At 42.6% G+C, this 288358-nt stretch overlaps 4 protein-coding genes and 2 non-coding genes across 11 annotated transcripts; 3 read left to right on the top strand and 3 right to left on the bottom strand.

Annotated features, from left to right (window-relative positions):
* Window positions 1-66971: 66971 nt before the first annotated feature.
* On the bottom strand, window positions 66972-67078 carry LOC115802850 (U6 spliceosomal RNA). Its single transcript, XR_016392301.1, has one exon. It is a non-coding gene; the product is annotated as a U6 spliceosomal RNA (small nuclear RNA).
* Window positions 67079-80141: 13063 nt separating this feature from the next.
* Window positions 80142-163984, bottom strand: ITIH5 (inter-alpha-trypsin inhibitor heavy chain 5). Its single transcript, XM_022580257.2, has 14 exons — window positions 163692-163984; window positions 154589-154633; window positions 143888-144051; window positions 142848-142949; window positions 140764-141014; window positions 127016-127185; window positions 123300-123416; window positions 104106-104274; window positions 100393-100702; window positions 98856-99412; window positions 95972-96025; window positions 93913-94029; window positions 92811-93188; window positions 80142-91217 (listed from the first exon to the last, which is right to left on the bottom strand). The coding sequence occupies exons 1-14, from the start codon at window positions 163779-163781 to the stop codon at window positions 90928-90930; spliced, it is 2814 nt and encodes a 937-aa protein (XP_022435965.2). The 5' UTR covers window positions 163782-163984; the 3' UTR covers window positions 80142-90927.
* A 22000-nt stretch (window positions 163985-185984) lies between these two features.
* On the top strand, window positions 185985-224499 carry ITIH2 (inter-alpha-trypsin inhibitor heavy chain 2). The gene is made up of 21 exons (XM_022580258.2): window positions 185985-186138; window positions 188838-188912; window positions 191821-191853; window positions 193396-193565; window positions 196679-196783; window positions 199266-199428; window positions 201057-201164; window positions 201983-202111; window positions 203482-203598; window positions 205841-206009; window positions 206977-207102; window positions 208487-208668; window positions 209518-209703; window positions 210077-210216; window positions 212032-212201; window positions 213950-214087; window positions 218330-218443; window positions 218896-219094; window positions 219652-219824; window positions 221066-221177; window positions 223142-224499. Exons 1-21 carry the CDS (start codon window positions 186055-186057, stop codon window positions 223287-223289), a joined length of 2841 nt encoding a protein of 946 aa, XP_022435966.1. The 5' UTR covers window positions 185985-186054; the 3' UTR covers window positions 223290-224499.
* Window positions 224500-227661: 3162 nt separating this feature from the next.
* Window positions 227662-268082, bottom strand: KIN (Kin17 DNA and RNA binding protein). 2 transcript variants are annotated; one of them, XM_022580263.2, is made up of 13 exons: window positions 267857-268067; window positions 263710-263804; window positions 261469-261512; window positions 261262-261384; window positions 260242-260423; window positions 257780-257828; window positions 256761-256818; window positions 244300-244429; window positions 242088-242138; window positions 237325-237393; window positions 236419-236518; window positions 234829-234929; window positions 227662-231156 (listed from the first exon to the last, which is right to left on the bottom strand). In XM_022580263.2, the coding sequence occupies exons 1-13, from the start codon at window positions 267968-267970 to the stop codon at window positions 231094-231096; spliced, it is 1179 nt and encodes a 392-aa protein (XP_022435971.1). In that variant the 5' UTR covers window positions 267971-268067; the 3' UTR covers window positions 227662-231093. The 2 variants fall into 2 exon arrangements, 1 of the variants encoding a protein (XP_022435971.1); XR_002645541.2 differs by lacking the exons at window positions 227662-231156; window positions 234829-234929 and having other exon boundaries at window positions 236468-236518; window positions 237325-237966; window positions 267857-268082.
* TRNAR-UCU (transfer RNA arginine (anticodon UCU)) lies at window positions 228603-228675 on the top strand. The gene has a single exon. It is a non-coding gene; the product is annotated as a tRNA-Arg (tRNA).
* A 114-nt stretch (window positions 268083-268196) lies between the features above and the next one.
* ATP5F1C (ATP synthase F1 subunit gamma) lies at window positions 268197-285668 on the top strand. Of its 5 annotated transcripts, XM_089906529.1 has the most exons (11): window positions 268218-268309; window positions 268774-269028; window positions 275227-275261; window positions 275775-275906; window positions 278571-278775; window positions 279375-279518; window positions 279642-279706; window positions 281311-281466; window positions 281858-281954; window positions 284743-284779; window positions 285527-285668. In XM_089906529.1, the coding sequence occupies exons 2-10, from the start codon at window positions 268973-268975 to the stop codon at window positions 284747-284749; spliced, it is 897 nt and encodes a 298-aa protein (XP_089762655.1). In that variant the 5' UTR covers window positions 268218-268309; window positions 268774-268972; the 3' UTR covers window positions 284750-284779; window positions 285527-285668. The 5 variants fall into 5 exon arrangements, with proteins under 5 accessions (XP_030617635.1, XP_022435974.1, XP_022435972.1 ...); XM_022580264.2 differs by lacking the exon at window positions 268774-269028 and having other exon boundaries at window positions 268199-268309; XM_089906530.1 differs by lacking the exons at window positions 268218-268309; window positions 268774-269028 and adding an exon at window positions 274905-275083.
* The last annotated feature ends 2690 nt before the right edge of the window (window positions 285669-288358 follow it).

The raw sequence follows: 288358 nt of genomic DNA, 5'->3' as shown, positions 1-288358 counted from the left end.
ATTAGCCCTTTACCCTGTCAACAGAAGAAAAGGGCTTGCATTCTCTGAGAAATAAAATCAAACTATTATTATACTTCGGTTTTCATTGTCTTTGAATACACATATCTTAGATACAGTAAAAAAAATTATGAGGCATGCAAACAAGCCAGAAAAAATGACCAGTAACCAAGAGAAAACATAGTCAATATATGCAGACCTGCAGTTAACCCCAGTTATTGGAATTAGTGTCAAGAATTTAAAAACCATTATTATAAGCATTTTTAAGAATTTACAGAAAAAGGTGAATATAATGGGTAAGAGATAGGAGTATTTCATGAGAGCAAAGGGATTTCTAAAAAACAAAATGGAAATTCTAGGACTCTAAAATGGATGCTTAAAATTAAACATTCACTAGATGACATTAACGGCAGTTTGAATCTTCAAAAGAAAACGTTAGTGGACTTGAACACAGGTTGATAGAAATTATCCAGGTAAGTCAGAGATTGGAAAGAGATTTTTAAAAAAAATGAAGTGTCAACAATAAGAATGATAACTGACTTCTCATTAGAAACAATGCAAGTCAGAAGACAATGAAATGATAACATTAAAGTGCTAAAAAACAGACCAACAAAAAAACAAAACCACTGTCAAAACCTGGAATTCTATATAGAGTGAAACTATCTTTCAGAGGCAGTAGATGGCAGTAGAGCAAACCAGATTTAGAAGAAACAAAGTCACAGGTGTGGCCATGATAAGTAGAGGGTGACAGATGTCCAGGTCTGAGGACACAAAAAGCTGTCTGGTCCCCCGAGTTCTTGTCACTGATGCTGTTACTGTGTCCTAACTGATAAAAAGCCATTGTTCTTTTTTCCTTTCCATGGTGGCGATCCAGTCATTGATGTAATTTCCTGATTCTTCTTTTTCTTTCCTCTTTAATAAATCACCATCTGAAGTAAGAGAAAGTCTCTATTCCTTGCAAACTGAAAGAGGAAAATTGACATAATTCCTTGAGACAATATGGTTTCTCATCTAAGTTTTTGGTACATTTCACAAACATTTTATGTGAAAGCAGAGGGAAGAACCCAGCCTGGCAGAGGAAGAGAGCACAGGGCCGCTTCCCAGGGTCCCAGATTCTTTCTAGGCAACTGCTTCCTTATCTTTCAATTAAAATTATGTAAATTTTCACAAACTCTTTAGAGAGAATGCAAAGAGAATGAAATACTACCCATTGGTTTACAAAAAAAAAAAAAAAATCAAAGAGAACAGATTGTTGGCTTTGATGAGCCAGTCCAAATTTTTAATGAAGATTGTAAACAAGTATCTGGTGGAAAGTCTGCATATAACTATCAGAAGAGGAACAGGAAAGAATTTTTTGCTGGTTTGTGCATTCTAAGCCAAAATGAGTTTATGGGAGTCTTTTCTAAATTACCGTAATTATAATAAACCATCCCCTGGTAGTTAGAACTTAGCAGTGTGTTTTATCTACAGCTTGTATGCAACAAATAGCAGTTTAGCTACTATTGGGAATACTTATTGTAGGAAAAATTACCCACCAGTCCCTCTACTGGAGTGGGATGTCACCAGTTATTTTTAGGGCAGTGTTTTTTTTGGTTTTTTTAATGTTTGTATTCCATCCTCTGCCAAGAGCTGGTCCAAAAATGGACATTCTTTCTTTGTCTCTTAAACCTTCATTTTACGTTCACTCGGAAGGTCTCCTTAGTAGTAACTTAATGAGCGAGTCAGCAGGATTAATAACACTCGGTATTCACAAACTTCTGTCAGCAATTTCTAGAGCTAATCAAAGATTCCAGTTCAGAATTCTTCTGAAAAACCTGACTGCTCTTTGGGGGCTTGTTAGTGCAAGGCTTCCGGAAGGGGGTTTTGTTGTCAGTACATGATCACTCTAGGTGTGTCAATGTATCAGGAAGCTTTTACAACAAATATAGTAATCTGACTCAAATGGCTTAAACGATAAGGACATTTATTATTCCATAAAACAAGAAGTCCAAAGCTGTGGTAGCTCACTTCTTTAGATCTATCTTGGCTCTCCTTCCTCTGTAACAGGCTGGCACCTCTCAAGGTTGCAAGGTAGATAAAGCTTTCCCAGGCGATACATTCTGACACAGCAGCATCCTGAAGAGCCTTTGTCACCTGCCCGGACCTAAATTAATCACCAGCAAGGCAAATTGGGCTTATGGCGGCAAACTAGAATCCATCGTGAGCTAGGAATGGACTAGCCTCTCGTAAAATGCTTGGCTGTGTAGGGGAGAGTATATTCCTCAAACAAATTCCAGGCTCTCTTTGGAAAGAGGAAGAATGAATGGATATTACTCACTTAGGGGATCCTGCACAAGTTATCTTTTTCAATGGCTGGTATTATTGATTTTTAACCACAGATTACTGTTTCTTTTATGTCCTTGTTATCAATTTAATTTGTTGTGGATTGTTTTGCTAAGCCTACAATGTGTAGTGATGCATATCTTGATAAACAATGTTTTGGACTAGAGTTTTCCCGTAACTAAACTTAAAGACGTTATTTGGCTACCCAGACATAAAAAAGAATGAAATAATGCCATTTGTAGCAACATGGATGAACCTAGAGATTATCATACTAAGTGAAGTAAGACAGAGAAAGACAAATATTGTATGATATCACTTATATGTGGGATCTAAAATATGACACAAACGAACTTATTTGCGAAACAGAAACAGAATCACAGACATAGAGAACAAACTTATGGTTACCAAAGGGGAAAGGGGGTGGGGGAGGGATAAATTAGGAGTTTTGGATTAGCAGACACAAACTACTATATATAAAATAGATAAACAACAAGGTCCTACTGTACAGCACAGGGAACTATATCCAATATTCTGTAATAAACCATATGAAAAAGAATATATATTTATAGTAAAAAACTGAATCACTTTGCTGTACACCAGAAACTAATACAACATTGTAAATCAACTACACTTTACTAAAAAAAATAAAATTAAGGATGTGATTTGTGAACCAAGAATAAATTATCCACATCCTATTGCCAAAACAGAGATAAATCCATCATGCTCACACTGATACCCCTAACTTGCTTCTCCAATGACCTTTGTTGTCACCAGAGTTTTTCCTATGAAGAAAGAGGAAAAAGTGAGTTATGTGTGCTATGGGCTATGTTATTCTGCCTAAGTGGGCCCTGCTCGGAAAGGTTGGAGGATCTCTTCTTTGGATAGGAATTCTCTGCTAGCTTTTCTCCATGTTTCTTGGCCATAGTGAGGTAAGGAGAGAGAGCCTGTCCCTCAGTATCATATATGCTTTCCTCAGTCGCAGGGCCTGTGGACTCAGCTTCTCCCCAGTCGTCTTCTGCATCTGGAATTGGCAGACACAAAATCATGATATTCAGTTGACTTTCTCTGCTTCTTTTATAAAGTGAAAAGATCAAGGCTCAGGAACTAAAAACACAATTATTCTGAATGGAGTAATTCCAAGTTAATTGCTACTGTCATTAGGCATTACATTAACATACTGGCACCTAAACAGTATATGCTGCAAAGCTCAGGCCTTCACCACATCTCACGTAGATGATCCCACCTGCTTCTGACTTGATCTCTCTGACTCTCCCAATTCATCCTGCTCACTGTTCAAGAGGGAGCTTGCAAAACCGCAAATCCAGTCATGTCATCTCCCTGTTTAAAATCCTTAAAATAATTTCTAAAAATGTCTTAGTCCATGGAGGCTGCTATAAGAGAGCACCATAGATTCTAATCATTAGAGACTTTTACTTCTCCTAGTTCTTGAGGCTGGAAGACCAAGATCAAGGCTCCAACAGACTCTGAGTCTGGGGAGAACCCTCTTCCTGGTTCATAGATGGCATCTTCTCACTGTGTCCTCACCTGGAGGAAGGGGCGAAGGAGCTCTCTCTGTCCTTTTATAAGGACACTAATTCCATCATGAGGGTTCTACCCTCATGACCTCATCACCTCCCAAAAGCCCCACCTCCTGACACCATCACAACGGGGGTTAGAATTTCAACATATGATTTTGACGGCAGAGACAAAAACACACAGCCCACTAGAAAAGATAAGTGAGCACACATGACCACTCGTGTTCTGGCCTCTGCCTTTCTTCCCAGCCTCCTCTCTTGCCCCGTTGCCCAGGCAATTCTGCAGCACTGCAGTTGACAACACCTTTCTCACTGTGTCTGGAACCTACTGTGTGCCTCCAGCCTTTGCACTATAGTCCTTCTGCCTGGAGAATCCTTTCTCCCTTGTCTTCTCTTACATGCCCGTTTGTTCTCCAATATTCAATCCAAATGCAGCATTCCCTTTAAAATCCTGCCTTCACTCTACTGGAAAAATTAGTTCCCTAGCTTTGATGCAGTATGAGCAGTGTTTGTTTAAGACTGTGGACTTCAGAGACAAACTATTAAGGTTCAAATTAAAGTTTCACCTTTTACTGGTTGTGTGGCCTTGTCAATAATTATGTAGAATTTGAGATTTTATTCTATTTACAAGCTATCGAGCTTTCCTGATAGTGTTTCACAGATGCTGGTAGAAGACAGGAGACTCCAGGGTCATAGACAAAGGACTTTGTTATGACAAAAGTCGTAGATTGAGCTTCATGTTAGCTTGTGTTGGTGCCCCTTGACCCCCAAGTCCCATGGTGGTAATGTCAAGGGCCCATACGGATGCCTGCTGAAATGCCACTCAATCAATATCTGGAGAATTTAATGAAGAATGAAACAAATTAATGAAGAATGAAAAAGTTACTGAAGACGTTTAATATGGTTTCCCATATCTGATAGGAAAAACACTCAGTATTTTTTTTCTGAAATAAACTGGGCTCTAAATGCGTAACTAACTGTTCCTATTATAATGTCAAGTTCTTTTAGCTGAGTTTCCTGGAATTACGGTCCTTCGCCGACTGCCTTGTCTGTGTTAACATTGCTGAAAAAAGACTTCCCTGTTGCTTGGCACTGTGCACTGTTTTGTTAGCTAGAAAAATGTAGCCTTTTAATCGGCATGTGGTTTACTGGTCTCTGGTACGTAATAAATAGCCAAAGCCCCTCTCACCCTAGAAACGTTAGCACTGAGCAAGGCACACGGCTTTGCGGGTGAGGCCAGACTGACCTCAGGGCTGTGCTCTCCTCGTGTTTCTCAATAGGCCCTGTGTTGTTTCTACTGTCACAGCCCAGAGGACAGGGATGCAACCCCTGCTGCTGCCAGCATTCCCTCACCTCTGACGACACACACCTGCCTGGCTGCCCCACGGGATGAACACACTTCCTCTCTGAGGGGAAAGCAAGATAATAATAAGATGGCACGACTGAAAGGGTCAAGTTCAACACACACAAGTGTATGACTATCCAGGGTCATTCAACAAGTACAGAACATTCCAGAGTGGGCGCTCAAGTCCTGGTTGTAACCCCACGTGGCCCTGTTCTATATTCACTAGTCAGCATTCTCCAGGGAAACAGAACCAATAATATATGAAACAAAACCAATATATATGAAGAGATGTATTATGAAGAATTGACCCATGCCAAGATGGAGGCTGAGAAGTCCCACCATCTGCGTTCAGCAAGCTGGAGCCCTGGTTAGTCAGTGCTGTGGTTCCAGTCTGAGTCCAAAGGCCTGAGATGCAGGGAGCCCAGGATGTAAGCCCCAGTCCAAGGGCAGGAGAAGTCCAATGTCCCAGCTCAGCAGGTAGACAGGAAGCAAAAGGGGCCCATTTTCTTCCTCCACCTTTTGCTCTATTCAGGCCCTCAGCGGATTGGATGAGGCTCCTCCTACATAGGGGAGGGTGATCTTCTTTACCCTTTACTGAGTCCACTGATTCAAATGTTAATCTCAATCCGAATCACACCTAGACACACCCAGAAATCACGTGTAATCTGGGTGCCCCGTGGCCCAGTCAGATGACACATAAAATTAACCAACATAAATATGAATAGTTTTTTAATGTGTGTGTGTGTATATATATACACATATAATCAATGTAAAAATATAGATTCTTTATATATATATATATATATATATATATAACTAGCTATTTAGCTTAAATAATCATAGAATGTTATAAGTATAAAGGACTTTATTCTTTTTTTAATAAATTTATTTATTTAATTTATTTATTTGGCTGCGTTGGATCTTTGTTGCTGCGCAGGGGCTTTCTCTAGTTGCGGCGAGCGGAGGCTACTCCTCCTTGCAGTGCGTGGGTTTCTCACTGTGGTGGCTTCTCTTGTTGCGGAGCAACGGCTCTAGGCACACGGGCTTCAGTAGTTGTGGTACGTGGGCTCAGTAGTTGTGGCTTGTGGGCTCTAGAACGCAGGCTCAGTAACTGTGGCACACAGGCTTAGTTGCTCTGCAGCATGTGGGATCTTCCCTTACCAGGGCTCGAACCTGTGTCCCCTGCATTGGCAGGTGGATTCTTAACCACTGAGCCAGCAGGGAAGTCCCAGGACATTATTCTTTTTCAAATCAAGAGGCTAATATGTCCAAAGTCACATACCTTGTCCAAAGCAGGTGCAAAATGAGCTCGTTTTCTGTCTTCCAGTCTAAGGCACTGGCCACACTAGACCTCGGTTTCTCTTCTGTGCCTCTCAGTACTATGACATAGAATTATTTGTATCTGAAATAGCCCGTATAAAGAACTCAGGGTCATTTTCTAAAGAGCGTTGAGCATCCAATAAGCACCAGATATTTAGAGAACTCTCATGGGATCAGCAAGGAAACAAGACTCACTTTCGAGCCTTGCAAGACGCTCGCCAGCTCTGCAGGAAGATGGGGTTTCCAAAATCCTGTACGGTTCAGTGCGGACCACACGGCTGAGTTTGGGAAAATGAATCACATGCAGAAGCGACCTCCTCCCCTGCCAGGCGGGGCCACCAGACATCCTTGCCACCTTCCATGACCTTGCTCCTCCCTGTCTGCTTGCCAGGAGCAAGGGCCACTGAGATGGGGGAACTGCACCGTGGACGCTGCCCAGGAGAGCTGCTGATCCTGTAAAGGATGTACATGAGCAAAAAGGGAACTCGCATGGTGTTAAAGCACTGGGATTTTCAAGCCGTCTGCCCCAGAGGTGTCTCAGACCCTGTCACTGTCCCACCCTCACCCCCTGAGTCCACCCAAGAGGTCCCTTGCAGCCTCAGTCTGGAGGATCCTTACTCAAGGAGCCAGTCTCTCTCTACCCAAGGGCTTTCTTTGGGCACAAGCGTTGCTTGTCCTGCATAAAGAACAGGTAAGAAGTGCTAGAGAGTTAATGCCTTGAGAGCAACGCTTAGCCAATAAGGGATGGAAGTTGATGGATAGAAATCTCAGCCTTCTTGCTTCCTGGGGAGAAAACTGTAATGTACGTTCTACATAGACTCTCAGACGTCTCAGGAGGGCTGAGCCCCAGGTGCCTGCAGTGTTATCTTCTCACTATGCATCCTTTTTAATTTTCCTTCCTTTGCATTTTCCTTTCCCACCCCCAGTATAGAAAATTTGGAAAACACAGACAAGCCTTAAGAGGTAAATGAAATGCCTCCATTATCCCATGGTTGCTTTTAAAATTTGGGTGTACAGACAGAGAAAGATAAATATCGTATGATATTGTTTATATGTAGAATCTTTAAAAAAGGGTACAAATGAACTTATCTACAAAACAGAAATAGAGTCACAGATGCAGAAAACAAAATATGGTTACCAAGGGGGAACCAGGGGTGGGGGATAAGTTGGGAGATGGGGGTTGACATATACACACTACTATATATAAAATAGATAACTAATAAGGACCTACTGTACAGCACAAGGACCTCTACTCAATACTCCATAATGACCTATATGGGAAAAGAATCTAAAGAAGAGTGGATATATGTATATGTATAACTGATTCACTTTTTTGTATAGCAGAAACTAACACAACATTGTAAATCAACTGTAGTCCAATAAAAATTAATTTAAAAAAACAAAAGGGCTTCCCTGGTGGCACAGTGGTTGAGAATCCGCCTGCCAATGCAGGGGACACAGGTTCGAGCCCTGGTCCAGGAAAATCCCACATGCTGCAGAGCAACTAAGCCCGTGCGCCACAACTACCGAGCCTGAGTTCTAGAGCCCGCGAGCCACAACTACTGAGCCCGCGAGCCACAACTACTGAAGCCCGTGCACCTAGAGCCCGTACTCCTCAATGAGAGAAGCCACCGCGATGAGAAGCCCGCGCACCGCAACGAAAAGTAGCCCCTGCTCTCCGCAACTAGAGAAAGCCCGCGCGCAGCAGAGAAGACCCAATGCAGCCAAAAATAAATAAATTAATTAAAAATAAATAAATAAAATTTGGGCTAAGCCTTTTGGTACTTTCTTCTCTGCAGACACATTTGAACAAAATGGGATTCCACTGTATAAATAGCATTGTAACTTGATCTGCTCATGTACTGAAAACCAGATGTGTAGCCTTCCACGGTACTCCAGGTATATTTTAGGAAGTGGATTAACTCTATCAGCCTGTAGACTCAAACTGTGCCACTATTGTAATTTAGCTTCTCCCAGGCCCACCTGTCATACTAAAGTAAAAATGCCCAAAGATCAGGAAGAATTCAAATTTACTTAGCACCCTCCATGAGATCAGAGATTTTCTTTTTTCCATGTTGTTATCTCTGGAGTCTATCATAATGCCTGGTACAATACACTTTCAATAAAATACCTGCTAAATAAAGAAACCAATAAACAAAGTATCTGACACCACCTTAGTGACTGGATTAGGCCTACTGTGTAGTCAGTTATGGAGTAAAAATCAGTGTTTAATAACCAGCATCTTGAGCAGTTGGTTTCTGGGATGATTGCTTATTGCATTTGATCTACTTTATTACTTTATTCCTATGTCAGACTCTTCTTGTATCAACACCTGCTTTTCTATAACAATCTAACGCACCAGAAGAGGAGTGAGGTTTCCCACGGGCGAGACACCCCTCATTCCTGTTGCGAGAACTTCCCCTTTACTACAATATTGCGTCCTTGTAAATCATTCACATGATGCTGCATTTGTTGAGAAAATGCTTGAGGGCATTTTACAATCCATAACGTAGATTTCATGTCTGTTGCCAATTTGCGATCTTCAGTAATGTGGCTGCATGCCTGCTGTTCAACAGGGGCCACGGACCCGTTGTCGAAGAGCTTATGGCCAAGAGTGTCACTGACATTTAATATCCTGAAATCATCAGAGGCCCTGAAAACAGAGCCCCGGGCAGGCTTTTAGTTTTTTCCCTTGAGCCAGATAGGATCTTCATGATTTATAGTAACATTCCTTTTAACGTTCAGCTCGTAGAGTTTTGAGAAGTGTTACATAGACTTGGAGACCATCTCCAGGTCCAGTTTCATGCTATTGTCACCATTCCAGCTATTGGTGATTTCAGATGTTACCTGGCTGAGTAAAACTGAAAACCTTACTCTGAATGGTACTTTTGTTGTAGTGGCAGACTGGTTCCCCAGGTGCTGTATTCCACACCAGCAGTGACTTTCAAACCCTCAACACCCCTCCAGGCTGAGGGAGACATGGACCCACAGGCTGGCTCAACCCCCATGCAAGCCCGCCTGTGCTACAAGGTGCGGTCTCATTTTTGGTGGTATCGCCTTTTCCTTCCCTGAAAAAATTAGCTTCTTGGCATAGAATGGTGATGATCCCCAGAGGGGAATCATTTAGAAGGACGGTGCATCGGTAGCCTTGTTACTAACATCATCCCCATTACATCCAGCTGTCACAGGGCCTTAACGTCATGGACACACTTCAAGGTGAATTAAATGGAACCAAAGAGAATAAGCCATTGTTGGATGTCTCTTCATGACTGGCTTGCATAGGTGCAGGGGAGAGCGTGGAGGATGTTGAACAGACAGAGCTCAGTGGGCTGAGACTCCACCAAACACTGAGCTTTGCTGTGCTCAGTGATGAGCAAGTTTCCTCGTTTATACAGTAAAGTGGCCAGATTAGGTCATTGCTGAAGAATTGCCAAGTTCTCCAACTTTTGGAGGCGCCTAAACGCAGAAATATATTTGACACAGACGTTTAAAGATTAAGAAAGATAGGGGAAAGGTCAGTCTTTAATACTGCATTTCATCAAAAAATCCTTACATCACCATTTGGAGTAAGTTGCTGACATGGATGAAATGCCAGAAAGATAATGAATGATTTCCAGTATAACAAAAAATGGAATTACATTTTAAAATTAGTTACGGTGTGTTCCTCAACAAAGACTAACGGAGAGAAGTTCTCGCTGAACATCTCAGTGAGAGAGTTTTAGGTGGATGTGACTGTGGGTAGTAGCATGTTAACACGTAGTATATGAACACAGAGCGACACGAAACTGCCCTCAAACTCTGCCGGGCGTCCCAGCATCCTGGATAGGTCTCTAAGCTAAGAGTCAGTAGGACCACAGGGCAGTTTTTGTCTTTACAAAGGACTTTAAAAGTGGTAACCTCTTTGCCTAAAACTCGCTGAACAGGATGAAAAACCAATGTGAAAAGTATACTCTAGGGACTTCCCTGGTTGTCCAGTGGTTAAGGCTCCACGCTTCCACCGCAGGGGGCGCAGGTTCAATTCCGGGTCAGGGAACTAAGATCCCACATGCCGCGCAGCACGGCCAAAAAAAAAAGTACACTCTAAGTTTTGCAGATCCTGATATAAAAGTAAGAGGATGATCTGGGAGAGCCGGAGACCTGGATAAATCCCCCAGCAAATATTTATTCAGCATCTATTAGGCGCCAGGGACTGTAAGAAGCTCTGTGTCAAAGAACTAAGGAAAAGTGTTCACAGTTCAGAGTCCGAGACTGACAAATAAACAACCGAAAAGCGCCACGTTGCCATAAGTGGGAGAGAGGTAAGCAGGGGCTGCTCTGCTAGATTATGGGTTTGGGGGATTTTCACAGAAATTATTCCGTGGAAAGTGACCACCAGGCTGAGAAGGACAAAAGGGGCGGGGGTGAAGGTAGGGCTAAGTGCTGGCCTTTAGTTTCCAGGTGGAGAGAACTATAAATGAAGAAGCCTAGAGGGGAGGCAGGACATCCCCCAACTCACGTGCAACTTTGGGCAAATTTTACCACACCCCTGGGCCTCAGTTTTCTCACCTGTAAAATGAGTTGAATGAATAAGATGATCACTTTTAGATGTGAATTTATACGAAATTCTAACATATATTCCATATGTCCTCCCTTTTAATAACTAATTCATTAGAATGGTTTTGCTTTCTTTCAACATATGATCATTTGCAGCGCTTACTTAAAAAATTAAAATTAGAATTGATATAAGGAAAGACTTAGTGGGAGGGATTGGAAATTAAGGGCCTACATAAAACAGCAAACAAATCTGAAGTTATTTATCAGGGTGTAGCACTTGTTGTTTATATAAGGAAATTACATTTTTAAAACTTTGTTTAACTTTATACAATCAAGGCTTCTTGCCAAATAATCAGCCAAAAAACCTTGGTAAAGCGACTCTGGGGGAAAAAAGTAAAAAAGCGTTATTCCAAGCACATTCTGATACAAATTAGAAAATGTTATGTAGTGGGTTATCTGTTGGGTGGAGGGTTTTGCCCTTCAATCTTTGGCAGATACGACCTTGACTTGAAAAAAAAAAATCTGGGAAATGTATCAAAGAGGCAGTGAAAAGAAGCAAAAACCACCAAAGTGGAAACTTCATTGTGGGACTCAGGTTGGGGGAGTGGGGCGGATTTGTCCCATTTCTTTGGGATGATTCCTCAACGTCTCATTTCCACGTTTTACATCTCCATTTCCCCTCCTACATCACAAGCCTTTTCATAGGATTCAGAAGTAGGGGCAGCCCGAGAAGAAGAGTCGAACATGTAGAAATCAGGAATAGAGAGGGTTGATGACAAAAATGGAAAAGTGTAAAGGAGAATTGAGTAGAAAGGGCAATTTGGAAAAAGGAAGAGCAGACTAGGACTGTGGCTGGAACCCCAGAATACTAAAAACAAGACCACAAATAATGTGGGCTTCATGGTTTTTAAATATGTTTTGTTTTGGTTTTTTTCCTAAAAGTAGAACAGAGGTGTGGATATGAGTGCCAGGGATGGAGTCTAGGGCCATCAACAGAAGAATGGATAAAGGATATGTGGTGTATATATACAATGGAATATTACTCAACCATCAAAAAGAATGAAATCATGCCATTTGGGACAACATGGATGGACCCAGAGGGTATTATGCTCAGTGAAATAAGTCAGACAGAGAAAGACAAATGCTGTATGATTTCACTTATATGTGGAATCTAAAAAACAACAGCAACAACAAAAAACCAAATGAACACACATAACCAAACAGAGTTGTAGATACAGAGAACAAACAGGTGGTTGCCTGAAGGGAGCGGGGCTGGTGGAGGAAAGAAACAGTCGAGGGAGATGAAAAGGTACAGACTTCCAGTTACAAAATAAATGAGTCAAGGGGATGAAAGGTACAGTGTGGGGAATTAAAAAAAAAAAAAAAGGAAAGAAATAGAGCAGAGAAGAGGTGTGGCTAGGAGTGCCAGGGATGGAATCTAGGCACCAACGTGGCAGGCACACTCCTCCTTGGATCTCACCCCCTGGGCTGGCGGGAATCTGTATTTCCAGAGCGCTGAGTTGTACCAGATGGCATTTTTATTCCTGGGCTTGAAGGGCTTTTATAGGAAGGGTGCAAGTTGATCTTTAGGGTTCAACAACTGCAAATTTTAAGGTTTCACCCAGTGGGGTCTCTTGGGAAGGTGCACCATCCTTTACTCTTTACCGTATATATAGACATGCGCTTCTATTTCCCTTGAGGTCTCAGGAGAAGAGTGGGAGGAGGGGATTTGCTGGACCCAGAACATCATGTACACACATGATACCTCTGCTTCCTCAGACCATATTCTGAGGCTTTATCAGAACTTGCCTTCTTTTCGATGGGAGTTAAACGTCATATCTTGTCCTCACTTACACCTGACCTGCTGCAGCCTTGTTCAGCAAGGTGTTAAGTCTCAGTTAGTGAATAAAAAACACTTGAAACTCCTGGATATACACCCAGGTGCCCTGTATGCCTTCCTAATCTTTATTTTGAAGGAGTTTCCTTGCCTGAAGCCCTTGACCTAATAGCTAAGGATGTAGCAGACAGTTCGGATTTGGAGCACATTATTCCCCGGGGGTCAGGTTCTTACCCTTGATCCCCTGCAAAGGAATTTCATACATATGAATTGTCCTTATCTTATTCCACATGGCAAAAAGTGTTTAAAAAAGTGCCTGTCTAGCATGAGAAGTGCATATATCGGCAATTTCAACTTTCACGTTTCACGACTGGCCATAGTTAGAGTGAGTTTAGGTATTTAAACCGAAATAGTTAAATCCTTTCCTTCTGGGTCTGTTTTCCTTGTGGCCAAATGAGGAGGAACATTTAGGCTTCTTGCTGGTAAAATCCTGTGGTCATTTTTCAGTCCCAGGCCAGTTTCTTGTGAATGAGTTCTTTTCTTTATTTCCAAAGGACTGGGTCATTTAGCAGGCTGCCTCTCCCCTTCCAGAATACCCACCGCTAATGGAGTCATTGTCTGTCCAGCTCAATCTCCTTGTGCTTTGCTCTTTCTAACGAGCTCAGAGCTAAACGCTCAGACCTTATTGTTTTAAACCTCTTCTGCTCATCACTGTAGAGAAAGAGACAAGGGCAGCTGAAGTAACAAACGTGCAGCAGCTACAAAAGGGCCAAAACCTCAAAAATTATTTACATTGGTATTCACAGTTTCAAGAAACAAAACATACTCTTACCTTTCCCGACGAACTTGTTCTATTCGTTATTGCACTTCTCACGAATTCTGGTTGGGAACTGCTGCATTGATTTCACAGCCCCACTGATGGTTCGAATCCTACAGCTCGAAAGCGTGGGTCTACCAGCTCCTGCTTTCCTAAAATGACACCGGAAGCTGTCATGTCCTCCCAATTCCTTGATGCTCAAGGGTTGATGTAGTTACTGCAACTGTCTTCACTGGACCGTCGGGCTCTTCCTCTGAGAACACCCCTCTCCAGCTCTAGACTCGAAGAAACTCTTTGGTAGATGAATAGATGGGACACAGGAGGCCACCCAAGCATTATCTAGGCTCACGTGGAGTAGATGACATCCCCAAAAGAACAGCATATGACTATGAAGACGAAAAGTAGTTTCACTGTACTTCACCCTACCAACATCGAGCATCTGACTGATACCTGACTGAGGCTGGGGAAAAGCCTGTGGTCATTGAACTGGTGAAGTTGTTTGGCCTTTTGGTGCCGTGCTCCATCCTAGAGACGTAAGCAGCCCAGAAAAGTGCATCGATAGTGAATGTCCCCAAATCCAACTAATTCACTGCTCAGTGCTCTGACTAGACATGTCAGAGTCACCTGCCTGACCCTTGCTAAGCAAGCAGGTACATATTAGAGACATTAGTTCAGAATTCAAGGCTGTCAAAGGATTCAAGGATGCGTCCGTGAACTGAAAGATTGTCCAGATGGCAATATTCCCCAAATTGATCTTCAGATTCAACTCAGTCTCTATCCAAAAAGGGCTTCCCTGGTGGCGCAGTGGTTGAGAGTCCGCCTGCCAATGCAGGGGACACGGGTTCGTGCCCAGGTCCGGGAGGATCCCATATGCCGCGGAGCAGCTGGGCCCGTGAGCCATGGCCGCTGGGCCTGTGCATCTGGAGCCTGTGCTCCGCAACGGGAGAGGCCACAACAGTGAGAGGCCCGCGTACCGCAAAAAAAAAAAAAAAAAAAAAAAAAAAAATATATATATATGCCACCTTTCTTCTGCAGAAATTGACAAACTGATCCTAATACAAGGGGCCGCAAATAACCAAAACAATCTCGAGAAAAGAACAAAGTGGGAGGACTCACACTTCACAATTTCACAACTTGCTACAAAACACAGTGATCAAGATGGTGTGATGCTGCCATAAGGGTGAATATACAGGTCAGTGAGTCCAAAAATAAATGCTTGCATTATCAGGCAATTGATTTTCAGTAAGTGTGCCACGACAATTCAATGGGGGAAGAGTAGCCTTTTCAACAAATGGTGCTGGGACGATGGGACATCCACATACAAAGGGATGAATTTGAGCCTCTGCCTCCCACCATACATAAAAATTAATTCAAAAATGATCAAGGACCTAAGTGTAAGGGCTAAAACCATAAATCTCTTGAAAGGATACATAGGCAAACATCTTCCTGACCTGGGATGAGGCAATAGTTCCTTCCCCCCAGAAACAGTATGATTGACCTTCAAAGCTCCTGCTTTGTACAGCTCTGAAGATCGGTTGCACAGTCAGTGAATCGTTACTCTTGTTACAGTTCGAGCTCCAAGTGCCAGCTTTGAAATGCAGCTAACGGTGCAGCTGAATGCTTGCATGACTGCTTAGACGGTGCGTGAGCATGTGCGTGCACACATGAACACACGCACATGCACACACACACACAAACGTTGTTCATTGCCACTCACAAAGCCCAGATCAGTCTCTTCCAAGTTTGGGCTCCTAGAAAAAAAATCCTGTATATGCTTCAGTTTAGGAAGGAGAAGAAGTTCATTACCAGGAAGGGCAATTTCCCAGGGTGAGCCAGGAACAGTACAGTCAGGCTGGTCTTGAAACTGTTTTAAATATAGCCTGGAGGATTTTCTACCTTCATAAACAGAAATGAAACTGGGTTTCAAGAACCACAGAACTACCAAGACCAGATGGCACGAATGTTCTGATCCTCTCTTCAGAGACTCTGAAAGAGGAAGAAGAAAGAGAATCCTTCCCAAGGAAGTATGTGCAGCTGTGGAGGAGCAATGGGGGGCTTTCCCCGAGCCGCAAAGTCATCACAGCCGTGCAGCATCTGTTGGGGGTGAGTACTGAAAAAGCCCATTTTCTGGATTTTTAAGCAGTTACTATGGTTACAGTAGCAGCCATCCTAAAGCAGCATTAGAGAGCTCAACACAATCCTAGCTACAACATTTGCTGAAATGTGCTGCAAAATATTATATGAATGAACTAAAATGTGTCGAGCATTTGCTGTGTACCAGACACTGTTCCAAGAATGTTACCTGTATTAACTCATGTAAATCCTTACGACCGGGATCCATTTTACCAAAAAATGTAAATTGAGACCCAAAGAAGTTAAGTAATGTACCCAATTCACAGAGCTGCCCACTAGGGTTTGGTTTCTGGCCATCTGACTCCAGAGTCTGGGTGTTTAACCTTCCTTCTCTGTTGCCAAACAGTCCAAATAAAATTGCAAAATGAAATTGTCCATCCCTGGGTGTTTTCCGTTTCCTGTACTGCTGTAACAAGTTATCACAAATTTAGTGGCTTAAAACACCAATTTATTGTCTTACAGTTTGGGAGGTTAGAAGTCAGAAATGGGTCTTCTGGCCCAAAGTAAAAATGTCAGCAGAGCTGCATCCCTTCTGGCGGCTCCAGGGGAGAGTTTTGTCCTAACCTTTTCCAGCTCCTGGAGGCTGCCCGCATTCCTTGGCTTGTGGCCCCTTCCTCCATCTTCAAAATACATCACCCGCTTCAATCTCTGCCTTCGTTGTCACATCTCCTTTCATCCTGTGTCCCCTGCCTTCTCCTTACAAGGACCCCGGGATTGCATTGAGTCCACCGGCTAATCCCTTGCCTCCCTACACCCCCTACAACTCCCACCCCCTCTCCACCACATCCATCGCTCCCTCCATGGAAATCGGCATCCTTCTTACTATTTATCACGAACCGTCTCACATGAACAACTTAATTCTGCATTTGTTTAAGCACTCCTATTGGATAGGAAGAGGCTTGAAGGCAAGTATCTCGGCACCCCAGGACCCCTAATATGCTCCGCCAATGGTTAAGTGAGATGGAATGCCTTTTAAGTACTGTAGGCTTCGACTAGGCAGCAAAATATTAAAACCCCAAATCTCAGTTGCAGCCACATCAGAGCAGTGTGTCTTAGGGACACTTTTCAGCCAACACAGTCTGGAGCAAGCCGTGCCCTGGCTCCTGTGAGCCTAATGAGCCACGAGCTCAACTGGGTGCTAAAGCACTACAAGAAAAATAACTGTGGACTCTACCTTCAGAGCAACAGGTTAAAACTCTTGATTTATGACTCTTGGCAGGAACAACTGGCCCTAGGCCCCGGGGATAGCATAGTGGCAGCCGCCCAGCCCGTTGGTGATCCACCAACCCAACCCACCTCCCGGTGAGGACAAAGCTCTGGGTTCTCCCACTGATCTGGATTTGTATAACGGGAGATGATTGGAAACTCCAGAGGTTAACTGTAAAGATGAGGGGCACCTCTCGGGAATAACTGTGAATTAAATAAACGCTTTGCTATTTTGCCTTTGAACCTTGACTCCCCCATCTCCTGCCCAGGGTAGATTCCTGCCAAGTGTCTAGAGCCTTCCTGCTGATCCCAGCTGTTTCTTCCTAGAGGCCGCCTGGCAACCATTCAAATCTTGGATTCTATTCTTTTAAAGGCCACTAGTCTCCCTCCTTCTCTCGGGGCTGCAGAAGGGAACTGGACAGCATATCCTGATACAAGTACCCACGCTAAAGTGTTCGTGGCTAAATGCATTCCCCTCCAAGGGCCATTTGCGTCTTAAATGCTGGCTTCTGGGCACTGTCTTAATACACAGAAGTGAATCTTCAATGGATATTTATTTTCTAGGAAGAATGGGATGGAAGTGGGGAGTTTTCAGCATCTCTTAAAAATTCACTTTGAGATAAATGTTCTTACAAAGTAAGGTCGTTCTTGCTGGCGAACTGAGATTTGTGTTGGGAGAGATATAGGAGGCTGTTACCAAGCTGATCTTCAGGGCATATGAGCAGTTATAGGCTTGGGGGCCAACAGACAAGTGAGGGAGTTGGAGGGAAAAGTGTGTTTTTAAACAAGAATATAGTTAGTTTGTAAGAGAAAGGGTCTTGTCCTAACTACTAGAGCATTTAAATATTCTCCTTCCCTTCTAAAATTGTACATTTTCTTAGTGTTTTTTGGATCACTAACTGTAACAGATATATAAATGTTTAGAAAACTTATCAGAATGGAAATGCAAAATGGTACACTCACTTTTGGACGTTGCAACTTCTTGTAAAACAACATATTCTTAACATAAGATCCAGCAATCACACTCCTTGGTATTTAGCCAAATGACCTGAAAACTGTGTCCACACAAAAAGCTGCACGGGGTTGTTTATAGCAGCTTTGTTTATAATGGCCAAAGCTTGGAAGCAACCAAGATGTCCTTCAACACATGAATGGAGAAATAAACTGTGGTGCAACAGACAATGGGCTATTATACTGAGCTAAAAAGAAATGACTTATAAAGCCATGAAAGGACATGGAGGAAGCTTAAATACATATTATTAAGTGAAAGAAGCCAATCTGAAAAGGCTACATACGTACTGTATGATTCCAAACATATGATGTTCTGGAAAAGGCAAAACTATGGAGATGGTGAAAAGATCAGTGGTTGCCAGGTGGGATGATGGTGGGAGGGATGAATAAATGGAGCACAGAGAACTTTTAGGGCAGTAGAACTACCACGTGTGAGACAACAGCAAGTGAACCCTCGGACCTAACGCAAACTATGAACTTTGGGTGATTAGGACCTTGTCAACGTAGGTTCATCAGTTGTACCGAATGCACCATCTGATAGGGGATGCTGATAATGGGGAGGCTGTAGAGGGGTGCAAAGGGGATATGGAAAACTTCTGTCTCTTCCTCTCAATTTTGCTGTGAACCTAGACCTGCTCTTAAAAAAAAAAAAAAGAAATCTTAGGAGAAAAAAAAAACTTCCCAGTATTGATATTTTTCCTATAGGTTACACATGTTCGTAAATGTTCACTGCCCACATTCCCCAAGTAGAACCGTAATGAATTTTAGGGCAAAAGGACTCCTTGCCTTGAGATTCTCAGAATATTACCCACCACAATATTTTTGTCTGCCAGGTTATAAAGTAGTCTCCCATTAATATGGGTGATTATCTTTTCATAAGGATTAATTTAGGATCCTAAGCTCTTTTATTCATTTAAATTTTGTATGCCCTTACTGTATTTATTTTCTTTATTAAAATGTATATATTGGGCTTCCCTGGTGGCGCAGTGGTTGAGAGTCCGCCTGCCGATGCAGGGGACACGGGTTCGTGCCCTGGTCTGGGAAGATCCCACATGCCGCGGAGCGGCTGGACCCGTAAGCCATGGCCACTGAGCCTGAGCGTCCGGAGCCTGTGCTCCGCAACAGGAGAGGCCACAAACAGTGAGAGGCCCGCGTACCGCAAAAAAAAAAAAAAAAAATTATAGAAAATTTAGAAAAGAGAAATCTTAAAAAAGTCTTCCATTATTCCACCACCAGGGATTCTTCCAGTAATTTTTTCTATGCACGTTTATTTTAAAAAATCAGGATTATACCATATTTAGCACACTCTTTTTTACATTCACTAGAGTTTGTATGTCTTTTTACATCGCTAAATATTCTTCTGTGTAATAGACATGCCAAGTCCATCTGTAGAGACTCTACCCTCTCCACCCAATTTAGGACTGGAAAAGGTGACCTTAGGGGCCTCATGATCACACCTCATAACACCTCTTCACTCACTCCACGGCCAGTGTCCCCCTACTCCACATCACACACACTCGCATGTGCACACACACACACACACACACACACTCCCTCTCTCTCTCTCTCTCTCTCTCTCTCCCCTGATGGGGCCAATCAGATTCTCTCTCCCAGTAATTTGGAATCAGGCTGTGTAAGTCTGGTCTGTTATAATGACCAGGATGGAGGTCTTTGTACTGACTTGTCCTGTGAGTTGGCTGGGACTGGTGAAATCAAGATAAAATGCTACCTGCAAACAGAAGTTATGCAGAGATATCATGAGTAAAGCAAGCGAGCTGATCTACAAATAGAAGCAGGGTAACAGCGTGATCCATGGAGAGGCAAGGATGGGAGACCACAGGTATCTATGGGTGAAAAGGTGAGTAGTCTTGATACCTGATTTCCGCTTCCAGCTCCTATGTGACCTGGTGAGTCTGTTTCCTCCAGTGTTCATAAGTTTATTTTGACCTTTCAATATTTTACATTCTTACTTTACTTATTAAGTGAATTTCAACTGAAGAGCATTGACTAAGACAATCTATAATGTCCTTTCTAATAACTGCATAGTTTTCTCTTGTATAAAAAAAATCATAATTCAAGTAGTTCCTTGTTGGTTATATATTAATTTGCTTCCTTTTCGTAACTATTCTAAAGATCACTAAAGTAAATATCATTGCAGCTAGATCTTTGCAAATATTTCCTAGGGTACATTATTAGATGAGGAATGATGGGTTAAAGGAAATGAATATCATTCCCAGTACTGTTATGTATGAAAATTCCTGTTTTCTGCATCTTTACCGATACTAAGTTGACAATTGAAAAAAGAAGCCATTCTGCCAATGAAATTAGCTAAAAATACTGTCTCTCAGTATTAATTTCTGTTTCTTTGATGGCTGGAGTTGCACATCCATATATTTATTGCTCGATCACTCTTCTTCCATTATGAAATGCTCATTCATGCCTTTTACTCATTTTCTTTTATTTACTTGTTTATTTATGTCTTCTTGATTTGTATTTTCTCTTTTTAAAATTAAGAAGTTAAATTTTGATTCTCACATACTTTAAGGTTACCTTCTCCTCATTAATTATTTGCCTCCTAATATATGATATTTTGATATACATTAAAATATATTAGTATAGTCTATACAAATTCGTACGGTCTATACTATATTTGTGTAGTAATATTTTCCCTTATGGTTTATTCTTTCAATGTCACAACTAGAAAGGAGTTCACCTACCTAAGATTATATACTTATATACTTTCATTTTTAACTGGGCACGTTGAAAACAAAAATGAAACACCATGGCACTTGGAAATCAAATACCTAAATGACATAAAATGGAGACACAAAGCAACATATATATGCTGAAAGACAAAATCCATTACTAAACTGTTTTTAAATTTTAGGCTGACTGAAAGTTACCAATTATGAACCCATTCTTTCTCTAGGAAACAAAGCAGGAGTTTCATCTCAGATTAAATTTATCTAAAAATATTTCCATCCCGGTTACATTCACCTGCATTATTTAAGCCCTTAAAAATTACTAGGGATAAAATGAGACAAGAAAATATTAAGTAACTCAGGTGGCAAAGACTTGTATCTATTCCTATCTTTCCCGTGGATAAAACTGCACGGAGGCAATGATGAGAAAATTCACTCTAGACCTTTAAATGCATATCACCCTATCCTTCGTGTGGTGGAATAAGAAGAGTTATCATCTGAATGTGAAATGCTGTCATCTAGTGGACTGCAGACTTCACCATCGACCTGGTTCCTATTCAGAAATGTCCCTGGAGAGTCTTAAATTGGTGGCCACAGAAGTCTGCAGCCTATAATTCACATGATTATTTTATTATCTTTTTTTTTTTTGGTCTTGTGCCAGAGAAAGAAGTAAAACAATGCATTGGGAGTTACAGTAGTGGAGATATAGCAGGGACCAGGGAGGGGAGAGCTGGGGGAGGAGAGTAAAAGGGGAGGTTGAAACCCATACTGTCAAGGGTACATTGCAAACTAGCTGTTGTGAGGTGTTCTGTTCCTGAAGTAGAGATTATTACCCCATTTTACAGATGAGGAAACAGAAGCTCAGAGAGGTCTAGCGACTTCCGGTGGTCACACAGCCAATGAGTGAAGGAGCTAGGATGGTGGAAGTAACAGGAATAAGTGAAGAGGGTCAAAATCTAGCATCAAGTGGGTGATGGAGACCAGCTTTTTAATTAACAGATGGCCTGTGGGTCTCATATCAGTCATCAGGGGCAGTGTCCAGATGGGCAAAGTTTAGAACTGAGCACTGAATGCTGTCAATTCAAGCATAAAAATACACGTCTTAGTAAGAGTGGCCTATGTATACATAGGCCCCCTGCATGTGGGATCTTAGTTCTCCGAACAGGGATCGGATCTGCGCCCCCTACAGTGGAAGTCCGGAGTCTTAACCTCTGGACCACCAGAGGAGTCCCTCCAGGCCCTATATTAACCCTTTGCTTCAGAGTCAGAAGTGCTTGCTAATTGATTTTGTGTGAGAATTCGGACAACCAGTGCCCTGGTTATGCAGTAAGACCCACACCCAGCCAGGATATTCCCCTACTGAAAACGGAGAGGTGTGCCTTCTCAATAATGTACATATGCTTTTAAGGAAGGCTGTGCGTCCCTGCCTACATCGTAGAGCTGCATGAAAATGCTGTCTGCAGCCTCAGCTGATTCTATTCAAAGTGTGTGCTCTGCTTTCCTCCTAAATAAAATCATTTCCAGGAATACGAAGCACACATCTTTTTTTGGAGACTTCCTCTTGGCAGGACCAGTACGGTTGATTTATAAATTGCACGCAGGTGTGCAAAATAGATCAAGGTTCGCTGATAGGAGCCCACTTGCTACACCTCCTGCACGATCAGATGCGCCCTTAATTAGCAGCTCATCGCTTGTGCAAACGTTGTTAGTTCCGGCCACTGGGGCGGCTGCTCTGGATCCAAGGGGCATTAGCCGTCCTCCTCTTGGAAAAGGGGACACTAGCTCCTTAGTTTTGCAGATCCTGTAGTCAAAGCACGACCTCCCTGTTTAATTTTTCACTGATTCATATTTGAAAGAAGTCCCTCTGCCTCTGGGTTAGGCCATTTTCACTGGTGATATAATTTGCCATTTTTTTTTTTTTGCTCTCAGATGCTATCGGAATAAAATCTTTACAGGAGAGATGAGATGCCTGCTGGACATTCCTCTCCCAGAATCTGATGCTAGAGTGCAGCCGAGTGAAATGAGTGTCGCTGCCCCTAACAGACACTGACAAGGAGAAATTCTTTGGCTTTGCGGACTAATTACTTTGTGTGGACTGGTTCCTGGAAGTGCGTGCGTTTGTGTGTGTGTGTGTGTCCCAATATGTTGAGAACATTTTTTGGATCTCTGGATCATACTGACTACATGAAACTTAAAAACCACACTGGCGCTCCACAGAGGCTCATAGTCTCCCTCCCTCAACCCATGGCTGGGTGCCTCATGACTTCATGAACAAAAGAAGGAAGGGAGATGAAGTTTAGGGAAGGAGCAGAGAGGGCAGGAGACTCTGGTACACAGAGCATTGCTCATTGGCTCACTTACCCACGTCTGCCCTATTCTTTTTTTTTTTAATTTTTATTGGAGTATAATTGATTTACAATGTTTTGTTAGTTTCAGGTGTTCAGCAACATGAATCAGTTATACATACACATATATCCACTCTTTTTTTAGCTTCTTTTCCCGTATAGGCCATTACAGAGTTTTGAGTAGAGTTCCCTGTGCTACACAGTAGGTCCTATTATTAGTTATCTATTTTATATATAGTACTGTGTATATGTCAATCCCAATCTCCCAATTCATCCCTCCTTCTCATTACCCACCCCCCGTAACCATAACTTTTCCTTTTTACATCTGTGACTCTACTTCTGTTTTGTAAACAAGTTCATTTGTACCATTTTTTTAGATTGCACATATATCATATGATACTTGTCTTTCTCTGTCTGACTTTCTTCATTTAGTATGACAATCTCTAGGTGCAACCTTGTTGCTTCAAAAGGCATTATTGTTTCCTTTTTTATGGCTGAGTAATATTTGTATATATATATATACCACATCTTCTTTATCCATTCCTCTGTCGATGGACATTTAGGTGGTTTCCATGTATTGGCTATTGTAAATAGAGCTGCAATGAACATTGGGGTGCATGTATCTTTTTGAATTATGGTTTTCTCTGGGTATATGCCCAGGAGTGGGATTGCTGGGTCATATGGTAGCTCTGTTTTTAGTTTTTTAAGGAACCTCTGTACTGTTCTCCATAGTGGTTGTACCAATTTACATTCCCACCAACAGTTCCCTTTTCTCCGCACCCTCTCCAGCATTTATTGTTTGTAGATTTTTTTGATGACGGCCATTCTGACCGGTGTGAGGTAGTTTTGATTTGTAGTTTTGATTCGCATTTCTCTAATAATTAGTGATGTGCCCTAGTCTTTCCCTCTCGACTCCAACCCACACTGGGATTGTAGACTATCAGTGTTGAAAATCCACGGGATTGGACTGCCTTTCCTCTTTCGGGCTCCTGGAAGCAGAATGCTGTAGCCCAAGGCCATTATACCTTAACAATAGGAAGTTGTGATGGTTGGTTTTACACATCCACTTGACTGGGTGAAGGGATGCCCAGATTTCTGGGTGTGTCTGTAGGGTGTTTCCTGAAGAGATGAGCGTTTGAATGGGTGGACTCAGTAAAGAAAACCCCCTCCCCTAGGCGGGGCACATCTAATCCACGGAGGGCCTGAAGAGAACAAAGTGGTGCAAGAAGGTTTGTTCTCTTGCAGGAGCTGCAATACCCATCCTCACCTGCCCTGAGACATGGGTACTCCTGACTCTCAGGCCTTCGGACTTGGACTGAACCACACCCCCTCGCTGTCAGGGTCTCCAGCTCACAGATGGCAGGTGGGGGTCATCTCGGTAACTGCGTGAGCAGATTCCTTGTAGTAAATCTTCTCAACTGTATCAATTTCTACAAATCTCAACCATCTATTTCTTTTCTATTTTTCCTAAATTTATTTATTTATTTATTTTTGGCTGCATTGAGTCTTCTTTGCTGCTTGCGGGCTTTCTCTAGTTGCGACAACTGAGGGCCGCTCTTCGTTGCGGTGCGCGGGCTTCTCATTGCGGTGGCTTCTCTTGTTGCGGAACATGGACTCTAGGCGCGTGGGCTTCAGTAGTTGTGGCGCACGGGCTTAGTTGCTCCGCGGCATGTCGGATCTTCCCCGACTAGGGCTCGAACCTGTGTCCCCTGCATTGGCAGGTGGATTCTTAACCACTGCGCCACCAGGGAAGTCCTCAACTATCTATTTCTATATCTAGCCGTATCTGTAGTTATACCTATATTTTTATCTATCTAGATGAGGAGTACATAGATATAGATAAATATAGATAAATAATAAATATATAAGTAGATATAAAGGTAGAGCTAGAGCGGTAGACATAGACATAGGTGCCCTATTGGTGCTGTCTCTCTCAGGGACCCTGACTAATACACAGATGAAAGCCAGAAGGGAGCCTCAATTGGTTGGACACAGGCCCACCCACGATGGTAGGACAGATGAAGTGGATTTTCCATGGTACCCACAGCTCACGAGGATCACAGCCTGGGCGAGGCAGCTGGTTTTCGGGCTCCCCTGTCCAGTGATCTCTCTGTCCAGCACCACCCTACTCCCTCCACAAGGCTCAGCTTCCCAAGTCCCTTCTCACAGGACTTTTTGGCAATGTTTGGAGATATTTTTCATTTTCACAGCTTTGAGAGTGCTAGTGGCATCTGGTGGGTGGAGACCAGGGATGCTGCTAACATCCTACAGTGCACAGGACACCCCCCCCAAGAACACAGAGTTATCCTGCTCCACACTGTACGGTAGACAGAAGTAGAAATAAAATGGTGTACACATTAAACTCAGTGTTACCTCAACACAAAATAAATCTAAAAACAACTGTAACTGCATCGTTTTGCTCTATGTTATAATGGGCTTACGTCTCAGAAAGTCTACTGGGCAGCTCTTTTGTGGTTTCCATTTCATTAGTACTGCACAGAGAGAGTGTCTTACTTTTTCTCATCACTGTTAGTTTCTTGCCATCTCGCCAGAAACTCACAGCAGAGGAGGAAAAAGAAAACAAAATTCAGTTCTCATATTGAGTGAAGTAAGTCAGACAGACAAAAACAAACATCGTACGATATCGCTTATATGTGGAATCTAAAAAAATGGTACAAATGAGCTTATTTACAAAACAGAAATAGAGTCACAAATGTAGAAAACAAACTTATGGTTACTGGGGGGGATAATGACAAGGAGGGATACACTGGGAGATTGGGATTGACATATACACACTACTATATATAAAGTAGATAACTAGTAAGGACCTACTCTATAGCACAGGGAACTCTACTCAATTCTCTGTAATGGCCTATACGGGAAAAGAAGTTTTAAAAGTGTGGATATATGTATATGTATTATATAACTGATTCACTTTGCTGTACAGCAGAAACTGTCACAACATTTTAAATCAACTATACTCCAATAATATTTTTTTAAAAAAGGAAACAAAACTCAGCAAGATGAAGATGAGTAGATGAAATGGAACTCAGCTACTGCTGACCCCAAATCTGAATTTTAGAGAACACTGCTCTGATATTTTTTCCTCACCATCATCTATCCCTTGAGAGCACTAAGTTAAAAATGAACCAGTCTTACTGTACAGCACAGGGAGCTATATTCAATGTCCTGGGATAAACCATAATGGAAAGGAATATAAAAAAGAATGTATATATGTATAACTGAGTCACTTTGCTGTACATCAGAAATTAACTTTGTAAATCAACTGTACTTCAATTAAAAAAACAAAGAACCAGTCTGAAATCTGGCTCTTGTTTTGTATATTTTAAAATATAGAGATACAGACACGTTCTTTCAGAGTTTCAGTCTTTTAACCACAAGGAGAATCCATTTCAGTAAATGTCTGTAAACAGGGCAATTGTGGACCAGAATCTGTTAATGGGCAAAGCCAGATTTTTTCCATCCAGTCTCTTCTTTTAACTGATAAATCTCCCCAGAGCAGAAAACAGAGCCACAAAATGTCACAACAGGGAGTAAAACACCGTGGGCACTTAGTGACTCAGAAGCGATTCTGCCTCAGCCCTAGAGCGGCAGCAGCTCTGTCTAGAGCCGTGTGGCTGGGAGATTTTCATTAATGGTATGGGGCCCCAGGATGTGTTTTGCAAGGTCTTTCTCTTTGGCAGGGCCTGCCTTCCTGTTTATCTGCCTCGGCGTGCTCTCCCAGAACATACAATTCGAAACACAAGTGGATGTCTCGTACAATTCAAAGTCAGAAAAGACCAGAATATTTTAAATTGGGCTGAAAATAAAAAGATAACAGCTCTGGAAGATATGTTTCCCCTAGCTCCTTTCCTTTGAAGGCTGCAATGAAGCACGTTTATAGAACTTGTCCTTGCCATCTAAGAAAAGAGGGGATATGAACCCAATTATTTGGTGGCCAACTTCACCCCTAAAATAAAGGAAGCTGCAAAGCTGTCTTTTGCCAGATGCCCAGGCACTGACAGAAAACTGCACGACCAGAGTTTTGTATCCATTCCCTTGGGGCATGATTTAAACCAAGAAATCTGTCATCAGGAGACAAGCGGGGAACCACTCCAGGGATGGCTCAAAAATGATGGTGAAGGGTTTTTGTCTCCCTCTCAACCCTGTAAAATTAAGTGAAACTGATCTCTGATTGATTATTAAACACTTTGCATTAAATGGCTGGGGGATATTCTGCTCATTAAACCCGTGACTCTCAGCAGAGCTATTTCTGCCAGATTTTATCATGGGGGTGGGGGGTGGGCAGATAATGAGAAGGAAGTAATGGTGTCAAGTTGGCAAAACTCCAGAGGAAGTTAAAAAAAACTTCTGTTAGTAACATCACCTGCAAAATGAATGCCATTCTTTTTGAGGTTAAGGAACCAGGTGAACAAATGTTAAGTCAGCACCTTTCCTATGGAAAGCAGTTACCCACTCTGGCGCGTAGAAGAAAAAGTCCAAAGGAATTTTTTCCTTCTTTTTGGAAGAGGCATACATATAGGACAAAATATCTCATTCACTTCATATGGAATCTTTGAAGTATTAATGCCAATTCAGGTTAATGTGTTTCTCTTTATTTTGGTCACCAGTTGTAATTGTCTCTTGCATCATTTGTTTGTGCCTTTTAAAAGATTTTGCACACCAGTGCCTATACCATGATAGTTAATATAAATGAGGGTTCCTTGGTTTCCTACAGAACACTTGATGGGGCTCAGCAGTGTGGGTATAAGAGTTATTATGATGCATTTATTTACTAGATGTGTTTTCTTTCCATTCACATGGTTTTTATTTTTTCCCCCACTTTACTTGAAATCACATCGTCCTCTATCTATCAGGGGATAAAAGATGATTACCTTTTTGTTCAGAATCCACTAAACTAATACAGTTATTCTGTTTGTTGCTAAGCAACGGAGCTGGGTTACCCAGAAGAATCTCACTCCACTGTCAGATCCCTGTTCCCTTTTTGATAAGTGACCAAGGAGAGAGTTTGCTGACGGGAAGAAAGAGCTTGTCACCTAGAGACTTGAGGAATCAAAAAAAAATGAACCGTCCCAAGTTTTGCAAAAATGCTTCTATCTTAGATAAACAAATTATGGTGTATTCATACCGTGGGATACTCTTCAGTAATAATAAGAAAGGGCCACTGATGCACAAAACATGAATGCACGTTACACGCGTCTGAAAGAACGCCAGACACAAGAGTATGTACTACGTGTATTTCATTTTGTGTCTGTGAAACCCTAGAAGAGACGAATCTAAAGTGACAGAAAGTGGGCAGTGGTTACCTGGAGCTTCAGGTAGGAGTTGTCTGAGATGGGGCACAGGGAACTTTTAGGCATGATGGAAATGCCCCACTATCTGTATATTGATTGCAGTAGAAGTTGCACAGATGCAAATTGAAATGAAGTTTAAATGGGTGTATTTTATTGTATGTATATGCTACCTCAACAAAGATGCTGTAGCTATTAGCATCCTATTTATTAAACTTAGATTTAGTTGTGTGATTTTTAAGACTAGGAATATCTTTTTTCTATTGACAGCCATTCTTTTACAAGGGAAAGAAATTCATGTCACGTAAGGAAAGTGCAACTTAATTTTTAAAGAAGAGTTTTTGCTTATTTTTTTAAAAAAAGAATGTTTACTTGAGAAATACTGTAATTAATATTTCTCCCCTGGCTGCTTTTTCCCTTTCCTTTTTATTTTTATTAAAGTTATACATGTAAATAATTTAAAGAGTCTCCTGATTCACAGAAACAATGACTTTCAACTGTTTCTCTTGGAATTAATTTTGCATTTCCAGTAAAATCCTTGTACTGCTGCTTCTCGACTTCCGTTTTATTGGTTTCTCACTCTAGAAGTTCAGTATTTCAGTTATTTTCCCTCTCTCTCTCTCTCTCTCTCTCACACACACACACACACACACACACACACTTCTAGTCTCTCATCTGCCTAATGCGGTTATAGCATAATGTTGTTTAACGTTGGAGTTTAGCTTATTGTGACCATGTGAATGCCATTCATTCCTGAGACAGGTGGTAAGCTATGATTATTTTTCCTTTCCTGCACACTTTTTTGTTTTCCCTGTAGTACGATGGGGATGGTTTTTTGGTTGGGTTGGTTTGCTCCCATGAGGATTGGTGACCTCCAGGCTCCTCACACAGCTGTAATCATGGACCCTCCGCCCCCTTCACCCTGTGTGTCCCCTTCACCTCTCACTGGATCCCCTGTTTGCCTGTCTCTGTAATGCTCTTCAAAAGGGTAAGTGACAGGTCTGCTTGACCTGAAACATTTTTAATCTGCCTTCATATACAAATGATTGCTTCTCTGCGCATAAACAATTAGATGGAAATTCATTCCCTTTCTGAAATTTGAAGCTACTTCTCTAATTTCAGTTTCTAGTGTTGTTTTGTGAGGTCCATGCCATTCTGATCCATGTTGCTATAGGAAACCGTTTTCTTCCTCTGAAAGATTCTCACAAAATCTTCTTTCTATTGTCCCTGGGTTCTGAGACTTCACAGTGAGGGGTGATTGTGTGGGTCCATTTTCACCTATTGTGCTAAGGACTCAATGGTGCCTTTCAATCTGGCAACTTATTCCCTTATGTTCTGGAAGCTCCGAATTTTTCCTTTGATGATTTTTTTCCTTCCTATTAGTTGTGTGTTTGGATACCCCAGACCCATCTTCAATTGTCTTATCTTTTCATTCCTACTTTCTATTGCTTTGTGCATTTTATCAATTTTATCTTCCAACATTTCTACGGAGTTGTTTGTTGCAGTCATTGTGATTTCCAAGGGCTGCTTCCAAAGATGTGGTAGTCTTTTATTCCTCTGCATATATTAATAAATGTTTCTTAAAATTTTGTTCTCCCTATATGGTCACCTTCAAGTTTCTGTTTTCTGTATGTTTTGGTCTCTGTCTTAGTCTGTTAGGGATGCTATAACAAAAATACCATAGACTAGGTGGTTTATAAACAACACACATGTATTTCTCATAGTTCTGGAGGCTAGAAGTCCAAGGTCAAGGTGCCACAGATTTGGTGTCTGGCATGAACCTCTTCTTGATTCATGAATGACCACCTTCTCACTGAATAGACTTCATCCTCAAACAGAAGAAGGGGTGAGGGAGCTCTCTGGGGTCCTTTTATAAGGGCATTGATCTTATTCATGGGGGCACAACCCTCATGACCTCATTACCTCCCAAAGGCCCCACCTCCAAATACCATCACATTGGGGGTTAGGTTCCAACATATGAATCTGGGGGGATGAGCATTAAGCCTATTGCAGTCTCTCTCTTTCACAATGAAAGCTTCCACAGATGTCTGGCGATCCTTTGTGATCCGCGCATAGTTAAGGCTAGAGCATTAAAAGGCAGATCGGATGCTCTCTGTACGTAGATGGGGTCTGTTGCGCACAGCCCCCACTTTCCAGTCTTCTGTCAGGTGGGGAGGAAGTAGGAACAGCTCAAGGACCCAACTGCTTCTTGCACAGACTTTCACCTAATCCTCTTGTTTTCAACACCCCTTCCAACACTATTCTAAGGGTTATCAGTGCAGCAAATTCCTGAGCCCCCCAGGGTCCTGCTTCTTGTCTTCTATTAATGCAGGCTTGGAATTTACCTTTCTTAGATCTGTACTTCTTTCTACCAAAGAGATACCTTCCATTTCCCGCTTGCAAATCCCCGCCCACCCCCATTGCCTCTCTTTTCTTTTCCTTATCTATGTGAGTTTACATTTCATGATGACTGTTCTTTTGATAACCTCCTTTGGGTTGCTGTATGAAGTTTTAGGAGAGAATAAAGATGCATGCGTGACATTCACCTGCCATCTTTCACTAGAGAAACTAATCTTTAGAAAGGGTTTTAATTTTATATTTTGGATCAGCAATAGAACAAAAGGAGTTAGAAAAATATACTCGTGGAGACAAAGTAGATATGGAAAAATACACAGAGAAAAGGTTGACCAAGCAAGACACACAACAGAGAGGGACAGTGAGATCAATGAAAAGACACAGACAAGTATGAGATAGCAGCTGGTGGGATGCTATTGCTGTTCAAATAATGTCCCAGTTCTGTGACAGAGGACATCAGGGGCAGAGGTGTTTTTTTTTATGTAATCGACTCCAGCCATTGAACAAACGCCATGGCAGGATGGTTGCCTGTTACATGTAAGGACTCTGGACTTAAGCCTTTAATGCAACTGGGCTTATCTCCTAATAGGTTAACTATTCCCTCTCCCACATCCTTGCACCTTGTAACCAAAAGGAAGAGACCCTGCCGGTTACAGAGAAGGCGAAGTTCTGTGCGCACAGGGCACACGAGACCCCAGGTGACCCTGCTATCTTCAGACTGAAGAATCTCTCAGCCACAAGATGTTTAGTCTAAATATTACTTATAAGAATGAAATCTCCCCCAAACAACTAAAATATCCAACACTGGAGGGACAATTTACAAAATGCTATTTTTTTGCACTTCACACATTTATCTCTAAACTTAAAAACAAACCTGCAAGATTGTTACTTGCATCGCCGTCTTACAAATGACAAAACTGAGGCTCAAAGAGGTGATGTGATTCGCCCAAAGTCATTTAAATTTAATTCCCAAGCCAAGTACTTATTTCCCTATATCACGCTGCAAGAGAGGCAAGATGTCCTTTTCAGACCTCCTCTTCTAGGACTCTGTGTTTTTTGTTTCTTGAGCTGATTTAAACTCAGCAGAAATGTCTTAATTATTACAAACCAGGGAAGCAAGAAATTGCAAGTTTCTAAAGCTTCACCAGCCAGAGAGAAGCATTTCAAACAGGCAAAGGGGCAGATACTTAGAAAACCATTGAGCTACTGCCACCGTCAGAATTTCCAGGGCTGTGAGTTAAAGAGGAAAACGGCACAAATCTATTGGCAGGCGGCCAACGGTTCTGTCTGCCCTCACAGCACTAGATTTTCAGAACTCTGTGCCCTTGACTGATGGAAACCCTGCAGAATACATTCGAAGTAGCATTATTTTGAAACTTGAGAGGACCACAGAAAAATTCTGAAGGCTCTTTCTCAAGCGAAGTTTCGAGATACTACAGAAAACATAAGCCCTCAAATGTGGGGATTTTCCATCTAAAAAGTACAGTATGTAGCAACTTGTGACACAAAAAACCCCAGCAAAACAGCTGTTCCTTTGGCTGTTTCCTAACCAGGGCTCAGTGGAAGAGCTTAGTCTTCACAGGCTTACTTTGAAATCAATCTACACATGAACCGAGACCAAAATCAGAGAGACCACGGAAGCCTTGGTCATTACCCTTCCGTGTTTCTGCAGCAATTGTGCTACAGTGTTTTCTGCACACCATGCAAGCAAGCATTTGAAGGAGAGCCCTCACTTTGCAAAAGATGAAAAAAATCAGCCGTCCTTTGCCAAGTTATCTGCGTTATCGGTGACAAGCCTGAAATGAAGATTTCACAGCTTTATTTCATCACAATTCTAAAAATAATTCACACTGAAATGTAAACTGCTGAAAATGCATTAAGATGCCACCCTCTCTTGGGCATTTACATTTAAACTAGAGGCAAGGGAGGGAACCTTAAGGCAAAGACGTGACCTTGTCCCTGCAGAATTTCAGGTAGGAGGGAAAAGCAGAATCTTGGAGCCAGAAAGGACCTGAGAGATGATCACACACACACACACCCCGCCCCGTTTCCTCATCTATAGAGACCTTGGGCGTAAAGACGTAGGTGACTTGCTGGTGTTAGAACTCAAACTCCCCGACACCCCAGTTCTGGGTTTCATCCACTTTGCCAGTTTCTCACTCTCTGTGGAAGGCAGGGTTGGCTTTGTGACAGAGGGACCCGTGGATCCGCAGGACTGAATGGCTGACATCAGATCTGCTCAGGGCAAGCTCTCAAATCATCTCAGATTTTATCATGTCGGTGAGGTAGGGATGGAGGGGTGACAATTCTTAGAGAGAAATTCAACACAGAAACGTTTTGAAGTAGCATTTTGGCTGTAAGGTCCTTGACCTGTGGGTGCAAGAAAACCCTTCTCTGCAGCCTCAGTGCCATTATTCATTTTATTTTCAATCATGATTTCATATAACCTCTAAACGTTTAGTGTGTAGATCGTTTGAAGTGTGATTAGTGTCGGCAGTGCGCGCCCTACAATAGTTAAAGAGGTTTATACACGCCTGTTTTCTTTTTGGAAAAGGCTTAGTTTAGTATGCAGACGTCTTAACAACAAACCTGCATCTACGCAGATGACCCCACAATTGCCTGTTTCTCTTCTTTGACTCTCTCACACTCCCTTTTCTTTTATATTCTTTTTCCTGACGTAGGTATGCATTACTGTTGCTTAGTATAACAAGGACCCACCAAATAATTATGACTAAGTATTCTCTTGGGGGATTCAAAATTTTGAAAAGACAGCCAAAAGAGTTGATTCATTTGCAGAAAGATGGCATTTTAGGGAAGTTATAGAAAAAGTGTCAGCAACCGTATTTTGCTCAAAGCTTGAAATTTAAAGCAGGGAAATGTTGTCATGATAGTAATCCAAGTAGAATTAAATTTCTAACAACCAGGGTGGATCCCGGGGAGAGGAAAAGCTGAAAAGTTCACAAACACACTTAATGTACAATAGGAAATACCTTTGTGTACACCTCTTCCTTTTGTTGAGTTGGCATCCCCGGTCCCTTACCTGCACATTTCAGCAGGTGAAGGACCAGGAGCTAGGAGACTGGAGAGAAAGGGCCAGTTTTGCTAACACAACACAAATTCTACCGATTGGGCAGCCCTCAGAGTGGATTTGCACTGAAGCAGGAAAGAGATGGAAACCCCAAGAGAAAAAGACTCACTTGGTCTCTTTGCAATATTGCCGTGGGCTCTGCTTACCGCCCAGGTACCAGGGCCTCGGTTAACATTTTAAGAGCAGGTTTCAGTTCTCTTTTCCTCTGCTCCTAAGGAGGACAAAGGGAGAGGAAAGAGACAAAAACTAAGGAGCAGGGGAATACGAGCAAATATTCCTTCTCGAGTGGGTCCCGGGAGCCAAGGAAAAACACGCAGCCTTTCCGGAGTCCTATAATGTTGGATGAATTGTGTTGTCTCACAATTTGTAGGCCATACCCTTGAGAACAAGGTACATGGAGGCACTTAGCATAGCGCTTGGCACTGGTACATGTTCTAGAAGTTCTTGTTAAATTTTGATCCAATCTGAGTGTCTAGAGCCCGCTGTGTGCTCTATTGTGAGAACGGACTTTTGTAGGGTACGATTTCTAGGGATAATTAGGGAGTCGGGCACTGTGGGTGGGGCAGGAGGAGGGAGGGGGGATTGAGAATTCAGGGGGCAACACAGCTCTGAAGATAGAAGGACAAGGGAGCAAAGACTGCCAGTTATTACCGATACCCATCTTCTCCCGCCTCAAAGAACAAACCTCTAGGGCTTCCTTGGTGGTGCAGTGGTTAAGAATCCGCCTGCCAATGCAGGGGACACGGGTTCGAGCCCTGGTCCGGGAGGATGCCACGTGCCACGGAGCAACTAAGCCCGTGTGCCACAACTCCTGAGCCTGTGCTCTGGAGCCCGCGTGCCACAACTACTGAAGCCCGCACGCCTAGAGCCTGTGCTCTGCAACAAGAGAAGCCACTGCAATGGGAAGCCTGTGCACCACAACGAAGAGGAGCCCCCACTCGCTGCAACTAGAGAAAGCCCGTGCACAGCAGTAAGGACCCAACACAGCCAAAAATAAATAAATTAATTAAATAAATTTAAAAAAAAGAACAAAGCTCTAAACATCACATACACAGGCACTGAACATTGCATTTCTTGGCCTCTTTTGCAGTTGAAAGTGGCCATGTGACTAAGCTGTGGTCAATAAGATGTAAGTGAAAACATGGAGTGGGAAGTTTTCTTGAAGGGCATAGACTCCTGGGAAGAGTCCTTTTGATGTTTCTGCTGTACATCTTTCTCTTTTCTTCTTTGAGGGTGATAGCTGGAGCTCCAGCAGCTATTTTGGACCATGAGGTGGCCTTGGAAATGAAAGCCATGCATGCACTGAAAATGTCAGAGTGGAAAGATCAGAGCATGAGTCCCCAAAGACCACCTTGGCAGCCTGGGACTGCCCATCTGCAGAGTTCTGTGACAGAGGAGCAAACTTCTACCTTGCTGAAACAACTGTTATTTTGTGGTTTCTGTTATGTGCAACCAAACCTAATGTTAACAAACCAAGAAGTCTATTTTCTTTCATCCTCCAAGTGACCTCAAATGGATGGGGATGGCTTACCATTAACAGTTACCTACATCAAGTATAGTGACAGTTTTTATATCATTCAATGAGTGAAGATAACTTCGTTTTAGGATTTATTTGATTAAAACAGTCATTTTTTTTTCACTCATGCCCTTTCTAGTTTGCTATCAGATTTCCAAGAAAGGGAAAGAAGTCAACCTGCTCTCTGTGCACAAGAGGTTTCCTGAAACACCACCAGGCAAGAAAAATGCAGGATCACAAAAACCCTCTACATTTCTCCCACAGTAGTTCGAGAAATCCCAAGAGGAAGGTCTCACATTTGCTCACAGCGAGGTCCTTTGCCTAATCACACTTTCCCCTTCCTGCTCTCCATCCCCCTGATACTGCCTGGAAGGAGTGAATTTGCTTCTGACAAGTCTGGGGTCCCAGCCAGCTCCCCCTCTGTCCAGGTCACTGTTTCTCCATGCTCTGATTGGGTCCAAAGGCATCCTTTATATCTTCCCACACATTTGCTCCCACAAGAAGGTCTGGTGCTTACAATATCTTAAGTAGCTTTATAGCAATGTTATTGAAGGAGTTCTTTCACTATGTACTTGTTTTTTCATCACAGACCCATTTCCCTAGAATCCAGCTGGATTGCAAGGCCCTGCGGGGAGGTTTATATCTTATTATTCTTCACATTCCTCGCACTTCTCATAGTGTCTTAATCTGTGCAGAGCTGCTATAACAAAAATACCATTGACTGGGTGGCTTATAAACAACAAACATTTATTTCTCACAGTTCTGGAGGCTGCAAGTCCAAGATCAAGACACAGGCAGATTCGGAGGGGGACCTGCTTCCTGGTTCATGGAAGGCGTCTTCTCATTGTGTCCTCACATGGCAGAAGGGGTGCGGGGCTCTCTGGGGCCTCTTTATAAAGACACTAATCCCATCATGGGGGCTCCATCCTCATGACCTCATCACCTCTTAATACCATCACCTTGGGGGTTAAGATTTCAACATATGGGCTTCCCTCGTGGCGCAGTGGTTGAGAGTCTGCCTGCCGATGCAGGAGACACGGGCTCATGCCCCGGTCCGGGATGGGCCGGTGAGCCATGGCCGCTGAGCCTGCACGTCCAGAGCCTGTGCTCCACAACGGGAGAGGCCACAACAGTGAGAAGCCCGTGTACCGCAAAAAAAAAAAAAAGATTTCAACATACGAGTTTGAGGGAGTGTCGGTCACAAACATTCAGACCATAGCAGATGACACTTGATACCTGGAAGGTATTTATTACAGTTTTTGAGTGAATGAGGGCTTCAGTGGCCAGTAACACGAATCCATTTGTTCTCACTTCTAACCCTAAACAACCATCCTGGAACCAAACTCAGCTCTCGCATGTCCCAGCTCTCGTCCTTAATGGCAAGTTCTTCCCTGGAGACTCTTTCACTCTGAATATCAAAAGGATTTACCTTAGGTTCTCAGGTTGTGACCCTTGCCGTACACAACACTGGATATCTAGAGGGGCCGGGGAGAGGAGACAGTCTTTTGCCTCCATGACCCTGATACACTCAATGGGTCATCCAATGCATTCCTCCTTCTTTAGGTCCTTACTAATGGGCTCAACCTAGCAAATGAGAGTCGGCATTTAACTGTGGAAACACGTGCCTAAAGCATCCCAAATCCCCAACGCCTGACTTTTCTCTGCCCCTATACGTCCACATTCCTCTGTGGATAGAAAAAAGGAAGAGGCAGAATAAAATGGTAGCATCATGATACCCGCTTGGGACTGGGCAGACAGTACGAGAAGACAACTTTGAGGTGCTTGGGCTAGACTCCCTCGTGGGACAACTTTTCAGTGATGGGGGGGGTTAGTTAATCCCTTAGAAGCACACAGCAGGAGAGCACAAGATGGACACAAAACTGAGCTCCTGAATCCAGATGTAGGAAAGAGGACGGGTTACTATCTGTTCATTTCCTGTTGCAGAGCCACTGGGCTGTCCAAATACAAAGGGCAGAGGGCTTCCCTGGTGGCGCAGTGGTTGAGAGTCCACCTGCCGATGCAGGGGACATGGGTTCGTGCCCTGGTCCGGGAAGATCCCACTTGCCGTGGAGCGGCTGGGCCCGTGAGCCATGGCCGCTGAGCCTGTGCGTCCGGAGCCTGTGCTCCGCAACGGGAGAGGCCACAACAGTGAGAGGCCCGCGTACCGCAAAAAAAACAAAAAACAAAAAACAAACAAACAAACAAAAACAAATACAAAGGGCAGAGGTGTTAGCCCATTAGAAATCTACTGCAAGTTCTTCCTGAGGAAGGTGGGAGGTGGGGAGTTGCTGTGTTGCAGAATTCCCCAGAGCGCGGGGTGGGGGACAGCAGTCACAGTGGGGACCCAGGGCCAACAGGACAGGGAAACTGGCTTAGGAAGAGCCTCCGACACCAGCCTCCTTTGGAGTTTCCCTGTATGACAACACTCTCCACCCCGTTAAATCACAATGGGATGGACATCCGTCCTGTTTCCTTATCATATACCCAGCAGAGAACACGTTGTCTGACATGTGTTAGGAACCCAATACAGATTTGTTGAGCAAGTAAATGAATACACTCACCGTGAAACTGCTGATCGGTGTGGCTTTAAAGCAAATCATTGGGAACATTGCAAGACGTTAATATAGAGGAGACGCAGCACAAGAAGCTTTAGTATATAAATGGGCACGTGCTTCTCTTAGGACTAAGGATTTTGAGAAGCCAAGTAAGAAACCTTACTTATAGCTAATAAGTAAGTGCTATAATGGCTTATAGCACTGACCTTTATGTCCTGTTCAGCCATAGATTATAAAACTTACAGGGGCTCATGCATGGCCCCGACGATGTTCAGAAACTCTTTTTCTCTCTCTCCTTCCAAGCCGGCACCTTGCTCTAGTGGAGAGACTAGGAGCTGAGACGCCTGACTTCCAGGTGAGGTTCTGACAGCATTTTGTGTGAGTGTGGGTACGTGTATGCGGTAACCTGGGTGCAGTGATTTTCTCTCTCTACACCTCAGTGATGGGATAATGGACAGAGTAAGTCCTGCTTGGCTTAACTCACAAGTTTGTGTAGCTATTGAACGGAGGAATTCGTGTGAAAAACACTTTTAAAAACCCAGAGTCTAGGAGGCGATGCATTATTCCCATTTTCTAGCTTTTTCTGTTTTCCTCCTATTTCTCATGTCTTTAACTCACATGCCTTCCTCGACTTTTCCAGTGGTCTTATCTTTTTCGGTTGTGTTTACGCGGGTTTTTCTTCCTAAAAATGCTGGAAAACTCCTTCTGACCTGTGAGCTCCATTTGATTTTGTCTTTCATAAAACTGAGCAAAGGACTTCGTACAAAACATAAGCTCAAGAGATTGGATACAGTTCCTTTACAGTAGGACCTTGATGTTTATCCATTCTAAATGTAACAGTGTGCATCTCCTAACCCCAGACTCCAAGTCCATCCCTCTCCCTCCCTCCTCCCCTTTGGAAAAGAGTATAAAGAAAAGAATGTATCTATGTGTATAACTGAGTCACTTTTCTGTACGCAGAAATTAGCACAACACTGTAAGTCGACTATACTTCAATCAAAAAACAAAACAAACATAAGCTCAGCACACTTGGTGGTGCTGAGCGGGACCCTGAGTAAATTGGCTGGAGGCCTGTGCTTGGGGCATAAAGGGACAGACAGGCTGTCTGAACTCAGGGAACCCAACAAAGTAACAGTATTCTCCAGAGTTCACAGCTTGGACATAATTATGTTCTCAGCTCTGTGAGGAAGCTCCCCTACGCGCCAGACGCGCAGGCTCAGCGGCCATGGTTCACGGGCCCAGCCGCTCCGCAGCATGTGGGATCTTCCCGGACCGGGGCACGAACCTGTGTCCCCTGCATCGGCAGGTGGACTCTCAACCACTGCGCCACCAGGGAAGCCCTCCCCTATGTTTTAAGCAAAGTTCGCTCCCTTGACTTCCCCATTTCTCCAATTTCCTTTCCAAACGATACTTGAGTAACGACAATTTACTCAGTGGGAACTTCTGTATCCAGAGAAAAGAAGCTAAAACTCTAGATTCCAAACCGTGCCAAAGTAGAACATATACACATTGGATCAACAGAGTTTTTCTCAGGACCCAGAATTTCATTTTTGGCCAAAAATAGAACAATGGTTTGAATAAGGAGAGGACTTTATCCAGCCAAGCATCTCAGTGCCATGAATGACTCACAGCTCAGAGAAAAGACGAAAGTACTGAGAAAGCCTTTCTCCCCGGTGTTCCCGTGTTTGATATTCCCTAGAACAACAAGAAACAACTGCTACACCAAACATTTAGCAAAAAATTACTACATCAAATATTTAGCAAGTCAACCTTCATTATATCATTTGACCCTCAAAAAAAAAATACCCACAACACAACACATCAATCAATATTATTATTAACATCCCTTGACCAAGCAAGAAACTGAAATTGAGAAATTAGTAATGTGCAGACGGTCACCAACTAGAAGTGGCAGAGCTGGAATTTTTTTTTTTTTTTTTCAGAGCTGGAATTTTAACTAGGTTTTCTGTTTTGTTTTATTTTCTTTGCAGCTAATTTATACATTTATTTTGGTTTTAAGGACCACAGGAGTAAGAAGTTGATGCTGTTCATACTTCAGTAATATTATCATTTAAATGATATCAATGGCTAATGGGATTCCTAAGCATTTTTCCTGCGGAGGCTTTGTGAAGCTACCTTGGTTGTTCACACCAGTGGTTCAAGTCCAATGTCATGAGGTAGCAGGTGATTTGAGCGGCTCCAGGTCACTGAGCTAAGCTTGGGGATATCAGGGGTTCCACACATCCTGCCTAGTCTATTAACTTTATAGTGATGATATGGTCAGAGTGGGTTTAAACATGCTGTTTTCCAATTTTAAATGTAATTTATAGATAGTGTAGACATTTCTTAAAAATAATAGAAAGTTCAAAATATAACAGAAAAAACCTCCCTTATAATTGCTACAAAGCATAGTTGATGGAACGTTGGAATATTTGTGCTCGGTTTCCTTCCAGCCTTCCTTTCTAAGTCCATAATTGGCATCGTGCTTTGTATGCCAGAAAAGTGCCACTTTGTTCGTTTAATATCATATTTTTTATCTCCATGTCACTAAAAATTATGTAGAAAATGTTTATTCCTTTCAATGTGTCATGACTTACCATAATTTGTTGAATGATTCTCCCTGTAATAGGAAGTTTCGATTATTTCCTTTAAAAAAAAAGTCATAAATAACCGTGGTTTTTTGGGGTTTTGGTTTTTGGTTTTTTTGATTAGTGCACCATCCACAGAGTGGAATGGCTGGGATAGAGGGAAGGAACATTTTAAAGCACTGGCAATGCAATATGTTGCCAGCTGTGCTAAAAGGCTGTATCGATTTGCACTCAGTAAGGTGGACACTCTCTTTGTAGGGTCCCAGGTCACCCAAACATTTGGAGATTCCCCCCTGCAGCCTTCTAGGAGTTCCCACTGCCATGTGCATGATAGTGTGTTCCTTCACTTCACAGAGCCTGTTCCCTGTCTGAATAAGTGACCGAACCGGAGAAGGATGTCCCAGATCCCTTTCAGTAATCTGTGTCTGCACACCCTAAGCACAGGCATGGGGGCTCTTGGGGCTCAGGGGTCACCCTGACACACCTCCTGGCTGCCATTGTCCCATGCACATGACGTGTCTGGGCCATGGGATCTGAGTGGTTCCTTCTCCTGCACACCAGTCTCCCGCTCAGGTGGATGGCAGTGGGGGGTATTTTGCAAAACAGCCAACCTCAAAGACCCTCCTCCTGGCTACGCCCCCTCTTCACAGCCTTCCCTATGATCCCACCTTGAAGCTGCAACAATGGGGTGCTTTTGGACCGTCTGGGGTCCCCTTACAAGCTCTCCTACCTGTGGGCACCTCCAGTACCACGATGTGTAAGTAGAGAGTTCTGGTTTACTTCCTTGGGAAACCTGGTACTTTAAACCCAAACACAGAAAAGTGGTCTGAGACTTTATTCTGAGTCCCACTCAGACTTGGGCTGTTTGCAAACATGTTCCCAAGGGGTAGGGAGCTCTTGGTCAGGTTTTCATTAGTATTAGGGAGATGGTGGGATGGCATCAGTGTGGACAGTGTAGGGGGGGCTACTTGGCAAGTTTCCTTGGGATCAAACGATGAAGAACGTGTGGGTGGTGAGAACCTGCTTGGACTTGCAGGATTCCAGCAACGGAAGGGGTTAAACCAGAAGCTTCTCCTCGTCAAGGATTTTGAGTCCACCAGCTGGTTTGCGACATGAACTACAAAGGACCACAGACTCCCGGTCTCTGGGTCAGTCCCAATCCGTGGGGGATGATTTCCTCTTTAGAGAGGAGAGCTTTCCAGTTTGACCAGGATGAATAGATCTGATGACACTTGTTGTTGCGAGCGTTCACATCTCTTGTTCTTAGTCCTGTGATTTTCTAGGTCAATGATATGATGTCCCAAATTGTGAATAAAAGCCAGCTATTTTTTTTAAAAAAGGGACTGAATGCCTATGGCTTAATATACACTCTTCTACTGAATTACGATTATTGAGTCCATCTGAGAGGATGAGAAAAGTCGGGAAGTGATTTTTGTTCTTTAGAGGCTGAATATATGGCAAATTATTGATCAGACCTCAGTCAAGTCTTTGCAAGGTTAACTTTGTCTTAATGTCTGAAATGGAAGGAAATGTTATTGATGCAATGATTAGAAGTTAACTCTCATTTCTTCTATTTCTTCGGGGTAGGGGAGAGAAAGCTGGATTCCACAGCCCTGAAAGCAGGGCCTGGTAATGAGGCAAAAGCAAGAGGCTATAAATACTCGGGCTGACAGAGCAGCAGATGGTTGGGTTGGACGCGGATGGCGGGGAGGGAAACGTGCTAAGTGGGACTGGCATATGTTTCCTCAAGTCTTTGACCTGCTTGTTACTCTGAAGACTTTATTAAAGGCTTGAAAAAATTGATGTGAAAGTTGTGATAGCAAAGGAAAGTTGGAAAAGAAAATGGGAAAAAAAAAAAAAGAGATTCCTTGAGGCATGAGACTCTCTCTCCCTATGTGATTGATTTGTATTATAAGTAATCATTTTATCCATCCTGAAAGATGTCAAAGCACCACACCCAATTTCCCTTCCCCCTGCCCCTGGCCACTACCCCACTGGCCCTAGACTGCAAAGCAGAAAGCCAAGAGAGCAGTTGGGCTGTAGGCCTGAGGGCCGGTGCAGAGCTGGTTTGCACCCATAGGAACTTCCTGTTGACTATCACCTTGGGACCATCCATGCGGGTATTCATTGGGCTGCCCAGCCCTGAGGTGAGAACGGCCCTCCAGTCCTGAGCCCTCTATTCAATGAAGTAATACAGTTCCAGAGTGTGATACCAGTTTTGCTCGTGTTAGACCAAGACAGGCTTCTGTTTAGCTCGAATCAGTATTTCCTTTGACTGAGACGTTACCCATTGGCCTTATTTATTTTATTAAAAAATGTTTTTATTTTATATTGGCGCACAGTAGATTAACAATGTTGTGTTAGTTTCCACTGACCTTATTTATGATTTACCCTTGGTTCATTGTATTGTCAACTCCCTGTGGGCAGGACCCTCCTCTTCCCTGCACTTAGCGTCGGGCTTCTAGCTTGAGCAACAGTATGCTTCTTCATCATCCAACTGCACTGTTTGGGTCTCACTAGATTACAACTTCCCTGATGGCACAAGTCACGTCGCCTCTTGATTTAATGCTCCAGGGCAGCTGGCAAGGTGCCCTGTGCCTCACGTTCCAGTAAACGTGGAATCTGATACTCTGTGGTGGGCAGAAGACATTCACTTCTCTCCACAAGGGAAAAAAGGATGGAAAACGGGAAGCTGTGGGTCCACCTGTACCTGCCAGATATACTAGGACCGGGGTGCAGAGGGTCAGACTGTGCAGCCAGTGTCCATCTAGCTGTAAGGTGTAGATGGAGGAAGCCTAACACTTGTATTCATGAACGTGATGCCATATGGGAGTAAGAATCCCACATCTTACAGTCAGAGTCCTGGGGCCAGGGGGGCAAGTCAGTATCACTGGAGTCCACAGGGGGTCACATTCTGGTATGAGGCAGTGAGTGGAGCAGTAGAGGGGAGGGACCCAGAGGTGTGCCAAGGTCCCCATCTTCTTTCTCCAGGCCACTTGCCCACTGCTTGGAGGTGCGGTCCTACCTAGAAGAGCTGTGCTTTGGACTGGCCACTGTCGTATTGCTTCCTAAACTGGGTCTCTGCTGCCCCACTAGCAGCACCCCAGGCCTCCTGTTGGTAGCTTTTGGCCGCTAATGGTCTGTGGCTCGTTTGCATGTTTGTTTGCCATAGAGTCTTAGATTTAGTGGCGATGTAAGGACTTCAGAGAAGGTGAACCAGTTAAACCTGTTAAACCTGGCAATTAGAGAAATTTATTTGAGCTGCCAAATAGAAACTGTAAGTACAAAAATATTTTGAAACAAACAAAAATGAAAATAAACACACTAACATTCATAGGATGCAGCAAAAGCAGGACTGAGGGAATTTAAAGCAATAAATGCCTATATTAAAAAATAAGAAAGATATCAAATAAACAACCTAACTTTGTACCCCAAGGCAATAGAAAAAGAACAAACCAAGCCCCAAATTAGCAGAAGGAAGTAAATAATAAAGAGTAGAGTTGAAATAAATGAGACAGAATTTTAAAAGTTTAAAAAATCAATGAGATTTGTGGGGGTTTTTTGGTAAAGATAAACAAGATTGACAAACCTTTAGCTAAACCAACTAAGAAGAAAGGAGAAGATTCAAATAAATAAAAGCATAAAGGAAAGAAGAAACATTACAACTGATATCATAGAAATAAAACAAATCATAAGAGACTAATATAAAAAATTATATGCCAACAAACTGGGTAACTTAGAAGAAATGGATACATTTCTAAAAATATATAACCTACCAAGAATGAATTATTAAGAAATAGAAAATCTGAATAGACCAATAAAGAATGAAGAGACTGAATCAGTAATCAAAAACCTCCCAACAAAGAAAAGCCCAGGACCAGATGGCTTCATTGATGAATTCTTCCAAATATCTTAAGTAGAATTCATGCCAATCTTTCTCAAACTCTTCCCCAAAATGAAAGCGAATGGAACATTTCCCAAACTCATTTTATGAGGTCTGCATTACCTTGATATCAAAGCCAGACAAAACACAAGAAAACTACAGACCAATATTCCAGATGAACATAAGTATATAAAGAACTCATACAACTCAGCAAGAAAACAAAGAATATGATTTGAAAATTAGGCAGAGGAACTGAACAGACCTTCTCCCAAAGAAGACATACACATGGCCAACAGGTACATGAAAAGGCTCAGCATCATTGATCATTAGGAAAATGGAAAATCAAGGGGTATTTAAATTGCATTGGAGGAATGGCTTCAGTAAGTAAAAATTTTCAAGAAGTCACTGATACATAACTTCTTTCTTTTAAAAAACAAATCCATTGTCCTGAGCCTAAGTAACTCAGGGAAAGTGTATTTAACCTCACGAGGGTGGACGGGACACTTGGAAGATCTGCTCTCCTTGCTTGCAAGGAGAACTGGCTCTCTGATCTCTGCTTCGCAGTTACCACCTTCCCTCCCCCCCCCCCCCCCCCGTTTGCTTCTTGTCCGCATCTGCCATCCAGGTGCAAGCACGCGAGGCGGTAGAAGTCTGAGTGAATACCATCACTCCTCTGAACCTTCCAAATAGGCTCGTCTTTTCCTCGCAGTGTTTCTCAAACAATAAAGAGCAGTCTCACTCCTCAGGAAGATCAGCCTGTCTGGAGTTTTATCCTTCCTGAGACCTATGAGGCATACGCTTCTGTAAACGCGTCTATGATCAAACTTTTCCTCTGGAGTCATTATATGCTTTCTTATAACGTATCGCGGAAGAGGTCGTCTTCGCTCAGTAAGATCCTTCACCACTAAAGAAGGTTTATACTCACACTCATTCCAGATGTATGCTTGCCAAACAAGAAAGTACAATATTCATGATTGTTGTAAACGCCTATTTTTTCTGGTTTGGATTTTTGGTTGTTGTTGTTTCCTTTTTGTGTTCATTTTTTGTGAAAGGTGTAAGGTGTGTGTCTAGATTCTTTTTTTTTTTTTTTTCTGCATGTGGGTGTCCAGTTGTTTGACGCCGTTTGTTGAAAAGACACTAGTCTTTTCTAATAAAGTTTTTTTTTTCAGTAACGTTTTCTGGACGACTGCTTCTAGGTTGGACAGGAGCCTACCATCAAGCACAGTTGAGGAAATCTGTTTTCTGCAGTTGAGGCTAAATTTATTGGGCAGAGTCCAATTAGATGATCTCTGATATTCTGGGCCGGTCCTGGGATAAAATCTAGAGCAGTGATTGATTAAAACCTTAGAAATGCTTACGATCATTTGGCACACATCGCTCCCGGCCCTGCCTCCATGTCTCCCTCTTCTCCAAGTGTCCAAGTCCTATGCCACCCGCTTGCAGCTCCAGACTTCAGCTAATTCTAGGCTCCTAGCACAATTCTTGTCTTTATGACTCATGTGGTATTGGGCTGTTTCATGATAGGAAAGAACCAAAGACCCGAAGGTATAAACTCCTGAAAAGACCACTCTCTCCCCCTCCTCAACTATGTTTCTTTGTAGCAGGAACAATATCGTAAACTCTTTGAATCGCATATAGCTCAGGGTATAGCACAGAAGTGAATGCATAATTTAATAAATGCTCGTTAGTTATTTGATTGACTGGGAAGGTCCTTGTGAAAAAGGAGGAGTAAGTGACTCTCGACCTGTGAAAGAGTGTATACAAACCTGATCTTAAAAACCACGAAGGAAACCATGACTTTATCAAAGGTCTTTTACTGGCCGATACAGCCCTTTGCAAATGCTGTCTGTGCAACTAGAAGGCTGTCAAATAAAAATTCATTTGCTGCAATATATACAATGTGTGAGTGTGTATTTACACACATATACATATATGTGTGTGTCTGTGTGTATATACAGGAAATTATTAATCCTCCTTGCAATTCTTCATGTTTCCCTGTTCTGCGGTCATGACTTATAAATTAGTGCAATTATCAAAGTTAATATGTTAACATTTAAATATTCTCTTACTGGGTACCATTCATTTATTCGTGAATATTTAATAAGTTTGGTAGAGAATAGTGAACAAGACTGGCCTGGACCCCATTCTCAAGACCTATTTAAAGGATGCTGCTAATATAAAAACGTATTTGAAATGATTATCTATTCAGAAAGCATGTCCAACAATTAAAAGCAAATGGTTTTCCCTCTTCTCCATTGTCGGTTGGGTGTTAAGCATATCCCTGGACCGTTCGATACAATGTCTTGTTTCTTACTGCAGATAAACGCACTGCTTTTCAAACATCATGTTGTTGTAGCCTTAGAGATCTCCAGCTTCAACAATGTAAGTTGTTTTTTTTCCCCATGTAGCCAGGAACTGGATCAATAAAGTAAAAGCATAATGACTTTCCCTGCTTTATTTTAGTATGTTATCTGATACTATTTGCTTTCTTAGTCTTAGTCAATATTGTTGTCTCCCAGGAGGTGCAGATGTTATCTCTTCACTCAACCCATTTTTCCACCATCCTAAATAAAAAGCCAGCCGGGACAAAGGATGCTGACTGTGCCGATAATTTCTTAAGTGATTCTCAAGCAAACGATAGTGCAGGCTAATTTCTATCCTCATCATTTCCTTTGCTATGACTGTGAGCCCCAGTGGCCACACCTCTCACCTTGAGCCCCCAGCTGCCTTAATAATTAGGACTCCGTTTTGCGACCGGGCAGCGTTCGGCCACATCGCTCGGCTGAGGCCCTGCACACAGCACTGAACGCTGAGTGACACATTTCAAAGCTCAGGCACAATAAATGTGCTGCCTTATGCAACAGGAGGAGAGAAAGGCATCCTTCCACCACAGCCCAGTTTTCTCAGGATGTAGGAAGTTTATGACATTGTGGAGGCACCATACATCCCCCCTCCTTGTTTCTTAAACCTGCTCTTTACTTCTTTTCCTCCCTCCTGAGTGCTTCAAGGGCTCCTTTCAAGGGGTTAAGAGTCTCAAAGACAAATTTTGGAGCTGCCCGGTATGATTGAGAAAATGAGATTCCTCCCCCTTTTCCTCTGGCTTCTAAGCTTAATTCGATTTATGGGGGGCATTTCTCCTTCCATACTGGACTTTCACACCAACTGTGACAATGGTACCCAAGAAAGCTGGTTAGTGATTCCTCATCAACCATGTGAAAAGTGGTTTCCCAAGAAGCATCAACAGTATTTTCCTATGAATTCACCTCATGCTGTGACCATGGTCCTTGTCTGGGCTCCCATTTTATATACAGGTAAACGGAGGCACAAAAAAAATAAAGTTTTTTTTTCAATTTTTATTGAAATATGGATTCCTTTCCATTATAGGTTATTACAAGTTATTGAGCATAGTTTCCTGTGCTCTACAGCAGGACCTTGTTTACCTATTTTATATATAGTAGTCTGTATCTGTTAATCTCAAACTCCTAATTTATTCCTCCCCCATTTTCCCCTTTTGTAGCTCTAAGTTTTCTATGTGTGTGAGTCTATTTCTGTTTTGTAAATAAGTTCGTTTGTATCATATTTTAGATTCCACATATAAGTGATATCATCTGACATTGGTTTTTCTCTTTCTGACTTACTTCACCCTGTATGACAATCTCTAAGTCTATCCATGTTGCTGCAAATGGCATTATTTCACGCTTTTTTTACGGCTGAGTAATATTCCATTGTATATATGTGCCACATCTTCTCTATCCATTCATCTGTCGATGGACACTTAGGTTGCTTCCACGACCTGGCTATTGTAAATAGAGCTGCAATGAACACTGGGGTGCATGTATCTTTTCAAATTATAGTTTTCTCTGGATATATGCCCAGGAGTGGGATATACCCAGATCATATGGTAGTTGCTGGATCATATGGTAGTTCTATTTTAAGTTTTTTAGGGAACCTCCATACTGTTCTCCATAATGGTCGTACCAATTTACATTCCCACCAACAGTGTAGGAGGGCTCCCTTTTTCTCCACGCCCTCTCCAGCATTTATTATTTGTAGACTTTTTGATGATGGCCATTCTGACCTGTGTGAGGTGTTACCTTGCTGAAGTTTTGATTTGCAAGAAATGGAGTTTTTGAAAACCATAGACTTAGTACCCAGAATGCACTGTCCCTGGACCGGGTCCAGTGTGGCTGTGAAAACAAGACAGAAAGTGGGGACTGCTCTAGATTCGAATCCCAGCTCTGACGTTGAGTCACTGGGTGACCTTGAGCAAATAATTTTGTCTTATTTTCCTCATCAATATAAAGGAAGAGTTTGAATTAGAGGCACGGGGCTCTAGGATGATAACATGCCCTGAGTTCTGGTTTCGTTTCACAGTAGGATGAAAGACAAATGTTTAAACATATTTACCATTGGCAACTTAGGTGCACAATGGAATAAAATACTTTTTCCATTACATTATAATTTGCAACAGGGGAAAATATGTAGGCTGAGGAGATTTGTAAGGAGAACTGTGTGGGAGTCACCAATAAACTATAGCTCTTAAAAGCTTTATATAGGGACTACACTGGCAGTCCAGCTGTTAAGACTTCACCTTCCAATGCAGGGGGTGCAGGTTCGATCCCTGGTCGGAGAGCTAAGATCCCACATGCCTCAGGGCCAAAAAACCAAAACATAAAACAGAAGCAGTATTGTAACAAATTCAATAAAGACTTTAGAAAAATGGTGCACATTTTTTAAAAAGCCTTATTTACCAGATCGTCATCTTTTGTGCCTTTCCCATTTGAGAAATTTTACCCTCCCTTACTTGTCTCGTCAAAGTGAAATAAGGGATGAAGAGGGTCGTTTTCTGAAGTTCCATTTTTTTTTAGCACCAGTGGTTCCTGACTTTCAAGCTGCTTTTTCCAAAACATTAAGCATAAAGTGTTAAATTTGGAGCTGCTTTCTTTTCTCTTCAACGTTTATGAGATAGACACTCATTCGTTCATTCTGCTTTGAATATCAAATTATTTCATCCACCCAAAGATGAAAATTCTGCACACAGGTCCTAGAATAAATATATTACATTAAATACATTTTGTTCTGCATGAAATCTTACCTCTTCTGATTTGCAGTCAACTTCTGATATATTTTAAACAACAGAATGAAATATGGATTCCTTTGCTGCCTTCTTTCTGGATTTTTCTAGATTAGCATTTCTTAACCTGGAGAGCATGGACCCCACCTAAGGAGCTTTCCCTTCTGGATGGTATAAAATGGTTTTGAATCCTCTAAATAGAGTTTAAAAGACATCAAGTGTCTGTCTATACCTGTAACCTTTTTTAACCTTGGTGAAAATGTCAAAGTTTTCATCCCATCTTCAAGGGAAACCATAATTTCAAAAGGGTAAGAATCACTGCTCTAGGTATTAATTTAAAGGATTTGACTTGTTCACAATATCGGACTTCTTTTTTATTTTTCCACTTTCTTAGCTAATAGTAGCTAGATTACTTGAGTTAAACTAAGGTCTTCATTTGAACTAGTGAGTGCCTAGGTTTTAAAAAATACTCACATTTCTGAACTGTCAACTTTGTAGATCGGAACTTCTACCAGTCTGTAGACGTCTATGTACTCCCGTCCTGAGCGTCTCTTTGTGACCTGTTCGGTACAAAGTTAACATGCTACATTTCTTGGTCTTAAGAAAATCCTTTTGTAGAATGAATTTATACAAGATTGTGAATATCCTGGAACTTGCAATCTTTCTAAAATTGCATGTCTTAGGAATAAAGATGCAGACATAGAGAATGGACTTGAGGACACAGGGAGGGAGAAGAGTAAGCCGAGACGAAGTGAGAGAGAGGCATGAACATATATACACTACCAAATGTAAAATAGATAGCTAGTGGGAAGCAGCTGCATAGCACAGGGAGATCAGCTCGGTGCTTTGTGACCGCCTAGAGGACTGGGATAGGGAGGGTGGGAGGAAGGCACAAGAGGGAGGAGATATGGGGATATATGTACATGTATAGCTGATTCACTTTGTTATACAGCAGAAACTAACACTCCATTGTAAAGCAATTATACTCCAATAAAGAATGTTAAAAAAAATTGCATGTCTTTTGGGAAGATGGTTATAGGTTTTTTCTTTCTCTCTTTACCAAGCAAACAAACAAAAAAATGTGATAAACCCTGTTTTCTAGATCTACAATTGAGCTACCAAATCAGATCCCCTTAGTGCAACTTTACACCCCCTTTTCCTTCCCCTTTCCTCCTTCCTGTTCACCAGTTTTGAATTTTGACTGAGGTTAAGTGTATAAAATGTCTCCTGGAAAAATATTGGCAGAAATTGAGTAAATACAGAGATTGATTACATCTGACCCGTATAATATAATGCAATTTATAGTATGTGCCAGGAAGTTTCCTCCTTTCTCCCCCACTACCTGCAAAACGAATCACGTTAATATAGCTGCAATAGTCACTTTGAACTGTGTACCCATTTAAACGGACTCCAAGCGCATACAGCCATCTAAAGTAACAAATCCATATGAAAAAATCAAGATATTCCTGTAGAAATGATATGGGTGGAAACTTCAATTCCATTTAATTCGGGTATTTACGGGTCACCTCTTGAATGACCAACACTGGGGGAAACACCAAGGAAGTAAATGTGAGTGTCTGACCCCATGGGGCGTTCAGTCTCATTGAGCAGGTGGGCTTTGCATCTCTGAAACGGCAAGGAAGCCACATGTGGAATAGAGTCCGGCTTAAAGCACGTGCTCATTCAAATGTATGTATACCAAGGGGTGGGAGGGTGGGATGAATTACGAGATTGGGATTGACATATATACAGTTTTGATCCTATGTATAAAATAGATAACTGATGAGAACCTACTGTATAGCACAGGGAACTTTACTCCATGCCCTGTGGTGACCTAAATGGGAAGGAAACTCTAAAAAGAGGGAATATATGTCTATGTATAGCTGATTCACTTTGCTGTACAGTAGAAACTAACACACCATTGTAAAGCAACTGTACTCCAATAAAATTTTTTAAAAATCTACAGGAAGTTGGAAGAGGGCTGAGTTGGAGGCACTGAAACAGTCAAAGACAGAATTCTAAAGATATACTTGGATGGAGCCCAGGAGGTGGAGAAAACATTTGAAACTGGGGCAGTAATATAACAAAGGCTCTCCCGGAAACGGGGAGAGGGTTTACAGGACGGGCTGAAGTTGGCCCAGAAGAGAGTGGAAAATGCAGGGTGAGGGGATGAACCTGGGGCTGCTGGAGGCAAGGGTTGAGTCTTGGCCTTGCTGATACACTGGTTGCTGGAGAAAGAAGGGGTGAAGAGGATGGACTCCCAGCAAGAGGGAAGAATCCCCTTAACTTTGGGCACCTCCAGGGTCAGTCAGTACCTGTGGCACCAAGGACACACCAAAGATTTGGACAGATGCAATAACACAGAGAGTAAAAGAGAGGATTGGGTAATGAGAAAGGGAAGAGGAAGAGAAAAAAGTGAATGGATTCATTTCACTAGGTATCTACCTGTGACCAGGGCTTGATAGGGCCAACCTAAACTGGTGGCGTTACTGTTTCATGAAATGCTTTAGTGGGTAAGGAGATATGCCCATGTAATAAACAAAACTCCTCAGACGTGTTCTGATCCTCCTAAACCAGTTTCTTTCCTGGGATCAAGCGTTCCTTGACACAGATGAACAACTTCACTCACCCCTAGTCGTTTAGGAAGTGACCAATAAATACATGAATTAAACCGAATTGAAGTTTCCATCAATATAGTTTATGAAGGATGACCTTGATTTTTTTTCTATGTGGATTCCTTAACTTAGATCCCACTATACGCTTGGAGCCCACTTAAGATGGGATGATCTAACCCCTTCATACCCATTAGGGTGGCTACTATCAAAAAACCAGAAATTAACAAGAATTGGTAAGGATGTGGAGACATTGGAATCCTTGTGCACCATTGCGGAAATGTAAAATGGTTACAGCCATTGTGGAAAAGAGTTTGGTGGTTCCTCAAAATATTAAAAATAGAACTACCACGTGATCCTGCAACTCTATTTCTAGATATAAAGCCAAAAGAATTGAAAGCAAGGTCTTTTTCTTTCCTGATGCTCATTAATTTTTTTAATTGAAGTACAGTTGATTTACAATGTTGTGCTAATTTCTGCCTTACAGCAAACTGATTCAGTTATACATATACACACATTCTAGTTTTATGTTCTTTTCCCTTATGGTTTATCGCAGGATATTCAATATGAAAGCAAGGTCTTGAACAGATACTTGTGCACATTATTCGCAATAGGCAAAAGATGGAAGCAACCCGGATGTCCCTCAACAGATAAACGGATGAACAAAATGTCTATCTATACAATGGAATATTATTCAGCCTTAGAAAGGAAAGAAATTCTGATACATCCTACAACATGGATGACTCTTGAGGACATGATGCTAAGTGAAATAAGACAGCCACAAAAAGACAAAAACAAATGCTGCATGATTCCATTTCTTTGCGGTACCTAGCATAGTCAATTTCAGAGACTGAAAGTAGCATGGTGGTTGCCAGGGGCTGGGCGGGGAGGGAGGTGGGGAGTTGTGCTCTTACGGGGACAGAGTTTCAGTTTTGCAAGATGAAAACATTCTTGAGAAGGATAGTAGTGATGACGGTACACTATGAAAGTACTTAATGCCACTGAGCTGTACACTTAAAAAAGGTTAAGGTAGTAAATTTCATGTTATGTGTATTTTACCACAATAAAAAAAAATTGAAAAAAAAAAAAAAGTCTGGTCTAAAATGATTAATGTTGCCTGAGGCTCCACATGGTGGAAGGCCCCCCGCTGCAGCCTCTCAGGGAGCTCATCAGATGCCCTATTTAGCAGTTAATTATTTCTCTTTGATACTGGCTTTTTCATCTTTTAATACAGCAGTTTTACTGCCTCTGATAATTATTCTGTCTCCATAACTCTTTTAAATCTAACGAGGCGTGGCCAGCTCTGCTTAACAAGGCCACACGTCATTAGCTTCTTGTCTCTGTGTCATCCTGTCACCCTCAATCACCACATGACCAACCAGGCACTAACTGGTCACTTGTCATTGGCAAAAGAGTGTGAAGCGACCTGCTGTCAGGTCAGTTAGCAGTGGTGTTTAATAAACTTCCAGGACCACACACAATCCTGCCTTTTATCCCCGCCCGCCATCCCCCCCCACCCCGCCACAATCCAGGTTGAGGGAACCTGTTTGAGGGATAAATCCGTTTTCCACTAACCCAACAATAAGACCTTTAGGGAGGGTCCTCTGCTTTCTCATCCTCTGCTCCCAGGAATTCTAATGTTTTGTCTCAAAAGCCCCCGAAAGAAGCAGGGAGAAGTAATGCACGGAGCACGGGCTTTAGTCAAAAGACATTGAGTCAGTCTTGCTGAGCTGTTGCTCACCAACTGTGTGGCTTCGGGCCAACCACTTAACCTCTCTGGCCCTAGTTCCTTTCCCGAACAACAGACTTCTGAGGGTTGTCTCAAAAGCTAAATGAGTTATTGCTACCTATGTTGCCAAGCCACATCAGCCTGGAAGGAAAAGTAAGATAGTTCCCTTCAGTCTACTTTTGAAATGAGTTAGGGTATAAATTCACATGGAGTCAAGATGGTATCAAAAATTTATTTCTTTAGGTTTTCTTTCTCCCCCGTACCGATCTTCTGTTGCATCACTCCCAAATCATTTGGGAGTGGGAGAGTAGGGGTCTATTTATTTATTTGCTTCCAAGCTCATTCTGAGTCTGCTTCTATAAATGAACTTCAGTGGCAAGATCACAGGGAAGGCTTTCCATCTTGTCGGGGTTATTGCTCTGATCTCAAAATGAATCTCAAACACACTTCCTGAATAGAAGGTCCGTTTTCATCTGGGCACACAGATTTCTCTTATTTTCGGAAGACACAAAATCAAGTCATTTGTCACATTTATCACCTTAGGAACTTGATCAGTTTATAATAAACATAACAAACTACGTTTCCATGCTTCCAAGTCTGGAAAGACCATTGCACTGTTATCCTCAAAAATCCCTTCTTAGCCCAAAGCAGAAGACCATGGGGACCAAGTGCCGAGTCAAGGTCAACCACACTGGGTGTTCACGTGGCCTTGGGGACTGCTGGCTCCCAGGATGCTCAGGACTACCCCCTCCCAAAGGAAACCACAAGACTGTTCCCTCACTGTCACTTAGAGTCCCAGCATTGCTGTCGGGGTGTTTCCTTCTGGTCTGTGACAACCACCTGGAAGTTTCTTTTTCTCACAAAGGAATAGAGTGAGAGATTTGGGAGACTTGGGTCCCCGTGAGTTAGTGAGCCCTGTTCTAGGGTAACAAGGTCCCTCTGCTCCAGACCCACAACTTCACATGGAAACTGCAGAGCCTTCACTCGGTTTTTGATTTCCTCGTGATTTTGCAATTTTGTCCCCAGAACACTCACCTGAAAGAGAGCTGGGCTGGCTCAAAGGCAAAGGAGGGGAGCTGGTCCCCGAGAGTCCTGTCTGCCTTAGGCTGTGAGCTCCCTGGGGACAGGGCCACATCTTCCCTATGCTCCTTGTGTCCACGGTGCTCAGCACAGCACCTTGCATGGAATCACACCCAGCAAGTGTTTCTTGAGTGAATGAATGAGTAATGAACGGGTGCCTGCCTGGTAGCCCCTCCCCCGACCTTGCAGACTGGGACCCACTTCTATAGCCATCAGGTCCTCCATCAGGGACGCTCCTCAGAGTATTGAGTTCCTTCACTTCGAGTGAGGTTTCCATTCCTCTAGCAGCTGGTTACGAGGGCAACCTCGACTTACCTAGTCAAACTGTCTTCTCAAATTCATACGTTCACTCATTAATCCACTCTTTCTTTCAACATAACTGAGCACCTGCCAAGCACCAGGCACTATTCTTTTTTTAAAACATAATATATTTGCACAACTCAAAGTCCAAAATTAGATTAAAAAGATATAAACTAAGTTTCCCTGTACAAAAGCACTGTTACTTTTTTTTAAATTTATAAGCAGGGGATATATGTATATGTACAGCTGATTCACTTTGTTATAAAGCAGAAACTAACATACAATTGTAAAGCAATTATACTCCAATAAAGATGTTAAAAAATAAAATAAAATTTATAAGCAAATAGAAATATATAAATCTGAGTTCCTGTGTTAAGAAGAACCCTTTATATACTGTTTTGTACCTGGATCTCTCCATATCTGTGCATAGATGTCTTCCTAATATTTTTTATAGCTGTATAGTATTCCATTACCGTAAGTGCCATGGTTTATTCAACTTGTTTTCTATTGCGGGGCATGGGTTGTTTCTAATCTTCTGTTATTGTAACACAAACACTGTCACAGTGCACTTTTGTGCACGTGTTATTATACAAGTGCATCTGTAGAATAAATGTCCAGAGGTGGGGCTGCTGGATCACAGAGTACATGCGTTTGCATTTTGGGGAGGTCAGATTCCCTTCAAATAGGGGTTTGCCCTTCTGCAGCCCCACCAGCAACTGTGGGGTCCAGGTTGTGTCCCAAGGAATGGGGATGCAGTGGGACGAAGACAGACAGGAGCTCAGCTCTTATGGAGCTTACATTCCAGTGCGAGCAGCCTGCAGACAACCTTCACGTACAAATAACCAAGATAATTGCAAATTGTGATACAATGCCGTGTGGACAATAAAACAGGGTTCTGGGGTGGAGACTTATGCAGGCTGGTGAGTGAGGGGTGAGCCGTGCTAGATGAGGGGGTCATGGAAGGTCTCCAAGGAGATGACACTTCATCCAAGACCTGAATGAGGAGGCAGCCATGAGGTCAGAGGAAGAACATTCCAGAACATCTGAGGGGACAACATGAGAAGGCATTTAGGCTCCTTCTGGAAAACCGTCCCTGCCCACCTCACCCATAGGTAGACCAACACGCCACAAGGTCAAGTTCAGGGATTCCTGTTACTCACTAATCTAGGGCTGTTGAATTGAGTTGTTTGAAATATTTCCAATCCCAAGAGTGTGTAAAACTAGGTGAGATGGAGAAAAGGTAGGTTCACTTTGCTGCTTAGAACCAGATCTTAATGTTGTTGACACGTAAGATATTTCTCATAATTTTTCAGTTTCTAGAATCTAGTAGATAATACACTTTTTTTAAATTGTGCTTTAAAAAATATAACATAAAATTTACCACTTTAACCATTTTTAAGGGTGCGGTTTGGCAGTGTCAGGTATATTCACAGTGTTGTAGAGTCTTAAATTTTTTTTTTTTTTTGCGGTATGCGGGCCTCTCACTGCCGTGGCCTCTCCCGTTGCGGAGCACAGGCTCCGGACGCGCAGGCTCAGCGGCCATGGCTCATGGGCCCAGCCACTCCGCGGCACGTGGAATGTTCCCGGACCAGAGCACGAACCCACGTCCCCTGCATCGGCAGGCGAACTCTCAACCACTGCGCCACCAGGGAAGCCCAAGTCTTAAATTTTTTAACTTAAAAAAATAAATAAATAATAAGCCTAGGCTGTGAAAAATGTTGAAACAAGAGAAAAATCACTAGAATTTGCAGCAGAGTTATGTGAGTGCCTGTGATGTCAAAGTTCAAGGGAAACCAAAAGAGGGAACATCACTTATGGATGAGAATGAAATTGAGGGTCTTTGACGTCTGGAAGTGTCCTTTCCCTAAAAGATTTTGATTACAACAATAGCCTCAACTCTTTCTCACAGCCCACTCCCATCTAGGTTAGAAAATTGCTGCGTTCTTCCAGCTCCCACAGGCACTTTCATGTTTGGTAATGAATCGCATCTTTTACTCAGCAGTAGAAAATAATTAGTGCCAGGTGGTAAATGACTGGATCAAATCAGTCAGCATCAGGCAGGTCAGAGGTCTCTCAGCGGCTCACCTGCTCACCTTTGTACCATGGAGAGAGGATGTACCTATAGATGATCCAAAGAATGTAGCTCTACTTCAAAGAAATGAAATGGGAAATCTATTAATAGCGGAAACAATATAGCTGTGAGTGTCATCTTCGGCCATGAGAAAATCCACTGTCCTTTCTTCCTCTTATGCTTAATTTTTCCTTGGACTCAGGATGCCACATGACAATCATCCACTAGATGGCGCCGTCCATCTGTTTATCTGTCAGTGCGCAGCCCTTTCACTGGGTTGAATCCAATGTTGAGACTCGAAAGCTAGAGGGCAAGATTTCCTCAGAAATGACTTATCAATTAAAAAGAAAGTAAAATAAAGACCGCTTTGAATATAAAATGCCTACAAAGGTCCCAGTCTCCCAGCTGCAAGGCTCAGTTTGCCATGAGGAAGCAATTGACGCGAGGGGGTTTTGTAACAAAGCCTGGGTGATGCCTTTCTGGAGGTGGACAGAAGACATCAAGGAAAGAAGCTAAGATTCCATGGAACACCATTTCTAAGTTTCAGTAAATTTTGTGGCTGCCTGGAGAATGCATCCTAGACCTGTATGCTTCATTTCACCTGACTGCCCACCGGGGCAAAAGGGTTGGGGTTCCCTCCTCCCGTGAGCCCAGGCTGTCATCTGGAAGTCATCAAGCCACTTTGGGAAATATTTGATGTCACTTCTGTGAATGGCGCTCAAGTTTCCAGGCCCTTCCCTGGATTTGAGCTCCAAGGGCACATTAGCAAGAAGAAGAGAACATTTCCATACAGGGGTGTCCTGGCAGCTCCAACCACATGTTGGGCTGGGCCTTCTGTCCGGTCCCTGACCTTGACCTCAGCTGCCCTGGCTCTTTCCACGCTTTTCTTCCGACTCCCTCTGTCCCCTTCCCCTCTTATCAGCCTCTTGTTCTTTTGTGATCTCTGACCAAAACAGCCTGCCACTTTCTTTTCTTTTTTTCCTTTTGAAAGTTTCATCACAATTTTTTTTTATTATTATTAAAAACTAGGATCTGATTATTTCAGATTCACAAAGAACTGGACTTGTCCTTGGTGGGCTATGATTTACCACACCCTTCGGTGCCCAGGACCACCCCTCCACCTGGCAGTGGGGGCAGGGGGCAGGGAAGCTGGGGAGGAGTGGTCCTCCCTGTACTAGACCATCAGGCTGATGAGATGCAGGGTGACAGCTCTCCCCAGACCACCCCAGGGTGCGTCCACTTGCATTAACATCAACATTGGGATGCTGATGCCTCGTCGTAGCTCCTCAGGAAGGCGCCTCAGACGTGTTCCGGGAGGAATTCAGGCAAACAGGCCGCCCACCCCCATTCTGTGTGGCCTCACACACGTTGCCGCTCCCTCGGCCCTCTGCTAAGCTCTCCCACCCACCCCCTCACCTCCATTTATCTGAAGTGCCTTTACGGTAATTGTGACATTCATTGGGCAGACATGGCCTGAGTTTTCTAAAAGCACTCATCTAGGGTGCTTTCCAAAAGTGATTTTATTTTTGAAGTTGAAGAAGGGAGGGTGTGGGGAAGCGAGGGTGAGGTTTCCAGCCTCAGTAGCATCACTGGAAGCGTTCATTGACTGTGTTCATTTTATTTAACCAAAAAGATGAGAGCGTGAGAGAGGGATGATTGATAGATTAGGGGGATGGATAGAGGGATGATTGATAGATTAGGGGGATGGATAGAGGGATGATTGGTAGATTGGGGGATGGATAGATGAATGGGTAGATTACGGACGCGTAGATAGATCTATAGACAGTTGATAATGATGAGGAGGAAGATAGATGGATATGATGGATGGATAGATAGGTGACAGATAAGTGGAAGATGGATAAGTAAACTCTATACTCCACTTTATTTTTCATAGCTACAAAGGTAATCCAAAGAAAAGGCACAGATAATTTATTAGTTAACTTCACAGAGAAATCCTATTAACATATTTTTGGTAAAATGAGCTATAGAGTCTCTGGTTTGCTGCAGGGATGTTGCAGTGTTGGGATGGCCGTGAGCTCCGTCCATGGAGAAGGTGGGCAGCTGTTGGGAAGCAGGAGGGCTTTTCTCTGTAGCGACAAAGCAGAGGTAAGAATTCAGAAGCAGAAGAATGAATACAGAGGTCCTAGGACGCTTCCAAAGGATGCAGTCTGTGTCTCCACCGCAAAGAGCCCTCGGGGTGCGGGCTGATGTCCTCCTGTGAAAACTATTCTTTGACCCAAGCGTGCTCTGTAGGTGGACTCTTGAAGGAAGAGAGGAGATTTTGATGGAGGGATTTACTGGTAGAGTTCTGGCCGTTTGGTTCATAAATTATTCAACTTGAGGTCACATTAGAAAAATGCTCTGGGACTTCCCTGGTTAAGAATCCCCCTGCCAATTCAGGGGACACGGGTTCGAGCCCTGTTCCAGGAAGATCCCACATGCCGCGGAGCAGATAAGCCCATGTGCCACAACTACTGAGCCTGCGCTCTAGAGCCCGATAGCCACAACTACTGAGGCTGCATGCTGCAACTATTGAATCCCATGCACCTAGAGCCGGTGCTCTGCAACAAGAGAAGTCACCACAATGAGAAGCCCGTGCACTGCAATCAAGAGTAAACCCCGCTCGCCACAACTAGAGAAAAGCTCATGCGCCGCAATGAAGACGCAATGCAGCCCAAAATAAATAAATAAATAAATTTATTATTTTTTTTAAAAAGGCTCTTGTCAATTTCTCTAGCGGTCTTAGACACATCCTGGGACTTATGCATCCCTCAAGTCTGCATAAGTGCCCTGAAGAAGCCACTTTAAAAATAACAATGATTAATTAAGACCAGGTCCACCCAGTCCTTCTGCTTTTTAAAAGGGACCCCCCAAAAAAAGATTTGTTGTTTTATGGATTGGTGTACATACAATGGGCTCACTTGATTACAATGCCACATGCTTCGAATATTTTTACTGAAACTGATCAGGCCCCAGGGAGATGCTCAGTGATGGGGGAGGTTATGCAAATGCCCCCCCAGGGGAGAAAGGGAGATCACTTCAAAGGTTTTGGTCTTGTGATTAATAACAATAAGAAAAAGGACTTTACACAGCTATAGGGTAGGTTCAGGTCTTTCTTCTTTATGTCCTTGTTTATGACTTTTCCTACCTCGGTGAATCTGAAAATATTGTGGTGGAATTCTGATTTTTCTTTTGCCTTCTCTTCTAGTGGAACATTTTAAGGAACCAAAGGAAGAAAGACACGCTTGAGAATCTCGTCGGTTTTGACCACTTTTCATGTGTATCTAAAGAAGATGAAAGTTCCCAGTTTCCAGAGCATTTTCCTCAATGATAACTTGTAATCATATTACTTTCTTCTCCTGGATATTCCAAGCATGACCCATTTGGGGGGTATTTTTTCTTAGTTTATATAATAACCTCTAACACAAAATATGTTGTTATTCCTTTTACCTACCACACATGGAAGTCAAATGAGATAAACCTAATATTTACCAAAAAAGCCTAAAATTATTTCAGAAATACATTTGACTTTCTTTAACTTCATTTTATTTTTAAAAGGCCTTGGTTGGGTATATGGATGTTTTCTAGATTTCTACTTTATCCAACTGTCCTACCGATTTGTCTGAGGATGTTTCTTAAACTCTCCATAATTTCCTCATTTTGCAAAAATAAAATGGATGGCTTATCATCAGAGTTATTCTGAATGTAAATAAAATAATAATATTATAATTTACTTCTTCCATGGAAGTAATTGGGAGAAACATCATAATGTATAAAGAACTGTAATATATTTATATTTGATGCCCATCTCATTCATTTCTAAATGTTTGCCCATATGAATAGCGTAGAATCAAATGCATTTGCAAAGGTATGATATAGAACAGTACAGGGTAAACTGTAATGGTATAATAAAATGATGAGATTTAAAGAAACCTATTTCTCAGTTCTATGATACCTGAAAGCAAATAGTAAGAGCCTTTTTCATGCATCTCACCATCTCCCTATAACATCTTGTAGAACAAGACCCTAATCTCTGTGCGCATACAGAGTTCTCTAAAACGTGCCATTGTCTTTGCAACCATAATTATTGAATTTTGTCTACAAATAAATGTGTATAATATATCTAATTGTCACGAATTGCTATACAGCTGAAAATGGGCTCTGGCCAGCAGTTAGCCATGCTGAGTGAATCTAGGATGGATATTCAGGCAGAGACCAAGTTTTTGTTGCCTGGAAAGGATGGTGTTCATGTTTTTTAGCCAAAGAACTGTGGGAAGAGACTGGATCGTTTCAATAAAATCGGATTGCCATACAGAACTGGCCGCCAATATAAAGCCTTAGTTGTTTTTTTTTTTAAGCCAATGAAAGAGAAGCTATGTTTCCCACTGGGGGGACCCGTGTATGGGTCTTTTTTGATGCGCAAAGCCTACGAGTGTGGGTTTAGCTTGAATTTTTTTGAATTTACAGTTTTAAAAGGAGTTTTCAGTAGGAAATAGATGGCCGGGTGATTAAGAACTGTGGCGGTGAAGCCATGCGTCTCTGAGCCCCGGAGTCTCAGCTCTGGTCAAATCCCTTAGCCTGGGAGAGCCTGCGGCCTCTCATCTTTAAGGTGCAGATTAGAAAATGTATTTCTCTGCATTGTTAGGAGGCTTAAAGGAGAAAACGCCTCACGAAAAGCACAAGGTCTGGCACACAGTAGGCCCTGCATGGATGCCGGTGAGTCTTACTTTGAATTGGAAAGGCAGCTCCATGGTGGCCCGTTTCTGTGCTGTGACTTTGGGAGGAGTTCCTGGAAACTCAGCCTAGAGCTTCTTCAATTTCTTGAAGCTCAAGTCTTTGTAACTTTCTAGAAGGCCACTTCAACAGCCCGTAAAACCAGTGTGACAAAGAGTGAGTGGGTATCAGTTGAGCTTAGGGAGGCCACCACAAATTAGCCAATCCTCAGTCAGGGACAGAGCTGGAAGTACCATCTGAAAAGTGCTCCCTTCATGGGGAATAAAATTAAAAATAGATTCATCTCTCTCGGTGCAAATCTTATCACAAAGAAGGACCAAACTGACTTAGGGGGAGTAGCAGGGTGCAAGGCATGCCTTGTGCTGGAATGGACACAACCGAATTCATGGAGTCCCAGCTGAAACAGCATGTGGCTTTCTGACAATGACTGCATGGCAGCTCCACGGTGGCCCGTTTCTGTGCTGTGACTTTGGGAGGAGTTCCTGGAAACTCAGCCTAGAGCTTCTTCAATTTCTTCGGTCCCACTGAGGATCCTGGGAATCACGTAATGCCCGGTAACAAATCCTCTGCTTAAGCTCACCAGAATGGACTGTTCTCTTTGCCAGGGAACCCTGATCAGTGTGGAAACTCCTGAAACCCCTATTGTTAACTGAACACAGGAGTTGCAGGGATCCCACAAAAACCTTCTGTGAGGACCCACACTGCGGGTGGAGAAAAGCTGAAGCTCTGAGTAAACAGAAAGTTGACGCCAGTGTCTCTTTTCTCTGTTGCAAAGGTTAAATCCTCCCGAGCTGGATTGCATCTGTCACTCATTGTACTCTCCAACACCAGTGGGAATAATCCCGACATTCCACTAACCAGGGCGCTAATTTCACTCCAGCCCATATGCAGCATTGCATTCCCACAGCAGCACCTAAGACAAAATTCCCTGGGTAATGAAGCAAAGAGGAAAGGAAACAGGAGATGCTAAACCCACACTCATAGGCTCTCCATGCCAACTTTCTGCTGCTCTGGGAAGGGTTGTCTTCTCACAGTGGGCACTGGACATTTCTCTCTCCTTCTGGCTTCTGCCATCCTGCCATCTTTCAAGGTTCAGCCACATCACCTCCCATGCTTTTCCTGGCTGCTCTGTTTCACAATATCCTCTCCCTCCTCTGAACTTTTACTCTCTATATCACTGGCAGAACCCTTCGTATACTTGCTTCTATTAGGAGTTGACTTCCTTGTGTGTATGTTTACCTCTCGACTAGACACGAACACTTTGGCATCTCTTACACTGCTGAACACAGAGCAGGCATGCAAAAAGTTGTTCTTGATTAGATTATACATTCATTACATCAGTGTAAAATTCGTCTCCATGGGTTACATACCAACATGGAAGAAAACTGCAGCCCCATGACCTATTTACAAATCTGACATCTCATTTGAGTGCTGTGATGTCCTTCAAAAACAAGAAAATAAATGTCAGATTTGTCTTCTTGCTTTTCTGATCTTCCTGCCGTCCTGGCTTTGTATTTCTGAAGATAGAAAGAATTGGATGTTTCACGATTGCTTGGAATTAAGCATGAAAGGCACTAGCCATGTAACTCTGGGGTGGTAAAAATATAAAGAAGCTGGGAAGGGTCAGAATTAATGGAATCTGGGGCGGGGGCACTCCTCACTGACTCCCTTTGTGCGGGAGGAGAGCAGATGGCCAGAGGATGGAAGAAATGACTCTTTCAACTTGCTCCAAAAACTGGGAGTGGGTGGGAATAAAGTCACTGTCAGGTCAAGTTCATGCTGGTTGGACTTAGGGAAGTCAGTGATGGTGAGCCTTGACATTCATCTGTTTAGAAGGAGTTTAAAAGTCCTTTCAACAAAATCATCCAGCTCTACCTAATGTTACACTTATGAACTTTCACAGGTAATTTCCATTGACTTATTGAGGCTTAGTTTTCTCTACCGATGGAGGGTTATGCATCTTTCTTAATCTGAAAGCCCAATGGGGAGAGAATATGTATTTGTTCTCCTCCCATCTCTTTGCTTAATAACACTGCTCCCAGCTGTCTTCTGTTCTTGGCAGAGGGGGCAGGGCAGAACCGCTCTTGTTGGGACTTGGAGGATACGTCCTGATTAGAAGTGAGAAACAGACCACAAGCCGTGCTTCGCAGGGGTGGGCACCCTGGAGGCAAGAAGGAGAAGGACTGGGGGCCTGGGATGCACTGTAACCAGAATGAGTTGTACAGGAATGGAATGATCACATTACTTATCCAAGAGTGGATCATCAAATTCAGCTCTTCTTTGTTTAGAATATAATGTGCTGCTTTCAGGTCAAGTTCCACTTTTCCAGTTATGTTCTACCTGTTTAATTCTACAGTTTCTCTGTATTTGCCTAAAGCACATGCCAATTTGTGGCAGGGAAATTTGCCCACATTAGTTTCAAGGATGGTGCAAGTTTGTACCAGGTTTCCATTCACAGATAACAGATGTTTTTTTTTCTCCATCCTTAGTTGACAATTAACAACTATGTGATTGATTAAAAGGTGAGAAAATGTTTATTCTAATATGCTAGGCAACCATTTCACTCCCTCCCTATTTTTAAAGCAAAGATTGAGGTTCAAGGAGAAGCCTCATTTTATTTTTTGCACTTTTGAGGATAGACACCTGAGGGCAGAGACCATTGCTTTCTTAGGAATAAACCCCATGGAGTGTCCTACAACACTGTGCAAATAACGTACGCATGGGTGGCTGGTGGTGAACACTCAATAAGATCATGTACAAAGAACAGGATGAATGTCTGACATAAATTCTCCTCCTTATGTAAAAATAAAACTATATATTATATTCTGATGAAGGATGAACTGAAGCAAGTCATGGGTCTTTTTTGTTTGTTTCCTGTGACTGTCTCTATAGATATGGCCCTTGGGGTTGCAATCATTCATCATCCAAAGGACATGGAGACTTAATTCCTCCCTAAAATAAGATTGATTCTGAATGTGGCTGGTCCTTTGCCGTCATGTCTTAGACACACATCCAGCCGGCCATGGAGGCAGGCGTGGGGGATGCTATCTGCTCTGTTGCCATGACACCAGGCAGTGTTTCCATAACACAACCTTTCCACTTTCTGGGCAAGCCAACTTGGACCGTTTGCCCTGCATGATGCTAGTCAGGCTGGAAAGGGATCAAGGGCCCTTGGGGATTGCTATTCTGATTTTTGTGTGTGAAAGTTTAACTGCGGCTCGAGCCAGGCATGTACATAAGCGCAGGCTCAAGAGCGAAAGGGGGTGATCCCGGAGGAAGACACGGAGTTGCTTGGAAGGTATTAAATGAACACACTGTCTCTGCTTTCCTTTCCTTTGCAGGGCGAGCTGAGTGTTTCAGCTGCAGGGGTTTGCATGTCCGTGAGATCCGGGTAGCTGCAGAGAGCAGAGTGAGAAAACAAAAAGTGAGGGGGGGCAGTGAGCTAATGACCAGGGGGACATGCAATGATGAACTTCTGCAGCTTCAAGATTTTAGCCTTTTCTACAAAAGAATAAAAAGGAATTCGGGAATGTAATTTAAACTTGATTTTAAGGAGAGCTTTTTGTTTCCGGGAGGTGGCAAAACACCCTCCATCTGGGGCTTGTGTATGTCACTGAGAGGAGGGATTCCCTCCTGTCATAAACGGAGCGTGGTGAGTGTGGGTTGGAGTCTACATTGGACTCAGATCGTACTTAAATAAGCAATTTTATTGGAGTAGCAAGTATCCAGGGAACAAAAGCCACTAACTGCGTTTACTCAGAATCAGAAAAAAAACTTGAATTGGGCCGAGAGGTGTCCTCCTACTGGTGACTCTGCAAGGGACGTCTATGAAGACGGTCAGGCCGCTGTCACGGGCAGGCATCCCCTTCTCAGCGTGCCAGGGGGACCTTTTCCCCAAGTTGGCCCCATCTCACCATTCCTCCCTCAGTCCTGGTTGACTGCATCATCCATCCTAGTTACCACAATGGAGAGGAAATCTGAATATTTTTGTCCAAACTCTCCCAGCTGGAAAAATAGGAAATAATTATATATCTGCTTTTCTTATCTTCCCAATTAGAGGGTAAGTTCCTTGAGGACCAAAACACGTTTGTATTTACGTAATAAGCACGGGGTAAATATCTGTTTACATAGTGTAAGTCAAATAGCTTAATGCTTTCAGTATCAACTCCTAGGCAATGGTACCATTTGCAAATCCCCTGACTTACCAGGAATTTTTCGGCGACCATATAGATGATTTTTTCCCCCACAGCACCTGACTCTTCTTATTTTTGGCTGCGTTGGGTCTTCGTTGCTGCACACGGGCTTTCTCTAGTTTCAGCGAGTGGAGTCTACTCTTTGTTGTGGTGCACGGGCTTCTCGTTGCGGTGGCTTCTTTAGGCGCACAGGCTTCAGTAGTTGTGACATGAGGGCTCAGTAGTTGTGGCTCGTGGGCTCCAGAGAGCAGGCTCAGTAGTTGTGGCGCACGGGCTTAGTTGCTCCGTGGCACGTGGGATCTTCCCGGTCCAGGGCTTGAACCCATGTCCCCTGCATTGGCAGGCGGATTCTTAGCCACTGCGCCACCAGAGAAGTCCCTCTACGTGTGTCTTTACATTGGATATTTTATGCATGGCAGTGTGGTAAACACATGATTTCACTGAAATCTCACTGTCCCGGTTCATGCATACAACTCACATTCCTAGAAACATCCTTTTTTTTTTGTAAGAACACGCAACATGGGATCTACCCTCAACAGATTTTTCGTGCACAATACCGTATTGTTAACGGTGTACAGTGTTGCACAGCACAGCCTTAGCAGTTATTCGTCTTGTGTACACGTTGTCTACAGCCATTCTACAATCTGCTTCTGTTTATTTTTTTATAAATATGGAATAGGCTTCATGAATTTGCATGTCATCCTTGCACAGGGGCTTTTTATAAATATGGAATAGGCTTCATGAATTTGCATGTCATCCTTGCACAGGGGCTTTTTATAAATATGGAATAGGCTTCATGAATTTGCATGTCATCCTTGCACAGGGGCCATGCTAATCTTCTCTGTACCGTTCCAGCTTTAGTGTATGTGCTGCCGAAGAGAGCATTGTTTTAATTTCCTCATAGAAGTGGGATCATGCAGTATTTGTCCTTCTGTGACTGGCTCATTTCACTTAGAATAACGTTCTCAAGGTTCATCCGTATTGTCACAGTTACAGGACTTTATTTCCTTTTTTGAAGGCTGAGTAATAGTCCGTTGTATGTGTACATCACACTTTCTTTATTCATTCATTCATCAGTGGACACTTAGGTTACTCCCATGTCTTGGCTATTGGAACGATGCTGCAGTGAACATAGGAGAGTGTTATCTCTCTCCGAGATCTGGAATTTAATTCCTGTGGATATGCATCCAGAATTGGAATTCTGAGTCATACGGTAGTTCTAGTTCCAATTTTTGGAGGAACCTCCATACCGTTTTCCATAAAGACTGCATTACATTGCATTCCCACTAACAGTGTGCCAGGGTTCCAAATTCTCCGTAACCTCACCAATACTTGCTGTCTTTCCCTGCAGTTGTTGTTTTGATAATAGCCACCCTAACATGTATGAGGTGATACCTCACTGTGGTTTCGGTTTGCTTTTGACGGTAGTAGATTGGGTTAGTAGCTTGACTCTGGCCACTTATCTGCTCTGATGATGTCCCCTATATAAAGGGCCTGACATACTGCCCAGCGTACAGGGGATCCGTAAAAGCTGGTACCTTTCCTTTCCCTGCTACGAAGCACTGGCAGAAAGTAGAGCCTGGAGCTGTGTGCTGGCTCTGACTCTGCTGCCTTGCTTAGGTGACCATCAGGAAATCATGTGCGAGTTTCCTTCATCTGCTAAGAGGCAGTGATGGCTGGTTTTGCACAGGGATAAGATGCTTTATTTAACACACTTTGTGCTCAAGACCCCACATTATTTCTCTATTGTTAATAACAAAGTAAACGCGTGTCTGGTACAGGGACCCCCACTTAGCAAATAACCAGTAAAATGACCAAGGGAATGAACAGACAAAGCACCCAAACTATCAGTGTGATGACATGTCATTTTTTGGCCATCTGGCTTCTATGGGCAGAAGCCCAGCTTTTGGCGAATTCGCTTTGGGTGGTGTCTCCCATGTGGAAGTGTCGGAGGGCTTTATTTCTCGGGCCCACATTTCCACAAGCTGAATAGGAACGCTCTGTACTCCCTTTCTCATTTTTCTTTCTCCCCAGGCATCTCCCAAGAGGAGCTTGTTGGGAAGACAGAGTCTTAGGAGAGGATTTAGCCTTGGTCCTTTTTGCTTTTTCAAGTTCAAGTTCTGCAGTCGCGATTTTCAGAGGGAAATAGAAATGGGAGGTAGGGCTGATGGAGAAGGGAGAGGTTTGGACCTCACAACTCACAGTGTGGTCCAAGGACATGGCCTAGGCCTCCCTTGGGGGCTGCTGGAAAACGGAGGATCTCAAGTTCATTCCCCTCCCAACACCAGGAGCTACAGCTCAGCAAGTTCTCCAGGTGATCCGTAAGTGGTTAATGCTGGAGAAGAAAGGTTAGAAAAGCCCACACAGCCATCTTCAGAAATGTGAAAGAAATCTGTATTTGGCCGAGTCAGAAAAAGTTTCGGCACCAAGGAAGACAGAGAATTCCAGATATAAGAGAGCAGTTCTACAGCAAACACTCCATCCTAGAAGCTTCTGGGTTCCTTTAGTTGCAAATCTCCAACAGATTAACAATCTATCCGGCCCTGGCAGGGGCAGGGGCAGGGGCATGTGGGCAGGAAAAGAAGAAAAGGAGAAAGATAAAACCCTTTTCCCATTAATTTTAAAGTGATGCATATCTATTACAAAATTTTATTTTATTTTATTTTAGCCACAAGGCATGTGGAATCTTAGTTCCCTGACCAGGGACCCAACCCGTGCCCCCTGCATTGGAAGCACAGGGTCTTAACTGGACTGCCAGGGAAGTCCCTATCACAAAATTTTAAACACTACATACGACCATTAAAGAAATGGACTTTAGAACTGCCCTCTTCCAAGACTGTAGTAATCATATAAAATTGGGACTTCTCTGGTGGCACAGTGGTTAAGAATCACCTGCCAATGCAGAGGACACGGGTTCGAGCCCTGGTCCAGGAAGATCCCACATGCCACAGAGCAACTAAGCCCATGCGCCACAACTACTGAGCCTGCGCTCTAGAGCCCACGAGCCACAACTACTGAAGCCCGCATGCCTAGAGCCCGTGCTCCACAACAAAAGAAACCACCGCTGAGAAGCCCGCGCACCGCAACGAAGAGTAGCCCCGGCTCGTCACAACTAGAGAAAGCCTGTGCGCAGCAATGAAGACCCAACACAGCGCCCCCCCCCCAAAATCATATAAAATTGGTCAAGAGCACAGACTCTGGAACCAAGCTTCCAGGAACCAGCTGGACTCTGGAACCAGCTCCAGTGCTTACCAGCTGTGTGACCTCCAGCAAATTAATTAACTTGTCTGTGCTTCAGTTTCTGTTGCTGTAAAACAGAGACAATAGCAGAGTTGCTGTGAGGATTCAGTTTTGTTACGTGTAAAGCTCTTCAAACCATGCCTGCACAGAAGTGTTTGTGCTAATGACTTTTCACATTTAAAACTTAGATCCCTTTGGCCTTTTAGTGTAAGGAGTGGGTAAGAAATTAAGGAATTCGTTTTTCCCCTAAAGGTTCGCCAGTTATCCAAACATCATTTAGGGACTAATCTCTCTTTCCACGTGTCTTATGGGTGGAACGGTGTCTCCCAAAAAGAGAGGTTGCGGTCCTAACTTCCAGTCCCTCAGAATGTGACCTTCTATGGAAATAGAGTCCTTGAAGAAGTAATTAGTTAAGAGGAGGTCATATTGCCCCTTGGTTTCAGACTTTTAGCGTCCAGAACTGTGAGACATTAAATTTCTGTTGTTTCAAGTCAAGCATTTACGGTACTTTGTTACAGCAACCCTAGGAAGCAAATACAGTCTTTGGGACCTGTAGCTGTGGAAAGAGATGTTATGGCAGCTGTGACAGCAGAGTCAGAGCAGCAGGAGGCCTCTTTCCACCCTGGACCCTCCAGGACTCACGAGCGTCTGACAGAAACACCTTTGGGGACTTCCCTGGTGGTCCAGTGGTCAAGACTCTGTGCTTCCAATGCAGGGGCCGCGGGTTCGATCCCTAGTCGGGGAACTAACATCCCACATGCCATGCAGTGCAGCCAAAACATAAAAACAAAACAAAAACAAACACACGAACACCTTGAAGACAAATACAGCTTCCTTTCCAGGCATGCTCTGCCTCCGTGGCCTCGGGACTAGGATTCCAAATGACCTGGATCACTCCCACCGCCCCTCAGCCAGCTCCCAACATAAGTAAAAAGAAGAACACAAAAGTTCAAGTGCTGGGACTTCCCTGGTGGCGCAGTGGTTAAGAATCTGCCTCCCAGTGAAGGGGACACGGGTTTGAGCCCTGGTCTAGGAAGATCTCACATGCCCCAGAGCAACTAAGCTCGTGCACAGAAACTCCTGAGCCTGTGCTCTAGAGCCCGCGAGCCACAATTACTGAGCCCACATGCTGCAACTACTGAGCCCGTGCTCCACAGCTACTGAAGCCCACGTGCCTAGAGCCCGTGCTCCGCAACAAGAGAAGCCACCGCAATGAGAAACCCGCACACCGCAACGAAGAGTAGCCCTCTCTCGCCGCAGCTAGAGAAAGCCCGAGCGCAGCAACGAAGACCCAACACAGCCAAAAGTAAATAAAATAAGTAAATTAAAAAAAAAAAAAGTTCAAGTGCTTTTATGGATTTCCATGCTTCTTAAATATTTAGTAGGAAATATGTATTAATTTTGCTGTAACTAGCAAAACAAACTTTGTCTAAAAAAAAAGAAAGATGAGGTCATATTGGAATAGGGCGGGCCTCTTAATCCAGTATATCGGGTGTCCTTAGGAGAAGGTGAAAAGACGGAAACACAGTGAGAAGACAGAAGCAGAGATTGGAGTAATGTTGCCACAGACCAAGGAAACCTGGGCTGCCAGAGGCTGGAAGAGGTGAGGAAAGATGCTCCCCTGCGACTTTCAGAGAGAGCATGGCCTCTGACACCTTGATCTCAGACTCCAGACTCCAGAACCGTGAGACAATACATTTCTGCTGTTTTAAGCCACCCAGTTTGTAGTACTTCGTTATGGCGGCCCTGGGAAGGTAAAACAACATATAACGGACACATTTTTGTTCTTTTGACCTGGTGGCTCATTCCTGTGCCTTAATGAGATATTTTGATAATCTGCAAATCTCAGGAGAAAGAGATCCTGAACATTTTCATGTTTGCCAATAGTTTTTGAGATAAAATTCGACATCTTGATATCCAAAAGGGCAAATCAGTAACTATTATCGGCTGTCGTGAATATTCTCATACTTTTCTGAAAGCCTGAGCCTCCCTGTCAGCCCTACCGCTCACTTCTGGGCCCCCGACATTGAGATCTCCACTGTGACACCTCAAATAGAGTTTAATGTCTCAGCCACCATGTCTCCTTGCATTAATTGAGGAAGGTTTACAAAACTTAGCGGGGTGCTTTTGATGATTCATGAAGTCCATCCACACGTTGCACTAAAGACTGTATTTGTGCAAAATAAATCTTCCTTCCTTGGTTTATGACGATGTTAATTGCTTTTTAAGGACTGTTGGTGGAATTGGAGAGAGAATGCCAATGCCAGGTTCTATTTCACTTAAGTAAAGAAAATCAGATTAAAATAATGAATGACACTCCAGGAACTATGAGGTTTCCTGGGGGAGCGAATGACTGTCCACAGGGTCTTAGCCTGAGACCCCCTCTGTGGCATAAATAGGGATGCATTTCATAGCAGCTAAGCGTCAGGAAATATGCTTTTAATTATCACTTAAGATGTAACCTGTCAGAGGTCTTAGTATCACTTGTTTTTAATGAGAATTGATTTTCAGATTGCATTACCCAGAAAGCCTAGGATAATGGAAACCCCTGGTCCTTTCCTGAGACCTTTAGTCATCACATGTTTCTTTGTCAATCTTGCTGGCATCGGCAGCCACCAGACATCCGATCTGCCCACATGTGGCCCCGGCAGAGGGGCCGGCTTGTTAGCCTTCAAGTGATTCTGATGAATGAGATTCTACAAAGCTGAGCCTGGCTCATGAGTATCGCTGTAAAGTGGGAGCCCCAGGGAAAACTAAAGAGGGGTTGAATTTTTCACTGTGGTCCGCAGGCCGGCCTTGTCGATGCAAGGATGCAGTGCAGAAACAATGTGTTGATAGGAGAAGCATCCATCTGAGTGATGCCCACCTCTGGCCAGACCTTTCACCGGTTTCCTAACCTTTTCTGAAATGGCCAAGCAAGTCCTGGAAAGGCACGCCAGGTGCAGATGTGCAGAAAGGCAGCGAGAAGAAGGAAAAGATGTCTGGTTGTCCAAGTTTTCCCCAACTTAAGTCATTCCCATACCATATAGCACCCTCCTGTTTTTCTTGCCATAAAGTGGTACTGCCTTTACAATGATTTACTTAATATTTTACCTTAAGCTGACTTGGTAAACTTTGTAAGTTTACTTTGCAAAGAACACTAAAATCGGTACTGAAAACACATTAGTCTTGCTGGTTTGGAAGTAAAACTTTTCAGTTATAGATGGATATTGTTGCCTGCTGACGGTTTTGCCTGTGATGGTTGCCTTTGCTAACAAGGATATTTCTTTGCTAACAAGGATATCTGAGAGGTGTTAAAGGAGTAGTAACATGATCTGGGACCTTGTCTTTTTCCTTGTCAGAATCAGAAAGATGGAAAGACAATTGGACGGGGAATAACTTTCTCACGCTTCGATACCATATAATTGTTTTTTATGTATAAAACCTAAAAGAATGTTGGCATGTGTCCCTTTATTTGGGAAATGATGATAGAATCCATGCATGATTACGTGCAGACCAGGTTGGAAGGTGATGTAGAGGGAAATTGGAGGCAGATGGAAAGAAAGGAGACAAAAAAGCAAGAGCAAGCAGGCTCTTGCTTCTCTCCACTATGCAAGAAACATAGTTTTGAAAAAAAAAAAAAAGATCAGAGTTAAAATCAGCCCTACTCTCAATCCCTCTATGTTCTCTCGTCCGTTCCATGTGTATTATTTGCCTCCCATGTATCAGCCATGAGGACAAGAATCACTGTCCTGGGGGGGGTTGTTTAGTTCCACAGAAAACAGAGAGGTGCGTGGAGAGCTGTAGGGTCTACTAGGAAGTCACCTGAATCAGATTCTGGAGGACCAGCGGTAGCAATGGGGAGAAAGTAGTTACCGCGTTGTCACCCTGATAGAGGATTCCAGTACCTTGGGAAATGGAAAGTAATCACAATCAAACCAGCACATTTAGGACAATAGAACACAGTGTCACACTGCTTAGGCCCCCTGACTTTCTGGGCCAGGGGACAAGTATTTTTCCCTGCTTCACTATGTATGTTTTGCTGACTATAAAAGAGGAATATCGGCTCTGGACACCAGGTGGCGCTGGTCATTAAAGTTCCAAGGCCCGGAAGTAGAGATGTCTCAGTTAGAAGTTAAGCTTTGAATTCACCAAAAATTTCCCTGGTTGGCCTGATGTGATCCCGTGGGTGCCCCCAGGGTGGGTATTAGTCAGTGGTTACCACTGGGTTCATCCTATCCTACCAGGTGACTCTCCCCAGGCCACGGCCTGGGCTGGGCAGTCCGTCCTGAACTTGCTGACCATGGTGTTTGTGACGGTGGCCACCAACCTCGTTCTACTCTTCCTAGGCTGGACCATGGTAAGAATTTTTTGTTTTGTGGGTTGGTGTTTTGTGGGTTGGTGTTCAAGGGAGCTGTGAGGTTTGGAGCCAGGATGACGATTAGATCTGGCCACCTCTTGGCTATTCAAGCACTAATTATAGGGATTCAACCTGCCACTCACATTTGAGCCATTTCTCTGGTCCTCCAGGGGAACATAAACCAGTCCATTTTATGCATTTTGAAGCAGTTTTGACCAAACACATATTAGGGCAGAAAAGAAACCTCAGTAGAGTTCCCTTGAGCCTGGGAGGATTTTGTAGATTTCATGACTTATCTCTGTGATTTCCATTGCCATGAAAAACTGAGAGTTGCCTCTACTCGATTTCAATTCACTGTCCCCAAAGCATCATTCCTTCCTTTGCCATATATAATTGTGAACTATATGCTTAATGATAATTTTCCTTCATGTTTCCTGACAATGGGGAGAAGCACGAGTTGGCCCCAAGTGTGTGGAAGCTGCCCGAACTGTGTTCATGTCTCTGTGAGAGAAGCCAGGTCACCGTGATGACCATTTCCTGTGAGCAAAAAGCTGTTCTTGGCCGAGGCATGCTTAGAGCTCCGATCGCTGCAGAATGTACCTTCCTCCCCTCTTAACTAATGGGGTCAGACCTTAATAGTGATACTAACTTGTAGGGCTCTTAAAACATTTATTGCCATATTAGTGGTCTCCATCCAAGGTTAAGGAAACCTAGTGGACCCTGTACACAGGAGCTGCCTAAAGGTTTTCTAGCTTTGGTGGACAAGACAGGGAATGAGGGACAAGCCTCCTCATTCCTCCCCGAAGGCTTTCTTCCCATGGTTAGTTGCCTAGAATGCTGTCAGCTCACCAGTTCCATGAATGACATGGATCTAGGAATGTAGAGATTGAGTTATAACCACACGCTATAGACTGAATTGTGTCCGCACAGAATTTATATGTTGAAGCCCTCACCTCCAATGTGACTGTATTTGAAGTAAAGAAGGAATTAAGGTTAAGTGAGGTCATAAGGGTGGAACCCTGATTTAATAGGATTAGTGTCCTTATAAGGGGAGGCATCAGGAAGATCGCCTTTTCTCTCCTCCATATGAAGACACAGCAAGAAGGGGGGCCATCTGCAAGCCAGGAAGTGGGTCCTCACCAGGGACCACATTGGCTGGCACCTGGATCTTGGACTTGCAGCCTCCACAGCTGTGAGAATAAATATCTATTGTTGAAGCCACCCAGTCTGTGGTATTCTGTTATGGTGGCCAGAGCTGACAAAGACACCATACAACAAAGGACGTCTTGGCGCTGTGTATGAGAAATAAGTAGGGGTCCATGGAGGCACTAAAACTCCAATTTTAAGAACAAAACCAAGACAGGGGTTCAGTGTCGTGGCATTTATACAACAGAAAGAGTGCGATCAGGCGGCCCCAACGGCGCAGGTGGCAGGGGTCCTATCCATTCCACTCCTGTCAATTACAGTACGTGTCAGACCGGATTGGTTTCAGCCTTGCAGATTAGTGGACAAAGGGTCAGCTCAGTCCTATCGCTGCATCTTGTTTCTTCCCGCCAGCAGCAGTAGCCTTTGGAACAATGTGTGGGGATAAAGTGTCTGCCACAGAATTCAGGGCAGGGGTGCAGTATTCATTCCCATCCTTGGAGAGGCACCTTCGAACTCTCTCTCTGGAGTATAGTCCAGGGAATCACACACTTTTCACTCCCAGCAGAGCAGAGAGATAGAAACAAGATGAGGTTTCCTCCACCCCCACGATTGGCACCTTCCCCCAAATCCCGCGAGTCTCATGGCACCAGGCAGACTCATAGCATCAGATGCCAAGTAAACAGAAAAAGATCACTTGGGAGCGAGCTGGCCACTCCTTGGATAAACCCAAGTCTTTGTTGTCGTATTCAGAAAGGCTAGCTCGGAACTGGTATCCTAATTACCTAGAGGCATGTGTGACGATTCAAGGCAGGTTGCTTAGTAGAGAAATTCAGTGGCTTGGCTATTTATTGGATACATAACTATCGTTTTTGAATACTTAGTATATGCCAGATACAGCCCCAGATTCTCTCCATGCATCAGCCCCTTGATTCTTCTCAACCACTGGGAGGCAGTCACTAAGATCTTCCGCATTGTACACGGGAGGAAACTGATGCTTTAGAGGCGTTCGTGGACCTTTCCAAGGCCACGTGGCCAGTCACAGCCCAGGGAGGACCAGATCCTTTACTGCTCACTGAATGTTCTCCACTTGTCACTTGTCTTTCTTGAGGGTCAGATAGACATTCATTGGAGAGGGACAGGGGTCCTTCTGCCTTCGTCACAAGCAGAAAATCTAATAATACAGGACTATGGGGAACCAATGTTTTTCTCAATTTTGGCTGAATATCCTGAATCTCACTTCAGAGAATACATGTTCCTGCTGCTTACTGGCATCGCTTACCTAAACTGTCAGGAGAGGTGTTTTATTCCTTGTAGATAATCTCCTGGAAATAGGTCTCTTTTGAAAACATTTTCCCCCCAAAAGGACCCCAAAAAGATTTTTAAAATCAAAAAGAAATTGATTCTTTGTGGTCTTCTCATTTTCCAAGGTGTTCTTTTTTAACAGTGAATGTGTATTATTTGCAATCAGATAACAATTGTGCTTTGTTGGCCATTGAAAATAGAGGGCTTTCAGCCCGACTGCCAGTGGGAGCACAGAGGGGCATTTTGCACTGTGTTCTCTCAAATCTCTCTTTCTCTCTCTCTCTCTCTCTCTCTCTCTCTCTCTCCCCCCCCCGCCGCACCCCCTCCCCTTGGAGAGCGTGCTTCATGGAATGTTCCTTTCAAAGTTCTTCCAACGAGGAGGCTAATGCAATGTCTTCTAGTGAAAGAACAAAGCACTCTCGCACACATTATCTCTTGCCAACTACAAAGCAAAGTCCTTCTCAACAGTTGGTAGCTTAAAATAATAGACGAGAAAGCTGACTATATTTGCAATAATTGTAGAAGTAATTTTGGAGTATCTACTACTCAACTCACAGAACCACACCAACCAAGTACCTTCCTCTTTCTTTGAAAAAAATGATGTAAAATTGTTGGAGCAATGGTCTGAACGGTGGTCCATTTTGATGATTTTGAATTATGACAAATACTAGTCATTTTAAATGGTTTTTGTCTTCCAGGTTTAGCTTCTTGCCATGAGAGAGGTCAAGTGTCTTGGGTGTGTAGATGGGAAAGGGAGGTGACGGACACAGTGTCTGCCTTGGGTCAAAGAAGCCGATCATGTGATCAGTCACGTGATCACCCAAGTGTGTCAATCCCAGCACGCCTTCAGGTCGGAAATTAAATATACGTATATACATATCTAATTTATATATATGCTGTATGGCTTATGTATAAACACTTGGGTGACTTATGAAAGAACGTGGGAGCAGATGTAAAGGATTCATATGGAGAATAAGAGGAGGAGAAGAAGGAGGTGCAAGGGGGGAGGAGGAGAATGATGAGGAGGAAAAGAAAAGAGAAGAGAGAGGAGTTACCCTAACCCATCCTACAGAGAAGCTAGGTATTTCTTTTGAAAATTAAAAAATATATATTTCTGGCTCTGTATTCCATTTGTACTTTTTCTCTTTGCCTCCTGCCTCTTCAAGAATCTTTTTGTCGGTACACAGCCCTCTTCTTGAGGATCAAGGCCCCCGCTTTGAGGGACCTGGGGTCCCCTCTCACCCGCAGATGTTCACCACCAATCGGCCAAGCTAAACCATGAGTCACAGACATCCTAGGAGCGTGTGAACCTCTGGGCCCTGCCCCACTGTCACCCAGCTGTGCCGCTGACTGGGAGCCAGAACATCCTGGTGCCTGCCTGGGATTTCCCATGGTCATGGGCTTCGCCTTGATGCCCAGCTGGTCTTCCCACTTCACTTTGGAGCCCCTGAGGGTTTTGTTCTTCCAGTTGAAAAGTAAAGGACTCGGGGGGTTTTAAAAAAATTGTGGTAAAGTACATAGAACATAAAATCTACCACTTTAACCATATTTTGTATGTTATTCTTTTAACGTAGTTAGATTCTCTTAGCCAACATTGAAGAGTTTTGCATCCATGTTCCTAAAAGTTTTGTCTATAATTTCCTCTCATTAAGCATTTCGTCGGGCTTTTCTATCAATGTTGCACTCACTTTTCTCCCCCACTTTTTTTTTTACTGTGGCAAAACCCATATAGCACTTTGGGTGACAGTGATTTGTCCGTGAGGGTTCATCGATTGTAACAAACATCCCCCTCCGGCGGAAGATGCTCATGTATGGGCAAGGCGACGGCGGCGTGGGGGGCAGCGAGTCTGTGGGACATCTGGGTACCTCCTCTTTACTTTGCTGTGAACGTAAAATGGCTCTAAAACTAGTCTATTTTTTAAAGTACCGTGAAATTTACCATCTTAATCTCTTTTAAGTGTACAATTCCATGGCACCCAGTACATTCACATTGTTGTGAAGTCCTAACATTTTCCTCTGGCAAATGGGAAACTGTATCCATTAAACAGCAATCCCCCCTCCCCCCTCCTCCTCCCCCACCCCCCGGTAACCACCATGCTACTTCCTCTTTCTATGATTTTGACTATTTTCCATAGCTCGTATAAGTGGACTCAAACAGTATTTGTCTTTTTGTGGCTGGTTTATTTCACTGAGCATAATGCCCTCCAGGTTCATCCATGTTGTAGCCTGTGTCAGGATGCCCTTTTTAAAGGCTGAATCTTATTCTGCTATATGGATGGACCACATTTTGCTCATCCAGTCATCCACTGATGGACACTTGGGTTGCTTGCGTCTCTTGTTTATTGTAAATAATGCTTCAAAGTACAAATATCTGTTCTACTCCCGTTTTGACCATTTTTTAAACACTCTCTCAGCAAATTTCAATTATATGATACAGTGTTATCAGCTATAGGCACCATGTTATACATGAGACCCTCAGACTTTATTCATCTTATAGCTGAAAGTTTGTACCGCTATATCAACCCTTCCCTATACTCCCCCGGCGCGCCCGCCACCCCAGGCCCTGGCAACCACTTTTCTACTTTCTGTTTCTATGAAATCTTTTTTTGGGTCTTTCTTTGTCTGGCTTATTCCACTCAGCATAATGCCCTCCAGGTTCATCCACGTTGTTGCAAATACAAGATTTCCTCCTTGTTCAAGGCTGACTAGTATTCCTGTGTGTGTGTGTGTGTGTGTGTGTGTGTGTGTGTGTGTACCACATTTTCTTTATCCATTCCTGCACAGACAAACATGTAGGGTCTTTCCATACCTTGGCTTCTGGCTTTTGTGAATAATATGAACACGGGGGGTGGGGGGCTGCAGATATCTCTTTGAAATCATAATTTCATGTCCTTCAGATGTATACCCAGAAATGCAATTGCTGGATCACATGGTATTTCAATGTTTGACCACTTTTCAAATGTATAATTCAGTGGCATTAGGTACATTCACATTGCTGTGCACACAAGTTTGGGTTCCACCCAGCAGGGAGGACACCCCAATCTCCAGGTGCCACGGCGTGTTTTATTGTTTGTTTTTGTTTTCTTTGCGGTACGCGGGCCTCTCACTGCTGTGGCCTCCCGTTGCGGAGCACAGGCTCCGGATGCGCAGCTCAGCGGCCATGGCTCACGGGCCCAGCCGCTCCATGGCATATGGGATCTTCCCGGACCGGGACACGAACCCGTGTCCCCGAACCCGTGTCCCCTGCATCGGCAGGCGGACTCTCAACCACTGCGCCACCAGGGAAGCCCCACTGCGTGTTTTTTAGGCGGGCTTCTCACTGTCCTCCGTCCCCAGCCTCTGGTCACCACCACTGCGGTTTAACGGCAGCCCTCCTGGACTCGAACCCTCCTGCTGCCCCCCTCCCTCTCCCCCTCGCCCCTGCATGGGGCCCAGCAGCAGGGCCCCTCTGACCATGCACCTTCCCCTGCAGACCCCATTATGTCAGCGGACCAGTGTTGTCAGCCTGACCTGAGCACAGTCAGCCTCTCGCTGACCCCCTGGTGATGCAGAAAGCCCCCTCCCTGGGTTCCCAGCAGACTATCTCCCCCACCCCTCCCCGACCCTTCGCTCTCCACGTGATGCTAAAGTTTCCGGGCCTGGAGGGGAACAGGCTGGGTGAGGGGAAAGTGCCTCGGGGTTTATCAGGGTTCATCTGACCGTCTAACAGCAGGCGCCGGGCTGCCAGCATCCCCGACACTTGGATTTCAACCATTTTCTCCACTTGACACCTCTCCGCCCCCTCCACACATAATAAGACCCATTCTTCCCCAGCAGGGACCGCCCGTGTTGGGACCCCAGGCTCGGCTGAAGCCGCCCGGCTCTTCTCCCCTTTCCCGCCGCCCATTCAGTGGAAACCCTAGCTGCCCAGGCAGAGGGGCGCCCAGGCGCTGGCTTCTGCCAGGGGTGATAACGCAGTCCCGGCTGCCCAGACTGTGTGGTCATCGGCAGGTCACTAGGTCTCAGCTTCCACCGTGACCCCAGAAGCCAGAAAGAATGGGCTTGCCTCTCCTGAACTTGCGGGGAGGGCTTGGGAACTGCTTTAGTCTAAATGTGAAAGTCCTGCAGAGGAAAGGAATTGAAGAGCTGGTGGGAGAAAACAACGACAACAATTCTAAGTATTGTGCCTAGAATGAGGCTCTGCTCCCTTAAAGGGACAGTCAGTTGGGAGCAGACGAGGGTAATGAGGGTCACTTAAGGACCCATCCTGGGTGAAGCAGGCTGAAGTCATAGCACAAGGTACTCAGGCTTGACTGCGGTTTGCCACCTGAATACTGCAGCAAGACCGCTTCTGCTTTGGAGAGCTTTAGTAAGGAATTAACCTGAGAGCTAGCTTTTTTTTTTTTTAAGAGAGAGATTTTATATTTTAGACGTCCTATTTTGTCAGGTGCTCAGAAGTGCCTGTGACTCCAAAGATGTTAAACATAAAGGGGTTGTGGTCTAGCGGAGGGTCATTCTGTACATGCTCTTCTGAAGCTTGGTTTTTAATTTCATGCATGTTACACAGCCTTCTGTATTCCACGTTGTATAATACATAGCTAGCTTTAATAGCTATAAACCGTGGTATTAATGTGCCCTTAATGACTGTCTTCTGATGACCATTTAGGCCATATCTTTTTTTTTTCAAGTTGATTCATTTCACTATAATTATTTTAAAAAAATTTATTGAAATAGTTTACAATGTTGTATTAGTTTCAGGTTTACAGCAAAGTGATTCAGTTATATATATACATATATAAATATATATTCTTTTTTTACTTTCTCTTTCATGGTAGGTTATTACAACATATTGAGTAGGCTTCCCTGTGCTATATGGTAGGTCCTTGTTGGTTATCTGTTTTATATATAGTAGCGTGTACATTTTAATCATTTAGGCCATTTCGTAGTGTCTATGTGTTTGTCTTTATTATTACTAGAAAGTGGCAAGTAACATCCTGTACATGTTGCTTTGTGAATTTATGTGAGTTTATGAAATAAATTCATAAAAGTAAAACAAAAGAAAAAAACCAGATGTTGTGAATGTCAAGCTCCCTTTCGGCTCCCTAATGATCGGGAAGTTACATCCTTACTTCTCCCGGCCCCTCCCGCATTCGCTCTTCCTCCAAACAAGACTGCGGTGCCTGGAGCGGAAACACGAGCAAGCAGATCAGAGGTGATAGGACCTAAACTCCCCTGTGGGTCTCAGGCGCTGGGGCGAGGGTACCCCAGACAAACGGCAGGGAAGAAAGAGGGAGCCGGGGACGGAAAGTGCACCCACGCTGCATGGGTGCAGGAGCCCGGGCTGTGCCAGCAGGACCTCAGTAGAACCTCAGAATCTGTCACCGGCTCTAAATATGGGCAGGTCGTCCTTCAATTTTGCGTGGCTCACGTGATCTGCGGTGACAAAAGGATGTGCGCACGAGGTTGGCAGGGACCCAGGAGACTTGGTTTTCAAGTTATTTTACCTTCGGGCAGTGGGAGCCCTCCCAGCACCTCCCATCCTCCTGTTCTCCAGCCTCTGGGAACTAAGTCTCCTTGGCCTGTGGACCCTGATCTTGGTCTGTGTCGACTCTTTGCTTTCTTCCACCCCGCCAAGCCTGCTCATCGCCTCCGTGGAAACTAGGGCACATCGCCCTAGCACGGCGCTGAGTGTCTGATAGAGAAAAAGGAAAGTTGCTGGCGCCTCCACCTCCTCAGCCTGTCTCTCTCTGCCAGGTGCGGCCAGAGGCTCATTAATTACATCAAGAGGCCTTCCCTGGTGGCGCAGTGGTTGAGAGTCCGCCTGCCGATGCAGGGGACACGGGTTCGTGCCCCGGTCCGGGAAGATCCCACGTGCCGTGGAGCGGCTGGGCCCGTGAGCCATGGCCGCTGAGCCTGCGCATCCAGAGCCTGTGCTCCGCAACGGGAGAGGCCACAACAGTGAGAGGCCCGCGTACCGCAAAAAAAAAAAAAAAAAACACATCAAGAGCTGCATTGCCTGTGCCTCTCCCAAGGAACACAAGTGACGTTTAAAAGCCACCATATGTGCACGTGAGTTCTGTCTCTCTCCATTTCTGTGTATTTAACCGGGTGGGGGGTTGGGACCCCCTTCCCCAGCGGGCTTTCCTCGCCCCAGCTCCCCAGATGTGTTTCTGTGTCCTTTGCACGGAGGGTGATTTGTTTTAGGAAGCTACCGACTGGGAGATGTTTCCTAGGATGTCGTTTCTAAGGAAGAGGGAGAAAGATGAACTTGCCGCAGTCCTGTGTCTCCAGCCCACAGAATTCCCTGCCCACTTCGAGCCCAGACCAGTGGCAAAAAGCAGTCCAACACATAGATACACTACCAAACGTAAAATAGATAGCTAGTGGGAAGCAGCTGCATAGCACAGGGAGATCAGCTTGGTGCTTTGTGACCACCTAGAGGGGTGGGATGGGGAGGGTGGGAGGGAGACGCAAGAGGGAAGAGATATGGGAACGTATGTATATGTATAGCTGATTCACTTTGTTATAAAGCAGAAACTAACACACCATTGTAAAGCAGTTATACTCCAATAAAGATGTTAAAAAAAAAAGCAGTCCAACATTCAGGGACACGCAAGAGAGCCCCCTTCCCCAGCCTTACTTCTTCGCCCTGTGATGCTCAGCTGATACACACAGGTGGGATCGTGGATCCAGTGTCCAGCAATCATGGCCATCACTGTGGAAGCTGCTTCTATTTTGTCCAAAGCATGCCAGGGTCATGAGAAGAGCAGAGTCCCTGCATCCAGGCTAAGCCAGATGTCAGCTCTGTGATGAGGGCTGGTCATTCCATCTCCCTGAAATTTTAGTTCTTCTATACAATTTATTTTCCCTTCCTTTATAGTGTTTTTATTACAAATAAATAAGTTATTATATAAAATACTCCTAGACTTTTTCTCCCCTATCCTTACCCATTCTGTAGGACCCAGATCAAATACCAGTACCTCTTCCACCCAGGCTGAAAGCAGTCTCTTCCTTTTTAAACCCCTTCCCACTCACGTTTTTTTTCTGAACTTTTTAAGGGCACACTGCTGTCTCTGTTTATAAGTAATTACACACAACAGTATCTCCAGGATGGGCTAGGGAGGCCCCTCTATCCCCTCCACGGTGGTTCACACCCACTCGCTATTAGTCGAATGAATGAATAAGTGAATGTACTTGTTTTGAAGCATTTTCTCTTCTGGGAAATTTGCACTGAACAATTCAAAATGTTCCTGTCCTTCAATCGTATACAAAGTTTTATCCTATGTTTTCATCACAAGGTCTCAAAGTGTTATTTAGTTTACCAGGCCGATGAAGAGATCAAAAGGATATGTAGTTGCCTCCAAGTTAGACAGGAGAACTTTTAGTTTCTAGAATACTCCTGGACTCTAGCCTTCTTCAAAAGCAAATACACTTTATTATGTTGGAGCTGAGCCTTCAGACATACTGTTTCTGCATTCCCCAGGAAAGGTCTGTTTCTTTTGTAACATTCTGTAACACTTAGAGAGCTTATGTTACTTTCATGGAGGAAAGAGCCTGGTGATTGAACAGACTTCCAGTAGGAAATGTCCCAGATGGAACAACAGTGCAGGTCTCCCATACAGACTTTCATTCACGCTCAAGTATCTACAGTATTGTATTTTCTACATTGCCTCTATACATTTCAAATAAAATTTATTCATTTCAAAAAAGAACACTAGGGCTTCCCTGGTGGCGCAGTGGTTGAGAGTCCGCCTGCCGATGCAGGGAACACGGGTTCGTGCCCCGGTCCGGGAAGATCCCACATGCCGCGGAGCGGCTGGGCCCGTGAGCCATGGCCGCTGAGCCTGCGCGTCCGGAGCCTGTGCTCCGCAACGGGAGAGGCCACAACAGTGAGAGGCCCGCGTACTGCGAAAAAAAAAAAAAAAGCACACTAAAATGTATTTACACTGCATTTCATACTTGTAGTACAATGAAGTGATTTAATTGACACATCGATAAACTTAGGACCTGTGATTTTCTTCTTATATAACCAGAAATTCCCAGTGAGCAGTCAGGACATCAGCCCTTCTCTTACACAAACACAGCTGTTGTTTTGAGAAAATAATATGATTAACAGAGAATTTTCAGGAAGAACTGTGTCAATAAAAATTAATTTTGAGTTGGCCTAGGAAATGTACCCAACACACACACACACACAATTTCCACGTTTATACGCAACAATAAAAATTTTAAAAGATTGTGCTAGAACTTCTTCCTTTCCTCCCAGATCCCAAATCCCTCTAATATAAATACAGAGACTTTGAAGATGGAAAGTTTGCTTTTATTCCTGAGTTTGAGGTGATGCCAGAATAACGGAAGGGAAGTGTCCTCAAGTCCACGCAGAGCCAGATGCTGAGACCGTGAAGTGGGTGAGACCGTGAGGTGGAGGGAGTGGAGAGTATAAAGGACCAGTATGGGGGCTTCCCTGGCGGTCCCGTGGTTAGGTCTGCGCTTCCACTGCAGGGGGGCACGGGTTCTATCCCTGGTTGGGGAACTGAGATCCTGCAAACCACACGGCATGGCCAAAAAAAAAAATTTAAAAAAAGGACCAGTATGACCTTGGGGGATGTCCACAGGTTGGTCGGAGGAAAGACATGCAGGAAAGGAGACTAGGAAAAAAAATTTCTAATCTCATAAGAGAAGCAAAGGGATCCAACATTTCAAAAAAGAGGAAGAGGCCAAAAGTATCATGTAGTAGGGGCTGGAGACACCCATCGCTGGAACTGGATGTCAGAAATAGTAATGTGACGTCTGAGACACAGTTTGATGAACGTGGTAAAGACAGAAGATGAATCTGATGACTTAAGCAACTGACTAGGAGGTAAAAAAAGTGAGGGTTCAAACACCGACCACTAGCACAAGCCTGACACTGAAATAAAAGAGAAGATGGAAGCCCCAGGGGCCTGGCCAGGGATGAGCGCTTCAGCCTGGAGGAGACTTCTGGAAGGGTGTCTGAGTCTATGGACGTACCACCCTGAACACGCCCGATCTCGTCTGGAAGGGTATCCAAAACCAAGAGGGAAGAACCTCTGGGGAGTAAGAGTCTGGAGATTCTAGAAAGAAGAGGAGTCCTTGAGGCAACTGCCCAGATGGAGTGAGAAGGATAGAGCCTGGAAGAAGGTGGACTGTTATACCCCGAAGGCAGCAGGACAAAGATGCTATGAGACAGAGTAAGCGAGGGAGCTCCTTCTGCAGCTTTCTCGGCACAAGAGGAGGCGAATTGCTGGGGAAAGCTGCGGAGTGAGGTGGTCTAGAAAGCTGAAGCAGAAGGCGGGAGCCATGGAGGCCAATGCACTTCAAGGAAAACAGATTTCAGTTTTGCTAAATGCCAGCAGGAGCCCTGCTGGTTGAATGGACCCATTGTGGCACTCTGTGACTTCCCCGATGCATTCTCCGTACCTGGGGACAAGAGTGATGGATGCGGGGCTGGAGACAGACCCAGGCAAGGGTCCAGGGAGACAGGAACCTGCAGATTCACTGAGTGTCATCCACTGTGGGTTCACAGTAACCCCCGAATCTACAGGGCACAGATCAAAACTGATTGAAACTGAATGGAGTAAGACGATGGCTTCAGTTCCTAAGCTGTTCCCAGCTGCTTAACCTTACAGAAGAAATATTTCACGTGGGTCCCTCTGTACATGCACTTCTTCCTTGCAGCTGAGTACTCTCCATCTTTGGAATGTTTTCCCCACCTCCTTCCTCCCTTCAGCTGGGCCTCTGCAGAGCTCTCTTGCAGGATTTCTCACACTCTGTTCCAATCTTTGCATATCTCCTGCTCTAAACTGTGGACTCCATGGAGGAAGGAACTTTGTTTTCCTCTGAATCCCCGAGCCTGGAACACTGGATCTCAGAATAGACTGGAGTCACTGACTGAATCATTTTGCATTTATTACTTAGGACGTTCAGGACGTATCTTCATGTGCAGGCAGAAGATAAAGATCATGGGATCTGAGGACATGACCTCGTCCAGTCCCTTTATTAGAGACGAAGAAGCCAAAGCCTGAAGAGGTGGACTTCATGCCCTTGAGATAAGGAGTTGGCTAGTTTTCTCTTTAACACAACCTCCCAGTGATGTCTCTCTCACTCCTGCTCCAGGTCTGCTTTGGTTCTAATTCAGGATCTAACATCTAAGCAAGATCTGGCCTGACCACAGGAACTGGAGAGAGAGATGCCAGAATGACAATCAAGAGAAATGCCCTGTGCCAATGGAAGAAGTACCAATCCAGGTGATGGTCAGTGTGGGGAAACAAGTGACCCAAGAAGAAGGTGAGAGAAGCTTTGGGATGCCCGAGTCCCCAGAAAATAAGGGACTGAGGTTTAAGGCACTTCTCTACAAATTTGACAGTTTTATACAAGGTCAGAAATGGATGCTGTACATTGGCTGTTCCACACAGTAATGTGTTGGGGTTTTGTTTTTTTTTTAGCTTTATTGCTGGCTCTGTCACTTTATTTTTTTTCAATTAATTTTTATTGGCATATAGGTGCTTTACAATGTGTTAGTTTCTACCGTACAGCAAAGTGAATCAGCTATACGTATACATATATCCCCTCTTTTTTTTGGATTTCCTTCCCATTTAGGTCACCACAGAGCACTGAGTAGAGTTCCCTGAGCCACACAGCAGGTTCCCAGTAATGTGTTGTTTTAACATGATTCTTCCAATATTACTCACTTGCTCCATTTACATATATTTCTATGGAATTCAGAAATCCCTACAAACAAGCAGTGCAGTTAGAATCAACAAGTTTTATTCTCTCTAGCCGTTTGCCCTCAAAACAAATATACCAGTGTATTGTTTGTTTTTACATGTCATTCTCTTACAAATTTTTGTTGAAGGAAAATGTCTGTTGAAGGTGAACTATGTTGTGCCCTACTTATTATTTTAAACTGACTAAGATAAATATTTAAAGTCACAGTTCTAAGTATTTGCTTAGCTGTGTTCTTTTATTTGCTGTTTATTTTAGTTGGAACATGTGTGAATGGTTCCAAGAGTCCAGATTAAATAACAACATTGTTTGTATACATTCTGGGTAGCTTGAAGAAAAGAAAAGGAATTCGTATCTTGAATGATTCAGCGTCTTAGTCAGCTCAGGCTACTATATCAAGAATACCACAGACTGTGTGGCTTACACAACAAACATTGATTTCTCACAGTTCTGGAGGCTGGGAAATTCAAGATCAAGGTGCCAGATGACTTGGTGTCTAATGAGAGCCCACTTCCTGATTTTAGAAGGCATTCTTCTCATGTTCACAGGGTGGAGAACAGAAAAATCATCTCTCTCAGGTCTCTTATAAGGGCACTAATCCCATCACAAGGACTCCACCCTCATGACCGAATTACCTCCCAAAAGCCCCCCCTCCTAATGCCATCACCTTGGGAGTTTAATTTGGGCTTTCAGCATATGAATTCGGGGGGACACAAACATTCTGTCCATAGCATTCAGCTCAGCCAACACATACATTTAAAGAAAGGAATCCTGTCCCTAATTCACCTGTGAGGACACATGATTCAATTAAAGACCTAATGTTATGTCACACAGAAACAGAGGTGCTCTCTCCCATTCCCAGAGCCCTGCATCACACTGCCCGGCTGTGAGGGAGGGTCAGGATGGGTTATTCTCTCAACACCCACTCCCTCCATCCTGAACTAATAAACCACTGAAAAGGCAAACGGAAGAAGATAAAGCGCCTAGCCTGAGTGGGTAGAGAACGTTCAGCCCATTTTACTTGGGGAATGTGAAACTTTACATTAGGAGACCCCTAAAGACGACCCATTGAGATGCCTCTCTTTTTCGGATGAGGGAGTGGATTAGGGTCCCAGGGCTGGAGACCTGCTGAAGAGCCCAGCTGGTCAACTTGTTAGGACCCATTAACATTAGCGATGATGTAACTTGAGGTTTATCCCCTCTAATTGCAACGTACTTCTCAACCTCATTCAACTGCTCGTTTCGTAACCCCGACCCCGCCTTATTTATAAATGCTCAAGGAAAATAAACGACTGTCCATACGGTGACATCGTGTCAAAGCTAACCAGTGAGCTCTGGAGGCTCAGTCTGGCCCTGCTCTAAGTCTTTTATATGATGTGGGGGAAGTCACCCAACTGCACTCTGACTCCGTTTTCCCACCTGAGAAGAGAATCCCTTCTTGCCGCTGCATTTACTTGAAAAGACCTTGCTATTCACAACACGCATGGCCAATAGAAAATATGACATTTTTCAATCAACTTAAAAGAAGACCCTGAAGTATGACCTTGGGGTGGAGTTTGGAGCCCACAGATCTCACAGTCTCTGGCTAAAACAGAAAATGCCCTGATACATACCTTTTGCAAAAAAAAAAAAAAAAAAAAAAAAGATGTACAATTGAAAAGGAGGAGAAAGAAAAGTGGGATGAGTCTAAAGTAAAAACACTAAAATAAAAGCTCATCCCTAATACTTTTAAAAATGTGCATTTTTTTTTTTCTGAATAGGAGAGTAAGGGACGGTCACCTCGCTGGAATATCTGGTCCTGTAGTAACAGCCTCCTGTCTGCAGCTTTTTTGTGTGTGTGTGGTACGTGGGCTTCTCACTGTTGTGGTCTCTCCCGCCGCGGAGCACAGGCTCCGGACGTGCAGGCTCAGCGGTCATGGCTCACGGGCCGAGCTGCTCCGCGGCATGTGGGATCTTCCCGGACCGGGGCACGAACCCGTGTCCCCTGCATCGGCAGGCGGACTCTCTACCACTGCGCCACCAGGGAAGCCCTGTCTGCAGCTTTGAGGCCACACCTGGAACACAGATCCCGGCTCCAGGCGCTAACACAATGGGCTGGCATCGTGGCTGCAGGGCTTTCTGCCCAGTTGGGCCCGAGGTCTATGTAACAGGAAAGTCCCCACAGAGCCTGCCCAGGTCCTGGCCAGCCCAGCTCCGGCTCCTCCTTTCCCTCTGAAATATGGAAGCAGCTGTCAGCAGCCTGGGCCTGTGCATTCACACTGCTGGCATGAAAACAGGCAGCTGAGTTGAGTCAAAAATAACACAGCTGCCGGCCCTGGTCTGGTGGGTTCCCAAGGTGGAGAGAGACGGAGACTCTGAGACACAACCGGTCCCACCCCCCTACCCCCACCGCCGACGGCCCAGGCACTAACTCGAACTCCTGCAGCCACTTGGTCCACAAAAACATGTGGATGTCATTTTGCTGCTCAAATGTTTCCCATTCGAAAATGGGAAGGCAAGGGCAAAGGTGGTAAACAATTTTCTTAGCTCTGATTTCTCTCCTAGCGCTGTCTGCTTCCACATGGCATGAAAGTTCTAGAGTCACTCCCTACTGGAAGAAACGTTCCATGAAGCCGGCACAAAAGCTTTTATTTCATTCGGTCTCACGTCAAAATATTCCATGTCTCTGATCCAAACCTTCCTTTCCCTGCTGTTCGGCTCCAGTGCCCCCCGTGTCCATCTGCATCCTGACCGCAGTGAGGGTCAGGCTTACTGACCCTCCGTGGTCCAGCAAAAAGCCGGGAAGGAGGGGGAGAGAGGAGGTCTCAAGACCATCATCAACCTTCCTTCCCCTTGGTAATGTGACGGGCTTCACAGGTTCCACAATGAGGAGTGACAGTCATTGACTTTTGACACCACCCTGACCCCTGATTTTAACCCCCTCCCCCCGATGGAATCAGATTTGTCCAAAGCCTCTTGCTCACGCTGACTTCCTGGCCTCGCATGTCTGGGATGTGGGAGGGCTCCTTAGATCTGTGAGCATGTCCGCACTTCCTGCTGGGAACATGCAGTTTGGTTCCTGTAGGTCGGCTCTGTGCTGCCAATACCTCCCCATCCCAGTTCTGCAAGAGCCTAATTTATCACCTCCTGGGGGACCGAGAGCAAATCAGGTCGGAATCAGGACCAAGGCTGAAGAGCCGAGTGAAAGATTCATCACGCGGCTGGCCGACGCTCCAGCACTGAGACAGGCCAGTGAAATACACCCACGTGGGCTTCCCTGTTTATTAGAAGCGCTCAGCTTTCTGGAATAAATAGGAGAATCTCCAACAGCAAAGTTAAGTGATTTACAAAGCCCGTTAGAAAAATACCGGTATCTGGGATGCAGAGTCTCTATTTTGAGTCAATTTTTAAAAAACGAAAACAAATTTTCAAGGGCAAGACATCACAGTAGAAGAAAATCCTCTCCTAAGAAAAGACCGAATGGTTTACAGTGATCAAATCTACATGCTATTTCATGACTCGTGGCCTGGGCCCAAGGAGAGGTTCCCCTGAGGCAGAGGTTGGCCACACATCCAGAGAACACAGCGGGCTAGGAGGAGAGATGCCTATGCATTAGTATAAGGCAAAAAGCAGAGTGCCCAAGCCTAGCCATTTCCACAGAGAAAACAGACCTGATGGCCACCTTCCTTCATCAGAGTCACCTTGTGGTAGGCAGTGAGATGGACAAGCCAGCTGGTATAAGATAGAGACTTGCTTTTAACTGTGACTGGTCCCTTTGGTGCCACCACTGTTCTCTACTGGAGATGGGGGAGGGGGAGGGGAAGAGCAGGAAATCCCATTCTTGCTTCAACGTCCTGAACCCACCCTTTCCTCAAGCAGAGGTTAGACCTCCCCGCCACCAGGGGTGAGTCCTGGGCGGCGGCTACCTGCCAAGCGACAAGAACCACACCACGGGGTCCCCGAAGACGTTTCCCTGTCACACGCTCTTGCCTTACGGCTGCTGGCGTCAGAGTCCCCGGGATGTGCCTGGGCCAAAGGTGGTCTCGGAGTCAAAAGGATGGGCCGCCAGGTAGTCTTTATACTCCCCGTCAATCAGGTTGGCGGCGTTGTTCCGGGCAAACCAGCAGTCCACCTGCTCTTCCCCGTTGTAGATTTTCCTCTGCTTCCACACCACTGGGACCTGGTGTCCTTTTACCTCGAGGACGGCCTCAGACCTCTCACCTGTCTCAGGGACGGAAGGATGGGCAGGGCTCTTGCCGAGCCCAGTGAGTCTGGCCTCCTGGTTCAGGAACTGACCTGAGAGGACAAAAGAGACACCAGGTCTAGGTCAAGTGTGAGCAACGTGGTTGAACAAAATCTAACTTCAGCTCAGGCACCGATGGCCAGCAAATGCACGGGTGTGACCCAGAGGAAGGGGATGCATAACATCAGCAAATGCACGGGTGTGACTGTGGTCCTCGGCTGGAGTCTCCCAGAGCTGCTCCACCTTTTCCAGTGTCCAGGGAGGGTGTGGGGAGGAGAGACCTGAGTGTATTGGTAGTGGCCTCCACTTCTGGAAGCTACCACGGGAAAGATGCCCAAACCACAAAAAGAGACGCCCAGTCTCCTACTGAGATGTGAGGATGAGATGGGGGCAAATAACGAGGGAAGAAGGGTCCGGTCTTCCCCGCTCTCCTCCCTCTGGAGGACCCCTTCCATGTGTGCACTTAGTGGGTGTGCACTGGACGGAGGGTGTGGAAAGCAGGGTCAGAATCCACCAGGTCGAGTGAGGGCACTGCCAAGGCCGAAGGGACAGCAGTCTGCGTCTGGGAGAGGAGCCTCCCAGGCAAGCTGCATAGAGACGTGTCCCTCTCAAGTGCCAGGGAATCCTGCTTTCTAAACTGAGCCCTGGCAGTGGCTCCCTCTTTACTTGTGGGAAAAGCGCCCACATGAAATTGCACGTGGAGCAAAGCCAGGCAGAGTGGGCTGCCCTAGGCTCCCAGCCGTGGGGGTGCTGCCCGGGAGGGGCCATGCATCTCCCACCTGGTGCTGGGCCATGGGATGTGTCTGCATCCTCTCCCTGAGAGTAAAGAACCAGACCTGGAGAGAAGGACTCCTCATTTCTTTGCTCCCCTTCCCCAAAGGCCTGTGCGAATTAGTTTATAAGCCCATTCCTATTCTAGAAAAGTGTCAGGAAGCAAGAAGTATACTTTTCACACTAATTCGAAAAGATATGTGCACCCCAACGTTCACAGCAGCATTGTTTACAGTTGCCAAGATACAGAAGCAACCTAAGTGTCCATCAACTGACGAGTGGATAAAGAAGATGCGGTACACAGTGGAATATTACTCAGCCATGAAAAAGAATGAAATTTTGCCATTTGCAGCAACACGGATGGACTTGGAGGGCCTTATGCTAAGTGAAATACGTCCAGAGAAAGACAAATACCGTATGATATCACTTATATATGTGGAATTTAAAAAATACAACAAACTAGTGAATATAACAACAACCAAAAAAAGCAGAGTCACAGACATAGAGAACAAACTAGTGGTTACCAGGGGGAAGGGGGAAGGGGCAAGAGAGGGGTGAGGGAGTGGGAGGCACAAACTATTGGTGTAAGACTGGTTCAAGGATGTGCTGTACAACACGGGGAATATGGCCAGTATTTTGTAGTAACTGTATATGGAGTGTAACCTTTAAAAATTGTATTTAAAAAAAGCAAAAAGAAAAATTGGCCATGTGCCCAAAAAGAAAAGAAAAAAGAAAAAGAAATAGACTTTTCATGAGCTTCATAAAGACCACACTCCTGTGGAAACTCTCAACCAAGTAAAGATACGGGCAGCATCAGCTTCGTTTTGGGAAACTGAATTCTGTGCTGTGAGCCAGCGTGGAGAGCAGCCACCTACCTAACAGGCCATGGCAGTTGCCAGAAAGGCCTTGGCCGTTGGCGACGTAGAAGCCCAGGTGGTTTCGCTGGTAGGGGGCTGGCTTTTTGTAGAGGTGGAGGAGGATGACGAAGGCCACGTTGCCCTGGATGGCGATGGTGACCTTGGCATTGGCGGACACCGACACCTCCAGCCCCTGGCTCCCCACGGCCGCGCTCTGGTTGCAGGGGAGGACCAGCCTGTCCCCACCATCCACGATGACTCTGGTGGGCGTGATCTCTAGGTAGGACCTCTCGGGCTTGTTGACGAGGATGGTGATGGTGCGGAAGTAAGTGCGCTGTTTCTTGTGGCCGTTTGGGGGAGCGGGGGCCCCGATCAGCTCTCCGTTCACTGTCACGCCTTGAAGGCGGGGGGGAAGAGAGCAGTGGTTAGAAAAACTACCCCCACTTTCACGAGAGGGCTTCTCATCCGAATTTCCTTCCTCTCTTGTACCTCTAGAACCAAGAACTTCTGCTCACACGTAGGGACTACTCAGTGCCCACTGAATGAAGGAAGGAAGGAATGAATGCATGAAGGTATGAGTGATTTTTGACCACCGTCCTGGGTAGGAGAAGCTGATGTAGGTTCGGGTGAAAATATCATAAAAAGGGGGTTGACATATACACACTACTATATATAAAATAGATAACTAATAAGAACTTGCTGTATAGCACAGGGAATTCTACTCAGTACTCTGTAATGACCTATATGGGAAGAGTCTAAATAAAGAGTGGATAGATGTATATGCATAACTGATTCACTTTGCTGTACACCTGAAACCAACACAACATCGTAAATCAACTATATGCCAATAAAAATTTAAAAGTGAAAAAAAGATAAGTAAATAAATAAAAATTCTAAAAAAGGGGGTTGACATGTTTGTCTGCTTTCGTTCCAGTGTCTGGTTATAGTTCCCCAAACTCTTGTGTGGCCCTGACACGGTATTTTCTTACCCATCAGTTTCCACTGCTCCTGATTTGGAGACCCTGGGACACCACTAAGCAGGGGGGTAGAATGCGAAGGTTAGGGTTTTCTTTTTTCACTCCCAAAACTCAAGTTCTTTCACTTTCTAGGCAGAACTCACCAGAGTCCGCATGATCAGAGACCAGCCTCAGGATGTGCCCAGGCTGTCCATCGATGTTGAAACAGACCGTGAGGTTGCTCAAGGGGAAATCCACAACAAAATGGGGGTCTCCATCCGCTTCCAGAGCAGGATGAGAACGGAAGAGAAAAAGAAAGAAAAGACATTTATTGGACACCTTCTCTGTGTAAGCACTCTTCTTCTATTTTCTCATGAGTTATTGACTTAACCCTGTCAACAACGGATCCTCCGTGTCTGCGCGAGGAAGGTGGAAAGTAAATATTTGAATGCAGGTCCCCTAAATTCAAATATGATGCTCCTGTCACCACACTGCAGTCAAACATAGACAACTGAACTTTAGAGGGAAGCGGGGCATCACCCTACACTCCCCATGACTACTGAGCTCACATTCTTCAATTCCCTGTGTGGCTTCCACTAATCACTTTCTTCCCCCTTTGCCCTCCCCAGTGAAGAGATGGGGATGAGAACTTCCTGTCCTGTGACCAGAGTGCCTTGGCCCTTGAGTCATTCACGGCGCCAGATGGACACAGCCCTTGCGTGAGTAGTAATGACCAAGCCCAGTTTAGGGCTGGTGAGAAGTAAAGGACACAGAGTCAACGGGAGGTCAGGTGGTGCAGCCAGCGATGACAGTGGCAATCCCTCCTCTGGGTCCTACCGCCTTTACTACTCTCAAATTTGTGTCCGCGGATAAGACCACAGAGTTTCGCTGGCCCCTGTCCCTTACCCACTCTCCTCATTTTTGCCTCTGCTAAAGATGAACAGTCTTGCCTCTTACGGTACAGACGAAATATTTCCCAAGAGTCTATGTCAATTCTCTTTTCTCGCGAGACTGGAGCGTTAGTTTCTAATTTGTACACCAAACACAATGTGTTCCTGAATTCCTCTCTACTTTACGTGTACATGTATGTATACGCATTCGTATATGGTGGGGGGTATGCGCCAGGAGTTCAAGTGTTTTCAAGCTACAAGCCAATTAATGTTCTTGGTGGAACTGCTGAAACACCCTCTCTGTCCCCAGCGTGACTCAGAAGGGCCTTTGGAAGAATCTGGTTCAACTCACTGTAAAGTGCCTCAAGCACCCAGTGAATGGCAACTTAATAAAGAAATGCAAGGTACTGGTCTTTTGTAGGTGAAAAAAATAACACCCGTTAAAGATAAAAGTCCATATTTTTGGCACTCTGTGGGTACGAATATAACTACGTGACAGTTCTCTGAGAGTTCCTTGTGCTCATACCATATTATTTCTACTCAAATCTTCCAAATCCCTTTATAAGGAAAGATGCTGCCTGCTCCAAAAAAGAGAGGAGAGGTCTGGAAGTCATTACTCCATGCTGTATCCAAGAGCAAAGTTTTCCTGCATTCCATAAAGCATGTGTGTTCAAAGGAACAACACGCTACCCACTGGAGACCACGTGTTTCCTCTCCCCAGAGCTAACCTCCAGGTTGTCCTGGGCTATGTGAACCTGGACGCCCAGCACGTCGGCAGCAAGGCAATAAGAAAGACTTACAAAGGCAGATGTGTACATTTGAAGAATAAAAACCAGCCCTTGTGTCCTTATTCCATCCAGATTTTTATTATAATCCCAGGAATATGGCCAAGGGAAATTTTAGGGTATTGTTATCTGGTCTTCCCTTCTAAAGCCAAGGATCATGAAAATAATAAAATAATAATGTTTAAAAACCTTGCATTGTCACAGATATTTGTAACACCAGAAGCTAGAAGCAAGCATACTTCAGATCTCTAAAAACAAACGTCTTTCCAGCTCAATCATGACGCATGTGTAGCTCTGTCCATCCACCCTTCTATCAGGGCTCCTGCCAGGCTCCTCAGGGCTGTGTTACCCATGGGGTTTATGTGATGGTTTAATGACGATCCTGGTTTTGAGAACTGCCCCACGCTGCCTGTTTGCACTAAATAAATATGGGTCCTCACATCTCGTCCTATGAGCTGATGTTCTAACTGGCTTCGGGAAATTCCTGGTCATCCGCTTCCTAAACGTTTCAACTCTCAAATCAGACACCAGCACATTCTTTCCTTTACCTGAGGTTTTGGAGACTTTAATCCTTGGGTTGTATGGTTTCTTGAGAGCAGGTCCTGGAGAGGAGAAGGAAGAGATCCACCACCGTTATTCATTAAAGGGGAGGAAGTGAGAGGTACAGAGGGCTGAGAGGAGTCAAGTACAGCTCTCAGATACGTTTGTGACAATTTAAACACATCTCTTTTAAAGGAGGCTCTTGGCCTCGCAACACAAAGTGAAGGTGTAAATGACGAGGCGTAACTATTTTATTCCGCTATAAATTAGATAATATTCTTCTTGTCTGTGATTTCTGTGTATATCATAGGAGAAAATATTCTATCATTCTTAAGGTATAGTTATGGGGGGAGGGGGGAAAGCAAAGTTGTTTAATGGGGACAGAGTTTCAGGTTTGCAAGATGAAAAAGTTCTGGAGATCTGTTTCATAACGATGGGAATATACTTGACACTACTGAACTACACACTTAAAAATGGTTACGATATAGAGAACTGACTGGTGGTTGCCAGCGGGGAGGGGGTTGGGGGAGGGATGGAGTGGTAGGTTGAGGTTAGCAGATGTAAGCTTGTATATAGAGAATGGATAAACAACAAAGCCCTACTGTATAGCACAGAGAACTATTTCAGTATTCTCTAATAAACCATAATGGGAAAGAATATTACAAAAAAAGAATATAACTGAATCACTTTCTGTACAGCAAAAATTAATGCAACACTGTAAAGCAAGTATACTTCAGTTAAAAAGAAAGAATGGAAAAAATGGTTATGATGGGAAATGGTACGTTATTTGCAAAATAGCAATTTAAAACAACCAAAAATATACAAGAATGTAAAAGAAAAAGATAACGCGATAATCCAGGTCTATAGCCATGTGTGTAAGTACAATTCACAAAGCAGCAGGCAAAAATAAACACTCAACTAAAGAATAACCTAAAAGTAAATTACTTTCTGTCAATAAAATAAAATTAATATCTTATTTCAAATTGTCTATATTAAGATTATGCTCCTCTTAACTGATTTTTGCCCCCCCCAGAAAATGAAGATCACAGTATCTCAATGTTTTTTGTTTTGTTTTGTTTTGTTTTTTTGCGGTACGCGGGCCTCTCACTGTTGTGGCCTCTCCCGTTGGGGAGCACAGGCTCCGGACGCGCAGGCTCAGCGGCCATGGCTCACGGGCCCAGCCGCTCCGCGGCATGTGGGATCTTCCCGGACCGGGGCACGAACCCGTGTCCCCTGCATCGGCAGGTGGACTCCCAACCACTGCACCACCAGGGAAGCCCTCAATGTTTTTTAAGTGCCCCCTTCTCCAACTGGTTCCTTGTCAGCCAGACACAGACAGAATCAGGCCGACCACGAAGGCGGAACGACATCTCAGTCTGAATGGCTGCTTTGAGGAGGCTTAAATTGTCACAGACACTCAAAAAAATCATAAAATTAAAACTAAAAAATCACCTTCAGGGAAATCTTATGTCTAACAAGCCTTCGGAGCGATCAGTCAGTTATTCCCTCATCTGTGTTCTTGGCCTTCTGAGTCTCGTGTCATTTGAGTTTGCTGTCTCCTGAAGCTGTTGAGATTTGAGTTGCTGACACTGAATCAAGATGTTACTCAAAAAGCCATCTTCCCTGGTTGTGGCATGGATCTTGTAGCATGACCTAGCAACATCATGCAACTTACTTTTCATCCTTTTCATCAGAACAAATATTGTACTAGTTCTGCCAAGACGAGTTCCACTCTTTCTAAAAAGGCAACATATCATTTTTCACCCCTACGTCAGGTCTGAATTTTTCAATAAATTTCTAGTTCTACACTCCTCATGGGAAAGGGTATCTCATATGTGTAGAGCACTTATTATATACCAAGGCCTCTACACATTTAATCCTTGCAACAACCTTTCAGGGAAGATATTACTATCTACATTTTACAGGTGAGGGAATGGAAGCTCAGAGACGTTCAGAAACCTGCCCCAAGCCACACAGCTGGCTAGGAGGAGCCGTGAGCTGAAACTCTGTCTGGATCCTAACCGTATGCTCTCCCTACCATGCCCAGGTGATTCTCAGAGTTGAGGATATGAGGATCAAATGAGGCCCAGGGTTAATGTCAGTTCCCTCACCTTAGGACGTGTGCACCTGACAGGAAGTTAAGAAAAATGTCACACATAAAAAAGTGCTGTTTTCCATAAACAGATTTTACTGAGAATATAACCCTCTGCTTTGGTTGAATTACTTTTCCTGTCCTTTTCCCATTCCTGGTGCTACTAATTTCCCCCTGACAAATGGCACTGAGACAGATAATAAGAATTTCTGTTTAAACTCTGGATTCTCCTGAGAATCCAGAACTTAGTTCCTCCTATATAATAAGATCTATAATAAAATAAAATTTTATTATTTTATTTAATTCTAAACAAAATCATTAAAATTTAAAAAATAAAACTTTAATTTAGAAAATTATAAGTAAAATTAATAAACTATGAGTAAATAAAATATATAATAAAATTTCATTTCATTTTCTCTATAAAATAAAATATTTTGTTTTCTCAGGAAAATAATATCAAGCGTATGCATAAAATGACATAATTGAAGTACTTAAAATATAGAAAGGCATTTAAAAATGAGTATTTGTTTACTTGTCTGTTCATCCCTGTGCCTCCAATAATGCCTGGTTCACGGGAGGCACTCAATATTGATGATTTATCGATAGACTGGCTTTACTTTCTCGAATTTCTCTATAGAGATCCATGGTTTATAACAACACAAACATAAGCTAAGCCACTCTCTGAAGGCTAGGAGCTGCAGGTAGAGAACATTGTTTATAAGATTTATAATACGAGAAAGTAAAACAGACGACCTTGGCCTGAAAAGGAGCCAGAAGGGCCATCCCGAGAGTGCTCTTACCTGGCTGCAGGTGGGCGCCCCTCAGGCTCTGCATCACCGTTTCGGGCCCTGTGGCCGCCGACGTGCCGTAGGCGTCCTCCAGGGTCTCTGTCCGCGGTGCTGACTTGAGCGTCATGGAGGTGAACGGAGCGAGGAAGCGATGGTTCACGGCCAGAGCCTGTACCTCCTGCCTCAGCCGCTCCCTCTCGGGCTGCTCATCACTCTGCAGCCAGGAACTCAGCAGCTCCTTCAGGGTCAGGTAGCTCCAGAGACGCTCCAGGTGGTTCGGGTGCTCCTGGCCACCCCCCTTGGGCCTGGGGCTCCCCGGGACGTCGTTCCCCATCCTCCGGGGTTCCACAGGCACGTCCTTCTTGAGTACGACAAACTTCTTACTGTTGCTGGCTGTGACCTCCACGTGCAAGCGGTCCATCTCCTTGTCCACCAGCTTCCCCGCGATGATGATCTCGGAGCCATTGAAGTAGTTGGGGAACAGGGTCCTGGTGGCATGCTCTACCAAGCCGGGTGGATAATCCACGCGGATGTCCGAGAGGAGCGGGGTCCTGATCTCATCGTAGAACCTGGAGAGGAGGAACAGAGAGGGAGAATCGGGGCCTGCACTAGCTGCAGGCAGGTCACGTCCCAGAGGAAATCACAGGCTGTCTTGTGGGGGGGCGGATCTGATCTTAGAAGCAACCAAGTCCAACATTCCACCCAGCAGAACATCTCAGACAGGAGGCCGTGCAGCCGTAGCTCGAACACCACTGGTGACGGAGAACTTGCTATCTCACAAGCTCCCTCGCCGTTCGCCAGACTTAAATTCTGGTTTCCTCTTCACCCCAGAACATAGCAGTCAGCGACCACTTTCAACTGGCCATTGTGCTTCAACATAAAAACACGATCATTGTAACTAGCAGGCAAGGTGGAGCTGACGTTACCTATCCCACCTCCCTCTCAGGGTGGAATTAGAGTAAATACAGGCATAAATTGTTTTAGTGCACTTCAAAGACCTAGCATCTTTTAGCAATAAAGTATTTCTCAGTTAAGGCATGTACGTGACACTACTGCACACTTAACAGACTACAGTGTGATGTAAACATAACTTCTACGTGCACTGTTAAAGCAGTCCACCTGTGGGACTCGCTTTACTGCAATATTTGCTTTATCGCTGTGGTCTGGAACTGACCTGCAGTATCTCTGAGGTGCATCTTGAGATGAGGAAGTGCTCTGAAGTGTCAGGAAGATGGTTATAACCATAAGAGCTAACAGAACACCTGACCTGTGAAAGCCGCCCTGCCAATATTTCACGTAGGTTTTCTCCTTAAATTCTATCATCTGACCAGGATCCTCACTTCACAGCTGGGGAGACCGAGGCACAGACAGTCTTAAAGCCTCAAGTCACAAGGCAGGACCAGAACGTGAACCCAGATCCACCCAGTTTCAAGACCCATGGTGATGTCTCCCATGAAAGAAGTGATGATCAGACTCGGGGTCCGTCCTCACGTCCGAGCCTCCCGCTGAGCCTGCCCCCCGCCCCGAGGACACAGACAGACCCACGGACCCGATGAGCTGGGCGCGGGCGTCGTGGTCCTCGTGGACGTGCCGTGTGAGCCCACAGTTCTCCAGGGACAGCATCTCCAGCAGCTTGAAGTCCACATCGGCCCCGATGCCCACGGTGAAGATGCAGACCCGGCCCCGGGCGGCCTCCCTGGTGTTGTTGAGGATCTTCGGGGTGTGGGTCTCCCCGGCGGTGGGCTTCCCGTCTGTCAGGAAGATGACCAGGGACACGCTGTGATCCTCGATGTCGTTGTGGGCCACGAAGTCGTTGAGAAGCCTGATGCCCCTCTGCAGGGCCCCGTTAATATCCGTGCCTGCAGGACATAGAACAGGACACCTGAGGAGCCTCGCCACCTCCTTTACCTGGACACACCTTCTCGGGCCCTTAACGGGCACCTGCAGCAGTGACGCATGGGGAAAGCAGCCACCTGCATTCCTGGGGTGACTCCATGTCACAAAGACTGCTAGAAACTTGGCAAATGACTAGGAACAGCAGAGAATTATATAACCTTGTCCTGAAGGTGTCTGATGGCACCTCAGCTTAGGCGTCTCCACTCCCTTAGCGTGAACGGTTTCTACCTCCTTTTTGGAGAATCACTTTGGAAAGGGAAGGAGGGTGCTGGGTGCAGGGATGCAGAGAAAGCAAGCGCCCCAGAGGGAAGGGGACGGCAGAGGATGAGGAGGTGGCAATGCGGAGACCATCACGGTGACCTCACTTGCGTCCTGGGGCTGGAGGGTGCTGCTTAAAGCCCTCACTTTTTTTTTTTTTTTTATTGCTGTCATCTTTCCTGCTTCCTGCCCCTTCAGGATCACCCCTGCTTGTTAGGACCCCACCAGGTGAAGGCTTTCAAGTTTACACCTCCTACCCCTGCCGTCTCTAATTCAGACACGCTTGTCATTGCAGCTCTGATTAAAGTCAGGGGACAGTGTCTGTGGGAGGTGCTGGACAGGTATTTTGCTTGGGGGATGGAGAGACGGATGGCTGGTGGAAGTCAAAACTGCCAGCTAACGTGAGGTTTCTGGATTAGCTGAGAATTTCATTCAACTCTGCTGCTGCTGTTCTACCATCGCCAAGAAAAACTGAGAGTTCTTACCGCAGCCGTGAATACGTACTTCCTTTTTCTGACTCCACTGGGTTTTTTTTTAATGGCCTTATTGACATACCAAAAATGTCACGCATTTTGGTCGCTAGGGATTTTTTTCTTTTTTTGCCAAGCTGCACAGGTATGCAGGATCTTAGTTCCCCAACCAGAGATCCATCCCATGCCCCCTGCACAGGAAGTGTGGATTCTTAACCACTGGACCACCAGGGAAGTCCCAAAAATTTCACCCATTTTAAGCACACAATTAATGATTTTTAGTAAATTTATGAAGTTGTGTACCCATCACCACAATCCATCCCCCTGACTGGAGTGATTTTTATCTCCCTGCAAAATGTACCATATTTGAGTGAACCAGACAATTTTCCCCACTGCTTCACATCCTCCAGAATTTCTGGCTAAAATACATATGACTGTGACTGTGCAAACACATTGATAATTCGTTTTAAGATGTACACATGGCCCGAACGTAAGGGAAAGTTACAGCTGAAACAGTATTTAACGTTTCTTTGGGTTCACTCACTTGCCTTTCTGAATGCCCAGCCTAGTTTCACGCTGCCTCTGGATATGTGGGCATGAACCAAAATGCAGGTGTTTATTTTCTCTTTAACCTAGAACGTAACAATGATGCCAAATCTCTCACTGCATTTTTTTTTTTTTCGCGGTACGCGGGCCTCTCACTGTTGTGGCCTCTCCCGTTGCGGAGCACAGGCTCCAGATGCGCAGGCTCAGCGGCCATGGCTCACAGGCCCAGCCGCTCCGCGGCATGTGCGATCTTCCCGGACCGGGGCACGAACCCGTGTCCCCTGCATCGGCAGGCGGACTCTCAACCACTGCACCACCAGGGAAGCCCTCTCACTGCATTTTAAAGCCCAGGAGAGCCCAGGCAAAGGACACACTTAGCTTTTCTTACACAAGACACCAAAGCACAGCACGGCTTGGTACTGAACGTCCGTTAAGTTGGGGCATCTCCCGCACGCTTAACAACGGCAGGGGGGCTTTCTCCCCAGGGAGCTGACACAACCATTCCGCCAAGAGCTCCCCCAGGGTCATCAAAGGACCCAAGTGCACCAGCAAGAGGGATCACTTGGGTAAAATGGCCATATCTGACACCTAGAGAGGACTTCCTATGTGCGGCCACTGTTCTAAGTACTTTAAACATTTTAACTCATCTCATCCTAATAACAAGTCCATTATTATCCTCACTTTACAGATGAGGAAACTGAAGTATAGGGAGGTTAAATGACTCATAGCTGGTAGAGCTGGATTCAAATCCAGACAGTCTGGCTTCAGAATCTATGCTCATCTCCTGAAATGACACTTTTCTGAGAGAAGTAGATTAATTTTCTGTTCACCTGCAGAGGTTGGGACGATGAAGTACCAAGAAAAAATAAAGGAAACCAATAAGGTTTCTATAGTTTAGATTCCAAAATACACACAACTGTTTTCTAAAGCTTTATCTCCACCTCCCACACACAAAGGATTCTCATAGCAAGCAGAACCATTCAAATAATTTTAATGCATATTCTTTGAGTATGCACTGTAGGTCGGGAGCTATGACAGGAAACAGGGGCTAAACAAAGATGAAGGAGAGTTTCTTCCCTCAAAGACTTGACCATCTTGTCAACTTCCTGCTGTAGATCATCACTATAATATTAAATATAACCTTTCATTTCTCCTATCAACCAGTAAAACATTAACTGGATCGTGTTGTTGTAGAGACTGGTAGGAAATCCCATCTGTAAATCGAAATTCCATCCAAACAAGATCAAGTCCCAAATGAAGTTCATTTGGGAAACCAGAACTTTGCCTTGGGTGGAAAATAACAAATATATGAGCAATGAGAAACTCAGATGGAAGAGGATGGACAGAAATGGGTGTTTTCTATGTTTCCAGGTATCCAAAGCAGAATTATCTGAGACACCCAGGAGATGGTGTCTCTACAGGGGCCTTTAAGAAAGGTGTCAAAGGGTCAGGTTCAGGTCCAATAAACACTCCAATACTGAGCACCTGCCACGCATCCACTGTCCTAGTGATGGATGTAACAGCAGAAGTCAGCTCTGTGTCCAGGGTTGAAGGAACTCACATCCAGCACGGTTGGTAACACGCTGTTCTGACTCTCTAACCTTTTCCCGCGTCTGCGTACTTACCTCATCACGACCCCCCAGCCAAGTGTGCAAAACCTCAGAGTCCTCCCCTTTCCACCCAGAGCACCGCCCAGGCCATCTGGGGTCCAAGGGATCTAACGGCTCAGGAGGGCAGCTTCACCTGCTGCTTCCTAAGGTGCTCATATTCAAACACACAAAACACTGAATCATCCATTTGGCTTTCACTCCCCACCCCAAAACACAATTTACAAAAAGAGCTGCATTGTTTGGGATCCGTGAGATAAACCAGGAAAGTCTCCAAAACCTATCAGGTATTTCCTCCCCCGCTAACTTACTTGACCATCTTAGTTTGGGGCCTGGAAGAGGAGAAACAAGCTCCTGGGAAAGCTCTCCCCTGTTATCTCCTTTCCTGTGATTAGCGTCAGCTTTCAAACCCTCGTCTCTGGGCAGAAAGTTAGCTACTCACGTATCCCGTCGAGGCGAATGGGCAAAGCAGGATGCGCGTTTACCTCCGGTCGGTGACATGTGGTGAATGTAGACTTTGCCGTCTCTGATATTGTTGGGAGTAACTGACACCAAATGGTCCTTCCACACTTTGACCCGGTTGGAAAATCCAATGATATTGAAACGGTCCTGGGGTCGGAGGTCATGCAGAATCGTGAAAAGGGCATCTTTGGTCTAGGCAAACACAAAAGCAAAAACAGTCACGTCTGAGCGCATGAGTCCACGTGTCCCCTGGCTTGGAAACTGCACACCGGGGACAATCCCAGGGTTAAAATTAAGTGCCTGCTACGTAAAGGGACTCGGATAAATGTCAAGGAACTTTGTCACCTAGCTGGAAAAAAAACCATCATTAATATGTTACAATTTTATATAAGACACGAATGGGTGTTTCATATATGAACCATCACATCTGCTGGAATCCACCAAGGCTTGATGGAATCCATCAAGCTTCTGTATCTTTCACCACTGCTATTCTCTAGACCTGGAATGTTCTTCCTTACTGCCTCATGCCCTTGTTTCATCTGACAAGGCCATCGTCATTCAGAACCCAGTTAACATGCTGTATTCTCTATTTGCAACATTTTCTAGCTCCTCTGAAGAGAGCGCACATCTTCTCTCCTGTAGGCTAGCACTGTCCTCAATGTACTCACATAGAAAAGTGCATATTACCCGTCATGACTACAGTCTGCTTCATGCCTCTTTCCCTTCCTCCAGTGTCAGCTCTCTGAAGGCAGGTGCATCTATTTTCTTATCACCCAGAGCAGAGGAGAACTCCTGACACATAGGAGGCGCTAGAGAGAAGTTCAGAGGATGAACGAACGCATGGACACTTCATGAGTTATAGATGAAGGGTACGCATAATAAATACCACTGGAATTTAAAAGAGAATGAAGCACTGCAGGCTGGAGTGATGTGAGAAGGTGTCACAGAGAAGGGGGAATTGAGGATGAGACTCAAAGGAACTGGGTAACTTGAGAGACGAGGGAGGGCATCCCAAAATGAAGCAAAGGAGGTCAGAGAGACGGCTAGAGGAAAGCAGAGAGGTGACACAGGTGAGTTCCGGAGATGCTGAGCGAATGAAAGGTGTGCAGGTAAGTCAGACGTGACTTGTGGAAAGAGGAAAGAAACCATCGGAAACTGAAAACAGAAAAGCTCCAGGACTGCAAACGAAGCAACCAACAAGGGATTAATCTCCACAATATACAAACAGCTCATGCGGCTCTATAACAAAAAACAAACAACCCAATCAAAAAATGGGCAGAAGATCTAAATAGACATTTTTCCAAAGAAGACATACAAATGACCAAAAAGCACATGAAAAGATTCTCAACGTCACTAATTATTAGAGAAATGCAAATCAAAACTACAATAAGGTATCACCTCACACCAGTCAGAATGGCCATCGTCAAAAAATCTACAAACAATAAATGCTGGAGAGGGTATGGACAAAAGGGAACCCTCTTACACTGTTGGTAGGAATGTAAATTGGTACAAGCACTATGGAGAACAGTACGGAGGTTCCTAAAAAACTAAAAATAGAGTTACCATGTGATCCTGCAATCCCACTCCTGGGCATATTATCTAGAGAAAACCATAATTCGAAAAGATACACACCCCCCAATGTTCACCGCAGTGCAATTTACAATAACAAAGGCATAGAAGCAACCTAAATGTCCATCAACAGAGGAATGGAAAAAGAAGGTGCGGTACATATATACAATAGAATATTACTCGGCCATAAAAAAGAATGAAGTGATGCCATTTGCAGCAACATGGATGGACCTGGAGACTGTCATACTGAGTGAAGTAAGTCAGACAACTACCATGTGATATTGCTTATATGTGGAACCTAAAAAAAGGGTACAAATGAACTTACCTGCAAAACAGAAATAGTTACAGATGTAGAAAACAAACTTATGGTTACCAAGGGGGAAAAGGGGGGAAGTGATAAATTAGGAGTTTGGGATTAACAAATACACACTACTATATATAAAACAGATAACTAATAAGGACCTACTGTATAGCACAGGGAAGTCTACTCAATACTCTGTAATGACCTATATGGGAAAAGAATCTGAAAAAGAATAGATATATGTGTATGTATAACTGATTCACTTTGTTGTACACCTAAAACTAACACAACATTGTAAATCAACTATACACCAATCAAAATTTAAAAAAAAAAAAGAAAAAAGAGAAGCTCCAGGAGCCTGGACAAGAGTTTCTAAAACAATCAACTCGCTATTGTGAGCAAGCACTGCCTTCTCTAAATAGCATTATTTCTAGACATTGAAAGAGATGTGGCATATGAGGTATGAGGTAGGGGATGCTCATTACATAACTGCCATGTAATGTCATTGCCATGTCATTGCCATGACCTCTGCCACCCTTCACAGGGGTGAAGAGCACTTCACGGTAAGGGCAGGAGGGCTGGGGTTCACCCTGGATCCATCACTTACTACCTGTGTGGCCCTGACAGATAAAGACAAAGAAATACTATATGATATCACTTACACATGGAATCTAAAAACAGAACAAAACCCAAACTCATAGAAAAAGCCATCAGACTTGTGGTTACCAGAGGCACCAGGTGGGGGCTGAGGGAATTGGATAAAGGTGGTCAAAAGGTCCAGACTTCCAGTTACGAGATAAATAAGTCCTGGGGATGTAATGTACAACGTGACGACTACAGTTAACACTGCTGTGTGGTATATTTAAAAGCTGTTATGAGAGAAAATCTGAAGAGTTATCATCACAAGGAAAAAAAAGCATTTTTGATCTATATGAGATGAGGGATGTTCACTAAACCTATTGTGGTAATCATTTCACAATAAGTGAAACCATTATGCTGTACACCTAAACATACACAGTGCTGAATATCAACTGTATCTCAATACAACTGGGGGGAAAAGATTAAATGACAAAAAATTAATGGCTCCATTCTCTGAGATCCTCTCTCAGCACACACATGTATTCTGCATTTATCATACTGCATTATCATTATTTCCTCAAGCCCTTTCCCACTTCAGGATCTCTTCACCTGCTGTTCCCTGTGTCTGGGATGCTCTTCCCTACAGTCTGCATGACCGCTGACCCCTCTGCATCCTTTAGTTCTGGGCTCACTCGTTTCTCTGTCCTCTCAAGCCCGGCACCCTGCTTCTCTGCCTTCACAGCATCGATAGAGAGCATGTCATTACATATCTGTGCATTTACTCGACTGTCGAACTCAGCTCCACGCCTCCGAGAGCGGGAGCTTTCTCTGTTCCATCACTCCTGTGTCATACCCGGCTGTGCCTGGCCACACGGCAGAGTCTTGATACATTTTTCCAGAAAAAAGTGAATGGTGAATGAACTGTCCATCTGTCACGCTAGACTCCACAAAACAGCTGTCCCCTTGCTCCTCCTCACCCAATACAACAGTTGGCGCATTGTGGGCTGTCAGTGTGTCAGTAAATATCTGTTGAATGAGTAATTGAGACAGAAAGAAGGAGAGAGAGAGGGAATTCTATGACGTGAATACAAAGGAAGTAAGAGAGACACAGCCCCTATCCTTGAGAAGCTAAGACAGGGAACACTGAGAAGGATGATATGCAGGAAACAAGAGCTGAATGATGGATAGCATTAAAGCAAAAATAAATAGATCAGATCATGACAATAAACAGATGTGGGTGGAATGCCCTGAGCACTGATGCTGACGGAATTCCTGGAAGCATGCCTCACCTTGACCCCTCATCCTTCCTTCCACTCAGAGCCAACACAACCCCAGCATGAGCAAAGACGGGCTCGGCGTCATTCTCAGTCCAAGAGTCTAGACCTCTGCGAAGTCTGAAGGTCCACAACTGGGAGGTGACAGATGGGACCACAGCAAGCGGTGGCCATCCCTGAGATGACACAGTTTGGAGCCCGACACTAAGGCAGGCACTTGGAAATGTTCCCGCTGCTGGGGCTCAGAGCTGGCTGAGCACCCCAGGGTGCAGGCTGGACCTGGGGAAACTTGTTAGAAGAAGGCTGCCGTTTGTTTAGCTGCTGGCATCCTTAGGTTCCTTAAATAGAGTGCTAAAGCCCTCGAGAGGGGCTGGCCTGGCTCCTTTGATGATTTTTTTCCCCATCGTGATGGATGCTCTGCTTTAGGAATAGTCCTTCGAGCCTCTCCACCCTCCTCCCCTGAGCTCAGCAACGACGGGTTTCTTATGACCTTGTAAGGCCACAGCTGTAACTTATCCTCATGTGCACCAGGGCAGGCAGACCCATGGGCTCCCAGTGGCTCTATTTCCAATTGCCTTAGAACCTTTGGTCTCCAAGGCCTCATCCAAAAGACCTGGGCAGAAGGTGCTTGGAGCCACCACCATCCGTTAACCCTTTCTGAGCTCCGACCGTCTCCTTAGATGGCGGGTGGCCTGGGGAGCTCTGTGTTCTGTAGAAGGCTGAACAGGCAGGAGGAAGGTAAGGGTCCAGATAGAAGAGTAAACGTGAGGGGGCTTCAGCTGATACTTCTGCACCCTGTGTTTATACGCTGAAGATGAACAGAAACCTGGTCAGACTTTTTCCAAGAGTACAGCCCAGAAAACAGGGTAAGCGCATTCCAGAAAGATCAGAGAAAGCCCAGAAGGGCAGAGAATGTACAAGCCAAGCTGCTTTGAAGGCCTGAGCTACCCTGAAGGTACCAATTGATCAGATCCACTCCCTGTGGGTCCCAGAGGGCAATCTGCAAAGACCAGTCTGTACATGTAACGAGAAGGGCTCCTTATGACATCCCAGGTTGTGTTTGGACTGAAGAAAGATACAAAGGGTACACAGATACAACGAATAGAGGAAAAACTTATTATTCAGATAGAAAAGAAGCACCTTGGCCTGGAAGGAGCATTTAGACAAGATTCCTTTTAATCTGAGCCACATAGAATCACAGAGAACAGGGATGAGTCCCTGCCTGAAACTATTCCATGGTGAGGAACGCTTCTTCCTTTTTTTCCTAAATTTACTTATGTATTTTTTATTTTTGGCTGTGTTGGGTCTTCGTTGCTGCGAGTTGCGGCGAGCGGGGGCTACTCTGTTGCAGTGTGCGGGCTTCTCATTGTGGTGGCTTCTCTTGTGGTGGAGCACGGGCTCTAGGAGCGGGGGCACGTGGGATCTTCCGGGACTAGGGCTCGAACCCGGGTCCCCTGCACTGGCAGACGGATTCTTAACCACTGAGCCACCAGGGAAGCCCAGAATCCTTCTTCTTATAGGTACTTTCCTTGGGTGGAAAGGAGGGGAAAGAAGTATTCCCTTTGAAAACTGTCTTAGAAGTTAATTTCAGTGCTACCTTTGGTTTATTATTCACTAAGCCTTTTCATCTCTGTCCATTTAAATTCTTTCAGGTGCATGTGAATAAATAAAGATGAGCTCTCGGTTTCAGATTCTCTATCCATTCAACATGGTTGGTGATGGTCCCTCTTGCTCTAGTGGGTCTTCAGGAAGCAGAACTCTGTAGGCTTCCCTGATGGTGTCTGTGGAAAAGCGCAGGGCTGGGCCCCGGGAGGTACAGCCCCCTTTTCACCCTTCTCTCACGCTGCCCTTCACGAGGGCTGCTCCTGGGGAAGGGAGTGTCTGCGGGCAGCTCTGTCCTGCGGGCTCTGGGCCCTGCATTAAGCCATCCTACAGACAAGGGATGGCCCTTCCTTCCCCCTCCCTGCAAAACTAAGCCTGAGCAGCTGGAGGCTCTCGGCACAGCCTTGGGGGCGGGGGTGAGCACCCCCTGTGCTGACCACTGTGTCGTGAACAACTCTTAGACATCCCCCAGGAGACAAGCATCGTGCAGTCACGCCCTCAGGCTGACCCATCAGTGGAGCCCATGGAAAACCCAGCTGCCTGCCCACTCCATCGGGGTGCCTGCTGACGCAGCTTTCCTCAGACACTTCTGTGTCCCCGCCAAACCACACTCACCAGCAACTAACTCTGACACAAAAGGCTTCTGTACCACAGATCCTGGGTTGTGACATCATAGAGGAAATCCAAGTTCAAGGGTCCTAGATACTAGCCACGCCATGCTTTTCAGCAGAACGGACTTGCTGTGCTCCGAAGCAGTCCTATCACTTGCCTTGTTCTAAAATGTTTACCGGGGAGCGGACCTCTTCTCTTTCCTGGGTCCACACACTCTTTCTGGATGAACCCGAGAGAAAAGCATCTATGATTTTTCTCATCGAAAACAAAAGAAATCTAAGACCTTCTAAAAGTCTTGCTTGAGCCATGAAAGAGAATCATGATCAGCAGATACATACCCTGCAAACAGCCCTAAGTTTCTGAGAGGTAATATTGGGGAGTGGAATACACCAAATAGGAACTGGGCACAGGTGGGCCTTCTCCCTTCCCAGGTGGGTGGAGATAAGGGACACGGGTGGGGACCAGAGGGAAGCGTGTGCAGCTCCTCCTCCTGTGAGTTGCAGTCCCTCCTGTTGCCAGCAGGGGGACCCCTCTGTGCCCACGACTGGCAATGGAGTCCTTCCAATGGAAGGACAGACAGAAATAAAAAAGTCTGTTATCCCATCAAAGTTTGCAACATTAGGTGCTTCCTGCACCCTCAAACCACCTGTCTAAGCCGGCACTGAGGAGGACAGAGATGCCCACCATCCCGGCCTCTCTCTGTGCCCTCCGCAGGCATACAGCCCACGTCACCCTGGAGTCAAGGTCACGGCTAAGACCAGAGCAGCCACAACAAGCCAGCTGGATGCCGCCAGTCCCTGGGTGGCAATTATGCTTCAGTGGCAGTATTCCAAGACCATGGCATTTCACACGGATTCTGCAAAAGGCAGTACAACCTTACATGGACATGCTACAGGTCTTTCAATGATCTGAAGGGAAGTTTTCCGAAATTGTATCGAGACTGACCCACCAAGTAATTGGGTTTTTAAAAAAAAAATCCCAATTTTAGGAGCAAGGCAATAAATTGAGTGAGAAAGACCATTTCTCCATAATATATTTGTGTCTATATCATTGTTACACTTTCCAAAGAATCTAGCAACAGATTGGTTTCAGAGAAGAACCTGAAATATTAAAAATGTTACCCCACTGATGACAGTATAGGCACAGTTCAAGAGGTTATGTAAACCCATAAAGGAAAACAGTGATAACACAAAGCCTGGTGCCCTCCTGTCTCCTCTCTGCCGTAAATAGCTCCTGAAATGGAACACATCATATAATTTGTATTAAAAATAAAAACTTTAAACTGTAATAAAAGAAACATAAACCATCAAAATGTGTCTCTGTCCAATATGAGGAATCTTGTTGAAAGAAGCTAAAACTATTTTTCTCCTGGCCAAAGTGCTCCTTTTAGAGAAACAGCAGAAACTCAGAAGCTTTCTTTATATAATTGGAAAATTGGGGATAGAAGTCATCATATTTTCCAATATTTTAAAACAGTTTAGTAAGTGCTAAATATTAACTTGAAATTTCACCTAGGAGTAAATGGAGAAAACTATTTCTTTAGTCTCTACATTGTCTGTACTATTATGAAGAGCATATTTTCAAAATTAAGCAAAATCATAAGGCTCCCTTATTTAAAAATACATTATTTTAAGCTATTGTAATTTCATTTACTGTTTGAATTCTAATTTCAAATGCTCTTTCAATGCGATACTGTGCTAAATTATGTTATAACTCTGGTTCTGATTACCCAATCTGTGTAAAAATGTTAAATGGTTGTTCCTTCATAGCAAGAGAAAAGCACTCTTCTAGTAAAAGTTCAGATCTAAATTCCAGTATTACTTCAGGACTGGTTCTAAAAGAGAATAGTTGTTAACAACTAAATTCTGGCTAAATAAAAAAAGTCTGAATAGGTTTAGATATTAGAGCATCTTTTGCAATATAAACATAACTATATTTCATGAGTCTTTGTGTTTGGATAACATTATTCTAACTTGAGAAGCAAACTCTCATATGAATGCTCTGGATAACGTTACAATCTATCACCTAATGTTTTGACTTTGCTTTGACAAATGTATCAGGTATTTACCTAATAATGTCATGGTACATTTTTCTAAAAAGCTCTTTGCCAATAACATTTCTTTGATTCTTTATGATGTAGTAAGCACATCTGTTTCCCGTGCTTGATGTAGAAATAACTCAAGGCTCAAAAGAGATAATCTTTTTCACTTCTCTTCACATGGAAGGTTAGTAGTTATCATGATTTGCTCACATGGCTGATGCCATCCCTCTTACTCTGGCCAAGAATATAACCTCACCACTTCTATCCAGGTGGTCATAGGCTCCAGGTGTTCATTCACAGGTATGGCTTCCTGCTCAAGCAGGAAGTAGATAAGAGGACGCTAACCCAGAAAAGTTCACCTAAGTTCACAGATCTTTGTAAATGGAGTCCTTCACCCACGTTCTGACACACCTACTGACTAAGAGGACTGAATTCTTGGTCCCCAGTGCCAGGTCTAGATTCTGAAGTTTATATTGCCCAACTGCATGCTTGGATTCTAGAGCCCTACCCGTTTCAGTCTACAGAGTTTTGCAGTGTTTGACTCTCTGACCACCCCTTGACCCATCCAACTTGCCCCTAGGTATGAGTTCTTATGACTTCTGTGTCCCTGGCATAGGTCCACCTAGGCTACTCGCTTTAAATACCCAGAAATGTGCCCTGGCGAACATCAAGAATATAACAGAAGGATGTGGGGAGGCTGTAAAAAAGCCACAGTCAGTGAGAAACAGTGGAACAGTTATGAGAGAAGTATACACAGCACATCAGCACGTGAGGATCGTACACAGAAGGAAATCGAGCAAGTGGAGTCACCCTCCAGCAGGCTGGGACAGTGGCAGTGTCCCTGTGTCTGTCACCACTCTGCCCCTTGGTGCCCCTTCCATGCTGAGAATCTGCGGTGTCCTCTGTTTGCTCAGCTGTGCACCTGAGGACTTGTGACAATATCCCTGCCTCTCCAATCAGATGGTTTTCGAGTTATCTAATCCAAAATATTACCACAAACTTACGGCTATAACTTATTCACTCTCGTCTCGTAGCTTTCTTCATGTTTTTCCCCAACCAAGAATTCACTCCGTCCTTTCCTGCCACCTTCAAGGACTAGCTCCTAGGTCACCTCCATCATTAATCTTTTGTCAAGTACCTCAAGCCCTTTCCTTTCCACCAAATTCTTTCCACTACCTAGAATACATGGCATGTTGGATTTGATTAACACCTGATTATCTATATTTCTTTTCCCCAGCAGAATTCTAAGGTCTTTCATTAAAGTGACTTAAATAGGATGCTTTTCCTTTTTTTTAATTGAAGTATACTTGATGTATAACATATCAACTACAGGTGTACGATAAAGTGATTCACAATTTTTAAAGGTTATGCTCCATTTATAGTTATTATAAATTATTGGCTATATTGGTGTTATACAATACATCCTTTTAGCTTATTTTATACCTAACAGTTTGTACCTCTTACTCCCCTACCCCTCCCTATCTTGCCCTGCCCCCCTTCCCTTTCCCCACTGGTAACCTCTAGTTTGTTCTCTACCTCTGTGAGTCTGCTTCTCTTCTGCCATGTTCACTAGTCTGTTGTATTTTTCAGATTCCACGTATAAGCGATATCATACAGTGTTTGTCTTCCTCTGGTGCTTTTCTTATATATACTCTTCCTCTCGCCTCCGTGTTTTTGCACGTTATCTCTCTCTTCCTCTCCCTTCTCATCCCATCCCTGAATTAACTTCTGAAAGACTCAACTATCTCCTCCCCTGGGAAGCATTCATTATCCCCTATTCCACCCCTCAAAAAAACTGATCAGCACCTCCATCGTGCCGTGACTGGACTCTACATGTACCTCTATCACAGGAAGCATTTTGCATACAATTTTCTACAAGACTTTTCTTCTCTGGACCTCTTGGGAGAAAAGGCTCTGTCTTATTTATCTTTGTATCCCCATGCCTCGTACATCTCCCATAGCACATAATCCACATGTATTTCATTCTTGGAGAATCTGAAGTCTGGAGTCAAAGCCAAGATGCCATCCTGAGGGAGAGTGGGGTCCTAAGCAAGAGAACGAGGTGGCTGTGATGTCAGACCTGGGCAGGTCTTAGGAATTGTACCCCCTTTCCATCAGCCAACCAAGCAGACGCAATCCAGGAATAACAATGCTTTCTGACACTCTGATAATCATTCCACATTTGTTATCTCATTTAATCCTCTTTGACTTAGAGCATTTATCTCGTTGTTACTTGTAGCATAAGTTTCCTATCTAGCCCCTTACAGAGAAGGTCTGCTGATCGAAATCCCCACTGGAAAGACGTAAGTGCAAGGTCAGGATGCTAGGAAGGGGAAGCTAGGCTTTGGGTTATACAAAGACCATGCTTTCAGATGCTGACCACAAGGCCCGCACTCTGAACAGATAATACAAGAGTACTCAAAGCTCTGTACTGTTCATGTTTCCTTCCTACGATAGCCACATAGTACCTTCATTCAGAGATCCTCAAAACTTTTTAGACATGACCTCATTTAGCTCAATCTTAACTGCCTCAACAAACTTTTTAAATGGGTGCCTCCAATTTATTTAAAATTATCTATATGATCTTTGTTGAAGAGCAAGTTTTTTTTTTTTTGAAACAAAAAAATTCAAGTTTTCATTGGTGGCCCAGGGTAAAAACATTTTGCCCTCTGCCCATCATTTATTTCCTCATATTCTGAGTCTGAGCCCAAAGACACCAGTTTCCCCCACTGCCTTCTGTTCATGGCCCTGAGTCCCAGACCTCTGTTCTGCAATGTATTTCTGAGACATGCATCTGTTAGTGGCACTGTCTGGACAAAGGCAGCTCAGGAGATGAGGATAAATGCCATCAACTGAAACAGTATTCCTAGACAACACCAATTAGCCGTCACTCTAGATCAGGGGTCAGCCAACCATGGCCTGGGGGCCGAATCCAGGCTGCTACTTCTTTTGAATAAGTACAATTTTATGGGAAGACGACAAGCCCATTTCTTCGCACGTTGCAACAGCTGCCTTTGCGCTACAACGGCAGAGTTCAGTCATTACGACAGAGTCCATCCAGCCTGTAAAGCTTAAGATATTCACTGGTCTGTTATTTTTAGAAAACGTTTGCTGACCCCTGTCCTAGAAAACTGGAAAAAGGGAAACTGGACATTGTGTTATTAACTGGAGTCATGCTTTCAGAGGCTCACCACAAGGCCTGCAGCCTGAAAAAGTAAGGCAGGAGGGCCCAAACCTTATACTGTCCATTTTGTATTTGCATGACAGGTGCACGGTGCCAACCTCTGGAGACTCCAGATTTCTTAGACATGATCTCCTTTGTACGCCTGCATCCCTCCTTTCTGAGCTCCTTCACGTGTGCAGGGAGCTCTCTCCTCCAACCAGGTCACCTCCCCGAGGTCCTTCTGGGCCGGGCTGGCCCTGTCCAGCATTCTTCCGGGCTGCTCAGTGAAACTCAGACTGCCCTCCTTTGATCCCCACCACTTCAAAGGTACTCTCTCCACATCTTAACGTCTTTCCGGCATCCTCGCTTTCTCACTGTGGCAGATCCACATGCTCTTGAAGAGAACGGCTAAAAGGAATGTACCAGCAGACATCACTGGGCCTCATGGTACCCAGAGATTCCTCACTCTGCACCTCTGTGGTCTCCATCCTCATGCTCAGCCTGTCCAACCCAAATCATAAGAGGGAAAGCGGCTTGCATCCCTGCACACGCCCCTGGTGGGCTTAAAGCTAAATAAGGAAACACTAACAGTTAATTCTGTGTATCAGAGCAGCAGCTCCATTCATTTCTCACAACAGCACGCTGCTGGTTGAAGTCTCTCAGGGCAGGTGACCTCTGTGCACTCACCTGAGATGGGCAGCATTCAAGTGATCTCCTCACTTGGCATAAGAATAGGTATTGTATATAAAATAGACAACCAACAGGGACCGACTGTCTAGCACAGGGAACGATACTCAATATTTTGTAATAACCTATAAGGTGGGGGTCCCCAACCCCCGCCTTATAGGGTGGGGAGTCTCCTGTTAAGAGCCAGGCCGCACAGCAGGAGGTGAGTGCCGGCAGGTGAGCAAGGGAAGCTTCATCTGCCGTTCCCCATGGCTCGCATTACCCCCTGAACCATACCCGCCCCACCTGGTCCACGAAAAAATTGTCTTCCACGAAACCGGTGCCTGGTGCCAAAAAGGTTGGGGACTGCTGTTATAAGGGAAAAGAATCTGAAAAAGAATATCTATATCTGAATCACTTTGCTGTACCTGAAACTAATACAACATTGTACATCAACTATACTTCAATTAAAAAAAAGAAAGAAAAAAAAAAACAGGAAAAGAAAAAGAACAGGTAGAGCCTGAAAGCCTGAGCGCTGGCCTGAAGTTACGCCCTCATGATACAGCGAAGAATGTTATGGGGAAGAGCTTCAGGGTGGGGTAGACCCGGCTTGACTCCAAACTTTTCTACATATAACTTTGTATATTTCAGTGCATTTACATCACCTTCCTGTCCCTCACCTTCTCATCTACAAAATAGGGATAACCATGTCTATTTCAATGGATTGTTGGAAGATGAAATGAACAAATGTATGGAAAACCCTTAGTGTGCTGGGTACCTGCTGGTCACTCAGGGGCTGTAGCTACTACCTTTAAAAATGCCAGTTACATTTAATAATTTATGCTCTGGTGGGTTTTTCAGCAAAAATCACTACCCTGCTACATGCCAGGTACCATGCTAGGTGCTGGGACTGTGTACTCTAATGATCAAAACCAAGATGGTTCCCAAACCCGTGGAGCTTACAGACCATTTGTCTATAAGGTTACACACAGAATGTCCAAATAGCACATGGAAGCCCAATTTTGCACAGAGAAGAAGAAAGTGAGGTTCTGGAGCATGAAGTAAGCCAGTGAAGGAAGCACGAATGAAATTCAGATGCGAGTTCTCCAATTCACAAGCTCACATTTCCCCTCATTTTAGTTTGGCAATTACAGATAAGCAACACTGCGCTTGTTCTTTGCCCTCGAAAACTGTTGACTACATTAAACAGAGAAAGGAAGACAACCTCCCAAAGCCACATGGGAGTCTAGGATTGGCAGAGAATGGCACCGATTATGGGAAAAAGTCTGCAGAAAGTTATGGCATGAAAGACATCTGTTAACTCATGTATTAGCCACTGCTTGGTCGCCAAAGCGGGTCCCTTATCCAAACTCCTTAATATGAGGGCAAAAGTAGTAGATCCAATTATATAGCTTAGGGCAAAGAAAGAGAAGAACATGCAGACCCTTGTCAAAGAAGACTGTATTTAATAGACACCTACTATCCTCAGTGTTCCCACGTATGTTTGCTTGTGCCAATCCCTTAAGCAGGTAACCAGACAGAGTAAAAAAGGTTTAACCCGCTCATGGTTTTTGTTCCTCTTCAGATCCCCATCTCACTAAGAAGTTTCACAAACTCAAGCTGGGAGGCAGAAATCTTGCCTGACCCAACACCAGAGCCATCTCAGTATATTTTTCAGCAAGAGCAGGTGGAGAGAAAACAGAGCTGAGCCCTGAGCCAGCAGCTGCAGGAGATGCTGAAGCTGCCCCCAGGCTGGTTAAGTCCCAGCATCCAGGCTTACATTCCTACCAGGATGTGAGGACCAGAATGAGAAAATGCCAAACGCACACAGTTTTGGGCGCTCTCCAGGTACTGACAGACCCTTGACTAAGAATACATTTTAAGGTGAAATGACCTTTCCAATTCCTTATAGATCAGTTGTTTAAGTACTTACTCAATACCAACTATATGGCCAACATGGTGATAAATACAGTGAAGTATCTTGGGCCCTTCAAAGATGCGGGAGCCAAGAACACCCAGGACGAGAGTGAATGCAAGATTCTTCACAGCACAAGAGTGGACCCGAGACACATGGCTAATGTGGCCAAGCCTGCTGACATATCACCAAAGCCCTGTGTTTGGGGGTAATCTCCCTCTTCACCAGGGGACACAATACTGTGTACCAGACTCTACAAAGAGCCGGCTAAGCTGTTCACTCAGGGCTGTGGCCTTCAAGGAGATGAGAGCTGCTAAAACAGTCAGCGGTTTTCAAAACCACTCAAGGCAGCCACAGGCTTTAGAAATTGCCTGGAGGCTTCTGCCATGTGTTTGGCTGCTCTAGGGTCGTTCTCCTGGAAAGCGGCCACACTGCGGCTCAGAAGCCAGCAGAGTGCATGCCAGACGTTCAGTGCCTTGCAAGGAATGGGATTCCCTATCCAGGAATGAAGGAAGAGGGTAGACTAACAAACAGAGTGACATCTATCATTACACTGCACTTGGTAAGGAAATCCCTCCCTCTAGATGCAGCCTTCTCAACTGAGTCTTGAAATGTAAAGGCATTGACCGTGTTGCCATCTGCACATCTGTCACTTCACATGGGAATGCTGTCTCATCACCCCGTTACTTTCACTGAGACCTCACAGCATCTTGGTTTGATTTATGGCCTTCAGGGTCAGACCTGGCTTTGAAGCCTGGCCCTGCCATTTACTAGCTGTGTAATCTACCTTTGCAAAGCCTCAGTTTCTCCATCAGTAAAATGGGGATGACAACCAAATCGTTATAAAGATTAAATACTCATTAATTAAATAATTCATGTAATTGCCTTAGCATATTGAAAATGCTTCATGCTCCATTTTTAAGAAGTGCCTGCATTATGTTATCATTAAAAGTAAGTCTAGGAGTCCCTGGTTCAGTTCATTGATTTTGTCTGCACAATTTGGGGCCGGATTTATCTTTCTGGGGGTTATTTGGTAAGAAGGTTATTGATAGTTCTCCTATAGGAAGTGGGAGAAGACCCATGTGCACTGGAATGGACTGGGCTTGAGGTTAAATCCTGAAGTGACTCAGGTTCCTGAAGATGTGAGAGGCTTTCAAGCTGCTGTAGCCTTTGGGTGATGAATGGCCTTCTTGTGACCATGCAGTAGAACTGATCATGCATTTTACCATTTGGGTGTTTCTTAATATTTATTAGGAAATCATTTAAATATTATAATTTTGTTGAGTTCTACAAATGCATACAATAGAAACTGTCATTATAAGTAATTTACATTATGAAGATGAAAATCGTATTTCTTTAAACTTGCATTTCTTTAGTTACTAGTACAATTGACTCTTTTTCATAATCTTATTGAATCTTCTTATTTCTTCTCTGTAAATTGTTTCACATCCTTTGCCCATTTTCTTATACAGGATTAATTTCATTGATCTGGAGTAGCTCTTTACATATTAAAGATAAACTCCTTTCCTCCTCATATAGCACTTTATATATTAAAGATAAACCTCTTTTTGCTGCAAAGTTTTCCCCAGTCTTTTGTTCCCTTTTTATTTAAAACAGAAGTTTGAAATTTTTATATAGCTGAAGTTATTGATCTTCTTCCTTTGTAATTACTTTCATTGCTTTTAAGTTTAGAAAGTCTTTCCTTACTTCAAAAGTAGTTAAATGTGCACCTATATTTTCTTACATATTTTGGCATGTGGTTCATTGATTACTTTTAACTGCTTAATTTATTTAGAATTCTTAGTCTGGTAACAGGTTTAAATGTTATAAATTGGTACAGTCTTTCTGGAAAAATGTTTTTGCAATATGAATTAAAAACCACAAATGGGTTGGTGTTCCTTGCCCTACTTCTAAAAAATGTAACTAAAGAAAATGATCAGGCATACAGCCATGGATTTCTACTGAAGATAGTCATTCCGATGCTGCTTATATTAGCAAAAAATGGAAATAACTTCGAAGTCTCTCGTGGTGGTGGAGTAAATATTGTTTAGCTGCACTGGCCAATAATGGTAACCATCAGCCACATGCGGTATTTAAATTTAAATGTATTAAAATTAAATAAAATTAAATATTCAGCTCCTCAGTTGCTCAAATGCTCAATAGCCACATGTGACAAGTGGCTACCATACTGGATAGCAGTGGTACCAAACATCCCCATTCTCACAGAAGTTTCTGTTGAATAGCGCTGCTCTGTGGCCATTAAGATCAGGTTTTGAAAGAATATTTAAAACCACTGGATAATTTATAATAGGATGGTAAGTAAAAATACCAAAATATAAAATATTTACTGAATTCAGATTGGCTGCAGCAACTTTAATCATCAATACCTTCATCAAATGCTGTTTTCTGCAGAGGAAACCAAGCCCCGCCCTCACAAAAAAAAAAACAGAAAATCTGAAGTGCAATAGGTGCATAGGAATTTAATGAGATACACAGGGAAATGTAGCACATGGCACCTACTCTGTAGCTGTTAACTGACTGGAATTCCAAACGGGAATTATTATACTGGATCATATACAAGGCCTAATTAACACTGTATTCTGTGGCCAACAGTGGTCTCAAAAGAAGCCATGATTATCCTTCTGTCAACATCTATTGATATTATCCACCAAAGGCACAAAAACAACTTAGCAAACAAATGGCATTTAAGAACCTGGAGTACATAAAGCAAAGAACTTTACAGAGTACTTAGTAAATATGGAAAGGTTACAAGGCCTCTGAAACATCAATAAATAATCAACCACAACAAAAGAATGCTTCACTTATATGTGAATAAAACTTTGGAAAATGATGCCCATAAGTAAAACCTACATGCAATTTGTACTCAACCTTCCCACTAAGAACAACTGAAAAGTTAAACAAAATGTATATATTTTTAAATCTTGAAAGTATCAAAGAGTTAATAAAATAGTGAGAAAAATATCTGGGAGAAGATGAAAATTTAAAGAGGTAGGCTCAGCATTTGGGATCACTTTTTAGCTTAAGCATCCAAGAGCTGATGTCCAGAGATCTCCAAGGATAGAAATAAGCCAGTTTTTGAAAGGACTGCAATCCAGCTCTGAGCCATCTGGTCTGCCCATAAAAATCTCAAGCCCTGAAAATGGACTAAAATGATCCCAGTTTGTTATTCCCCCAGGAACCTGATAGAAATAACTCAAAACTCTCTAGAGGAATAGATCCTGATCCTAGGCCTCAAACTATTTCTACAAAACATTTTCAATATAATGTCTATCACACAATTGAAGATAACCAGTCACACTGGAGAAAAGATGAGTGACAATCAAAACAGCTCTTAAGTGGCTCTAGAGTTTGTAATTATCAGATATGTACTTTAAATTGCTACGGGTACTGTGCTTGAGAAAATAAAAAAATATTAAAAACTTAGTACATAACATTCTAAAAAGTGAGAGAGCAAATCTGAAAAAGAATCAAATGGAAATTCTAGAACTAAAAAACACAATACCTGAAATAACTCAATGGGTGAGTTTAACAGCAGATCAGACCTGAAGGGAGAATTTGTGAACTGGAAGACAGGTTGGAATGAAGCATGGAAAGGCAAAATTTGGAATATACAGAAGACATCATGGGAAACACAGAGAATATGGAGAAAAAAAATCTAACATTGGAATCCCAGGAGGAAAAGTGAGTTGAAGCAATTTCATGGATGACAGCTGATGCCTTTCCCATGAATCCCCAAATTCATGAAGCCTTAGGAACTTCAGGGAGAAAAAAATAAGAAGAAATACACACCTAGAACCATCATTTTAAAACTACAGAGAACTAAAGATGAAGAGGAAAACCTTAAAGACAGTTGACCATAAAAGATTACCTTTAGAGGAACGACAGTTTAAATTATTATGGACTTTTCAACAGCAACAATGGAACCCAGGCGACAATGGAATATACCTTCAATGGGCTGAAAGAAAATCACTGCCAACCTAGAACTGACATCCCCAGTAATAATATTCTTAAAGAGGGAGAGGGAAATAAATCATTTCAGACAAGCAAAAACTGAGAAGTCTGTACCAGCAGACCCACCATTAAAAAGATACCAGTGAATGTTCTTCAGGTGCAAAAAAAGAAGAAAAAAAAAAAAGGAATCCCAGATGGAAGGTCAGAGATGCTGAATGAAGAAAAAGTATTAGAAAGGAAGGAGTCAGCAGGCTGACTGTACGAGAATGTGATGCAGAAGAACCAGGAAAATCTAGCTTACAGGAGAGGTTATCTTCCCCTTATACAAGTTAAAAATTATATTTGGCTATCCTCCAAAAGAAAAGAGTTAAAAAAAATCCTTGTATCACATTTTGGAATATATTTTTCACTATTTTTGGGTGGGGGGAAATCAGACGTCATGGAGAAAAGATCAATATATTATACTGGGAATTCCCTGGCAGTCCAGTGGTTAGGACGCCACACTTCCAATGCCAGGGACCTGGGTTCAGTCCCTGGTTGGGGAACTAAGATCCCACAAGCCACATGGTGAGGTCTATATATACATATAATACTGCATCTTTTTAAAAATATAAATGGTGAAAGTAACTACAAAGTAATAACAGAAAATGTTTGCAATAATTTATCAGCTAAGATCAGGTTCAATTCTATGTGGAGGGAAACCTAGGGGTGGAAACAGGGGGGACAGAGGGTTCCTAAGAGGTTTCAGATACTATTTTACTCATTAGACCACATATTTATCATTAACTGATAAAAGCAGATAATGAATTAAGAAAGAAACCTAAGAGACCTAATTCTTTGTTGAATGTAGAGATATTCGTTGGTCTGGCAACCAGTAGAGAAAAAGTTCTGTTTTCCATTATGTGAGTTGGAAATATACTATAAATGCAAATTTCTGATATTTATGATACAAGAGTAGGATAAGGAATAGCCTTTTCCTATGGTTTGTGAAAAAATGTAAACAGTCGTATTTGGGGGATAATTTAATTTTTCAGCACAGACCACAGGTCCCCTTAATGTCCCCCCATCCCTGGAATTCTAAGATTCATCCTAAATACTGTGAGAATATTAGTCCTGAATTACTGAGATACAAGTCCTTGGTTCTAACTACAGGCCAAGGGGGCTGCCAATGATTTTATTCCATTGTTCTCAAAGGACATCACTACTGAAAGGAATTATTCCATCAACAATGGTGCTGTTGAGTGGCCTTCTCGTTGTATTCCCGTCTCATTCACATTATCTACCCTGCCAGTCCCCTTTATTTCAAGGTGTTTCTACAGCCCTCTGCTCTCCTAAAACCCCCGGGCTGAAATGATAATTTATGTCCATGGCTTAACTGAATCAGTTCAGGAAGGTTCCCCACAGGCAGAAACAGCTGAATGGTAAAGCAGACATTTGTCATCAGTTGAATTCTATTCACTGAGAACATCACTGTCCCAGGCAAATGTGAGAGAGGAAAAAACGGGCAGGAAGCACTCACTCACCTGCCGCAGTTTGGTTCCCACCATGGAGGCACTGCTGTCAAGCACAAACACCACATTCTTGGGTAACGGAGGAAGGTCTTTGGGGGCAAAGTAGTGCACAAAATAGCCATTTAGAACCTGGTGGAGGGAAAAGAATGTAAAAATGGTAGTACCCAGATTAGGTAGGAAAACAAACCAAAATGGATAGTCTATGGGATCTCTAATAAAAGTCAAAGGTAGCATGAAACAGAGTCTAGGGCCAGATTCCGTACCCAGAGCAAAAGTATCCATGGTCCTGATTCCTCCAACTAATTGCAAATTAATGAATTAATTTGTTTATTTATTTAAACATCTTTATGGGAGTATAACTGCTTTACAATGGTGTGTTTCTGCTTTATAACAAAGTGAATCAGCTATACATACACATTTATCCCCATATCTCCTCCCTCTTATTTCTCCTTCCCACCCTCCCTATCCCACCCCTCTAGGTGGTCACAAAGCACTGAGCTGATCTCCCTGCGCTATGCGGCTGCTGCCCACTAGCTATCTATTTTACATTTGGTAGTGCATATACGTCCATGCCACTCTCTCACTTCGTCCCAGCTTACCCTTCCCACTCCCTGTGTCCTCAAGTCCATTCTCTACGGCTGTGTCTTTATTCCTGTCCTGTCCCTAGGTTCTTCAGAACCTTATTTTTTTTTTTTTTAGATTCCATATATATGTGTTAGCATATGGTATTTTTCTCTTTCTGACTTACTTCACTCTGTATGACAGACTCTAGGTCCATCCACCTCACAACAAATAACTCAATTTTGTTTCTTTTTATGGATGAGTAATATTCCATTGTATATATGTGCCACATCTTCTTTACCCATTCATCTGTTGATGGACACTTAGGTTGCTTCCATGTCCTGGTTATTGTAAATAGAGCTGCAATGAACATTGTGGTACATGACTCTTTTTGAATTATGGTTTTCTCAGGGTATATGCCCAGTAGTGGGATTGCTGGGTCGTATGGTATTTCTACTTTTAGTTTTTAAAGGAACCTCCATACTGTTCTCCATAGTGGCTGTATCAATTTACATTCCAAGCAACAGTGCAAGAGGGTTCCCTTTTCTCCACACCCTCTCCAGCATTTGTTGTTTGTAGATTTTTTGATGATGGCCATTCAGACTGGTGTGGGGTGATACCTCACTGTAGTTTTGATTTGCATTTCTCTAATGATTAGTGATGTTGAGCATCCTTTCATGTGTTTGTTGGCAATCTGTATATCTTCTCTGGAGAAATGTCTATTTAGGTCTTCTGTCCATATTTGGATTGGGTTGTTTGTTTTTTTGATATTGAGCTGCATGAGCTGCTTGTAAATTTTGAAGATTAATCCTTTGTCAGTTGCTTCATTTGCAAATATTTTCTCCCATTCTGAGGGTCTTTTGGTCTTGTTTATGGTTTCCTTTGCTGTGCAAAAGCTTTTAAGTTTCATTAGGTCCCATTTGTTTATTTTTGTTTTTATTTCCATTTTTCTAGGAGGTGGGTCAAAAAGGATCTTGCTGTGATTTATGTCATAGAGTGTTCTGTGTATGTTTTCCTCTAAGAGTTTTATAGTGTCTGGCCTCACATTTAGGTCTTTAATCCATTTTGAGTTTACTTTTGTGTATGGTGTTAGGGAGTGTTCTAATTTCATTCTTTTACATGTAGCTGTCCAGTTTTCCCAGCACCACTTATTAAAGAGGCTGTCTTTTCTCTATTGTATATTCTTGCCTCCTTTATCAAAGATAAGGTGACCATATGTGTGTGGGTTTATCTCTGGGCTTTCTATCCTGTTCCATTGATCTATACTTCTGTTTTTGTGCCAGTACCATACTGTCTTGATTACTGTAGCTTTGTAGTACAGTCTGAAGTCAGGGAGCCTGATTCCTCCAGCTCTGTTTTTCTTTCTCAAGATTGCATTGGCTATTCGGGGTCTTTTGTGTTTCCATACAAATTGTGAAGTTTTTTGTTCTAGTTCAGTGAAAAATGCCATTGGTAGTTTGATAGGGATTGCATTGTATCTGCAGATTGCTTTGGGTAGTATAGTCATTTTCACAATGTTGATTCTTCCCATCCAAGAACATGGTATAGTTCTCCATCTGTTTGTATCATCTTTAATTTGTTTCATCAGTGTCTTATAGTTTTCTGCATACAGGTCTTTTGTCTCCTTAGGTAGGTTTATTCCTAGGTATTTTATTCTTTTTGTTCCACTGGTAAATGGGAGTGTTTCCTTAATTTCACTTTCAGATTTTTCATCATTAGTGTATAGGAATGCAAGAGATTTCTGTGCATTAATTTTGTATCCTGCTACTTGACCAAATTCATGGATTAGCTCTAGTAGTTTTCTGGTAGCATCTTTAAGATTCTCTATGTATAGTATCATGCCATCTGCAAACAGTTACAGCTTTACTTCTTTTCCAATTTGGATTCCTTTTATTTCTTTTTCCTCTCTGATTGCTGTGGCTAAAACTTCCCAAACTATGTTGAATAATAGTGGTGAGAGTGGACAACCTTGTCTTGTTCCTGATCTTAGAGGAAATGGTTTCAGTTTTTCACCATTGAGAACAATGTTAGCTGTGGGTTTGTCATATATGGCGTTTATTATGTTGAGGTAAGTTCTCTCTATACCCATTTTCTGGAGAGTTTTTATCATAAATGGGTGTTGAATTTTGTTGAAAGCTTTCTCTGCATCTATTGAATGACCATATGGTTTTTCTCCTTCAATTTGTTAACATGGTGTATCACACTGATTGATTTGCGTATATTGAAGAATCCTTGCATTCCTGGGATAAACCCCACTTGATCAGGCTGTATGATCCTTTTATTTTATTTATTTATTTTTTTTTGCGGTACGCTGTCTTGGCCTCACTGTCTTGGCCTCTCCCGTTGCAGAGCATAGGCTCCAGGCGCACAGGCCCAGCGGCCATGGCCCACGGGCCCAGCAGCTCCGCGGCATGTGGGATCTTCCCAGACCGAGGCACGAACCCGTGTCCCCTGCATCGGCAGGTGGACTCTCAACCACTGCGCCACCAGGGAAGCCCGTATGATCCTTTTAATGTGCTGTTGGATTCTGTTTGCTAGTATTCTGTTGAGGATTTTTGCATCTATGTTCATCAGTGATATTGGTCTGTAGTTTTCTTTCTTTGTGACATCTTTGACTAATTGCTAATTTAATCTGTATAAAGTCATTCCTTAAAAGTACATCGACTACACTGACTAAATCAATTTAAATTATCCATCCCTTCTTGACCCTTGTCACTTGAGAATCCTGCTCCCTTCATTATCTGGTTTTTCCTAACCGCCTTTCATGTTAAGACATAAAGACTGCTTACATTCTGGATGCACATTAATACATTTTGATATTCCCGCCCTGTCTTTGGAGCAACATAACCTAAGAAAAAGGAGCCATGGGCCAGTCTCTCTAAATTAAAATTAAAGACGAACTAAGTTCTAACTTTATCTAAAACACCGCAGGGAAAATTAGATTATAGGTTTCATTTGCCTCCAGATTACTGAAGCAGGAAACAGATAACCACAGCCTCCAGCAAGGGAACACTGCTGGTCTTCTTGGAGACATATTTGGGGTTAAAACAGATTTCCTAAGAATTGGTAGTTCTCTCTCCCTTAGGTAAGTATTGAAATCCCTAGTTCTGGGTGTTAACTAAGAGTATCAAGCAACTAACATGAAACAACAACAACGAACCCATTACCTGGATGTCCCCAATGCTCTGTTCCCTATTAACATCATATCTAATGATGAAATCTCCCAAAATGCCATTCTGGGCAATCTTGGCTTGTTGGACCACAGTAGGTTTAAAAACGACTTTGGCAAAAGTTTCGTTTTGGTTGATAACAGTAGAAGGAGGTGGCCCAGAATCATCTGTAAGCAAGATATAAAGATAATTAATAACTGAATACATAAATTTTTCCTGAAAAGAAACAAGATCTATTTTGCATGGACACAAAGTGTTAGACTTTATTTCAGTGCCGGTTTATGTTTCATATGAACTCCCAAAACTTTGTACAGATAACATATGACAATGCACCAGGTATGTCAGCATATATTTCACTTCTATGCCTCCTTTTAAATCTTTTCTTATAAGAATTTTTAAAATACGCAAAAGTAGACAGAACAGTAAAATGAACTCCCATGTACCCATCACCTGACTTTAACAATTATCAACCTTTTACCAATCTTCTGCGTCTGTTTTTATGTATCCTCTCACAATTGTTTCCTAGAATTTTAAAACAAATCTGAGCCATCATACTTCATCCATGAATACTTCAGTATATATCTCTAACTACAAGAACACTTTTTAGTGTAACCACAAAACCACTGGCACAAGTAACAAAATTAATGCTCAGTGCTTAATTATCAACCTATACTCAGTTTGTATTTAAATTTTCCTGAGTCTCTAGAACCTATCTGGGAACAGTTGCTTTGTTTGAATCAGGATCATAACAAAGTCCCCACATCACATTTGGTTTATGTTTCTTAAATCTCTTTTAATCCACTAATGTCCCCCCTCTTCACCTTTTTTCTAATGCTACACATAAGTGTTGTAAAACACTGGTTATTTGTCCTATGGAGTTTCTTACATTCTGTATTTTGTGATTGTTTACTTGTCCTGTCTTTTAACTTGCTCTTCTGAAGCCCTGGTCCCCAATTTTGGGTTGAATGTAGCATCTGGGGGAGTAGAAAACATACCAATGCCCGGGCCAAGAGCTCATTTAATTGGTCTGCGACACAGCCGAGGCATCAGGATGTTTAAATTCCCCGTGGGAGTCTAATGCTCAGTTAAGATTGAGGATCACAGCTCAGTCCCCTGTAGTTCCTGTGTTCTGGTGGGTAGAGCTAGAGACAGGCTACACTCAGCTTCAGTGCCATGGACAAGAACACTTCTTGGTGATGCTAAGTCCCTACTACTTTATCACGTCAGAAAGTACACAATATCCAGTTGGCTACTTTTAGTTGCAGTAAGATTCATGGTGGGTTCTGATCACCCACGATAGAGTTCCTCATCAGTCTCTCCCTTAATAGTTTTATCAATCACTGATGATGTCTGCCTGTTCACTATTTCATTAGAGTCGCAGAAGGCTGCTTTCTAATTCTATCATTCCTTCCATATGGAATTCTTCAGTAAGGAACACTTTTCCTCCATCAATCATTTGGTTGCCCTAATATACTGTTTGTCCAGAAAACTTATGACTCTTTAAAGAAAAAATTTCCCAAAGCTTTCCCCAGCATGAAACTTAGGATCTAAATTAGAATTCCAGAAAGAGGATAAATGGATTTTATGTGATTTAAGAAAAATTAGTGATGACAAAGAGCATCTCGTTTCACTCCTAACCTTCATTCCTTCCGTAGGACACACTACAGAGAATTATTTCATGGACTACCCACCTTTGTAAATCCATACACCATGTCTATATACCGAATAAAAGAAACCCAAATTTTTGAGATCTGCATGCATCATGAAGAATATGAAAACAAAATGAGGAATTTGTAAACATCAGTATGTGGACTTTTTATCTGAATAAATCAAAAGCCAGAATCAAAGCCCGGATTAAAACTGCTGCAGAGCATCTGATTCTCTTTTTAAATCTATTTAAGTTGATACCATGGAGTAAGCTGACCAGCAATTTTCCATCCCTAATTAGCAAAATAAAAAAGGAAATGAGGTATAATTTGTCCATGGTAATTTGTGTTTAAGAATAAACTTCTTGGGCTTCCCTGGTGGCGCAGTGGTTGAGAGTCCGCCTGCCGATGCAGGAGACACGGGTTCGTGCCCCGGTCTGGGAAGATCCCACATGCCATGGAGCGGCTGGGCCCGTGAGCTATGGCCGCTGAGCCTGCACGTCCAGAGCCTGTGCTCCGCAACGGGAGAGGCCACAACAGTGAGAGGCCCGCGTACCGCAAAAAAAAAAAAAAGAATAAACTTCTTTCTGCTAAGGGCTTATTAGACAAAAGTCAAAGGAAGCTTAGACATTTCCTTCAACAGAACTGACAATTATTATTTAGAGACCATTTAGGTGTAACCTTAACAGGAACCACCAGGCAGAACTGACTCTTCTATTATTTGTACTTATCAAGGGCAGGGATTTCAGGAGTGACCAGAGAGCTAGCAAACAAAGTCTGTTCTTACAGAAAGTCAATTGTATGCAAGAGAACATACTTCCAACAGATCTGCTCATCTGAAGAAGGAGCTGTGAAAATCTCAAAGGCATGCTGACAAGTGCCAGCCTGTGTTCCCTGGAGTCAATCTTTCATTGTCATTACTGGCAAAGCCCCAAGAGTGAGAGGTATGATAATACATTAGCTAAGAACTCAGGATCACAAATGAGTCAGAAGGACCTGCATTTGATACTGGGTCTGCCTCTCATCATCTCTGAGGCTCTGGGCAGGTTACTGAGCCCTGGTTATCTCATCTATAAAATGGATGAATGGTCTACCAAACACACTATTGAAATGGTTGTGATGTGATGCACCTAGCACCATTCTGATTCATGGTGGGCAGTCACGCTAGCTAACATTATCATCAACCACAAAGGGGTACAAAAAATAGAAGGGCCAGTGAATTCTAAAACAACACAACGTGTCAAACTTGGGATACTTCTTGCAACGAAGAGGAAAGAACTACTGCTATTCGCAACACGGTTGAATCTGAGAGTCATTTTGAGTGAAAACACAAGATACAAAAGAAAGTATTCACTTTGTTTCCATTTACACAAAACTCAAGAGCAGGCATAACTCACTCATGGCAATTGAAGGGCCTAGCGGTTCCCTTGGGGGGTGAATACTGACTGGGAAAGAGGATAAGGGGACCTTCTGGGGTGCTGAAAATACTCTACGTCTTGACCTGAAAGTAATTGGTTGGGTATATACATAGGTAAAAATTCATTAAATTGCACACATAAGATTTATACACTTTATTCTGGGCATAGCCCAATTTAAAAAAAAAAATTAAACTCATTGAAAGCTGTATAGTCCAATAGATTGAACAAACAATCCCTGGGATGGAACACAGTATTATTTGCCAAATGAACCTCTATCTTAGGGTAAGTCTGTTTGTGCAGGCATTTATATGGGGATTAGGTGTATTGATTGTAGTTCCAGCTGGCAGAATGAGGACCAGGGACAGAGTTACGAGGAAGCACTTTCGTGCAGCATCTCTAAGCTCTAAGAAAGATGTCCTGTTGGCAGAAGCAGCTTTCACGACTCATCTCACTAGAAGTGTTCCAGCAAACGCTGGATGGGTTCATCACCTGCAGGGGTGATGCAGACCAGCTCTACCACGTAGTTTTGGACCAGCAGCATCAGTATCACCTGGGAACTTGCTAGAAACACAAATTCTTGGGTTCATCCCAGAAACTCTGAGTCAGAAACCCTGGAGGTGGGACCCAGGAATCTGTATTTTCACAATCCTTCCAGGTGATTCTGGTTCCTGCACAAAGACAGTGGTCATGTGCCTTTGATATATGTAATTGGGCACCACTAGGTTCTCTCTAACCTTAAAATTCTACATGAATGAGATTTGACTCTCTTTACACTGTCAGGACATACCTACTATTTCATGTTTCAAGTCTCTCTCATTGAAATGGTCTTTACAATTACCCTGAATTAATACCATTCATGGTTGAATGAAAGTACTGAGGATTAAAAAGTATAATTTCTCTCTTCATAATTAATTGACTAGGCTCTTTGATATAAGCCATGAGAAAGGATAGCGTATTATTATTTTTGTTTCCTACTGACCTCTGATGTTTGCTAGTGCATGATGAAAATTCATGAGATTCTTCTAAATAGGCTTATTTTATGTGCCCAAAGAGTGGGCTGATTCCCAGTTGGGTTATTCACCAAGAAGCCCGGTTCCTGAGATTGACCTCCACCCACTAAGTACCAGACAGTCAATGTGACCCAAGGAATTTTCCACTACCTATCAAAAAAAAAAGGTCTGCTGGGAAAAATTCCAGAGTAGTATCTCTAGAAAATAAAATCCTCTTTTTATTAGAGAAGGAAAAAATCTTAATAAAAAATTTATTAGAGAATGAAAAAAATCAATGAGATTAGTATAGGCTGCCCACAGTTACTGACCAAAATCTCAAAGCAGAATAGTACTATTTAGCTTTTCCTGACTGTGAATTGGGGCTCATCCTGGTGACCGCCACAAAATCGTACGTACAATGAGCTAATTTATTAGCAGGGCCCTCAACAATCACGGGATGTGTCCTAAACATAATGAAGAGTGCAAGGCAACAGGTTGGGAGCAGACCAAGAGTGAGAATCTGACCTACTTTTCTAATGAGAAACCACATATTTTTTCCTCCTACTGGTTTGCCCTCCTTCGTGCCCACTTGGTCAGGGATAGCAGTGAACTTCGGTGATTGCTCTGAATTGAAGGAAACTGTGTCTTCTCATGTCATCCCTCTGTTTTAATCCAAGCATCAGTGGTCTTGTGTAAGATGACCTTCGGGGGCACAAGACTGCCTCTAGAGCATCCTTGAGAAGATTCACCGACTGCTCTTTTCCCACCCACCGTTCCCTGCTTCTCAGGTCATTAGCATCCCCACGATGCCCTCTTCCTGTCTAAAGCCCCATATTTTCGAACAAGAAGATACGTGTTATTTTAGAACCCACATAATACCGAAGGAAGTGGGCTCTAGAGTTTGGGAGACTCAAAATGACAGACTTAATATCTCTGAGCCTCAGTTCCACATCTTTTAAATCCACATCATAGAATCACAGTCAGAATTAAGTGACATCATATATAAAAGCAAGTGAGGACGGCACATGGTAGATGCTCAATACATAATAGCCCCAGCCTCTCCCCCTTCAGAAGTACCTTCTTATTCTTTTTGTCTAGGATGAAAGGCAACTCATGAGGGAAAAAAAACTCTTTGGTAACACAGTTTACATTTTCCCATAACAGGTTTCTCTACACCACTAAGAGCTTAGTAAAAACAAATAATCATTATTTAGAGGAAAAAATGCACATCATAATGAACATTCTTAACAGGGAATTCAAGAATGTTGATACAGAGAATGATCTTTATAAAGTATAATGGAATTAGTAGCTTCCCAAGAGCTCCCTGAAATTATATACAGAATTTGGCATGAAAGTGTACATGTAGGGACTTCCCTGGTGGCGCAGCGGTTAAGACTCCATGCTCCCAATGCAGGGGGCCCAGGTTCGATCCCTAGTCAGGGAACTACATCTCACATGCATGCCACAACTAAGAGTTCACATGCCACAACTAAGGAGCCCACCTGTCGCAACTAAGACCCAGCACAACCAAATAAATAAATAAAATAAATATTTTTTTCAAAAAAGAAAGTGTACATGTGTATTTTTTTCTGGAGAGATGTCTGTAGCTTTCACCAGATTCTCCAAGGAGCCCCCATAAAGTTAAGAGCCATGCATACAAGTGCCATTAAATATTCCTATTTTTCCCATTGATTCTATCTTGTAATGATAAGGCACGTCATCTATTTTGCATAAAGCATGAAGAGAACAGGGATGTTATTCACAAATAAACACTCCCCTCCTAGACAACCACCTGGGGGAAAAGGGAAGCTGACTGGTATGTACAGTGTCTAAAGGTGAAAAGATTTAGGAGCAAAGAACCACAGTCAAAGTCATCAGCTGAAAGCTACACCTCTTTGGGTCAACTGATGGGGGATTTCCTGGCCTCTGTTTCCTGTGGGCCTTGGGTTTGCCAACTGTCGGAGAAAAACAGCCAACACCTGGTGATTTTATAAAAGGATTTCCAAACAAACACTGTCTACTCATTTCCCCTTGGAAAAGAGGCTAAACTGTCTATACTTGCTTATGTAACCTTCTCACCTGGGCTCCAGTGGGGAGATTTCTTCAATAAAGGGCAAGTCAAAAACATGTGAATAATTGGCCAACTACCCTTCAATGGTCACGATAAAGACAACATTCAAGCAAACTGGCAGAGTATTAAAAGAAAAAGTGATGGGGATGTAATTATGGCATGGCGACTATGGTTAATAATACTGTGTTGCATATTTAAGAGGTGCTAAGGGAGTTGATCTTAAAAGTTCTCATCATAAGGAAAACAATTCTGTAACCACGTATGGTGAGGAACGTCGCTAGGTTTATTGTGGTCATCATTTTGCATTAGATACAAAGAAATCATTTTGTTGTACACCTGAAACTAACATAATGTATGTCAACTGTACCTATATTGGATAGGTCTTGGGGAAAAACAAAGTGGTAAAGTTGAGGCAATGAAGACGGAAAAGAATTTAAATACCATCGTAAGTCCCCTATTACATGCAGTTTTCTTATTGGAACGGGGCTTTCTCCTCTATATTGATAGTTGGTATTTTAAATCCTTTTGGAAAATAGCATCATATAGATATGACAACATATAGCATAGAACGATAATGCAAATTTACAGCTGAAGGCGTTCAAATTCAACTCCATCACTGTATAGGCAAGTGGTGTTTGCCCAGATTTCTTAGCCAATTAGCTTACTACTTCACTCCTTACTCAAAGCTCTTTCTTTCCCCAAAACGATACATTACTGAGTCTCAGGTTTCCCTGTTTGAATGACTTGCCCAGAGAAACTATGCATGAAAACAAGTACAGCTACCTCATACATTCTAAATGCAGATAACCCCTAAAAACATGAATTACCTCTTCCTGATACCATTTTGTGTCCATTGATGACCTCCAACATTAGCTGCTCTAAGTGCTTGAAACTGGACCAAATGAAGGCCCAGCAAAAGCAGTGCTAGGACAGCAAAGGAATACAAGACTAAGAGGTTTCTGGCAAATTCTTCTACGTTGTCCTCTGGCACTCAGGCAGAACATGGCCCAATCACTGAGAAAACCTGGGTGGCATTTTATAGATGTAACCTTACAGAGGGTGTCCTTATACTACTATTCAAAACTGCCAATTCTTCTTACCCATTAGGATGGCTACTACCAAATAAAACACACACACACACACACACAAAAAAAAGAAACAAAAAAAACCCACCAGAAAATAGCAAATGTTGTCAAGGGTGTGGAAAAACTGGAACCCCTGTGCACTGCTGGTGGGAATATAAAATGGTATAACGCTGTGGAAAACGGTATGGTGGTTCCTCAAAAACTTAAAAGTAGAACTGCCATATGATCCAGCAATTCCACTCTGGGGCATATACCCAGTAGAAGTGAAAACAGGATCTCAAAGACCCTACACGCCATGTTCATAGCAATACTATTCACAATAGCCAAGAAGGGGAAGCAACCCAAGTGTCCTTCTACAGATAAATGGATGAACAAAATGTGGTCTATATGCACAATGGAATACCAGTCAGCCATAAAAAGGAAGGAAACCCTGTTGTGTGCCACAGTATGGAGGAACCCTGAAGACATGATGCTAAGTAAAATAAATCAGTCACGAAAAGACAAATGCTGTGTGATTCTACTTATACGAGGTCCCTAGAGTTGTTAAACTCATAGAGACAGAAAGTAGAATGGTGGTTGCCAAGGTCTGGGGCAGTGGGAGAAGGGAGAGTTGTTAAATGGATATAGAGGTGCAGTTTGGGAAGATGAAGACATTCTGGAGATTTTGAATAAACTCAACACTATTGAACTGTACACTTCAGAACGACTAGGATGGTGAATTTAATGTTATATGCTTTTTACCACAATTTAAAACTTTTGGTAATTTTTAAATGAACTTATTTACAAAACAGAAATAGACTCACAGACATAGGAAACAAACTTATGGTTACCAAAGGGGAAAGGTGGGGAGGGATAAATTAGGAGTTTGGGGTTAATACACACACACTACTATATATAGAATAGATAAACAACAAGGACCTACTGTATAGCACAGGGAACTATACTCAATATTTTGCAATAACCTATAAGGGAAAAGAATCTGATAAAGAAAAAATATATATATATTTATGTATAACAATCACTGTGCTGTACACCTGAAAATAACACAACATTGTAAATCAACTACACTTCAATTACAAAAAAACTTGTATTGATTTTTCAAAACTGCCCACTCTAAGCTCTTCAAGGGCAGTGACAACACCTTGGACATCCGCAGGTGCCAGGCGTTCAGCACAGGACGTGGTGAGGACTCAAGGTAAGCTTGCGGAACATTTAACGTGGACACGACTCAGCACACTGGCACATACTTGGGCAGATGAATGGAAGGGCCCTTCAAGAGGGTCATCTTGAAAGTGTGCTGGTGGGCGTGGCAGATGCTCTAGTTGATACATGTCACCTGCATCCACCTCTGGTTGCAGCCACACTTGTGGTGGACAGTGCCATTCACCCGGACAACACCCCACCTCGCACAGCAAACTAAGACAGCAGGAGAAAGGAAGAAACAGAGTGAGGCCTCCCAGAGAAGAGCAGGATGGTCACCAGTACCAAATGAAAGAGAGAAGGCTACCCTCCCTGGTGTCTCGGAGCCACCCTGCTCAGAGCCAGTGCCGACCCAACTAGAGCCAACATCCAAACAGACAAGTAACATGGGTCCTCCTATCAGCATTAAAAACAGAACAAAAAAAAAAACCAAATCCAACTATGGAGCCAAATGATTCATACCTCAATAATTTCTGCACTGAACAATGCTGGAAACCCTCACGTAACAACCAGATTGCTTCTGGCAAATGTACAGAGGCCAAGAGGGGCCATGCCCTTCCAGCTGCAGACTGGAGACTGGATCCAGGGGAAAGACACACAGCAGTGGGGAACCGGAGCTGGGGGTGAACCATTAGTCACAATGCAGCCTTTAATAGGGCAGAGCACCAGATTTAGCAAATAAAAAGACAGGATGTCCGGTTACATTTGAATTTCAGATAAACCACGAATGATTTTTTTTAGGATAAGTATGTCTCAGATACTGCACAGGATATACTGTTTATCTGAAATTCAACTGTAACGGAGCATCCTGTCTTTTATCTGGCAATTCTGGAAAAGGGAGGGATCTAGATTCTTGTAACCAGTCTTCTGGAACCAAATTCTGTCTCCTAATCCCTCCTTCACAACAGAATAAGAGCTACACCCAAGAGCTGACAAAATTGACCAACTTAAGCCAGGAATGTATTGAAAATCCAATAGCATCTTCACTGCCGACAGTTATTTATTCCTAAATTCTTCGAACAAATATTTATTGAGCACCCATTCTATGCCAGGCACCACACTAGGTGCCTTGATTACAATCCTGAGAGCCTTCACAGCAAAAGGCAGAGTCATGAGGTTACCAGACCAAGCAAAGAAAAAGAGAAATAAGATTTTTAAACAGATTCAACCAACCCCTCATTGTGCATCTACGGATATGCAGGACACAGGCTAGTCTGCAGTCAAAAGTGACTTGAGGGCTTCCCTGGTGGTGCAGTGGTTGAGAGTCCGCCTGCCGATGCAGGGGACACGGATTCGTGCCCCGGTCCGGGAGGATCCCACATGCCGCGGAGCAGCTGGGCCCGTGAGCCACGGCCGCTGAGCCTGCGCGTCCGGAGCCTGTGCTCCGCAACGGGAGAGGCCACAACAGTGAGAGGCCCGCGTACCGCAAAAAAAAAAAAAAAAAAAAAAATGCAGCTGTCTGAAGATAGAGACAGATGGTAGATTGGTGGTTGCCTGGGGCTGAGGTGAGAACAGGGAGTGACTGCAAGTAGGCACAAATATCTTTTCGGGGTGATAGGAATGTTCTAAACTTGGACTGTGCTGATGTTGCAGTACTAAAAATCACTGAATTATAGACTTAAAATGAGAAAATTTTATGCTCTGCAAACTAAGCTTCAATAAAAACTGCTTTTTCAAAAAGCAAAGAATATAAGCGATAAACAATGAAAGTCACAGAACCGTATCTGTTTAGTGGCAGAGAAACTTTTCAACATTGTTCTTTAGCTTTACAAATAAATAAGCATGTTAAAAAGCGCTCATAAAAAATCTGTTTCTCATAGAAATTCCAATAATATCAAACCCCAAAAATACAGCTACCCAGGCCTCACCCAGATAAATTCTAATTCACGTGTTTGAGGTAGGACTCAGTCATCTGTATATTTTTTTTTTAACCTCTCCTGTGACTGTAGGGTATAGCCAGGTTTGACCATCACTGATGTAAAGCAAAAGGGGATAAAACAGGCAAGGTACCTTATTTCTTATTTTGTTTATCTCATTTTATTTTACTCCTAGCCATCAGGGATCTGATCATAAATGAAAGTTTTATGCCCCCCTCCAGTTTTTTTTTTTTTAATCATGGAAAGGGCAGTAATTTTGGTGCCATAGGGCCATAAGAAGTTTGAGATTTTAACCTAGAGAGTGAAATAACCAGCTTTAAACATAGATGGAATATCTATCCTGGTGTATGACTTGAGAAGATCACACATCCAGGGATGTTCCAGGAAAGTCTTAATTTCAAATACTCTGTTCCACTGAGCTCACAAATCATAAAAATATTTCAGAGGACAGTTACTGGAGGAGAAGGGAGCAGGGTGACGGATGAGAGAGGGAGTCTGGTCTTGTACCGAATACCAATTTGTATCCTTTTAGAGTTTGAACCACGCACGTGAGTTAACTATTTTAATAATCCAGAAAGTATAATGCTTTGGCTTCCAAAGTACATCTCACCGAATTGGCTTTCACATTGAGAAAAAGCCCATTCGTTTACGATTCAATAGCCGTGGGTCCAATCCCCATACATCGGACAAGTAAACTGAGGCAAAGGTAGGTTCCACTGCTTTTAGCCTTTCCCTTTCTTTTTACATAACTAGGGAGAGACTCGGAATTTGAACTCACACCCTCAGTATTTTACAAAAGCTCCCAGAGAGGGCTGTTCTAGAGGTTGAAGGAGATAATCTTGTGTGCAAGGGCCGAGTCTAGTAGCTAGCACATAGTCATCTTTATCTAGAATTGCTTCCGTAAAGATGTCAATGGGTCCAGTGGTCAGAGAAGTCCAGAAGTCTGACCTCTTAAGGACAGCCAGATCTATCAGAGGCATGTGCTGGCTCCGGTCCACATTCACACGATCACAGCCAACGTCCTGGTCTAAGTGCTATTCTAGCTGCACCTCTATCCTGGATGCTTTCTGGAAACACGCAATAGCGTCCAGACAAAATCACAACATCCTATGCCTCTGGCTCCTGGGGCTGCCGTTTTGCAGGAAGAGGAACAGCTGAGCTCTGGACGGGAATGAGGGGCAAAAGGGCCCCGGTCCACTGCACCTGGCCTGGGTAATGGCCTGTGAGACCTCTCACTCTGGAAGGCAGAATATCTACTCTGGTGCAAAGAGCCAGGAAAACAATTTTCTTAAAAATAAACAGATTCCCAAGAGATCAACGGTCTGGAAAAATTCCTCTGAGATTCCCACAGGCCCTGCAGATAAGCAGTAACAGGATTAACAACAGGATTCAGACCTGTCCCCTCCAAGCATAACCCACACACCACAATGCGGACACCTCTGAAGAGTCACAGTGGTTCTGAACCTGGCAAGACACACATCCATTTCATTCCTACAACAGGACGACCATACTTCCCACGTGGGAAAATTTCCCACTAAATTGTGATTAGGGAGAAATGAAATTTTAAAATGTTCTTTCTTATTAGATTAGGTGTGTATTTTTCTTTTTTCTTTCTTTTCCTTTTTTTCTTCCTTTTCTTCTCTACTTTGCAGACACCTCATTAGCTATCTACTGTTTAAAACGCATCGTGTTTAATACCGTAAGGAGACAAAGGTTAATCAGACAAAGACCTGCTTCACGATCACTTATGATCTAATAGGGGAGATAAGATTTGCAGAGAAAAAAAGTAAATAGAAGGGGATAATACTAATTATGATGATTAAGCTCTTACTCGGCACCACATGTACACAAATGCTTCCCAATGACCCTAAGAGACAGTTACTATCCCTGTTTACAGATGCGTAAGCTGAGTCTCACACAGCCCAGGTCAGCTTTTTTCAAGGACATAGTTCATAACTGATTGAAAATCCATTAACCATACACACAGTGACCTAGATGACCTAAGAATGGTGTCATGTATCTCATGCCATTTCTGAATGTCAGGTCCTTTGATGATATCTGTAACTTTTTGACAAGATCTGGATGGACTGCCAGCCCACTGTCTGGAGTCAACTTATAATAGATCTGAATCCACACTCCAGTCTTTGAGGGTGAACGACTTCTCACGTCCAGAGTCACTCACTGAACTGCGTGCTGGGGGGCAGAACACGTATGTTCCATACGGTCACGTCCAGAGTCACTCACTGAACTGCGTGCTGGGGGCAGAACGCGTATGTTCTGTACTGTTTACTCTCCCACGTACCAGCTCCGGCTCTTGACTGTTTTTGCATCATGTAAGATAACGACATTCTGTTATTCCTCGTGTCAAGTTATTTCTCTCCTCTCCTTCCAACCTCATCCCTAAATATTCTTGTACAAGAAGCCTTCTTGGGAGACTCTGGACCCTCCTTGCAGTCACGGGGGTTGAATTCAGATTCTGCACACTCCATGATCACTTAGCACTCAGCACTTCCCTGATCTCAGTGTCACAGATATCCGAAACCTTGTCATTCTAACCCCGGTGAATTTGGGGGCACATCTATGCTGTCACCAATTTGACATAAAGCCTTACTGATATATTTAGGATAAGGCACAGTGCAAGTGAATATTTAATATAAACTATTAGTGGAAATTAATATAGTGGTTAAAATTAATTAGATTGAATTTTTCATTATCATTTCAACAGAGTGCTATTTAAAAAATTAAAATTTGAGAAAAAAGCAAATTGAGCGATCTTATTAATGAAGAAAATGTCTGTGTCTTAAGTCAAACTGGCAGTACATATTTTTAATTATTTAAATTTAGAAAGATATAGCACATTATTTAGATGTTTACGTTAATGTCAAAAGTTTGCTTTAAAAACAGAGTATTGAAAAATAAAATAAAATAATAAAAAAAAGAGTACTAGAAAATGACCACATACTCCCTTACCCCTAGTATAAAATGATTATTTTATATAACTTCCTGGTCTTTTGTCAGCTTCACAGTTAACATATTTAACATTAAAGTGTATGTACAACTGTGTCTCTTTTTTCTCTATCACGTGCTGAATTGTTTTTGTAACCCTATTTTACTAATCACGTCTGTGTGGTTGAATACTTAGGATGAAGGAATGTTTTTGCTACTACAAATATTATCAAACGGGTTTGTACATGTAACAGTACCGATATTTTAGATGTCTCACCAAGGTTAGATTCCCAGGAGTGATACGACAGTGTCAAATGATTTGAACATTTAAATCTCCTGATAGAGCCTGGCTTAAAAAAAAAATGTACAGGGCACTGTCTTTGTTTTGCTGCTGTCCTTCAGACTCCCCCTCCTCTTGGGGCCTGTGCTGCAGGGGTGCCATCTGGTTTAATGCCAGCGCCCAGCTTGGAGTCAGCACACGACACCTGAGTGCATCCGGCCAGCACCGCTCACCTTGCCCCCGCCCGCTGCCCTGGCGACGGCTGTTCTGGAGTCCCAGCACCTCCAGCGCCGCGATGCCCGACCTCTCCAGAATGGTCACCTCCACCGTCAGCCGCCCCACCAGCTGCTGGGGCCGTACGCTGACCACATGCTCGTACTTCCCCAGCCGCCGCTGCAGGAGCTCCTCGTAACTCAGGAGGAAGGCAGCCTTGTCCTTGCTGGGAAGCACCACGGAGGCTCTGAAGGTCTCCGTCCCCTTCTCCCTGGAAGAAAGAGAAAAGGGAACAGGGGATCGGAGAAAGCCAGGTTCCCTCGAGTCCCCCAGGGCCCCGGCCAAACTCTCTCAGCGAGAGGCCTTAGCGTGGACCACAATGTTTCCCCATCATCAAGCCACCAGCCACTGCAGCTGCCCCCATGATGCATCCTGAGGGGATTCAGGAAGGAGAAAACCAGGAGACTGGCCCTAGATAGTTAAGATGCATATCTAAGGAATAATTTCAATGAGCCCAGACTCTTGCATCTTCCTATACACAGAGGCACTGAATTCATCAACTCGAGATGTCTGTTGTTTTTCAGTGTGTGTGATTAGCAGTAATCTTTTGATGTGTGACTACCTTTTTTTTTTTTTTCAGCAAAAACTCCTCTATATCCTGGCTCCTGTTTGGAACAGTCCCTCAGAGCTGAGAAGTTGTCTCCCAGTCATTAGTTTTCAGTAATGCCTCCAATAAAACGTAATTCTTGATTTTTAGGTTGTGCATATTTTTTCAGTTGACATTAGAAAGAAAAACTAGAATTTAGTTTTGGGACGAGTAGCAAAGGCCTGCACTAGAGGAAGGTCACACAGGTTCAAGGAATTCTGAAGAGCAGAGAATTCAAAGACTACTGAACTCTCCGACCTCTCCTTGTGTCAGACCCGAGGGAGCAAAGGGGAGGGGGATTGACACAGCTGACCTCCAGGAAAAACAGATTCCTGCTGTGATCCGACTAAACGGAACTGTGGCTTGCCTGATTCTGCACAATTTATGAAGTGTAAGAAAAGATAATCCTCATAAAGCCCACACCTTTTCCTCTAGATACTAAGGTCGTTTTTCTTCAAAGGGAACAGATGACTTTTTTTTCAAATGGGCTGGTAGAGAGGGAAATTGATTATTCTCAGTATACTAGGTGGTTCTCTAGTTAATGTTATCTACGGAGTCATTAAAAGTGAATTGATTTATTGGTTTTCAGTGTTTAGATTCAGTTTATAGACAAAGAATACAAATACCACGACAGATCAGAATTTTAACGGTGATAACTCTGATGATGCAAAAGTAAATGATTAAGTAGGAAGAGATGAGTGCTGGAAATGGAAATGAAAAGGTAGGATGACATGAAGGAGAGAGAATATTATCACTGAAGATAACAGGGCTCGTCTAAGATGGTATAACTCTGCTTAAATTAACTGAAGAAGAAAAAGATAATAATACAAAAAACTGGAATGCAGAGAGAAAGTGGGAGCATTGTAAACACGCTAAATCCTCTTTCTTCACAGCACAGAATCAACAGATAATATCTGATTTTTATCATGAAATTTTTAAAAAGCAAAACTATCATAATATTTAGAGTGAGGGAGGTAACTACCAGAAAACTACAGAAATATCAGAAGTGGATGTTTCTAGAAAGTGAGAACTGGGGAATGGGAGCGATAAAATATTCCTTTTCATCATAAACCCTTAGCTACTATATCGTTAACCAGGTATATATCTGTATTTTTTTTTAAGATTTTTTTTTTGATGTGGACCATTTTCAAAGTCTTTATTGAATTTATTTCAGTATTGTTTCCGGTTTATGCTTTGATGTTTTGGCCCTGAGGCATGTGGGATCTTAGCTCCCTGACCAGGGATCGAACCCACATCCCCTGCACTGGAAGGTGAAGTCTTAACAGCTGGACAGCCAGGGAAGTCCCTAACCAGGTATATTTAATTATTTATTATGATGATAAAAAATAAAAAGATAAACCTTTGAAGAAAAGGGTGAGAACAAGATGGGTAGTCAGGGTAGAAAATTTGACACTTGGCTAAAGTGGACTTTTAATTCCTTAATTCAATGGTACTTACCCACTGACTTCTGTGGTTTTATTCCTCTTCTCTTTTACCTTATCACCATTTTTCTTTTCTTTCTCTGTAATTTCTCCCTGATACACCTTGTCTCCAATAAGCCTGAAACACAAGACAGCCGCGTTGCCAGCTTGCCGTCCAAGGCAAACTCAAACATGGATCTCATAACCATGACAACCCTAGAAAATATTTTTATTTGCCTCTTGGGTGTGCAGAAGGAATGCATTCCAGGCCAGGGCACTCCCCTTGTATCACTCATCTCATTCTAGGGCAATTTTCAACAGGTCTAAATGGGAAGATCCAAGCCAGGGGGCCTCTGATTCTCCAGGAGGAAATCAGAAGACCTGCTCAAACTTCCAAGAAGATTCACCAACTTGAACCTTGCCCAGACCTAAAATTAAACCCACACACCTAATTTGCATCTCTTTACCTCTTAGTTCAGGAGAAAAGAAGAAAGATATTCTATCTGGTACATCAAAGGTTTCATGGTGTCTCGTCCTTCAGATCTCAACTTCAACACTGACTCCTCTGATCCACCTCCCCAACTAATCAAGCTGCCTCAATCCTACTTGCCATCTCCACAGCATTTGCTACTGTCTGAAGTTATCTCATTTATTCATCTGTTTGCTTATTTATTGTTTCTCCCCAGTGGAATTTCTGGAGCAGAGCAACATTGTCTTTTTTCATAGAAGTAGACCAATCACCTTGAAGCGCGCCTGGCCCAGGGTGGGTACCCATTTGTTGGAGGGAAAGAAAGAGGAAATGAAGGTGGGGGGAGGAAAGGAGGGAGGAAAGAAGAGAGTAATGGGATAAAAGAAGAGGTAATAAAAAGGAGGAAGGGGGAGAGGGAGAGATAGAAGGAAGAAGGGAGAGGAAGGGCGGGGAGGGAATCAACCTTCTTTTCCACGAACTGTCCACTGGACTGAGAATTTATAAATTCTCACGGTCAAAGACTGTGGTCCTCACAGCATCTCAGGCTCCCCTTGACCCTCCCGCCTAGAAATCTTCAACCCAGGGTCTCTGACCAGGGTGTCACCTACATAGTGAAGTTAGTGATGAAAGCTGCGGCTGGAATCTGCATCTGAAACGTGATTTCCTGGTCCTCAGATGCTCTGTTCAGCAACCTGCAGGCAACCGTAGTGAAGGCGTAACGGGAAATGATGGTGGACTTCACTGAGAATTCTGTCATCAAGGGTTTGGTTTTCTGTTGGAATCAAAACACACAGTATGCTGTGCACCTGGAACTCTCACAACATTGTAAATCGACCATACTTCAATAAAAATTTTTAAAAAACAGTATTTTCAATGGCACATGAAAGCATGATTCAACCATTTGGGGGTAGGTGTGGGGTTTTTTTTTTTTTTCCGTAAGAGAAATCATTTTCAGTTTGGGAGCCCTTGACGTGTGATTGTTTTCTTCTTTCTTTGTCTTGTCCTGATTTTCCGGATTCTCCCCTCAGTTGTAAAACAGTCATGGTTGAACAACCGGTACATGACAGAGAAACAAATTATTTAGCCCAGCTTTAAGAAATGAACACGGTAGGGAGGGATAAATTAGGAGGTTGGGATTAACATATACACACTACTATATATAAAATAGATAATCAACAAGAACCTGCTGTATATATAGCACAGGGAAGTCTACTCAATACTCTGTTATAATCTATACGGGAAAAGAATCTGAAAAAGAATAGATACATGTGTATGTGTAACTGAATCACTTTGCTGTACACCTGAAACTAACACAACACTGTAAATCAACTACACTCCAATATAAAATTTTTTTAAAAAACTGTAAAAAGAAAACAAAAAGAAATGGACACAGTTAAGATTTCCAATTTAACAGAGAATGTACTCTACTTAAAGAATTTAATAAAATATTGGAATTTTAGAAGTATGTGAAGTATATAACACTTTTCTGTTATAAATGTTTAGATCACATTTCTAGACTCACTGGGTTGACCACAACATCAGATTACACCTAAAGAAATTCTCATATTTCCTAATTAATTTCAATATCCACTTAGAGAAACTATACTCTGGGGCTTTTCCATTCAGATGACAATCACATTATTGTAAAATAAGAATCAATACTGAGCTCAAGGAAGTATTTGGGGAATTAGAACCCAGAAGTAGGGAAGTCTGTGCTAATTAAATTTATCCCCAAAACTTCTGATAAGGGCAGTAGCTAGGCAGTGCAAATTTTAAAGCTGGTTTAACTATTCACAGTTCTCTGTGCCTCTATAATACATGCATTTGCTTCCACCTCATGGTATTATAACTCCTGCTAAGTGTCTTCTTCACCGCATGAGCCAGGCCAGAGTGTGGGCAGTGGTGGCAGAGTTCCACCAGACTGTCCATCTGGTGGCTGAACTTGAAGCAGAAAAAAATCTAAACACATCTGAAAGATTTTCCCCTAGAAAGAAAACAAGTTCTCCAATTCGGTCTGAGAAGGAGGTATTTCAAAACAATGGTTCTTGAGATGTGGTCCTTGGACCAGCAGCATTAGCAGCATCACCTGGGAACTTAATAGAAATGCAGAATCTCAGACCCCATGCCAAACCTACAGAGCGAGCATCTCAGGGGGTGGGGCTAGAAGTCTATGTTTCAACAAGCCCTCCAGGGGATTCTGAGAGTTGAGAAGCACTCTTTTAAACTAATATAACTAGGTGACGCTTCATGTATTTCTGCTAGAATTTTATATCTATAATTGAGAGGGCTTGTAAATCACCTAAATTATGTCTTCTTCTGAGATCCAAGAATCTAACTCAAAGTCAAAAGTAAGGAATAAAACATTGGGTTTTAGGAAATTATTCCTGAAATCAGAAATAATCGACGATTATATATTTTATATATAAAAAATATATATATATGATTTTATACATTATATATATATAATCACATATATATTTATATATATAAAATATATAATCGTATATATGATTATATTTTTTATTTAAAAATATTCTTTTTTAAAAAAATAAATTTATTTATTTATTTTATTTTTGGGTCTTCGGGGCTGCACACAGGCTTTCTTTAGTTGCGGCGAGCGGGGGCTACTCTTTGTTGCGCTGCGCGGGCTTCTCATTGCGGTGGCTTCTCTTGTTGTGGAGCACGGGCTCTAGGCGCACGGGCTTCAGTGGTTGTGGCATGCGGGCTCAGTGGTTGTGGCATGCGGGCTCAGTAGTTGTGGCTCGCAGGCTCTAGAGTGCAGGCTCAGTAGCTGTGGCGCACAGGCTTAGTTGCTCCGCGGCATGTGGGGTCTTCCTGGACCAGGGCTCGAACCCGTGACCCCTGCATTGGCAGGCGGGTTCTTAACCACTGCACCACCAGGGAAGTCCTCTTTTTTTAAAATTGGGGTATAGTTGCTTTACAATGTCACACAGAGTAAGTCAGAAAGAGAAAAGCAAATATCGTATATTAACGCATATATGTGGAATCTACAAAAATGGTACAGATGAACCTATTTGCAGGGCAGCAATAGAGACACAGACGTAGAGAATGGATGTGTGGACATGGCGGGGGGAAGGGGAGGGTGGTATGAATTGGGAGATTGGGACTGACATATATACACTACCATGTGTAAAACAGAGAGCTAGTGGGAACCTGCTGTATAGCCCAAGGAGCTCAGCTCGGTGCTCTGTGATGACCTAGATGGGTGGGATGGAGCAGGGAGGGTGGGAGGGAGACCCGAGAGGAAAGGGATATATGTATGCATATAGCTGATTCACTTCGCTGTACAGCAGAAACTAACACAACACTGTAAAGCAATGTTGACAAAACATTCTTTATGAACATCTAGTCTCTTTAGGACAAAATCCGCTGCTTTAGCCGCCGAGTTGAGAGAAGATTTTCATACAGCAACAGAAACTGGACACCTTCCTCGTACACCTTTAGACATTTAGACCTGGACCTTTAGACCCGGACACCTTTAGACATTTGAGTTTACAACCCTACTTTAGTGTGAGTTGCCCTTGAGCTGGATTTAGTCATTTTGTTAATTTATTTCAAACTCTATGCTCTTTCTGATCTCTACGTGCTTTATTGGTTTTGTTTTGGGAACTAGACTTCTGCATATTAGAAACATCCTTGAAATGAAGAAGTTATAGTAAAAGCTATCAAGACAAATATAAAGAAAAAGAAACTCTCAAGTCCAATCCCCTCGCTTTACCAACGTTAAGACCAGGCTAGGGTACTTGCCCCTGGTCACACAGGTGGGAGGTAAGAAATCCAGCATGAGAATATGGAGTTGCTGACTTCCAATCCTGCCTCTTCTGTAAAAGGATTCCAGAGGTGGCCTGGCTGATCAAGGCTTTTCCCAGCGGTCACTGTTAGACAGCCAGTAAAATACAGAACTGCCAAAGCATAGTATATGTAATGCTGGTTCAATTCAAAAGTTACCTGTAAACCTCAGTTATCCCCCCCCATTAAACTGTAAACACTCCAGACAGGGCAGGGAGCTGAATCCATTCTGCACTAGTGCCACATTCTGACATTTTCTAAAAATATTTTTCTTTTTTTCTTTTTTCTTTTTGGTTGCACCATGCAGCTTGCAGGATCTTAGTTCCCTGACCAGGGATTAAACCCGCACCCCCTGCCATGGAAGCGCGGAGTCCTAACCACTGGACCACCAGGGAATTCGCCCCCCCCCCAATATTTTTCTTATCAACTTATCACTTCTTTACACAAAAGTCGAGCACTACTAGGGAAAAAATCTTGTTTAGTTTACGTCTTTGATAAACAGAGCATACAACTCTAGCTGCACGGCATTCCAAACAAAACTGAGGTTCTACCATAAAAAGTCCTTGCCCTGTACCATTTCTAAAGTGTTTAAAGATCTTCTGCACTTGGTACCCTTGAGATTATCTTTGATGTCATGTTGATTTGTTCTCATTTATGAGAGAATTATCACTTAAAATCTCACTGCAATTAAAATGTGAAAATTAGAAAACGCCTGACAAAATGCTAAGTTTGACTACTATGGTATCTTCTTTTGCCTTAAGATTATGGATGTAGCAGAATTTTCCACAACATTACATCACGAGGAAGCACAGCTTATGGTCTGTAGCCCCGAGAGACAGGCTGAGAAAAGTTTCAAGAAACTATTTTAGTTTTACTGCTTCTGCCCAGTTACTGTTTTCCCACAGGAGCCCCTGTGTTATTTACATGGATAGCCCTTGCCTTTCCGTGACTGCGCTGTCCGCCGAAAATCTATTAACATCAATTATGTGCAACTCTATCCCCCATCCCCAAAAGCTACCCATCCCTTCCCCTGCCCCTCCTGGCCTGTAAACACGTGGAAAACGGGGGCCATGACTTATTCCTTTTTTCTCGTCCACAGCTCTCAGCAGAGAATCAAAATCAAAAACATTTGTAAAACTGAATTTTCGGAATCTTGAACAATTAGAGAAAAACAGATATCCTCCAAAGGGAAATAGTAATAAAGTAGTATTTCAGAAGCACGACTCTAGATTCTATGATGGATTGGGAAGAAATATTACACACGATCTGTTCTCTCAAGGCGCGGTGGGAAGAAAGTGCAAAAAATAGAGAGAAACACAGGAAGATATAGGGAGATATATGTATTTACTTTTTTTTATTGGAGTATAGTTGCTTTACAATGTTGTGTCAGTTTCCACTGCACAGCAAAGTGAATCAGCTATATGTATACATATATCCCCTCTTTTTTGGATTTCCTTCTCATTTACATCACCACAGAGGACTGAGTAGAGTTCCCTGTGCTATACAGGAGGTTCTCATTAGTTATCTATTTTACACATAGTAGTGTGTATATGTCAATCCCAATGTCCCAATTCATCCCACCCCTCTCCTTTCCCCCTTGGTATCCATATGTTTCCTCTCTATGTCTGTGTCTCTATTTCTGCTTTGCAAATAAGATCATCTACACCATTTTTCTAGATTCTACATATATGCGTTAATGTATGATATTTGTTTTTCTCCTTCTGACTTACTTCACTCTGTATGACAGTCTCTAGGTCCATTCACGTCTCTGCAACTGACACAATTTCATTCCTTTTTATGACTGAGTAATATTTACTGATTGACTAGAAGACTTTCCAGAGCTCAGAAGGAAGAGAAAACAGTGAAGACCATAAAAGTAAGAAAAGGCTTTTAAAGAGATGTAGAATTTATATGTGGTGAAAGGAAACAAAAAGAATATTCTAAAAACACAAAAGACATAAAAATGGGAATGAACCATAGCCCATTCCTGGCACAGGAATAGTGCAGTTTAGTTAGAAAGGAGGGCACATGGGGTGAAGAATATTGGCCAGGTACATAAAATAGAGGAGATGCACCACCCCAAGGCCAAGCACAGAACCTGGAATGGGAGAGGTTTACAAAAATGTGTCATAAAAGAGAGGATATAAAACCGTGGTCTCGGTTTTTCCCAAAGCACAGTTCTTAAAAATCCAACATGCTTTCCATATATGCATTCAACTCAGTATTTTGTTTGGGGATGTGGGCTGGAAAACAGGGGGCAGAAATCAAGTCTTCCTGTGACATAATAATGTCTTCATTATCTTTCCTGAAAAAACGAAACAGATGGAAAAGCCTTTTTTGGCAGGGAGTGTCTTAATTAGCTGCTTGGGGGACCAGAGGTTTCTGTGTGACTCACGTGAGTCACTTAAGATCAAGTCACCCAGAAGACATCCTGAATCCCCCAAGATGCCATCTGGAACTGTGACAGGGGAGTGTTTGCCACGGCCTTTGCCAGAAGCCAGGTCTCTTCCCAGAAGATTTACCTTCTGCTGTTTTATCCTGGTCTAAGAGTTCTTTGTCGACCACTAGAAGAAATCAGCCCAAAGGTGGGAGAGAACCTCAGAAACCACCTCATCATCTCCTCTCACTTTATGGAGCTTGGCAATTGGCTGACTCCAGTCCAGAGATCTTTACTAAACCTGAATGCTTCTTCCTTTTGAGAAAAACACAGCGCATGCTGTTATTACATGAAGCAGAGGACTTCAGACAGGGCACCTCCCTGATGACTGTATTTACCACCCTGGGGAAATAATTTTCCTTCTGTAGACAGAGGGTGTCATCAGCTCTGAATTGCCTATTTGCAGTAATACATTCTATAGGGCAACATTTCATTATGTTCAGAGAGGAAACACAAAATGCAATTATCATTTTTTTTTTTTTTTTTTTTTTGCGGTACGCGGGCCTCTCACTGTTGTGGCCTCTCCCGTTGCGGAGCACAGGCTCCGGACGCGCAGGCTCAGCTGCCATGGCTCATGGGCCCAGCTGCTCCGCGGCACGTGGGATCCTCCCGGACCAGGGCACGAACCCAGGTCCCCTGCATCGGCAGGCAGACTCTCAACCACTGCACCACCAGGGAAGCCCGCAATTATCATCTTTATGCAGAAAAAAAATTCCATTCTGTATACCCCCTAAAACAGATAAACCACGATGGCTAGAGCTGGGAGCAGGGAGACAGACATGTATGTAGCTGGCTCTCAGTGAGGTAATGGTGCCCAGCACCACACTACCTGCTGAATTGACTATATTTTCTTATTTTCGATACTCTTGATGCTCTGGCATTTGGGGCTTTGATCTTGGAGAGGCTGCTCCTCCCAGGGCCAGCTGATTCCTAGAGATAGCAAATGACACCCCTGCGAGCACACCTTCGAGATACAACCAATCAGCACAGAGCCCTCTACCCCAACCACCTCCTTTACCAAACTCTCACACACCAACCAATATTCCCCCTGCCCCGTATCACCCCAGGACCAGGTACCTGACCACTGGGGACCATCCCTGTAGCCCAGAGACTGCCAACATTATTCCAGCTACCCAATCCTGAGCTTACGCAGCATGCCTAACCTGACTCATCAAGTTCTTCCTGTAAAAACCCCAATAAAGGCTCTTGGCCGCATTCTCTCTCTGTCCCTGCTGCCCCCTGACTGACCCGGTGCTTCCCCACATAGCGCTGCCATGCCTCTTATCCCTTGGGACCTCTGAGTATAAACTTCCTCCTTCGTGAGGATCATTTCCGTGTCTGTGTGTCTCACCACATCTGCTCAAAACACATCTCGGCTACAAATTTTAGAATATCTGCTAGGAAGGGGATGCCAAGACACAGCCCCTGCCATCGGGAGGTTAAAGGATGGCAGTGAATTATTTTAGGAAAACAGGCCAGTAGCTGTTAAGCACCATGGAGACTCAGAAAAAAAGATACTCCTGTTTTTCAAAACATACACATTTTTGGCATCTGTGATACAAGAGCTTCCTTAAAAGAGTATCTGCTTAATTCAGAATAAAATCAAGCAAATCCCCAGGGGTCCATGAGCTGGCAGTGACAGGAGGGTACCAGCTGTGGCCACCACGTCCTCTTCATTAATTAGAGTAGAGAACATTCAGATTAGTGTGGTATGGCTAGAACACAAAATACAAGGAGACTCGGGTAAACGAGGGCTACAGAGGCAGGCAGGAGCCAGATCACAAGCGGCCATAGATGTCCTCGGAGTTAATCCTACAGGTGATACAAAGTCACTGAAGGCATTTGCAAAAGAGTGATGCACCAGACCTATGCTGGAAAGATCATTCTGGTACTGTTTGGATGGGTAAATAAAGTCCACATCACAAAATTATAATACATGCATCAATAAAAGTGAGGCTTTTAACGTTACTAGATTTCTAAGAAAATTTAAGAGATTGTATAAAACAGTCTAAGCCAAAGGGCCAAGGAAATCTTTTTAACCAAGAATGAAACCTTGAAGGGTATAAAGAAGAGATAAACTTATTTATTACTCAGGAACTTAAAGCTTTTATATGGCAACTATGCTATATACAAAGTTAATAGACAAATAACAGATTTAGGGGAGAACTCTTCCAATTCAGAAGACAGAGTATGTAGAGCACACAAAGATCTCCTACATACTGACAATTAGGGGATAAAAAAACACAATAGAAAAATGGGCGCAGAAAAAAATTTCACAGAAGAACGACTCTGAATGGCCAATAAATATATGGGGAAAAGTCCAGACTCAGGGAAATGCACATTAAAGGAACAATGAGGTATCACTTTAAATCTAAGACACTGACAAATCAAAAGGAGTAATTATAGCACTGCTGGCAGAAATGTACATATTCATCACTGCTGATAGAAATGAAATTAAGACATAAGGTACTAGGTGTATTCAAAAAGTAGTCTGACTACATCTATCAAAATTAAGTGTGTGTGCACTCTGACTCAGCAATCCTCTTACTGAAAATCTCAGCCACAGAATTAAAAGCACCCACATATTAGAAAAAATATTTTTTGCAGCAGCATTTACAGGGGCAAAAAAATTTTTTGCAGCAGCATTTACAGGGGCAAAAAAATTGGAAAAATATTGAAAGCTCATCAATAGTAGAATGCTTGATAAACCATCGTGTGCCAACAACCTGTAATATTTTTCACCATGTCAAAGAATGGATAGAGGCAGGCCAGGTGAGGCACTGTGTTGAGTGAAAATAATATGAAATAGAAAAATACAATCAGGTGAGAAGGCAGCTGTGTGTATAAGTGACAAGCACAGACTCAGAAATCTAGACTGCTGGGACTCAAAATCCTGGTTCAACCACCTCTTTCGGAAAGTGTAATCTTGGACAAATGACTCAATCTCTCTGAACCTCGGTTTTCTCATCTGTAAAATGTCTCTATATTTGGCTGAGCTATGACACATGAGGCGCTCAGGACAATGCCTGGCACATGGTCAGCATGCAGGGAACAGTAGCTGTGGTTACATGGTCCCACTGTCTGAAAGCAAATATGAGAGCTCTCATACATGCCAATGTACACGAGGGTCCCCCACCTGCCTCTGCCATGATGTTTTTCTCATGGCATCTTCTCTATTCCTAACACACTTAACCATTTATTTATTGACTGTGTCTATCTCTGCCCCGCTTTAGAATTCAAGCTCTATGAAAGACAGGGTCTTTTGCCTGTTTCTTTCATTGCTATATTCCCAATGCCTTGAACATTTCTGGGCAGGTAGTAAGGATTCAAAAAAATACTTGTTGGGAATTCCCTGGCAGTCCAGCGGTTAGGACTCAGCGCTTTCACTGCAAGCAGCACGGGTTCAATCCCTGGTCAGGGAACTAAGATCCCACAAGCCGCGTGGCTTGGCCAAAAACAAAACAAAACAAAACAAAAACCTTGTTGAATGAATGAATATGTGTATCCATGTCTTGCTGGGAGACTACTGTCCATGAGTCTGGTATTTCTGCACATTTTCTGTGCAGAGGCACTGGCTACTTCTGTTTTCTACTGCATTTTCCAGGATATTTGTATAATGAACAGCTTGGGAACAGAGAGGTGGGGTTTCCCTTCAGAGCAAAGGGCAGGTTGGCTTAAAGTCCAGAATAATAAAGAGAATGTCTCCCTCCAGGGCAAAGATCAGGCAGGCTTAGTGCTCATTACAAAAGAGGCAGGTTCCCTAAGCTTAGCGTTTCTCTTTTTTTTTTTTTTGACTAATATTTATTGGAGTATGGTTGATTCACAATGCCGTGCCCGTTTCTGCTGTGCGGCAAAGTGAATCAGTTATACCTATACACATATCCACTCTTTTACAGATTCTTTTCCCATATAGGTCATCATAGAGTACTGAGCAGAGTTCCCTGTGCTATACAGCACCTCTCTTGTGATAAAACCAACCACGTGTGTAGGTGTCGCCTGGCCCTCTCTGTATCACTACATGAGAACTGAGCTGGAGGAAAGGCACCAATCCTGCCACTCTGACTTCTGCTCTTACTGTGAGTAGTAAATCACCCTTCATCTCTGGCCCAGGAGTCTCCTGTTTTGTGCCAGCATCCATGAAACGCAACAGACTAGCTTATTGGCTTGTAAGTAGGGTAAAAATCTAGATTCTTCACAATTCCTTACCTGTTCATGTTCACATATGTCTGTGTATGATGATGTGAACATGAACAAAAACATGAGACAATGAGGTTAGCAAACCTGGGGTATGGGGAGTCGGGATCGGGAGGATAGGAGAAGGGAGGGGAGGAAGAGGCCATGCAAAAAACGATGAGAATACAAAGTCCTGGTCCAAATAAAGATGGTAATGATTGCGACATTGGTCATGGTCAATCCAGCCTTGACTCGACCACCAGCCAGGAGTGCGGAGGCCTTGGGTAAATGGCTCATTCCTGAGGATGTACAGAGGAATCCATAGCCTCAGAGCCTGAAGGCGTGTCCCCACATTTTGATATATCACGGCACACACAGTGGGAAGGAAGGACTGAGATCATTTCAGATAAATGCTTAGAATCCTGAACACCTGCCCAAGTTCCATCTGGAAACCTCCAGCATGCACCGAGAGCCTGGACCAACTTCCATTACACAAAGCTTTAATCTATAAATGTGAATTCTTTGCTTGCTTTAGCTGTTTACTTCACAACACAGCCTTTATTTCTTGTGTAAGAACATCATAAAAAAGTAAAGATTCACTTAGGTGTTGGGCTTTTTTCTAAGAAGGTCTTTGAAAACTTCATACTTTGTCCTTCAGTTCTACTGGAATAATCAGGTCTCTTTTCAGAAAAAAAAATCCACTTAGAGAAAGCCTTGTAAAAGCCTATAAAAGAAAGCCTTACAGAAGCTACACTGTTTCATGTTCGATTTCTTCTACATGCAATTTATAAGCTTTGGGGGAGCTGCGAACATAGTTATTGCCTGGTTCAAAATACACAGAATAGCGAGGGGAACAGATTTTTAAGAGAATATACGTGAATATACGTACCAGCCTTTGCAACAGCCTGACTTGCCTTGGGACCCTGAGTGCAACCTAGAAGAAGAAAAGAGACATGAAATATGATCGTGAGGTCATTCTCATGTGAGTTACATGAGGGGGGTTAAAACCAATTCGAATTCACGCAAAGGGTTATCCATCCTGAAAAGCAGTTTTGACCTGTAACCAGGGAGCATCCAGGCCAGGATTAGAATTCATCCCTCTCAGACCTGGCTGACTGCTGAACCCATGATGTCACACCCCCTCCTCACCTGAGGGTTCTTACATCTGTTAGGGGAAGGCAGATGAAATGGCCAGGACAGAGTTCATTAGAATATCTGTTTTCCGTTTCCATTCACTTTTGGCTTGAAAATCGGCTCTTTGCTGTTGTGTCTGCTACAACGAGTAAACCCGTCAGCTCAACTCTGATGGGCTCATTTACTCTGCTCAAAACTCCAGGAAACTCTGGAAGCAAAACTGAACTTACCTTGAACTTTCTTACTGTGTTTCTTTTGTGGATGATTTGTTATACTTTCCCACATGCAGAGGAGGGGCAGGGGACGGTAATAACATCCTTATTTTTAAAAATCATATAATAGTTAACCAGCCCCTCTGGACTAATTTAAAAGCCCTAGCTGGTTGCCGATCATTTCTCATGACACGTCACTGTTTAAAGAACAGAAGGGTTGACTACCACCGCTGTGAGTGGTGAATCGGCCTTTCTGGAGGGCAGTTTGACAATGTCGATCACAGACTTGGAAAATATGCTTAGACTGTATGCATGCCTCTTTCAACAGCTTTATGAGGTATAATTTACAAACAATAAAATTCATTCATTTAAAACAATTCAATGTTTTTTAGTGTATGCAGAGTTGTGCAATCACCACGACAATCAATCTAGAACATTTTTATTATCCTAACAGAAAGGTTCCCAACCCCAGCCTTTGCCCTGGCCCCAGGCAACCACTAATCTACTTTGTCTCTATGGATTTACTCATTCTGGGCATTTCGTATACATGGAATCATACCATATGTGGTCATTTATTACTGGCTTTTTTCACTTAGCGTAATCTTGTAGCGTTTATCGGCACTTTGTTCTTTTTTACGTCTGAATAATATTCCATTGTGTGGATACACCACATTTTGTTTATCCATTGGCCAGTTGATGGACGTTTAGGTTATTTCTACTTTTTGGCTATTATTTATAATGTGGAACTTGAACTCTATGAACATTCACATAGAGTTCTTTGTGTTGGACATATGTTTTCAGTTTCCTCAGGCAGATACCTACAAGTGGAATTCCTGGATCATATGATACATTTAACTTTTAAGAAATAGATAAACCAGTTTTCAAAGCGGCTGTAACATTTTACATTTCCACCAGTATGCACGTCTTCTAATTTAGAAATCCTAGTTTCGGAAAAGCATCATATGGGGGAAAAATCAATAGGAAAAAAAATGAGTGTACAAAAAAATTCTTTGCAACTTTTAAAACAATTGCTAATCATTGGAAATACCCTAACATATCCTTTAAAAATGGTTTGGTTCAATATATTATGATACATTGATTAATTAGAATATAGCTATTGGAAATAATATTATGGGCCTATATTTACTGACATCAATGTTAATTTTACTGGACTTCTGTGCTGTTCACCAAATATTTCTCCAACTCTCTGTCAGAAGGATTGCATTTCCTGGCCCCCTTGTGGGAAGACAGAGCCACGGGACTGGCTCTGGCCAATAAGTTATGAATGTAAGTGGCATCTGTCACTTCTGCGCTGAGGATTTGATCGCAGGTGTGAGGTCCTCCAGAACTGCCTTTTCTCACCGGCATAGTAATTAGCAACGTTTGCTATGGTCACTGCTCCACCAAGCTCAAGATCACACTTGCTGCACCGACAATCCAAGATGGACAAGTCATACAGCAAGAAATAAACGTTTGTCATTTAAGTCACTGAGATTTGGGGGTTGTTACCCCAGTACAGGCTGGCCTGTTCTCACTTATACATTCAGACATATTTTAAGTGATTAAATCAGGTAGCAAAACGCTATCTTTAACATGATCTCATTTTTATAAGTGTCTACGTGTGTAGAATGTGCCCAAAATGCTAATGGCTGTTACCTTTGAGCGATTAAATTCTTCTTCTTTAAACTTTTTTGTACTACCTCAGTTTTGGACAAATTACTGTGTATCATTTCCAAATAGGAAAAAAACCAATAAAGATATTTCCATTTTGTAAACGCAAAGTATAACAGAAACTGGTTTAACCACTAACCTGTCCGTGATCCCTCCTGAAAATAGATAATGCTACTGTAAATTACCATTATAAGCCACTACAGAGTCTCCTACTCTACAGAGCATGGAATAGAAAGAATTAGTACAGGGTTTTAGGTTGACATCGGCCCTGGCTCCACATGAGAACCAAACAATGACTAGGAGGACACTGGTTTCTATTTCTCAAATGACATGGGATGATTGGGGCCGTCCAAGGAAAGCCAGAATAAGTTTCCTGGGCAAGGTCTCCATCGGGTCTGCAGGCTCAGCTCAGGCCTCTCCCTTCCTAAAATTGTGGAATAGGCTGAGGACCACTTAAGATAGCCATGGTCAGAAGGGAAGCTCAGGCCTGCACAGGTATTATGTTCTCCGGTTGATCTAAAGTATTTCTTTGAAGTCTCCTCCTTTGTAAAATAGGTTTTCCAAGAAAATAAACAAGAGAGGCTGGTTTCTCATTTTTGAGATGACTGGCCTCTCAGGGGATCACGACGGCTACACTTCAGTCCAAATTTAGACTCGGACTGAACCAGAATCAAAACTTCCTGGTGCCAGCTAGGATTAGAAGTGGAAATGACAGCAGTCATCTTCATTGTTTTTAGTTAGGAATTCCTGATCCCTTTTATTGTTTGAGAGTTTTCCCCTTGCCTTGTAAGAACCTGGGAGTGTGGGTTAAGGACAGGTAAGTAACCGACTCCAGCTTAATGTCAAGGGCTGCCATGAATAGTAATCTCAGAGCATGGACCACCAGATGATAGACTTAAGAGATGGCTCAAATAGGATTTTTTGCTCCTACTGAGCTGAGCTTGCTTCTCCAGCATCAGAACAGATGTCCAGACCACAGTGTTTACTGCGAAATACCAGCCATGACCTTTGCTATCAAGGACCATACCACCTAACCTGAAAGAAATACACTCAGGAACACTTAGTAGACGAGGTAAGTTTTACAAAGGAAATGGAAAAAAGAAGAGTTCACTATGTTCTCAGATGACCGTGAGAGGCTTTACGATGGAGGGATGGCTAGAAGTAGTTGTGTAGGATGTTTGTTGGAGTGGAATGAAAGGGGAAGGGAAATTTACAGAGCATCCAGTTCAATACGGGAAGCATGCTGAGAAAAAGCTCAGAATCTGCCTCTTTAGCTCACATGGACCAAGCAGCATTCCCTACCAGGATGTGCAAGGGTGGCTGAAGACTGCCTCTGCACAAAGAATGTAGCGGTAACACTACCAGAGCTGGGGGATTGGAATCTCCATCTACTCCATCATCGGACAGTCCAACCAGAGGTAGAAAACAGCAGGCACTGCTTCATGTTCGTAATTTGGATAACAGAGATGGTATTTTCCCGCCAGGGTCGATCACAGTGTTGGAACAGGATTGGGAGGGAAGAGAAGCACCATGAAAGCATTCCAGAAAATCCACAGATGGGAAAGAGCACAGGAAAAGAGAAGAGGAGTGAACCCTAATTCCACCCAGGGTGAGGGATATTGTGAATACGTAGAACAAACACACACATGCCCATTACGGATGGATGCTTTAATGACCCGGGTGCACTGAAAGAGGGACAGAAAGGCAGGGTTCATGCCCTCAGGCTGTACTTAGGCCAGCCTCAGCCACACACCATCAAACGGCTCAAGACATGAGTTCCTGGCGGGCTCTGTGCCAGAAATGTATCTACCCGCTGGGCTCCATCTTCTAAGGGCATCCTGAAAACCTGAAACCAAGAGCCAGGAACTCAGGAGTCTGCTGCCTCAGAGATCTGATACAGGACCTGACACCAAACCCAGGGCTACAGGCTGCAAAGCACGGGAGCTGCCACCCATCACCTGGACCGAGGACAGTTAGTCTGGGAGGATCCCATCTGGGTAATTCTCAAAAGTTCTCTTCCTTTGGAGAAATGTTGCTGCAGGTTGTCCTGCTATGAACCTTTTGCCATTTGGGGGGCCCATAACCTCAGCAATGGAAGAAGAAACTTCTTTTGGGGGCTGAAATTCCAAACAATTTTCCAGGCAGCTGGAAAAACAAAAACAAAACCCAAACCAACTATCCTTAGGCAAGTCACCTTGTTTCTTTTAACCTGTGAGAAGCAAGGGAAATGGATCTGGCTTGTGGGAAGATAATGAGGAGGGTGGGACCACCCCCCAACCCCACAAAGAAAGCTCAGGTCTCCAACCTATGGCCCCATTTTCCTAAACGGACCCTCTGCTCCTTAGATACAGAAAGCTTACAGGACCTCCAGCTGGACCTCTGACAGCACCATGGGCACGGCTGCTTTATGTTAGCGCATCCAGGACTTTAGGAGAATATTAGTTAGGAACACGAAGTCACATACGACTCATCGCCCAGCTCGCAGGACTCCCCCATCCTTCTCCCCACCTCCCCCTCAAAGAAACCAGATATGGCTGGCTCTGGTTCGGGAGTGAGTAAATCTCTGGAATCTCTCCCGTTAATACCCTTCTTCCCCATCCAGCCTTAGGACTCCATTGCAACGATCACACCCGTGCACATAAAGGAGACATTATCGAGTGGTCTGGAGCTCACAGAATCTTTCCGTGACTTTCCTTTTCAAAGCGTTAAGAAAAAAAAAAAACTCGTCTTGATTTTCTTTGTTTTCCCAAATGCAAAGGTTCTGAGTGAGAGACTATAAAACTTAAAACCGCAGAAATGCTCGATTCAGGGAATTAGAAATGTATCACCACTGTGCGTGCGGTACCAGAAGCCTATGCTGAACACAATCTATGTGCCAGGAGCTACAAATTAAAATCGTGTTTAAACAAATTACGTTACATTGTAAATATGAAAGTGGCGGTCTTTGGAGGCGTCATTGAGAGCCCAGCTTGGCATTCAGCACTCCTGGGTTCTAATCTAGGCTCTGAAATATCACTTGCGTGCATCACTTCCCCTGGGTGGACTTCCATAGTTCCCCTGGAGCATAAGCTAGCTGAGGCCTTCCTTGCAGTGGCAGAGATTCAACCAGGCTGTGCATAAATAACCCAAATAGCTAATAGGACCTGAGTGCTTACTATATGTAAGTGCTGTGCCTGAATCATCTCATTTTATCCTCCCAACAAACAGGAGCAGAAGTGGGTTTGTTACTTTTTATTTAATAGTTTATTATTGTTTAGAAGCTAATAAAAAGTAAGCGTCAGGATCCTTCACTTGCACGGTCCCTTAACAAACGGTGGTATTCGTAGTGTTTGTCAAAATGTGTCATTTGCTGTGATTTATTTATCCTTCTAAATAAATGTTTATTTTAGCACTTTTAGCATTTAGCATTTTTCTTTAAGAGGGCTTTGCCCATTATATAAACTTGACTCCTCTCTCAAAACTTAGATCCACCACTGCCTATGAAGTAGGAACCATTAACAACGCCATCTTGCAGGTGAGGAAACGGAGACCCAGAGAGGTTAAGTTACTTGCCCAAGTACACACAGCCAGTAAGTGGTGGGATCCAGATCTGAACCCAGGCAGTCTGGTTCCACTTGGGGTGCTCTTAACCATATACTTTATTGCTTCTTATTATTTCTACATAGAGCTCCTAGCAAACTCTCCCTGACACTCAACACTTGGTGCCTACTATTATTCTGTAAATTAAAAACTGCTTTTGTAATAATGGGAATGCAGCTCCATCCTTAGTTAGAGAAACCATGTCAGTTTGAGGGACTTCCCTGGTGGTCCAGTGGTTAAGAATTGCCTTCCAATGCACAGGACGCGGGTTCGATTCCTGGTCGGGGAACCAAGATCCCACATGCCGCTGGGCAACTAAGCCCGCGAGCCCGCGTGCCACAACTACAGAGAAGCCCGCGAGCCACAATGAAGGCATGACACAGCCAAAAATAAATAAATAAATATTAAAAAAAAAAAAAAGAAACCATATCAATTTGAAAGCAGGCTGATTTTATACAAGAGTCTTGCTTTTTAATATTGATTTCCTGAAAGATTCTTTCAAAGCTGAATTAGTCTAAGTGTGGTCCATGCATCACCTGCATCAGGATCATCTGGGTCCCACCCAAACCTAGTGGATGGAAACTGACGGGGGTGGGACATAGGAATCTGAATGTTTAAAGAGCCCCCTGAGTGTCCTTCTGCAAGATGAAGTTTGAAAACCACTGCAAATAGTGGGTTTATTACACTACGGGTAACACTGTTTACAGATGAGGTGGAGAGGGAGGAAGGCACTTGAATCTAGGATATTATTAGTAATATTTTCAATTAAAGGTATATAACAAGCTAATAGGCAAGCTGCAACACAAGAATTGCAACACAAGCTAATAGGCAAGTTCAGGTACATTAAAATTTACATATTCATTGACATTTAAACATTGTTCACCAAATACCATATGATATCACTTATATGTGGAATTTAAAACTGGACATAAATGAACCTATCTATGAAACAGAAGAGAATCAGGGACATAGAGAATAGACTGGTGGTCGCCAAGGGGGAGGGATGGTGGGAGAGGTTTGGATTGGGAGTTAGGGATTAGCAGATGCCAACTATTATATACAGAAAGGATAAATAACAAGGTCCTACTGTGTAGCACAGGGAAGTATGTTCAATATCCTGTGATAAACCAGAATGGAAAAGAATATGAAAAAGAATGTAAACATATATATGTATAACTGAATCACTTTGCTATACAGCAGAAATTAACACATTGTAATTCAACTATACTTCAATAAAAAATAAAATTTAAAAAAATTGTTCACATATAATTTTGAAGACCATAATTATTGAGACCAAAGCACTAACTGCATTGCCAGGCACCATTCTAAGTTCTAAGTCTATTAACTATTTTAATCTTCAAAATCCTTTTAATTAAGTAATCGCAACATCCCCATTCTCAAGATGGGTAAATAGGGGCTCACAGATGTTAATTAACTCCCCAGTAAGTGCAGAGCCAGGATTCAAACCCAGGAAGTCTGGTTCTGGAGCCTGTGCTCTCAAATCCTACATGTCATACATACACACAGATTTTTTTAATAGAGTATAAAAAGGTAAAATCGCAAATTTTCACAGAATTTTATATTTGGAGTCTTTTCTGATTTAGTCATTTTCCAGATGAGTAAATAGTGCCGTGAGTTGACGACCGCATGAAGTCACTAAAATGGGCTAAACCTGTGTTCTTCTATTCAGGGAAGTTCAGTGTTAAGCCTACTTGGACTTGCAGATGTCAGAGCTTTAATCCCTCCTCGCAGCTCATAAACAGAATCTTTGTTTCAGTGCTTCCCACACTCTTCTCCCTCCACCCCCTAAAAAAAGTTTTAAGATCTTTACCCTAAATTCCTACCCTCAGCATTTCAGCTGCCCAAGCCTGACAGCAGCCACCAACATTAAGTGCTGACACCGTTCCCAGCACCTTAGGTGTATTAACTAGCCAATCCTCATCACCCTGTTCTCTCCCACTTTTCACAGAATTGGAGATTGAAGCACCTAGGACCTCGCTCAGCGTCACAGAGCTGGTAAGTGCCAGAATCAGGAATCGAGCCCAGGCACCAAGTCTATGCCCTTAACCACTGACCAAAACAGCTACCATTTCTTGAGCACCCACTGTATACCAGGTCCTTTACATAAACTAGCAGCTGGATCCTTACAAGTATGCTCAAGAGGAGGTGTGTTTCGTGCTGTGATGGACAGTAAAGGAAGGCTCAGAGAAGGTAAGCAGCTTGTCCAGACCACACAGCTGTAAAGGGCAAAGGAGAGACCAGCCTTTCTCTCTGGATCCGAAGCCTGCATGTTTCTCCTCCACCGAACAGCCTCCTGGAATTTTTATGGGTTATTCCTCCTGATAGTCCTACAAGAGAATGACCGTTTCTTCCATTTCACAGATAAGCACATCCTTGAGGGAGTGTCAACATGAAAGTAACTACGGGATGTTTAGGTAGATTCTGTTTTCCAGATCTGCTCTTCAAACCAAGGTGCTGGGAAAGGGGACACAAAGTATACTTGCTTATCTCTTCTTCCCATCCTGTGAAAGCATGCTATCAGCTAAACAATTTAAATACGTGTGTGTAAACAGCACCAGGAGACATAGAAATGCACTGTCTACTTTAGAAATGCAGTCTACTTTAATCAGGACAGAGCCATTTCTCCCTATAAGGTCTGTACTTTGAAAACTGTTCCAACCTGTTTTATACTCTTCAAAGAGCTTTCCTATCCATGGGGCATTGTACTGAGATTTCATATTTGCAGGTTTCATTCACCTGTGAGGTTAAGCCATTTTAAAAACCCTGCAGATACACAGAATATTAACCAGGGTAACTGAGACCCTTTGGTTCTTGATCCTCTGCCCATCATCTGGCCACCTTTAAACTGCTAAAGCATTGATAAGAACCTGATGGAAAGTCGCGTTCTCCCGGTTTTCAGATGGGAAAAGCAGAGGCTTCCAGGAGTTTGGAACTTTTCCTATATGTGCTTTCTCTCTGGAACAACTAGGAACCGACAGCAACAACACACTACCCCACACACGAGTCTTAAAGAATCCTGTAGTTAACTTGGGACTCTGGCTCAGAAATGAACAACAAAAAACTAGCAGAAACCCGCGCAGGTAACAGGAGCCAAGGAGATTTGGTTCTGCAGGACTTTGAAGTGGCAGACACAATTCTGCAAGAAACTTCGCCAGCCAGACGCTCTCCTCGAGGGACCAGTAGATGGGGAAGTTCCCGAGCAGAAGGCTGGGGACAGAGAGGAGGTGGAGGGACGATGTGACAGGAGATGGGGGTGAACCCTCCCTCTCTCGAGTCCAGGATCCCGTCCGGCAGCCACGCACCCGAAGGAGGCGGTGGGAAAGGGCGGCAGCCCGCGTCTGGGGCCCGCCTTGGGCCCCCCCGAACTCCACTTACTTGCTCCGAAGTGTCCCCCCAGCTCTGCACCTCTTCCAACGACCCCGCGCAGAACGGCAGGGCCAAGCACAGCCCGAGCAGCGGGAGCATGGCGGGGCCGGGGCGGTGGCACTGGGACGCGGCGGGACGCGCGGGGTACAGCGCGGGGTACAGCGCGAGGTGCAGCGCTGGGCTCGCGGCTGCGAACGCGCGCGGCCCCGCCCCCGCGCCCTCTTGCCCCGCCCCCGCGCCCCACAGGCCCCGCCCCCCGCACGCCCCGCCCGGGCCCCTCACCACCACAGACACCGCCCCACCGCGCACCTCCGCCCGCGCCCCGCGCACCCCTCCCCGGCCCCGCCTCCGCGACCTCCGGCCCCGCCCCCACACCCTTCGGTCCCTCCCCCTCGCCCCTCAGACCCTGCACTACCGCGAGACCCCCGCCTCCGGCCCAGCACTCCCGCGACACCCGACCCCGTCCTGCCCAGCGCTGCTGCACCCACGCCGGTTACCCCCCCCCCACCCCGCCCAGAGCGCACAGCTCACACCCCCTCCCTTGTCCCCTTCCCCTCCACCCATAAGCCCCGCCCCTCCCTCGGCTTCTTTGCCTCCCTTCTCCACCCAGCGCCTGTGGCACCTCCCTCCACCTCCAAGACCCCGACCGACCCTCTCTTCCTCTCCCGCCTCTTCATGGACTCACGTCATTCCTGTCGCAGGAGAACACGGTAAGGGCCAGCCTGACCCTCGGTACACAGCCCACCCGTTCACCTGCTATATATACCCCCCATATGTACCACCCTCCCACTGCTAATATATACCACCCCCTCACCTACTGTATGTACCGCCACCATTCCCCCACCTGCCAGCCTAAAGGCAACAAGAGACCTTCAGCCTTCTTCTGAGAGAACAGCGCATTCCCCTTGGCGTCCAACTCTGAAGCTCACAGGCCCAATGAAGGGGTGCTAATTTGTAGTCTAATGCAGAATGGCATTAGCAACGTGGTCCCGTTTTATGTGGCTCTGGCATAAAGGAACAGAAAAGAGGAAGCTAGGATTGGCACCATGTCGTAGTATTTCTTATTTTTTGGTTGTTAATCATGAAAGTGAATGTCATTGTTATCATAGTTACAAACTATCGGTGATGTTTCTGTCCTGTCATAGATAGAATAATTATCTGGCACTCACCCACTGACTGGCCTTTTAGAGTCTGGGCTCCATCTTTTTTTTTTTTTTTTTTTTTTTGTGATACGCGGGCCTCTCACTGTTGCGGCCTCTCCCGTTGCGGAGCGCAGGCTCAGTGGCCATGGCTCATGGGCCCAGCCGCTCTGCGGCATGTGGGATCCTCCCGGACCGGGGCACGAACCCGTGTCCCCTGCATCGGCAGGCGGACTCTCAACCACTGCGCCACCAGGGAAGCCCTGGGCTCCATCTTTGTACCTGGTAGACACACAATGAGCTGGAGCTGTTTGTTTCCTCTTCCAAAAGACAAGCACCTCAAAGACATTTTTTATGTCTCTGTAAAAATTGCATCTAAATCAATACACTGAGTAATAGAAGTTGGCATCAATCTCAGTGGCCAAGAACAGGGAAATGGTTAACTCAAATGATGGAACGTCCATCCTGTGCAATGTTATGCAGCTATTAAATAATAATCACGAGGTCTATGGAAACAGGGAAAATGTTTACAGCATAATCTAAAGGAAAAAGTCAGATATGCATGGACATCAGAAGCAGGGAAAAATGAAAACAGTGGGTAGGTTAGCTTATGGTGATATCTCTTTTTAAAATATTTTATTTACTCTTGTTGAAATGCTGATTGTTTAAACAAAGACATTAAGAGAGGGGGAAATGTTGCTATGGTGAAATAAATGAAAGGAAGATCATTGTCATTAGCAGTTGAACATTTAATAGCCCAACCACTGACTAATTTTAAAAAATGCCACCAACATGAAGTGACAGTAGCTGGTCCAGCTGGGTTTCTGCAACAAAAACACTGGTAAAGGAGAAGGAAGTCAAAGGATTTTTATTTTTAGTTCTTTACTAACCGTGAGTTACAGATGTATCCCAGGCGCACTTAGAAACTTTGCAGCGTACAAAGCCTGCCTACCCCCCTCCTCATTTTAAAACTAAGGAGGAGAGCCCCAAACCTGGAATCAAGGTTTGCCTATTGCCCCCCCACACACCTCCTCGCCGCCAAAGGGAAATACCTACTGGTGAACTGAAAGTTGAATTTGGACAAAGCCAGGTTATTTGAAAGGAAACAGTAACAGCTACTGTTATTTCCATCAATCCTCCAACAGGACTGGGACCCAGTCTTTGTCTTTCTACCACCCCTCTCCTACTGGACTCTATTTTTGACCTTGTATCTGCCCTTTGTCCCAATTTGCCCCAGCTGGTTTCAGCAGAGGTCAAACAGTCAAGAGAAGAGTTTTATTTTCTTCATCTGGTAGGACTCTCCAATTGTACTCTAGGCTGTGGTGCTAGTGGTTGTTACTTTGTTTTGTGGCCCCTTTGACCAAATGGATCCCACCTTCCCTGAGGGCAAGCATCTTCCACAACTTGTAGCACTGTGCTGAGGGTACAGTTAGCGTTGAAGAAGCATTCCGTGAATGGAATTAGGAGACTGGAGGCCTGAGGGTGCCCCCCACCCCTGCCGCCAAGCTGGCTGTGCTGAGGCAGGGGAGGCCTGGGCTGTATTCACTTTCTAGCTATGTGACTTGAGAGAGTTTCTAAACTTCCTCGTATTTGCAGACTGTAATAGCCTAGGCTTCTGTGTGATGTCAGAGCATCTGCACGACCAGATAGGGATGATCTTTAAAAACTAGGTAGTGTGATACAAATAAAACACAGTGAGACTTCCCTGGCGGTCCAGCGTTTAAGACTTTAGCTTCCAATGCAGGGGGTGCAGGTTAGATCCCTGGTCAGAGAGCTAAGATCCCACATGACTCGCTGCCAAAAAAACCCACAAAAAACCCAAAAGAACCCTGTGAAAGGTTTATAAAACTCTTGATAAGCATAGACAGTGATTTATATTGACCTTATAAATATGGATGAAAAAAAAATTAACTGTCCTCCCCCAAAAGGGGCTGAGGTATCCCCGTGCATGTGTCCTTTGATGTCAGGAGTTGCTGACTTTGCAGTTTGAGACCACAAAGCTTCTAGAACCTCAAAGCCAAAACCCTATCCTGACTTTTCCAAGGAGACACGTCATGGGCTTACCAGGCCCACACTCCAGTTAGGCACAAATCTCCAGCCAGGACCCAGGTGCTCATTGGCAGAATCTGGGTCCAGGGCTCAGCAGCAAGGGCTTCATAGTGCAAGAACGAAGAGGAGCTGCCGGTCAGAGAGGCCCCCGTGCCGGCTCTTGCCAGGAAATGGCTCCCCTGTGTAACTGAAGGATGGGCCAGGGATTCCAGAATTTTAGAATCAGACTCATTAGAGTTAGGGGCTTTCCCCTGGTCCCCCACTTGAGACCACCAATTGATGGGCCCAGCTAGCGTAGCCAGGGCAGAGACTGAAGAGGGAAGGCAGGCTGTCCATTTGGTTTCTTTTCTTCTCCCTTGAATTTACCCCCGAGGGTCACCCCCTGGTCCCTCTATCCAGCTGCTCTGAGATTCAAACCCTTCCTCCGGCCCCCACATCAGTCCCTCCCTTGTCTGTGTTCCTTTCTGAGTGTTTGCAAGGCTATTGTTCTCTTCTGGGCCAGCTCTTTCTCACCTCCCTGGTCTCACCTTTTTATCTACTTACATGGCCTTGTGTTTCTCCTGGACCCCTGACAACTTTGCATAATCCTGACAGTTTCTTACAACTTGCCTTTTTTTTTTTTAATCAAAACGACTGGGGAGGAAACGGATTCATTTTGGCCTTGGCTCCACGGTTTCTCAGGAGCCCCTGATATCTTGGGAGTCTCGTTATACCCACTGTTCACCTAGTTTACAGACAGTGAGTTTTACCCAGACAGAAGATTTGTGAAACTGGAAGCAGAGAATACAGTTTTCCAATTTCTTCTGATTGATGATTTGCTGAATTTATCAACTATTCACAAAGTGTAACACATCATATTTTATTTTAATTATCTGCTTAGAGATTTGAGACCCTAATTAGACTTGATTTGCTCATGGGCAAGGATTGTCTCATGCTCATTTTTATATTTGCAGTCTGCCTGGAATAGAGTCGACATGCAGTGCGTTTGATGGATGGTTGAAAGAATGTGTTTCTGGCTTTATGATGCCCTGTGCTAGCTGTGTTATAACAGGGATTTTAGACACGGTCCACAACCTGGAAGAACTTACCATTTAGATATGAAGGTGGAACTAACAGACAACATAATTTGAGCTCAGTGGTGAGATGCTAAGTGGAGAGGAGGGTGAGATTGTGATTGTGGTCTAGAATAATTAGAAAAGGCTTCGGGGAGGAAGTGGAAATTATTCTTTGCGTGAATCAGATTTGAAAGCCAGGTGGAGAAGACAGGGCATTAAGGAGACAGGGGAAGGAGAAGGTCCAAGAGTGGAAAAGGCTTTGACATAGGGGAAAAGAACACAGAATGCTGGGGGAAAGGTCCAAGTTTGGGGAGTTACCTGTAGAATGTTCCTGAGCTAACAGGTGGGAAAGGAGATCTCAGTAGTCCCCAAGGGCAAACCTGCAGACCAGTGCAGGCTCGTGACAACGTTTTCTCCAGCCCCTTGCAAAAGGAGATAAATAAATGGAGGCGTTATGGTGTATTTTTTTCATCAAGCTAATTTTTTTTAAAGAACTGTCCTTGTCACTCCTATTAGTGATAGTGTCACTCCTATTAGTGATAGTGTTTTTGTCACTCCTATTAGTGATAGTGTCTCACTGGGGTCCTTGGGTGAGAAGAGTATGTCCCCAGGGGTGGTGCAGTGGAGGAGGTGGTGAACCAGAGCCTCAGGAAGGCGTTGGGGGGAAAACTTGCCATTTGAGAAATCTCCCAGATGATTCTGAAATCCCGCCCACACCCTCCACAAACGGTACCGTATACCTAGATGTTATAAAAATTATTACTGTTTCAGTGACCCATGCTTGCTGCCATTATTAATACTATAAAATGAGTAGTTAAATATATATATATTTTGCTTTTTCGAATAAACCTTTCATGTTAATGAAACTTTAAAAAATACATTTTTACTTGATAAACATGTGGTCTAACCTCATGTAAGGAAAAAGTACAATTTCAAATCAAATCAACTTGACATTTCAGTACAGCCAGGTAAAAGTGAGCAACCAGTTGTAAATCAAGTAACTTGTTCTTAGTAAACCATTAAAGTTAAATTAAATGGCTCATTGCCACATGCTGTATTGATAGGTTATGTTGTTTAGGAATCTGACAGAGAGATTTACACAGCCTCCAAAGCTCTCAGTGTAAATTAGGCTCAATAAACATTTCATGTGATGCATTATGCATTTGAAAGAGCACACATACCTTTTAAAAAATTTATTTTAGGGCTTCCCTGGTGACGCAGTGGTTGAGAGTCCGCCTGCCGAGGCAGGGGACACGCGTTCATGCTCTGGTCCGGGAAGATCCCACATGCCGCCGAGCGGCTGGGCCCGTGAGCCATGGCCACTGAGCCTGCGCGTCCGGAGCCTGTGCTCCGCAACGGGAGAGGCCATGACAGTGAGAGGCCCGCGTACCGCAAAAAAAAAAAAAAAAAAATTTATTTTATTGAAGTATAGTTGATTTACAATGTGTTAATTTCTATTGTACAGCAAAGTGAGTCAGTTATACATATATGTATATTCTTTTTCATATTCTTTTCCATTATGGTTTATTACAGGATATTGAATATAGTTCCCTGTGCCATACAGTAGGACCTTGTCGTTTATCCATTCTATATATGATAGTTTGCATCTGCTAATCCCAAACTCCCAATCCACCCCTCCCCCACCCACCCCCTCCTTGGCAATGACAAGTCTTGAGAAGAACACACATGCTTTTTAATGACACCCGCGCTGTGGACTCCCTACCTAGGATTCATCTGGGCTAAGTGACTGTGATGCCAGTCTGTAGTTACATATATGTAGAGCTCTCTATAGATTTACGTGGTAGGCCCACCAATGAAAAGCCAAAGAAACGTAACCCTCTGGCAGCAGTCTCTACCAGATCTGGACATCCATCTACTCTTTGACCCATCAGTCCCACTTTGGGGGATTTATCATGCAAATAAACCTGCTCACTGTATAAAATGGTGTAGGTACAAGGTTATTCATCACAGCATTGTTTGTAATGCCCAGAAACTGGAATGAATCCAAACGTTCATTAACAGGAGTCTGGTTAAATATAACATGATATCATGAAGCTGGAAGAAAGGATGAGGCAGCTTTCTCTGTGTTGCTATAGAAAGATACCCAATATATTATAAAATTAAGAAAAAAGCGCAAGTGTAGTGTGTGCCGTCTTTAGTGTTAGAAAAGAAGAAGATCAGAAAGCATATTCATAATCCCTTGTATTTGCATAGAGAAATTCTAGGAAGCATAAACAGAAGAAGCGTGTTTGGGGAAGGCAGAATGGTGGGAGGGTGGGAACAGGTCAGAATCCAGGAGAGGAAGGGAAAAATTTTGTTTTTACACATAATATTTGATTTTTTTACTTTTGAACACTGTGAATATATTACCTGTTCGGGCTTAATTGATCAATTAATTTAAAATTGTAGCTGCAACAAAAACAACAATAATAATGGAAAAGCTGACTCCTGAGGGTTCTCTCACATCAGACTTGATCTCACTTGGGCTTGTTGGGTTAATGCTAACCTCAGTAGCACACATGGGAGGGACCTGTACGCCCCAAAACACATACACACATACACACACACACACACACCCCCCACACTCAATGACTCTGGTTTCCTATACACTCCCTTGTTCTGTCTTTCTTCCTTGCTTTGCACGGAATGCATTCCACTGACTCATCAGGTTGGTGAGTGCTATTTGCGCCTCTAGTAGAGACCTCATCTCTTTGTTTACACGTCTGTCTTCCTTACTAAACCAAGACCCAGCGGAGGGCAGGCTCTGTGTTCTGTTCATCTTCGTATGCTTCGTCAGCCCCCAGCATGTCCTCCAAGCTTGAGAAATATTTATTGACTCAGTAAGGAAGACTCAGAATGGCCTGCTCTTCACGGTGTGCCTTTCATTGGGAATTTCTACCACACCAGTCTGCATGGCCATAAGACCTTAGACAAAGTGTTTACCTCTGGGGGTGAATATTTTCCAAGAAAAAGCAGAATATTGACTTTCAATGGCTGAAAATGTTTTTAGCCCACAGTTATCTCTCTTTATTACTTATTCATCTTTGTGAGAGTTATAATTAAAAGAACAGGGGAAAGACAACTGAATTTGACCCTCAATATAACATTCTATCCGATGTTTAATCTTCTCTGAGAGGATTAGATCCTGATGGGCTTGAGTTCTCATGGTGAGAGAAGTGAGTTCTAATCTGTCACTTTCCCCACTCCTACCTCTATTTTTCTATGCTGGAGACCCTTGCCCCTTCAAAGATCCCCCCCAAAAATCTGCTCTCAGAAATTGCTATCATCTTTCTCCAAACATACGGACTAAAATCATCGCCTTCCCTTGAAAAGTTTTAAGGATTATATGTAGTAATATATTTTTATTATTCCCGAGGTCATCAGAAGGCACAACTAGCATGAATTTGGCCTTATTTCCTGAAATGCACACACACGCAAAAAATCAAAGCCAGTTCCTCACTCTTCAGCATTAGCTGTGGATGGCTGTCTTTACTTTTCTGCATCTGTGTTAAAGAGTAATTCAAAGCCAGGCAAATCATTCTGAAGAAATATTTGTCCATTGAGCAATGGTTTGTCTCTGTAGAAGTGCTCACTAAACACTGAACAAGCTCAGTGCAAAGTTAGGAATTAATCTTATCTTTTGGAAGAATGCCTAGGGCCCCGAGAGGTGTCCTGGTTTTCTGGGATTTAACCGGGGACCACAGAAGACTTGAAATAGCACAGAGGCTTTGCTGATGCTACAACAGGGACAGAGGATCAGTTCAACCTGCCTCAGTGCCCAACGTGAATGCCCCACCAGGCTTTTTCTTTCTCTCTCAGGCACTGAAGATGGAAAAGCCAGCAAAACTTGGAGTTCATCCACAGTGTGAGTTTTCTCCCTGATGACCTGCTGGATCCTTTCCAGACAGATGTTGGGAGATGTCCAGAGAACTTCACTGAAAGCCACAGGTGTGTCTTTGGAAGGGTTTTGACTAAAGCAAAACATTGTTGGGTTTGTGGTTGATGCCAAGAGATAGATCACACTCTCTGAAATCAAGACTTAACAACAGAGCTGTCATCGAGTTTTTTCTCCGGTGCTCACAGGCTTGCTGCCTGGCTGGTGAAGAAGAAATTCTCTTGTCTCTATAACACATGCAGCAGGTTTGAATCTCACAGGTGCAGACTTGCTGAACCAAAATATGTAATCCTTTTTACCCTGTATCTCAAGGTTTTCTCCATACTGAGTTCCCAACCTCCTGTGTAGAACAAACTTTACTCTTGCCTGTTCATGATAAACCATCCATATGGGTCTTTTAAAAATCAAATTACTGTTTTCTTAGTCAATTTAGGGTTCTTTGCCTTCCTTCCTCTCCGTTGGATGGGTCCTAAGTTCCATCAAGTCATTAGGGAATGGATTGGGGGTATAAGGAAGGGTCCACTGGTCCTCAGTCATCACCTGTGTTAGACCGAATGTTTGTGTCCACCTAAAATTCATATGTTGGAGCCCTAACCCCCAATGTGATGGTATTTGGAGGTGGGGCCTTTGGGAGGTGATTAGAGTGAGATAAGTCATAAGGGTGGGGTCTTCTCCTAATAAGAAGAGGAGGAGGTACCAGAGCTGTCTCTCTCTCCACCCTATGAGGACACAGTGAGAAGGCAGCTGTCTTCAAGCCAGAAAGAGAGCTCTCACCAGGAACCGAATCTTCCAGCACCTTGATCTTGGACTTCCAGCCTTCAGAACTTGAGAAATAAATGTCTGTTGTTTAAGCCCCCAGTCTGTGGAATTTTGTTACAGCAGCCTGAGCTGACTAATACACCCATTAATGTTGGCACATGCATCATCCCATCTGGTTGCCAGGGTTTAGGGATGCAGGGAAGGGCTGAGCGATGGAGGGATTGGGTGTAACTATAAAGGAGTAACAGTTCAAGGGACATCTTTGTGGTGATGAAACTGTCCTGTATCGACTGTGGTGGTCGTTATACACATCTACATGCGTGATATAATTGCAAAGAACTGACCCCCCTTCAAACATACACACACACACACACACACACACAAGTGCATATAAAACTGGTGAAATCTAAGGCTGTGGATTGGACCAATGACAATTTCCCTGATTTTGATCTTGTGCTATAATTATGTGAGATGTTACCAACAGGGAAGCCGAGTTAAGGGTATGTGGGACTCCACTATTCAGTAAACGTGCACTGCTCGACTGGCTGATTAGTTTACTATAAGGAATTATCCACATCTTCTGTTTTCTAAGTGCAGCTCCTGAATAAGACTTAGAAGTGAATCTCTCTTGGGTATTCATGCGTTTTATGTGTTGTATGTCAGAATCAATAATTTTAATACGTGGCGATGCCAGCGTTTTTGGAGGAACACTGCATGGTTGACTGGTGATATTAGGCATGTGCTAATGCAGTGCCACTACAGTAGAGCTCCTGTGATTATTCTAGAATGACACAGGAGTTCGTATCCACCCACTGCCTGGTCAGTGTTGTACTGTTCTTGATCCCTATTTTGCCCAAGGGCCTTTGGATCGCCTCAAAATAGGTGAGCACCTTGCGCCATCTAGTGGAGACACATATAAAAATATTTCCAGTTATTTACGGCTGCGATTGGCAGATCCACACCTTCCAAAAGCCACTTTGGTTAGACTTAGGAATCGCGGTAAAAACAGAAACTTCGAATTAAACTAAAATCTTTTCCCCAGTAAGCAGGCGCTCTAGAATCATTCTTCCAGACTCTGCCAGACTGTTCTTCCTGATTTCGCACAGCAGCTTCCTACTGAAAATGGACAGAAGACCTAAATAGACATTTCTCCAAAGAAGATATACAGATTGCCAACAAACACATGAATGCTCAATATCATTAATCATTAGAGAAATGCAAATCCATACTACAATGAGGTATCATCTCACACCGGTCAGAATGGCCATCATCAAAACATCTACAAACAATAAATGCTGGAGAGGGTGTGGAGAAAAGGGAACCCTCTTCCACTGTTGGTGGGAATGTAAATTGATACAGTCTCTATGGAGAACAGTATGGAGGTTCCTTAAAAAACTAAAAATAGAACTACCATACGACCCAGCAATCCCACTACTGGGCATATACCCTGAGAAAACGATAATTCAAAAAGAGCCATGTACCAAAATGTTCATTGCAGCTCTATTTACAGTAGCCAGGACATGGAAGCAGCCTAAGTGTCCATCAACAGATGAATGGATAAAGAAGATGCGGCACATATATACAATGGAATATTACTCAGCCATAAAAAGGAACGAAACTGAGTTCTTTGTTGTGAGGTGGATGGACCTAGAGACTGTCATATAGAGTGAAGTAAGTCAGAAAGAGAAAAACAAATACCGTATGCTAACATATATATGGAATCTAAAAAAAAAAAAAGAAAAGAAAAAAAATGGTCAGAAGAACCTAGGGGCAAGACGGGAGTAAAGATGCAGACCTACTAGAGAATGGACTTGAGGACACGGGGAGGGGGAAGGGTAAGGTGGGACAAAGTGAGACAGTGGCATGGACATATATACACTACCAAACGTAAAATAGATAGTTAGTGGGAAGCAGCCGCATAGCACAGGGAGATCAGCTCAGTGCTTTGTGACCACCTAGAGGGGTGGGATAGGGAGGGTGGGAGGGAGGGAGGGAGATGCAAGAGGGAAGAGATATGGGGACATATGTATATGTATAACTGATTCACTTTGTTATAAAGCAGAAACTAACACACCAATACTAACGCACCAATTCTCCAATAAAGATGTTAAAAAAAAAGTTTGACCAGAAAAAAAAAAAATACAGATTCCATTATCACCTTTGTCATCGATGATGCTATTTTCCAAAATGGTGCAAGCTTCTTGGTTCAAAGTACAATCATTCATTAATTTGCACAGTAGTTGCATTCCCACAAATTCAATTACATTAAAACATTTTTAAACTATCGTGTGAAATAGAATTAGGTTGGAAGACCAAATAATTTTAAACATGCTTTTCACTTACACAAATGTCTGGTGGGTCGTTCAGATGCCTTGTGGCCTTCACTGTCCTGTGCAAAGCAGGACACTTGTTATTCTTGACCTCACCCACCAATTGCTAGCAGCACCTTACAGTCATTAAGACAACCAAAAGGTGCCCCCATAAACTCCCAAAGTAGCCCCTGGTGGAGGCCCACTTCATGGTTCTAAAACATTCCAGAGGGGGCCCCATTTTTTACCATAAAGCAAGCTATTGTGTGCATGCGTATGTGTGTGTGTATTTATTTTTATTTTCATATTTACACACACACACAGGTGGTCCTCACTTTGCAACGTGAGACCATAAACACGACCCTAGATGCTAATACTGTGCAAACCAATGAATAATGAATGGGAAAAATGAGGATTATTCCTTGACCTTTAAAATTTTTTTGTCAAAACATTAAAAACTCTCTTACTGTTGGTTACAAATGCATAGGAAAATTTAAAAAGAGTAAAACTAGTATTTATTGAATACACCATAAGCTCAGACATCAAAAACATTGAGAAAGTGGTTCACTTTTTGGTAAAAACTTACCAATAGTAGTTCAACAGTGCTGGCCTTCTTCCCGCTGTGTAACTTCTGACATTAAGTGAGCATCTTCTATATGCCTGGGGAAATTGCCCTACCTCTTTCTAAGTTTGGGTTCGCTTCCCAAATTTCTTCCTTTGAGCTTTCAGTGCTGTGAAACACCTCCAAGGTTTCCTTTAAGTGTGTTCTTTTGGCGGTGTCACTTTCTCTAAAAGACATCCTTCTTTCCATCACAACTGCTTTCCTCATTTATGCAATAAATTCACCTTCACAGAATTTCTGTGGCTGCCCAGCTAGAGTGTCCACATCCCCCATGTCAGCTTTTCATTGTGACTCCATTTACGTTCAAATCCAAATTCCACTCCCAGCATGATTGCTTTTCATTTTCTTCCTGCACTTTCATCTTTTGGGCCAATTCTCCCTTTTGATCATCCGTGTTTGTAAAATGTCACATGGGTTTATCACCGGGAGACAAGGAGGAAACACAAGTACATGATTTGCTGTCTGTGTTTGAACCCAATAACAGACGCTTAGCGGCCAATCACAGAAAGACCGTGAAAGAAGTGACGTGATTGATCATTGATTATGATGCACCTGCTGTTTACAGAGTGGAATTCTTGCCCTTGAATCTGGGGAGCCTGGAGACTCTTTTGACGCAGTAAAATGCAGCAGAAGTGTGACTGTGTAATTTCCATGGACGGGCCTTACCCATCTACAGCTTCCACTGTCACACACCAGGAATACTCCTGTGGAGGCCCCGCAGCCATGCAGGGAGAAGTGCAGGTCACGTGGGGAGGCCACAGAGAAGAGAGTCAAATTCTGAATTTCATTCAGAATTGAATGCAATATTCCAGGTAGAGTCTGCATTGGTGAATGCACTGAGTCTTCACTGCTTCTGGAATTTATTTTGGCCTATCAAGATGTCTTTGGATTCTCGATCTGTCCACCAGAATATTAGGCATTCTTTCCAACAACCTGTCATCTGAAATTTTGTCCAGTGTTTCATTCAAGTCTACTTCAAGTATATTTTATTTGAACAAGTTCTGTGAGTTTTATTTTTTATTTATTTTATTTATTTATTTTTGGCTGCGTTGGGTCTTTGTTGCTGCCCACTGGCTTTCTCTAATTGCGGTGAGCGGGGGCTACTCTTCATTGCGGTGCGCGGGCTTCTCATTGTGGTGGCTTCTCTTGTTGCAGAGCACAGGCTCTGGGCGCACGGGCTTCAGTAGTTGTGGCACACGGGCTTAGTTGCTCCATGGCATGTGGGATCTTCCCGGACCAGGGCTCGAACTTGTGTCCCCTGCATTGGCAGGCGGATTCTTAACCACTGTGCCACCAGGGAAGTCCCTCTGTGAGTTTTAGAATGCTGTTTCTCACCACAAAATCCATTGCTTCAATTTAACATCAATCTATTCATCAAAGCTCTTCTGCTTGGATTTGTTCAAACAGCGGGTTCTGTAATTAAGCAGTTTAAAGCTTATTCGTTTTCATTTTCCACCTCATCCATGATAAGCACATTGGAAACCATCTGTGCTTATAAGAAGTCTGGGTCTCTAGCATAGAAACACTGGGGTAAAAAGAAGTGAAATTAGTTCAATCAAGCACTGCTTAATCACTGATCCTTTAGGCAGGAAATGGCCCTTTGCCATTCTCAAGCTTACAAATCAAGGGGAAGAATTAGGCTATGATACACGATACGGGCATGTTAATGGATTATGTGTGTGTGTTACCAGCCCCTGACTCTGCTGACAAATTAGTTTGCATCTCAGTGCCGGACTAGGCTTGGGCCCATGCCTCGGGTTTCAACTCCAGCCACCATCAGCACGCACTGGAAGGTGGCTGGTTCCTCCCGCTTCCTGACCCTTGAGAAGGTCTTTACAGTATTGTTGCACCTTTCCGTGGTTTTCAGACTCCCCTTCTGCCTCCTGGGTGCCCACCTCCCAAGACTCCAGGCTGTCTTCCTCTGCCATCTCTGGTCCATCTACCCCCAAATCTCGCATTGATTCCTCCCACTTTCTTCCTATCCCATAGAATCTAGTGAGCCTTAGTCACCAAACCCCTTCCGCACACATGACTTTGTCAAAATGCTTCCTTCTCAAGAGTTCTCAAACCCTCTTTTGAATGGTGTCATTCATTCATACTTTTTCTAAAAAAAAATAAAGTCAACCTCAAGCTCCCCAACCTATAATTTATAGAATCTAAACGGCTTCCCTTTTGGAAATTGAAGGAACCAAAGGAGCATCATTTACAAGCTCTTTCTCCAGAATTTCTTTTGGTTCCCTGGCATGTAATTAGTCTTGGGCCGAGACACGATTAATTTGAATTAGTTCAGTGCAGCCTTATTACTGGTACATTCCTCCTGGGTTTTACCCATTGCTCATGCTACACCTTCCAGTTAGTTATCCTATTCCAAGGAAAAACCAAGCTAAATAAACTCCCAGTTAACATAACCGCTTCTTTCCCCGGCTGTAGGCCTAGTATTGTTCTTCATTGTCCCCCACACGCTCCAAACACAGCTTTAAAGGTGCCTTTTGGTGTTGGGATCTCTCACACATCTATTTATTCTTTTAGACTTCCCAGCACTGCTCTCACAAGTGTGCTGGTCTTCTTGGTAATGACCCCTTCAATCCACCTCTCCTTCCAAGTCCCTTTCACCTGCCATCTCACTGGAAAAGAGGGAGAGAGTTTACCCTGTTGCCCCGACACCAAACTGCAAGAGGTACGTTAGGGATGAGAGTGAGGGAGGCTCATGAGGCCCCTCCTTGATGCAAGGCTAACAGGACAGCCTTTCTCCTTGGCTGTGTTCATTCCATTTGAAATGCCCTTGAGACACCCTTGAGGACACAAGAGATGTAACATGAAATGAAAAAAACCACCGAGTACTTACCTGGAGATCAGAATTCCATGGATTAAATGTGCTTTGATACCACTACTGATCACTGCTGACATTAACTGAGCACTTAATATGTTGCAGGCACTGTTCTAGGCCCTTTACACATGCTCAGAGATGAGTACTATTTCTTATCCCCATTTTCCAGATGAGAACATGGAGGCACGCAGAGAATTGCCCAAAGTCATGAAGACAGCTGGTGAGTTAGCAGGCTAGGGTTGGGGCTGGAAATGAGGAGGAACCAGTCTGCCCAGTTCAGACACCATTGCCACTACTAGTCTGTCCCCCACCCTATATCACTCCTCTGTCCACGACCAGCTTGTATCACTCTAGCCCCGGACTTAGCTTCTCAAGCCTCACTTTCATCATCTTTTAAATTAGACTCTCAGCTAGATGACTTTGAGCATCCCTTGTGGCTCAGATACCCACATACTCCTTGCCCTATTTACACCTCAGAGGCAACCACAATAACTCATGAAGGTGCTTCCCAACCTGGGACAGCAATACCAGCTGTCAGTGTCATAGTGAGAGCAGCTTCCAGATGTGATCCCTTCCCCGCCAGAAACACCCAGATTCCCTGGGAGGGATGCAGGAAGCCACTACACTGGAATTGACCTATAACGGCTGGTCAGTCCCCAGGCACCCATGGACCCAACTGTCTCCCTTTTGGCAATGGGTTTGAATGCAAACTTCTGAGACAGGGAACACAGAGCAGAAAATAATGGAAACGGCTCAACGGCAAAGCCAAGTTTTCATGGCTCAAGAATTAACAAGGAATAGAAAACCATAATTTGAAAACATCATATGCACCCCAATGTTCATTGCAGCACTATTTACAATAGCCAAGACATGGAAGCAACCTAAATGTCCATCAACAGATGAATGGATAAAGAAGATGTGGTACATATATACAATGGACTATTACTCAGCCATAAAAAGAGAATGAACTAGGACTTCCCTGGTGGCACAGTGGTTAAGAATCCGCCTGCCAATGCCTGGGACAAGGGTTCGAGCCCTGGTCCGGGAAGATCTCACATGCCTCGGAGCAACTAAGCCTGCGAGCCACAACTACTGAACCCACGTGCCACAACTACTGAAGTCCACGTGCCTAAAGCCCATGCTCTGCAACAAGAGAAGCCACCGCAATGAGAAGCCTGTGCACCGCAACAGAGAGTAGCCCTCGCTAGCCGCCAGCTAGAGAAAGCCCGCACACAGCAACAAAGACCCAACACAACCAAAAATTTTTTTTTTTTTTTTTTTTGCGGTACGGTTGCCTCTCACTGTTGTGGCCTCTCCCGTTGTGGAGCACAGGCTCCGGACGCGCAGGCTCAGCGGCCACAGCTCACGGGCCCAGCTACTCCACGGCATGTGGGATCTTTCCGGACCGGGACACGAACCCACGTCCCCTGCATCGGCAGGCGGACTCTCAACCACTGTGCCACCAGGGAAGCCCCAAAATTTTTTTAAAAAAAGAGAGAAAATGAAATAATGCCATTTGCAGCAACATGATGGACCTAGAGATGATCATATGAAGTGAAGTAAGTCAGACAAAGACAGGTATCGTATGATATCACTTATATATGGAATCTAAAAAAAATGCTATAAGCGAACTTATTTACAAAACGGAAACAGACTCACAGACTTAGAAAACAAACTTATGGTTACCAAAGGGGAAAAGTGGGGGGGAGAGATAAATTAGGAGTTTGGGATTAACATATACACACTACTATATAGAAAATAGATAATCAACAGGACCTACTGTATAGCACTGGGAACTCTACTCAATACTCTGTAATAACCTATATGGAAAGAACATCTGAATCTGTATATATACATATATATGACTGAATCACTTTGCTGTACACCTGAGACTAACATAGCATTGTAAATCAACTATCCTCCAATATAAAATACACAATTTTTTAAAAAGAATGAACAAGGAAATCAGCCCCCCACACTCTAACTCTGTGTTTTTGGCTCATGAAACCTCTACCCAATGTCTAACATTTTTCTTCTGAAACCTCTTTGTGTTCTGGTCCCAAATTACAGCAGCCCACACCTACACCTAAGAGAGAGGAAAAAAGATGTGACAGAATAATGGAATATCATCTTGAGAAATTAAAACAAATAATCTTTGAAGAACCTAAGACAGAACATCTTAACCTGACTACTAGAAGGAAGGTATGAGAGTTCAAATACGTGTAGACAACAGACCTGCTCCATATCATGCCCCATCTGAACTAGCGAAACAAGCAGGTAAGGGTCAGATACAGCTATTTGTACACTAGCTCACCTTTGACTTTGGACTTTTAAAAATATACTCTTTCACAATGATAGAACTAGAACTGGATTTTGTAAATGTGCGATAGTTATCGCCGCACCGTTATCTAAGCCACCATGCCTTACACTCAGAGCCACAAATCCCAAGTGTATTGATATTCCCAAGAATTCTCATTGGGCACGAAATGAGTTATTCTTTTATTTAAACATTATGAAGTGTACTGAAATTTTTTTCTCTTAGATTCCTCCTGATTCTCACATCTATGAAAGTGAATATTCTGGCAGCATTTGTGGTAGCGATTTCCATGCTATAAATCAGGAGAATGTAAGTACCAACCCATACATTCCATTCACCAGTGACAGCCGCCCAGGGCCAGGGCTGGTGGAAGGGCCCCAGGTGCAGGACCCCGTGACCTGAATACACACCTGCCCTGATAGGGAGCCTGGCGCTTCTGGACAGCAGGAGAGATCAAACGTGGTGGGTTTTTTTCCCAAGACCTTGGAATTTGGAGATAGGCTATCAGCATAAAAAGAGAAGCGTGACCCAGGCTGCCCTTAGCTTGGCTTGTCCTGAGGTCATTCCAAATATCAGATTATAGTCATCAGAGATGAAATGACCAATGGAAGGGGCCAGAATATTGGAAATCATATCTATATTTGCAAAACATGCCATAAGGTCTTTTTTTTTATTAGCAGACCAACAAAAATGTTCCACATTATCCTTGCCCACAGCCAACCACCGCCAACACGCTAGCAATCTCAGAAAACAGCAAAATGTGCTAAGTAACTTTCTTTTAGACCGTGTTAATTTTACTTTCTCAACTTCAGTATCCACAGTATACTATGGCATTTATTTCAACATTAATAACTGTTAAAGATATCCACCGAGAGATTATCTTGGACCTCTTAGTTGAGAAAAAAAAACGTTGTGAATGGTTTTGTTCAAAGTTTGGAGGTTCTGTTTGGTACTCAACCCATAAGGTCTTAATTGTCTTTATCTCAGCAGAGAATGCAAAGCTGTGACAGGGTTTTTCCATGAGGGCTAGGCTGAGGCACCCACTGGGCTGGGAACTCCCCCAGCCCGCGCTACACAAGGGAGGGGAGGGGTGTTTTTCCCGCTTCCGGTATCCAGAAGATACATTTTTCCAGAAGGTATAGCACTGTGCAATTTCAAAGGCTGAAGGGAAAACTTAGGCAGAAAACTAGAGACAACTCTCAGTTATATGCCCTTGACTCTGTTTTACATTCCAAGCTGGGCTTCTTTTGCTGTTTATAACAGTGACAGTAATGATACAAGCACGGAACAGCTCCTAGATTTGCGCCAGGCACCTATCTCGTTCTTCACTTACTCTTCCTCACAACCGCCCCATGACGTGAATGGGATAGCCCCATCTTACAAGTGAAGAAACTGATTTACAGAGAGATAAAGTAACCTGCTACCGTGACTAATTTAGTAAGAGGTAGACTCTAGATTTTGAAGATGGTATTGAATATTGTGTTCCATTATTGGGAGCTAAATAGCTCGATGTGGACATATTTTGAAAAGGACAATGTATGAAAGGAAAGAATTATTACTCTTGGGCCCAGGTCACCTTCCAACAGTGATTCAAGTCAGTGTTGATACTTAAGGGCCAGTTATGTTCAAAGGCACTGTGGTGAGTACTCTCTGCAGTGCTGGGCACATAGTAGGCTGTCTATAGAGAGTGGGTTTTTTAGTGTATTTTATTGAAGTATAGTAGATCTACAATGTTGTGTTAGTTTCTGATGTAAGCAAAGTGATTCAGTTATACATATATGCATTCTTTTTTAAAATATTCTTTTCCATGATGGTTTATCATAGGATATTGAATATAGTTCCCTGTGCTATACAGTAGGACCTTGTCGTTTATCCATTCTCTATATAATAGTTTGCATCTGCTAATCCCAAACTCTCAGTCCTTCTCTCTCCCACCCACCTCCCCCTTGGCAACCACAAGTATGTTCTCTATGTCTGGGAGTCTATTTCTGTTTTGTAGATAAGTTCATTTGTGTCATATGTCATATTTTAGACTCTACATATAAGTGATATCATATGGTATTTGTCTTCCTCTATAAAGAGCGTTGAATGAAGGAGTGTGTGGTCTCTACACTTGAGAAAATGTAGCAAGGCATGGAGGTGTGTGTTGCAATTATGGCCCCAAATGACATGAATGATGAATGTCAGCCAGAGGAATCTGCAAAATGTTGGTGACGGAAGTCGCAACTAAGACGGGCTTTGAAAGAGGGATGTGGTTTTAATAGAGAGACGTTGGAGGAAAAGGTTGGAATTCCAGGCAAGGGGAACTGTGTCGGGGAAAGCACTTGGTTGAAAGGTTTGGAGGTGAGCCAATAATCTGGCTTTGTGGTGTGTAGGCTGGAGCTCAGGCTGAAAAGGTAGAGCACTGACCACCATGAAAATCAGTCTTGGCCGGATCCTCTATAGAAAGAGAGTGAAAACTTTGGAGCAGGGAGTAACCGCTTCACAGCTGCACTCGGACGCTGCTTCAGCCGTGGTGTGATGGATTCAGAAACAGCAGCCAAGACGTCTCTAGAAAACATCGCTATCATTCCAGAAAAATTAATGAGAGTAGTGACAGCGGGAATGGAGAGAAAGTGCAATCCATATCGGTTGGTATGTCCCCAGAAGTGCTTACCACGTTCACTCTTAGCTGAGACCAAGCATTTGGGGGGGGGGGAAGAGGCGTGTAAATTCACTACCCAAATCATGCAGTACACACTTAACAAAACCAAATCAACGTACATGATCCGAACCCACGTCATCTTCATTCGTAGCAAACACCGCTCTACCTTCAGCTAATAGATTTATTTGTTTAGCTTAGATCTCTATTTTATTTAAACAAAATGAGGTGGCACATAAAACAAGGGATTTTCTTTATTCCACCAAGTTTACCTTTATTCCTTGCTGAAAATATTTTTAACTGACTTGAAACTGATTTTTTTTTGCTCTTTAAATTGTTTTTAAAATGTTTAATTATGAAGTATTTCAGAGAAAAGTTTAAAAATACACTTGTTTAACAGACGAAGCCTAAGTGTCCATAGCAGGATGAATGGATAAAGAAAATGTGATATATACATACGATAGACTATTATATTTAGCCTTAAATAAAGAAGGAAGTCCTGACAGGCGTTAACATGGATCGACCATGAGGACGTTATGCTAAATGAAATAAGCCATTCACAAAAGGACAAATACTGGATGATTCCACTTATATGATGTATGTAAAGTAATCATACTCATCATAGAAAAAGAAAATAGAATGATGGTTGCCGGGAGCTGGGGGCAGGCAGAATGGGGAATTATTGTTTAATGGGGACAGGGTTTTAGTTTTGCAAGATGAACAATTTCTAGAGAGGTACTTCACAACAATTTGCATACAATTAATAATCTTAGATTTAATTCTCTCTTCTGACTTTCTTTTTAGTATTATTTGCTATGACATCTAATTTAACCCTATACCAACTTTGTAACCCCCATTTTCAAGTATTTGAAATAAATAAGATAGAATTTAATGCTATCTCAACTTTCAGTCTGTTTTTGTCTCTTGGAGATAAAGTGTAATTGTTAGAAACAGCGTACAGTTGAACATTTTTAAAACAGTCATCAGTAACCCTTCATAATCTTTCAGATAAATTTAATCTATTTGCATTTTATATTACATTTGAACCAGCACTTCCAGTTATTTGGGCATGTGCTTGGATTTAACAAATAAATTTGTCGTTTTTTAAAGATCATTTTGCATATTTTAATATGTCAGTTTATCTTTTTTGGCATGGTTTTGATTTCCTCTTTTCACTTGCATTGTTTTTGAAATAAACTTTAAAACGTGTCCCTTTGAACAAAATCAGAGGGCAATCTCAGAGAAGTGACCTGTTCATCCTGGGTTCACTGTAATCCTCAAGATGAGTGTCTGAGATCCCCAGAAGCTAGCTGAGTCTGGTCGGCACGGATCTGGTGGAAACAGCCCTACATCACCAGGTTTCAAAGGCCATCGCAGACTTTCTGTTTGCATGTGGGTGAAAGTTCCCCTGTGGGAGTGCACTTTGAGAAAGTAGAGGTTTTTCCAGCAGCAAGACCCGGACCAGGTGATGGATCAGGGACCTCGGGCAGGAAGCCATCGTTCCATCCTGGCAAAGGAAACTGCCAGAAAAGACATGGGAGCTGTGGCCAAATTGAGGTCCACAGCGTGGCTCTGTCCAAGCAGATGTCTGGAGTAGAGGCTCAAGAAAAAGTTTCATCAAGTACACTGGCCACCCAGCTTGGGAACTACAGGTAATTGTTAGTCTAAATTCACACTTGGAACACTGATCCCAGAGATGGACCCCAGGCTGCCTCTCCTGGACGTGGTCATGAACAACAAAGGATTTGAGGTCGGGCTGACCTTGAATTAAGTCTCCACGTGCTAACTATGAAATGTGGAATCAGTTATTGATACTTAACCTTACTTTCCTCCATTGTGAATGAAGATAAATGTAGTACACATCTCACATGGCTCTTTCATAGTTGAATAAAAACAGGGGGTTAAAGTTAATGTAGGTAAAAGTGCATGACACCACAAAGGGCTCAATAAATCCTAGTTAACATTGTTATTAGGATTCATGACCATGGGCGGGAAGGGATTCCAGGCTGGGCTGTCTCTGGTTCTGGGATGGGGAGAACTGATTTTCTGCTAACCTGAGTGAGACTGACCAGGGGCAGCCGGAACAGACTCTGTTCTCTTAGTCAAAGAGGTTCCTGCAACTTCCTTGCTGAAGGGGTGCCTAACCTCCCACACTGCTGCTTGCCCAGTCCTCTCATGAAATAGGTTCTCGGTTTTCAAAGGGAGAGGGAGAGACACTGCCAGTGAGTGCTTTGCTCAGAAAACCGTGGGGTTTCTTCTCCCACTTTTCCTAAATTCCTCCTGCTTTCACTTAAACCAAAGGATTTTGTTTCCAGAAGCTTTTCACTTTAGCTTTTTCCTCTCTGACTCGATTTCTCAGTCACGTGCCTCACCTGGTCTTTCAAAGAAGATGACGCTGATCTTAGGTCTCTCTGATTTTAAGATGAACAGACATCAGCAAAAGGAAAAAAAAAAAAAAAGCACTGCACATCTGTCCGACCCTGCCTTACTCTCACAGCCCAGGGACTGCCCCCAGCTCTGCTGTTTGAATAACCTCTGGATGTGTGACCCACCCCCCATCCCCAGCTTAAGTTTGAACTCCAGAACAAATATTTGTCCTGTTTTGGAACAAAGTTTGAGAGCTCTCTTCTTCTCTTTTCTCTCAATTTTCTTTTTGAAAACCAACTGTACGGCTCTGCTGTCCCTCTGATCGTGGTTCAGGGAGCAGTGGGCTCCTCCCAGACCCGGCGCTGGAGAGCTGGGCAGAGCAACCTAGCACGATGAAGGGGCTCGTGTGCTTTCTCGTCTGCTTCCTCCTTTCTGAATCACAGGGCTTCGAAATCCCCACTAACGGACTTTCAGAAGTAAGTACTTCCAGAAGACTTCCCTGCTGTCGGCCCCAAAGGTTAGCTTGGTAAATAACCTGTTACCTGTTGCTATTCAAGGACAGCATTCTGTGTGGAATGGAAATTCATGAAAAAATTAATCTGAGTAGACGTGTTCACTATTATAATTACTGGAACCTGTATTTACCCTTTTTTTGATTCAATATTTGTATATATTGGAAAATGATCACCACAATGTCTTTAATATCTCTCACCATACATAGTTACAGTTTTTTTCCCCTTGTGATAAGGATTTTTAACTTTTTATTTTATATGGAGTACATTTGATTTCCAATGTTATGATAGTTTGAGGCATACATCAGGGTGATTCAATTATACGTGTATCTATTCTTTTCCAAATTCTTTTCCCATTTAGGTTGTTGTATAATATTGAGCAGAGTTCCCTGTGCTGTACAGTAGGACCCTGTTGGTTATCTGTTTTAAATATAGCCATGTGTCCATGTCAGTCCCAAACTCCCTAACTATGCCTTCCCCCCGGGTAACCATAAGTTCTGGAACATATATTTACCCTTTAGAGCATTAACAGGTTTTGCATGAGAACCAAGTTCACAGCCCGACCCCATAGTGTACCATTTACAAAGTACAGCTGCCCCCTCCTTATCTAAAAAATTGGGGATAATAATTGATCTAACCCAAAGGGTTGTTGTAAGAATGAAGTGACATATGTAAACTACCCAGCACAGTGCAAACCTGGGGAAGAACTTAATAATTATTAGCTCTCATAACTCTTATTATGAAATATCATTATCACTCTTTTACTTAAGAGTATATAGAAAAGTCATTTTCAAAGCACTTTGTTTGTCATACCTAAGTGAAAATGATTTCCAAATTAAGGACACTTAATATTCCTGTTAAAGGGGAAGATTGGGTAAATGGATGGGCAGAGTGTAGGAATTACTCCTGGGGAGCTCCAGGTCTTCACTTCAGACCCTTGATCATCCCCAACGTATTGAAAGTCTTGGACTGAAAGTCATACAAGAGCTTTTTTTTTTTTTTTTTTAATTTATTTATTTACTTTTGGCTGCGTTGGGTCTTTGTTGCTGCTGCCTGCGGGCTTTCTCTAGTTGCGGCGAGCGGGAGCTACTCTTCGTTGCGGTGCGCGGGCTTCTCATTGCGGTGGCTTCTCTTGTTGCAGAGCACGGGCTCTAGGTGTGCGGGCTCCAGTAGTTGTGGCTCGCGGGCTCTAGAGCACAGGCTTAGTATTTGTGGCTCATGAGCTTTGTTGCTCCACGGGGTGGGTGGGGTCTTCCCGGACCAGGGCTTGAACCCGTGTCCCCTGCATTGGCAGGCGGATTCTTAACCACTGCGCCACCAGGGAAGCCCCAAGAGCTATTCTGATGCCAGAAAAGCAGCATGTATTCTGGGAATATCCTAGAAGGCACAGCGGCTTGTGCTACGTACAGAGTGGATTACCTACAAAGATGCCAAAGAACAGGATGGCATATTTGCAAGAAAAAAAAAAAACACCCTGTCTGCCTAGAAACTATCATATTTTCTAACACTTTAAAAACTACCAGAGTATGTTGGAAATCTCATTGACGAAGCCAGGAGTTGGAGGCAAGATATCCAAATATTTTTGTGCTTTTTCAGTCACTTACTGGCATTCCTTTCACATCGCCATTTCTAACTCAATGGATAATGGTCCACATTTACCTAGTAAGACACCTCTGATGCCCCCAAGATCTACCCAGTACTTCTGCCAGGCACCTACCTGATCATTGGGCTACTGCAACCCCTACTTGGATATCCCATCATCTATAGGCAAACTCAGAAATGAACTCCTGCCTCCCCAAATTTGGAGATACTAACTTTCATTTACTCACCTCTGAGACGTAACTGGCAAACAAATATATTAAAGAAATCATTGTAGGGACTTCCCCTGGTGGCACAGTGGTTAAGAATCCACCTGCCAGTGCAGGGGACACAGGTTCGAGCCCTGGTCCGGGAAGATCCCACATGCCACGGAGCAACTAAACCCGTGCACCACAACTACTGAGCCTGTGCTCTAGAGCCCGCAAGCCACAACTACTGAGCCCGTGTGCCACAACTACTGAAGCCCGAGTGCTATAGGGCCCACATGCTGCAAGTAGTGAGCCCATGTACTACAACTACTGAAGCCTGCATGCCTAGAGCCCATGCTCCGCAACAAGAGAAGCCACCACAATGAGAAGCCCACACACTGCAATGAAGAGTAACCCCTGCTCTCCACAACTAGAGAGAGAGAAAAAAAAATCATTGTAACAGACACAGAAAACAAACTTAACAGTTCCAAAGGGAAAAGGGGGGAAGGATAAATTAGGGATTTGGGATTAGCAGATACACACTACTATATATAAAATAGATAAATGGCAAGGACCTACTGTATATATAGCACAGGGATCTCTACGCAATACTCTGTAATAACCTGTATGGGAAAAGATAGTGAAAAAGAATAGATTATATGTATATGTATAGCTGAATCACTTTGCTGTACACCTGAAACATTGTAAATCAACTATACTTCAATTTTAAAAAAAGAAATCATTGTATGAAAAAATGAGATTGCCCAGAGATATAGAAAACAAGGCAAAATAATATATTGAATACAGTACCTTATGCCTGTCACCAGCTCCCTGTTTTTTGTTGATAGAAATAAACATCCTAAATTCTTTTTTAAGTTTGCAGAATATGCAGACCTTGTGGAACTGGCCCCAGGCAAATTTCAATTTGTGCCAGAGAACCGGAGGTACCAGGTACAGTAAACCTCAGTTCCAAAAGGGAAAATAAGTGAAAGAGATCATGATTGAAGAAATAAGTAAAGGGTTGAGATGATTTTTGCTACATTTTCTCAAGAGCATGTTTTTTTTATCAGCAAAGAGTCTGGTGGTTTTGCACCCAGGGGAAACACTGTCCAGCTGAAATAAAGGGAAGCCTCCACATGGCTGTCTGTTTATCTTCAAACTGTAATGGTCACCTTGGTCCCTTAGAGAATACATTGCTATGTGTTTTCTTCAAAGTTTAAGATTATGGGATAGTTTTACTGCTTTGTATGGAAGAATTTCCTCATAGGACACTTCCTATTGGGGCCACACATGCTCTCCTGCTTAGTCACGGTCCCTACTGTCTCGGGGAGTTGCTCAGAGAGCACAGGGGACCCGACCATGCTGGCGGTCTCCTCCCGGATGCCAGCAACAGCACAGACAAAATGCTCTAACTCATGGGGTGAGTTCTCCAGGGGGCCAAGAAGGGTTTGGCTTCTCCCATGTAGAGCCCAGGTGCTAAAAAAGGAGGTATTTGTGGAAGCAACTCTAAGCTGACCTATGACATCTTTTGTGCGGGTATGAATTTTTGACCTGCTGCAAGTCCAGGCTTTTTGTAGAACGATAATATTAAAACCCAATAGGCAAGTCCTCACGCCAGGGTCTTCATCTAAAAGGGAAAACGTCATCGTTAGGAATTGCATTCAAAAAGTCCAAAAGACCCACAGACATAGAAAACAAACTTAGGATTACCAAAGGGGAAAGGGGGAGAGGGATAAATTAGGAAGTTGATTAACAGATACACACTACTATATATAAAACAGATAACCAGGACATCCCTGGTGGTCCGGTGGTTAGGACTGCACGCTTCCACTGCAGGGGGCACAGGTTCGATCCCTGGTTGGGGAACTAAGATCATGCAAGCCGCGTAGCACGGCCAAAAAATAAATAAAATTAAATAGATAACCAACAAGGACTTACTGTATAGCACAGAGAACTATACTCAGTATTTTGTAATAAACTATAAGGGAAAAGTATCTGAAAAAGAATAGTTATATATGTAGGTATAACCGAATCACTTTGCTGTACACCTGAAACTAACACTAAACTAACACTGCTTCCCTGGTGGCACAGTGGTTAAGAATCCGCCTGCCAATGCAGGGGACACAGGTTCGAGCTCTGGTCCCAGAAGATCCCACATACCGCGGAGCAGCTAAGCCCGTGTGCCAGAGCTGCTGAACCTGAGCTCTAGAGCCCGTGAGCCACAACTACTGAAACCAGCAAGCCACAACTACTGAAGCCCGCGCGCCTAGAGCCAGTGCTCCGCAACAAGAGAAGCCACCACAATGAGAAGCCTGTGTGCAGCAACGAAGACCCAATGCAGCCAAAAATAAATAAATAAACTATGCTCCAATTAAAAAAAGTCTAGAAGAAGGCAGTCGTTGGCCTCGCTATGTCACATAATACCCCCTAAAATTTCAACTCACCCCAAATCAGGCAAGCAAAGCTAATGTCCCACACCTTAATTATTACTTTAAAATCCATCTGACATTAAAGGTTCACCCATCACTCTAAAGCCAGTCAGTTTTCCATGCCCACAGGACAGTCATTCATGTGGATACAGTAAGTCCCCTACATATGAGTGAGTTCCGTTCCGAGAGCACGTTCAGCAAGTGTGTTCGTAAGCGTGACAAAGTTAGCCTAGGTACCCAACTAACACGATCGGCTATAAACCTACTGTAATAGGTTTATAATACTTCTCACACAAATAATGCATAAAAAACAAACCAAAAAATAAAACTTTTAAAATAATTTTTTAAGTTTAATTTTTTTAATTAATTTATTATTTTTGGCTGTGTTGGGTCTTCATTGTGGTGCGTAGGCTTCTCATTGCCGTGACTTCTCTTGTGGAGCATGGGCTCTAGGTGCGCGGGCTTCAGTAGTTGTGGCACATGGGCCCAGTAGTTGTGGCTCGTGGGCTCTAGAGCACAGGCTCAGTAGTTGTGGCACATGGGCTTAGTTGATCCACGGCACGTGGGATCCTCCCAGACCAGGGCTTGAACCCATGTCCCCTGCACTGGCAGGCAGACTCCCAACCACTGCGCCACCAGGAAGTCCCAAGAAAACATGTTTAATCTTACAGCACAGTACCTTGAAAAGTACACTAGTACAGTACAACAGCTGGCATAAAGGGGCTGGCATTGAGTGAACAGGCAAGGAGAGTTACTGCCTGGAGGAGGGAGAGGAGGTGGGAGATGGTAGAGCTGAAGGACCGTCAGAAGTAGGAGACAGAGGGCAAGCTGCAATTTCACTCATGCCTGACGTTGATGGAATGCACGTTCGCATCTTCAAAAGTTCGCAACTTGAAGGTTCGTATGTAGGGGACTTACTGTAATTCTCCAACATAGCGGTTGAGTACAGAATTTTCCACCATGCTTGACTCAGGGGCTACACCAAGGAGGAAACGCATCCAAGTCTCTGCTCCCATGTAGCCTCATCTAGTGGAAGAGACAGACATGCCTTCCAACTGCCTGGCTTTGAAGAAAGGCTCTGCTGCTGAGAAAACAATCAGACAAATAGACAGGGTAAAGGTGATCTGTGCTACTCAGCTTAAGTTTGGTTGAACATTTTCATTTGAAAACATAGGTTTTAGCATTGTATCAAAGGATGGTGGGCATGTAACCAAACAGTGACTGAGACATTTGTTCACAGAAACACACCAGTGGGAAAATAGCATTCAAGAATATTTGATAATTATGTCTTGGTTCCAGTGAATGAGTTATAGCTCAGCACTGAAGGAAAAAATATCTTTTGAGAAAGTATATTTTGAGAAAACAGTTTTTGCCCTCAAGGTAATAAGCAACACGCTTCTGAAGAATGATTATCCAACTTCCTTTCACAGAGGAGTGTTTCTGGAGAATCTGGAGAAATGATGGTAAGTTTACTTTGATTTTGTTAAAAATTGATGTCTGAATGACTTTTCTGTTACCTATTATCGAGAAATCAATACGGGTGCCTCCTTTGTCTTCATCACTGAGAATGTTTACCTGACTTTCGAAATACCCCCTTCCCCAGTTCTGTTTGGAAGTGTGTCTAAAATTCAGCATGAAAGGGTGCAGTTTGTATGCAGCCGGGAGAGCTGTCCCCAGGAGTGAAAATGTCCCTTCTCTTTACTTTCGCAAGTTTTGACAACATTGTAGGTGTTTTTGGAATAAAAACTGTGTATTTATTCCAACAGAACAGTTTTGATTTAAAATAGGACACCTAACAGCTTTGGAGGGAAAGCCGTGAGTGTGGAAAAAGCACTCTTAAACATGAAATGGCCCGATTCCCTGAGATGTTCGGAGTAGAGCTTCCTGTGGCAAGAAAACATCAAGAGGAAGGGGTTCCCTGGGCTTCCTGCTCTGAACTGACAGCAACTGTGAGAAGCTCTGGGTTAAGGGGGAAGAAGGACAAACAACGTAGCCTGGGTTTTATCTCAGCTTGAGGTGGGCTGGATGTTAATGTGTTGAAAGGTTTAATCTTGGATGACAAAGTTTAGGGATATGACACCTAGTATTGAAATAAGCAAAACCTTTCGGAGAAAAAAGCAAAACCTAGTCAGTCACATCACTGCCATAATCCTGACTGTTTAGAGTCACCTCCTGAAATATGTGCGTTTGCAGTACTTTGTCTTTGAGCATACGGATACTGGAACTGCCTTAAGTCAGTAGAGAAGGATTGGGATTAGGGGTCCCGAGTACTGGACCAGTAACTGCATCAAAACGCCCTCTGCAAGGTATTCTGTTCTTTGCTCACATCCATCAGCATTCTCATATTTTGTTTTAATTTGGGAAAGGACAAGAGGACTGCAAGAAGGTGAAATTACAATAGATCAGGTTGAAGAAGGTGGGGCTTTGGGGACCACGTGTGTCTTCCACCCCACCGTACCCCTGGAAGTGCCCAGGTCCCCTTCCAACGCTGCAGTCCTGCATCCTTCCTTCCCTCTGGCCCCGCATTCGAAGTTATTTCCTGCACTTTCGTAATCCAAACTTGCTTCCCCACAACCATTTTCTCCTCGTATTCTAACCTTTAAAATCCTTTTTAATAGCCTCATAGCGCTTGAAAGGCATCTCAAGATATCTCAGACCTTTTGTTATTAAATTTTATTTATTTTAATTTCATATTTCCTCTGACTTTTTTATTTTTATTGATATTTAATTTATGACTTTGCTTTTTTTAATCTTTGATCTGTTTGGTTCTGAAAAGGGCACGTTAAAGTTTACTAATGACAAAAAAAAGAAAAAAGAAGATATCTCAGGCTTCTGCCTGAGGGGTATTCCAAGAAGTTAGGAGAATGCTTAGTAATACCTGAGTTATATGCTTACCGATGCCCTAGAATTGTTTGTAATCCAATGACCAATGTTAGCATTGAATACGTAGTGAAGTTCTGTGTCATTTTTCTCCGAGTGCAGTTGTATTTTCTTGCCAATTACAGGAAGATGTTGATCAAGTGACTCTTTATAGCTACAAAGTCCGGTCTACTATCACTTCCCGAATGGCCAACACTGTCATCCAAGCCAAAGTGGTGAACCACTCCCCACAGCCTCAGGATGTCGTGTTCGATGTGCAGATTCCCAGAGGAGCCTTCATCTCCAACTTCTCCATGTGAGTGACTCCTGTGCAGAACCAGACACTGGATATGCTCTGCTCGCAGAATCGAACCCCGTCACAGTTAGGATGGACCTTAATGGCCACCTATTCCAGTGGTTCTCGCTTTCAGAGCTGTGGACCCCCTGGACATCAAGAGTCATCTTGGGCTGGGTCCCAGTATTTTGCTTCTGTTCAGAGTAACAGAATTTGTGAAGCACTTGCTTTTCTTTTCTAATAAATTAAAGCATCCTTAAGCCTATCTCTGTGGTAACAACCTCCCACTTACTTGGGGAGAGAAAAATATATGGAGTTGCCCTGGGTTACAGGAAACCGTATATGAGTGTGTAGGAGGCTGCAGGTCAGCATCATCTATCACATGTTTCTTTACGGGGAAAAAAAAAGTGGAGAACCACTGATTAAATCCGGTCACGTGTCCAGTGCTTGAATTCCTCTGTGTAGCCGCTGACTAGTGAGAATTATCCAGGCTTGACTTGAATATCTCCTTAATGATAAACTCACTACTTTCCAAGGCAATTCACTCAGTGGTTGGCAGCGCTTAGAATTATTTCTGCCACTTAATTGAAATCCGTTCCATTTCCTACTCAATGACTCTAGTTCTATTCACAAAAGAACTTTTAAAAAATTCCCTACAAAATGCATACTGAAATGTTCAAGGATGAGATGGTCAGCTATCTGAGATTGGCTTCAGAATAAATGAGGTGGAAGGAGGGGGTATAGACAATGGAGGTTGGCTGAGTATTGATAATGGTGTAACTCAGTGATGGTTTCGTGGAGGTGTCTTACATTATTCTATTTTTTTGTATACTTAAAGATTTCCATAATAAAAAAATTTTAAACCACTCAAATGTCTTTCAAATAGTGAAGGCCAGTTATTTTGTTCCCACCCTGAGGCTTCATTCATCAAGGGTAAACTTTCCCTGTTCTGCCAATAGAGGAATAAATAAAATAAAAGGTTCAAATACCAAGCACTTAATGGCAGAGCCATTTTAATTATATTTTCTAAACTAAACAAAGGTGAGGGGAACAAAAGGCAATTTGTAACTTGGACTTACTGGAATTGGAATTCATGGATTTTGAATCCTTCAAATAGTCTGAGAAATTTATTTCCAAAGAAAAATTTTTTTAGTCAGCCTTTTCTAAAAAGCAAATGTAGAAGGAAAAGCTTTTATGTAGTGGTATTATATGACACTGTCTAAAAAAATATATTAAAACTAGTTTAATAAATTCTTATTTTTAAACTATATGACTAGATATTCCAGGTGTCTCATCTTTCTGTTTTCCTTCATTCTTTCCCTTCGTCCCCATCTCATTCCTTAGAAGATTTGAGGTGATGAAAGACAGAATTGTGAAATATATGTTTATTTTGATCTCTCTGTACTCCCGGCTGAATGTATAAATCAGAGAAGATAGCTCCTTACATCACCACAATTTAATATGAACCACACAGACCTCCATCTCCAGTCAAAAAACTTCTCCTGCCTATTTATCAAGGTTCCAAATATTCCACCATTAGAGATTATTTCCTTTTGTCATAAAGACTTTTTGGTCTTCGAACCTTAGCATGATTTGAAGGAAATAGTGCCGACCTGGGCACTCGGGGTCCAGTTCTAGCTCTGCCCCTGAGCAAGTGTGTGACCTCAAGCAGGTCGCTTGTCTCCTTGGCTCTGATTTCTCTCACCTACAGAGGTGAACCAAGCGTGCTCGACAAGCATGCTGTTGGCATTTGGGACAGGAAACTCCACCTCACGTTGCAGAATGTCTAGCACTCTTGGGGTCGTCCCATAATGCCAGTAGCCCTTCTCAGTCATCAGAACAGCCAAAAATTTCTCCATGCACTTCTAAATACCTCCTTGGGGAGAGATGCTGCCCACTTGAAGGCCAGATGTTCCATTTTGCTTCTAAAATTCTGTCATTCGACTGCTCCAGCTAACCATTATTGGGACGGATTAGGTGACGGCCAGCTAAGAGACAGAGGTGACATGAGCACACAGAGGTCCCCGAGGGAGATGTTGGAGAGAGAAACACAAACTGTGCAAAGAGATTGACAAGCACCTTTCTTCATCTTTCTTTGCTCTTTTCCACCCTCACAGGAGAGCGTGATGCCCCCAGGCCACCCCAGATCCTTAACACACAGGAGAATGATCTTATAAACCAAAAGTCAGCCAGATAACTAGTGACTTACCAGTCACCAATCCTAGGCACATTTGTCATTCCAAAGGGATGCACGAGAGAAAAACCCTTAATCTGAAGGGTGAAACTGGAAAATGAAGAAACATTTTAAGAAAAATTTATATTGGAGTATAGTTGATTTACAACGTTGTGTTATTTCAGGTGTACAGCGAAGCGATTCAGTTGCACATATACATGCATCTATTCTTTTTCAAATTCTTTTCCCCTTTAGGTTATCACAGAATATTGAGTAGAGTTCCCTGTGCTATACAGTAGGTCCTTGTTGGTTATCTATTTATATGCAGTAGTGTGTATGTGATAATCCCAGTCTCCTAATTTACCTCTCCCCCTTCCACGTTTCCCCTTTGGTAACCATCGGTTTGTTCTTTAAGTCGGTGAGTTTCTTTCTGTTTTGTAAATAAGTTCATTTGTATCATTTTCTTTAGATTCCACATATGAGCGATATCATATGATATCTGTCTTTCTCTGTCCAACTTACTTCACTTAGTATGATCATCTCTAGGTCCACCCATGTTGCTGCAAATGGCGTTATTTTATTCATCTTTATGCTGAGTAGTATTCCACTGTATATCTGTACCGCATCTTGTTGATCCATTCCTCTGTCGACGGACACTTAGGTTGCTTCCATGTGTTGGCCTTTGTAAATAGTGCTGCTATGAACGTTAGGAAGAAACATTTTAAACACTACAATATGCGAGAGGAAGTTTTTAGGACGGGAGCCCACCTCACCTCTCTTAATCACACTATCAGATAAAGGAACTCCTGTGAAATATGCAAACGTCTCCGTGTTTCCTGCAGGTTCAAAATGATAATTAAATAATTCATTAAGTCCACCTGGTTGGGTTGTTGGCTTGTTGTTTGTTTGTTGTGCTAAGACTACTATTTGGACCAACTGTAGGCCCTCTGTCATTTTTTAGGACTGTGGATGGCACGACATTTACTAGTTCTGTTAAGGAGAAAACGGTGGGCCGAGCCCTCTACTCGCAGGCCAGAGCAAAAGGCAAAATGGCTGGATTGGTGAGGTAAGGGGGGGGGGTCCTCATCCACTGCTGCCCCCACTCAACCTCAAAACCAGCCTCCAAGAAGGCACAGAACCTCATCCTCAGGTGACAGAGTTAGGTATCTCCGTTCCTGTTTCCCTAAGGCCTCCTGCAACACATGAGTTTTGGATGATCTCACACGTGTTAGCCTTACATAGCTTGCCTTGCATGTAGATGGCTGTCCTGTCACTAAACACTGATTCCCAGCAGAGTACAGAGAGGAACTACAGAAATATTGGTGATCGGGGCTTCCCTGGTGGCGCAGTGGTTGAGAGTCCGCCTGCCGATGCAGGGGACGCGGGTTCGTGCCCCGGTCCGGGAGGATCCCACATGCCGTGGAGCGGCTGGGCCCGTGAGCCATGGCCACTGAGGCTGCGCGTCCGGAGCCTGTGCTCCGCAACGGGAGAGGCCACAACAGTGAGAGGCCCGCGTACCGAAAAAAAAGAAAAAAAGAAATATTGGTGATCTTGTTACAGCACCACATAACACAGAAAGAAAGGTTTGGAATTTGTCTTAATGATCTTCTTGGCCTATTTTTATGGGGTGGCACCTTTTTCAGCACAGTTACTTAGTTTAGATTCTGTTTATTTTTTTCCCCTTATGGTCTTAAATAAGACACTGGAAATGCCATGCCACCCTCAGAGAGGCAGCCTCTCCCACCAGAAATGTCAGAGGAATGTTCACTGATCCCCACACTGCGTATCTAAGCCGCCCTCAGATCCTGCCATCTTCTTTTCTTCATCTTCTTCTCCTCCTCCAGATGCCCAAATTTCCCCTTAGCTGAAGTTCTTTTCATTTCATTCATGTGTTCATTCATTCAAAAAAATGCACTGAACCTTAACACTGTACCCAGCTCTGTCAAAGGTGACAGCAACACTGCAACAAACACCGTCAGGCCAGTGGAGGAGATGGCCACGGAACGGACAGTGTATAGGTGACTATAACATATAGATGACCATAACATATATAGCATATAGGTGACTATAATATATATATCATATAGGTGACTGTAATACATATAACATACAGGTGACTGTAATATATATAACCTATAGGTGACTATAATATATATAACAGATGACTGTAATATATATAACAGATAGGTGACTGTAATATATATAATATATAGGTGACTATAACATATATGCCATATAGGTGCCTACAGTATATATATATATTATATAGGTAAGTGTAATATATATAATATATAATGGGGTAATATATAATGGTATAATATGCTAATGTAGAGATGGTACAAAACCCTATGGGAGTTCCAAGTACCAAGTGAACAGTTCTGTCCGGGGATCCAGATCATCACAGAAGACTCGATGTTTGAGCTGAGCCCAAAGAGATTAATAGAATTCAGCCAGGAGAAAGGAGAAATTCCAAGCCAGGGAACATCTCCAGCATGCCTCCAGGTGAATAAGTGCTTTAAGTATCATTCTGCCGTCTTTACCCGTCACTTTGACCACATCATCCATCCGTTTATTATCTCTTCATTCCACAAATATTTATTTGCAGCAGAAACTCCTCCAGGTACTGCGGATACAGCAGAGAGCACGGAGCTCGCGTTGTAGCCTGCCCTCCCCCACCCAGATACATCAGGCCTCTCACCCCACTCTCTACTCCTAAGCTCTGTACCCAGCTGTGCTCATCTTTTTCTTCAGCTGCCCTGTATCCCAAGCTCACTTCTTCATGGTACTTCCCTGATCCCGAACGATCCGATTATGCATGGTCTCACCTTGCTTATTTAGCTGTTTAATTTGTTTTTTAATCACCCATTGTTTCTCCTAATGCTCAAATCTCCCTCATTTGACAATCCTGCTGTTTTCTCTTTAAAACCATAAACACCTCAAGATTAATGATCACGTTGGACTTGGTGTGTATGGGACTAAATAAGGCATTAGTGCTGGAAATACACATTCAATTTGATGAAATAATAGATGTCTTCTTTCTGAAGACTTTCAAAATATAAAGAATCTCTAGAATGAGTCTCAAAAGCAGTAGAGGAAAGGTGTGCTGTCTTTGGAATCATCTAAACTTGGGTTTGAGTTCCTACCGTACAACTGACTCACCATGTGGTCTGGAGCGATTACTTACCCTTTGTGAGCCTCATCTGTCATCATTTGATAACTAAGGGTATTGGGATCCAGCTTGCAGAGCTGCTATAATAGCAATGATATGTGTGTCCAGTTCCTGGCACATAATAGGTGATCAATAACTAGTAGCTCTTTGCAGATGACACTCAAATCTGTAAGAAGCTCTGGAAGAAAAAGATCAGGTAGGAGAGGAGAAGAAAATTCCAGGCTGGTGGAATGAAATTTATCTAGAAGTTGCAGTTACCTCTACTGTACCTACCGTTCATTCTTCTGAACAATGAGCAGGTTGCTAGCCCAGGGAAGCCCGACTGCCCTCTGCGTAGGTTCTGCCTGTGATGACTCACGTGGGGGGCTCGCACCTGTAGGAGCAGAGCCCTCGATATGGAGAACTTCAAAACCGAAGTGAACATCGCCCCCGGAGCCAAGGTGCAGTTTGAACTTCATTACCAGGAAGTGAAGTGGAGGAAGCTGGGGTCCTACGAGCACAGGCTCCACCTGCAGCCAGGACGACTGGCCAAGCACCTGGAGGTGAGCCCATCCCTCTACGGCTCTGTCCCTCATCTGTGCTTTCTGCCTGTCCCCACTCTTTGTGGTGTTCCATGCCACTCGACACTGCAGGTCAGGGTGGCGTGCAGAAAGGATTCTGGGTTTGGAGTCAACCAGGCCACTTCCTTGCAGATTTCAATGCCAGCTCATCTCCTTATTAGCTGTGCAGTTCCCTGTGGCCTGTTGTAACAGATGACCACACACTGGGTGGCTGAGAACAACAGAAACGTCTTCTCACACAGTTCTGGAGGATGGAAGTCTGAAATCAACTTGTTGGCAGGGCTACGTGCCTAAAGGCTGCCAGGGAGAGTCTATTCTTGCTTCTCCTGGTGTCTGGAAGCTGCTGGCATTCCTTGCCTTGTGGCCACATCACTCTAATCTCTGCCCCCCTGGTCACGTCACCAGGGTGTGACCTGTTCTGAGTGTCTTCTGAGTGTCTCGAGTCTCCCTCTGCCTTGCTCTCGTAAGAACACTTGTCGTTGGCTTTAGGGCCCATTGGGTAGTACAGGATGATCTCATCTCAAGATCCTTTATTGCATCTGCAAAGACCCCCTTTTCCAAATCAGATAGTAGTCACAGCTTTCAGGGATTTGATGTAGACACGTCTTGGGGGGGAGCTCCATTTAACCCACTACACTGACCTTCCACATGGGACAAGCTATCCTGAGCCTCAATTTTCTCACCTGTGAAAAGGGTACTACAACGTTCTTAGACTCCTTGGTTACAAGTGAGATGAGCTTATGGAAGTAGGTGGCAAATGATAGCAGCTTAGTGGAGGCTGAGGTAGTCGTCTTCATCTGCTCCACGTTCCCCGCATTGCACTCCAACTCCCTTCACCTCGAGAGCAGTGCCTGCGGCAGGGCATTGGCTGCCAATTTGAACTCACCTCTGCTGTAATCTTCACCTCTTGCCGTGAGAACTGAGCTGCTCTTTTCTTGGCTCGAATCTTATTGACATCACATGACCACTTGTGTAAGAGGCAGAGCAGAACTGGAAGAAACCCAGGGAAGTGCACAGTTCGACCTGCTCTCCATTTGACACATAGGAAGGTGAAGCAGACAGGTTGTAATTTGCCCATTGATGTAGAAGATTCAAGGGGATGAATGAATGGATCATGGTAAAATTCTCATTCCATTCTTATTTCTAAATAAGAATAGAATGGGGATTTCCCTGGTGGTCCAACGGTTAAGACTCTGTGCTCCCAATGCAGGGGGCCCAGGTTCGATCCCTGGTCAGGAAACTAGATCCCACATGCCACAACTAAAAGATCCCGCATGCTGCAACTAAGACCTGGTGCAGCCAAATAAATAAATAATTTTTTAAATAAATAAGAATGGAATGGAATAGAGTAGATGAAGGGGAATTAAATCCCAGAGAAATGAAGCAATAGAAGGGGAATACTAGGTTGCCCAAAAGGTCTTCAGCCTACATGGTGAGATGCATTGTGTCACACAGAATTTAAAGAACTTGCAGAAGTGATGCTGGAGCCATGCTGGGTCATCTTTGGGAAATCCTGAAGATGAGAAGAACAGCAGAGGACTTAGTAAGTGTACTTCTTGCTCAATCTTGAAATATTTTAATGCTTTGAGTAATTTCTTTCCCACCTCTAGGTAGATGTGTGGATTATTGAACCTCAGGGAATGAGATTTCTTCATGTTCTGGACACATTTGATGGGCATTTTGATGGAGTTCCCGTCGTATCTAAAGGACACCAGAAGGTACCACAAGCATTGATGTTACAGAGTCTAAGTGGCCACTTGCTCCTGGGTTCTGCTCTCCTCCTCTGCTCTGGGGGATAGAAAAGCCATCAGGTGCTGAGCTGAGGGAACTATATGAAGGAACAGTGATTCCTGAGCAAAGTCTAGGGTCTCCCACAGGATATACAGAATAATATTACGGATTGTTTCATTGCATTTTGACCAGAGTCTGTTCCTTTTGGAGGTCCTGTCCCATTTCCCCCAGGTAATTTCACTTTAGCAGTAGCTAAAAGACAGTTTTCACAGGGACTTGAAAACCACTGGTCCAGTGGTTAAGACTCTGCGCTTCCACTGCAGGGGTGCGGGTTTGATCCGTGGTTGGGGAACTAAGATCCTGCATGCTGCGTGGTGCAGCCAAAAAAAAACAGTTTTCACATAACACACAGTGGATTTTCATTAATCACAGCAAGAAATACTCAGCCTAATTCTCTCTGCCTTAATGGCCAATAGTAACCACCTTTGGAGGGATCGAAGTCCTGTAAGAAACTTTCACCAGCTCTTTCTAGAGCTGGTAGCTGTTTCTTCCATGGGGGGAAAGGGAGGAATTCTTTGAGTCTCTTATAAAGGACTGAAACCAGGCCAGCAGCACCACAGGCTGTTAGACGCCCCCCTCACATGCTTTGGCACCATCCCTTCCATCAACAACGGGACCACCGATGCTGCCCGGATGCAGAATGGCCCTGGACCTCCACCTGTGTGCACGAGAAGGTGCAGCTGTCAACTCCTCACCTGGAGGGGGCGGGGGCGAGACCAGGCTGTGACACTACTGTTCTTTCCAGGCACACATCACCTTCAAGCCCACGGTAGCACAACAAAGAAAATGTTCCAACTGCTCTGAGACTGCGGTAGATGGTGAGCTCGTGGTGATGTATGATGTGAACAGAGAGGAGAAAGTCGGTGAGCTTCAGGTGGGTGAAAACAGACTCTGGGAGAATGGCCCCGCCAAAGCCAAAGAACTGGTTTTTGTTGAATAACCCCCCCTTCCCCCCCACCCACGAATAAACCTCTTTGGCCTCTGGGTAGTTCCCAGCTGCCCAGACGAGTGTCAAGGCTGCAGACAAGGGACTAAAAGCATATTTCTCTAAGTGTCGCCGAGCATTTTATGTCAAGATAACTGAATAAAGGTCATTGGGTCTCATGCCTTTGTCCCAGGAAGGTACGTCTAGGCCTCGAATGAAGAACCATAGGAAGTCACAAAATGGGAATTTTCGATAACCTTCCAAGGCCCTTTGCAATGAGATGATCAAAGAAAGCACAGAGATTATGTTCCCTGTGAGATTTCTTGAGCATTTCCCTTCCCTCTTTTGTCACATCTTAGAGGTGTGTGCATATTTCCCTGTGCTAAAGTAATGAGGCCTTAGTAGCCAAGAGCCTGTGCTTCTCTCCAGGGATGTGGGGGTGTCGGGAAGTGTCCACAGCTACACACCTGACAGCTGGACACTGTAATGTCCTGGGGGAAGCAACCAAAGGGCAGTGGAAAGAGAATGAGGTGAGCCAGTCTTTAGCACCTACAAGAGAAGACGGGGCGGGGGGGGGAATCAGGAATCCAGCCCCTCCCATTAACTTCTAGAACAACCCAGACTCCCCAGGGTGCACATCAAGGTCCTTCATGGTCTGCCCGGTGGGCTCTCTGCCCTAAATCCTTGAATTCATCGTGCTGAACCACTTATGGAGCCCTAAGTGTGCCAAGGGCCACACTGTCTGGAAGTCTCTTCCCCGGCCTGGCCCCCACCCCCCAGCTCAGTCCAACCCCGACGCTGGCAGCCTAACTGCAAACTCATGAACCCACGTTCAAGTCCAGCGTAGATGCCCTTTCCCTGGGGAAGACGCCCTTATCTGACTTAGATGCACCGCCACTGGGGGTGTTCTTGGAGCCTTTTATTTTTCCTGATCACGGACTTAACAACCTGTGCTGCAAATTGCCTCTTTATTTGTCTGGGTCCTTCATCGCCCGCGAGCCTCAGGAGAGCAGGGACTCTTCCTGATTCACTGTCGGTGAGCAGGGTGCCTGGGACGGAGGCTCTCGATGAAGACTGGGTGGGGTGGAAGGAGTGGAGGGAAATAGCCTAGGAGGTGAACTGCTGAGAAGGCTCAGACCTTCGCAGGGAAGGACAGAGTGGGAGCAGGAAGGAGAAAGGAGAAGCAGGGGGACACCAAGCCTCTGTTCTCTCCTGTCCCCTGTGAGCACCCCTCTCCTCTCTCAGTCCCCAGACCCTCGTCTTCCTACATTCCAAACATTGCTAATGGTTTGGCTCACAAATGTGTTCTGGTTTCCCAGGTATTTAATGGATATTTTGTCCACTTCTTTGCTCCTGAGAACATGGACCCAATTCCCAAAAACATCCTCTTTGTCATCGACGTTAGTGGCTCAATGTGGGGAATAAAAATGAAACAGGTAAGTACCCCTGGTGGGCAGTGGTACCTGGGGCTCCCTACCTTTTCTGATCCTCTCCTGATGATGCAATTGTTCAAGTCCCCTTCCCACAGGGCTTGTCTCAGCTCAGGCTGCTAACAAAGTCACACAGACTGGATGGCTTCTGAACAGCAGAAATTTATTAAAAACTCACCTTTTTGAAAACTTTTGTGTCAGTATAACCTCTTCTCACTCTGCTCACTCTTCTGCTTCATATTCCTTTGGTTCTTCTGCATATAACACTTTAATACCTTGCCATTGTTCATGAATAACTTTGACATCACTATATGCATTTCTTTTCTAATTATGCTGTAGTTCCTTGAGGGTGGCCATCCTGTCTCACATCTTCCAGTTCAGAGTTCAACATAGGCTTATTCAGTGTTAATGGTATAGATGCAATTATAAACAAACAAGGAAATTTCTTATTTTATTCATCAATCTATCCATTCAGCCAATTTGAACCACCAACTAACTATTCATTCATTCAACAACCATTTCTGACCACCCAAGTGTTCACTACTGTTCTAGGATCCAAAAGACAGAAAAGACATGGCCCTGCCCACTGTGCTTCTACCCCGGTACCCAGGTCTCAACAGTGGTGTTTTTGACAGTTTGGGCTGGCTGATCCTTTGTTGTGGGGACCACGCTATATGTTGTAGGATGTTTAGCAGCATCCCTGGCCGCTATCCACTAGATGCCAGTGGCACCCACCCTTCCAGTCATGACAATCCAAAATGTCTTCAGACATTGTCAAATATCCCCTGGGGAGAAAATTACCCTCAGTTGAGAACCACTGCTCTAATACAAGAGTTTTTTCACCCCTCCCTCCCTCCCTCCCTTCCTTCCTTCCTTCCCTCATTTAACAAGTATTTATTAAGCACCCACTATGTGTCGGGCACTTAGTTCATCACCGAAGTCTGAGATGACTATTACACACCCAAGCGAACATGTTAAGCAGGCTGTTGGCTCTACAGATCTGGTGCTCAGAGGTGAGATATTAAGATAGGCACTTTGGAGCCACCAGTATGTAGAAGGTATTCACAGCCATGAGACCAGGTGAGAACGCCAAGGAGTAAGTGTAGATAAGAGAAGAAAACCAAGAGTCAAACTTACACTATTCCAATAATTAGAATAATCTGGGGAGAAGGCGAGGAACCAGCAAAGAAGACTAAGAAAAAGTAGCCAACGAAAGAAGAAGAAAACCAAGAGCGTCCAAGGCTCTGGAAGAAGATGAGGAAGTTATATCAGGAGAGAGATGTGACCAGTTGGTCCAAATGCTGCTCAGATTGAGTCTGATAAGATGAGAATAGTCCACCAGATTTCACAGCAACCTTGACGAGCGACGTTTCAGTGGAGGGATGATGGTGAAAACCTGAATGGAATGTATTTCAGAAGAAGATTTGGAGACAGTATGTTTAGACAGTTCTTTCAAGGAATTTTATTGCAAAGGGAAGCTGAGGAATGGGGCAAGTGGGTACATTATGAGGTTTTTTAAGGAATGAGAAATGATAGCATGTTACTCTGTTTATGGAAATGTACCAACAGAGGGAAATTCAAGATGCAGGAGAGGCAAACGGCAGTTGCTAGAGCCATGTCCTTCAGTAGACGAGAGAGAATGCCATCTAGGTCACATGTGGATGGATTTGCATTAGGCGGAAATACAACTACCGGTTCTTCTACATTATCAGGCAGGAAGGAAAAGTTTATGGGTACAAGTACTGGCAGGTGGGATTTTATGGTGGTGGGAATTGTGGGAGTTTTCTTCTGATTGCTTGCATTTCTCAGTGAAGTAGGAATCCAGGTCATCAGCTGAGACAGGAGAGGGGGGTGTTGGTGGTTTGAAGGGGAAGGAGACAGGAAGCAATAATTACGTGGTAGTGGATGAGAAGGCTGAGTAGATGCACTTGAGAAATACATTTGATTCTCAGACACCACAAAGGGGCCACCTGAGGCTCATAATCCTCAACTTAAAGTCAAGCTAGTGAGACTGGTCACGCATGACAAAATAAGACAGTAAAAGTTTAAGTATCAAAATACAATACATGTTCAGAATACAGGAGAGGTAGATCTGTGTTGACTCAAGTGGATTTATATGGTTTTCCGGAAAAATTACAGCTTGAGCCACTACTTGAAAGATGACTAGGATGAATTCTTGGTCTTCCTCATTTCATCTTAGGCTTAGAGCTTATGTATTAAGACCCTTCTCTATTCTCTCTCAAAACAGACAGTGGAAGCGATGAAGACCATATTGGATGATCTACGCACTGAAGACCATTTCTCCATGGTTGATTTCAACCACAATGTTCGAACCTGGAGAAACGATTTAGTCTCAGCTACTAAAACACAGATTGCAGATGCCAAGAATTACATTCACAAAATCCAGCCCAGTGGAGGTAAGTAGGTTTAGCCCACAGCCCAGTGAGAAACTCCCATAGGATTCAAATCTTGGTTCACTTAAGAAATATGATTCCCTACCTCAGTGGTCTTTGCCCAGTCTGCAGTGGTCTGCTTTAAATAATACATTTATTATTAAACAATGAATACTATGGTCATGGTGAAAGCATAATCCATACCCCATCCCACACACGTTTTTAACCATTCCATCCTCAGAAAAGGGTGTCAGTAAGTGATACTAGCCTTCTTATGACTTGCATAGCAAGAGGAAGACAAATACCATATAATATCACTAAGATATGACACAAATGAACTTATCTATGAAACAGAAACAGACTCACAGACATAGAGAACAAGCTTGTGGTTACCAAGGGTGACAGGGACATGGGGGAGAGATGGACTGGGAGTTTGGGATTAGCAGATGCAAACTAGTATATACAGGATGGATAAACAACAAGGTCCTACTGTATAGCACAGGGAACTATATTCAATATCCTGAGATAAACCATCATGGAAAAGAATCTGAAAAAGGAACGTATATATATGTATAACTGAATCACTTTGCTGTAAAGCAGAAATTAACACAACATTGTAAATCAACTAAACTTCAATTTAAAAAAAAAGAAAAAAATCACATATCATAACACATAATTGTTTACAGGACAGTGTCCAAGTATGTCAGCAAGGCTGAATTAGGTAACTTCAGTTTGGTGGTTAACAAAATGACTGGTGCTTTGAAAGGGTTAATTCATCTCTAAGGGAACCATTGACTACAAAGTGAATATTTTATTCCACTGGGGGATCTGGACCAGCCTGGTCAAAATTTAGAAAGCAATCGAATGATTTGGGTACTGAATAAACTATACATGAGTCATCACCAAACAGATGAACCTGAACCCAAGACGTGATTGTTTCTGTGGAAAGTAAGAGTATGTAACAGAACAGCACATTCTACGGCTTTCACAGGGACGAATATCAACGAAGCACTGCTGCGGGCCATCTTTATTTTGAATGAAGCCAATAACTTGGGACTGTTGGACCCCAACGCGGTCTCGCTGATCATTTTGGTGTCTGACGGCGATCCGACAGTAGGCGAGTATCATTTACATTTTTAGTGATAAATATCTTTACTCTTGTTGCTTGGGAGCGTGATTTGCTCAAAATGGGAACTCAAATGCATTTGCCTGAGTGTCTAAGCCATTTTAAAGCCGTGCTTCCTGAAAGAAGGGTTCTTTTGACCCTGAAGCATTCACTCCACTTAAAGCAGTCCCCGGACGTTTGGGGGGAGGACGCTCTTGAATGCCTCAGTTTCACCTCCACAGCGTGGGGAAACTTGAATTTGAGTCACACGCTGTGAGGGTTGCTGGTACATACTAGTGCAGTGTGTTTATTTCCTCAGCGTAAGGTGTGCGAGGTGGTGTGTGGAGCGTGTGTGATGAGGATGTAGCCTCTGAGTCTGCAGTGACCTGTTCTCCCACTGTTCTCCAAATTTCCCCCATGTACTCACTGCACCTGGACAGGTTACTTCTCTCTGATGCATCCTGTGTGTTTTCTTATCCACACAACGGCTCGCCGTCTCCCTGCTTCTATTACATACACTGTTATTTTCATTTGCTTCATTTGCGTCTTTACGCGGACAAGCACCAGTGAGAGTGAATGCTAGATTGCGCTGCAGCCCGTCTTGTAGACAAGGATGTACTTAACTGCGCCTGACACAGCTCAGTGGAAGGAGAACCAGTGATGCGATCCTGACAAGGTACCAGAGTTCTAGAAAGAGGGAGAGCGAGGCAGAATGGCAGTTGTTGTGTATTTGTTGTAGATTCAGTGCTTGGATCGGATGACTTTTAAAATTCAATTTTAGAATAAAATCTTAAGGAAATAAGCTTAAAAAATTGTCAGTTTCTTACTCCTGACCCTCAACCATCCAGTTCCTGTCCCGGGAGACAGTCACTGGTTACCAGTTTCTTGTGTGTCTTTCCAGAGATATTCTATGTGTATCTGTATACTGTATATACATATACACACAAATATGTGAATATATATATACATACATACATACATGTATACAAATGCATTCTGCATACGCTGACCTTCACCTTGTTTTTCTCCCCTTTAAAAATGTGCCTTTGAGATCATTCAATATAAACACATAAAGAGTTGCCATGTTCTTTCTTATAACTGCATAGTATTTCAGTTTGAATATACCATAATTTAACCCATCTCCTTTATCGGTGTACATTTAAGTTGTTTCTAATGTGTTGCTATTCCCAATAACGTTGCTATATACCACTGTCCGTCCTTCATTTAAACATGTATGAGGGCATCTCTAGGGGACATTTCTAGAAGTTGAGTGACGGAGTCAAAGCATAGGTGCATTTTGAATTGGGACAAATTTTGCTAAACTGCCCTCCATGCGTTTTCCTAAATCTTGATAGCATTGGCTTCTCACTCCTTTCCTTCCTGTCATCATCCTTAGGGGAATTGAAATTGTCAAAAATTCAGAAAAACGTGAAGCAGAACATACGAGAAAACATCTCCTTGTTCAGTTTGGGGATAGGATTTGATGTTGACTATGATTTTTTGAAGAGACTCTCCAACGAAAACCGTGGGATTGCGCAAAGGATTTATGGAAACCAGGACACTTCTGCCCAGCTCAAGGTAACTTTTTTTTCTGTTCTTTTTCACTTAAAATCATTCAACTAGCAATATCTGATGCCTAAGATGGCTGAATTTAAGTAAAAATTGTCATTATGTCAGTTATATTAGGTCACAAGAATCAGGGAAGTGTTCTATTCCTTTCTCATGCACCCCACCCCCACTTGTACACCTGCAGTAACAGTGAGATGAGAGGCGGTAAGGTGATGGATACAAAGTTCCCTACTCCCTGAACAGGTCTTGAGGGACACCATCACAGCTTCTTGTGTCTCTCCAGTCCCGCTAAGACATCGGTCCTCCTAATCGTCATGGGCACTCTTCTCCCTTTAAAGTACATTGGCATCTTGGAAATCAACTTCTATAATGCAACACAAGTCAAACTATAGCCTGTACATTTCCTTAAATATAAAGGATATCAATTACTTGTTTATTTTGACTAAATGGACAAGAAAAAATGAAGGAGAAGAAGAATATACTTTACTCCACCCTCTGTCAGTACCATAGCAGGCACCATATTTAAACCTGGGGACAGGTAAGAGACAGGTTCTAATTTGGGGATATCCACCCAGCTGACTTATTATGAGAGTCCATGAGCTTTTCATGCTCGTCATAACAGAAAGAAAATATGCTGGGCTCTTAAATCAAGAGTAATATTCTTAACAAAGTCTTGATCGGTCTCTGTTTCAGTTCATTGAATAACTAAGAGAATTTTCCATAGCTTTCCACAGAGATCCTGGGAGAATAAATTGAGCGATGTCTGCTAAGCACTTGAAGAATCTCAGAGAAAAATGCTTTAGATCTATAAAGTGATATGAAAATAATGATTTCTCTGTTTTTTTCTATGAATTGTAGAAATTCTACAACCAGGTCTCGACTCCCTTGCTCCGGAATGTTCAGTTCAACTATCCCCAAACACCAGTAACAGATGTCACTCAAAACAGTTTCCATAACTATTTTGGAGGCTCAGAGATCGTGGTGGCAGGAAAAGTTGACCCTGATAAATTGGAGCAGTTACAGGGTATTATCACTGCAACTTCGGTACTTCTACTTATCTGCTTATTCTAAAAATACTAATTGTCCCCTTAGTATACGAGAGACATCTTGTATATTAACAGGCTGATACTCTGAATTCCAAGAATCATGTGGGTATAATAAAAGCAAAAAGCGAAAGGGAAAGCCTGAGAATATCTGTGCCACCTTCCCAACTATTGTGTAAATCCTGACCTTTTCCATCCCAAACTCTAGAGGTTGGCGCTTACTTCCTCTCGTGTATTCTTTTGGGTTATTTTGCATTCCCCTTCCAGTTGCCTGCTACCCTGATTCACTCACAGTAGATCCTTTGGAAAATGTGAATTGATTAACTACAATTCTGCCCCACTGGTGTCTTTCAACTGAACCTTCCACTGTCCAGGCTAATGCAGAGTTAGTCTTGGAAACCCTGGCCGAGATGGATGGCTTGGAGGATTTTCTATCCAAAGACAAGCATGCAGATCCTGATTTCACCAAGAAATTGTGGGCCTATCTGACTATCAACCAACTTCTGGCTGAACGGTAAGAAGACCGTACACCACAGGGATTTGCAAAAGCAAAAGACTTGCCTTGGATACTTGACATAATAGACAAAAAAAAGAGTTTGGAACCAAGAAAGGCAGCAAATTATTACAGGGTTTGGAGTTATCATTTCCACTGGTTTCAGGCAGTTTTAACTCAAGCTGGGTTCACTCTTTTTTCTTTTTTCTTGACATATAACATGCATACAATAAAGCATGTGAAGTGCATTCATTTTAAATGTACAGTTTAATGAATTTTTATGCACATCACCCACGTAATCAGCACCCGATCCAGACACGGAACAGTTCTTCCATTTCTGAAGTCTCCTTCATTCTCCTTTCCACTCAACACCCACCTCCCACCTCGAGTAGAAATCACTATTTTGACATCTGTCACTATCAATTAGTTTTGTCTATGATGAAATTTCATATAATGATACAAACTGTATTTTTTGTTTCTGGCTTCTTTCACTCAATGTGACGCCCATGAGATTCATCCATCTCATTGCTATGGGTATGAGGAATTCATTTGCATTTACTCCTGAAAATAGATTATTGTCCAAAGAGAAATTTTTGATTATGCAATTCTGATATCATGTAAGTAAGGGCTTCCTATAGGTACCTATTTCATCTCTGGCTTCTCAGCTGACTGGTATTTAAATGCTCCAATATAAAAACTATATTTCTAGAGTAATGTATGGTTCTTTGATCACGTGTATCAGAATTACAGGGGGGTGTTTGGATAAGAAAATTACTGTTCCCCAGCCCGCCTCCACCTATTCGATCAGATTCTTAGGAAGAGGGAGCAGGGTGGTGTGAACGGGGCTGGAAAAAACGAAATACAGCTGTATAACTGTGCTCAGAGAGAAAATCCTTAATGTCAGTAAGATTCTAAAACAGACACAAGTTTGTAAGCTGTGGCTTTAAAGTAAGTGAGAACTGTCCCTGCATCTTTACAGAGGCAACTGGGTGCATGTAAAGGTACATAGCAAATTGCTGCAGACGTTAAATATTGATTTTTAAAAAACAATCCCTGTAAAGTGGGTCAGTGGTTGCCAGGGAGCAGTGGGTGGAAAGGATGAACAGGCAGAGCACAGGGGATGTTTTAGGGAGGTGAAACTACCCTGTATGACACTATAATGACGGATACCTGTCATTATACATTTGTCCAAACCCATAGCATGTACAACAAAAAAGTGAACCCTGGGTGATGATGACGTGTAGATGTAGATGTATCGATTGTAACAGATGTACCACTTGTAGTGGGAGACGTTGATAATGGGGGAGGTTGTCGGGTGGGGAAGGGGCAGGGAGTATACGGAAAAGCTCTACTTTCTGCTCAGTTTTGCTGTGAACCTAAAACTGCTCTCAAAAATAACTTATTTAGACTTGTTTCCAAGGGGGAGGGGGTCGGGGGAGGGGTGGAGTGGGAGGTTGGGGTGAGCAGATGTAAGCTATTACATCTGCAAAACAACAAGGTCCTATTGTATAGCACAGGGAACTATATTCAGTATCCTGGGATAAACCATAATGGAAAAGAATATGAAAAAGAATGTATATATATATACATGACTGAAGCACTTTGCTGTACAGCAGTAATTAACACAGAGAACACTGTAAATCAACTATACTTCAGTTAAGAAAAATAATAATCTGTTTAAAAATTCCTTAGGACTGCATGGATAGACAAAATACTAAGCTTCATGAAGCCAGTTAATTCTGTTTTACCTCATGGTCCCCAGGGTCCCAGTTGGACCCAGAAGTGGTAGAGTTAAATCTAGTGATGCTGTCCAACGTCTCTGTTTCCTGAGTACAGGAGCCTGGCTCCTACAGCTGCTGTGAAAAGGAAAATTACAAAAACAATCCTGCAGATGTCTCTGGATCACCATATAGTGACCCCCCTCACATCCTTGGTGATTGAGAGTGATGCCGGGGATGAACGCATGCTGGCAGACTCCCCTCCACAAGACCATTCTTGTTGTTCAGGTGAGTCTGCCTACCTGGTGGAGAAATTTTTCATAAGATGTTACGGAAAAACCCAAACGAACTTTTTGGCCAACCCAATATTTTTTTATAAGCCTAAGTCCTGATAAGCCTTGTTGACATAGATAAAAGTAAACAGGAATGGAAAGAACTTGGTTACAGCAGTGGCAGTCACTTATCTGAACTTCTTTGAAGTCATATACAAAACTCAAGTAGAATCTAGTACTCAAAAAAGTATTTTTAATGGTCTATCAGATGACATGTCAGGCCCTTCTCCAATCCTGTTGAAAGCAAAGAATTGAAAACTGTCTCACTTACAAATAGATTTGTTTCCTAGACATTGGAGTTATTCCATTTTGGGGCACTACACCGATTTTCAAATGGACTCTTAATTCCTGGGAGGTTTTTGGTGAGGCAGGCAGGAAAAAGGTGTGCCTTCCATTTCTAAACTAGGAGAAAGGGTTTTCTTGGGAAAAATATATATGGAAGCTAAGAAGCTCAAAATTGCCGTAAAAGCTATCCACGATCTCTGTGTTTCGTGGAATGTCCCAAGGTACACCCAAGGGCACGGGTGCCCACATTTAGAAGAGCTTGGTTTACTCATCTCTTCCTTCCTCCCTTTCTTAGGGACTGGTCCTGTTATAACAATCTTGAGAATGACCAGCATTCACTGGAGGGATCGTTTTCTGCATTTTTAATTCTGTCCAAGTGAGATGCCAACTTTATGACAGTGGTCCAGGCTTCAGGAAACTCTTACTTCTGACTTCCAGTTACAATAGCCTGGAGCCTCACAGCTAAATTTATGCAGGGAGAAACTCACGCTAGATGACCTGACATTTATAGGTGATTTTATATCCCCTGAATAAAATGCCTAGGTGAACTGGCATTTTTTTCTCAGAGACAAGGAGCTGACTGCATATCAGAAAGCCAAATGAATTTTTTTTTTTTTTTTGCGGTACGCGGGCCTCTCACTGTTGTGGCCTGTCCCGTTGCGGAGCACAGGCTCCGGACGCGCAGGCTCAGTGGCCATGGCTCACGGGCCCAGCCGCTCCGCGGCATGTGGGATCTTCCCAGACCGGGGCACAAACCCGTATCCCCTGCATCGGCAGGCGGACTCTCAACCACTGCGCCACCAGGGAAGCCCCCAAATGAATTTTTTGCAACCAGTAGGGGGTATTGGTTGGTTGGGAAACTAAATCGTTCAGATTGATTGTTTTCTTTTCTTTTCTTTTTTATTGAAGTATAGTTGATTTACAATATGGTGTTAGTTTCAGGTGTACAGCAAAATGATTCCATTTTATATATATATGTATTTTCAGATTATTTTCCATTATAGGTTATTATAAGATATTGAATATCGTGTTATACAGTAAATCCTTATTGCTTTCTGATTGTCATTTGGTGAGTAGATAGGAATAGATCCGAGAAGATGCCGTCCAGAGTCTGGCTGGACCTCATCTCCCCAGTTTATGGTGAAGGCACAAGGTCCTTCCCCAAACTCCGAGGGCTGGTTCCTTCTACTACAGACCCTAGCCCAGGACCCAGACTCTGCAGAGAAGCCTACAGCAGGCCCTCACAGCATGATGAAAGAAGGAGCTGGAAGATAGAGAACTCAGGAATAAAAATAATGGGAGAAAACCTTAGCTGAAAACCTCTGGGGTCTGTCTGCATAAAACAGATTCTTGATATTGTAAGCAATGTCCATGGAAAAGTAAACCTGGAAACTAATGGATACAGTTTTTTCTGTGCAGGTGCCCTGTATTATGGCAACAGAGTTGCTCCAAATTCATTCCCACCTTGGGTGAACCCTTCACCGACACCAATGGTCCCAATGCCCGCGGTTGGTGCTCCAGTGCTTGAGACAACGCCTCCTCCACACGTGATGAGAGGTAAGGGAACTTCCACAATGCTTCCACATCCCAGATCTCAATTGGACCATAATGCCATGGAGCATTGGTATACGTTTAAAAAATCCTGGTAAAGCTGGAAGCCTTCTATAGGCATCGTTGCCTTCCATGGAAAGAAGATGGCCCCATGTATTAGTCAGGAGCCACCTGACAAAATACCATAGACTGGGTGGTTTAAGCAACAGAAGTTTATTTCTCCCAGTTCTGGAGGCTGGGAAGTCCAAGGTCAAGGTGCCAGCAAGGTACATTTCATCTTCTTCGTTTGTAGGGAGCACCTGTCTTCCTGTGTGTTCACATGGCCCCTTTGTGTATGCACTGGAGAGAGAGAGAGAGGGCAGGCTCTCCAGTGCCTCTTTTATAAGGGCACAAATCCCATCATAAGGGTCCCACCCTCATGACCTTGTCTAACCTTCATCAGCTCCCAAGGCCCCACCTCTAAACACCATCATGTTGGTGGTTACAGCTTCAACATATGAATTGGGGGGGGACAACACATTCCATAGCACCCCATTTCCAACTGTACAAGGCAAACCCTCTGGGATGGAAGAGATGCACCTCTCGTGTGGGGAGGGCCAATGTGTATCAATGGAAAGGACATCTTCTTTGGAGATTGTTCATGACACTCATTTGAACTTAAGTTACTTAACATTTCTGCACTTCACTTCCTTCATTTTGAAAACAGGCATCATGATACTTGCGTAGCTGTAAGTACGTATCATGATGTAAGCTACTTACACAGCTGTCGATTAAATGTGTAACCATCTTTAAAGAGCTGGCATGTTATAGTCACTCAATAAATAGGTGTTTTGTTTGTTTTTGGCCACACCATGCAGCATGTGGGATCTTAGTTCCCCCGACCAGGGATCAGACCTGTGCCCCCTCCAGTGAAATCACAGAGTCTTAACCACTGGGCCACCAGGAAAGTCCCTAAATAGGTGTTATTATCAATTTTATAATCAAAAATACTTGAATGTTGTTTCCTATATAACTGCATTATCATACATTATTTTGTGAGGTTGTTTGTTAATTTGCTTACTTGATTTTAATCAACAGCATATTTGAAAATCCTAGTTTTGCTCAGCATTTAAAAATCTTTCTACCAGTGGTTTCAGTGGCAGGCATGGGTAGCAGATGCAATCGTGTGAAAGCCAGGAAAACGAATTTCCTCGCAAGGGTCCTGGCAGCTGCAGCTGGCTTCCTTGTGCAGATTCTTTCTTTGCCTTCTGGTCGTCAACCTCTGCAGGGTCTTATTTCTCAACCAGAGAGAGGGGCTGCCTGGGGGAAATAGGAAACTATCTTCTCTCCTGTTCCTGGTCTGCACTATGCCTTTCAGTGAAAGGGATTTCCACTGCCTACCCATTGGCTGGTCCCATGTAGAAACCTTGTGTCCCTTTTCTGCCTTTTACTTAGGAGTAAATTTCAACATTCAAAGAAGGAGCACATCCCTCTCCCTCTTGGAAGGTCCAAAGTACCAGCTTAACTCGGGTGGTTTGCAGTTTAAATATCAGAGTAGCTTCTGGTGTAGCTTCTTAGAAATGTGCTGCTTTTCTAGTCTGCTTGGAATGTAAGACTCTTCTATCCAGAAATCCTCAGAACTGATTTCTCAGGACTGTACACCTACCACTCACCTGACATAGAATTATAACAGAGAGAACACAGCGAGGACTTTGGGTATTTATGATATCTTTAAATATCTTTAATAAGTATCTTGATAGAGATATTTTAAAACATCCCACCTCTACGACTTAGCTCTGAAATTGTTATTTGGGGGCCCAAAGTGATCTTCTTCTTCACGCTTTCATTGGTGGTGATGCTTCAGACAGAGGACCCTCCACTCCCCTCCCACATCATCTCCAACTATGGAGCTTTGGTGAAGGGCTCTGCATGTGACTCTCAGAAGTGACAGCCTCGTAAAGTGGCACATGAGGAGGGAATCTATATGTCCAAGGTTGCTGTGCTTGCACAACAGCCATTTTACTATGTGTTTCCAACGAGTGGCTTCTGAGAGCAAGATCTGATTGCCGTGACAAGTTCATGAGTCACTTAAACTGTTCCTTTGCAAAATAAAACTTTCATAGAAACATGTAGAGCCCGAGCCAATTTCTTTTGAAGTGTTCTTCTGTAAGAATGCAGTGCTTGCTCCGAGTTTCTTGTCTCTGCTGTATGAGGCAACCAAAAAGGACAAGGTCTTGAGAATCAGACAGTTCTGGGGTCAAACTCTGCCCCCATGACCTTGGCCTGGACACTGAAACATCTATAGGTCTCAGCCCACCTTCAAAATGGGGATGATAATAACCTGCAAGGTGGTTCTAAAGTAGGTTCCTGGTTCCTAGGAGAAGCTCGGTAAATGCTGGCTAGTCTTACACCCGTTAACCCCAGGTCCTCAATCTCCCTCCAACCTGATCAGAATGGAAGGCTGCACAGACTAACTTCAGTATGATCTTTTGTTTCTGGTAGACGTCTATCCACTCATTACGGCAGTACTGATTTGCTGCTGCTCACCAAAAGGTCTCATGGATGGGATTTAGGTTCATCAAAATGGCAAAACCCATCATTATCTTTAATAAAAGCAATTTCCTTCAAGCCAAGTTATCTCAAAACACCCTATTTGTGTAGAGGAAAGAAGAGGCTATCATAATAAGATGATTTTTTTGATGAAAAAAACAAAGAGCTGGGAACCTTTGTTGAGTGTTTTAATGATGCCCTCTCATGCCCAGCTCCTACACTAAATCAATTAACCAAGTATTTATTGACTACAGAGCATGACCTTGGTGGTGTGAGGGGTGCAAAGAAGTACAAGATTTTGTTCCAGTTCTGGATGAGTTTATCCTCCATTTCAAGTTCCCAAACACACACTTGAAGGAGCATATCAGGATGGTTGGGAGAATGGGCATGTAATCAAACGGCGTGGCTTTGCGTCATAACTCTGCCACTTATTAACGCTGTGATGTGACCTCGGGCAGGTCACCTGTCCTCTGCAGGACTGCGGTGAGAATTAGTTAATATTTGCAAAGAGCTTTGTGATAGCATCTAGAAAACAGCAACCTCTCAGACATTTGTTAAAGCACGGTAAGGAACAATTTATTCATGATGGGTGTAGGGACCACTGCATTGGGGTATTGCAGTGCAGGAGGGAGATTAGACTCAACTCTGAACACACCATGGGAAAGTGGGAATTTACAGACAAAAACCAGGCTGAGGTCAGTAAACGGAATATTACTAAGAGGAAACATCAGTGGAAAGGGGGGGTTCTGGTTAAACTAACCTAACAGGATTCTTGCTGAAGGCAGGCCAGGTAATCAGACCTCACTTGAGGTTGGTGGGGGGAGGAGGGACCTGAAGAGATATCAAGGGTGATCAGATTTGGAGGGTGGGGGATTCTAGCTAAACCTACTTAGTAGGATTTTTGCTAAAATTAGACAATGCCGAGAGGAACATGGAAGTCCAAAAGTTGAGGTCAAACTTGAAGAGTTCAGGGAAGCCTGAGTAGAGTTAGTCCCAGGAGAGAGTCTTTGTCACTCCTTCATTAAATTGTTTCTCTCTTGAAGGTAAAGACCATGACTTATTTATAGCTACACCAAGCGTTGCATAATTCAGAGTTTTGCACATGGTTTGGTTTTTTTCTGACCAAATATTTGTTGAATGGGTAAACAAACAAACAAAAAAGATCAGCCAGAATAATGGTGTCTAGTAACAAAGGAGTACTTTCTTGGGAATAGCTTGATCCTTCATTGCTCTTGGAATTGATCAATATTAATCTGTATGCCAAAAGGTAATATTATGTCTTTTTTATTTTTATGCACTGTGTATGACTACTTAAAAATACAGGTATTTTACCTATCTATACACACAGTCACTGTATATACACATATGTAGTGCATTTGTAGTATATATTATACATATAGTGTGTATGCTTGTATTTCTTATTCCTAATGTCTTTCTTATTCATTTTTTTCTCTCTAGCCTAGAATATATGTGATAGCTACAAAACGAGTATACATTATATTTGTAAGATAACCTAGAACTCTGAGGGCAGCTCCATGAGGAAGGGACAGCGCTTGGACCACTGGGTCCCTGGTGCCTAGAACAGTACCTAGCATATAGCAGGAGCACAATAAACATTTGTTGTTGTGAAATTAAAGATGTTCAGGAATAAAATACTGTTCAAATTAATCTTCCTTTCTATGATTTTGTTTGTTTTCATTTTCATTGTATATTTTCCAGTTGAAAATGACCCACACTTCGTCATCTACCTACCAAAAAGCCAAAAGAATATTTGTTTCAATATTGACTCAGAACCTGGAAAAATCCTCAACCTTGTTTCTGATCCAGAATTAGGTAAAATAAAAAGATATTATATTAGAATTAGACTACTAGATCATGGTCATTCTTCACTGTCACTACCTGGGATTGCTTTCTTTCCTACCTTAATAAAATCTTATATATATATATATATTTCAAACTACTCTTTTCAAACTCTGATAGCGAGAAATGAATTATAAATATATTCCTAACTATTTGAACTATTCTAGATAAAATACTCTGAGTATGAACTAGCAGAACTTGTGATATGATTAATTTAAACCATAATAAAATAGTTATAAAATGAGAATTATAGAGGAAAAAAATATTATGTAAATCCTGAAGCTAAATAAAAAAATAATTTTCCCATTCTGTCAAGTTTTATAAATTTGAATTATGGTGCCCACATGTGCAAAAAAAAAGAAAGAAAGAAAGAAAGAAAGAAAAAGAGCGCACAAGAGAGAAAAAACCATTTTTTTTCCTTGCAGGGATTTTGGTCAATGGACAGCTCATCGGTGCCAAGAAGCCCAAGAATGAAAAACTAAGCACCTATTTTGGGAAACTGGGATTTTATTTCCAACGTGAGGACATGAAAATAGAAATCAGCACCGAGACCATCTCCCTGAGCGGGGGCTCTCGAACATCTGTCTTGTCCTGGTCCGACACGGCCCACGTCCTTAACCAGAGGCAAGTACAGTTACATCCGAATTAGGGCGTATCCTTGACACGTGACTACGTCAACAAATCCAGACATGCGTGACACAAACATAAAACTCAAAATCGTCATTTTAAATGTGAAGAAGTCAAGGTTCAGAAAAAATTTTGTTACTTCCTGCCCTGCTCCTGGCAGTAGAGTCTATGTGTTTTGGTCACAGTGTGTCTCAGTGCTAGCCTGGCGCCTGGCATACAGTAAGCACTCAATAAGTACATGTTGGACGTGTGAATGAATCCATCAACTGAAATCCAGCCCAGTGTGTCAGAGTGCTCAGAAACACTATGATTTTGTCCTACGAGTAATATCTTCCCATTAGTATCTGTTCATTGTTGATACAGAAACGTATACATTGACAGAATTTCAGCGCTGGGAGATAAATCAACGTTCTGTGGCCAAAATGTCGTAAAGCTCTTAAAAAACTGGGGGGATTGTGCGGGGCAGAGTGAAGTCATATTAGGGGTGGGAGAGGAATGATATTCTAAAACGAGTCCGTTCCGGAATCGTTAACTCCTTTTTGACTTCCCACCAGGGTGCTTGTCTCGGTGAAGAAAGAGAAAACTGTGACTATCACCCTGGATAAAGAGATGTCCTTCTCTGTTTTACTTCATCGCGTTTGGAAGAAGCATCCGATCAATGTCGACTTTTTGGGGATCTACATCCCCCCCACAAACAAGTTTTCTCTTAATGTACACGGGTTGATAGGTAAAGTGTCCGTGGACCATCTGGCAGGTGTGGGACTGACCACCCTAGGTCTTGAGCAACTTTGGCTCAAGGTTAGAACATTTGGTTAGAATGTGGGAAAGTGACAGGTATGGACTCAATGGTTCAGGGAGGACCCACACCCTGGTCTTAATTTATGAAGGTGCCTGAGTGACACACAAAGAGGTCAGTGTCATTGACAGAGTGTAACATTTACCGTTGCTCGCGGTTTCCATAGAAACATGAGACACATCTCACCATGCAGGGCCACGGGGAGGCCAGGTTTGGGTCAGGAACCAGAAGCAGGAGCAAGAGATGGGTCCAGGCCAGAGCCTTTACTGGGGTTTCTGTGCAAAGACAGGACAGAGCAGGATAGTTTGGGGTTGGCTAGCTTAATAATTTCAGTGGGCACTGGCCTACAGGGTGGTCTTTCCTTGCCTGGCACATGGCCCTGGAATGAGTCCTTCTGGGGCTCCCAGGCCAGAGAGAGGAGGTCCGGCTCTGGCTTGGTTCGTTTGCAGATCCCCGCCATGCTCCCGGCTGAGTCCTTTGCTCTCTTTCAGAATTGGCTTTCCCAGGGAGGGGCAGTCTCTCCCAGGCCAGACGGAGTTTTTAAGATGTCAAAACATCATAATATACAGAGAATAAAAAACAAGATTCCTACAACCCAACACAGCAGTGCAGGGCGACTCGTAATGCTATAGCTGGGACTATTTGCTGCTCCAGACAAAGTTTCCCAGGGCTGGGATTTCATCACATACTGGGCAAATTAAGAGAAGGGATGGATACACTGTAAGTTTTATGCTGAAGATTTTTTTCTCACTGAAGAGAAGCGAACTGGTTTAGGAAGTCTGTGATAACAAGCAGGGCGTCCAGGTCAACCTTCCCTACTTTTTAAAGAACGGTGGCGATTTAAGCATACTGTATAGTGTCACAAACCAAACGTGTTTCTAGATTTGAGCTGTACTCTCAGGTGCTGACCTTTACCCCCACCATCAGAGTGTTCGATTTTACTTGGGGTCCAGTTGATCAGACTCATATGTCAAATGACATATGAGTGAGCAGCATGGATTTGCCCTCAGGAAGAACCCATCCCCATCTGCATCCTTTTCCTCTCAGTACATCTGTCTACCCCAGAATGTCTAGATGGGGGAACCAAAATGCAGCCTGGATCACATGACCAGCCTGTCCTTTTGTCTTCCCTTGAGTTACATGTAAATAAACGTCTGGACTTTGTTTCATAGGCCAGTTCATGTATGAGCCAAAGATACATATCTTCAATGAGCGACCAGGAAAGGACCCTGAGAAGCCAGAGGCAAACATGGACGTGAAGGGACAAAAGCTGATTGTCACCAGGTATGTCTTGGATGCATATACTACGGGAACAAAAAGGGCTCCTGTTAGGATTGGACTCACGGCCAAATAGAAGAACAAGAAAAGCCATTTCAAGCTTTACCTGTGTCACACTAAACAATTCACCAGGAAGAGACACATACATGGCATTGACGTAAGGACACTGCACGGAGTCCATCCGAAATGCAAAAAACGACCAGGTACATAAGTACGTACCATCAAATGCCAAGATTAATTAATCTACTCTTCTCACCTTCGTACATTAGAAGCCATATGGCCACAAGCTGGATAATTGAAAAAGCAGATCAAAGGAAGAAATCATAAAAATACCTACTCGCCTTAGTGCTAGCGAAAGAATGTGTAGATTTTTACTTAAGCCTAGAGCTTTCTTTCTGAGTACTTATCCACTGAATGCATGTTTGTGTTTGAATCTACTGAATACATCTTGGTGTAGCTTTTCTTACACAAACCGTATCCACATGCTTCATTTTGAAGTGAGAACATAGATACCTGTAAAGCATCCTGAGTTTAAACTTTTTACACGTCTTTTTCATTTTTCCCAGTCTTTACAGTTGTCTCACCCAGGCCTAATTTGGTATCATATTAAAGAATTCGGGGCCTTTTTAGAGTTTTTACAAAGCAGCCAACTTTGCTCAATGAGAAATGACTCTTTTGGCACACGAATGTCATTGGCTTCCATGTACTTCATTAAACCATAAAATTACAACAATTAAGCCACAAAATTACAATAATCATTAAGCCATAAAATTACAACAGTAAAATAAAGTTACCACAGAAATAGATTTGTGAACTGAAACAATAGACTCTCAGCGAGTACACTACTCAACTAGTATGGGTTTACCAGAGATCAGTGAGTTACCACTGGGCGTCAGTAAGCGTGTTTCATAGAAGCAACGCTGAGCACAGTTGATCACAGTAATAACAAGTTATCTGAGGTTGGTAAACACACATCTACTCTATGCTAATGACCAAAGGTAAAGGCTGGGCCCCATTTTCTTCTACTGCCAGCACCTCGTGACGCACAGCGGAAACTTACTCGACCTGTGGGCCACGTGCAAAGATGTATGTTTTAAAGCTCATTAATGGCAATACACCGTATAACTTCTTTACCCTTAAAACGAAAACCATGAATGTCTCAGGAACAGCCGGCGTCGCTCCTAAGTAGAACAGTCACCCCTGCAGTCAAGCTGAGACGCACCTCAGATTCATCCTGCAGGGAACCTGTGAGCTGGAGCTTCATTTCCACCTTCTTTCCATTTGAACGTTATTTCCGCCCCACAGCCTCCCTGCAGTAGCCTCAGCTCCCCAGAGAGCACGATGGCTGGATCCTCTTCCAGCCTCACCAGATAAACACAAGACACCCAGGAAGTTGTGAGTTTCAGATACTTGGGACATACTTCTGCTGAAACATGAGCGGTGTTTATCTGAAATTCAAATTTAACTGGCATCCTGCATTATTTGCTAAATCTGGCAGCTTCTTCCTTGCTCTGGGCTAATTTGGAGACTATACCAACCCTAGGCAACCTTGAGGACATAGGCCCCAGCCAGTTCCCACTGCCCCCTTGTCTCTTTCCCCATGTCCAGAAAGAGGACTGCCTCAATACATGGGCCTCCCCTCCAAGGCAGCAGGGAAAAAATAAAAAAGGAAAGTTAATTTGCACTCTTTACCTTCCTGGAAAAGTCCATATTGGTCAATCTCTAGACAGGTTATTTGAATTTCTAAGGACACACTGCTTATTGTCTGTCTTTCTAAACCAAGTCCCTGACTCTGGTGCTTTGTATGACTTGGGGAAGACTTGGGGAACGGGGATGGGGCACGGGGGTGTTAGCAGATACGGTGCTAGAAGGGGGCAGAAAACAGAGAGGGAGAGTGTGTCTTCTTTCTAGATACACAGGCTGGCCACGCCTGGTCTGTGTCCTAACCACACCCACTGTTCTCCTTGCAGAGGCCTGCAAAAGGACTACCGGACAGACAGAGTGTTTGGGACCAACGTTCCTTGTTGGTTTGTGCACAACAGTGGGAAAGGCTTCATCGACGGACATTACAAGGATTACTTTGTGCCTCAGCTCTACAGCTTTCTCAAATGGCCTTGAAAAGTTTATAGTTGGGGAAATTCTATGTATAAATATACATTTTTTCCCTGCCACCTTTGTAGTCGTTCTTGAGTTTGAATAATTAAAAACTAACCAGATATCATGGTGGTTTATAAAACCTGTTAACACACCTGAAGAAAATACTTTGCAAAGAAGTTTTAGGATGTTGTTACGTTTTCAGATGGGAAGGTTTGTTAATCGAGGTCATGCAGAGGAGGGCTGCATTGGTGAGTCAGGCTGCCGTCCAGACAGAGTCCTGGGTTTGGCATTTGCTGTAAGGACTTCACTGTTTTTAGTGTTAGGTCCTCAACCTTGCAACTGAATACATTATTACGTTGTCAGTTACATGGGAAATTCAATTATGAGGTTATTTGGTGAACTTGGAGTAAGAACAGGGGAAGTCACCTATCTTAATTGTTTTGTAGTTATATATATATATGAATATAAAGCCCTGTCACCCTCTGTAGGGATAACCTTGCCAAGGTACCTATGATGCCCATGATGCTTTGCCAAAATTCCTTCCTTAGTGTTGGCCTCAGAGACCCATTTTAGTCCAAGAAGCCTGTATTAGGATTCTCCTAAGAGCTAGTAGGATAGCCATATCATATATACACACATATATAAACGTACACACCTATACAGTTGGCCCTTGAACAATGTGGGGCTTAGGGCTGCCAAAATCCCACACAGTCGAAAATCAACAAACTTTTATCTCTGTCTCAAAGACAAAGGAATTGATAGATGACTTACCCAAGGGCAGGAAACTGAAACAGTATAGAACAGATCAGGACTCAAACCCTAGTTTTTTTTTGTTTTGTTTAGTTTATAAATTTATTTTTTACTTATATTATTTATTTTTGGCGGTGTTGGGTCTTTGTTGCTATGCATGGGCTTTCTCTAGTTGCGGTGAGCAGGGGCTGCTCTTTGTTGCGGTGCGCGGACTTCTCATTATGGTGGCTTCTCTTGTTGCAGAGCACAGGCTCTAGGCGCGTGGGCTTCAGCAGTTGTGGCACGTGGCCTCAGTAGTTGTGGCTCATAGGCCCTAGAGTGCAGGCTCAGTAGTTGTGGTGCATGGGCTTTGCTGCTCCGTGGCATGTGGGATCTTCCCGGACCAGGACTTGGACCCGTGTCCCCTGCATTGTCACGTGGATTCTTAACCACTGCGCCACCAGGGTAGTCCTCAAACCCTAGTTTTTTGATTCCACATACTGTGATCTCTGATTAAATACAAACTTTTCCCCATACTTAGTTAATTTTAAAGATCTGTAAAATGAAACAACAGGTGCTATATTTGTTTTTTAAAAATCCACATACAGGGGCTTCCCTGGTGGTGCAGTGGTTGAGAGTCCGCCGATGCAGGGGACACGGGTTCGTGCCCCGGTCTGGGAAGATCCCACATGCTGCAGAGCGGCTGGGCCCATGAGCCATGGCCGCTGAGCCTGCGCATCCGGAGCCTGTGCTCCGCAATGGGAGAGGCCACAATAGTGAGCGGCCCACGTACCGCAAAAAAAAAAATCCACATACAAATGGTCCCATGCAGTTCAAACCCATGTTGTTCAGGGGTCAATGGTATATATATATATATATATATATATATATATATATATATATGAAGAGATTTATGGAGGCTGGTGCAAGTCTGATCCATTATCATTCTGTGCTTTCCTTTGTTTATAACTTTCCTTTAAATCTATTCTGAAAATGGATATATGTTCAAAGGCCAAAGTGATGAAATTGCACTTAAAAAAATTTTTAAGGTACATTTTTATGAAGCTTTTGCTGCATAATTTGGTTAAAACCATTTTTCATTTTAGAAAGTAGACAAAACTACCTCTTTTTGGACATACCCAACCAATATTTGAGAAAGCAAGTGATCATCTTTTGACATAATTGCAAAATATTAAACATGTGATTATTTCTATAATTTCCAAGATAACCTCAGTTCTGAAGAGGTAAATAGCATTGCCTTTTAGTTTCATTCCTCTATAAAAATTGGTCACCTATGGCACCTATGATTTTTTTAAAAATCTATTACATCTTTTCTATCCCTATTTCAAAAATACTAATCTTAAAATGCTAATATTCAACACAAACTTCAAAAGTGGGTTCGTATACTGGTTACTTTGTAAAAAATTTTGACCTTAAAAGAGCTACCTTTAGCTATATAAGGTTAGATCTATTCCTAGTATTTTACATGTGCTCAGTAGTTTTAAAAATAATGATGAAAATCTTGGGGTGTAAATTTACATGCAGAGTACTGAGCAACATAGTCCTAGCAAAAGAAACTAGATTTAAAATCAAACCCATGTTATTCAAATTATCAAAACTTTTATTAATAGCTGGTGTTTTAAAATTCATTTCCTGTAAAAAATAACCTTATTAATACTGTTCACATGTGTCCCTCTTGAGACCAGAAAATTGCCTTCTCTATATAATTAATTTTGAATTATAAGGGAATAATCAATTTTGAATTTCAAATGAAGAAACCAAATTAATGGGAATCATTGGAAAAGAAGGAACTATTGCACTGCCTGCCTCTTGGTTAGTTCTGAAAGTATTACGCTCTCAGTGATGAAGAAAAACAAGTTGACAATTATCTATGCTTATTCGCTGAACACCTTGGAACCCATTGGTAATTGATCAATATTTAATTTTGTATAAAGCTGGGGTATTACAGGGCTGGTATTTGTCATATTCCTCTTTAGGACAAAAGTAGCCTATCTTCAAAGCTTTCTGTAAGTATCAATCTAAACAGTTCCCATTAAACCAATTAGATATGTATGTCTTATTGTCAGAACTGTCAGGAAAATAAGAGCCTTTGTTTGAGAAACAAGACTGCGTTCAGGTCATACTTCTGTCGTAAGTTTGTTTGTGTTTTTAAATATCTGAAAATTAAACAAGGCTTCTTAGAGTTGGAAAATTGGCAATCCAAAGAAATAAGTAAAAAAAAAGGGGAATTAGAGAGTGTCTGTATGTGTAGTAAAAATGAACTATGAATCAGTAGTTATTTTAGTACCTAATGGTATGAGGTCCTATGCAAGTCATTCTACTTGCTTTAAAGGATCACTTAATACCATAAGGAGGAACATCTTCTCTTCAGACTTATCCCAATCGAAAGAGCTGTAAGTGACTCCAAAGACCCAGTAAGATGAAAGTAGAAATTACCTGGCTGCCTAGATATATAAAAATGCTTATATGCTGTAATAATTTAGTAGTCTTATTCTTTTCTTAACACTTTTTCAGGGAATTCCCTGGCAGTCCAGTGGTTAGGGCTCAGCAGCCGTGGTCCGGGTTCAAACCCTGGTCAGGAAAGTAAGATCCCGCAAGCGGAAAGCATGAGGCATGGCAAAAAAACCAAACCAACAAACAAAACAAAACAAAACACTTTTTCACACTGGCAAAGTCTACATGGGTGACTTTTTCTGAAATATCCATGTGAGAGAAAGAAAAATCAAGGACTCTTCCTTTAATGGTATAGTGATTCAATTACCCAGTTAACGTTTCTGGGGTCACTTCAGTCTACCTAATGACGAACTTACAACGAAGGCTGAGCCATATTCTAATCCTGTGATCCCATTTCACCGGAGTAGGAACTGAGGTATATACAGTTCCTACTTACGTTACGGGTAACAGTAACGGTCTCTCACTGCGGTATGTCAAAGTCAGGGCGGGGGTTTTTTTTTTTTGGCTGCACCAAGTCTTAGTTGCGGCACGTGGGATCTAATTCCCTGACCAGGGATGGAACCCGGGCCCCCTGCATTGGGAGCGCAGAGACTTAACCACTGGACAGCCAGGGAAGTCCCAGGGCGGGTTTTTAAGTAGCTACTCCAAATTAGCTAATTTCTGTTTAGCGGCCAATCATTTTATTTGAATATCAATTCACTAAACATTGTCAATTCCTACACGACACCCATCTTGGGCCTACACCTGCTTCTCACCCTTTTATCTCCAGCACCTCCTGCGATCATTTACTTAGGGGAGGCGCTTTAGTAAATGTTTGTTGAATAAATTCACTCAAACGTGTCAGCAAAAACTGATAGGCAGTTAGAAGTACACAAGGGTAAAAAGAGCAAATAAGGCAATGGGATCTGACAGCATTCCTAATGAAGAAAACTCAAGGAATTTGGTTTCCTAAGATATCAATGCCAATAATTTGATATGACCTCAAGCAAGCTGGTGAAAAAGAACAGCTTTCCAAAAACTGAGAAGCCACAGACAGAAAATATTTACAAAAGATATTATCTAAGACGATCATCCAAAATATACAAAGAACTCTTAAAACTCAACAGTAAGGAAGTGAATGACCCAATTTAAAAATGGCAAAAGACTTGAATAGACACGATATTACAGACGGCAAATAAACATATGGAAAGATGCTCAACATCATATGTCATTTATTGCAAATTAAGACAATGAGATACCACTACACACCTATTAGAATGCCAAAATCAAGACAACACTAAATGCTGGCAAGGAGGTGGAGCAACAGGAACTCTCATTCATTGCTTGCAGGACTACAGAACAGAACAGCCACTTCGGAAGTCAATCTTACCGTTCAATCCAGGAACCACGCTCCTTGATATTTCCCCAAATGAGTTGAAAACTTATGCCTGCACAAAAATCTACACACGTAGGTTCATAGCAGCTTCATTCATAGTTGACAAAACTTGGAAGCAACGAAGATGTCCCTCAGTAGGTGAATGGATAAATAAACTGTGGTATATACAGATAAGGTGGTATTATTCAGCACTTAAAAAAAAAAAAAAGAGCCATCAAGCCACGAGAAGACACGTGGAGGAAACAAATGCATATTACCAAGTAAAAGAAGCCAGTCTGAAGAGGCTACATACTGTATGAGTCCAACTATCAGACATTCTGGGGAAGGCAAAACTATGTAGACAGTAAAAAGATCACTGGTTGATGGAGGCAGGCAGGGGAGGGGGGTGAGCAGGTGGATGTTTAGACTGATGAACCTATTTTGCATGCTACCATAATGGTGAATATATTTCACTATAAATTAGTCCAAGCCCATAGAATGTACAATCCCAAGAGTGAACCCTGACGTCAGCTACGGATGCTTGGTGAGGATGACGTGTCCATGCAGGGTCATCAGTTGTAACAGATGCACCATCTGGTGGGGGTGCTGATGGTAGGGAGGCTGTGGCTCGGGGGGCAGGGGGCACGTGGCAAATCTCTACACGTTCTGCTTAATTTTGCTGTGGACTTAAAATTGCTCTAAAAAATAAAGTCTTTTTTTTTTTTTTTTAAAAAATAGCTTACGATGCTTTAAAAAGAAAAAAAACGTCAGGGAATTCCCTGGCGGTCCAGTGGTTAGGACTCTGCGCTTCTACTGCAGGGGGCCCGGGTTCAATCCCTGGTCGGGGAACTAAGATCCTGCAAGCCATATGGCTCGGCCAAAAAAATAAAAATAAAGAAAGAAAAGAAAATAGAGAAAAAAGTGTACATAAGACTTGATTTTAGGTGTCTGCAGTCACTCTGCTTAACATAACCATATTGGCCTCTAAAAACTTACAGGAAAAAAGGTTCTACAGTCTAGCATCATATTTTTGTGCTTCAGGCTTTTTTCAATTAAGTTGACCTTCAATAATGCTACTTTATTTTATCCTGCGACAATTTCAGGAAGATGCTGGAGAAAAGAAACGTGGGCGGTAGGGATGAAACATGGTTTTCTAAGAAGAAAACCACTGAGTCGATTCCAAACTTACAGATTTGGGGGAGGCCTATGAAATTTGTCATGTTTTATTTCTCCACTATAATCAGGGAGAACCATTCCCCTTATGGAAATTCCTCAGGTCACAAACGCTCGCCCCCATTTACTGACACTATGCTCACTTCCGTTTATCAAACACCTACTAAGTGCTGGGCTTTAAGTCTGACACTCCATATGCATTTTCTGTAGTTCTCACAACAACCCTGCCGGGACACACTATTTTTGACAATTTATACATTAAAAGCATTGAAATCCGAGAACATTAACTTTCCTGAGATGACTTAGCTAGTGAATAGAACAGCCAAAATTCAACCTAAAGTCTGCCCAACTCCAAAACCCAGCTCCTTTCCCCAGTACGATGCTGTCCAGCTATTTCGGAAACGCTTTAATTCATCCCAGAACATTTTCTGTAAAGCTACTGACATCATCCTATTACTATTTCTTTCGCTGCCTCCTCTGTCTCTGTTCACCAGCAAATATTCTCCCGCCTTCTGATAATAGATTTATCACCCCTCCCCTAAGGGTGGGGTTCCAGAGGGATGGCCCATGGGTTGGAATACAATCTAAGTCTGGCCAGTCGGTAGTATTCCAATCCTTTTACTTGGAATGATCTGTCCCGGTGTGGATCCATAAGACTCAATCCCAGGTTTTTTGCTGGAACTGTGACAGAAGGGTAAGATGTAAAGCTGGAGGCTGGAGATGCTGGCAGTCATCTTGCTGTTTTGAAAAGTACCTTGAATGAACCCAACACAGAAGCCAGAGATGACAGGGACCCAGCCCTGAATCTGGACTGCTTGCACCCTGAATCTCACTTGAATCGAGGGTCTGCTCCTTTGCAGTTATATGAACTATAAACTTCCTTTTTTTTTTTTTCCATAAGCAACTGTGAGGTGGGTTTCCTGTCTTTTGTATCCCTTCATAATACGCTGCCCTACTTATTTAAAAATGGAGAGCTCACCATTGCTGGCGGGATTGTAAAATGGAGAGCTCACCATTGCTGGCGGGATTGTAAAACGGAGAGCTCACCATTGCCGGCGGGATTGTAAAATGGCGTGGCCACTTTGGAACACGGCCTGGCAGCTCTTCAGATGTTAAACATGGTATAACGTGAGTGAGTTACAGTATGACTGACTCCAATCCTAGGGTCTGAAAACGTACGTTCACACAAGATCTTGTGCACGAGTGTCCACAGCAGCATTATTCATAATTGCCTCCAAGCGGGAACAGCCCAAATCCAGCAACTGATGAATAGCTCTTTAAAAATGTGGTAAACCCATATGATGGATAATTGTTCAATGAAAAGGAGTGAGATAGTGATCCGGGCTGCAACGTGGATAACCCTGGAAAACATTATGCTGTGTGAAAGAAGCTGCTCATAAAAGACCGCGTATCGTATGATTCCATTTATATGAAATGTCCAAAACAGGCAAATACACAGAGATGGAAAGTAGATTAGTAGTTGCCAGGGGCTGGGGAGAGAGGGGAGGTTAGGAGTGACTATGGATACAGGGTTACTTTCGGGGGTGATGAAAATGTTTCAAATTAGATAGTGGTGGTGCTTGCACAACTTTGTAAATATTCTAAATACCACTGAAATGTCCACTTTAAATGGGTGAAATTGTACGGTATGTGAATTATATCTCAATAAAGCTGCTATTCAATTTATAGTTTGACTCTTTAAAATGTAATTATATTTACAGTTCAACTTTACTACTTTACTGATGAAAATAGAAATTTAGAGTATATGAAGGATTTCCTCTAACTATATGATTCTAAATTGTCCTATATAAAACACTTTACAATAATGTTCTTTTAATGAAGATAAAAAAATCATCAAGGAAATATTACAAAGGAAATAAAAATAACAAAGACAAAATTACATAATTTTGATACTTCATTAGACATAACTAGATTTTTCTGTAAGTTTAGCTAAACAACTATACAGTAATATTTAAATAAATCCATTTGTTTTATACAAAAGAAACACCCTAACACAGTAGAGTCTTGTAATGCCTTTGTGAACACCAATTTGATGCTTTAAGATTTTAATGTGCTGTTAACAAGTTATCAAACTCAGGCAAGTTTAGAAATGTCTTCGTATTGAATTCCTTCAACTCTGCGTCCTTTTAAAGGGCCCTACAAATTAAAATAATTGAAGAAGAGGTTAAGAACACACATGTACGTACAAGACAAGAAAAGGACACACACTTCTGGATCCAAATTTGCCTTTTTCACATCCCTAAGATACCACTAAGGTACCTAACAGCTCTACACATCTGTGAATTTTACAAGTATTCTAAAGTATTCTACGGCAACCTCATCAAGAACTGGCCATATTTTCTTCAGTGCTATGTGGCATGTGTTATCTCTAGACCCTGTGGCAGAGACTGGCTAGCTGGTCAGTATCTCCTCTGCTTCCTGGAGAAAGTCACACTTCCTGGCTCCTCCTGTGGTCAGGTATGCCATGAGATGGAGCTCCGGCCCAAGGAAGGGAACAGAAGTGACGCGGGCCACTTCCAGGCCCAGGCCATGCTCCCCTCCACAGGCAACCCGTCATGCTCCCCGCGGCCTGCCTGAAGCACACGGACACAGCAGCTGTCAAAACCCCGGTTGAAGGTGGTAGAGCCACAAGTCAGAAGGACCCTGGGCGCACAAATCACCCCTAAGAAAAGAGCCATTCCCTGATTCAGAAGACCTGTTCTGGACTTCAAAATGAGAAGTTAATGTCTATCATGTTTGTGCCATTATCAGTTGGGTTTTTAAATAACAAATATTATTTTAAGCAATACAAATCCGCACACTCAAACACATGTGTCTAGTTTAGCTGTGACAGGCTGGTCTTACTACAGAAAATGAGTCTAACCTGAAATACATTTTCTTGTTCCCTTCATATCCAAAAAGGGAAAGGGGAAAGAAAACTGGATTAATGAAAGATGATACCTGTCATAAAAGCTGATACAACCTGGGAACACAGAGGCTAAGAATATGGGCTCTGGACCCAGACTGCCCAAGTTCAAACCCCACCCTCAGCAGGTGACATAACCCCTCAGTGCCCCATTATCCCCTAGTGGGGAACAGTAGCAGTACCCTACATTACTGGCTTGTTGAGAAATATAAATGAGTTAGCACTTATAAAGTGCTCAGAATAACATCTGGAACATAATATGCCTATGAGCTCAATAATTCTTTTTTCTCCCGTTGTGGAGCACAGGCTCCGGATGCGCAGGCTCAGCGGCCATAGCTCACGGGCCCAGCCGCTCCGTGGCATGTGGGATCCTCCCGGACCGGGGCACAAACCCATGTCCCCTGCATCGGCAGGAGGACTCTCAACCACTGCGCCACCAGGGAAGCCCAAGCTCAATAATTCTTAACCCTTATTATTAAATCTTTTGGTTAAAATTTAAAAGTTGGTCCTCTCCACTGCAAAATATAAAATGACGATGATGACTCTAACCCTGGGCTGAGATTTTAACATTTTTTACCTTCCTTTAAAAAATGCTTTTAAAATGTCTTTCTTTTAATGTACTATAATGATTACATATAAAGGAAATAAGTTCCCAGATAAAGCATGACCCAGTTTGACATCATCAGGTTTAAAGGTCGAAGGTCAATCACACTTCTGTGATAAGAAGGCCAAGCAAGGGATAAAGAAAGGGGCCAGACTTGGGTTAACTAGGCAAGTATCTAAAAAGTTGGGGCTGGTTTTGAACAATTTGTGAGCTATTTAAAAAACCTGCTTAATAAATGTGTAAATTCCAAATCTTATGATACTGATACTAAAATTTAAGACGCCAGAAATAATAAAAATAGGAGAAACCACTCGAAAAGTTCATGTTTTTCAGGGCATTGACTTGGAGAAAACATGCGGACGTAGAGACAAGCTGACCGACATGCACAAACCAGCACAGATATTTTTAATGGAGGCAGGCTGCAAAAGAAGAAGAAAAAACCAAAAAATTTGCATGTGGGTTTCCTCTCCCAAGAGTACATGCTGCTTTGCAATCAGCCAGAAAGGCTTTCCCTGCGGATCACCTCCGAGGTTCTATCTCGGTCCGGCTCTGAGAGCGATGAAAGCATTAGAGGGGAAGATGGAGCTGTGGGTTCACAGCAAGGCCGGGAAGAAAGCAGTTCTCGAAAATCATACAGACTGGAAACCAAAGGTGTGGATGGAACCTAGAATATCCTCAACAGTACTGAGTCTTTCTGTTTCCCTTAGATGAAAACATGAAGCGGGATCTAAGTTGGATAGTATTAGGAAACTAGAAAGTGGAGGAGATTCAACCTGCCAAGGAAATACAAGAGTTTCCAGATCTTATGCTGATTGAATCAGAAAAAAAAAAAAACTGATTTAAAAAAGAACTTCAATCTGTTCATGTTGTCAGATTAATAAATTCCCTACTGACAGGTGACATTCCCTGTTCCTTTTTTTCCCCTTAGAGTTTATGTTCGTTGGTGATTAGGTTAGTATTTTCAAGGACAGGGAAAAAATGCTTAATTTACTGAAATGTGATTTCTTTCAAATAAGAACCTAAATGGTTTTTCCAGAAAGCTTTCCTGAGACACATGTTCTCAAACCAGTTCATAGGTTGGCTCAGGGGACCTAAGAACTCCTTAAAGGGAACACAATAAATTTGGCAGTTTATGTGCAGTTTCTTGCAGAGAGCCCAAAACTTTCATCAGACTCTTCAGGAAGTTGATTATTCCCCCAAACACTAAAACTTCCTGTAGTGGAGATGAAAAAGCTTCTCATTTAGAGATAAAGATACACGGTGCAGTAGCGCAGGGGTCTAAAAAGAATTAGGCAGTTAGGAAAGAACATGTTTCAGACCCTTCCTTCTGAAGACAGCTCAGGTCTCGCTCAGCCTCATGCGCAGACCTGTCAGTGGACCATCAGTTCTAAGTCAACGAACAATTTTACTTAAATGTCAGATGTCTTAAAATCTATTTATTGATCTCTTCTACCTTAAATCCTTTATGAAAGAAAGAAGGACATTAGAAAATATTATTGATCTCTGTGGCTTTTCCCCCACTAACTCTGACTATATATCCTCCACTAATCACCCTATGGCAGATTGAGTTTTATGTTAGATGTGGGGGAAGAAAGCTGGGATATAAAGCTATGTGTAATGTATACAGTGTTATAAAATAGAAAGACTGAAAAAAAACAGACCAAAATATTAATGGAGGTTATCATTTGCCTGGAGGTTTACGGGCAATTTAAAAAATTATTTATATTAAATTGTATTTTTCAGCTTTTATCCAAGAGTGCTGCTAGAGACTGAATGTTTGTGTCCCTGTCAAAATTCATTCAATACATTCAAAATGTGATGGTATTAGGAAGTGGGGTCTTTGGGAAGTGATTAGGTCATGAGGGCAGAGCCCCTGAGAATGCATCAGTGCCCTTAAAAAGGGATCCCAGAGAGCTCCCTTTCCCCTCCCACCATGTGAGGACACATTAACCAGGAAACAGGCCATCAGCAGACATCGAATCTGCCTGTGCCTTGATCTTGGACCTCCAGCCTCCACAAACGTGAGAAATAGATTTCTGTTGTTTCTAAAGCCACCCCAGTCTATGGTATTTTGTTATAGCAGCCTGAACAGATTAAGACACATAAGGAATTTCTTTTGTAATCAGAAAATAAAATGCTTTAGTAATGTCAGTCATTAGAGAAAATAAGCTTATAGATTTCCAAATAGGAGAGAAGGCAAACAGAAAACCCAAACTTAAAACACCAATCCGATGAAGAAAAACCATAGCACATTTTAAAAGCATTTTGAAATTTCCGTCTTTGTGTAAACTATACTTACGGTTTCAATGACTATAGTAGCTGAAAAAGTCTTCTCATTGATGGATTCTAGGGTACCTTCATTTCCTCTGTAGCCTCCATTTAAAACGAGAATTCTTTTTCCTGTAACAGAAAAGGGTTAACACTTAATACAAAGAAATGGCCACTTTCTTCTACTTTCTTACAGCCAAATGCAATTACACTGAATCAACATAGTAGAAAACAAAACTCTTCTCTTAGATGTTCTTAACCATTTAATATCTGTATGATGCTACAGTACAGTTTGTAGATACTTTGATTACTGTAACATTACAAGACTCCTCATTTTTTCTACTTATTTGTCAAGGGATGTTTTAATTTTATACCAAGGAGTATAAGGTTCTTATACTTGGAGGAGATGCCCAGAGCCCAGAAGTAATCAGAAAAAATTCAGCTTACTTTTAATTTCTCTCTTTTTAAGATCATAAGATGGTTGCTAGTTTCATAAAAGCGGAAATATATGCCTGCTGTTTGGTTGAGCCATTCTATCTCTAAGAATTTTCTCAACAGAAATCATATATCCATACAAAGATCTGTATGTGAATGCTCATATAGCAGGTTTGTTTGTAACGGCCAAGAGCTGTAAACAACCCCAATGTCCATCAGTAGGAGACTGGATAAAGAAACTGGCACATCCACATAATGAAATACTTGGCAATAAAAAGGAATAAAATATAGATGCACACAACAACGTGAATGAATCCAAAATGATGTACTTAGTGAAAGAAGCCAGACAGAAACACAGGACACGTGGTATGATTTTATTTATATAAAATTGTAGAAAACTATGAGCTAATCTATAATCTAGTCACAGAAGGCAGACTGGTGGTTGCGTGGGGGACGGGAGACAGCAGGGAGCGAAGGACTATAAAGGAAATGGAGGAAACTTTGCGGGGTGATGGACACATTTGCTAACTTGATTGTAAGGGTGGTTTTCACGGGAGCATGCATGTGTTGAAAGCATCAAATTGTATACTGTATACAGATGCAGTTTATGTTAATTACATCTTACTGAAGCTGAAAAAAAAGTCCACAATTTCTAATCCATAAAATGAATTTTATTTTATGGAGAAAGAATATAGGATCTGATAAACAGAAGTTTTAGAGACTAACATTATCACTGTGCCAGCAATGATACCACCATGAAGAGTCTGCGTCAGAGGCAAACAACCTAACTACAGAAGCATTTATACTAGATATGTATAAGACAATTAAGGAAAAGAAAATGCAAAATAATACTGACTTTTACTTTACCATCTCAAATAACTAAACAAATATATTAATAATAATCCTAATATGATTGATTTTATCCAGATATGTCTGTGATTTGCTTCTGGAAAGAAAACAAAGATTCTAGAAAGGAAAAATTTATTTATGCCACAAAATAGCTTTCTCAGAGGACTGGCAAACTACCACCTCACCAAGTCAAACTGGGATCAGTTATATTGGCAGTTATATGTTTCTAAAAAGGAAACTCATACCCAGAACTACCAAGTAACGTCAAAAACTAAGGTTTTAAAGAATGGAATCACTTATTTCGATGGTATATTAAATGGTCTGCAAAAAGATTTACCTGGTGCTGGAATTACTGTTTCTAAATGAGTCTGGTCAAGTTTCAGCTTGTCTCCAGAATCAATCATCTTCACGACAGCTGTGTAATTGTCAATTACTTCCTGCCATGTAAAACCAACACTTTTATAACAGAAGAGACATGTGAACACAAAGTCCAAAGGACAGAAATAAATGTAAACAATGAAATTCTAACCAAAAGGTAAGAGTAACTTGTTTTAAGAGTAACTCCTTGTATCGATGGAGCTTATTTTCTAGATGCCATATATGACCTCAGGCTATGGTTCTTAAAGAATTCAATTCAAAGCTTAGTGAAGGTTTTCATCTGGAAAGAAAAGGCTGGTGATCTTAGAATAAGACTTTAAGAAATACAATGAGAGGGATAATTCTGTGTCATTTCAAGTACAGTAGGAGGGCAACTTATGCATGCACAAGGGTGGGCTAGCACAAAACTATACTCAGGAAAAGCAAAAGAAAGAAAAAGACTGGAGCATTGATTTTTAAATTTTAAAATCCTAGAGCAATCAAAAGATAAGTCTCTCGGGCAAACCACAAGGAAGTCCTCCTTGGAACTCTGGGGCACTATTACATTGCCCGTCATTAACAAAGGGAATGTACCTTACTTACTAGCAAGGTGCGCTCACTGAATTTTTTTAAGAGGTGCCGATGGGATTTCATACATACCATTTGCTCTAGTAAGAAAGCCGACCAAAGTTAAGTATAAACTATGGTTGGAAATGAAATATTTCTCCAACCATTGGGAAGTCAGCCTTCCTTTCATGGAACCATCAAGAACCTTAGACACACTGCTTCTGTTACTAGGACTTGATTTTTAAGGAGTATCAAAATGGCTTTACTCAGCCACACACCAGCTCCTTCACCAAATTCCATCATAACTTCATGTTCTTACCTTAACAATCCCCTTTTTCTTATGATATTTCTCTCCAAGTTTTTTGGTTATAATTTTCACTACAATTTCCTGGAAAATAAGAAAAAAATAAAGATGGAAGGAATGATATAAATTATCTTTCCCCTTTTGATCCTTCATTTTAAACATTTTCACCAAAAATCATAGTAAAATGTTAACTGCTTTGCTAAATAAGACATTTTGGAGTTGGAAGTCTTCCCAACGATGGCAGAACATTTCCTTAGTAATCTTTCATTCCTTCTGTCTCTTTTTATTCAACACAGTTGGTTACCAAGAGGAAAAAACGCGTATCTCATGGCTGATTTCCATAGTGAAGGTTTCCTGAAATCTAGGACTTTCATCCACCAATCTCAACTCTATTAATCCAGGTCTTTCATAGAGAGCTTCTTTCTTTCTCTCCATTCAAGGAAGAAAAAATGCCAAGGATGTTATATGTTGACATTCACCGCTGACAAAAAAACTCAAGAGAGCAGGAGTCTCACTGGGAACTGCAAGCAACGGAGGCTTTGAGCTAAAGCACAACACTTTCCACAGTGCTCTCTTCTCATGATGTTGCTCTGGATTTTTGGTAAGACTGGACTCCTCCAGACTAGCTCCAGTTAAAAGCATCACTCTTCTGAGCATCTAGTTCTCAACGAGAGAGAAATCTGAGTTTATTTCATATTAATGCACTCTGAGTTTGCTTCTTTATCATTGTTTTCCTGATTTCAATTGGCTAATGGCTGACGATGAAAATTAAATCACCTGACTTAATTCCAGATTCACTACAGCAATTCTGTATTTGCTACTTCAAGTGGTTACAGCAGAAGTACTAGATAGTCACAAGTACTTCAATAAGCCAGGCTAAACATTACATTAACAAAAACCTAGTAAGGACTTTGGGGGAGAATATTTAACAGCAGAAAAATATGTTTAAGGGAAGGCTTGAATGTTCTTATTCTTAAGACAGTATTCTATTAAGACTTTCTCAATGAAGCCATATAATACCAACAGCTTCTCTGATTTCTGGGCTAAATTTCTCAAAGGCCCTCATGGGTACACACACTTATAATTTAAACATAATTCATTACTTCATTGTACTATTGACACTTGCTTATAGCACATCTGTCAAAACTTTCTTTTCTGAGTTTAAAAACTAAAGCTCTCCAATCCATCTCTGTGGGCTGCTGGTTATTTTAACACACATACTGCCCGTTTCAAAATGAGACACACACTGTTGTGGCCTCTCCCGTTGCGGAGCACAGGCTCTGGACGCGCAGGCTCAGCGGCCATGGCTCACGGGCCCAGCCACTCCGCGGCATGTGGGATCTTCCCAGACTGGGGCACAAACCTGTGTCTCCTGCATCGGCAGGCGGACTCTCAACCACTGCGCCACCAGGGAAGCCCTGATCTTCACTTTTAATGTAACATTCTCCAAGAGGCGCTAGGAAGAAAATCTGAATAATTTACTATACTAGAAGATTATCAAACTGAAAATAAAATTTTTTTAAAAGTATTGTCAATGCAGGGACTTCCCTGGCGGTCCAGTGGTTAAAGACTTCGCCTTCCAATGCAGGGGGTGTGGGTTCAATTCCTGGTTGGGGAAGTAAGATCCCACATGCCTTGTGGCCAAAAAACCAGGGCGTAAAACAGAAGCAATATTGTAAGGAGTGCAATAAAGACTTTAAAACTGGTCCACATTAAAAAAAAAAATCTTAAAAAAACAAAAGTATTGTCAATGGGAAGAGAACTTTTGGACTAACTAAAAATGCTTTTTTTTTTTTTTTTTTTGCTTTTGGTTTGTTTTCTCTTTTCTTTAAACCAATGGTTCTGAAAAAAGGTGATTCTAAACATGAGAATCACCTAGGCGGTTAGTGAAAATAGCCATTTCACCCCAGGAGACTGGATAGTGGTAGTATTGAAGCATATATATCTTGGAAAGAAATGGTCTAAATTTTTTTGAATTGTGCTCTGGTTAAGAACTACTGCTCTAAGCAAAATTCTTGATTACACTTTCATAAACAATATATGAAACTATTAATATCAACTGCTAGCTACTCCGACAGGGAAAGCAGACAAAATAATCCATAGATGGTTGCCTCTCTCTAGGTCCTTCCTTTTCTAATCTTGACCCAGATTTCTACTCAGAGACGGAAGTCAGGGAGACTAATGCATCCCAGGAAGTACTGTTTATTAGGGCAGAGTACAACCTAGTGAATCTGACTGCCAGGGAAATCCTAGCTCACCGCTTTCTAAATGACCTTGGGGGAATTACTCAAATAATCTATACCTCAGTTTTCTCACCTATAAGAAGGGAATAATAACAGTAATCACCTTGTAGGGCTGATATGAGAATTAACTGAAATAATTCATATGAAGCATATTTTCTAATAGTTTTTCTTTTTTTTTAATTGAAGTATAGTTGATTTACAATGTTGTGTTAGTTTCAGGTGTACACCACAGTGATTCAATTATATGTATATATATGTTTATCTATTCTTTTTCAGATTCTTTTCCCTTATAGGTTATTAAAAAATATTGAGTATAGTTCCCTGTGCTATACCGTAGGTCCTTGTTGGTTATCTGTTTTATACATAATAGTGTGTAACTGATAATCCCAAATTCCTAATTTATCCCCTCCCTACTCCCTGCCTTTCCCCTTTGGTAACCATAAGTTTGTTTTCCATGTCAGTGGGTCTATTTCTGTTTTGTAAAGAAGCTCATTTGTATCTTTTTTTTTTTAGATTCCACATATAAGCGATATCATATGATATTTGTCTTTCTCTGTCTGGTTTATGAAGCACTTATCCTCTATTTAATACAGCAAGGATTTTCATGTTACATAACTTATTTCATGATCTTTCATGTGATCACCAGGCAAATATTTCCCATTGTATAAGGACATAAACTAAGACATGGAAACAAAATTATTTTTAAGCTAGTGAGGGAATAACTATGAAGATTTAAATTAGAACTTTATGCTTTTTGATCTTCAAGATCATTATTAATAATAATAATAATAAATCAGAAATTTTCAAATCAGAAATTACCCAAATAATTACTTTCCACTCTCGTGTTATTGATCAAGCCAGCTTCCTTAAGGATAACTAAGATACCCTGAAGGTTTTATGAAAACTTCATATTCCAGTAAGTTCAAAACCGAGCAGCAATAAATAAAAAATATTTAAAGTACTGAAATGTTTCAAAATTATTATGCAATTGTTATCTTAAAAGAACAAGAAATAAAGTGAAATAAGTCAGAGAAAGATAAAAACTATGACATCATTTATATGTGGAATCTAAAAAATACAACAAACTAGTGAATACAACAAAAAAGAAGCAGACTCACAAATACAGAGAACAAATTAGTGGTTACCAATGGGGAGAGGGAAGTGGAGAGGGGCAATAAAGGGATGAGGGAAAAAAAAGTTATTATGGGCTTACATGAAATCATGTGTGTGAAACTTTTGAAAACTGGAAAGCACTACAGAATTTAAAGAATCTTTCCTTCAATAAAAAAAATTTTTTTAAAGACTTTAGTAAATTAGATTAAGAAAAAACGAAAAAAGACAGAAGCAGCAATAATAAAAAAGCAATAAAAAACAAATCTTTCCTTGAACTTATATAATTAAAACGTGTTTTTAGAAAAGGGAACCCTCTTGCACTGTTGGTGGGTATGTAAACTGATACAGCCACTATGGAGAACAGTATGGAGGTTCCTTAAAAAAACTAAAAATAGAACTACCATACGACCCAGCAATCCCACTACTGGGCATATACCCTGAGAAAACCATAATTCAAAAAGAGTCATGTACCACAATGTTCACTGCAGCTCTATTTACAATAGCCAGGACATGGAAGCAACCTAAGTGTCCATCGACAGATGAATGGATAAAGAAGATGTGGCAGGTATATACAATGGAATATTACTCAGCCATAAAAAGAAACGAAATTGAGTTATTTGTAGTGAGGTGGATGGACCTAGAGTCTGTCATACAGAGTGAAGTAAGTCAGAAAGAGAAAAATAAATACCATATGCTAACACATATATATGGAATCTAAAAAAAAAAAAATTGGTTATGAAGAACCTAGGGGCAGGATGGGAATAAAGACACAGACCTACTAGAGAATGGACTTGGGGACATGGGGAGGGGGAAGGGTAAGCTGGGACAAAGTGAGAGAGTGGCATGGACATATATACACTACCAAATGTAAAATCGATAGCTAGTGGGAAGCAGCCACGTAGCACAGGGAGATCAGCTCGGTGCTTTGTGACCACCTAGAGGGGTGGGATAGGGAGGGTTGGAGGGAGGGAGGGAGACGCAAGAGCGAAGAGATATGGGGATATATGTATATGTATAGCTGATTCACTTTGTTATAAAGCAGAAACTAACACACCATTGTAAAGCAATTATACGCCAATAAAGATGTTAAAGAAAAAAAAAAAGCTGTTTTTACAACAAAGTACCTAACTGGGTATTCTTATAGCAAAAACTGAAAATAATTCCAGGCTTAAATTCAAGGTATCCATACACAAATTTGGCATTAAACTCAAGAAACATTACTGGTCCATGAACATGAAGTAACCCTCTAATAACAATACAACCAATGCTTACAGAGTAGATGCAAAGACAAGTCATTAAAGTTATAAATCTATCTACAGAATTTACAGATATTTAAGAAATTTAGTCATTTATACCAAATGCTATTTAAATCATTTGCTTAAAAGCACATTTAGAAGTAAGAAGCCCCAGCGGGATACGTACAGGCTGGAGCCAGTAATCTGTTCGGGCAGCTCTTTTCTTCTCCTCTTCAATCTGGAGGACGCATGAGACATTCATAAAATTACCTCTTTAAAATCCTCAATTTATTTCAAATAACATTCCATTTAGCAAAAGAACACTATAAAACACACTTCACAGAAGATCGATATAATTTGCAATCTCTGATAAACACAAACCTTTTTTTGCAATTAGTTTTTGATTGAAAAAAAAAGCAACCTGGATTTAGGAAAATAAGTGATAGGCAAGTCAGCTGACCAAGAAGATAAACGTAAACAACCTCTATTGAGTCAATACTGCATCGCCACCTGCCAGCATTACTCTGCCCTATCCCTGCTTCCTCCCCTGGACTGTCATGCGCAGGAAAACAGGCAATGTTTTCAGGGGGCAAAAACATAACTCTTACAGACCAATTCAGCACAGCATAGTTGGGTATACAGTTTGATGGCAAAGAGGAGCTTCCCTGTTTGATAAGGATAATAAAGCCTGTGAATGGAGGGGAAGAAAAACACAACCAGGAGAGAAGTAAATGAAAGGGTGACCAAAAGGAAAACGTGCTGACCAGCTGACCTGGCTGTATCTCACACCTTTTTCTTTCTCAACTGCTCAGTTAACCCTAAGTACCTACTTTCAAAGGGACTGAACAATGTCGCTCTTTGGTTGATTCAAAACCTCATCTTAATTCCTCCAACTTTCCAATATGAACAAAAAATATTCTAAACTTGGCATGGTTATATTCTAAGCAGGTAGATCTGGCTTTCCATTTTACTTTGAATTAAATCAAAATGGCTTATAAGACCTCTGTGGTGTTGCCCCTGTTTCTCTCTCCAACCTCAAATGCCACCACTCTTGTGCTTACCATGCTCTAGCCACCTGGATCTTCCCTTTGGATGCTGAGCTAGAGATCTCCCCTGCCCTAGTGGGGGAACAAGCTATCTCCCCACTCCCTGCCCTCAGACCTCCTCAGCACATAGCATTTTGTAATTACTTAACCACTGGTTCACTTGGTCGTGGAATGCCTCCTTCACTAGGGTGAAAGCTCCATGACATGCAGGGACTGTTTTTCTCCCTACTCTACACATGCAGGACCTCACATGATGCCCAGCACGTAACAGCAACTCAGTATCTGCTGAATGATGTAATGACTACATCTCACAGCGTACACACGTTATATTATACTTCAAGCTTTTCTAACTGTCCTGCATTGTGTGAGGACTCAGTAACAGGGAAGACCAAACAGTTACTCCCATCCCTTGACAAATGAAGAAAAGGAATGAGGAGACCAGAGGAAATGATGTTACAGGGAAAAACGTTAGCTTCTTGTACCCATTTATTCTTTCTCTTCGCCTTTTCTACTTATTTCATAAATTTATTGATAAGGGAAGGTGATGTGTTGGAAGGGAGAAAGGAATATTTAGGAATATATTAAGAACCTTCTGCAGAACAGCTCTAGAATTTCAGGTAAATTTAGAGCAAAAGCATAGCCCTACATCCAGATAATCATAGGTTTTCACTGATTCATCATATAAACTTGGCCATCAGGTTAGATCACATTAAAAATATGTCAGAGGGCTTCCCTGGTGGCGCAGTGGTTGAGAGTCCGCCTGCCGATGCAGGGGACACGGGTTCATGCCCCGGTCCGGGAGGATCCCACATGCCACAGAGCGGCTGGGCCCGTGAGCCACGACCGCTGAGCCTGCGCATCCGGAGCCTGTGCTCCGCAGCGGGAGAGGCCACAACAGTGAGAGGCCCGCGTACCGCGAAAAAAATAAATAAATAATGTCAGAGCTTTCTCTCCCGGGTAGGAGGTGGTAAGTGGAAGTCGGAGGCAACAGGAGAGCCCAGGTTGGTGGGGGCATCCACGGAGGATGCCAATTTCACGAAGCCACCAAAGGTGAGCAGAGCTTTCATTTCTGGCTTCAATTACCACTGAGGTTCTCCTAAACTAACTCTACTGATCATAATTTCATGGAGTGTTTTGAAGACAGCACTTGAGGCAAGAAAATAAACCTATCTAAGGACGTTCCAGCCCCATTCAGATGGAACTACACCTAGGCTCTTTTTTCCTAACCTGGTATGAGCACATTTTTCTCACTTTATATTAATCTCATAATTGGTGAAACTATTTAACTTTCCTTGGTTGGAATCACATAATTCCCCTAACAGCTAGAGTTGACAAGCACTTCATAAAGCGTACCTCCATGATTTCATCGAGTGCAGATTTCTTCTTCTTCTTTTCTTTTGACTGAGCTGAGCTCTGGGAAGATTCCTTCCGTTTCACTGATGCTGCGTTCCCTACTGTCTTCAGAGCACTTGGTCCCAAAGAACTGATGGGAAGAGGAACCGTGCTGTTAACAAAAACTGTGCAAAGACGCAGGCTTTATATGATGTGCAAAAGGAACAACACAGAAGATATCTGTTATATGGTTAGCTTCCAACAGATTAGTCAAAACTACAAAGGGCGTGTCTATCACTTACAGGACAGGGAGCACCATGAGAACATGGAACCCTTCCTGTCCCCCCATCTTCAGCTAGTGCCACTCTATCACTGTGGCTGAGTGACGGGTGACAGCATTGGCTTCAGCGTTGGGGCCACCAGGGTTTGATCCTACTTCTGCTGGGACCTTGAGCAATTAACTTTTCTAAGCTTCATTTCCTCACATATAAACGGGGGTAGCACTGTGACCCAACTCTAGCTCGACCGGCAGGATTAAGTGAGATGTCTGTAAAACAGCTGGTAGAAGTCCAGCACATTATCAGTTCTATTTCTTTAAAGCAAAGATCTCAACATCCAATTAAAATTTTTTTTATCGTTCCCAATTGCCTAATGTCGTCAGTGTACATTCTACATTTCTGAGTGCCATCATAAAATTGTCACCACAGGCCCCAGAATGCCATCCCTGATTTATTACGTATACTTGTCATTCTGAACACTCTGCTATTGACTGAGCCATGCCCTGTGCTTCAAGCTTTTGCAAATCTGCACATGCCTCTTTTATACCTAAAATATTCTCTCCATTTATCTCCATTTGTTGAACTTCTTTAAGATCCATTCTTCATGAGGCTTCTTGGAATTTGTTGTTTTTGAACCGCCATAGCACTTTGGGGCAGGCATCCCACTCCACCTGGTATATAATCATTTGTATATATGACTCCTCTCTCACAGTAGGGGAGAGAATATATACATCCACACATATATATGTTTCCCCCTGTAAAGCAGCAGTAACTATCTTGTGACTCAGATAAAATAGGTGCTCCATTAATATCTGCTGACTCACCGAATATTATCAGTCTAATTATTTAATTTGTCGTACTTGTAAAATACAAAGAACACGTATTTGCACAAAGCTACCATGGAAACAAGAAAAAAAGTGTGATTATAGAAAATACAGCAGAGTTAATATCTTCCACTCTTTGGACCTTTTCCTTTAGGCATTTAAAGGCAGCATTAGCTTTATTAGCAGCCGGACGACTGTAAGGACTCCCAGTGGAGCCTGCAGTCAACTTAAATCCCTGCTTCTTATATGGGGAGGCTGCAGGTCAGGACTCCCACACCCTGTCTTCATGGAAGCCATTCTCTCTTTATCTAACTGGAAGGCTTTAAATTTACCCTTGCGATATTTCACTTACTAGGTTTTGTCCCATAATTCAATCCTCTGACATATTTTTAAGTTCTAAGGTTTGTGACAACTGTAAATAATATACATTGGTTGTGAACAGATTAAGTCCAAATAAAGATACACTCTTCAACGTGCTACTCAAAATAAATATTCTTTGGAGTTAAATGTACTTTGAGCTAGGAATCCACTGAATTTAGCAATAATTCCAGATCATAAACAACCACAATATGTCTATATAATAGGCACTAATAATCCCAGCAGAAGGGCAGTTAGGATTACGTGGCTATTTTCGGGTCTAGTAATTACTTCTTCCTTACATGTTCACAAACCACCTATTTCCTACTATAATCACTAGGAAAAGCTAGCTACTATTGTGTTCTGAAGATTTTTCTCCACTTTTAGAAAAAACATTTGCTTATTTTTCTGCTTTCTGTGTCTTCTCACATTCTCCATGATTCCTCAAATTTTATCAACAGTGAGTCGTCAAACACATCTATAAATTATTCAATATTTTGGTATTTGTTTCAGCTTGGAAATTTAACCCAATTTAAAAATGGACAATAGACAATTCTCCAAAGATCTATAAATGGCCAGAAAGCACATGAAAAGATGCTTAACATCACTAATCATTCGGAAACTGCAAATCAAAACCACAATGAAATACTACGCACACTCATTAGGATTGCTATTATAAAAAATTACAGAAAATAACAAGCACTGGCAAGGATGTGGAGAAACTGGAACCCTTGTGTAATTGCTGGTGGGAATGTAAAATACTGCAGCTGCTGTGGAAAACCTTCTAAAAGTTAAACACAGAATTACCATACAATCCAGCAATTCCACTTACAGGTAAATACCCAAAGGAATTGAAAGCAGGGACTTGAACAGGTATCTGTACACCGATGTTCGGAAGAGCATTAATCACAAGAGCCAAAAGGTAAAAACAACTCAAATGTTCACTGACAGATGAATGGATAAACAAACTGTGGTCTATATATACAGTGGGGTATTATTCAGATTAAAAAGGAACGAAATTCTGATCCATGCCACAACATGGATAAACCCTGAAGAGCTTATGCTAAGTGAAAGAAGCCAGACACAAAAAGACAAACACTGTATGATTCCACTCAAATGAGGTAGTCAAGTTCATAAAGACAGAAGAGTAGAACAGAGGTAACCAGGGGCTAAGGGGAAGTGTCGTGGGGAGTTATTTTTTAGCGGGTTCAGAGTTTCAGTTTTGGATGATGAAAAGATCTGGAGATGGATACCGGCGATGGTTGCACAGCAATGTGAAGCTACTTAATGCCACTGAATCGTATACTTAAAAGTGGTTAAAATGGACCATCTTATGTTATGTATATTTCACCACACAAGAAAACTAAACTGAATAGGAAAAATAAAGTTTTCTATTTAGCAAATGTATTCAGCATTACTAAATGATTAAAATGTGAGAATCATCGGGAATAAAAAGCTAGACAGAATAGCCCACCAGGATCTCATGATGTAGTGGGAGAACAGATACGGAGGGCATTGCACGGAGAGAGAGCAGTAGATGCAAGCGAGGGTGAGACCACAGAGTGCTTAGGAGACAAATGGCTTAGCAGAGCTGTGGTGCAGATGGCAGGTGGTACGCCTGCAAACGCAACTAGAGATTATCATATGGACGATGGCCTAAATTGCTGAAAGTCTTTAACAAGAGAAAGACATGGTAAGATTTGACGTTCAGAAAGCTCCTTTCTGCTTGTGATATCAAGAATCTCTTAGAGGGACTTCCCTGGTGGCAGAGTGGTTAAGAATCTGCCTGCCAACATAGGGAACACGGGTTCAATCCCTGGTCCGGGAAGATCCCATGTGCCACAGAGCAACTGAGCCCATGCGCCACAACTACTGAGCCGGCGTGCCACAACTACGGAAGCCTGCGCACCTAGAGCCCGTGCTCCACAACAAGAGAAGCCACCACAATGAGAAGCCCACGCACCACAACGAAGAGTAGCCCCCATGCACAGCAATGAAGATCCAACACAGCCAAAAATTAATTAAATTTTAAAAAAGAACCTCTTAGAGCTAAAATGAATAAATGAAAAATATAAAGAATGTTGATGAGACATGATGAAGGACAGTATTCTAAAAGATTAATAAAACGGATAATAAATTTGAATACCTCGTTGAAAAGAATATTCTAGAAAAACAAAAATTATACAAATGATAAAAATTGAGGGCTTCTCTGGTGGCACAGTAGTTGAGAGTCCACCTGCCAATGCAGGGGACACAGGTTCGTGCCTCAGTCCGGGAAGATCCCACATGCCGTGGAGCGGCTAGGCCCGTGAGCCATGGCCGCTGAACCTGTGCGTCTGGAGCCTGTGCTCCGCAATGGGAGAGGCCACAACAGTGAGAGGCTCACATACCGAAAAAAAAAAAAAAAAAGAAAATAGGCAATTTGTTTCCAGCTTTGCTTTGTATGATATTTAATCTTACACCAGCTGCTGTACCAATAATGCCCCTCCAGCCCAAAAAAAGATTCTAGTAGAAAGGTGAGAGATTGAGACAGGGTCAAATGAGGTTAATCAAGGCAGGAAATGAACAGTAACAGACTGGAAATGGAACGGAAGGCTTCTAGAACAGCCCTAGGATTCTGCTTTCAGTAACTGGAGTGAGCATGTGTGCAATTAAGAGACAGGGAAGCCACACCGAAGTGGAGTTACTGAGCTGATGAGTTGTGGCCCAGGCAGTGTTATTCATGTGTATGAACACAGCTGGAATCTTCATTAGTTACCTGTCAGACCGGGCCCAGTGCCAAGCCTTCCTGGAGACACGGAGGTGTGTGGAGGCCAGGCTGTGCCTGGAGACGGAAAACCAAAGACAGCGTGTGGCTGACAGGGTCTTGGTGCTCCGGTTGGGTGTCAGGCCTGAGCCTCTGAGGCAGGACAGCCGAGTTCAGGACTTTGGTCCACCAGAGACCTCCCGGCCCCATGTAATCTCTATAGGCGAGAGCTCTCCCAGAGATCTCCGTCTCAACGCTAAGACCCAGCTCAACTCAACGATCAGCAAGCTCCAGTGCTGGACACCCCATGCCAAACAACTAGAAACGCAGGAACACAACCCCACCCATTATCAGAGAGGCTGCCTAAAATCATAATAAGTTCACAGACACCTCAAAACACACCACCGGATACAGTCCTGCCCACCAAAAGACAAGATCCAGACTCATCCACCAGTACACAGGAACCAGTCGCCTCCATCAGGAAGCCTACACAACCCACTGGGGGCAGACACCAAAAACAACGGGAACTACTAACCTGTAGCCTGTGAAAAGGAGATCCCAAACACAGTAATTTAAGCAAAATGAGAAAACACAGAAATATGCAGCAGATGAAGGAGCAAAGTAAAAAACCACCAGATAAAACAAATGAAGAGGAAATAGGCAGTCTACCTGAATAAGAATTCAGAGTAATGATAGTAAAGATGATCCAAAATCTTTGAAATAGAATGGAGAAAATGCAAGAAATGTTTAACAAGGAACTAGAAGAACTAAAGAGCAAACAAACAATGATGAACAACTCAATAAAGGAAATTAAAAATTCTTTACAAGGAATCAATAGCAGAATAACCGAGGCAGAAGAACGGATAACTGACCAGGAAGATAAAATAGTGGAAATAACTACTGCAGAGCAGAATAAAGAAAAAAGAATGAAACGAATTGAGGACAGTCTCAGAGACCTCTGGGACAATATTAAACACACCAACATTTGAATTATAGGGGTCCCAGAAGAAGAAGAGAAAAAGAAAGGGACTGAGAAAATATATGAAGAGATTATAGTTGAAAACTTCCCTAATATGGGAAAGGAAATACTCAATCAAGTCCAGGAAGTGCAGAGTCGCACACAGGATAAGTCCAAGGAGAAACACGCCAAGACACATATTAATCAAACTATCAAAAATTAAATACAAAGAACAAATATTAAAAGCAGCAAGGGAAAAGCAACAAATAACATACAAGGGAATCCCCTTAAGGCCAACAGCTGATTTTTCAGCAGAAACTCTGCAGGCCAGAAGGGAGTGGCAGGACATATCTGAAGTGATGAGAGAGAAAAACCTACAACCAAGATTACTCTACCCAGCAAGGATCTCATTTACATTTGACAGAGAAATTAAAACCTTTACAGACAAGCAAAAGCTAAGAGAATTTAGCACCACCAAACCAGCTTTACAACAAATGCTAAAGAAACTTCTCTAGGCAGGAAACACAAGAGAAGGAAAATACCTACAAAAAAACCCCCAAAACAATTAAGAAAATGGTAATAGGAACATACATATTGATAACTACCTTAAATGTAAATGGATTAAATGCTCCAACCAAAAGACATAGGCTGGCTGAATGGATACAAAAACAACACCAATATATATGCTGTCTACAAGAGACCCACTTCAGACCTAGGGACACATACAGACTGAAAGTGAGGGGAGAGAAAAAGATATTCCATGCAAATGGAAATCAAAAGAAAGCTGGAATAGCAATTCTCATATCAGACAAAACAGACTTTAAAATAAAGACTATTACAAGAGACAAAGAAGGACATTACGTAATGATCAAGGGATCAACCAAAGAAGAAGATATAACAATGGTAAATATTTATGCACCCAACATAGGAGCACCTCAATACATAAGGCAAATTCTAACAGCCATAAAAGGGGAAATCAACAGTAGCACAATAATAGTAGGGGAATTTAACACCCCACCTTCACCAATGGACAGATCATCCAAAATGAAAATAAATAAGGAAACACAAGCTTTAAATGACACATTAAACAAGATGGACTTAACTAATATTTATAGGACATTCTATCCAAAAACAAAAGAATACACTTTTTTCTCAAGTGCTCATGGAACATTCTCCAGGATAGATCATACCTTGGGTCACAAATCAAGCCTTGGTAAACTTAAGAAAACTGAAATCATATCAAGTATCTTTTCAAACCACAATACTATGAGACTAGATATCAATAAGAGGAAAAAAACCTGTAAAAAATACAAACACATGGAGGCTAAACAATGCACTACTAAATAACCAAGAGATCACTGAAGAAATCAAAGAGGAAATCAAAAAATACCTAGAAACAAATGACAATGAAAACACAACATCCCAAAACTATGGGATGCAGCAAAAACAGTTCTAAGAGGGAAGTTTACAGCAATACAATCCTATCTCAAGAAACAAGAAAAACCTCAAATAAACAACCTAACCTTACACCTAAAGCAATTAGAGAAAGAAAAACAAAAAACCCCCAAGGTTAGCAGAAGGAAAGAATTCATAAAGATCGGATCAGAAATAAATGAAAAAGATATGACGGAAACAATCACAGAGATCAATAAAACTAAAAACTGGTTCTTTGAGAAGATAAACAAAATTGATAAACCATTAGCCAGACTCTTCAAGAAAAGAAGGGAGAAGACTCAAATCAACAGAATTAGAAATGAAAAAGGAGAAGTAACAACTGACACTGCAGAAATGCAAAGGATCATGAGAGCTTACTGCAAGCAACTATATGCCAATAAAATGGACAACCTGGAAGAAATGGAGAAATTCTTAGAAAAGCACAACCTTCTGAGACTGAACAAGGAATAAATAGAAAATATAAACAGACCAATCACAAGCACTTAAATTGAAACTGTGATTAAAAATCTTCCAAAAGACAAAAGCCCAGGACCACATGGCTTCACAGGCAAATTCTATCAAAGATTTAGAGAAGAGCTAACACGTATTCTTCTCAGACTCTTCCAAAATATAGCAGAAGGAGGAACACTGCCAAACTCATTCTATGAGGCCACCAACACCCTGATACCAAAACCAAAGATGTCACAAAAAAAGAAAACTACAGGCCAATATCACTGATGAATACAGATGCAAAAATCCTCAACAAAATACTAGGAAACAGAAACCAACAGCACATTAAAAGGATCATACAGCATGTTCAAGTGGCGTTTATCCCAGGAATGCAAGGATTCTTCAATATACACAAATGAATCAATGTGATACACCATATTAACAAACTGAAGGAGAAAAACCATATGATCATCTCAATAGATGCAGAAAAAGCTTTTGACAAAATTCAACACCCATTTATGATCAAAACTCTCCAGAAAGTAGGCACAGAGGGAATTTACCTCAACATAATAAAGGCCATATATGACAAACCCACAGAAAACATCATTCTCAATGGTGAAAAACTGAAACCATTTCCTCTAAGATCAGGAACAAGACAAGGTTGCCCACTCTCACTGCTACTATTCAACTTAGTTTTGGAAGTTTTAGCCACAGCAATCAGAGAAGAAAAAGAAATAAAAGGAATCCAAACTCAGAAAAGAAGAAGTAAAACTGTCACTGTTTGCAGATGACATGATACTATACACAGAGAATCCTAAAGATGCTACCAGAAAACTACTAGAGCTAATCAATGAATTTGGTAAAGGAGCAGGATACAAAATTAATGCAGCAATCTCTTGCATTCCTATACACTAATGATGAAAAATCTGAAAGAGAAATTACGGAAACACTCCCATTTACCACTGCAACAAAAAGAATAAAATACCTAGGAATAAACCTACCTAAGGAGACAAAAGACCTGTATGCAGAAAACTATAAGACACTGGTGAAAGAAATTAAAGATGATACAAACAGATGGAGAGATACACCATGTTCTTGGATTGGAAGAATCAACATTGTGAAAATGACTATACTACCCAAAACAATCTACAGATTCAATGCAATCCCTATCAAACTACCAATGGCATTTTTCACAGAACTAGAACAAAAATTTTCACAATTTGTATGGAAACACAAAAGACCCCGAATAGCCAGAGAAATCTTGGGAAAGAAAAACGGAGCTGGAGGAATCACGCTCCCTGACTTCAGACTATACTACAAAGCTACAGTAATCAAGACAGTATGGTACTGGCACAGAAACAGAAGTATAGATCAATGGAACAGGATAGAAAGCCCAGAGTTAAACCCACACACATATGGTCACCTTACCTTTGATAAAGGAGGCAAGAATATACAATAGAGAAAAGACACCCTCTTTAATAAGTGGTGCTGGGAAAACTGGACCACTACATGTAAAAGAATGAAATTAGAACTCCCCCTAACACCATACACAAAAATAAACTCAAAATGGATTAAAGACCTAAATGTAAGGCCAGACACTATAAAACTCTTAGAGGAAAACATAGGCAGAACACTCTACGACATAAATCACAGCAAGATCCTTTCTGACCCACCTCCTAGAGAAATGGAAATAAAAACAAAAATAAACAAATGGGACCTAATGAAACTTAAAAGCTTTTGCACAAAGGAAACCATAAACAAGATGAAAAGACAACTCTCAGAATGGGAGAAAATATTTGCAAGCGCAGCAACTGACAAAGGATTAATCTCCAAAATATACAAGCAGCTCATGCAGCTCAATATCAAAAAAAAAAAAACCCAATCCAAAAATGGGCAGGAGATCTAAATAGACATTTCTCCAAAGAAGATATACAGATTGCCAACAAACACATGAAAGGATGTTCAACATCATTAATCATTAGAGAAATGCAAATCAAAACTACAGTGAGGTATCACCTCACACCGGTCAGAATGGCTATCATCAAAAAAATCTATAAACAATAAATGCTGGAGAGGATGTGGAGAAAAGGGAACCCTCTTGCACTGTTGGTGGGAATGTAAATTGATACAGCCACTATGTAGAACAGTATGTAGGTTCCTTAAAAAACTAGAAGTAGAACTACCATATGACACAGCAATCCCACTACTGGGCATATACCCTGAGAAAACCATAATTCAAAAAGTCATGTACCACAATGTTCATTGCAGCACTATTTACAACAGCCAGGATATGGAAGCATGCTAAGTGTCCATCAACAGATGAATGGATAAAGAAGATGTGGCACATATATACCATGGAATATTACTCAGCCATAAAAAGAAACGAAACTGAGCTATTTGTAGTGAGGTGGATGGACCTAGAGTCTGTCCTACAGAGTGAAGTAAGTCAGAAAGAGAAAAAGAAACACCGTATGCTAACACATATATATGGCATCTAAAAAAAAATGGTTCTGAAAAACCTAGGGGCAGGACAGGAATAAAGACAGAGACATAGAGAATGGACTTGAGGACACAGGGAGGGGCAAGGGTAAGCTGGGACAAAGTGAGAGAGTGGCATGGACATATACATACTACCAAATGTAAAATAGGTAGCTAGTGGGAAGCAGCCACATAGCACAGGGAGATCAGGTCGGTGCTTTGTGACCACCTAGAGGAGTGGGATAGGGAAGGTGGGAGGGAGGTGCAAGAGGGAGGGGATATGGGGATATATGTATACATACAGCTGATTCACTTTGTTATACAGCAGAAACCAACACAACATTATAAAGCAATTATATTCAATAAAGGCGTTAAAGAAAAAAAAGAGACAGGGAAGCCCAAAGGAAAAACAGAAGTGAGAACTGAGTAATCTTTGTTCCAGCAATGGGGAAGCAGGGCTTATCTTTGTGCCTCACACAGCCTAAATTATCCATTTTTGGTATCTAGATAACTTAGTTAATTCTGGGTTTTAAATATATAAGAGATATAAATCAACAGGAAAATAAATCCCAACCTCTAAAAAAATACACCATAATTTCAGAAAAAGAAAACTTAGATAGTCTCTCCATTGTATTATCTGCAACACTATTTTCACATTATTAGAGACAGTTGAGACAGAAGTCACAGAACTTGGTCAAATAAAACTAATGTTTTTACTAAATCACAGTTTGGCATAGGGATGTAATAAGTTGAATAGCAGACCCCCAAAGCTATCAGGTCCTCATCCTTGGAACCTACAAAGGTCACCTTATTTGGAAAAAGGGTCTTTACAAATGGGATTAAGTTAAAGATTTTAAAATGAGATTATTCTGGATTATCTGGGTGGGCTCTAACTGCAACCACAGGCATCCTTTAAGAGGGAAGCAGGGACTTCCCTGGTGGTGCAGTGGTTAAGAATCTGCCTGCCAATGCAGGGGACACGGGTTCGATCCCTGGTCCGGGAAGATCCCACATGCTGTGGAGCAAATAAGCCCGTGAGCCACAACTACTGAGCCTGCGCTCTAGAGCCCGCGAGCCACAACTACTGAACCCCACGCGCCTAAAGCCCAAGCTTCGCAACAAGAGAAGCCACTGCAGTGAGAAGACCACGAACTGCAACGAAGAGTAGCCCCCGCTCGATACAACTAGAGAAAGCCCACGTGCAGCAACGAAGACCCAACACAACCAACCAACCAACCAACCAAATAAATAAATAAAAATAAAATTTAAAAATAAATTAAAAAAAAAAGAGGGAAGCAGAGGGGGATGACACACAGAGGGGAAGGTGATGTGAAGATAGAGCAGAGGTAAATCTGAAGGGATGCAACCCAAAGCCCAGGAATGCCTGCAGCCACCAGAAGCCGGAAGAGGTGAGGAACAGATTCTCCCCAGAGACTCTGGGGGGAGCACAGGCCTGCAGACACCTTGATTTTGGCTCAAGGATACTGATTTCAGAACTCTGGCCTCCAGAGACAGAATCAATTTCTGCTGTTTCAAGCCGCCTAGTTTGTGGTAACTTGTTACAGCAGCCATAGAAAACTAACATAAGGGCGATCAATTTGGGGCCCAGTGGGACCAATATCAGCATTCATCTACACTTAGGAATAACAAATAATAAAGGAAAATAGAAACACATAAGGGTCCAAAACTATATGGCATGTGTTAAGATATACTGCAGTCTGTCTTCCTAGTCATATCACAGCAATATTTTGAAAAGAAATTTTCTTTTCAAATGTATCATATATAGAACCCAATTAACCAATTTCTTCATGATATCTAATATAGATGTTACTACTGAAACACTTTGATTAAAGTTAAGACAGTTGGCAAGTCATCCTGAAGCAGTTAGGCACTGCTGACTCAGACTGCCCGTTTCCTTCAATTCTCCTAGACACTTATTTAGTCGTGCAAATAACCACTAGCCTGTAAACCAAAAAGAAAAAAAACTCCCACCAACAAAAAACTGAGTTAGGTGGAATATTAAGTAAAAGAGCAAATCACCCAGCTTAAAACTAAATTCCAGTAGATACTGAATATAAAGTGCCCTTCTGAATATCCTGTCTGATTTATCTTTTCACCTCCATAACCAAACTGAATGCAATGCACATCATAAGTACTGCACAGATATTTGGTGAAAGAATATATGAGAACTGCAAGAGAAGAGAACATGAAAAGTAGATATAAATACCTGACTACGTGCCATACCAGGGCTTGAAAAATTGCAGTTGAGGGCCAGATCCAGTCTGCTGCCTGTTTTTATAAATAAGATTTTATTGGAACACAGCCAAGCTCATTCACTTATGTATCATCTATGGCTGCATCCTCGCTCTGAGAGCAGAGTTAAGTGATGACAAAGACACATGGCCAACAAAGTCTAAAATATTTACTATGTGGCTCTTTATAGAAAAGCCTGGTCAAGTCTTGCTCAGTACCACACCATCTAGAAGGGAAGGCAATTATTACTAAGTGTCTACTAATGCACTTATATTCTACTAGGTGCTAAGGAGATAGTTGAATAAGTTAGTCTGTTCTCAGAAAATCATAATAGAGCAGGTAAAACATACTCCAGTTAACAAACTTGATAGTGGGCTATGACAGAAAACTCAATAGTATTGCCATAGCACAGAAAGAACCTTTAAGTGGAGAAGCTTTCAGGGAGAAGCTAATGTTTACCATGTGAAGCATTTAATGAAAATGAGCTTTTCCTTAAAAGATATAATCAGCTCATCATAGGCAAATAGAAAAAAACCAGTTCCTAAGAAAATAAAACAAAACAAAACAATCATTAAACAAAAAGGAAAAAGAGATGAAAATAAAAACCAGAAAAAAATAATTCACAGTTCTGCACCTTTTAAAATGTAGTAATCAACATTTCATCAAAATTTTCAGGTTCTAAGATACCTGTTCACATAGCTCACCTTGATTTGGAAGATGCTCCTCCTGAACTACATGCTCCTTTATTCAAATTAAATGTAACTGGAAGAAAAGAATTGGTATTCCATATATATTTCAGGAAAATTACTATAAAACATCAGATATAATAAAACAAAATTATAATTAAAATTATAATAAATATCACAATGCAGCTATGTAGAAATTCATGGACATTTTGAATACATGAGAGCTGGAATGCTCCTACCCAGAGATCATAAACTCCTGTAAAATATACTGGACTGATGCTTACAGAGCTGGGAAAGACCATCATGTGATGTAGCAGACAGCCTTGGCCACTTCCCCACTCCACTGCCCCTCTCCCCTTGGTAACAGGAATCCAATTTTGTTTGGGTGTCCATACCCCTCACGTATGGCTTGGAGGATGCTACGGTCTGAAGGTTTGTGTCCCCTCCCAAATCCAAATGCTGAAAACCCAATGCCCAAGGTGATGGGACTAGGGGGTGGGACCTATGGGAGGTGATTAGTAAGGCTCTTTGGTCTGAACCAATCAAAATAATTCCACTCCCTTTCCAAGTGACTATTTTTGAGGTGGACATGTGATACAGTCTGGTCAATGACATTCAAAAGGAAGTCTGCTGGTGGGAAGAAGGTCTTCTAGGAAAAGTTTCCTTGCTCACAGTGGACTCCAAAGGACGGAGATGCTCTCTGCCTTCCTCTGGACAATACTGGGTCTGCATATGATGGCTGGACTGCCGGCAGCCACCTTGGGTCCAGCTACTGATAGTGTGGCATCCAGAACCATCCTACCTCTGGGACTCTTGGTATGGCAAGGTATTTCCTTATTGTTTAGGCTCATTTTACTCAGTCTGGTTACTTGTTGCTGTAGGCATTCCATCCAATTCATTGTTATCGCCTTTTCATTTTACTGAGGAGAATAATCCAGACAGATAACACCTCTTGCTCCCAAACATGTTGCTAGTTTTTGGCAGAGCCAATACAAAAGCATCCATATTAAAAAAGGAAGAAAGAAAAGTAAAAATACCTTTTTCTTCATCATTTTCTCTGCTTAATTCCGTAAAAACAGGGACTTCCTTTAAAAAAAAAAGTTAGAAGGTTTGGTTCACAACTGCATTTACCATCAATATTCAATAGTCCTTAATTATGACTTGCTACCTAAAATGGTTAAGATACTAATTAAGAAATTATATGTATTGCAAATATTCTCCAATAAAGAATTATTCTACGGGGGGAAAAAAGTAGCTTTTCTATACCGAACTGCAGAAGTTTACCTACATTTTTATTTCTATTACAATTTAAGCAGGAAACAACAACATAGAGCAATAAATTCTAGGAATCTTAGCTAGAGGATTACTTTAAACAGCAAAACCTTTCCCTTTTGTAGTACGCTTTAGTGTAATGATCAAGGGTCTAAGACTAACTCGAAGAAGACTGTGTATAAAATCCTCCCCTGCCACCTATGAGCCTTGTCATCTCGGTCAATCTCATCATCTCCCTGAAGGCTCAATCATTACATCTTTAAAGTAGGGATAACCTACATGTTTAGAGTTATGATAAGGGTTAATTAGGATAATATAAATAAAACACTTAGCATAGTGCCTGCCGTAGTGTTTGATAAATGTTAATTGTTGTTACTACTGATAAATAAGAAGGATGACCTTGAGATCTAGCTAAAATATTTTGTTAGGTAATGTCCATATAGGATTTCACAAAAGAACACAAAAGAACATGATCTTACTTTGAAAAAATTGATAAGTTTAAATGTAGAATGAGGAAGCACTGATCAATAGAATTTCCCCTGCTTTTTGGGTAAAGATACTGTTTACACCTGAAAAGTATAAGTAACTTGAAGGTTTTAGCAATATTAAGCTAAAATGTTACAGAATAATGTTATTCCAAAAAGTAAACCTCTTTCCTCAGTACAAGATGTGAATCCTTCGTGATTTCCACGATAGGAAGTTATAATATTTTCTCTATTGAAAATGAAGATTTAAATTTTTAAAAAGCAAGAGAATAAAAAGCTTTCAGTCTTAAGGAGTTTAAATTTCACATTTACAGCAGTTGAAGCACTGTTCCTGTTTTAATTTAATGTAGAAAACTTCTAAAAGATTGTGTGACAATATGCATGTTAATGTAAGTAACGTAACACACATTCACTCTCTCACTTATCAAAGAGTTCAATCAACATGGCACAAAAGTTGATTGACAAAGTGATCCTCACTGATGTCTTACTTCTCATCGCCTGCTGCTTCCTGCATCACTCTGTACTCAACAGCTTATACAACATGTGCTCAACAATGATCAGAGCAGCTGTACTCATAATAGCTAAAAACTGGAAACGAGCCACATGCTTCTCAACAGGAGAGTGGATAAATAAATTGCATTACATTCGTAAAATGAAATACATCAATCAAAAAAGAGTGAAGCACTGATAGGAAAGGATGTAGACGAACTACACATACAGAACATTATGGTGAGCTAAGGAAGCCAGACACAGAGAGAACAAACTGGATGATTCCATTCCTACAAAGTTCAAGGGCAGACTAAACTAACCAACAACCAATAGTATATCAGAACAGTGCTTTCTTCTTAGAGGACAAGGAATATTAATTGGGAATGGGCATGAGGAAACCTTCTAGGATAGTAGAAATGTTCCATATCTTGATCTGAGTGGTGGCCACATGGACTACCTATCTATTGATCCATCCATCCATCCATCTAAAGACACATACATATGTGAAAGTTCATCGAGCTGTAACCTTAAGATTAATGCACATCATCCACTTTACTTCATGTGTGCTACACCACAATAAAAAGTTTTTAAAAATACTAAATGGCTAGTAGTTTCACATACACACTAGGCTGTATTTTCCTGCTCACACACAACTTCTAGTATGTAAGCTCCTTGAGGGCAGGGATTTTTATCTTTTGTCCACTGGCTGTATCCCCAGTGCCTAGAAGAACGCCTGGCACACAGGAAGTGACCAATAAATGTCTGTTGGAATAAATGCCTTGATCTAGTTATTCTAACACCTGAACCAACTTTATCATGCTTTCCCTTCCCCATCTACCTGGATTTTACCCATTAATTCCTCAAGACTCCTCAGCCTAGGGGATGTAGCTACCTCCAAATATTCTAGGTCCTCCCCAGGCTGGAGCAAGTGCCAGGCCTCTGTGTTCTCACACACTGTGTTCATTCCCAGCACTGCATTAATTATAATCAGTTGAAATGCTCTGTTTATGTCTTTGACACTAGCTACTGACTCTATTTTAGAGATAAGGAAACTGAGGTTTAGAAGATTCCATAATTACACAAACTTGTGAAGTCAGTAAGTCAGGAATGGACCCAGGTTTGTCTCAACTCCACAGCCTGGACTTTTATACTTGGCTATGCCCTTTCTCCTACAAAACTCGTTCAAGGCTTAAACAAACAAGCGATTTTTCTTCTTCAGACCTTTGTCTATTGCCTCTCTTGATGATGCCCACCTGCTCTCTCCCCTCCAGACCTCTTCTCACTTGTTCTTGAATAAATTTGGCAGTTTTTTCTTCATCATCAAGGTCCTGCTTCTTCTTCTTCTCTAGTTCCAGCTGCCGGCGGATCGTCTCAGGGTCCCTATCTATATACTGAATATACCAGCCTTTTGGTGTTTCGTCCACTTTGCACAAGCCTTAAAAAAAGTAATGGATTTAAAAAAAAAAACAGTAACGGACACTATAATTTTGAATACAATCAAAGCTGAAAGTACATATAAATGTGGTCTCTCTCTGCAGTATTTACTCATTCATTCAAATACACTCATTCAAACACATTCAAATACACAAATTCATACAGCACATGAATTTTCCATATTTACAGTTAGTGACATTTAGACTTTAATTGGAATATTTTATCTCTTTAAAGAGAAAAGAAATATTATTTTGATTTTTGACTAGGTTGAGGCAACACATTTAAACAAGGAAAACATTAAAAAAAGCATTATCTTGCTAGCAATTATTCAACTGTCTCTAAGTACTTAACATCCACTGAGTACAGGATATTCTAACTTAACCAAGCAGAAATCTTCCCCAAAATGGAATAAAGAAACACACTCAATAACTAATACCCTGATACAAAATTTCTTTCTCTGTTCTTTTCCTGAACTTTCCATCCTATTAGAAATGGAAAAAGAGGCAGCAAATTTAAAAACTGCCTTAAGAAGGGGTAACAAAAGCTTCCAGAAGTGCAACGAATGTAGTGGGAAAAGTGGAAGAGGACGGGTACTGGTCCTTAACCTAACGAGTGGATGCTTCAGTGATGTACCTTTGCACTGTTGAAAGAATCACTCCAGACGCTCTTACACACCTGCAGTGCACAAAATCAATCCTGGAAGATTATGCTCCTCTCCGCCAGTTTCTAATTGCCCTGCTCATCCTCTTTTTCATAAATTTACACAGAAAATATGATCATTCTCTCCCTCCCTGCAGTGCAGCCATATAACAACTGTCCACATCATGTCTTGTTCTTACCTTCTCTGCCCAGCCACTTAGTAAAATCTGTCAGCGTCTCCCACTGCGTGGCGTTCATGTGGATATGCTCTCGGTGGCTGATGTACTCATTGTAAACGATGTTGTTGTGAACCCTCTTGGTTCCTAAGAAGAAATTAGGACACTGCTGACCCTGGGCAGATTATGAGATTATAAAGTCATTATGTGCACAAGACTTAAGATACTTACCAAAGCGTCTCCTGAGAAGTTCTAGGAAGTCATTTCGGAATTCCCTAATAAAGCAGGGAGGGAAAGCATTAAGGTGATTTCTACAAATACATAGCATCACCTTCCTGAAATTTAAGCCATCGTACAGTTTGCATGAGCACATGATATATAAAACATCTACGTTAATATCTGTTCCGAACTTTTAAAAACTGAACAAGGGAAAAATCCTGAAAGTTTACAGCTTTTAAGAATTAAAGTTAAAAGTCAAGTTGGAGTTGGAACTTTTTGTCTTGGTAAAGGTGGCACAGCAAAAGTGACCACACATCTTTGGAGCGGATTCTTCATGGAGTCTCAGTGCTACTGAATGTGGCATAATTATCCCATTCTATTGATAATAAAACATGAAGTTGGCACTTAATGTGTCCCTCTGAGCTGAGCACACTGTGTTAAGTGACAGATAAACATAGGTGAATAAGATATACATTCTGACCAAGACATTTACAGGTGAAGAGAAAGAGAAGGCTGTTCCCATCTGGCACAGAGACATGAAAGCATCACTTGATATTTGAGAAATGACAGACATATAGACAATAGTTATTTCAAATTAAGTATTCAGTAGATATTTTCTCAAAAATAAACAAAGTGAGCCTGTCAGGTCAAGAAAAACAACTGACAGTATTTGTTGCCAATGATAAAATTTGAGCTTTCAAGCAAAAAATATGAATTCTGGTAAACTAGCATCCACCACGAGTCTGACATACTTCCCAATACTTAAAGATGTTTCTGACAGCACTGAGTTGACGTTAGTGAATATGATTTTATGATATTGCATAATAAAATGTATCACCGTTCAGAATTTCAGAATACCTGTGTAACTCAATGAAGCAATATTTTCCAAATGACTGATGTGTGATGTTACAAAACCATACATGGGTACAAGATCCACATAAAGTAAAATATCACATGGATTTTAATGTCATAGAGTACAAAAGGTTTGCTAGGGGCTTCCCTACTGGCACAATGGTTGGGAGTCCGCCTGCCAATGCAGGGGACATGGGTTCGTGCCCTGGTCCGGGAAGATCCCACATGCCGTGAAGCGGCTGGGCCCGTGAGCCACGGCCGCTGAGCCTGCGCGTCCAGAGCCTGTGCTCCGTCAACGGGAGAGGCCACAACAGTGAGAGGCCCACGTACCACAAAAAAAAAAAAAAAAGGTTTGCTATATGGTTTCTGATTCCACATTGCAACTAATCTTTAAGAAACTACCACGCCATTGTGTTTCAATGTAGTATCATAGAAGAATAGCCAAAATTATGTGAAAAGGCTATTAAAATACTCCCCCCACTTCCAACTACACATCTGTGTAAAAGCTGGACTTTCTCTAAGTATTTCAACCAAGCAACATTTCAGAAGAGAATGAAGGTAGAAGCAGATGTGAGAATACAACTGTGTTATATGAAGACAGACACTGAAGAGATTTGCAAAAATGTAAAACAACACCACTCTTATTTTTTTGTGTGCTTTTTGTGTGTTGGAAAATATAGTTAATTTTCATGTAAAAATGTTATTTTAACTGTAATAGGCTTATATTGTGATTTTAAATGAATAAATTTTTTTTAATGTCTCAGTTTTAATCCCTAATTTACAAGCTATAACCCACATAAACAAAAGTCTTTGGGGTTTAATACCAAAAGGTCTAAAACCCTGGAAAGAAAGAAAGGGATGGAGGCAAGACTAAATATTAATTGTAATAATAATAATTAACAGCTAATATTAATCGAGTACTGACCACTCTTCTAAACACTTTCAAAGTATTAACTCATTTAATCTTCGCATAAACCCTATGAAGGAAAGACAATACCTGAAAGGTACAAAACCTACAGATGAGGGGACTAAAGCACAGAGAAACTGTATAAGTTCACCCAAAGTCACACAGCTCCTGAGTGGAGAAGCCCAGCTCTGAAGGACTTAATGACAAGCAGTCTGACTCCAGACCTGTGCTCTTAGCCACAATTGTTTTAGACTGAGCAATGGTTTTTCATATGTTTGTAGTGAATGGAAGAAAGACTGATTTGTGAGACATACTTTTTTAACAATTCCATACAATGATAAACTGTCAAAACAAAAACTGAGCACAAAGATAATACAGCTATCACATTAATACGTAAGGAATAAACAGAGCTCCCAATATATTAAATATTAAGCATCTATTAAATGTCCAACTGAATAAAGCTTATGATATAAGGATGGCTTTGAGTTACTTACTCTGAAAAATAATCCATAAACTGCTGAGGATTTTCTGAAGCCAGCAGTAGTTGTCTCTGATGAGATTCGGACATACAATGACACTTAAAGCCATTCTACAAAAATGTAAAGGTAGTGGTTAAATCTTGATTTAGCTCATTATAATAGGCCCTAAATATAAGTATTTAATTAAATCCTAACAAGCTGCTCTTCGATGATAAATTGTAAAAAATAATCAAGTCACTGGCTGTAGGCACCCTATCGTTCTAAAAAAATTTTTTTATAAAGTTGAGTTTTGCAACCCTGCTAATCAAAGAATCCCAGAAGATTAAAGAGACAGAAAAATACTGCTTTAGAAAACAGACATTAGTAACAAACATTATAGGGCACAGTAACAGAAGAGCGATTTTATTTTTTGACTCAATTTAACAAATTCCTATTGGGCACCTACTTCATACAAAGTGTTACGCAAGCGTTTCGAGGACTACAACAAGGTAAAATGGGTCATTAGTGAATTTCCATTAAGGAAACTATTTTCACCCACTTTCCTATACTTTAGCTCATTACCCAAAATACACTTGCATTTTATACATAAACCTTATTTTATCATACTAAATCTGTATCTTCTTCAGATGATTGTAAAAAACATGCAAGTTTTGACTTTGTGTCTATTCTACTTAACATTTGAACCTGATTCTCCACTAGTAAGAGAAATGAAAAATGTGCCTCTCCTCTGTCTCCCCCATCTTGGTGAACAGCACTGTCCTGTACCGTCACCCGGCCAGGACCCAGGACAGCATCCCAGAGTCCTCTACCTCCACTCAGCACTACGTCTACTCCGCCGACCTAATAACTTACCCAGTCCCTCGGCTCAATCCCATTGCCACTGCCCTGATTTCAACACTCAATCTTGCTTAGAGCGGTTTCCTAATCTTCAGTCATCCACAGATGCCTACACAATTCTTGCCTCTTCTGTGTCCTACCTATGCACTACTCTTCCTTAACTGCGTCTTAAAAGGAGATTCGATATCAGTCTCATAAACGAAAAACCAGCACCACTTCCCATAAATTACAAATAAATCAGTAAGATGAAAGCAAAATAATGTTATTAAATTCTAGAAACTCAAGGGAGTGGATGGGCAGGAGGGGAATACTCCAGATCTGACCTCCCTCCCCCTCATTCTTCCGGTATTAGAGACAGAGACAGGGGAGGGGGCTTGTAGGGGTCAGCTTGCTTAGAGCGGTTTCCTAATCTTCAGTCATCCACAGATGCCTACACAATTCTTGCCTCTTCTGTGTCCTACCTATGCACTACTCTTCCTTAACTGCGTCTTAAAAGGAGATTTGATATCAGTCTCATAAACGAAAAACCAGCACCACTTCCCATAAATTACAAATAAATCAGTAAGATGAAAGCAAAATAATGTTATTAAATTCTAGAAACTCAAGGGAGTGGATGGGCAGGAGGGGAATACTCCAGATCTGACCTCCCTCCCCCTCATTCTTCCGGTATTAGAGACAGAGACAGGGGAGGGGGCTTGTAGGGGTCAGCTTCTCCTCCCCTAGGCAGGGAAGGGCAATGAACAGATGTGAGGGCAAACAGGTCAGAATCACCCCAAGTGTCTTACTCTGAAAAGTAGTAATTAAAAGAGAGAATCAAACGTGTCTTCTCTTTCCCTGAGGAATTTTATTTTAGGATAACATTTGAGGATAACCAAATAACCCTAGTTAATGAGAAAAAGCTCATTTTTTCAAAAGAATGGTGGTCAACAATAAATGTAAAAAGAACTAGAAAAATAACCACTTTTCAACTTCTAATGAAATAAGTGACTCAAGCAAAGATGTTAAAACACATGAGTAAAAGGCTGATGGGAAATTGGAGCTATAGGCACGATTCCACACTCCACTAGTATTTGTTACCAGTTCCCCCATAGTTACTTGCTCTTGCAAAGGGGAAAATATTACTTTCCAACATTACTTTACAGGCTGTCAACTGTACTCAATTTTCTTAGCACTCCCAGACATCATGGGCTTTCTTATTTGATGCAATGTGATATACACAGGGTCACCTATCAAGGATTCTGCTCCCAAATATTTAACCTGACCCTAACAAGCCTTCAGACCTAAGTTCCAGTTTACAAAAATTACAAGAGTTAGAGAAAGAAGACGAACGACAACCACAAGAAAAGTTAATTGTTAAAGGGGAAATCCTCTAGGATCATTACTGGCCTAGCCTCTTCAAGTCAATGTCAAGAAAAACAACAGAGGGGAAGGGAGGGAATTCTATTTTAAATTTAAAATTGAGAGAGAATTAAAAGTCCTAACATCCGACACCACAGAGATTTTTAGGGCAATGCAACTATTCTGTATGATACTATAATGGTGGATATTTGTCACGATACATTTGTCCAAAGCCACAGAATGTTCAACACCAAGAGTGAACCTTAATACAAACTATGGACTTTGGTGCTAATGATGTGCCAATGTAGTGTTATTGACTGTAACAAAAGTACCATTCTGTTGCACCAGGTTGATGGTTGGGGAGGCTGTACATGTTGAGGGCAGGGTGGGTACGAGAAATCTCTGTACCTTCTGCTCATTTTTGCTGTGAACCTGAAACTGCTCTAAAAAATAGTCTATTTTTTAAAAAGTTCAAATAACCAAATCCAATGTATAGCTTTTGACTGGATCTGGGTTTGTTTGTTTTTGTTTTTACTTTATTTTATTCAGGTATAGTTGATTTACAATGTTGTGTTAATTCCTGCTGTACGGCAAAGTGATTCAGTTTTTTATATATATACATACATACATATATAATTCTTTTTCATATTCTTTTCCATTATGGTTTATCACAGGATATTGAATATAGTTCCCCATGCTAAAAAAACTGTTTTAAAAAGCATTTATGGGAACAATTGAGAAAATGTGACTATGGAGTATGCACCAGATGATATGAAGAAATATTTATTAATTTTGTTACGTGTGATGACATATATTGTGGTTGTATAGAAAAATACCCTAATATTTTAGAGGAGCATATTTAAATATTTATAGGTGAAATACCCTGATGCTTGTAATTTACTTTACATATTTCAGAGAAAAGGAAACATGGCAAAGTATTTAAAATGTTAAGTGAAACTTAAAGCATTAAATCTGGGTAGTGGATATATGGATGTTCCCTGTACTAGTCTCTAGTTTTCTGTGTAAGAATTTTACCTTGACTAGTAGTAAAGAGAAATGAAAGAGAATAACTGTATCAATGTTATTCAACGTGAGGCCCACCTAAAGTATCTCATCCCTCACTTGCAGAAACACTGGATTAGATTATTCCAAGTGCCCAGTGCTCTTCCTTTCCTACCCAATTCAATCTCCAGAGAAAAACGTGATCCTGTCACTAGCCTGCTCTCAATTTTTCCAGGTGCTTCATCATCCATCTAAATAATGGGGAAAAGTGTAAACTCCACAGCACAGCAAAGTTTTTTCAAGATCTGCTCAAAGACCCCTTGAGCCACCTTACACATAATTCACTCATTTAAAACTCACAACAATCTTACAAGTAGGGACACTTACTATTCTCACTTTTCAGATAAGTAAACAGGCAGAGACAATGTGACTTGTCGGCTTCCTAATTCTGATTCTGACTCCAGAGGCCACATCTCACCCGCAATAACATCCTGGTCCTGGCACATGGCAGGTGCTCGATAAATGCTTGTTAGGTGACTAGTGTGCAAGAGCTTAGTTCTCCTTTTTCATCTGATCCCGAAAAGAGGTGTACACCCTGATCATGTCTAAGAGCCACGGCAAGTCAGAGACGTCTGTTACTATCACTCCCGGGCGTCCGGCTCGGCACTGTTCACCCCCCGTTTCTTGACTTGAGTGGGGTCACTTCTCCGAGGGCTGCAAAACCTTTTCTTACTTCACTTCTTTTTTGGGGTTAGACTGGGGAACAAGGAGGTGTCAAAGGCCACTGGTTCTCTGCCAGGACGGGGGCTGAAGGGAAGGACGGTCCTACTGAGTTGAGTCCTTGACTCACCCTGCGCAGCCCCCACGACTAGGGACGGGAGACCCAGGCCCTCACCCCGGCGTCGGGGACCTCAGCCTGCATCTCCAGCGGGGTCCCTCCGGGGAGAGGAGGGGGTGGACACGGGGTCGCCCCGGGCCCGCTTACCTCGTCCCGGCACTGCTTCTGGCACATCTGGCAATACCAGCGCAACTTCTGAAGCCCCTTGGACTTGATTCTGTTGGCGATGGCCTTAGGGGTAAGAAAATCTGATTTCCCCATCGCGCCCTCCGCAGCAACAAGTTCCCCCAGACCAGCGCCTGGTTGACCGGAAGCGGAACAGGGCTGGCGGGGGTGGGCAGGACAAATATCCTCTGCTAGTCTGAAGGAGGTGGGGCTTCGGAAGCCTGGGCACCACCACCCCCAACGCTCGCGAGGCTTCGTTCCATCCTGCGAGAAGAAGCGAGACTGAATGAGACCACGGGGTGGGCGGGGCGTGTGGGGCAGCTTCCGCGCAGGCGCGGTGAGGCCTGTCTGACCGACCTTCAGCAGGGCCGGAATCACCATGTTTTCTCCGGCGGGCCTAGCAGGGCTGTCGGCTTGGGCCGTGCAGCCGCAATGGTATGGCAGCTCGCGGTGGGAACGGGAGGGTTACGGCGGATGGAGGGGCTCAGGCAGGGGGCAGGGGAAGCGGGTCGAGGCGAGTGGGACGGACCCGGGGTCGCAGGGCCGGCCAGGCCCGGGTGCTGCAGAGGCCCCGGAGCCCGGGCTGCAGGAAGCGCTCGGAACCGGGAAGGGCGCGCCATGTCTCCGGAGGCGGGCTGGGGCGGGGTGAGGGCCACGAGAAGTGCTCATCTGGGACCTCGAGAGTGGGGCCTTGGGCCCAGTTAATTTGAGGGCAGTCTTGGATCCCCTCAGCTACTAAGTAAATGCTTACGGAGCCTTTGCTGCGCGCCAGGCGGCGAGCCTCTGGGAGGCCTTACCCGGGCCCTCAAAGTGGGGGAGGGGAGGGCCCCAGGGAAGGTCCCGCGGAAGGTTAAGGTGTGCTTTTTGTCCTTGACGCCTTTTGAAACTCTCCGGTGCAGAGCGCAGTAACGCACAGCGCGAAATAAGCAGCGACCTTGCAGCAGGCGGTTTGCTGGACCCAAGTGAATAAAATAAATACCCTCGTGGGTTGCAAAGGGGACCTTAAATATCTGTTGGCGAGGAAGCGGAAGAGACCTTGCACTATCTCGAAACTGTTGTGCTGAATCAGTAATCCTGCAAGGTCATGATATCGTCCCAATGCCCCGAGGAGGAGGAGATGGATGGACTTCTGTGCGTCATCTGTTCATTGCCATGCAAGTTTTAGGGATTTTAAACATTGGTTTCCCCCCACCCCCCATAAAAAGCATCTTAGAAGGCCTAGGAATAGGCAGACAAACGTTGGTTTGTATGGTACCCTGTAATAGGATGAGATGTGATGAAGCTAGACAGAGTCTGGAAGAATTTCAGATACAGTGCTAAAGGGTTAGCTATAGACTGTAGCATTTCCCCGGTTTTACAGTAAAGGAGAATTCTAAGGAGCCACCCCACTAAACTAGATTTTTGTACCTAATTTATGAGAAGGGACTATAAAGCATTAATTAAAATAGGGATGTGTTCATTAAGCAAAAAATTTATAACAATAAAAGATTTTCAGCTTAATGAAGTAATTAAATCTGATGTGAAAAACCTACATACAAATGTTAGTGGATTTGCCTTGGAATTCAGAGTTTCTTTCTCCTAATATTGAAAGAGTATTCATGGGAAGTAAGAAGTCACCTTAGTTGGATTCTCACTGGTATAGGTTGTCCCATTTCTCAATCACTCAGCGCACATTTGTTGGGTGCTTGCCCTACGCCAAGTTGGCACTGTGGAAAGTGCTAAAACGTGGTGAACAAATCGACATGATCCTGGTAAGCGTTGTGGGATAGTTCCTCACATGCAGTGGTGCTCTGCAAACATCACCTCTCTTTCCTTCCTTCCTTCCCATCTTGCTGTGCATTAATGTTATCTGTAAATATTTTTAGAACTTTGTTATCCAAGTTGATCTTTAAAAATGGACAGTTTCTGAAATGAGGACAAAATACATAAAATTGTAAAAATAACTTTTAAAATACCTGTAAGATCTTTTGAAGATCTTTCAGTAAAGAAGCATTTAAGCGCTTGCTGGGTCTGAGACAACTACTGTGTCGGGTGGGGCTTAAACTGGAACCTCAGTCAGAAAATAAATGTCGAAGTCCTGACCTTACTCCCTTTGGAGTGTTAGTTTTAAATTGTTAGGTTATGAATATTCATCAAACGTCAGTTTCCACCTTGCAAGGCATACTCTGTCCTCTTCCTTTTCATACATTTCATCACTCTAGATGCCTGCTGTCTTTCCTGCTTCTTCTGCCTTTTCCCTTCCACTCCCTATAATTGCCTTTTAAATTCAGAAACTAAAGCCATCTTAATGTTTCACATGCCACAGAATTAATTTGGAAGGGAAATACGTTATACTTTTGTCTTTGCAGAACCAGAAAGAGGCATTTCCTTGGTTGTGTTTTGGTTATTGAAAGCTTTTTAAAATGCAATTTGTTGTTATAGTTTTGGTTTCAGGGAGGTTAGCCTACCAACATTAAACATTAGGCTTAATTAAACTTACAGTGAAGTTGTTTTAATTGTTCAGGGTGTCAGTAAAATACCCTAAATTTTTGGAAATTAAACTTTTTTTTAAAGTAGTATTTAAGAAAATGGAAATAAGAAATTTGGGGGTGGGAAAGAGTGATTTTTCTATCTCAAATCAGGGGGAAATACATTTCTATTTCCTAGTGTTCCACATTGTCTAAAATGGAACTATTTTATAATAGGAAACCAGTAGGCCGTAAGTTGAACTATGGACACTGAAAAGGGGGAGAGATGGCATTTCAGGAGAGAGAAGAGAGGCCATCATCTGAGGCTGACATAGCAGATACATACTTTTAAACGTGAGGCAGCAGCCTGTAGTGTACCCGATGGAGTGGTGCCAAACTGCCCGGCTTTGAATCCTGACCACCACTCACCTGGCAGTGTGGCCTTGGGCAAGTTACTCAGTGTCTCTGTACCATTTCCTCATCTGTTAAATGGGGGTAATGCTAGTACCCCATTCATTGGATTAGTGTGGGGATTAAGTGAATCAGTATTTGTAAAGAACCAAGGACAGTGGGAAAAATGCTTATGAGGATCCAGATGTATCAGCTGAAAAATGAAAACGAATTTATACATACACGTTCTACATAAAATGTAATGTGAGAAGGTTAGAAGCCTAACAAGACTGAATTGTGTGTCACGGTTGGTGATAAAGTTCTGGGGAGTCGCTTGGTGGAGAGGCCAGGGTCGGACTTTCACCCAGGCATTCAGTGTTAGAATTAGACATACTTCATAATTTTCTTTTCCTTTGGAATTAGTGGATGCTGCTTCTTCCTTAATTTTTATATTATTCAGCATTATACACTCCTTAAAATTCATTCAAGCTGTCTGTAATTTCTTTGAATGATACATAGTTCACCCACGAACCTGCTGTGTGATCATAGTAGATCATGGTAGTCCGCCATCTATCTGTGCGATTTGCCCTCTGCTGTATTTGATGTGTTTCTAGTTTCTCAGATAATCTCCCGAGAATTTTTTAGGACATGATGCAATTTTCCAGAACAGAAAACTGACACAGAACTTCCTTTATCTTCTCATTTGCAAAAGCTGTATATTCAGTAGAGCAGTCTGTCGCCAGAGGGAGTTCAGATCAGCTCGTGGTTATTTTGCACTCAAATTGTACTTAAAAAATAACTTTGTAACACAGATAGATGTGTTTAGAATTGAATGAAGTCTAAACATGAGAGTGCTTCAAAATTGGGGAAATTAGGGTGGTGCACAGCAGAAAGAATCACAAAAGATCCTGTATCTTCTGCATACCTCTCACTTGGGATACGTGTGGAGACCCGAACATTCTGTGTTCATCCAGATATGGCATGCAGTTCAGATTTTGTTCCATATGATGTGCTCTGACTAGAAACCTATGTCAGTTAAATTGGAGTGCATGCCTAAGACCATCTATAAAGAGTGACCAGTGTCACGCTTTATAGTCTCTAAATTTAGAATGTCTGGGCGAATAAGTTATTCCAAAAAAAGAAAATCATCCCCAAAATATTACTTTTCAAGTGCCATGATGAAAAAATGTTCATGGGATGGTCATTATGTTGATTAAGTCCGCCCTCTGAAACTAGCAGAGCTTGTCAATGTTTGACAGCTTTTATCTTTGCCTTTGGGGGATCCACTCTTAAAACCAAACCCCTAATGTTTTCCAGGTAGTCTCCTTCCTCTTATTTTCTTTATTTTTCTTTCTCCATGGCTGAGTAATACCAGTAGTAAGATACATAAGTCAAGAGATTTTTAAAAAATAACTGTTCTGGTTATGAACTTTCAGACTTACTTTTGTGCACATAAACACATAGAATCACAAAAATGGCATCATATCTTATAGCCTGCATTTTTAAGTTATTATAGACTTTTTTTTAGTCTGTTTTTAGTACAGTTTTAGATTTATAGAAAAATTGAGTAGCACAGAGAGTTGCATATACCCACACCCCACTCTGGACATTTTCCCCAGTCATCAACATCTTGCATTAGTGTGGAGTGTATACTACAATTAATGAACCCGTGTTGATGCATTATTAACTAAGGTGCATAGTTTCATTAAGGACACTCGTTTTGTTGTACACTTCTGTGGGTTTTGACAAATGCATAGTGACATGTGTCTTCCATTACAATACCATGCAGAATAGTTTCACTGCCCTAAAAATCTCTCCCTAAATCCTGGCAACCACTGATATTTTTATTGTTGCTATAGTTTTTTCAGTTCTGGAATGTCTTATAATTGGAATCATACAGTATGTAGCCTTTTCAGATTGGTTTCTTTCACTTAGCGATATGCAATTAAGGTTCCTCCATGTCTTTTTGTGGCTTGATGGCTCATTTATTTTTATTGCTTAATACTGCTCCAACTGTATGGATGCACCTGTCTGTTTGTCCATTCATTCATGTATTGAAGGACATCTTGATTCCTTCCAGTTTTTGGAAGTTATGAATAAAGCTGCTATAGGAATGTGAATGCAGGTTGTCATGTAGATAAAAGTTTTCAGCTCAATTGGGTAGGTATCTAGGGGTATGATTGCTGAATCATATGTTTAAACTATGTTTAGATTTGTAAGAAGCTGCCAAACCATCTTCCAAAGTAGCCATACCATTTTGTATAACCACTGGTGATCAGTGAGAGTTCCTGTTACCCCACATTCTTGCTGTCATTGGTATTGTCAGTTTTTTTTTTAATTTTTGGCCATTCTTTGGGATTTTCTATGTAGTTGATCATGTCATCTATGAACAAAGACAGCTTTATTTCTTCCCTCCCAACCTGTATACGTGTTGTTTCCCTTTTTGTCTTACTGCATTAATTAGGACTTCAGTACAATGTTGAGTAGGGGTGGTGAGACAGGGCATCCTTGTCTTGTTCCCAGTCTTAGGGGGAAAGCTCCTAGTTTCTAACCATTAAACCTTAGGGGGGTTTTTTTATGGATGTTCTTTATCAGGTTGAGGAAGTTCTCCTCTATTCCTAATTCGCTGAGAGGTTTTTAATCGTGAATCGGCATTTGATTTTGTCAGATCCTTTTTCGGCATCTATTGATGATACCATTTGTCTTCTTTAGTGTGTTGATGTGGTGGATTATATATTTGAATTTCGAATGATGAACAAGCCTCACATACCTGGAATAAATCCCACTTGGTCGTAGTGTATAATTGTTTTTAATACATGGTTAGATTGCATTTGCTAATATTTTGTTGAGGATTTTTGCATCTATGTTCATGAGAGATATTGTTCTCTAAATTTCATTTCTTATATAATGTCTTTATCTGGTTTTAGTATTAGGGTTATGCTGGCCTTATAGGATTAGGACATATTCCCCCTGCTTCTCGTTCTAATTCTCTTTCTTTTTCTTTTTTTTTTTAATTTTATTTTTTTTGGCACCAACTACCATGTCTACTGATAGTTACAAATCTGTCTCAAATCTCAATACCTCATATGTTTCCCAGACCTGGTTAACATTTCCACTTGGTCGCATGGTTTTTTAAACTACATCAAATTCAAACTTCATTATCTCCAGGGAGATCTCCCCCACCCAGTTTTTCTCTCTTGGTTAAATGACAACAGTGTTCATTTAGGTCATTAAGTTAGAAACCTTTGGGTCAGCTTGCTCTCACATCTGGTCTCCTGTTGCTTTGTCAACCTCTCAGTCCAGGTGCTTGCCTTCTCTTGTCTGGAAGCCCCTTGTTTGGCCTCCATGTCATCAACATTTGGTATCATTTTGTGCTTTTCACTGCCATCCGAGATACCTTACTGAAAAACTAAACTGATTTGTGGGCTTAGAAACATTCATCATTTTTCCAGTACCTATAAAATAATATTTAAACTTATTAACCCAAGCTATGTCTCCAGCTTCAAAACTACATCCAGTTCCTAGGAATGCCCTCCTTAGGCCCTCCTTTATGCACAAATATATCGATTCTTCATTTCTCCCATGGAGCTTTCCAGGCCAACACAGGTACTTTATGGACTTACGAGCTACAAGATAATGTATATTCAATAACATGTCTTCACCAGTAAGAGGAGGATCCTCTTGTAATTTATCTTTCACCAACATTACTTTTAAGTCATATCATTTTGACTTTAATGCATCAGCACTTTAAAAGACTGTAGAAAATATTTAATGTAAATTTCATGTAAATCTAAATTTGCATAAATCTTGTTTATGAGATAATAGTATGCTTCTTGTGGTCAGACACCATGTCCTGGAGCAGAGTAGCTGCTCAGTAAAGAGCTTACTGAATTGAGTTGAAAAAGTTAATTGGTTTAAATAAACTGTACTTTGACACATGTGGTCATGTTAGAATGTGTAGTTGACCGTAAGGGTTATTTGAAAAGGTTTCGGTGAACTGAGGAAGTCAGCAACAATATAGGCAAAGACATAGGGGTGGGAATAGAGCATGCGTGAATGCCATTGTGACTTCAGTGGAAGCTTTGTGTTAGATCAAATAGAATGAGATCTGTTTTTTTTTTGTTTTTTTTTGTTTTTTTTGGCGGTACCTGGGCCTCTCACTGTTGTGGCCTCTCCCGTTGCAGAGCACAGGCTCCGGACGCGCAGGCTCAGCAGCCATGGCTCACGGGCCTAGCCGCTCCACGGCATGTGGGATCTTCCTGGACCGGGGCACGAACCCATGTCCCCTGCATCGGCAGGCGGACCCACTGCGCCACCAGGGAAGCCCTAGAATGAGATCTTTGATGATGTAGGGTTTGGTATCAATATTGAGGTATTTATGTATACACACACACATTCAGAGTCATAGATCATTTCTTTATGGGATACACTTTAAATCAGTTTATCAACTTTGAAAGTTTTTCTTTGAGCTATTTTTCAAAAAACTAAAATGTTTTTTACCACCTTTATTCTCAGGATCCAAGTTCGAAATATGGCAACCTTGAAAGATAGTAAGTACTTTATCACAATATGTGAATTAAGAAAAACTAAACTTTGACAAATAAAAATGTGCTGCTTTAGCCCATTTACGTATTTGGTCAAAATGGACACAGTGAATCTATGTCATCCCTGTGCGGCATTGAACTTGTTTTGGAAAAGACCCATGTGAGGTGACACATGGTTGTTGATTCTGTTGTCTGTAGAATGATAATGATATAACTAGAAAAAACTACTGTGTGTGTGTATAAAATGTTACGGAATATGTGGCAAAAGGCCATTTTCAGTACCATTTAGTTTTAAATACATAATTTATTGATACTATTATGTTGCCGTTTTGCTTGTCCTCTCCAGGTAGCACAAGGTCTGAGTTATTGGTACTCTAACATTAAGCCTAGTTTAGCAGCTGCTATTAATTGAAGGTCTAACTGCTAATTATTCTACCTTGAAGTTTAGGAAAATATTTCGATAAATTCACAAATGAAATGGTAACTCCTTTATCTTAACACAGCACTTCTATTTTTCAGTTACCAGGCGACTAAAATCAATCAAAAACATCCAGAAAATTACCAAGTCTATGAAAATGGTAGCAGCAGCGAAATATGCCCGAGCTGAGAGGGAGCTGAAACCAGCCCGAGTGTATGGAATAGGATCCTTGGGTAAGAGGAGAGTGCAGTCACAAATTACGAAGTACCGTTTAACCTAGAGATGACTGTTCAGGACTCATCTGTCCTGAGTACTTCCAGGCCCCCATCTATCACAGCAGCCCTGTGCGGGTGGGGACCGTCAGAGCTCCTGCTTTGCAGATAGGAAAAACTGAAGCCCAGTGCAGTCATAACTACACCTCTGTGACTTGGCATCTGAGCCTCTCTATTTGTTAACCACTGTATGTGATCATGTTCACTTTTAAGATATTCTGAAAATTTTCCTAGATTATTAAATACACCATCAAAAGAACTTGGAAGTTTAGTGCATTAGACTCGAATGCTTGATTTCTTCCTGTTACACTGTGATGTGATCTTTTAGGACTGTAGGGTGGGGAGGGGGTGCCCTGCAGTGGAAGGTGACTGGGTAGTCATGGATATGACTGAGTACATGAGCGGAATGTTTAAACATCAACTGTAAAGAGGGAGAAATTTGCTTATTTCCAAATTGAAGAAAAGATGTATCTGTATCATCTGTGTGTTAATGCCTCTATGTATTACATATACCTTGTGCAGTAGTTTTCTTGTGCTCTTCATATTTTTTAAGCATGCATTTTTAGCATGCTTTTTTTAATCGGTGTTTTTGTTGTTTTTTTTTTTTTTGGCTCCATTGGGTCTTCGTTGCTGCGCGCGGGCTTCTAATTGCGGTGGCTTCTCTTGTTGGGAAGCATGGGCTCTAAGCACGCAGCCTTTGGTAGTTGCGGCACACAGACTCAGTAGTTGTGGCTCGCGGGCTCTAGAGTGCAGGCTCAGTAGTGAGGCACACGGGCTTAGTTGCTCCGTGGCATGTGGGATCTTCCCGGACCAGGGCTCAAATCTGTGTCCCCCTGCATTGGCAGGCAGATTCTTAACCACTGCGCTACCAGGGTAGTCCAATCAGTTTTTTTATATATAAATTTATTTATTTTATTTATGTTTATTTTTGGCTGCATTGGGTTTTTGTTGCTGCGCGTGGGCTTTCTCTAGTTGCAGCGAGCAGGGGCTACTCTTTGTTGCAGTGTGCGGGCTTCTCTTGTTGTGGAGCATGGGCTCTAGGCGCGTGGGCTTCAGTAGTTGTGGCTCACAGGCTCTGGAGCGCAAGCTCAGTAGTTGTGGCACACGGGCTTAGTTGCTCTGCAGCATGTGGGATCTTCCCGAACCAGGGCTCAAACCCATGTCCCCTGCATTGGCAGGCAGATTCTTAACCACTGCGCCACCAGGGAAGCCCTAGCATGCTTTTTTTTAAGCATGCTCTAAAGAAACTTCTGTATGAGAAAACGATAGGGCGCTAGGCTTCAGTGGAAATGCCTCCTTGCTTTAAAAATGCCATATTTAGGGAATTTGCTGGCGGTCCAGTGGTTAGGACTTGGCACTCTTATTGCCAGGGTTCGGGTTAGATCCCTGGTTGCGGAACTAAGATCCTGCAGGCTGTGTGGTGCAGCCAAAAAAAAAAACCCAGCCATATTCAGCTTTTCCTAGGAGGCATAATGGAGACTTGCTACGTTAGGGTTAGCAATCATTAACAACCCCAGCCGTTTGCTCTCCTGAGTCCTGTTCTATAACCAGCATAATACTGAGCACCTAGTTAGCGGCCCGGTAGAGGTTGATAAATTACTCTAGCCTATTTCTATGAAAAGGTGAAAGTCATTCACTGTTCACCTTTCATGCTGAAATGAATAAGTGTAATAAATTTGTTTCCCCTCAAAACTCTATAACCACAAAGCTATCAAATAAGGAAATTGACTCATATCTAATTATAGTATTTGTGGTGTGATATTAAAAATTCAAGTCAAGGCTGCCATTCAGCTTCTAAGTCCTTCAAACTAAAAAAATACTAACTGCTAGATATTAAATGGCTAATCATTTAAAATATTTAAGAACTTTAAATAGACATTTTATGCTGTACAATGTAAAACATATAAAGAGACTGAAAAGGAATATTTTCTCCACTTCCCTAAACTTTGGAGTTGAGTATTTACCTCTCTCTGCTTTTTATGGAGGGTCCTCAGGTATTGAAATTGAGAATCACTGCTCCATACTGAGAAAGGCCATAGCAGGAATGTTGTTGAAGTGGGGAATGTGGCGGCCATGAAGATGCACTTTGTAACTAGAGTGAGCACAGCTGCTGAGGGACTTCCCTGGCGGTCCAGTGGTTAGGACTCTGCGCTTCCACTGCAGGGGACACGGGTTTGATCCCTGGTCCTGCAAGCCACGCAGCCCAGCAAAAATAAATAAATAGAAAATAAAATGGCATCCATCATTTTAATGTCAGCAGTTTTCATAAAAGCTTGCTATGTAGATTATATGAGCATTTCAGTAAATATTTGTTTTCTGCTCTTTTGGTTGTACACTGAAGATCTGTGCTCTTTAGAAATTTGGCAAGTCTAGAGAAGTTGGTACTTCTATAAGTCTGGCCTTTTTACAAGTTCTTTAATTGTGCTAGCGATTTCTTTTAGTCAGTACTTAAGATAATTTGGCCCTTAGGAACCTCTGTCTTAATAGAGATTTAAACCTTTATGGTTTTTAGCCTGATTGTAAATGAAATACGTGCACAGACACTTGATTATATTGAGGCATCATTTTGTAAATTAGGGTTATTGCTGTACGTAGTGTAATTACACATACATTGTTTTTTTTAAGCTCTATATGAAAAGGCTGATATTAAGGTGCCTGAAGACAAGAAGAAACATCTCCTTATCGGTGTGTCCTCAGACCGAGGGCTTTGTGGTGCTATTCATTCCTCGATTGCTAAACACTTAAAGAGTGAGGTGGCCAATCTCACAGCAGCTGGGAAAGAAGTTAAGATTGTTGGAGTTGGTGATAAACTCAGGAGTATACTTCACAGGTAATTTAAGTATATATTGTTTATGTTTAAAAGGCTGCGAGAATGAATAAAGGGAAGTTTCTTTGATGGTCTATTTAAGCAAGGTGTCTTTTTTTGGTTACCATTTTATACACAGAGGTTTTGTTTTTTTTTGAATTTTTTTCCAGAGTATAGTAGAATGGATAGATTTCCCCTGTTTTCTATTTATCTTTTGTTTTTCCTTCTTCCAGACCATAAATGGAATACAGTAGGAATATCAGAAGCTATGGGTTTTTGTTTTGGGGGACGTTTTTCAGTTTTTTTTTTAACGAGGACCCTAAGGAGCTCTCACAGCCGGGAAATGCCAGAAATGCATGACAGCTGATTAGGGCTGGAAGGCGAGAAGTAAAGGCAGAGAGAAATGCAAGACAGGAAGGGCCTGGTGTTAGTCCTTAGTTCTTGGCAGGTGCTGAAGGAAAGGGACAATCACGATAATGCAGGGGCGCCTTAATTCAGTGAACACCCCCCGCCCCCCTCAAAAAAGCTTGATCCATAGTGAGCGTGTTTTTTCCTTGTTCTCTGTTCTTTCAGCAGAAGTATTCTGTTAAACTATTTTATGTGACCTCTTCATTTTCTTGTAGGACTCATTCTAACCAGTTTCTGGTGACATTCAAAGAAGTGGGGAGAAGGCCCCCTACCTTTGGGGATGCGTCGGTCATTGCCCTTGAACTGTTAAATTCTGGATATGAATTTGATGAAGGGTCTATCATCTTTAACCGATTCAGGCAAGAAAAATGTTGAAATCTAAGCTTTTTTATGTTTATGTTCAGATTTTTCAATTAAGTAAATGTCTACTTAACAGTTTAAAATTATACTTTTGGAATTTACATTTGCTTTGCCGTTTCTAGGTCTGTCATCTCCTACAAGACAGAAGAAAAGCCCATCTTTTCCCTTGGTACCATTGCAAGTGCTGGTAAGTAGGTTTTGTATGACAAGTATTTTTCCTATAGAAAGGAGAGATTTGTACGTTTAGGAAAACAGTGATTGTCAGGGTGGCTTTTTTTCAGCAGTAACAAAAATGACGTTGGGCTGTTTATCACCATCTATTAGTGGCTTCCATGAAATCATAAACATTTATTGTTTGACAACTCTTACTGCATTCTTTCATTAATTTAATAAATAAATATCCATTGAAGGCCATCGTTAGATATGATTTCTGTCCTTGGAGGTTGAAGAACTAAGCTAGAATGATCTGTTGGCTTTGCAATCTGTGTGTGGGAGCCCTCCCTAACCACAAAACAGACGCTCTAGAATAGAGATTTGAACGCTATTCACAACTAATATACATTGAACAACTCAGTTCTCTTGTTTTGCTGTTTAAACAAAGTGATCATTGCTCAGTGATGCGTCCTGGAAATAATACACAGGAACTGATTTTATTTTCCCTTTCTGTATATTAGATTTCTCCTGTAATAGGTGTATAACTTTTACATTTTTTTTTTAAATAAATGTATTTATTTTTTGGCTGTGTTGGGTCTTCATTGCTGCAAGTGGGCTTTCTCTAGTTGAGGCAGGCAGCAGCTACACTTCGTTGCAGTGCGCAGGCTTCTCATTGCGGTGGCTTCTCTTGCTGCGGAGCATGGGCTCTAGGCGCACGGGTTTCAGTAGTTGCGGTGCATGGGCTCAGTAGCTGTGGCTCATGGGCTCTAGAGCGCAGGCTCAGTAGTTGTGGCGCACTGGCTTAGTTGCTCCGCGGCATGTGGGATCTTCCCGGACCAGGGCTCGAACCCGTGTCCCCTGCCTTGGCAGGTGGATTCTTAACCACTGCGCCACCAGGGAAGTCCCTATCACGTTTACATTTTAACGTCTTAGAAATTGGGATGCTTCTACCAGTCAATGGCATGTCATTTTCAATTGGCTATGTTATTTTCTTTCTTCATGGTACATAAAATAGGAGTTATAATCCACCGCATCTTAAATTTGATGAAATCCAGTACTGTCTCAGCACTTTACACTAATGAGTGAATTTTCAAGTCTGCTGCTACGTTTCCACTGCCTAATTACTAAAATGCACAGCAGCCTCTTAACTCTTCCTCTCTTCCACATTCTCAGAAAAGCTTTCCCTCCCGTATTTTCCTGAAACTTTCAGATTTCCCCAATAATCAAATGGCTGAAATGGGATTTTTATATTACACTATACGAGTCTCAGTTCTTTCCTTAATTTCTTTATTGAAAAACGCAGTCACTGACTGTTGGGTGGCTTCGTGCCCAGCACGCTGCTAGATACCATCCAAAGGATTTGTATCCGTGAAATGTGGTGCTGTTACTTTAAATGTGGACTTCTTAAGTTTTATGAAGTTAAGCATTTGAAGTAGAATATCAAATGCTTTGTTTACACATCATATTTTGCTGAAAATCTATTATCTATAGTATGGAAATAGATGAAGATTTTAGAACTGAGTCCTTTAACCAATCTTACGTTGACTTTATAAAGAGTTTTTCTACCAGGAAGCTGTCTTGATTAAATCAGTCTTTGTGCTGTATCGCTTCAGACAAATCCATGGCTTGTCTTAACAGAGAGCATGAGTATCTATGATGATATTGATGCTGACGTGCTGCAGAATTACCAAGAATACAGCCTGGCCAACATCATCTACTACTCTCTGAAGGAATCCACCACGAGTGAGCAGAGTGCCAGGATGACGGCCATGGACAATGCCAGCAAGAATGCTTGTAAGCGCTGAGAGAATTCCCTTGCGGAAAGCAGCATGAAGACCCTCACGTCAAAAGGCATTAGCGATTCTGGAAGTGGACCAGGAAGCAGGAGAGCTGGGGTCTAGTCCTGGGCTCTGCCACCGATTCTGTGAGGATAGAAAAATTATATTCTCTGCCTTAAAGGAAGTAATATCTTACTTGGTACGCAGTAAGTGTGCAGGTACTTTGAAAAGGTATCTCGTGGAAGAAACAAAACTACCTTCATAAAATTTTTTGAGTGGCCAGTTTGGGTACCCAAAAGGAAACAGAATCTTATTTTTGAATTAAGCAACACACGTCTATAAATGAGTTAGTGAAAAAGGTATTCTTTTCTAGTTTTAGATCTTGTTGTCTTTTGTTCTGTTTGTAGCTGAGATGATTGACAAATTGACTTTGACGTTCAATCGCACCCGCCAAGCTGTCATCACCAAGGAGCTGATTGAAATCATCTCCGGTGCTGCGGCTCTGTAAGTAACTGTGCGTCACCCTCAGACTCCGTGTCTCATCTGTGCCTGCTAGTTTAGCCTTTGCATGTTTAAGTTTTCTGTTTTGTTTTGTCTGTTAACGATGAAATGATCCATTGCTTATCTTGTTTCCTTAATCGTAGAACATAAAGTTTGATGAAAATGAGATCTCTGGTGTATTTTGATTGTTTCAGCTGAAATATTCAGGCTTAGTTTCTTCTTTTTAGAAATTAGTACATTGCTAGCTTTCACTCTCTTCAAGTTTTAGGAATAAGGACGTGAATAATTCAGTATCATTTATACTGAATGATAAATATTCAGTATCATTTATAAAATCTGTCTTTGAAACTTAAAATATTATAAATCAGGCTTTCTGAGTTACAGGACTGGTTTGGGGTTTGGTTTTATATAAATCTGCAGATCATTGAATGGTAGTTGGGTCCAGGAATTTTTAAATTAAGTTTTCTGTATCAGTACTGTCTTATAAGGAGTTCTTAAAATACCGCTTTCCTCAAGAAAATGTCTTGGTTGTCTAGCTAGATATGTTAATGCTTGTGAAACCACGGTTACGATAATGGGAATTCTGTTTTAAAAATTATTAAATTGAACACCCATTATATGCCTCATACAGTGCTAGGCACGGTGTTGAAGGATGTGATCCTTTCTTCCAAGGCATTTATGTGCTAATAGGATAAGAAAAAAATGCAGATAATTATGCTGAAAGATAAAATGTGTCGTAAGTTTTCTTTGACTCATTCTCTCTCACCTCCTGCTAATTGGTCGCCGAGTTCTGTAAATTTTACCTTCTAAATATCCCTTGACCCTTTCCCCTTTATGCCCTCTTCACGCAGATCCTTGTCATTTCTCTCCCAAATTAAAAAATGTATTTTTTGAGTGGCACATATGTTTTTTTCCCTGAAATGCCATCCTTCCCCTGCACCCTTGATTGTACATCTGACTCTTTTTATCCTTCCTAACGGAGCTGGGGTAATCCTTTCTTCCAGAAATCCCCCCTTCCTGGTTTGAGTGGGGCAGCCTCCTGTGCTTCCTTCATCATAGCACTTACACTGTTTTACTAGGAATTGCCCTTTTGTTTGTCTGTCCTCCTGCGGCTTGGGACAGGGAGTGTCTCGTTCAGTCTTATAGCCCCATCACCTGGCACATACTTCCTCAGTAAATATTTGTAGAGTGAATGAATGACGTGCCATGAATATATACATTTTTTAAAATATATTTATTTGTTTTTATTTTTGGCTGTGTTGGGTCTTTGTTGCTGTGCACGGGCTTTCTCTAGTTGCGGTGAGCGGGGGCTACTCTTCGTTGCGGTGCACGGGCTTCTCAGTGTCGTGGCTTCACTTGTTGCGGAACGTGGGCTCTAGAGTGCAGGCTCAGTAGTTGTGGCGCATGGGCTTAGTTGCTCCGCGGCATGTGGGATCTTCCCAGGCCAAGGATTGAACCCCTGTCCCCTGCATTGGCAGGCGGATTCTTAACCACTGCACCACCAGGGAAGCCCGCCATAAATATATTAAGACCTGGAAGTTCAGCAGAGAGAGAAGTAACATTTTATTGAGTATGTGAAAACGTGAATCCAGGTTTAAGAATCAGGGAAAGGTTTATCACTACGATGACATTTAAGTTGGTCCTTTTGTCTCTGGAGGATAGAAATGGGCAGAATGCCAGAGACACAAATAAACTGGTTGAGACAGTTTTATAAGTGTTGGTTGGATCCAGCAGCCTTCCTTCTCTTATTTTGCTTTGGAGTGTGAGTTTAAGACTAATCCATCTCTCAGCCTGGTCACTACTGCTCTGTTAACATCAGAGTCCAGGCAGTGATGAGCGGCCCTGCCGCTTACCAGCTTGATAGACGTGGTTAAGATACTCTCCCTGCAACGCAGTTGTTTTCTATGACATGGGGGCTAATACAAGGATTAAATAAGTGTATTATTCGTGTCCTCCTTGCTGTACTTCCTACTGCTGGAGCCACGCTGACTTCTTCTTGGGTGGCGTGCATGCAGAGGCCTGGGGGAAAGTTTGGACTGCGCTCTGAAGGTCTGGGAGCTGTGAGATGTGGAGAGCCAGGAAAAGAGGAATGAATGCTCGGAATAGACCGAGGCTACAGCCTCTGCAGAATTGAGGACCAGGCTCTTTCTTGATTAGGAATGCGGGGACTTGGCTGAAAAGTAGCAAAACCAGAGAAATGAGGAGAGGGAGATTGGGATATGAAGACCAAGAATTTTAAAAAGAACTTAAATAACTGGAAATTGACTAGTTTTCGTTTTCTAGAAAGGCAGTCTAAATCCTTTATTGCAAGTTAGCTGTGCAGCCCCACGGTGGATTATTTATATGAATGGACTTGCATGCTCTGTAACCTGTCAGCTCTTCTGCTTAAAGGCTTTAATGCAAACACATTTGGCTCTTTGGTAATAATATAAAAGGCATGAATAAACTATAATATTTGAGGTACCAAATATTTAGTTGCTAGCCTAAAATTTTTTAATGTATTGTATGCTGTTTATAGAAAAGTTGTGGTTTAAAGTATGCTTTCATAGTCCTGCCTACTTGCATGAACATAGTTTTATTGCTTCTAACCAGATTCAAGTCTATGACCTTTTGTAACAATCATTGAATCTGTTTTAAGGGAATATTTTGGTAAGTATTATGTGATATACTCAAGGTAGTGAGTGAGGAAGTGGGCTTTCTTAGTCAGAAATTGTAAATGATTAACCAGCATGGATTGTTTCTTGACCTGCTTGTTTTGTGTTTGTCTTTTTCTTCTAATATAATAACCCAGGGACTAATGAAATTCGAGTTTCATCCTCAGACAAGAGGTAAAGTGGTAATATTTCACACACTCTCCCCTACCCCGTCAGAAAAGAAACCCGGTCAGATAGAACTGAAGGTAATTCGGCAACAGTGAAACTGATTCCCTGAGAGATGAGATGGCCAGGCCATTAGAGCAGCAGCCAGATGGTGGGAGTATGTGGGTGATGTTAGTGGGCTTTTTTTTTCTTCTTAGATATATTAAATAAACTGTAAGGATAAAGAATTAGCATTCTTGGGACCTCTCTGGTGGTCCAGTGGTTGGGACTCCACGCTTCCACTGTGGGGGACACGGGTTCGATCCCTGGTCAGGGAACTAGGATCCCACATGGCTCGTGGTGAGGCAAAAAGAAAAAAAAAGAAAAAAGAATCAGCATGCTTTTGAGTTATTAAATACAGGCTGGTGAGGAGCAGTGGTTCTCAAATTTTCTGGTCTCAGAACGCTTTGATATCTGACTTCACAGAGGATAGCTCAGTTCTCTCCATTTCTGTATTCATTCTGTCCTGATATTACACGTTGCATAGCCTCTGGAAAACTCCACCGTGTGCACCTGAAAATGAGAATAAAATAGGCAAGTAACATTGTTATAAAAATAGTTTTGCCCTCACGGACCCCATGAAAGGGTCACCAGACCAAAATTTGAGAACCACTGGTGTAGAGTAGCATTTTATTATGTAGAGTCAGTTCTTTAAGTCCCACCGAAATATGTATTATATCTTGACATCTTTATTTGTTCTGTACTTTTATTTTTCAGGTAACGAAGATTCAGCCAGCTGATTTTGTTTTTAGCTTACTGCTGTCCTTGTCAGAAGAAATTGTTGGTCCACTGTTTAAATTAGTAAAGACAGCGAGATATTTGTAAATTATCTTACAATAAATGACTCACCATAAGAAAATCACTGTCTTTTCTTATTATATGAGAACAGCAGTTTTCCAAATGAGATCTTAAAACACTTAAAAATATTAACATGCTACTATTAAGAAGATAGTTGAAGAGGCTCCTCTGATTTTCTGGTTGCCTAACAGCCGTGGAAAGCCTGGCCTCCGTGGGGTCAGAGTGGAAGGAAGAGGCACCAGGCCACAACCCCAGCCCAGGCACCTGAGCGCCACACCTTCATAGAACAGCCAGCACAGGGAAGCAAACGCGCTGTCCAGGTCATCTGCTGTTTCTCACGTGCACGGTGTAGAATGTCAGGCATATACTAAATCTAAATAAATTTTAAAATCTTTTCCAAGGACTGAGAAACATTTCAGTAGGATATTTACTCCATATTCGCATTTAGATAACCATTAAGATTGGGCGCGTGAGCTATTCCACACAGCGAGCTGGCCATGCCAAACAAAGTGTCAGGGTTTTTTCCTATTTATTTAAAAGACGGCTTAGGGGTTTTTATTGCAAAAGTAGTGTAGGAATTACAAAAGACTGTAGAACTATAAAAAAATAGAAAGCCCATTCTCACTTAACACTTTATATTACTCTTTTAAAAAACATTAAATAAATACATGCATATGCTATTATTTTGCCAATAACTATTCATAAAAATGAACAATAAGTGATACAAAAATGGATTAGCAACCACAAACCTGTAAAGAGCAGTGTTGCCACTTTAAGAAGAAGGCTGCCAGGGAAAGAAACTGAACAGAATCTCAGGGTCATTTTCTAGCTTCCCTGAAATGTTACAAGAGGCATTTTGATTTCTGAGCCTTTGTGACATTTGTTTTTCTCTGAAGGCTCATAGGTCTTTACCTGTGTTGCTCTGAAATGTCACAAGGATAATTGTTAATAAGCCTCCTTGGGGAAGTGTTTGCACACTTGGACAAGTACTTCTGTGTTCTTAATTTTTGGAAGTGGAATCAATGACTCAGACTACATACATTTTTTAATTTAATAGACACTGCCAAATAGCTCTCAAAAAAGGTGGTAAACTTGTGCTAACAGTGTATAAAATTGATTTCCTCTACTCGCTGAGACTGTCTTTTAATCTTTAATGATCTGATGGGTGAAAAGACAATAGACTACTCATTCATTGCCCATTTTTTTAAGTGAGTTTTTCTCTTTTTCTCATTGAAACAGAAGAGTTCTTTGCCTATGAGTGACATCAGCTCATCTGTGTTGCAAATTAATTTGTGTTAGAAAGTTTGCACTTCCACTACTTTCTTGCAGATGCAGCATGGGGTCTTGAGAAATAAAACTAAGCAAGGATTTAACTTTACCAGCCACACGAGTGTTCGATGTATAGAGCAGTGGTTAAGAGCATAAACTTGGGGCAAACTGGGTTGGAATCCCAGTTCAGCCCTTAACCAGCTGTGTTGACATTGGGCAAGTTACTTAATCTTTCAGTTTTATCATCTGTAAAATGATGAAAATAGTACTTACCTCATAGGGTTGTTATGAGGACTAAAAGAATCAATATTTGCAAAATACTTAGAAACTGATGTGGGACGAATGCTGTATCTGATTAAATGTTGCCTGATCTATGTAAGTGACCATCGGTTCAATATCGTGTTTCTGATGTTCTGTGTATCAGCACTCTTCAATTCTGAAGCTACGATGATGATAATTATACTTCCCTATAGGAGCTTACCATCTGGAGCAAAGACAAGCAAATAATGAAAAAAAAACGTGGTAAGGTTTTTTGGTAAACTGTTATTGAAGTATAGTGTATGTACAAAAGAAGGCATAATTCATAAGTATATGGCTAAGAAAATTTGCAAAGTGTAAACACTCATGTATCTACAATCTAGATCAAGATCTAAAAGGTCCTGTCGTTACAGAAGCCTCCCTTGTGTCCCTGCCCTTTTTGTTATCTCCACAAAAGTACCCACAATCATGACTTCTATCACCATAGATGTGTTTTGATTGTTTTTGAAATTTAAGTAAACGGAATCATACAGATGAAGCCTTTGGGGTCGGCTTTTTCTTAAAATTCAACAGTATGTCTGGGAGATTTCATTCGCATTTGTAGAGCAGTTTTTTTCATCGTTTTGTTACCACACGTGATAAATATCTTAGAGTTTAGTAATTCTGTTGGTGGACGTTTAGGTTACTTCCGGCTTGGAACAATTATAAATGCTTCTCTAAATCTTTTGTGCACCTCTCTTGGTTTAAATTTGAAAGAATTTCTGTTGTGTACATACCTAGCAGTGGGATTGCTTGGCCATAGGTTCTGTAAATGTTCTGCCGCTTTGGCACTGCCAAACACTTTCACAGAGTGGGTGTATTGATACCAGTTTATACTCTTTCTGGCAGTTGTCTACATCCTCATCAACACTAGGTATTGTCACCCTTTTTCATTTTGCCATCCTGGTAGGAGTGTAGTGTTATATAATAATACCTTTAACTTGCATTTCTCTGATGGCCAATGAGTGGGGTTAATCATGCATATTGTTTGTGTGGAACTTAGATATTCTCTTTCCAAAAGTTTCTGAGCACTGTGTGTGTGTGTGTGTGTGTGTGAGTTTTGCTTGTTTTCTAATTGAACATTCTATTGAGATAATTGTAGATTCACATGCAGTTGTATGAAATAATACAGAACGATACCTTGTACGGTTGCCTCAATTCGCCTCAATGGGGGCTTCCCTGGCG

Source organism: Delphinapterus leucas, chromosome 2, assembly GCF_059928025.1.
Source record: "Delphinapterus leucas isolate spDelLeu-1000000601 "Yukka" chromosome 2, BTC_Dleu_Yukka2, whole genome shotgun sequence".
Taxonomy (NCBI): domain Eukaryota; kingdom Metazoa; phylum Chordata; class Mammalia; order Artiodactyla; family Monodontidae; genus Delphinapterus; species Delphinapterus leucas.
Note: the sequence above shows the minus strand (reverse complement) of the source record. Positions and strands in the feature narration are given on the sequence as shown.

Coding starts and splice junctions, on each gene's coding strand:
- KIN (XM_022580263.2), bottom strand. CDS start 267,970: ATGGGGAAATCAGATTTTCTTACCCCTAAGGCCATCGCCAACAGAATC. Junction 261,513..263,709: donor TTTATGGATTATTTTTCAGA/GTAAGTAACTCA, acceptor CTGCTTTATTAG/GGAATTCCGAAATGACTTCC. Junction 257,829..260,241: donor GTCTGGAGGGGAGAGAGCAG/GTGGGCATCATC, acceptor TTTTTTTTAAAG/GAAGTCCCTGTTTTTACGGA.
- ATP5F1C (XM_022580264.2), top strand. CDS start 268,254: ATGTTTTCTCCGGCGGGCCTAGCAGGGCTGTCGGCTTGGGCCGTGCAG. Junction 275,262..275,774: donor TATGGCAACCTTGAAAGATA/GTAAGTACTTTA, acceptor TCTATTTTTCAG/TTACCAGGCGACTAAAATCA. Junction 278,776..279,374: donor CTCAGGAGTATACTTCACAG/GTAATTTAAGTA, acceptor ATTTTCTTGTAG/GACTCATTCTAACCAGTTTC.
- ITIH5 (XM_022580257.2), bottom strand. CDS start 163,781: ATGCTCCCGCTGCTCGGGCTGTGCTTGGCCCTGCCGTTCTGCGCGGGG. Junction 123,417..127,015: donor AGAGCATTGGGGACATCCAG/GTAATGGGTTCG, acceptor TCCCTCCACCAG/GTTCTAAATGGCTATTTTGT. Junction 104,275..123,299: donor TGGGAACCAAACTGCGGCAG/GTGAGTGAGTGC, acceptor GTGTTTGCCTAG/ACCAAAGATGCCCTTTTCAC.
- ITIH2 (XM_022580258.2), top strand. CDS start 186,055: ATGAAGGGGCTCGTGTGCTTTCTCGTCTGCTTCCTCCTTTCTGAATCA. Junction 210,217..212,031: donor AACCAACTTCTGGCTGAACG/GTAAGAAGACCG, acceptor TCCTGAGTACAG/GAGCCTGGCTCCTACAGCTG. Junction 218,444..218,895: donor TGTTTCTGATCCAGAATTAG/GTAAAATAAAAA, acceptor TTTTCCTTGCAG/GGATTTTGGTCAATGGACAG.